Source organism: Lathamus discolor, chromosome 1 (assembly GCF_037157495.1).
Source record: "Lathamus discolor isolate bLatDis1 chromosome 1, bLatDis1.hap1, whole genome shotgun sequence".
Classification (NCBI taxonomy): Eukaryota; Metazoa; Chordata; class Aves; order Psittaciformes; family Psittacidae; genus Lathamus; species Lathamus discolor.
The window spans coordinates 141,646,797-141,871,526 of record NC_088884.1 but is presented as its reverse complement, the minus strand read 5'-3'; the positions used below and the strand labels follow the sequence as shown (position 1 = coordinate 141,871,526).

The 224,730-nt window shown below is 39.8% G+C and overlaps 4 protein-coding genes across 7 annotated transcripts; 3 read left to right on the top strand and 1 right to left on the bottom strand.

Moving 5' to 3' along the window:
* Positions 1-27,109: 27,109 nt before the first annotated feature.
* On the top strand, positions 27,110-88,883 carry NWD2 (NACHT and WD repeat domain containing 2). Its single transcript, XM_065699282.1, has 7 exons — positions 27,110-27,260; positions 50,059-50,147; positions 59,226-59,342; positions 79,126-79,329; positions 80,626-80,770; positions 81,070-81,659; positions 83,222-88,883. Exons 1-7 carry the CDS (start codon positions 27,110-27,112, stop codon positions 87,155-87,157), a joined length of 5,232 nt encoding a protein of 1,743 aa, XP_065555354.1. The 3' UTR covers positions 87,158-88,883.
* An 8,076-nt stretch (positions 88,884-96,959) lies between these two features.
* On the top strand, positions 96,960-142,286 carry C1H4orf19 (chromosome 1 C4orf19 homolog). Of its 4 annotated transcripts, none has more exons than XM_065699249.1 (7): positions 96,960-97,056; positions 117,515-117,564; positions 119,420-119,510; positions 120,080-120,177; positions 122,454-122,508; positions 138,486-138,533; positions 139,671-142,286. In XM_065699249.1, exons 4-7 carry the CDS (start codon positions 120,174-120,176, stop codon positions 140,611-140,613), a joined length of 1,050 nt encoding a protein of 349 aa, XP_065555321.1. In that variant the 5' UTR covers positions 96,960-97,056; positions 117,515-117,564; positions 119,420-119,510; positions 120,080-120,173; the 3' UTR covers positions 140,614-142,286. The 4 variants fall into 4 exon arrangements, with proteins under 4 accessions (XP_065555321.1, XP_065555330.1, XP_065555312.1 ...); XM_065699240.1 differs by lacking the exon at positions 96,960-97,056 and adding an exon at positions 97,326-97,625; XM_065699258.1 differs by lacking the exons at positions 96,960-97,056; positions 138,486-138,533 and adding an exon at positions 97,316-97,625.
* An 8,615-nt stretch (positions 142,287-150,901) lies between these two features.
* RELL1 (RELT like 1) lies at positions 150,902-175,414 on the bottom strand. Its single transcript, XM_065699230.1, has 7 exons — positions 175,229-175,414; positions 164,354-164,596; positions 162,519-162,590; positions 161,177-161,234; positions 158,345-158,584; positions 157,467-157,654; positions 150,902-154,008 (listed from the first exon to the last, which is right to left on the bottom strand). Exons 1-6 carry the CDS (start codon positions 175,314-175,316, stop codon positions 157,474-157,476), a joined length of 882 nt encoding a protein of 293 aa, XP_065555302.1. The 5' UTR covers positions 175,317-175,414; the 3' UTR covers positions 150,902-154,008; positions 157,467-157,473.
* A 21,701-nt stretch (positions 175,415-197,115) lies between these two features.
* PGM2 (phosphoglucomutase 2) lies at positions 197,116-216,747 on the top strand. The gene is made up of 14 exons (XM_065699219.1): positions 197,116-197,228; positions 202,168-202,335; positions 203,161-203,267; positions 203,636-203,720; positions 204,954-205,037; positions 206,509-206,702; positions 207,672-207,861; positions 208,557-208,654; positions 211,102-211,282; positions 211,403-211,496; positions 212,261-212,390; positions 214,687-214,876; positions 215,521-215,654; positions 216,358-216,747. The coding sequence occupies exons 1-14, from the start codon at positions 197,157-197,159 to the stop codon at positions 216,458-216,460; spliced, it is 1,830 nt and encodes a 609-aa protein (XP_065555291.1). The 5' UTR covers positions 197,116-197,156; the 3' UTR covers positions 216,461-216,747.
* Positions 216,748-224,730: the final 7,983 nt, after the last annotated feature.

Genomic DNA, 224,730 nt, shown 5'->3' with positions numbered 1-224,730 from the left:
AAGGGAAGCGTCCACGCAGTGAACTCAGCCCGAACAGTGCCTCCTCCTGGTTTTGCACCAGCCATGGTTTGCCACAGGGGCCCATGGGGCTGCTGCTGCAGGTGGGAAGCCTTCGCCTCCTGCCACTAGCCACAAACATTGCCCCATCCACAACCCAGCAGTGCAACCCAGCTCTTTGCATCAGGCAACAGCTGTTCCCCCACTCCCAGCAGTGAGAACAAAACTCAGCCCATGGGGGATCCTAAAACCCAGATATGTCCCATGCAGCTGACAATGCTGGACCACCCTACAGCTAGGAAATGAACACAATCTTTATCTAAGTGTAGGATCTCTTTTCATTAGATAACATATCTAATGTTTGGGATTGTTGGGAAATGTTGCTTCTTGACTTTGTTGCAAGAAGCCTAGTTACCGTATGTGCATCGAAGTTATCGCATTGCCAGCAGCTGAAAAAGTGTGGGTGCCAGTGTGTGAATACCAAATAATGAAGGAATCCCCAGGAGACGCCTGATTCAATTTCCTCTGTAGTACAAGACAAACATGAAAATTCATTGTCTTGATTAGCTTTAGTGCAGGGAAACATCTTTCACAGCTGATTGTAAATCTTCTGAATGATCTCATTTTGCTTTTAACCTTCCTCTCTTCTTCATCCCTGCACAGATTATTCCAGGCCAGACATTCATTTATTTAAACAGCCTAAGACATGCATATGTTGTCTCCAGTCAGAACAAGAAGCCTCTGAAGCGCACAAATAAGACTAAGAGCATTATAAACATCCTTCAGAGTTTCTTAGTACAAACATATACTGCAGATCTTATTCCTGGAAATAAGAAAACTGCAAGTATCCCCATCACATAAAAGACATCTGCTTTCCTCAAAACTGCTAGCGTTAAAACCAGGGAATGATGGAACAGTTTAAAAACTGGAGACTGTACCCTGTGTTTTCAATTACCTTTATAAGGACCTCCACAGTGACATGAAAGCTAGCAATGTGCAAAAGCACAGTGCCAGTCTAGGTCACAGAAACGGGGGATGAGTGCTGTGATCTAATGAGACACTGGCAGCATGCTCACACAGCTGCATTATTCTTACAGCCACTGCTTCTGGGTTATCTGTGCTGACTCCTTTGCCCTTCCATTTCTTCATCTGTGATGTTTCCGTTACAGTAACTGAAGGAATTCTTCAAAAGTCAAGAACTTTAATGACCAAGAGAGACATCACTCTCTAACATGTTTTTCTGGAATTTTATTAATGCAAACGATGATGGAAATTACTGATCTTCTTTCAAAAGGCATATGGAAGATTAAATCTCAAACAGAGCATCGTATCTCAATCTGGTTTCTCTCAGCATTCCTCATAGTTCAGAAAAAAATAAAATCAAAGCTGTTACACGCTTCACCAGGCAAAATATAAGGAATCAAAATCTCACAAGATAAAGTCCTGCCTCATATACTTTTTGGTCTTAATCATGTTTTAGAAACTTCAGTTAGCTATAAATTTTACAGAATTTTCATGAAATAATTAAACACCATCTTCTCAAAGGTGCAAATTATTCCAGAAAAAGGGATGTGCTTTTTCCCACCATCTCTTCCTAATGTAAATAGGAAACAACAAAGATCACAGAATCACAGAATCCCAAGGGTTGGAAGGGACCTAAAAAGATCATCTAGTCCAACCCCCCTGCAAGAGCAGGGTAACCTACAGTACATCACACAGGAACTTGTCCAGGCGGGCCTTGAATATCTCCAGTGTAGGAGACTCCACAACCCCCCTGGGCAACCTGTTCCAGTGCTCTGTCACTCTTACAGTAAAGAAGTTCTTCCTGATGTTAACGTGGAACTTCCTATGCTCCAGTTTACACCCATTGCCCCTTGTCCTATCACTGGATATCACTGAAAAAAGCCTAGCTCCATCATCCTGACACCCACCCTTTACATATTTGTAAACATTGATGAGGTCACCCCTCAGTCTCCTCTTCTCCAAGCTAAAGAGACCCAGCTCCCTCAGCCTCTCCTCATAAGGGAGATGTTCCACTCCCTTAATCATCTTTGTGGCTCTGCGCTGGACTCCTTCAAGCAATTCCCTGTCCTTCTTGAACAGAGGGGCCCAGAACTGGACGCAATATTCCAGATGCGGCCTCACCAAGGCTGAGTAGAGGGGGAGGAGAACCTCTCTTGACCTACTAACCACTCCCTTTCTAATGCACCCTAAGATGCCATTTGCCTTCTTGGCCACAAGAGCACATTGCTGGCTCATGGTCATCCTCCTATCCACCAGGACCCCCAGGTCCCTTTCCCCTTCGCTACTTTCCAGCAGGTCAACCCCCAACCTGTACTGGTACATGGGGTTGTTCTTCCCCAGATGCAAGACTCTACACTTGCCCTTGTTAAATTTCATCAAGTTTCTCCCCGCCCAACTCTCCAGCCTGTCCAGGTCTCGCTGAATGGCAGCACAGTCCTCTGGTGTGTCAGCCACTCCTCCCAGTTTTGTGTCATCAGCAAACTTGCTGAGGGTGCACTCAGTTCCCTCATCCAGGTCATTGATGAAAATATTAAACAGCACCGGTCCCAGCACCAACCCCTGAGGAACTCCACTAGTCACAGACCTCCAGCTAGATTCTGCGCCATTGACCACAACTCTCTGCCTTCTTCCTTTCAACCAGTTCTCGATCCACCTCACTACTTGATCGTCAAGCCCACACTTCTTTAGCTTATCTATGAGGATGCTGTGGGAGACAGTATCAAATGCCTTACTGAAATCAAGAAAAACTACATCGACCGCTCTACCATCATCCCTCCACCTAGTCACTTCCTCATAGAAGGCTATAAGGTTGGTCATACATGACTTCCCCCTCATAAAACCATGTTGGCTGTTCTTAATGACCCCCTCATCCTTGATATGCCTAGTGATGGAGTCAAGAATAAGTTGTTCCATCATCTTTCCAGGGATGGAGGTAAGGCTGACCGGTCTATAATTACCCGGGTCCTCCTTCTTGCCCTTCTTATAGACTGGTGTGACCTTTGCCATCCGCCAATCCTCAGGCACCTCGCCCGTTTCCCACGACTTACCAAAGATGATGGAAAGTGGCCTAGCAATGACCTCCGCCAGCTCCCTGAGATGAGCAGAAATATGTTGTTTATGTGTCCTTTATTCACACACGTCTACAAGGACTTTGAAGAATTATGAAAACAAATGTCTACCTTCACATAGAATTTAAAGACACAAAGATTGAGGACATCTCACTTTAATTCTTCAAATTCAGATCCAGTCTAAACTAGCTACTTAGGCTTCCTCCACAGTCTGCAGGGAGAAATGGGCAGGTTTAGCCAGCTGTTCAGTTCATATATTCTAAAGCCTCTCAGGATGCAAGGTAGAGTGTATCGAGATATTTTCTCTCGTCTTGAATGATGACAGCCCAAATGACTGGTTTGAGTTAGATATCGGACTCAGAAAACTAACCTACAAAAATCCTTCCTAAACTCTTTATGTTAGATTTTCCATTCTATCTACCAAGAGAGAAGAAATAATTAACAGTCATTATCACCAATATATTTTCAGTATCTTATTAATGAATGGCATATTTGGACTGTTTCGATAGCTGTCTGGCATGCAGATATGTGACACATCGATTACAACTGCACAGAGTGGCCATCACATTTCTTCCTCCAGAGGGGAGGAAATCATAACGTGATGTGTTTTCTGATAGCTTTAATCACATTAAAAACAATGAATATGTAACAAAAGCACATGAATCAGGTTTTAATATTTTGCATGCATTTTCTTATGAATGCATCAAGTACCTATACTGTCCAGAACTTCCAGTGAGAACCAGATGAACATTTCTTCCTGAAAGTAGGGGAAATAGAATAAACTTTCAAATCCTGACTTCACCAGAGACTGGGAATGGCAGCAAAGGTGAAGTAGTGCCCAGTCTTCGTAAAAATTAACTTAATTTCCTTTACAGTTTGTCTTTTTCTGGTTATTTTATTATCAAATCAATAATGCAGAATACCAACAGTGTTGAGACAGTTTGAGGATATTTCTCTAGATATCCACCAACCATTGTATATGTGTGTCAATGCCAGACACACATCTGGTCAACCTGCATCAGAGGACAAGTCCAGAGGGAATTGAGTGAAGGCTGCCACCTCTTGGTGGCATTTAAATATTTAAATAACACAAAATTTGGCTTATCTGCTTGAAAATGACACATCATATGCACTGAGTTCACATTCATTCATTCAAAAGTATACAGTCAGTAACAGATCCTTCATGTCATACCCGTATAAGTTTTAGAGTACACTGGTGTCATAAAAATAACACCTGAAGTTATAGTCATTCACAAAGTCTAAGACTGCAGTTTCCAAAAGAAATGAGCTTCATGAGCTTTCATTCAGAAATACAACTAAACTGTCAAACAGTTACACTGGTTGAGGTGATGTCTTATATTCTATACAAATGATACACAGTGAGTAACTTTAAAACACCCCCCCCCCTAAAATTTGTATATAAAGTGTGTCAAATAGATCAGATAAAGAGGGTGTTTCAGACTTCACTAACCTCTAATGTGAAGTCATGGTAAATTCCCCTTCATTTTGCTCTACTACTAACCTTTAATGGATGACAAGTTAAAATGACTTCTACATAGCATGCTTAGCACTGATACCTGTTAGCTCTTTTGTTTTCCCCTGCTGAAATATAAGACAACTTTGTAAAAAGTTGACAATTTCTATTTATTTTCTTCTGGTTCAATGCCACAATTTGAGGGCTCCAGCTTTGTCTCTTCCTTGGCAATAGTTCTGGAGATTTCACAAAATTTTTGTAATATTGATAAAATCCCCAAAGCAGCAATAGCAGCACTGTAAGCACTGCAGTTTCTATCAAAGACCTTTATATCAAATTAAATGATGACTCTGCAAGGTTTCAATAAATATCAGCATGCATTTGAAATAACATTTGTCTTGTATTTTACATATATTACCTTGATCCAGCTTGTCCTCATGCCTTACACAGAACAGCATCTGACAGTTATACTGTCCATAGATCTTTTTCTTCAGGTAAAATCCTATGAGATAAATACAAAGTCAGAGCATTCAAATGCCATTTAACTTAGTTCCTGTTGCATTTCTGCTTGATGAAGAACTGACACCTTTACTCCTCTGACCAATACTTAGAAGATTAACTAAATGAGAAGACCATGCATTAACTGAGAAGAACATGCAACTTCTAACTAAATGAGAAGACCATGCACAAAAATGCAACTTCTATTTCAATGTGAAACAAGTGCATAATGCATTTATTAGCATGTAAGTACAATTACCACAACAATGTTACTTTTATTGACACTCCATATTTTATCTTAAGAAGCCTGAGACATATGTAGCTTCTCCTGGTCAGACAAAACCCATCCCAGGAAAAATCAAGGAGGCCAGTTTGCCCATCTGCACTACTTACCCTGATTTTGGGGTGTTGGGACAGGGAGGGAGGAAAATGACTTGGTCCAGGTTGGGAAGGAAAAAGAGATGAGGTACTTTAAGACTTTGAACCAACATGCACTGAAATTAGTGAGATTCTCTCAAAAGAAGGTTCCACTGTTTCTATTCAGAATAGCCATGGTTAAGTGGACTCTAGTTCCTTGTTTGTCTTTAATTCCCTTCAGCTACCCAACCCTAAAGGCCCAGTCCTTGCAGAGCTCAGTGCAGCCGAGATTTGGGTCAAGACAGAAATAGTGAATGGATAAATGCTGAGAGAAGTGCTTGTACTACACAGCACTATATTCATTGTTCTGCTGGTATCAGCACTGCTAACAGTTTCTGAAACAAAATTTTAAAAATTAGCCATTATACCTGTTAAAGTCAACTGCAGCAATGAAAACTTACACCAGACATCTGCAATATTGACAGGTCTTTTTATAGGCCTACAGAATGTGCTATAGAAAGTTTTATTAAAGTAATTGCTTTGAAAAAGGCACACTTCAACATTGCTCATAGCTCGCTATGTCACGCGAGGCAGTATATCTCACTTCTCTTCAGTTTAAAATAAGTGGCACCAGATATTTATGGAATAAAGAAAAATGTTTTAGTGTCAAAGAAGTATTTAAGCCTTTAATGGATGGATGATTAGCTCTATCTCAGAAGAGGTGTACAGACAGATATAAATATTGTTGCCAAACTGACAATGAAGAATTACTCCCATTATAGGCATGTCCCACAGAATGGGAAATTAATTAATCTGCTCACAGTGCAAATAATTTTGCATCTTACTGCAGGCCTCATTTAAGCAGCACAGTTCTGGAGCTAATTTTTCACAGAAGGTCTGCACAGTGTGATTTAGCTTAACAATATTTAACTTGCCAATGACTTTTTTTTCCTATCTTCTGCAGAGCTTTCTGACTTCTAAACAAAATCCTCACTCAAAATTGCATTTAGAGTACAGAATCACAAAAGAAACTTGAGTGTCAACATGAAGAGTTTGATTTTACAACAGCAAATACATTGCTAGGAGTATGAAACATTATTGTAGCCTCTTAAATTCTGCTTCCTGGACTTATGAGTATGAATTACTTCTACATTCTGAATATCTCCCCAGCAGGCATTTTCCGTGTTATTTATAGATTACTTGGTCTGGCCTACTACATGCAGATCTTATTCCAGTGTAAGTTCAAGAAACACACTTTCCTTAGTCTAGGCTGCATTAGTCTAGGTATTATATGCTCTTCCCTGTAACTGGCCTCTGAGCACTATCTATATCACAACTCCATATTCATATGGACCTGCCAGAGCACACAGCTTTACCTCGTACTAGACCTGGAGTCTCTCGAGCACACAATGAAAAATATGACACATAGTGTAAAAACTGAGTTGAACTCAAGCCAGATGGTTTTTCACCTAGCATTTGGCCTCCATCATATTTGTGACTTGCATTTTGGATACTAAATAAACCTTTTCCATCCTGTTCTATAACCTCTTAATAGGGCTAACATACTTCTCATAAAAGCTTGAATACATTTTGTTTCCCACAGGTGGGCTACAACTACCCTGTAAGTATCTGTTCTAAGCAGACTGACGTGTTAGGAGCAATTTGAAAGAGTGGCAAACAGGGCATGTATGTAGTTTTAGTCCAATCACCTTCCTCAAAAACTTGCTCCACTGCATGGACCTCTTCCATCTGGAACCAGCTGATCTGAGTCTGGGAGGAACAGATTGCTTCTGAGGGGTCAGTAGGTTCCTGGGTGGAAATGAGGGTGTTTAGGGATTTGGCAGGAGGAACTATTTTATCTTTGGAGCAAAATGAGTTTTCAGGGTAGAGATACGGGAAGTAAATGTATCACTCATATCTGAACAGGTGTTTAAAATCTTATCCTTCTAGCAATGTAGTTAAGTAGCTTTGCTATTATGTCAGGCTATGCTCCCAAGGCAGAATCACATCTCTAGACAGTAATTCTGAAACATCGCTATCTCTGTTTTAAAATAATCTAGCACAGAATCATAGCAGGAACTATAGATGTTGTCACCAACAATTTGTGGTGCCTAGGTGGGTGAGGCAAAGATAATCCACGTGGCAGCGATAACACAATTTGGAACCTGAGATTTATTCCTCAGAAAACCTACAGCTATCTACCATAGAAGTATTTAAGGAAACCTGATTTCAGGTTTCTCAAGAAAACATGATTGAGTTATTGCCCACATCATTTATTATTAATTTAATAGAGAATCATCCTTGTTCAAAAGGTGTATTCTGGATACTTGCACATTCTGAATAACTTTTGTAGGACATTTCAAGGTTATTTTTTCATTAAATTTTCTTTTAATTCTGACTAGACAAAGGCAACTAAATCAAAGTCATAATACAGTGGCTTTATACATATATATATATGTAAAATATATAACTTGAATTAAGTAGCAGCAGTGCCTCTTCAAGTATCAAGATAATTAGATGACACACTACCACTTCTCTGGCTGTTTTAGCCACTGCTCAGTAATTTTTAATATCATCTTCTGTTGTGTTTTGACTAGCTATGAGCTGCCTGGACTAACAATAGAAGAGAGGATATTAATTTGGTACTGAAGATGCATGCTGTAGCTTGACCCAAATATATCCCATTGTTATAGGATTGCTTATGGCTCCTGTTACACAGGAATTAAACTTGCTGGAAATTTTCTGATGAATGCTTGTCAGAAAATGTCAACGTGTGGAACACAAACTGTTTTATTAAAAATATGTCAGGCTAGAAAAGCTTCTGCCAAATGTTCACTGAGTGTTCTAGGATATGGAACCCAGTGGAATCAAGAGCCCTTGATGGTCCAGATGTGCAAGTCCCCAGGACGTTCCCAAAGTCAGAAGCAAGCAGTGGAGCTGGGAATCAAAATCCCTACCTGTATTCAAAAGCACAAACCCTGGTATTTTAGACCAAAGCTCAGTGAATTCAACATTCTTTTTATTGGCCAATGTAAATTTGGCAAATGTTCCAAGTTCACAGAATAGCTCCAAGGCACAGCAAGTACATTTCATTTTGAAAATACATGAATATTTAAAAAAAAAAATTACTTGGAAAATTTCAAAACCAAAATGGTTCCAGTCCAGTTAACTGAAAAAAATTCCCATTGTCATATACTCACAGAGGGTAAGGACACAGCCTTCATGAGTGACCTTGCTTATTAACAACTAATCCACGCTTGCACACTTGGTCATGAGAAGCTGATCTTTAGAAAAGCCTACAATTAAGCCTACTTGTCTGAATCTTGAGATGAAAGCCTGAAAGATGCTTCCAATGAACAGAGAAAAAGACTCTCCTTTTCTTCTGAGAAATACTGATAACATTCTTGCTAGTAGATAAAGTGTCTTTACACCATGGATACGGAAAGGAACATTGACAGTTCCCTTATGATTTTATTGACCTTTTTGTAAGTAGGTGAACTCTTTGGAGATACTCTTCAGTGACTAAAAGCTGATTAAACTCCTTTGCAAGCCAACTCAGAAATGAAAGTAGAAGGCACCTGCAGCACCTTTACTATCTCAAAATTAACACAAGAGAATAGAGTAAGTCAAGAATATATATTCACTGAAAATATTACTTTAGTCAGCTTGATGTGATGAATTCAAATTGAAATTACTATGATGATCCAGCCGAGCAACTACCTGTTTAAAATGTGGGTTTAAAATGTTGGTCTGGGATTTGAAATCTGGTAGCACCTACCTCTAACACAGACTTTCTCATCAGCTTAAGCAAGCTGGTTGGTGCATCAATTTCTCATGCGCTAAAATGAGAATAGAATTCCAGAACTCACAGGAGCTCAGGAGAACATCCACTGAGAACTGCAGGAGACATAATAGCCCAGGAGACATAATAAAACAGCTTCTGAGCATTTTGTAAATATGGTGGGGTTTTAATGAAAACTACCCTCACTAAGTGCAATATCTAAGCATTCATACAGCCACGTCTTGTAGTTTTCATCATTTCTGTGCTTAGAAATAATTTATCAAACTCAAAGATATTAAAATAATGGAAAGAAAAATCTCAATTAGAGGAGAAACATGACAGATGTAGCAATCAAAACAGGTCACACACAGTTTTTATTTTTCCCCAGTCTCACTCAGAATCACTGCAGACTTAGAATGTGTTATTTGATGAATAAAAAGCCTCCATTCTGAAATCAGCTCTATGAGGAGTAGCATTAGAATTGCTGTCAACAGCTTAAGCACACAAACTGTCCGCATAAAAATTGTTGGTCAAAACAAATAATTATATTACACTTCCTCTAAAAGATCACACTAAATGCGTGACTTTTGCTTTAGAAAACTCAATGCGACAAAAGTGTTCAGCTCGCCCTCCACCAGGACTATGTGTGCCCCCTCTGTCAGATTAAGCCTTCAGGTTCTACTCACTCCTTCAGCCTCCAAGCGGGGCCCTGCTCCTGCCTTGCATCTTCCTGTAATGCTTCTCTGAGACCCTTCCCTTAGGCACCACTTTGGTATCTGACTGCAGCTGCCTTTTGCTGCAGAGTTGTCAAGTAGGGAAGGAAAAAATCATCTCAGTGTTACCAGATGGGAAGTAGTGATGGGATCAAGACACGGCCTCTCGCAGTTTTCTACACTGACTGTCACTGTGGGAAGGTAGCTGCTACATCCCAAGTCTCTGCAGGCAAAATGCCTCCAGGAAATGCTATTATAGATGTTTCACATTTAAATAAACAACAGAACATATCACTCACTTTCATTCATGCATAGGAGCTCTCTGTAATGTCACTAGATGCTTCTGAGCCTGGATAAGGTAGCTTTTCCTACTCCTGTGCATTCAACCATCTTTCTCCTACCACAGCTACAGTCTCTTTCCTCCTCCATGAGCTTCTCTTCCTTGACTTTGCTTGCTACTTTACTTTTCTCTCTTTTGGCATCGTTCTTCTCATTGACATCCAAAGAATCACTAGTATTTTCTGTTCTCAAATAAAGTCCCTTAACTCCAGTTTCTCTCTTCAGTCTTTGTTCCTAGTATTATTGACTGTGACTCCTCTGGGAAAAGAATTCAAAATACATTTGTGGTTGCCCTTCATCTAAAAACTCCCTGAAAAGGACATTAACCTCTACTACCTCCCCCCCCCCCCCCCCCCCACATTGTTTCAGTCCCTTTCTGGAATACTTCAAGTGGACGCACAACTTCAGTTTTGTACAGCTACTTAACATTACACAAAGTCACATACTTCTCCTTTGATGAAAGCATAGTGAACATGCTTAAATAGTTAAATGTCAGTGTAGAAATGAGTTGTGCAATAACAATCTTCACTGGGATGTTAAGTACAAGCTTATGTTTGGCCAAACTCCTTGTATTTTTATAGACTTTTTAAAAAACTTTCAGGAGTTACTGGACGAAAAGTGTTCAAAATTAATTCTGGTTCTTACTCCCCACATGCATCAGGATCTTAATTAAATGGTCCAAGAGTGAGAATCTCAACAAGAAAAGGTGTTAGCTCATTGCCACCTGCAAGTGATAGGCACAATGTAAAACTTTAGAGGAAAAAGATTTTCTTATGGGGGCTCCCTTGAATTGCGGCAAAGTTTATGCACACATCAAACTTCTTCTGAAATCTCTGCAGTGTTTAAAAGTCATCCCCATGACCAGGGGGTTATGTAGTCCCCGGCCTGGCTAGCACAGCTGTGCTGAGTATATCTAATCTAGATAGACTCTGTACATTCCTTCAGGAGCTATAAGCCACAAGAAGCAATACTGTCTTCTTCTTAGGAAAGTTATACAGAAGCGAGACAACCAGTTAATGAAAGCAGCATCCTAGAACTAGCACCAAGACCTTATCAGAGGGAAGGCAAATTCTGTAAGAAATCCTGCCACAGCCAAGGATCTCAAATCTACTTTGCTGAATGATTCTCCTTATACATACTACCATGGCTTTACCCCAGAATGCCATAGCTGACTGGAAGCTCAGGGAGAGGCACCAGCATGCCTTTCTTCCATTGCGCAGGCCATGGCAGCTGCTGTAATTACCTCACAGGTCAGGATAGCTCTGTCAAGGGAGCAGTGCTGTCAAGGGCTAGATTAAACTACTGCTTCCACCCTCTCATTTTATATCACCAGTTAAATGAACACATTTAACAATTGCCTTAATGTTACTGCTTGTGAAAAAAAAGACTAATTACATTCTAGAGAATTTTCTGTGGAAGATAGGACAGCCTGTGATATGGAACTTGTTATGGCTAGATATTAAAGGGAACTAAATTATGCAAAATGTCAGATGAAGCAGTAATCTACAGTTTGTTCAAAAAATGCTGCAAAAGATCCTCTTATTCTCATGACAAAAATCTGAAATAATATTCTCCACTTACATCCATGACACAGATCTCCAGAATGGACAGTTCAGCAAACAAACCAAAGCTTGCTATTTGGAAAGTGTTTGTTTCTTTTGGATACTTCTGGATTTCATCTCTCAGTTTGGGAAGACTAAAGCTAGTTTTCTGCTCAACATTTGCCACTCTGATTTGCTCAGCCCTAAAAATCACTGACGTTCTTTGCAAGTATAGAGGATCTCCCGTGACAGCCAGGATGTCTGCGGAGAGAAGTCACACTGTGAAGGCAAGTGTCTCATGAGACATCATCCTTTCTGCTGTAGGGTGCTCAGGTGTTTTTTCTGAATACTGCCCAGTTATTTCTGATAAGCTGGTTATGTTGCAAGCCTGATAATACACTGTAACACAATTAAAAATGGGGGGGAGGGGGTGTATCAGTTTCTACCAATTTAGAAACACTGAGTCCTGACTTTTGTTTCATCCCCAAGTGATGTCATCTATATCACGTGTCTACATCATGAAGTCTACAGATTGTGCTACTCAGATGGTAGTTCTTCCCTTTTATTTGGACAAATAGCCAGGCAACGAAGACTTTCTTACCCAGAAGAACTAATGGCTGCCTCTGTCACATTTTCCCTTCAATTATTTAGACTTCCCCACACTTAGGCTGGCTTCCTGCTGGCAGCACTGAGGACTGTGTCTATTAATCATTAACTGTCATTGTGCTTTAAAAGAAGGAAAGTGAAAAGATTGCTCAAGAACAAAAATAGGCCTGCCTTTTTTTTTTTTCCCTGACAAATAGGTGACAGCTATGTGCTACCTGGATTTACAGTGTCTTCAAATATGTTTTCCCTTTTTTCCAAGGAATCATGAATATTCTAGACAGGCAGAGCAAATTGGCTGTTCCCAGAAAGTCCATACTCCAGGGCTCCCTTTTTCCTATCATATCAAGTTTTTGCAGCCGTTGTTAAAGCTTACGAGTCTTTCTCTGTCCAGACAAGTATCAGGGTAACAGGATTCTGCTCCCCATGCGCTACTGGAGACTTAGCCTACTAAATCAATCGGAAGCTATCTCTTCCAGTGGTCAGCCTGATCTGCTTCATTATTTCACAGGAAAGCTCTGGCAGTACATACTCTTAAGCCTTCTCTGCTATCCTTGCCCAGACAGACCTCTTCCCATGTGGCCTTCTCACTGAGGAGTCCACAAGGACGTTCAAGGTCCAGACCCTCTTTCCCTCAATGTTTGGACTTTCCCACAGCTAATTTTCCTACCAGGTCTTCCTCTTCCTCAGTTGTGTGCTTCTCCTCCAGAAACTGCAGGCACAGCTGAATGCTTGGCTGTACTGAGGCAGATACCAGAGAAGAGCAGTGTTTCCAGGCCTTGTGCTTTAAAGACACATAAAGATCATGCCAACTCAGAAAATGGGAAAGCACTCCAGATTCCACTTCAATATATACGCTCAAGTTTGGGTCTTAGAGACTGAAAAGCCACTATAAGCAGAAAATCACACCAAATTGCTTCTATTCTGCTCACTGTTTTGCACTTAGAAAACTGTTGCCACATGCCTGACCCAGTCACTCCAATAAATAATTCATGGTACGCCTCACTCCGATGCTTTCCTGCAGGGTCCAAGAAAAGAGGATTTCAGGGAAAACAACATGTCATATGAAGAAATGGCCATTTGAGTGTGCATAATGAAAATCCTCCTTGAGTTACAGTACATCCTGCCAGGGGCAGAAATCAGCCCAAGCTGATGAAAGTGAGGCAGACGCAAGGGCTCATAAGAGCTCAATCTATATGCCAAAACACTTATTAGCAACAGCTGGAATGCTAATCAGTTTGTCTTGGCCCTCTGTGTGTGTACAAGTGTATGTATGTGCTGGTGTATCATGCAATTATTATAGTAGGTTTATCACAGCTGTAAGAAGACAATGCACGTATCTGGACTAATCTGAAGCATCTTTATTTAAGTTTCATTACAAGTAATTTTATTTTTTAAGAACAGTGTAACAGGGGAAACATAATTAAAAGGTGCTGACTATAAAGGAGACAACACATTGGCCATGTCTTCCATCAAAACTGATTATCTAGCAGTGCAGTGAAACCAGAGCAGCAGATTAAATTATTTCCTGGTATCCATATTTCTAATCTTTCAATTGCACAGACATTCAAATGGTGCAACTTAAATAATCCATAATAATGCATAAGAATGCTTCTTCTTTTCTGACTACTGAAAAAACTACAAATCCTGAGATTTGTCTTTCTATAGATAAGGGATACTTTCTGTTCCCTGTTTTCTGGAAATAAACAACAGAAAAAGGCTCTAGCTCGTGCTACCTTTTAGACAGGTCTACATTAGCAAGTAGCGTGGACCACTCTGTAGGTAGAACTGTTGATGCAGAGGTTTTGACACCAAGAACACACACATTTTAAGCTTTGATATTTTACTTCATATTATCCCCAGTCTTGCCCTATAGGCTGAATGCCATAGCTTGTCTTTCAGTATAGTATCACCTGAAAAAAATCCAGTTCATGCACTCCAAGACTATTGTTTAATGCCAGCCAAAACCGAGTAAGTGGGTCAGCTGGGAGAGACATCTCAAAAGTGCACTTCAACCCAAACTGAATATGGATGTACTGCCCTATAACTCAGTGGTGCCTGCCCTTCCACGAATGTCACTTCAGAGTTTCAAAATCAATATGCACAACAGAAGAAAAGGTAATTCTGTTCTTCAGCATCCACTAATTTGCTAACTATAACATGAATGTTTATTTGCGAGGAAAAGCAGGGCAGATGGGACCAAAAAAATATTAACATAAGTATCCATTGAGACATTAATTAAACTATACAATAAGTATGATAGCAAATTAATCCACACTTTTTAAAAGTAGAGTTAATTAAACCTAATCCTGTTTCCCTGGAATACATATAAAATCAAAGCTTTACAACTGAGGGAAAAAATATCTCCATTGGCCACCTTAGCACTTCCTGAAAACATGGCAAGCCTCTGAAACGTAATAGCTGTAAGGTGCTACCAATTTCTATATTTTTGCAAAATGTCACAAAAGCCCTTTGGAGCACAGAATTAAACAGCTTTATGCATTTCACTGTAATACATAATTAAGTTTCTGAGTAATATGCTTGGGAGATTAAAGTATGTGAGACTTTACCTCTGTCAGACATCTTTAGTGCTGTTTTCTCTGAATAGTCATGGTATCACCACACTTTGAAGGCACAGCCAGTTATTTGCTCAACAGATTTGGCGGTGAGCTTTTATCTTCTGAACAGCTCAGCTTCCCATCTCCTCTGGAGAGCAGCAAGAAACCTTTCTGACACCCTTAACATGAAGAATGAAACTTTAATTCATTCCTAAATACAGGCCACCCCCATGTCAAGAAGCCTCTGTGCTGTGCTGCAGGCTTCCCAAAATACCTCCAAGCTGTCACCACATTACTTGCCAAGCAGCTCTGCAAAGGTGGACAGACTGAGCAATCAAAGAGCCTCAGCACCTGGTTTAAGCTTCTAACATTTCACACACAAAGTTTGTGTTATCCAAGAAAAGGGTTTGAGGTGAAAAGCTCAGTTTTCGGAGTTATAGCTGAAAGCATAAAATAGAAAAAGACATAATACAAACACACTGTCCCAGGAAGCAGTGTTGTGAAAAGTTCAGTACTTGCATAAAAGACACTGCTCCTCAAGGAAACCATGAAGTGGAAATCACTGCAGAGGTACCATGGCAACTTGTAACACCTATCTGCTCCCACTGATTTGATACCAAGGGATGAATTTAGCACAGGATGTGAATTGAAATGCTGTTTTCCAGGTGAAAAGCTAAACTTATGCACTTGTGTTACGAGAGTACCAGAAGTAATCCTCTCAAGAGTAGTAGGTTTAAGTCTGCTGTCCTGGCCAAACTCCAACTTGGTAAAATAGATATAATTTTTTAAAATTAAATTCTTCCTTTTTAAGGACATCCAGTGCAGAACCTGAAGGATCTCATGCTTATGTTTGCCTCATGATCTCTAATGCTTCCAGCATCCCTGTGAGGTGAGGAGATACTACAGTTTGTATCTTAGCCCCTGCACATCTTACAGATGATGAAATGACATATATAAACTTACTGCTAAAGCCATTCAGTCATCAATCCTGGCTTTGACTCCCTGGCTCCTGAATGTCCATGGGAAGAATTATTTTCTGAGGGAAGAGGCTCTCAGAAGCCATAAGGCTGCATGACCTAAATTAGCAATTATGGAACTAAGGATTCAGTGGCAGCCAAAGAAGGATCATGATCACCTGAAGTTATATCCTTAAATTTCTCAGTAGATTTAGTCCTAATTGACTCGCTTAGTCATTGTACAGGAAACTTTGACAGACCTTGGAGTTAAATACAAGTCTCCTGATACCCTGACTATGCCTCATTCAGTAGACAATTCTCTCAGTGAGTTGAAGAGAATACACCACATATACTTAGGCCAAAGAAAACCTAAAAGAAAATCCATTTTACTTAGTTGCATATTATTACGGAACATGTCATGGTCTAGTGTGAGGCATCCCTCCCCGTGGCAGGGGGTTTGGAACTAGATGATCTTAAGGTCCTTTCCAACCCTAACTATTCTATGATTCTGTAATTCTGTAACACAGTTTTCAACACCCAGTAACAAACTGAAGCCTGCATACTTTGTACAATACTGCAAAGCCATAAAATTACTGTAGACATGAGAATTTGTGAGGTGAATATGCTCAATGACTGCTTGAAGATCAGGCCACCCACACGAGTGGGTAGCAAAACCATCTGACAATCCTAGCACACCTCGCCTGTAGGGAATTGCCTTCCTGACTCAGATGTTGCCATTTATTCAAGTGAGTACACACAAGCAAGATACAACCTAGCAGGAAGCAGAGGGCTTCATCCCAGCTCTAGCTGCACTCTGCCTCCTATGGAAATCAACAGTACTCAGATCTTTGTAGGAAGGCACTCTTCCTCAGCCCTCAGCTTGCATGTTTTTTTATGTGCTTTCATGAACAAATTAATTGGGGGCAGGGGGAGAGAGGATGATAAAATACCTTCAATTGCTTTTTTTTTCCTTCTTGACAGAAAAGGAGTAAGAACTGACCTTGTATTCCAGCAACTTCAATTGAGACTCAAGAATTTGGGTTTCAGCCCCCAAACATGCCTGGACCATCACTTGGCATCTCCAGGCCTCACTTCTTTCAATAGAAGAGGGCCACAAAAAAGCCAGTAAGGCAAGTTCATGCACTCCTAGTGGGAGAGCTGTATTTCTGAACAAGAGGGAACTTATTATTTTTAGGGGGTTTGTGGGTAGTTAGACACCTTAAAGCAAAGCTTTTACTTAGAGAGCTGTTTTACGTAAGATTTAAAGTTGTCCAACTGATTTCAGTTGGCATCCAGACAAAGAAGAGGAAACCATGTCTCCTGGAAGAACAGCTGCCAACTCTCTTACGCAAGAAAACTAAAAAAAGGAGTGACTGCACCGACCAGGCAGCTCACCCAATAGGAAATATTAAACCACATGTTCAGCACACTTACCTGCTTACAGAATATTTGGCAGAGACAGCGTCAGAGGCTGGTGCCTGCAGTAAGCAGCTGGTGAGCGCTGGGGCACTTGTCTCCCTGTCCGGTGCCTGCTGCTGATCACGTCTGGCCCAAACACCCAGATTCACTTCACAAGAAAAAAAACGCACAAGAGGAGCTGGTACATGAGCTCAGTGTCAGTGACCTTCAACACAGCTGTATAGCTGGGAGCTCTGAAATGCTTTTTGGATCTGCTGGTTTATACCTACTACATTATTAGATGATTTACATGGCTTACCAAATATGATAAACTGCCAATAATAGATCTAAATTGTTCTTGCTTCTGTTAAGAAAAAAAAAAAAAATAAAACCAGTAAACATTTTACAGAAGCAATGACCCAAATGACAGATTTTATTTGGGAATAAAGATTATTTCAAATCAAAATTCACCCTTGGATGATGACAGATGTCTTCATGATTCTTCAGCAATTTTTTTTTTTTACATTCATGCTGCCTAAGGGCCTTCATAACACTTCAGATCACAACACTGTACAACTGTGGCACAGCAACGGCTGCAGAAGATGTCTATGATGGCACTTGGTAATAAGGTACTCCATGCTCCACTGACTTACAGAAATCAGTTTTAGCAACAGTAGACTAAAGACAGAAATCCACCACCATAATCTCTGTGGCAGAACAACCAGAGAAACTCCCTTTTGCTCTCAGTGCTTGTCTCCAAGATGAAGTACTTTGTTCTGGACGTGGAGCAGGCGGAGAGCTTCCTTTTCGCCCAGCATAGCTGCAGTTATCAGTTCAGGAGCCAGATGAAAAATGATGGCATGTACTAAATAAGACTAAAAAAAGTGACAGCTGCTTTTCAGAACGCCTGCAGGTAAAACAAAGCTTAGCAGTTTGGGGTTTTTTTTTTGTTTTTTTTGGTTTTTTTTTTTTGTTGTTGGCACTAAGAAGACAAAGTTGCTATTATAGTCCCACTCCCCTGGGTCTTCATACATCTAAACTAAACTTGCCATGTCAATACATCCCACAAAATCACGTAAACAACAGCATGTAAATGGCTTCATTTTCTATTAGCACAAACATATCAGAGTGGCAATTTTATTTTCCATGAAATGTGTACAAAATACTAAATACACACACGCAGACAAATATAGTCAGATTCTTAAACTTTTATTCATCAGCAACCTTGCAGCATGAGGATTTCAACTTACCTATTTAAGATTCACTTACCACATCTGCAGCAGGTAAGCAACCAGTGGTAAGCAGGTTCACTTAGAATAAGAAAACATTCATAAAATCCTGCACAGCAAATGGCTCTCTCTTAACTCTTCTGCCAACAAGTACATACCCACTAGGCTCAGCCTCTACCTAATTGCTGTTTCAAATACAATTCCAAGATTACTTGCCATAACAATCTATGCAAAATCTATGCAAAAACAGCAGCAAAAACAGAAACCTGGGCAGACTGAGAAACATCTCAGCCTTCTGTCCCTCATCCTCCTTTACTTTCTGGTTTGTATTTGGATTGCATTTCCACAGAGGGAGTGCAATGTGTATCCATCTTCTTTGCTGCCTTAAGCAACTTCCAGACCCAGAAGCTCCATCAGAAGGATGGAAGGACTCAGAAGGTCCATCTCAGATGTTCTCGCCATATGGAATTTTACCATACTTGTCACCAATACCACTATATACCTTTAATGACTAAAGCCCCTTTTTATTGTCCTAGGATGAGTCTGTCATAGAGCTGCAGGGACCATCCCACCACCCCTCGGAGGAGGAACAGAGAAGGCAGAGGAGAAAGGGAAGACTGAAGATGGGGAACAGGGGAGAAGGGGAGATCAAAACATCTCTGCATCATGTCATGATCCCTAGAAAGCACAGGGACAGAATATTTAAGAGTGGTTGGCCAAAGAGACGAGGACAAGGTGAGGACAATCACTGAGATTGCACACAAAGAGCATATTCAGAAACTGGGACCAGTAGCTAAAAGAAGTAAAAAACAGGTGGTTGGTGATGGAGACAGACACATTGGACAAGAAACTAGGAACAGGATAAAAGGATGGGGTGAGACAACATGAATGGGATAAAAAATGGAGAGCGAAGTAGGGGAAAGTCCTTAGGGAAGCAGACTGAGCATGTGAGAAGACTGTCATGGTGAGCCAAGGGGGGAAATTGCAGCTCATTGGGTAAGTTAAAAACACATGAAAGCATATTTTGCCTATGTTGTAAGTATGGATAACCTTTAAGGATGATGCAGGATCATAAAACCAAGCAGATTGCTGATTTATTTTTAGCTGAGGTTAGGAGGTGCAGAAATGAGGCAAGGAATTACAGGAAAATAAAAGATGATTTCATGGCTAAGAAAGTGAATGTTGATCCAGGCAGGGAAAGAACTACATTCCATCCTGGCTTCCACTGCAGATTTCCTAGGATGCTAATTAAGTCATTTAAGTTTTTCAGGGGTGGTCATTAATTCTAGGTTCTTCATTTTCTGGGCACCTGACATAGAAGTCTGAAGATTAAAAGACAAACACACTGAACACTGTCAGCTGCAATCGAAGCTGATAAAAATTGTGTCTTGTAGCTAACATCTAATAGCAGTTACTTTGAAAAGTATCTGGTATCTCAGAGAGGGCATCCAAAATTAACGGATACATTAGGTGTTAATTTTCCTGTGCTTCAGCAGAACAAGCATGCTTCAGTAATGAAACTTTCTGTCTTGGGTGTTATTCAGCTTTTGGAAGTGCTTATATACTTACTAGCTTGGGAAACTACATGGAAGAGCTCAGGAAAGACTACTTCTGTCTTCTAACAGAGTCTGAATGGTGAGCTGCAAGTATGCCACCAAATGTACACTGATCAACAGTTGAATTCTGTTAAGTTAACACCCCTCTTTTCAGCACTGAGCTATGTCAAAGGATGGTAAAACAGAGAACTGGGCCAGTTAATTAAAGATTGCTATAATGTATGTGTGCAACAGGGTAAAATTTAAAGCTGTATGGGCAAATTCGAACAAGTAACTTGGAAATCTTACTATTGCATACTCCCTGTGTGAATATAGCAATCCATAAGTCCTTGAGTATCTTTTGACTGTGCATGTACTTGTGTGTCTATCCTTAGGGAGCGTACATCTATTTATGTGTGCAAGAGAACACTAATTCTCTATGAAGAAACAGATCTCTTTAAAGCTTCCAGTAAAAATTACAATACAAATAATTTCCATGCCTTCATCACGTTATTTTAGCTGTGAAGAACCTTTCAATCAAGTGTGACATGAGATAAAAATAAAGATGTGGTATAGATGCTTACAACATTTTAAGAGAAAAGGCTATGTTTGCTTTGTTAGGTTTCAAAGAAAACAGAAAATTTCTAAAGCTTAAAAAGAAGAAAGAAACGAAGAAAACTCATGCAGCCCTCTTCCATTTCCAGACCATTGTCATTCCAGAGGTTAAGGGCAATTCCTGGTGGTGCACTGTTTTTAGGGTAAAACGAAATTCCTTGTACCAGCACCCACTGGCAAATAAGACTGGGACTTGCAGGCAAGAATGAAGTACCATTGTTACAAAGGTACAAACCTTTGAGCTATAGGTTTTGAGCTATCATCTTCCCTGTTTTCCTTTTAATATAAATTAATCTGTATATTGTACAAGTGCATAATCACTGAATATCAGGATCTTTCTTATGCCTCTATATTTGGAACTCTTATTCCAGGTTGGAGTCCCCTCCTTAGCACTTGTGAAAATGATTTGGTTTGAAGACTTAACACAGTGTATATTCAAAAGCAAAATAGGAAAATGGAAAAAGAAAACTTTTTTATTATTAAATTGTGCAGAGAACACAGAGAAGTTACCAGAATTTCATTACAGCTCACCCACAGGAAAAATGTATTCCTAGACTAAAAAACACAGAAACTCAAACTTGTCCTTCTTTTATGAGACCAAAGTTTAGCATCCTTTTTTTGGATGTAGTAATGTAGGTGTTTCAGAGAAAGTTTAAGAACATTCCAGTGGGCAAATATAGGATAATCTGCCTCCCATAAATTTCCTCCTGATGTGACCCAGTGACTGACTAAAGTTGCAAGGTCTAATGAAATGTAATATGCTTTCCAAACTCTTAGTTCTTATTACAAGACTGGATGGTCTTTTTTGTGTAATTCATACACATTTCCTACCCTGCTATGAGGGATCTTGATGTGTGGTGGATGCCAATTTACCAGTGCTTTCAGTGTATACCTTTGGATGACATGCAAAACTGAACTGACCCTGATGCGAACCAATACAGCATCACCTCTCAAACCTTGCAGTCAGCTCACAAAACTCTGCTGCTCAAGTAGTTCCTCTGAAGAGAGGCATATTGAAATGACCATCACTCCAGACAGGTTCTCCATTACAGCTTATAACCATGCTGTCAGTGAGACTGAAAGCTACCACTGAGTCTACTGGCAAAGCCTGATCCGGCAACTTATTCACAGTATGGAAGAGATTCATCCCAAAAGCCTAGAGGTGTCAGAGTACAAGAATGAGGGAAGAAGGGAAGGAAACAAACATTTTTAGCACTTGATACTAGATGGAAAATAGAAGTCTACATCAAGTAGAGCTAACAAACAACCCTGAAATGGCTGTAAAGGGCCCTTACAGGAACCCAGCACCCATGTATGATTTCCTAAGACATCTCTTATTTCTTGCAATCAGTTTCTTGATATAAATATAAACTCAGTAAGTCTCAGCAGCCTGTCATTCCTAATTTGCAAGGATAATAATAACAGGGTGTTTTTTTTAGTGAAGCATGAATTCTGTGAGCTATCTAGTCTCAGCACATCTGCCCCTGCACTACTGCCAATCCAACCACCCCAGCAAAAGTAATACAGCACTGTCAAGAAAAAGGAGCAGAGAAGGAGCACAGAAAGTTTCTCCCCACATTTCAGCAGTAGGAAGCTGAAGCAGAGACAAGAACAAATAGATGGGAGATTCAAACAACAGCACTGCAGCCATGGCTCTGGTGATGAAGAGCTTGCTCAGTCTCAGCACCTCAGCAACCCGAGGAGACTGACGCCTGGGGAACACTCCAAGTCCTCATTAAACAGGCAGAAACAGGCACAGAGTCACAGGGTCTCTTGCTTGCTTAAAACGGGAGTTTATTGCCTCCTTTTGTCTGTCGCTCTAGGCAACTGCCTGCTTTGCCTGCTCCTAAAACTGGGCCAGCTTGCTAGGGAGTGGCAAAAAGCCACTCGGCTTTAAGTTAGTATTCAATCAAAAGACATAACTCCAGAGTCTTTTAGCTTCTACATGAAAAGTGGAAATGCTGGTCAATTTGCTGACCCTTAAACTTTGATTTTTGACCTGATCTAAAACTTTGCATTCCCAGTCCCTGCAAATAGATAATATTTTGGAAAGAAGACAATAGGAAGGCTCAACATGCAGCCCCTGGCAGAACCAGGCTCCAAACACCTGAGAACTGATGGGTATTTTAAGTACCTAGGTCATACTTCACTGCCTGCATTTTAGTACAGGGCAAAACACTTTATCTGAAAGGTATTAAAAAAAACCTCTCCACTATTATGTGCCTGTCACATACGTGATACTGGATTTCCAAAAGAGCACATATGAACAAAAACATAAATTGATCTTTCAGGCAGAATAGATTTATTTTTCACAGTTTGAATCACAACTGCCTGTATCACTCACGTTACTTCCCAAGATCTTCAGGCTATGTAATATAATGCCCATTTTTACACAAAACTCAACTCAGAATGACATGCCTCAGAAAGTTGTTTGTAAACTGCAAACCCTTATTCACGGTGGGTTTAAGCCAAATAACTTAGTAACTGATCTCCATGGATTTGGATCAGGACTACTGAGCATATCACACTTCTTTCTGCCTCCAGAGTCTTACCATTTCCTGTGGAACTGATCTGTCTGAATTACAGCAGGATCAGGCCATCAGGAATAACTTCGATAATTTATGTGTTTTACCAACAGATGCATTCTGTAGCTTCATTTAAATATATCTGAATTTGAAGCACATAAGGCCAGAATGATCACCAAGAAGCATTCAGATAAAAGGAAAAAAAAAATGTATACTGAATGCATATGAATAAAGATTCCCTGCTACTTTACTGATTTACGTTTTTTCAGGATCAAACTACCAGCCATATTTATATAAAGCCACTTGCAGAATTAGACCTTTGTTTTTATTCCTGTTCAGCACAAAGATAGTTCTTGCATTAATGTTAATGACAGACACCAAAGATCTGCCCAAGGACAGTAAAGTCAGTGCAAAAGTTTGGGGATCACGCCTTCAGGCAGTGCTCTGCAATCTTTTCTACAGGATGAGAATCTCTGCTCAGGCAGTTTCCATGTAACTAGTTTGGAAATCGAATACAGACACCAATTCTAAAATACCATTTCTAAAGCAGTACATTTTCCTAAGTGAAAAATCTAGAAAATCTGTTATTCAGTATGGAAGAGGATAATTTTGATGTGTGTTTTCTAATGAACACAGCAGTATGATTTGTATTTGGGTTTACATAGCATTCATTTATATTATTTTAATTTTCATTTAATTAAAAAAATAATATTTTTAATTTAAGAAAAGCTACCAACTAATCTCCAAACTTAGTTAACCCAGAGTGCTTTCATACAGACTAAGTCTCAGGTAACACAACAGATTAGTTTCTCTGTAATCACTTTATCCTCTCCATTTCAGCTTTACTGTACTTCATTCCCAGCATTTTATATTCACAGGTGCTGAATCTGAGGATGTTGAGCCCCAGTTGCAGACAGATTGAAGCGGGGCAGCTGAAGAGATTACCACTCTGAGGCATCTGTCCAGTTCAGCTTCCACAGAGGTGGCAGATATCGTGGCAGGAAGCTGAGTCATGCATAAAGGCAATCCAGTTTACGGATCAAAATAGTAATATAGATCAGCACACATTCTGACCTGCATAGCGGGAGCCTGCAAGCTGCATGGACTACCTGCTTCACATGCAACACAACTCTGCCTGCCACAGAGCCGTAAAGCCCAGGCAACAGACAGGGTGAACAGTCGGAAATGAGAGGCCTGGCCCCACTTCCTTCAGCCTGGGTTCATGAGACAATATATTCAGCTAAAAGCTGATGCTGTTGTCAACACTGTCAAAGGCAAAATTCCAAAAGAATTCAAATTATGCAAGCTCAAGTTTTCAACTTGTTAAAGATGACTGACTGCCAAAAACAGGCTTAAAAAACACTGTGTTACAGCTGGTATGGTAAAGGGGTAGGTCAATGAGCCTCATCTGTCAAAGAAGCTGTCTGAGAAATTTATTGATGGTAACACTAAGGCAGCAGCAATATGAAGTGAAATTCTCTGCATCCTTACCAGAAGCTGCTTCTACAAGCACATTTGTATCTAAGAACTGCCTGGTACTTCATGCTGGAGAAGGAAAGGAGATAGCCCAGCTGAAGGCTGGTCCCAGCAAAGCATGTAAGACGTAATGCAACCTACATTAAATCATTTCCTCTGTGCATTCATTAACTGTCTGCAGCCTTGAGGAGCTGCTTTTCAGCTCTGTATTGCAGAAATTACCTGTTCATGACACAAGCCAGAAAAAGGCATGTCTAAGCACATTGGCTATACAAAGGGTAAGCAAAGTGCAGATAAGACCAATAGATTTGTAAGCAGTGACATATATGAAGCCTCATTTCCTAGGGAACTGCATCTCATGACTGTCAGATTTTTTAACCAAATTATACCAAGCTTAAGGCTTGTCTTAAACAGAGCATCAGACAATCCACAGAGAAGAGAAACATGCGTATCTACTGTGAAAGGCTTCAACTGAGATTTGCTCCTTATTGGATAACACTGAATCCTACAGGAATATACATTTTGAAAGCGCGGTTTTCCAGTTCCTAGGCATTCCATTCCACCATGGCACAATCCCTCTGTCCAATGTTGACATTTCAATATTAATGACTAAAATGTACACTGCATATTTTTTCTCTTTGCAGATAAGCCCACTCTCCCTTGCCCAGCTATGGTCACAGAACTTACAGGAATGTTAACTCTCAGAATTACTATCTTCAAATCTGCCCGAGTTGGTTGAAATTGGCTTAAAATTTACAGGATGCAGAACCAATAAAGCAACAGCTAGCAAGCACCAACAGAATTACTCCCTTATACCCACATGCAGCTAACCACGGGATGCAGTTCTGCATATGCCTTGCATCTTTAAGAAATCAGATTTTAAAAAAATTTGCTCAGCAATACTTAAGGCACCCATCTGGCTGTCACCTTCGTTACTGAAGAAGAGCTGAGCAGTTTGCTTTTGCCTGCTTTAGTAGCATTACCTCCTTGAACCAGCTCAGCCTCCCCTATTGCCGACACTGCCTGCCACAGCGGACGCGGGGGGACAGCAGATGAGTGCAGAAAGCACGGTGGGGACGACGACACCCCAGCTCTTAAATACTGTGTACAAATACACGATGAGGTTGGTTGATATACATTATACGTAGTGTATTGTATGTATGTAATATGTGTCAATACACAAACCAGCTTTGTATCACATACAGCACGTGAAATAGACTATATAGACACTATCCATACGAGACACTTCTCTGCAGCTTTTAAGCACGCCAAAATAGCTGCAAACCCCTCTGCCGGAGTCTGCGTCTCTCTCCCGAGGCGGTATTCCCACGGCCCCAGATCCATCAGGCTGACGGCCCCCCCCGTGCCCACCCCTGCCCTGCCCCCCCAGCCCCTCCTCTCGGCTTCGCTGCCAGGTCCCTGCCTGCCCGCCCCTCCCCGGGAGGTTTCTAAACTCTGCGGCTCGCCCAAGGCCGCCCGCCCGCTGGGGCTGGGGCCGCTCCGCACCCCACCGCTCCGCAAGGCTCCGCGCCGCCGCCCTCCCGCGGGGACCGGCCCCGGTGCACGGCAGAGCCGCGGCCCGACCCCGCCGCCCTTCTGAATATTTCATCGGCGCTGCCCGACGGGATGCCCCGCCACTGACTGCTGCAAAGGGACCGCATCCCGCCGGCGGCTGGCCTCGCTGCTTCCTTCCTCTTTCATTCTTCAAACCGGGGCTTTTCATTTATTCCGATAAATAAATAACTGATTAAAAAAAGGGAGATAAAGAAAAAAGCATCAAGAGCATCTCTCTTTTGTAACTGAGCAGGTGGGACTCCCGTGCAGGCGATTACAGAACAAAACACAAGAAGGGCTCTGAACTCCTCAGAGCCCAGAGGATGCGCCGGCAGCAGTTTTCCTATAAAAATCCGATGCCGGGGCTGTGACATACTCGGAGGAGGGAAGGCGCCCTCAGCCTTGCCGGTGACGTCCCTGCTTTGGACACCGCACACCCGAGGCACTCGTCGGCCCGACCGCGCAGCGAGCGGCTCTCCCACCGCCCAGCCTCCCGCTGCTCTCCCCGGCTACCGCAGGCGGGGCGGGCGGTGCCGGCGTCCAGGCAGCCTCCGTCCCGCCGCCGCCGCCGCAAACTTTCCTCCCACGGCCCGCCCGCCGCTGACCGCCGCCGGTGAGCGGCTCGGGGGTCGGCCGGCGCCTCGCCTCCGCTTGCCTCCTCGCTGACCCCGCGCCCCGGCGCCGGGCGGCGGCTCCAGCCCCCGCCGCGCCGCCACCGAGAAGGTGGGCGGTGGCTCCGGGCAGGCGGAGGGTCCGCATGGCCGCTGCCAAGCCGGTGGGGAGCGCCGCCGCTGCCGCGCCGGTCCAGGGGCTGCCCTGAGCCGGGGCCCGGCGGCCGCCCGCGAGGATCGCCCTTCAGCGCGGCGGGATGTGGCCGGCCGGGGCTGGCGGCAGGGTGCCCTGCCCGCGGGACGCGGCGCTGCGGCGGGCGGCCTTCTCCGGGAACCTCTCAGCGCTGCCGTCCCACCTGGTGCCGAGCAGCCGGAGCGTCCGCGTCTTCATCAGCGCCAATCCCGAAGGTAACCCGGGCCCGGCGGGCTCCGCCGCTCCCCTCCGCCCGCCCCGCAGCTCCCCCTGCCGCCCGCAGCGGCCGCGCCGCTCCCCGGGCCGGGCCGGGCCGCCGTGGCTTTTGGTGCTGCTCCCGGGCAGCGCCGCGCACCTCCGCTCAGGTCGTCCTCACCGGGGCCGAGACCGGCTCCTTGTGCCCCTCCGCAGCCAGCCCCGAGGGCGCGAGCACAGGGAGCGGAGCGGGTTAACGGGGAGCGGGGCAGTTCCTCCTCGCCGCCGGGCACCGTGTGGGGCGGCGGGGCGGGGCGGGCGGTGGGGGGCACGGGGCGACGGGGGTGTGGAGCAGGGTGGCAGCGCTTTGAGCTGCTCGAGTTGTTGGGTGTCGGATGGAGCGGGCTTTGGAGGCGCCGATGTACTCCGCTCCTGAAGTTTTATGACCGTAAAGGACAGGTGTAAAAGGCACCGGGTCGGGGGCGGGAAGGTGGGAGGGTGGTGTCTTCTGTGCGGTGTCGGAACAGCAGGGCACACGGGGCGGGGGGTCGGAACAGGGAAACGATCTGCCTCCTAGCGAAGGGGAAGCTCTTCTGGGGGAACGTTTTGTGGCGCTCTCCTGGGGAGGCCGGTTAATAGAGCTCCCGATTGATTTCACAGCGCAGTGAAAGCAGGTCTTAGCCCGCTGAGGCTACAGCAAATATGATCCTTTGATCGCGGTCATACGCGGCTTCCAAGGAAGCTGGCACTGAAACCTGCAGTTTTAGCTTAATAAAGTCGGGATCGCATACTCGGTATCTGAACTAATTAGGCATCCTGCTACTTAAAGCTATTTTTAAAATTACCCTTTGATACGAGGAATTTGCATACATCCAGGAGGTGTCATTCCCACTCGTAAGATTGAAGCTGCTGAAGCATATTCCCACTCGAAGCACGGAAACAATAAATTAAGCGTTCACACCTATGACATTTCTTGTCTGTAAAAATGAGCCCACGGTATTCACAATTCTCTTTCACACCACCACCCACTGCCTTCCCCCCCCAAACACTTCTAATTCAACAATACTGTCACCTTCTGTGCAAACATCAGAGGTCTGAAAACCATGCCTGAAATCACAGAAGAGTTTAAATTTTGAAGTGAAAATTGTCTTGGCACTATTACTTACGGGAGTATGAGAAGTAGCGCTCACATGCACAAAAATGGGCAAAGCACTGCCTTGAAGAATTCCCACACCTCCAGGTCTTCCAAGTTGCTCTCAACGCAAGGAAACCCTCAGCTCTCACATCCGACAAACCTGTGTGTATTAAAAGATGCCATTCCTTATGGAGAGCATGAGAATGCTTGCAGTATATTGTTGCAAACTAAGGAAACGTAGATAAATAGTGATAATCAGGAAAAAATGTTAATTTGGCTCTGACAGAAAATTGGTGCGGATGTTTAGAAGATACGTTTTTCATTAGTAACAGATTTCTGCCAGCATTGCCTTAACTGAAGTGCTCCATATTTGATGTGAACTGCATTTAGGATAGCTTGGTATGTTAGCTAGATACTTGCTAAAATATTAATAACAAAAAAACTAAGTTTGTTCTAAAAGTTGAGGTTTTAAGCCCTATATAATCCATTTGCAGGGTTTTACCCTTGCATTGTTACTTGAAAATTTCAGCTTTAAAAAAAACCCAAACAAACACTGAGAGAAAGAAAATAAGTTTAGGGTTATTTACATTAGCTTCCTTGCAGACTCACATGGTCACAATTAATACTTCTCATGTCCAAAATTTTATCTGCAGCATGGCTCCCACTTTATAAAATGACAGTATGGGACAGACATTTGAGAGTGGTTACAGATTTTGATTATGAACTTTTGATTATGATTATGGTTTTGATTATGATTTAGGGACTCTAAACGATGAGAAACCATCATGACTGTCAGTGATGCTACTAACACAGAAGTACTGCTAACTGCATGTGACCTTAAAGAAAGTGTGTATGGATAAACAGGTAGCCTACAATGGTGCTTAGGTATCATCTGGTGGAGTACTTAGAGAAATGCTGTTGGCAAAATGCCTAGAAGAGTTCACAATGCAAGAGTTCTGGAAAGAGAGGTTAAACTCTTCCTACTTAGTAAACCATTCAGTATATTTAAACCCTCAGCCACTGTGTGTATTTGCATGACCAAGGCCTTTTTTGGTATTTTCCAGCATTTCAGTACAGTTTGTACGCATTTGTCTTGATGCAGAGCATTCCTGAAAGTGATGGGGAGTCCCCAGAACAGAATATTCCTGGCTGCACCCTGTGCCTGTAGGAGCTGTGGTGACACTGCAGCCAAGGGATTAATCCTGCTACCAGTCACAAGAAAATTTTACCTACAACTTGAAGTGTACAAACTTGAAAGTAGTTTCCTTGAGTTATGTTAGTTTAATAAGTGTGTATTGGAGAACTCTGGCAAATCAGTGTTTGGTCTGTTCTTTACAAACTTAGACTCGTGGAATCATAGAATGGCTTGGATTGGAAGGGACCTTAAAGATTGTCTAGTTCCAACCCCATGGCCAGGGACACCTTCCACTAGACCAGGTTGCTCAAAGCCCCACCCAGCGTGGCCTTGAACACTTCCAGGGATGGGGTGTCCACAGACTTTAGTACGATGGAAATGTATTATATTTTTATTATGCAGGTAGGAAGATGTTTTTTTATAAAACTTCTTAAACAGAAATCCCTGAAAAGACCAGTAAGTGACATCAGTGAGCATGGGTAATAGGCACAAAATTGCTTCATTTTACAGGCTCTTGTTTTCTAGAGGACATTTTGTAGATAACTGAAACTGTATTTTCCCTTGGCAATTAACAGTATCGTCTTGCTCAAACTGTTTATATCAATTAATCAATCTTCATATCATTGAAGATGATCTGATCTTTAGAAACATTGAACTTGCTTTATTATTTGACTATAAATAAGTCTGTTTTCTCATTTCAGTAGATATAAGCATGCATATTTTAAATATGTATTTTGGCTAAGAGAGGTTGATGATTTTGCTTTAAATAATTAATTGGTTTTCTCAAGGTATTTGTATTGCTTCAGAGTGATAAGGAAAGTTATATTCACCTGATTGTAATAAGTGCTTTTCCTGTTGCATATAGAAATCTGTGGACTGTAACAGCAGTCAGTTAATGACAGTTTCTCTGCTGCTCAGCAGTGCCTGAATAGATGCCTGTTAGTAATACACAGTTCATATTAAATACAACAGTACCAACTTCCATACAGTCCCATTACATGGAGCTGTGACATCAGCCCTATATAGGTTCAGCACATTCCAATGATTCCCATCACTACTTCAAACAGAAATTCATTTGAAATAGCAAAGTTTGCTATTTCAAGAAATTATGTGGTGATATAAGGACAATATTACAAGCCCTGCTTGAAGCTGGTGCCTTAATGAGAACTAGGAATTTGTCTTGAAAATGAGATCCTGTGAATTAGATCATACAGTCAGAATTACGAAAATTTAAAATTCTCTTGGCTTTTCTGATAGCGGGGAAGTTAGCTCTTTGCTAGTTCAACTTCAGGTCTTGTTATTGCTTTGATTAGTTAAGACATTGATAATTTTGGGTTTGGTTATGAAGGTGTCTTTCATGTCTGCCATATAGTAGAGACAAACAAATGTACTGACGTGGAATATGTATAAAGCCAAATCCTAAGCACAGGTGGTTCCACTGAAGACAGGATAATACCTTTATATAGCATATGAGCATGTTCTGACATAGGTGGTGTTAGCCAGTCTATTTTCAAAGTGTAAACAGGGTTGCATTTAGCAGTTCACATGGTAAGGATGCTCCCCTTTCCATCCATTATTTCAGCTGCATACTGCTTACTTCTTACTGTCTTCTGTGCAGCATCTCTTCATACTTCCTAAACTCCAACACAGGACTGCTTTTACGGGATCTTGATAGTTAATACTTTTTAGTCATTTCTCTGTGCAGCACCTCTACATACTTCCTAAGTTCCAACACAAGATGGCTTTTAAGGGATGTTGACAGTTAATAGATTTAGCCATTTTTTTAGCCATTCAAAACATTTCTGTTATGCAAACAGAAGCAATTGTGATGAGATCATGAGCAAGCTTTTTTTAACAGCCATTTTTAATACAGAAAGTCTATGTTCCTTACAGGCTTTATGTCTTCAGTACCCATTTTATGAAACTGTAAGCCCAACTACATATAAAAACCCTAATACTAGTTTTGGCATGATTAACAATCTTAAGTATGAAAAGCTATGTATACATGTAGGAATGTAAAGTGAAGATCTTATTCTAATACAAGAGAGTGCCACAACTTTAATGCCTCCATTGTACAAGCACTGTATAAACCTAACTTGGATGTCTGGAACTTCACAAGATTCTCCATAGATTCCCTGAGTGAGATTTCCTTATCTAACACTATGGAATGAATTTCAGTTTTCTTCAGTGGTTATCCAGTTGTTCAACTTAGTTTATTTCCACTGACATACATCATCCCAAACATTGTATTAATTTGAAAAACACTCAATTCTAATAAAGTACAAACGTCTGATACCAAATTTATGTATTTTCTCATGATACATAGAGCAAAATTCTCACCTGCAATTAGTTTTGCTGAATAGAAAAGGATTATTCCTATAAATAATGATTGCAGAAATTGGTCTTAATGATATTTTTGTTTGGACCTATTGTTGCAGGCTGCTTTGCAGGAATTGCGTGCAAATTGTTGATGTGTATGTGAAAGAAAAAGTTATGCGCATTTGTAGTGTGGTGCTACTGAACATGAGGGCGGGTAACTCAACAGATGAAGAATTATGATTGCATTAATTATAAAGTTATTGCCATATGCAATAAGAGGTAGAACCTTGCATTCATAGCATGTTCCAGGTGTATTATATTATTTTTATCTGAAATGTTGTTTCCATTAAGAAAAATATAATTGAGGAAATGTTAATGTACAAAAAATTCTCCGAAGCCAGAATAATGCTTAGTTAATGACGGTCCATTTTGGTCAGCCCCAAAATACCATGTGGTGTCCCTACTTAGATACATTGCATGAAGATCTTTTTATAAAGACAATTTTATATAATCTGGGTGGAATTTATTCCTTAGCTAAAGGAAAACACAGATGTTCAAGGGTATGAAATTGCAAGGGAGGTGTTGCGGAGATGTGGAGACAAATAACTCCAGGACTTTTTTTATGCTAAGTGTTAGTTCTGGTTACCTAACTTTGTACCTATTTATGGTTTTACGTGACGCACATCACTGTAGTGTTTAAGATCTACAAACCAAGCTACACTTCGGCAAAAAAATAAGTTAAATAATTTTAGAAATAAAGCTGAGTATCTTAGAGTCTGGGAGAGCAACGTGGTTCAAGTACATGAGTTTGGTGTGGGCCTTGGTTTGAAACATGTCTTCTTTCAGGAGGCCCAGAGGTCAGAGATACCTACAGTTCATCAGGTTGGACAGAAGCCTGCCATTTTCAGTATTTCTGCCTCTATGCAGAGTTTTCTCTCTTCATCTTGTGCCACAGAGCAACTCTGTTGTTAGTAATGTAGAACAGAAGGCAAGAGCTGACTCTGCATAAAACTGTATGACCAAGTCTTACGTAGGCTTTAACTTTCTTTGAAAGGCAGGGCTGGTACATCTCAAGCAGAACCAGTACAAGATGATTTTTTGTCAAGCAGATCCTGAAGCCTTTGTTCTTGTTAGAGGAATTCAGGAATTCAGGAGACTGAATTGAAGTTTATTCTGCCAGGCAGATAAACTCAAGAAACTGTTGATAAACTGTATGAGAAGAACTGCTCTTTATGTCCCCTGTTCTTTTTGTGGGTTCTTTGCTTAGGTAGTCTGGGGGCTGGGCTAAGGATTTGCTCACATACTGAAAAGATGGGATGTGTATTTGGGGAATAAGACTAAGATAAGAGATGTGGGATTCTTTTTTAGTAAAACAGTAGCCAAGTTTGTTGGTTTTGTTCTTTTGTCTTGATACTAAAAAATAAGAAAAATTACGTGAAACTCAGTTATCTCCTGCTAGCAGCATCTGAAATTATCAGCTCCAAAAGTTTGGATTAGTTATTTAAGCTATCTACTTAAAAAGCAGCACTTGAAATTTTTAAACACATGACTATTCTTTTTTAATAAAAAAAATATATTTTTTCTATAAATTTTGTATATGTTTCTATATACGTGTATACGCACACACGCTCATACACACCCAAGTTATGTAAAACAGTACAAACTGTATAAAATGTTATAAATTGATTTATTAAACTCATAGGCTATTTTCAAACTTGCTGTTCAGACACCTTGTGAGAACTGAGTGTTCATGTTCAAAGGGCATCACAGAAGGTTGTAATTCTAGTATTACTGAAGTACAGCCTGGGTTTTGTTAAATGCTTTTGTAAAAGTTTTACAGAGGAGTTTAGATTTTATCCGCAAGTATACTTGTAAACATTCAGGTTGGTATGCACCTGCGGCTTAGGTTCTATGACTGTTTTGCTTAGTATTGGAGAAATACTGTTAGAGCAGAACCTACAAGTTCTTTTCTTCCTTTGTAACTTTGCAAATATTGCATTGTTTCTTCAGATGTATTGGCACACTAGACTGGTTCCTTATATTGTAGTTTAGGTGTATATACATATGTATAAATGTATGCATCTTTTTATTAAACTAGAAATACAGAGCAGTCAGGATGTACATGGGACACTGGAGCATGGAGTGTTCTTGTGCAGAGTGGCTACCCTTTCAATGACACAAAGAGGAACTTAAGGCCCCTGTACACTTGACACAGTTTCTGAGTACAGTGAGGGACAATGAAACACTTGTGCAAATTCTGTGTGATGCTAATTTCTCAAATAATATGATAGATGATGGACAGCAGTAGTATTGAGTTGAGGCCTTATTGTGAATTATTCCTTCAGCAAGGTGTGAGACTACGTTTGAGAGACAGCACAGTGCAAAGCAGCTTTACAGTCAGTGCATCAACACAGAAGAGCTGCTTTCTTGCCTGATCAAGGACAGTGGGATGACCTCTCAGCTGAACCACATTCTGCTGCACAGCAAACTAAAGAGGATTTCTGAGGCTGTGTTTCAAGGAGACCACGTGTATTTGGTGGTGGGATTTGTGTAATCACATAAGAACAGTGTAGTACAAAGGGTACATAACTTGGCATCCTGTCTCTAAGCTTATTGCAAAGAAATAACTCCTTTTAAGAAACTTACACTATGTGAGCATATGCATGTGTCCACAGATGTGTAAATACCTAAGAGAAAATCCTACATTAGACTTCCAGGTTTTGGAGAATTTTAAAATACTGATTACAGAAAGAGAACTTTTGATCAAGGAATTCCTGAACTTCTGATTCAAGATACGAGGGCAGTGCCTGAGCTGCATTTTTTTGTCAGCTGAAATTTCTTTGAATTTTCTTCTGCTGAAAGAGTGTTTCATAATAAGATGTCCTTTCAGGCGACAGTAATAATACATTAGTAATACTTAGCTAGCAGTAATTTGGGGTTTTAATATATTGAAGGTGGTAGATATAAATATAGTGTAGTCATAGATAGTCGTGTGTATGGAATACAAAGAAATCTGGCAATTTTTAATATAGGCAGTGCTGTTCAAGACAATTGCTTTATCACCTTACTGGAATTTTAATTACAGAAAGATAATAATAGATGGAATTAGAAAAACAAATTTAATCATAGTTTTGCAAGTGCAGCTCTAAAGTAACTCCACTGGCCTGATGCTACTCTTACTAATTTCGATATATCATAGAGAGGCTTTTATTTACAAACTCTTCAGTCAAAAGCAGAATAGTGTAAAATCACAGGTAGCCAAAGACAAGGAGTGTAACAAGGTAAAGAGGAAGAAGCCCCGAGTCTGTACAGGGTGCCATGTGCAGGCTCCTGTGCTGAGCAAGATGTACCACATGCACCTCTTGTAAGCCACCAGATCACTACCATAATTACATGCCACCCTCTACCTTTGACCTGGCCTTAAGCTTCCATATAAGCATCTGCTATTGCCCGTTGTTGAAGACAAGGCAGTATGCCGGACAGACTTTATGCCTGAGCAGCTACAGTCACTCTTGTACAGGATCTGGATGAAAAAAAAAAAAAAAAAAAGTCACCTCTACAGACTAGATTTATCAGGATGTCCAAAATACGCTTGGTGCCAGAAACTGGAAAGACTAGCAAATGGCAGGACTTCCACACTGGACTTAATCCAGAGACATTCTAAGTATTGGTCATTGGGACTGATGAGATAGCTGAACAGATCAGATTTCAAACTGTCAGAGCGTGACAGATACTCTTGTACAACCTTCTCCTAGTGTTTGCTTGTGGTGGCATGGCTACAATCTTCAGTATAGTAACATGCCTCTGTGGTATGAGTAGACACTCAAAAATGTTTATTAATAGAGTACTTTCACTGCCTCACTCATACCTTACAGATCTCCAGCTTTGTCCTCCAACTTTTTGTTACCTGAATCAGGTGTTGAGACATACAGTTATTACAGCATGTGTATGACACATAGCAGTGTCATCTGTAAAATTACTATTTAGAGTCTTTATTTAGTAACATTTTACCAAACACTAAGATTAAATGAGCATTAATGACTAAGAGACGTATATGGACAGCTTCAGTTTCAGAGAGCTCCCCTACTGTAGTATTTGCTATTGGTGGGCATTTCTGAAGCCTAGGCCCTTTGATCTGTTCATATAATTAAACAGCATTTGCATTTCTTAGAAGCTGCAGCACTTGATAATCAAGTACAAAACAGCCATTCAGAAGCATATAGAAGTTTAAAGTTAAAAATCGTTGGCAAAATAAATGGCTTTTGTGAACCCTCCAAAAATCTCTTTTAGCATAGTAGTTTCAGTGTAGATTATCTGTTAGTTAGTATTGTTTGTGTTGTACAGGGTTGATGCAATGCAATTGACCATGCAGTGTAGGAAAAAATGACTGGCACTTCAGAGTATATGTAACAGAAGTCCTGGTGCTACCCAAATAAACTGAAAACTATAGTTGAAAACTATAAATTGAATAAACTCAATGTTTATTCACAGACGATCTCACTGACTGGATTTTATTAGATTAAGGTTACTTTTAAATGATTGAGAACCATTGAGTAGCCATGTGGGTTTAATACTTTTAGATGAGAGGAGTTATCTGTATTTGCCGAGTTGTGCACGTCAGCTCTTACATGTAAGATAAATGAGAATCAAATGCAGTAAAATTGGAGTTAGTGAGTTAGAGCAAAGGTCCTCCTCTGACCTTGGCAGTTTCATATGTGTGATGAAAGAATAAGAGATCACAACAGGGGAAGAATGATATATGTATTTAATAATCTATGAGATCCTTCCATGAATTTGTCTAGTTGCTTAACTAGTTAGTCAATAGTCTTTGTACTGTAACAACCTCTCCAAGTCCTGAGATAGATTATTGCACAGTGAAATGCCTAATCCTGCTAACTTCAGTAGGAATTTCGTATGAACAAGACCATGTGCATTCAGCCAAAGAAGAGATCTTAAAAACCAGAAGTGGAAATATCTGTGGAGTAGCAGTACCTAAAAGCAGATCTACCTAAAAGAATAACTTTATCCAAAACCATCATCATAATGATCAATTTTTGTCTATTGGTATATAGAAAGAGGTTAACTGTGAAGATCTAGTTATCTAAATGTCCTTATTTCTATGGGGTTGTTAAAACTGAGCCATACTAAGAAATAAAGACATTACAGTATTCAGTAATCTAAGGAGCCTAAGGTATGGACTCTAATGTAAAGGAGTCCCGTGTGTCATACAGGACTCTAATCTGAGGTTTATGTTATTACCAAGAAGTTTCTACACCTAATTATGCCAGCAGGACACATCTAGAGAATTTTCCTTTACTGTCACAATCAAACATAACATAAATCATGTATGACTGCTTGATAAGTGATTTTTTTAAAAAGGAAGGACTTAATCTTTTTTTTTTTTTTTCTTTTCATATCTACTGATGTTTAATAACGGACCCACAAATTCTAGAAAAGACATCAAAAGAAAAATATTTTCTTGATAATGGTCCTGGTGGCTGGATTCATAGTCTGTACTGTTCTGGCAAGAAAGAGTAATTTGTTCTGAAGAAAATGCCTATTTTTCTCCATCATTTTCCACCCTATAGTATTCCTGATAGCTCAGACACCAAGAGCAGTGAGCAGTATGTCTTGATTCTCTCTTCCTGTGGTTACTGAAAAACATTAGGAAAATTATAAAATCATATTATTGTTTGATAATGGCCTTGATTTACTTGCATACCTATTGGATTACATTTAACTGTGATCAGGAATTATACAATGCTCTTGAAGCAAGTTATTGAAGCATTCCTGTTTATGTGATCCCTAATTTGATGTATCAAGTTTGTATGATGATTTACTTTGAAAAGCAAGTAGTTTACAACATGGGATTATAAATAATTAACCAATCTATAGTTAGCAAAAGGAGTGTCATTGAGTTAAATGTCATACAATTTAAACCACAGCCATAAATTTATGTGGCTGTAACAGAGCACTATGGGACCTCAGGCAGTTATTTCATTAATCAGTTTTTTATATTAGTGCAAATCACAGACTGGAAGGCTGGAAGGGACCTCTTTGAGGCCTCTGGATCTGTCCTTGTTTCTGAAGCAGGATCAAACATATGTGTGCCACTCCTGACATAAGAAAGCAGACTGTACAGCATACTGCTAGGGCTTACAGCAACATACACAGACACAAAATAAGTTTGTTCATCAATAAAAATTACCAAAGGCAGAAAATTCCCTGAAAATTTCCTTGCTTAGAATGAGTTTCATTGACTTTCACTAATGTATGTCATTATTCATAAATGTCTCAAATCCCGTTAATGCCTCTTCATCCTTTTACTATGATAGGAAACCGATATATCCATCCACGCAAAAGATAATATAAAGCAGTAAACTCCCATAAAGAATATTTTACTGTGGATATTTGTCCTGCAATGGCCTGTGTTTCAGGGGAAGCTTTCCTGCAAATGAGGCATTTATGAAGTGTCTAATAGCTCATGTTACAGTTTTTCCTTTGGGGCTTTATTTATGACTGGGAGGAGTAATCCCAGGAGGGAAATCATGTAAATATTACAGGATTTCTCTTACTTATCTGCTAATTTACTCTCATGTAGGGTATTCATTATATTTGAGATTAATATCATTTCGTCAGATTTGTTTAATGTCAGTCAATGAATTAAAAATATTTTTCAAAAGAGAACAGAAGACATGTAGAAGACACAGATGATCATTCATTCCTCCTTTCTTTAGAACACAGAGTTAAATGCAGATTATATCCTTACATTCCACCTGTTTTAAGTCTGAATGTTCTATTTTATACTTTCTGTAATCAACGATGGAATCATAGAATCAACTAGATTGGGAAAGACCTTTAAGATCATCAAGTCCAACCATTACCCCAGGACTACCAAGGCCACCACTAAATCGTATCACTGCGGGCCTCATCTGCACAGTTTCTGAACACTTCCAGGGATGGTGATTCCACCACTTCCCTGGGCAGCCTGTTCCAATGCCTGACCACCCTCTCTGTGAAGAAATTTTTCCTAATATCCAATCTAAATCTCCCCTGGTGCAGTTTGAGGCTGTTATCTCTTGTCCTGTCCCTTGTGACCTGGGAGAAGAGACTGACCTCCACCCCACTACAACCTCCTTTCAGGTAGTTGTAGAGAGCAGTAAGGTCCCCCTTGAGGCTTCTCTTCTTCAGACTAAACAATCAAACCATGTGAATAAACAACTGAGAAACTAAACCACTAAGCAATCAAACCATGTATAATAAACAACTAAAAAACTAAACCAAGTTTAATACTATATATTAAGTAATTCCATTGCTGGTGTATTGTTCCAGTGTTAATACCACAGTCATCTCCTCATAGTCATTATGTAAATTGAAAATTGTTTCAAATAAGAAAATTTAGATCCCCAGCTGTGGATTCAGTTGTAGGTCTGGAAGATAAAAGATGGCTTGCACATCTTTTCATCTATTCTGTGGCCAAGGGACAAGTATCTTCACAGGCACTGAGAAAGACTGATAGTGTCTGGCAGTGTAAGAAATGGAAATGAAGCCAGACATTTTCTACACTGCTGCTGAGAGTATAATGTCATAGAAGATCTTTATCCTCCTTTAAAGGTAATTGTAAATCATTGGGTAACACTATTGTGAAAATAAGAGGAAAGAGTTGTGGAAGACAGCTAAAGTAATTTGAAAGTACTAATTTGGAAGACAGTCTGTAGTTCAGTCACTGACTGATTTAATTCATATGCCAGTTCTGGCAGTTCTTCAAATACTATTTGCTGTATCACACTGGTGAAAGATATTTGTGAGAAACTGAAAGTAGTTGTTTCAATTACATCAGCTTCTCAAATGGAGCAAGTTACTAGAACATATCCTTTTTCAATTACTAACTCCTCAAGATGGTTAAACTGCAAATTTACTATTACCTTGATATATATCATCAAGCAAATGTGATTAGCAAACAGAAAAATGAAACCTGGAACAAGAAAACAATATCTAATAATATCAAGGTATCAGAAGAATATTTGACTCATAAAAGCAGATACATTCTAGAATTTATTAAAAATGGCCTTTTCAACTGGATTATATAATCATCACTAAAAATAATGCTTAGATGAATCATTGGAATTGGAAAGGGTAAGGGAGAACGGAGGTAAGATAAATCACTTCCTTTCCATGTCAATCACTGTTTTCCTCTCAGACGTTACATAATCCATCAAAATGAGCCAGTTTTATGAATTATGTGGTTATGTTCAGTGACTTCTAGTGCAGACCCCACCTGGAATTATCCATTTTAAAACTGTTGTACTTCAGTGCCTGTAAGTGGGTGGTTGTAGCTAGGTAGAAGTTGTCTGGTGGTATGTGAAATAGTCCTCTTGCAGCTGCTCTCCTTTGCTGAGATTGTCACGTACTTTCTTCATCTTTGATAGCTGTTTCTACAGTAGCCAAGAACTATTCTGACTGTGCAGTGGTGTTATTTAATAGTCCTCTCCATTTAGCATCAAGAAAAAAGTCTGTTGCAAAGAAAAACTATCGATGCAGACTTACTGCACTGATAGCAAGCAGCACCTTTCACTTCTTCTGTGGGTGTCTCTGCACACCCACAAATGTCATGTTCAAGACTTTTTCATCTGCTGGTATTAAAGTCTTCTACGTCTTTCACCTGAAGCCCATACAGTAAGCTGCATTTATCAGTCACGCTTTCCAGCTGGCCCAACTGACTTCAGCAGTTTTATAGTGTTGCAAGCCATGGTCATGTTCCACCATACTTAAGGAAGAATACGACCTGGACTAGAACTTTGTGACTTGTGAACTTAAACAGAGCATTTAGAGGAGGGAGGGCCAATTTTAACAGAGAGTCAACGGTGCTTGCAGAGCTCTTCCATAGGTTTGCAGCACTGCCAGATGTAAAGTCACATGGGAGTATTTATTGGCGTTTCTTCAGAGCATGGTGTATTTAATGGGCCTGTGCCAGCCTGTATTGTGAAATACATGTGCTTTTATGAGCCCTGCTTTCTCGTGGTTTTTTATGACCCACCTCTGCTTTATGCCTTTTCAAAGCCTACAATATACTGCTTTGCTGGCTTCCAGCACTTGAATCTGCAGTTCAGTTGGAGGCAGAAAGTCTGTGACATCCCATTTCTTTATTGATTGCCACTGCCCCATTACCTCAAGTGCTTTAGTAACATGCTCTGATTATTTTCTCTTTGGTCTAGTGATGCCAGAAAAAAAAAAAAAAAAAAAAAGTAAAGCTACTGCAGTATATACAACTTAATTGTTAAAAACATTTTCTAGTGTTGCACAGCTTTTTTTTCTGCTTTCTAAATAATTCCACGATTTTTTGAAATGTGAGTTGACACCTCTAGATGAACTAGGAGAATTTTGGCACATATCTTTGTTACTGCAGTGGCCCTTTTTATGTCTTCTGTTACACATTCTTGCACAGCACACTCAAGAGTCCTCTTTTAGATTTCACAGGAAGTTTTTCTTTCACATTACTTTTCATTATAGTTGCAAATTCTTGTCTTTGCGGGCTTTGCTCTTTTCCATTTCTTAGTTGTAACAAGCTCTGGTGTTGTGCAGAGATAATTTTCAGACTTAATTTTTGTGTCTCTAAATGTGCTGCGTCTTCAGTTTCTCCTGTCACATCATTTAATTGTGTAACGATAATTGTTTGTGAATTGTCATGTTTTCAAGAGCTTTTCCTAGGTTGCTTTATTAAATGACAGAATTAGAGTTTGTTGAATTCTTCCACTTATGCAGTTTGCAGAATGCAAAATTCTCTGCCTGTGGAGATATTGCCTTCAACCCATGGCGCTGCCAAAGCTCCCACTGTGCATTCGCATTTGCATTTGCAGTGATTGTCACAAATCATAGTTAAGGGATGCAAGGATGCATAGGATCCCAGGCTGCAATCTGGGGACAAATATTGGCAAAGGATTCTGAGTCAACTCAACTCTTCCTTTTTTCTTCAGGAACTGTGTTCAGGTGCTGTGTTCCTAAGGGATAATGTGAGGTTACTTATTAGGATACATTATGAGATAAAATTCTGCATCAGAGTCCTCACCAAAATCATACACACTAGGTTCAGGGAGTATGTAGTGTTTGTTTATTTATTAATTTATTTATGGATTGAAGGATTTCATCCAAACTGTGGAAGACAGTAAGCCATCAAAAGTTTTAGGGTTTCAGTATGTGCCACAAATGTAGACCTTCATTTAAAATCTGCTGAGATTAACAGATCTTTCCATTTTAACATCACCAACCTTTGGGTCAGACTTGAAATTTGTTTCATGTAAGCATACTGTACATGTAATGAAACTCAGACCTCTCAGAAACCAAGATTTGTTTTAAACTGTGAACACAATCATGAGTGAATAATGAAAATTTGAATCTTGGTATTTGCTTTTCCCTCTGTCAGGTCAGTTCCATGCTGATATTTCCCCTAAATTCTGTATTTTAACCTGGGCCTTGTCCCCTTTGATTTTACTAGTCGCCTCATTTTTTATACATATAAATTGGTAACTGGGTGTTATTGGTAAGCCAATAGGTGGCACTGGTTAATCATATTAATAGTCAAGATACAGAATATTGTTTAAGCATAATAGCACTATGAAATGTGGCCAGATATTAAACATTATAATTAAAAAAATAAGAAATACATATCCTATATGTGTTGTTTTAAATCTGTCATCTTATAGAACTGAGAGTAGGGAAAATTTCAGAGAAATCAGTTTTAATACTACATCTCTTTAAATTGGATATTGTTTGATTTGGCACTAAAAAAGAAGAGCTTATTGCTGCAACTTGAAGTTTTAGCTTTATAATTATGTCCTACATTTTGAATCCTGGCTGAGGTAGTTAGGTGTTTTACTTTGATAATGTGTTTGTTTAAATGTTCCAGTGTAGACCACAAAGTCACATCCTGTCATTCCTTCACAACTGAGAGACACATTTCAGCTTTACTTACTATTTAATGTTATTTTTTATTATTATTTCTGGCTTTCATGCCAAGCAACCATTGCTTTGGGCTCAAATGCTCAGCCCACGGTTGTTGAGTTGTTGGGGTTTTTAAGCACTGAGAAGGTTGAGGAGAGGGAGATGTCACCAATGTTGTTACACAATAGCCTGGCGGCTATAGCGTAACATCTGAGCTGAAGAACTGCAGTCTACATCCTCCCTAGTCCAGAAGAGTCAAGCACACTTTGTGCACATCTCATGATCACCATCAGGCTGGGAGAGGACACATCACAGTGTGTATACATCACAGTAATCTTGCAGTATTTTGCTAGTCAGAATTTATTTGGAGGGTTACTAGACTTTATAGGGTTTAATTTAATTAATGAATGGCCTTCAGTCTGTCCAGTTTCTCACTTGCCTTCCATAGAGAGCTGATAGAGACTGCAATGTTGGCAGTGTTGCTTGGGGAGGGGAAACTGGAAGAAGTGAGCCAAACCAACCTGTTACTATTCCTAGTCTGCCTAAATAGACTCTTGGGAAGCTCTGGATGCTTATTCTAATGCTCTCTACTCACAGAAACCCCAAAGGAAGGAAATGACAAGTCTATGGATTTAATTTTCTAGGAAGGCAAGGGTACTAGGTAGCTCAAGTCATTTTTGCTTTTATTACCTACGTAGAATCATAGAATGGTTTGGGTTGGAAAGGAACTGAAGGTCATCTAGTTCTAACCCCCCTGCCATGGGCAGGGACGTCTCACACTAGACCATGTCGCCCAAGGCTCTGTCCAGCTTTGCCTTGAACACTGCCAGAAATGGAGCATTTACCGCTTCTTTGGGCAGCCTGTTCCTGTGCCTGTACTGTACACCCTCACAGTAAAGTTCTTCTTTCTTATATCTAACCCTTCCCCCTGCTTAAGTTTAAATCCATTGCCCCTTGTCCTATCACTGTAGTCCCTGATGAAGAGTCCTTCTCCGGCATCCTTGTAGGGCCCCCTTTAGATACTGGAGGGCTGCTATGATTCAAACTCATTGCTTGCAAAGTGCTCTGAGACTCTCAGGTGAAAAGCACTATAGAAATGCAAATTGCTTATTATTATGATATTATTTTCAGAGACAAGGTTTCCATAATATTTACGTACATTTGTTACCTTCTAGTATTGAAAGCATTTAGTAGCAGGGGTAATAGACAATACTGTTGTGTATTACTAGTAAAAAAGGCAGTTTAAAAGGAATAATTTAGTTGAATAGTTGTTATGTGACAAGAGACTGGCAGCCAGTTCCTTACTTGGTTTTGCTGCCAAGTAATTACTTATTTGCCTCATATCCTCAGATAATTCAAGTGCAGAGATCCTCACTGCAGTTAATAGACAATGGACAATGGTTATAAAATACCCATATCTTTTAATATTGTAATGCATTTGAAAAAATCCTGTGGCAGGAGACTGTCCTACCCATCCCTTGAATGTGAGCATTTGGAATTCTTAAAGCAAATGGCTGGGTGTCTTAGTGGATTCAGGACTAGATTAGAAATGCTCTGCTCATCCAGGAATTCTGTATGCATAAGAGACTCCAACATTACGTGTTAATAAATGTTACCTGTGTGCATTTCTACAGGAGACTAAGGCTAAGCTAGCAGAGAAGTAGGTTGTGAAAGAGGTGAGGTCAAGACCCCAGGAAGCTTCTGTCCTGACCCGCTGTAAAGCACAGGAACATCAAGAACAGGGGGAAGATACAGAAATTGTTCTATGCATACAAGGAGCTGCTCTTTCCTGGGTGATGGGCTGGAGCTGAAACCTGCAGGCACCTCTCTGGCCCCATATCGCATTTATTTCTGTGGTGCCTCAAACAGCTACAAGGGTAGCTTTTCTTTTGGTGTTCTTCTATTTCTGCCTTGGTTCTTCCAGGTTCAGCTGCCTGCCTCAACCTGTTATGTCAGTCAGCAGTTTTCCTGCCAGCTCCTGTGAGCTGGGTACTGCGGTGTTCCTCTGTCAGTCAGAGAGTGGCAGTGAAAACATCCTCCCTGCTTAGGATTTTCCCTGCTAGAGGGCCTTAGCTTGCATCATGCATGAGTAAGGTTACTTGCGGGTTACATTTCTGTGAACAGACTGTCAAATTGAATGTGCTGCTTATTTGAGGTTGTTGAATGGGGCTTACTGTCCACACTCTGGCACCCCCTGCACAACACAGAGTAGAAGGATGGGGCTGAGCAACTGCCTTATTCAGCTGTGTCAAGCCATAGTTGAATAAGACTCCATGTGACTGCAGCCCAAATGCATGGAAGAGCCATTCACATCACTGCCACCAGTATGGCCAGACCAGTATGACCACTAGCATGAAGAGGAACTATTTGGTCTTAGGGCAGAATAACTGATGCTTAAAAATGGACAATTTCCATTGCGCTTCCATGTTAACTCTTTCTGTTCACTTGAATATGTGCTTTGAAATGTTCTTTAACTAGGCTATTTTCCATAACTTATTTTATCCTGGAGATTAATGTTTGGCAACTGTTTGTAAATACACATCATCAGTTTACTAACACAGGAATGTAAAATGTGCTTTCCCTATTAGAAATTAAATAAGTGACTTTAATAGCAGAACAGCTTGTATTTGAAGGTCAGATTTTGGCATGGAAATAGTTCATGCTGAGAAGCAGCACCTTGGAGTACTCTAATGAAAACTGGCAGTGATTTGACTGAGCTACAAGCCTTCAGAAATCACACCTCACCCAAACAGTCCTGTTTAAACAGTGATTGCCTATTACTTGGCAGAAAGGCTATAAATGCATATGTGGCTATTTCAGTTCAGTCCTCAGCATTACACAGGGCATGCCTGGGGAGGAGATCTGTGATGGCATTCTAGTCAGTTCAAAGTGTAGGGCTGGGCAGGACGGTGTGGTTATGGAACAGCTTAGGAAATATCCACAAGAGCTAGCATTGGAAGATGTGTGTTCAGCAAGTCACTGCCTTGCTCAAGGCTCTCTGGTTTTGGTTTCACTTAAATATTGGACACATATTTATGGTTGGGTTTGTGGGGTTTTTTTGTCTTAATGTTTTTACAGGTGTAGTTTCGTTCTCACAGTTCATTGTAGACTGTCATCTGGATTTCAGAGTATCAGAATTAAGGAGTTGTATGAAGCTCATCTCATGGCTACTCTCTCATTTTGTCTGCTAGAAGAATGTCATTTAGTTAATCCATTCATCTGCAGCAGCAGCAGCCTGGAAGGTCGAGTTTGCCTGTGTGACACAGTTGTTGTTAGGATCTGCCAGCTTCACAGATTTGCTGTCACTGTAAATCAGGTTAAATTTATTTAATTAAACCAGCTTATCTGCCATCCATACTAATTACTGTAGTTATTCTTAACTACATGTACTTCTGTTTCCTTAAAGTTTCATAACTTGTTACAAATACGGGAATTCTTAAAATTCATTAATACAAGCACCAGACTCAAATTCCAATTAGGTAAGAATATTCCATTAACTTTGGAGGTAGGAATAAAAGCACAGGATAGGTATGCCGAGTTTCTTATCCAGAACACAGCTGTAGTTCAAGGAATGTTTTATCTGTTTCATTTATAAGCTATTAGGAATGTAGCACTACTCTTGCAGTGTGTTGTTTAATTTTCCGAACAGGACTCTACAAGTTATGCTGCAGGGAGCAGAACAGTGTTCTAAAACTAGAGCCAGTGGGGGTCTGCAGTTTAAATCCTGTGGGCGTAAATGGAAAGAAGCAGAATATCTATTGTATACCTCAGAAAATATATTTCCCGTTTATAATTTAATTGTGTTTACTCTTATGCCCTTTTCCAATATTCTTTTTTTTTCTTTTCTGCAACTTAGCCTGTATAATTCCCTCATAAGACTGTTCTGTCCGCTGTCACATTGATCATTTAAGTAACTACTAACAGTATATGTGAATGATTGCTTCCTTAATAACAAAGCTATAGTCGTGACTAACTTCAATTTTTTCTAAATTTTTAGTTTAGGTTTAGTTCAGTAACTCAGTAGTAAGTTGGTTTTCAACAGAGTTTATTCTACTCAGTTGTGAAGGTAGGATGCGTTGTGTTTTCATACTTTCATGCCAAAATTAACCTGTATTAAAGCAAAAAATGCAGAATATATAGATTGATCTAAGGATGTCAGTTACTCTGAAGGTGTAAAAAAAAAGGCGAAGTATTTCAAATGAAGCAAAGTATGCAGGTAGCTTTCATCTAAAGGTACAGCAACACTATGCAGAAAGTGAATCCAAGCTAGCAAAGAAAAAAGTTGCTTTGGAGCCAGAATAATACTGCTGCGTCAGCACAGTACAACACTCTGGCTAATTAGTCTTGCTAGCTGTGTACTACATTCTACAAGAAAAGCTTGATTTAGGCACTAAAGTCTAAGAGAAAATTAATGACTGTGGATCCTAAGAAGAGAGCAACTCATCCATCCCTTACATACTAACTCATGCAGCTCTAGGCTGGGAGCTCTGTTTTTGTGCTCCATACCTAAATATTTGTAGGATATGTCTGTATTCATTCAGATCTGGAGCACACTTCTGAGGTGAATCTCTTGATTGTCACTATCTAATACAGTTTGACTCAAATCATAGAGCGGTCATGGTGTACATGTACAGGGCTCCTTTTGGAAGAAAAACAGGAAGATAACTCCAGGTGGTAAAGTACTGGAACAGGTTGCCAAGAGAGGTGATGGATGCGCCATCCATAGAGACATTCAAGGCCAGGCTGGATGTGGTTTTGGGCAACCTGGTCTAGTTTAAAGTGTCCCTGCTTGCTTGCATGGGGTTGGACTAGATGACTGAAGGTCTCTTCCAATTCAAACTATTTTATGATTCTGTGATTCTATGATCTCACCTAATGCACTCCAAATCTTTGACGGGGTTGAGCCTAATCCAAAGTAAAATCCCTTAAATACATATGGCATGGACATTGGGTCCTTGGCACCAGCTATTTTACTCTACAGTTTTGCTCCTACTGGCCCAACACAGGAGCAAAAGTCTTTCCAGGCATTGTATGAGGAGCCTGGATGAGTAAGCCAAACCTACAGGTTCTTATCAGAGACAGGGTCACTGCTGGTTGCAAGGAGGCTTAGGAGGTCATCTAGGCTAATGTCCTCTAAGTGAGAGGGAGTATTAGTGCTGCCAGGAGTAACTTGGGCAACTGTGAACTTGTCTAATTGAGTCTTAAATAGCTCCAAGGTCAGAGGAGCCTCTCCTAGGCCCAGCCACAACTTCCCAAGCTGTAGTACATTGTCATTACCTTTGCTGCACTGTTTGTTACTACCTCAAAGAGCTTGACTCTATTATCTCTGTAAGTGCCTTACAAGTGTTTGCAGGCTGTGACTTGGTCCCGTTTCTGTTCTTCACACAGCTAAACAAGCTCAGATTCCTCAATCTCTTGTAGGCCATGTGCTCTTGTCCCCTGATTGTCTTAGTAGCTTCTCCAGTTTCCTCCCCATCCTCCTGATTTGGGGTGCCAGAGTGGGGTACAGCACTCCTAATGCAGCCTCCTCAGTGCTAGGGAGAGGAAGGTAGTAACTTCCTGAGAGGTGAGGAGAAAGAGAGTGAGGCCACACTCTTCTGAATGTAGCCCAGGGCAGGGTCTGTCTTATTTGCAGTCTTCAAATTGGGTATATAAAAGCTGTGCACTTCACATTTAGGATCTCGCCTTGAGTGGTGTGCTCACAGTCAATAGAAAGCTTGTGATGGAGCAAGGACCTCATGCTTTTGTGCTGTTGTTTTCAGAACACATTAGCATAGTTAATATGTTTTAAAATATTAAATCATAAACACATAATATCGTTGCACTTAGGAAACTACTATGCCTTGACTTTTTTCCCCATCAAAAGTTTATGAAGGAAGAACTGTGGTAATTCATATATACTCAATTAAGCTCATGCCTGTACTTTTAAGCCTTTGTGGTATAGCCTTTTTACCTTGATGAAGATTTCACAAGAAGTAATTCTGTGGAGGTGCTCTGGATTGCTTTCTATTTATAAACATAAGCGGTAATTATAGCACACATTTGTGTAAAGTTTCAAAGGTATGTTTAAATATTAAGAAGAGTATTACGAATCTGGTGTAATTAATTAAATTATGGAGTTCAAACTCTCCTAGAATTGCCAAAATAAAATACACAAATCTGTGACTGTAATTCTATGAACAGATCTCTGACTTAAATCTGTCAGCACTGATACACAAAACGCTGATACACTATGGCTCTGATACACAAAACGTTAGATTTGCATACATATATCTAGTATACAACAACATGGGGATTGTTAAATCAGTTTTAACCTATGCTTTGTTTTAGCACAGTGATACAAATATTGCTTTAACTGCAGTAGATGTTCTCCATGATTCATAAGTTAACACTTTTATGTTTTATCACATGATGCTCAGATCTACTGTTCTACAACAGTTGTGTTCTATTTTCAAAAATAACTTAGCAACGGTGTCATCCCTCATCCCTCTGTGTCTGAACTCAGTTGACACTGGTCATAATCTAGACTAAGTAAAATCCATCACGTATCTTAGTCTTACTGGGAAAGACAATATAATTTCTCATCTATGCAAGATTTCATTACTAACCAAATTTACTTCACATTTGACAGTATGTGATATCTTTTATATAAACATGTCTGGATTACTTTGGACAGACAGAACTTAACCATTTTGGTGTCATTGCCATTTTGTACTTTGTTATCAAAACATACATCATTTTTGTATGATAAGAATATATGATGTCAGAAATGTGCATTTAATATGATAGCAGAAATCACCTGGACCAAAATTTACCATAAAAAATGCTATTAACAGCTATCTTTTGTTTAAGATAGTATCAGATTAAAGATGATGAAGAAAGTGATAGTGTTTGACACAATGTTCTTAATTCATGTTATTGATTTATTCCTGAAGTACAGAGATCCCATTCATCTTTGGTATATCTCCTTGTCCCGTGATGTCTCTAATTCATAAAATTCAGCTTCTTGAAAGTTAAATAGAAGTCAAACTGATAAAGAAATTCTGTCTGCTGAATTACAAAATTAGTTCAGCCAGAGTGTATTGAAATATGCTGCAATATTAAGATGTATATGAAGCCTAATGTTGCACAGCATACTGTTTGGGGATCAAATGCCAGTGCTTGATCATGGGGCAGGGGGGAGACGGGTGCATGTTAAGGGCTCTTTTTTTATGTGATAAATCTGTATTTCTGAATAAAAGAACCCAAGTTTATATAAATATTGTTAATAACACCTCTTTCGCCAACACAGATACAATGGCAGAAAGAAGTGCCCTAAGAGAACATGTGTATCCTAAGCTGAGAGAATTCTGCAGGGAAAACTATGGATTGGAATTTCAGGTAGGTTTTTGTTGTGTTTAATCTTGCATTATTTTTCTTGAAATTAACCCTGTCTAGAAGAGATAACATTTTTAGGTGTAACTGGTAAAATAGAAAATTGTAACAAATGTATTCCACTTTAATTGTACTGAGTTGATGTATTTAAATTATTTTACAGGCAGATTTGAGGTAAATAGATGAAAACCACAGTTTTACAATGCGAGATCATACTGATGTTATAAGCAATATGGCAACAAACTGACATCTTTCACTTTAGAAACTTAATGAAACCAACTCTATTGTATATATTCAAAGTATTTAAGAAGAAATAATGTTACATCTGAATTACCTAGTTATACTTCTAAATATTTCAGGGACTGTAGTGATCTGACAATAGGTTCAAACTTAAACAGGGGAGTTTTAGGTTAGATATAAGGAAGAAGTTCTTTACTGTGAGGATGGTGAGACACTGGAACAGGTTGCCCCAAGAAGTTGTGGTTGCCCCATTCTTGGCAGTGTTCAAGGCCAGGATCGATGAGGCCTTGAGCAACCTGGTCTAGGGTGAAGCATCCCTGCCCATAACAGGGGGGTTGGAACTAGGTTCTCTTAAGGTCCTTTCCAACCCTGACTATTCTATGATTCTATGATTCCATGATTCTATGAAACCATACTTAAGTTAAAGCAACCTATTTTTAATTTTGTGTAGTTAACATTGAAGTAGCACCATCTATATACTAACATAATTGTTATATGTACTCTACCTGTGGGTTTGTTTTCCAATGTAATGTGGAAAATAATTTAACCAGTTGAATATTGAAACTGATTACCAAAATGAATTGAATATGGAACATTTCTATTGTGATTGTATACTATGGAATTTGTTCACTTTAATGCCAATTGTAAAATTCCCATTGCTGCATTCAGTTCGTATTTTCCTTTGTATTATGGAAGACATATACCCATCCACATCTTTAGTAAGAGCTAGTTGGTAATAAATTGCATTATAAGTTGAATTTAACTTAAAACATGTGAGTTTGGCATCACAGTTAAAATCACTGGTGCTTTTAAGTCAGCTATATACACATTCACAGTCCTGTAAAGTCAGCAAGTAAAGTCCCATATATGTCAGCAGGCCTGGAACTGGCTCTCTGCAAAGAGAAATACATACAGCGTGCTATGGTGTAAAAATGGTTTTGGGTTTTGGTTGGTGGTTTTTTTTTTTTTTTGTTTTTTTTTAAATTCTGGTTCTACATCCTCAAGCCTTCCTCACATACTAGTATTACCCTCCTGTCTTAGTGACCCCAAAAACTCAGCTCTCCAAAGCTTATTTGGAAACAGCGAATGCCTTTTATGCAACATCCTGTTCCTCCCAGTGTATTATTCTTGGTACACATGCAGCTGGTTTTTAATCAAAATAACAAGTTCTTAAATGATGATATTTGGTTTTAATTCCCTGAGTCACAGTGGAGTTGCTGAATCTGCATGGTGGCAAATTCCAGAGTGATTTTTGATTATGGTTATAAAAGAATTTCAGCTGAAGGTCCTGGCTCATCAGCTGATTGGGAAGTCCCAGCTGCAGTGGCAGATGAAAGGAATAGCAAAAGATATTTAAATAATAAAGTGTTTTTCTCCTGTTGCTACCATATGATATTAAGAGAAAATATAAACTCTTTATTTCTCAGTCATGTTTGAGGAGACATTTCAGTGACAGGAGGGAAATATCTCTTCCAAGTGATCCACTGCTGAATTCTTTGTGAGAGAAAACATCTTTCTTGAAATGGATTGTAATGTAGCCTCTGGGGGAGGAATAATTAAGTTTACTCTGGTTGATACTCATGGAAGCAAATTATTTTTTTATATAGTTTCAACACCAAGAGCATCCTTATGTGATACGAGGTCTGAGAGACAGCTCCACTGACACATTTCTGAAAACAGCTAGGAAGCTATCACATTTCTGTGGAAACAAAGTAAAAAAGCTCGTACAAAAGATCACCAGGGGAAAGTTGTAAAGCATTTTGGAGGAGGCTCTGAGGTAGAGTTTATCAAAACATTTTTTTTATTTTTCCATTCCTGATACACCGAGTTTCTTAGGCTAGCATATAGAAACGAAGAGTATTGATCTTACTGCAGTGATGAGAAGAAAGTATTATGTGCCTTTCTGATACAAGGATAAGTTTATATTTCCCTATACAGAGCAGAACACATAACTTCATCCTCATATGTAAATTTTACTGACCAAACAAGAACTGCCTTGCGTGTGACTACCACAAATGCACTGTAGCATAGGGTGTCCTGAAGATGCCCTCTTCCTGATAGATCATGACCCAAATAACATGTGTTTGAGTCCATTCATTGCTCTGTCTTCCACTAAGTCATCTGGCTGCACCAGTAAGTGTTTCAGTTCTTGCAAAGCATGAGATCAAGTTGGTGGGAGCTGTTAGGGAACATAATCACCACATGTGTGGAAGCAGAACTGAATATAGAATCACAGAATGGTTAGGGTTGGAAAGGACCTTAAATCATCTAGTTCCAATCCCCCTGCCATGGGCAGGGACGCCTCATCCTAGATCATGTCGTCCAGCGTAGCCTTGAACACTGCCAGGGATGGAGCATTTACCACTTTGGGCAACCCATTCCAGTGCCTCACCACCCTCACAGTAATTTTCTCCCTTATATCTAACCTGAACTTCCCCTGTTTAAGCTTAAACTCATTACCCCTTGTCCTGTCACTACGGTCCCTAATGAAGAGTCCCTCTCCATCATCCCTGTAAGCCCTCTTCAGATAATGGAAGGCTGCTATGAGGTCTCCACGCAGCCTTTTCTTCTCCAGGCTGAACAGCCTCAGTTTTCTCAGTCTTGTCTTTGCATGGGAGGTGCTCCAGCCCTCTTAGCATTCTTGTGGCCCTCCTCTGGACTTGCTCCAACAGCTCCATGTCCTTCTTATATTGAGGACACCAGAAGAGCACGAAGTACTCCAGGTGGGATCTCGCAAGAGCAGAGCAGAGAGGCAAGATCACCTCCTTCAGCCTTATGGTTATGCTCCTTTTGATGCAGCCCATTTGTTTGCTTGATGGACTTTCTTTTCCATTGAATCAGAAAATGTTTCCAAATAACAGGTATTGGTGAAGACTGAAAGCAAGAAAGCTGAGAAAAAGACTTCCAGAGTACATGGTATTTTGTACTTGACATACCGTAATTTTTTAGCCGAGGACAGATAGGCTAACAATAGTAGTTTTAATGGAAAATTTTGGAGTATAACTAACCATAGTTAATTAGCAGCATACTCTTCTTGGGAACAATGAACTGTTTCAAGTAATTTTCACCATGTGATATACACTAGAAGGAAAGTGGAATTTTGCATGAATGAAATTTTTTAGTGGGTTTTCTTAAGGACTTGGAAGTGATAAAGTTATTTCATTTCCATAGAAGAATCTGTGAAACTGTAAGATTGGCAGGACAAAAGCTAAAATTAGTGAAAGGAAACACTCAGTTTTGAACAAAAAGTCCCTCCTAGGTGACTGGTGTGGAACTGAGCTAGACTAGTGTCAGTCCGCTCTGTGTAAGTAGCTCTTGCACCAAGCACTGATTGTCATCTCACTTTGGGAGCCCTACTGAAAATTACAGTGGGTGTTTGTTACACGGTTTTTCCGAGTAGAAACATACTTCAATGTCAGATACAGTTGTCCTATTCTTCCATGCCTTAAACTTTGTAAATCCAATTTATTCAGTTAACATAAAGAATAAACACTAACCCCTCATTTTGGAATTCTTTGTATCTTCAAAGGTTTGATTGCTAAAATACCTTCTCTTGCAGGACCAAATTATAACAAGTTAAGATACTATGTGCCAAAATCGTGTTACCCGATAAAAATTATCTATAATAGAATCATAGAATAGTTAGGGTTGGAAAGGACCTTAAGATAGAATCATAGTTCCAAACCCCCTGCCATGGGCAGGGACGCCTCACACTAAACCATCTCACCCAAGGCTACGTCCAACCTGGCCTTGAACACTGCCAGGGATGGAGCATTCACAACCTCCCTGGGCAACCCATTCCAGTGCCTCACCACCCTAACAGGAAAGAACTTCCTCCTTATATCCAATCTAAACTTCTCCTGTTTCAGTTTTAACCTGTTACCCCTTGTCCTGTCACTACAGTCCCTGATGAAGAGTCCCTCCCCAGCATCCCTATAGGCCCCCTTCAGGTACTGGAAGGCTGCTATGAGGTCTCCAATCAGCCTTCTCTTCTCCAGGCTGAACAGCACCAACTTTCTCAGCCTGTCTTCATACGGGAGGTGCTCCAGTCCCCTGATCATCCTCGTGGCCCTCCTCTGGACTTGTTCCAGCAGTTCCATGTCCTTTTTATGTTGAGGACACCAGAACTGCAAACAATACTCCAGGTGAGGTCTCACAAGAGCAGAGTAGAGGGGCAGGATCACCTCCTTCGACCTGCTGGTCACGCTCCTTTTGATGCAGCCCAGGATACGGTTGGCTTTCTGGGCTGCGAGCGCACACTGCCAGCTCATGTTCATTTTCTCATCGATCAACACCCCCAAGTCCTTCTCTGCAGGGCTGCTCTGAATCTCTTCTCTGCCCAGCCTGTAGATGTGCCTGGGATTGCTCCGACCCAGGTGTAGGACCTTGCACTCGTCACAGTTAAACTTCATAAGGTTGACATCTGCCCAATTTACAAGCCTGTCAAGGTCCCTCTGGATGGCATCCCTTCCCTCCAGCGTATCAACCGAACCACACAGCTTGGTGTCATCGTCAAACTTGCTGAGGGCGCACTCCCACTGTCCATGTCACCGACAAAGATGTTGAACAAGACTGGTCAAGCTTTCCTAACTTGGTCCCTAGATTCCTGGACAACATCCCTGTGTTCTTTCCAGGCTGCATGACCTTTCTTCCACCTTTTATAAGCCTCGTTTTTCCCTCTAAGTTACCTCAGCAGCTCCTCATCCATGCAAGGAGGTCTCCTGGCCCTCCTGCTGCACTTCCTTCTAGGTGGCACACAACACAGAATCACAGAATCACAGAATCCCAAGGATTGGAAGGGACCTAAAAAGATCATCTAGTCCAACCCCCCTGCAAGAGCAGGGTAACCTACAGTACATCACACAGGAACTTGTCCAGGCGGGCCTTGAATATCTCCAGTGTAGGAGACTCCACAACCCCCCTGGGCAGCCTGTTCCAGTGCTCTGTCACTCTTACAGTAAAGAAGTTCTTCCTGATGTTAACGTGGAACTTCCTATGCTCCAGTTTACACCCATTGCCCCTTGTCCTATCACTGGATATCACTGAAAAAAGCCTAGCTCCATCATCCTGACACCTACCCTTCACATATTTGTAAACATTGATGAGGTCACCCCTCAGTCTCCTCTTTTGCAAGCTAAAGAGACCCAGCTCCCTCAGCCTCTCCTCATAAGGGAGATGTTCCACTCCCTTAATCATCTTTGTGGCTCTGCGCTGGACTCCTTCAAGCAATTCCCTGTCCTTCTTGAACAGAGGGGCCCAGAACTGGACACAATATTCCAGATGCGGCCTCACCAAGGCTGAGTAGAGGGGGAGGAGAACCTCTCTTGACCTACTAACCACTCCCTTTCTAATGCACCCTAAGATGCCATTTGCCTTCTTGGCCACAAGAGCACATTGCTGGCTCATGGTCATCCTCCTATCCACCAGGACCCCCAGGTCCCTTTCCCCTTCACTACTTTCCAGCAGGTCACCCCCCAACCTGTACTGGTACATGGGGTTGTTCTTCCCCAGATGCAAGACTCTACACTTGCCCTTGTTAAATTTCATCCAGTTTCTCCCCGCCCAACTCTCCAGCCTGTCCAGGTCTCGCTGAATGGCAGCACAGTCCTCTGGTGTGTCAGCCACTCCTCCCAGTTTTGTGTCATCAGCAAACTTGCTGAGGGTGCACTCAGTTCCCTCATCCAGGTCATTGATGAAAATATTAAACAGCACCGGTCCCAGCACCGACCCCTGAGGAACTCCACTAGTCACAGACCTCCAGCTAGATTCTGCGCCATTGACCACAACTCTCTGCCTTCTTCCTTTCAACCAGTTCTCGATCCACCTCACTACTTGATCGTCAAGCCCACTCTTCCTTAGCTTATCTATGAGGATGCTGTGGGAGACAGTATCAAATGCCTTACTGAAATCAAGAAAAACTACATCTACCGCTCTACCATCATCCCTCCACCTAGTCACTTCCTCATAGAAGGCTATAAGGTTGGTCATACATGACTTCCCCCTCATAAAACCATGTTGGCTGTTCTTAATGACCCCCTCATCCTTGATATGCCTAGTGATGGAGTCAAGAATAAGTTGTTCCATCATCTTTCCAGGGATGGAGGTAAGGCTGACCGGTCTATAATTACCCGGGTCCTCCTTCTTGCCCTTCTTATAGATTGGTGTGACCTTTGCCATCCGCCAATCCTCAGGCACCTCGCCCATTTCCCACGACTTACCAAAGATGATGTGAAGTGGCCTAGCAATGACCTCCGCCAGCTCCCTCAGCACCCGTGGGTGCAACACTCCTGAGCTTGTAGTAGGTGATCCTTGAATATCAGCCAATATTCTTCAGCCCCGCTGCCCTCTAAGGCTATGTCCCATGGAACGTTACTAAGCAGGTTCCTGAAGAGGTCTGCTCTTTTGAAGTCCAGAGCAGTGAGCTTGCTGCACACTCTTCTCACTGTCCTGAGGATCTCAAACTCGACCATCTCATGATCGCTACAACCAAGGCTGCCCTGGAGCGCCACATTTCCAGCCAGCCCTTCCCTGTTGGTGCGCACGAGGTCAAGCATGGCACCTCTCCTTGTTGGCTCCTCTATAACTTGCAGAAGGAAGTTGTCTTCCACACAATCAAGCAACCTCCTGGATTGCTTGTGCCGGGCAGTACTGCCGTTCCAGCAGATGTCAGGGTGGTTGAAGTCCCTCATGAGGAAAAGAGCCTGCGAGTGTGAGGCTGTTCCTGTCTGTCTGTAGACTGCTTCATCCACTGAGTCCTCTTGATCAGGCAGTCTGTAACAGATCCCCACAGTAATGTCCCCCATAGCTGTTCTCCCTTTAACCCTGACCCACAAACTCTCTGTTGACTGCTCACCTGTCCCCAGACAGAGTTCCATACTCTTCAGGCTGTCCCTAACATAAATAGCAACTCCCCCTCCCCATCTGCAGTGCCTCTCTAAAGAGCCTGTAACCTTCCATTCCAACACTCCAGTCATAGGAGCCATCCCACCATGTTTCTGTGGCACCTCTAACGTTATACCACACAAAAAGCAGCTGCCTAGCCACTACAATATCTGCTATTCCATGGAATTTCCTCTTCACATTTACAGAATTAACATGATTTTTGAACATTTAATTAAAATAGAAATTGCTTTTATGTTTCAGATGAACTTGAGCTGCACAATAAATTCATTCAATCAGTAATTCAGATATTTTTAACTGTATGCTAAGATGCTTTAATTTTATAACTAGAATGCTTAAGCTTTATCATACATCATTCAAGTAATCAGACAGCTGAATGCAATGTGAAGTTCAGTAATGAAGTCATAGTGATAAATAACAGAAGGGAGGGAGGAAGACAGAACACTTTTTTCCTAATCAGACTGAAGGAAAAGGACAGTACAAATGAGGGAAATAAGGCTGTTTGAGATGCAGTTTTGTTAAACAGAAGCTGCTTGTTCCAGCAAAATTTTGGAAGAAGAGTTCCTGTGAAAAATAAAGATATTAAGTACATTTTTTGGCAGTGTAAGCTACAATGCATTCTGTACATTGGGCTGTTTCACTCATCATCAGTCAAGACTGTACATTATCTCTCGAGTCTGGCAACAGTGTGCAGCAAACACTGACAACCATCCCAAACTTTTCTGGCAGAAATACCAGTGAGACTGTTGGTAGTGATATTAAACATGGGCATTAATACTTCTAGGATTAGGTCTAAAACCTTGGCATTTATTGTTATGAATTATTTTCCAAGGAGATTATCCAGCTGTATACAAACCCGTGAATTTTACTTTTACATCAACCCATTATTAGTTGTTATATTAGGTCTTCAGGCTGATTCTGTTTCTCAGGGAAACAGCAGAGTGCTTCCACTGGACAAATAATATTACAATAAATTATACAAATTATTATACAAATTGAACAAATTATATTACAAATAACAATATTGTAATATATTCCTGTCACATTATTTTTTTTAACTATCCATTTGTACTTTCTTTTTTGTTCAAGTTACATAGAAGATGTTAACAATCAATAGTAGCTTAAATGAGAGAGTAGTAGCATGTAGCCTGTTTTATTCCAAAAGAAATGTATACATATGATTTCTACTCTTTTAAACTTAATTTTCCACAGTAAGAATTCAGCCTCTTAGTTAAAATGTGTAGTGAAATCACACTTCATTGATTAATTTCTTCAAATAAGTTTAACATCCGCAGTCCAGTTTCTTCCAGTTTGTTTGCAGCTAATTACCATCACAAAACCGAGTCTGTAGCTACAGATGCAAAGCTGAGCAGCAAGCTGTCTGCCATTGCATATCTATACAATCTCTGCTTCTAAAGTAACAAAGACCAGCTAACAAAAGAAGTACGATAGTACAGAGTTGCACATATTATTTCTTTTGAGCCATGCGCACAGGATGAGTTTATATCCTGTGGATACAAGTGACACAAGATGTCAAGTCATGGTCTTGACTGTGATCCACAGCAAAACTTCTGTTCATTTCCATGGAGCCAGGATTTTATCAATGCTTTTGTCATTATTCTTACCTATCCATTATATGCAATTTAGTAGCAAGTAAAGCCTTCATCAAATCAAGATCTTGTCATGCTAATGTCTGCAAAGAAATATTAATATAAAATGAGAGACTGTCCCAGGAAGGACTACCTGGGAGGGAAAATAAGAGGCTTGAATTGTCATTCACCTAAGGAAACCCTGTCAGTCTGTGTAAAGACTGGTTATAGACCTCATTGCCTTTTACTGCACTGCAGAACAGTGCTTAGCAGTACACAAAATGTTGGCAAAGTTAATTTTCAATAGGTACAAAGGGCATATGATAAAGTAACAATGTTGCATACTGTTTTCCAGGTCATAGACCTATACTGGGGAGTTGAAGCAGATGAATGGGACAGTCCTGAGCTACAGAAGAGTCGTATGAAGCTGTTAGAAGATTGCTTGAAAAGTTCTGCAGGTCCATGTTTTGTTGTGGGTATAAAAATAATGTTTTACTTTACAACAAAAATACAATGTCACCTATCCTAGCATGCATGATTCAGTAACAAATGTGTTCTTTTCTTCTTTCTAAAATATTTTATATTCCTCACTGTGCATTAGTTATACTGCATCCAGATGTTTCCCTATACAGCAGATTAACAGTGATTACTCAGTGTTAATGGAGAAGAAAGAAGGATCATTCATGATCAGTCCCCATAGTAAGGTGGGTTTAGAAACCACAAGGTATGACTGTAATACTAGAACAAGGGAAGCATGGACTACTTGTTTAAGGAGGCCACTGTTAGTTAATTCTTGGCACTTCTCACACATGCTGGCCTAGAAGGACGTGCTTACAAAAGCACAGCAGCAGCAAAGAACTATCTGCTGTGACCTGCATTTTGCTGTTTTGTGTCATAAACCCAGGGTAAAATGCCTGGTATTAGAGTGTGAATAGACTGGAGGTCAGTGACAACCTGAGGAGGCTCTAAGACTTTTTTTTTTTTACTCTGTCTTCTCTTTACTGTTGCCAGAACAGTTGCTTTTAGGATTCTTCAGTAGTCAGTAAAGCTGGCAAAAAAGATAAATTTTTACTGGCTGTTCCTATTGGACCCAAAGGAGAGACTGAACCACTTCACATCAGTGGTTTAGAAAGCTTTATATATATATATATTTCAGTGTAAGAGAGATCTTTTTCTGTAGATGATCCTGTTGGTTTTCATCAAGCTCAACAGTCTTCAGCTGTCCCTTACAGCTTTTACAGCTGAAGCAGCATGAATTTATGAAGTCATGCCAAACATTGTGTAGGGTTCTAGTAGTTGAAAGGCACTGGGAGTAGGCAGTGTCCTGCCAGTGTATGCCAGTATGCTTTCCCCCCTTCCAGTTAATCACATACAACAGATATTGCTGTCACTGATTTTGTATTATATACACAATTCGGAGTAGTGCATTTTTTTACTCTTTCTTCTGTGCTTAGAAAGAAATATACCATGTTTTAATGTGAGCACAGTTAACTTGAAAAATACTTAAAGACCAGATCAGCGCATGGTATGCTGTGTTAGTTTTCACTGCACAGACCAAATATATATGTGTTTTGATAAATGCATTTTCCCAGCTGCTTAAAGAGTAGCATACCTGTTTTATCTGTGAAGGGTAAGGCTGTTCTTTAACTTACTGGGCTGATCTAGGTAGAGAATCTCTCTATCGAGTTTCACTAGTCAGTGGTATATACTGCATATTTACAGTATCTATTAATGCATCAAAACTAAAGAGAAGATGATTTGGGAAGAATGTGGGTTTATTTTGTGTATGAGAAGTTCTGTGTGCAAGGGGGACTTCAGTGAAAGTACAAAAACGGCCACAATGAGTAGGATTTGCTATGATCAAGGATACTTCTCTGAAAGTATATTTACATTATTCCAAAACATATTTAATTCCTTATGAGCTGCCTTGAGGCTCCGTCTTTGTGAGAAATAAATGGGGGATATACAACAATTATTTTTCTATGCATAGTTGTAGGAGAGTAAAGATATTAGGATAAATCTCAAGTTAAATTAACCTCTGTAAAACTCTTCACTTGTGTTTAGGGAAATAACCAACATTATTTTAAGACAAAGTGCTTGCAGAGAAAAAAATAAAACATTAGATAAATACAGTTCCAGTTTCATTGTAGTGCTGTAGACATACCAGAGCATACAGAGCAAGACAGACTCATTCAGTATCTGTCCATCAAGCTGAATATTTTCAAGTAAACATACCTAATCCTACTTCACTAGTTTTGTCAATTATTATACTAACTGTTAGTATAAGATTTACTAAATTACAAGCATTTTAATATTACATGTCTTTATTACAAGTTTTCTTGTAATAAAGTCTGAAAGTAAAAAAAATACATTGCTTCTGTTTACTGCTGGTATACTACTGATTGTCCTCTCCATGGTCACTTGTTTACTGAGACTGGAAGGGTACTGGAAATGCTTGTAGTTTAGACATCAAAGGATATCTGCCACTCTCCTTTGACAACTTAATTCAATGGAAAACAATTTTAAGACCATGCCTTTGCTCTTCTAGATTTTATTTTCTATATTTGCTAAAAAAAAATAATTTAGAAAAGGTAGATTTCTCCTGTATACTTGAAAGTAGCTAAGTGAACTCTAATTCTTAGAGTTGCCATATAAGGCAGAGAAGAATTCTGAAAAAGATCTTTTTAAAAAGAAGAATTTTAAAGATGGAGGGAACTGAAACCACAGAATCCCATGCGGATAGAAGGTATACAAAAGACTGCCTGCTGTGAAGGCTGGAGATCACTTCCCTCCATGCCAAAGATTAGATAAAGAGCAAGCTGCAGCATGTGTTGTTCCATGTTTTTATCACACCCTTACAACCATCTCACTAGCTGTTTCATTCACCAGTTTGCCTTACTCTGTTGTTTAGCTTCAGAGTCCTGGGGAATGAAGGCCGTTCTCAGCACTTGACCATAAAGAGCTGAGAGCTTGGAGTGCTGAGTCTGAGATGGGTTTGATGTCATCATGGCACTGTTTTTCACAAGCACACACTGGCCCAGATCTTTAGAGGGTTTGGGTAGCTTCCATCTGATGTGACTAAATTTAGTTTTCTGGGTTTATTTTTCTTCTTTATATCTTCCCTTTGATGAAAATTCAGAGTTGGAATAGAAGGGCATGACATTTTTCCTGGAGCAACACCTACTGTCCTTAGACGTGGATGTTCTTAAAATCTCTGTGAAGAAGTGAAGGAAACCTCTTTGTGTTTATGCATATGTTTATGCATATTTTAGCAGCTCAGAATTTTGAAGCTGTTAAGAATTGCCTGGCTGATACTGTTACTAAGGAAATCATAAATTTGAAACAGACCAAAATAGCTAACAAAGAGGTTGCAGTAAACCAATGTCTCCAATATTCCAGGTTTTCCAAATATGGGTCAGAGTGATACCTCTCCCAATGACTATACCAGCAAAACTACAGAAATCTCTTCATGTACATTTGTTTTTTGCTCTGTTGTACCTTAGGGCAATGGAGTTTATTTCATTTACAACATAAATTGAAGATGATTCTATTCCAACACCCATAATCAGTTTTAATTTATAGTAACATAATTAAAAACTGACTTTGGCACAGCAGGCTTTGGGAAACTTCCCATTTCTTGAGGAAGTTCTATAAAATGTGCCACTTCCATTCAGCTGGCATTTTTTTAACTTTTCAATTACCGCTTTCTTAATTCAGACACAGATCTCGGATTAAATTGGACTATTCAGAATTAACTGGCAGATACAGGTTGATTTTTAGAAAGTGTTTCTTTATGGCACTTTGTGCCTGCATTGTGATATCAGATGGAGAGAAATGAGAATGAGTTCTTAAATTAGTGCAGTGAATAAATTGGAAGTCCTAAGCTTTTCTTCAGATACGAAAGAACAAAATCCAAATGAACACATATTCATAAACACAAAGGAAGAAGCACTTCTGAAAAAATGGGTAATTAATTTCCTTTGACACTGTTTTAGGAATGTATAGTCCCCCTCTTAGCTACTGCCTGAGCTCTGTCAACACTTGATCCAATTAAGGGAGAGGGGAGCTGCTTTTTTTTTGGTTAGGTTGGGTTTTTGCTGTGTAAAATCAGTGCCTACTATATGTGATCATTTAAAAACTTATAGCCTTTACTGTAGGTAAAAACATACCATGCTATTTTTGATCAACAGAATAATTTATGATTTATTTATGAGGGGAACAGTACTACTTCTGCAGGAAAAATACTTTCCATCACAATTTATGCAGAAATCATACTGGTTGTCTCTGGAATCTGCATGGGGAAACTGAAATGCAGTGTATTTATTAAGCTGTGAACTGCTTAAACTCTTCATTGCATAACAATGCCAAAGACAAAATACATTCAGTATATCACTGTAACCTTTACATTTTGTTGACTTGTGTTTCCTAGTAAATTCATAAGAGAAGGAAATATAAACAGGATGGTAGAGTGGCAATAAAGGTTATATTATCATCCCACAACTGATTATGAACAGGATTTATCTGCTGTGGACCTAGTCTCAATATCTTTAAAAACTAACAGAAAGATACAGGTACCTCCAACAATATCTGAGTCATCTTCTGGGTGACTCTTTTTCCATTAACAGCAAGGAAACGCTAGAGAGTTAGGCTGCTAATTTAGGAACCCAATTACAGTGTTTGGTACCAATTAAGACCTTGACCTATTTAGGGTGTCTTTAGTCTACAGTGGTTATTTTATTGCCCTTTTATCAGGGTTCCTTAACTAATACTCCAGTACTAACTGGCTGCTGATTGTGCCTTAGTAAAGATAAAAGAACTGCCAGGCTTCTCTGTGTTTCTCTTCAAACACAAGAAGTTACAAGACGTGGGTGCTCTCCTCCATCTGTGTGGCACCTCACAGTCTCTGCCTGAACTGCAGTTCTTGTGTCACTACGCTCTGAAAAATTGTAAAATGAAATGTTAGTTTGTCGCCTGTAATGGTTTGCTCAGTTAAATATATCTGGGTTTGTACAAACCTAAGATTCTTTTCATCCATCATTCAGATCATCTGGTTCAAAGAACAGTAAAGATATTTTCTACCTACTCTGAACAGCTAGTGTAATTTATATTTATCATTTTAAAATACATTTACATTGTAATTTACATTGTCCCTCTAATTGTTGACAGCTTGTTGTTAATTTCAGCATTAATGAGCCATTAACAAAGACCTAGCAGTATGAAATCGGGATTCCAGTAGGATTTTAAGAGAATATTGGCAGTTTACAATATTGGGCATGTCCTTAAATCACCCTGAAGTTGAAGATGAAATATGGCAAATTAGAGTGAAATGTTTTTTTTACATTTTTGGATCTTTTTGTTCCTACAGTACAATGCATGCTTTATTCATTCCATGAAGTACACTACTACTTAGTTCTCTTTGCTGAGTACAAATGGTTGATAATTAATTCTGAGCACATTCCGTCTCAGAGAAAATTCCAAATTATATTCCCCCCAGCTCTACTGAATCTCCTCAACTCCCATTTCAGTTCTGGTGTTACTTTAGGGTTTATCCCTAATAGGAAAATGAAATATATAGAGGTTCTGGAACACCTGAGTCACATTTTCTTTTGCTCTTCTGGGAAAATTGCCACACATTTTAAGTTAGGGACGCTAAACTCAGTCAAATGTGCCTATATTTAAACAGCCAGCTTATGAGGAATGCTATGCACCTTGTGCTCTTTGTGAACTCAGCAGAAGTTACAAGTGCTTGATACATTTCAGAACCTAATTTCCCTCCAGGAAGCAGCTCTATATATAGTTTTTATATGAATGAGGAGAAAGAGCTGGAAACAGACATGGCACAACAGCCTAGCTCTCCCAGTGAAGTTTATTCCAAGAAACAAATAATTGAATTATGAGTTTTCTTTGTACTCCACACCTGATGCAAAACCCATCCAAACAAGAACTCCATCTAACAAAGGAGGGTTTGGAGTCATAAAGCATATCAGAAATGGCTCCATAAGCCTTGTTGGCATGAATCTGAAGTAAAGTATAATCTGCAGACACTAATCCTGTTTTAGATGGACTTTGGCAACAAGAAAGATTTTTCTCGAAGCAGAGCTTTGTATATTTTTTTTAAGGCCTTCAAAACAGATAAAGTGATTAAGATACATAGTATGCAACTTTCCTGTCAGCAAGCCTTGGTCTTTCACAGCCTCCAGACTAATAGACAAAGGGTGTATATCCCTTTCCATGTTGTTTATCTCTGAACAACAAATGTACACAGAGTAGAATCAAGGACGGGGTATTATTATATGATTAAGCTATTGTGAGTTCTTTGATCTGCTTTAGGGCTGGGAATTTATTTTCCTGTGAATTTCTCTAAATCTAAAATCTAGTCTAAAAATGCTTATCCATTTTTTTAACATATCCCATTGAAAATAGCATCATCAGGCAGCTTTTCCATGGAATACAGAAACTTCATGGGTTTTGATGTAGTCTTAAAATAGCTTGCATTTTCAGCCTGCAGTCGGAAAAGTCTACATATTTTCTGCTAATTCACCGTGTCTGTTTTTTCTTGACATAAGTAGAATTTTTGGTGCTTCCTTCCAGGAAGGTTAAGTATTACATTTAATAATGTAATATTAATGAGAACAAGATTAGCATGAACTCAAATTTCCATCATTGTATGTAATGCATAAAGGGAAAAAATAGGCTGCATGAGATTTATTTTCTGTTTACCCTCAAGAGCTTTACCAAACTATCCTCTGAGGTAATATTGTAATCAGCTAGATATAATAGTCTGCTCTACAAATGAAACAGTAGATCAGAAAACCAACATCAGCTGTTCTGCAGAAGTGAGGGGGGGAAATCCTAAACCTTGCAGTGATAATTCTGTGTAAAGAAACAGCATACTTCACAATATTTTTTAGCAGGCAGTTGATAAGTTCAGAGACAGATCTTAATGCTGTTACTTGCACCTAGTGTATGTAACTTCCCTTTTCTCAAATAGAGTAAACAAACACCTACCCATAAAGTAACTAGTTTTACAGTGTTCTTCATAGTGGTAGATTTTAGAAGAACTCAGAATAGTAGTGCTACTCATGACTGGAAAAATAGCTCATTGCCTGGCCACATACTTTTGCAGAGCATATACTGCCTCTCAGTCATGCCATTGCATGGCGTAGGCAAGACAGTGCTTTTATAGAAAGAAGTGTCATGACCTGATGTTCTTTACTTTGCAATATTTCATTTGTTTTCCTGGGGTTTACTACAGAATTTTTAAATATTTGGCTAATGACTTAACCTGTTACCTGCAGGCAGTATTTAGTGCTGAGTGCTTGTATGCTTACCATTAAGTCTGATTACCTTTTAGTTAAAAAGTGCTGAAAAACCCACAAAGATATTCCAATAGAAAGCTACTATAGGTGAGGTTTTATTTAGATCTATTCCATTGTTGAAGAACTATGGCAAGTGGAAGCTAAGAGGATTTATAAGGGTGATATTTTTTCATCTATATAATAAACGTAAAAATAATGTTGGGGAGACTTGAAAAATAAAAGTTTTTTTAAGGTGGCTTTATGGAAAGATTGATTTATATTTAAGATAAAATGAACTATAAGGGTTAACATTCTCATTGTAATATTTGGTGATGTGAATGGGCTGCAAAGATTGTTGGCACTCTGAGTATTTCAAGTACCCAGGGAATTACAGACCAGTCATTCTCACCTCTGTGCCTGGCAAAATCTTGGAGCACATTCTCCTGGACAGCATGCTAAGGCACAGGAAAAACAACAAGGTGCTTGGTGACAGCCAGCATGGCTTCACTAAGGGGAAATCCAGCCTGACCAATTTGGTGGCCTTTTATGATGGGGCTACAGAACTGATGGACAGGGGTAGAGCAGTTGACGTCATCTACCTGGACTTGTTCAAAGCGTTCAACACTGTCCCACACGACATCCTTGTCTCTAAATTGGAGAGACATCAATTTGATAGATGGACCACTCGCTGGATAAAGAACTGGCTGGATGGCCGCACGCAAAGTGTTGTGGTCAACGGCTCGATGTCCGGCTGGAGACCAGTAATGAGTCCCTCAGGGATCGGTGTTGGGACCAGTCTTGTTTAACATCTTTATCGCTGACATGGACAGTGGGATTGAGTGCACCTCAGCAAGTTTGCCGATGACACCAAGCTGTGTGGTTTGGTTGATGGAGGGAAGGAACCTCATCCAGAGGGACCTTGACAGGCTTGTAAGTTGGGCAGATGTCAACCTTATGACGTTTAGCCATGCCAAGTGCAAGGTCCTACACCTGGGTCAGAGCAATCCCAGGCACAGCTACAAGTTGGGCAGAGAAGAGATTCAGAGCGGCCCTGCAGAGAAGGACTTGGGGGTGTTGATCGATGAGAAAATGAACATGAGCTGGCAGCGTGCGCTCGCAGCCCAGAAAGCCAACCGTATCCTGGGCTGCATCAAAAAGAGCATGACCAGCAGGTCGAAGGAGGTGATCCTGCCCCTCTACTCTGCTCTTGTAAGACCTCACCTGGAGTATTGCGTGCAGTTCTGGTGTCCTCAACATAAAAAGGACATGGAACTGTTGGAACAAGTCCAGAGGAGGGCCACGAGGATGATCAGGGGACTGAAGGACCTCCCGTATGAAGACAGGCTGAGAAAGTTGGGGCTGTTCAGCCTGGAGAGGAGAAGGCTGACTGGAGACCTCATAGCAGCGTTCCAGTATCTGAAGGGGGCCTATAAGGATGCTGGGGAGGGACTCCTTATTAGGAACTGTAGTGATAGAACAAGAGGTAATTGGTTTCAAACTGAAACAGGGGAAGTTTAGATTGGATATAAGGAGGAAATTCTTTCCTGTTAGGGTGGTGAGACACTGGAATGGGTTGCCCAAGGAAGTTGTGAATGCTCCATCCCTGGCAGTGTTCAAGGCCAGGTTGGACGTAGCCTTGGGTGAGATGATTTAGTGGGAAGTATCCCAGCCTATGGCAGGGGGGTTGGAACTAGATGATCTTGAGGTCCTTTCCATCCCTAACTATTCTATGGTTCTATGATTCTAATACTGTTCTTCATACGATGAAACCTTTGTCCAGTACATAAGGGGTGTGATTTATAAAGCCAAGGAAAGCTTTAATCTTTATTCTCATAGTGCCTGTCTTAGTATTTTCTATCAGTTTAGCTTCTTCGAAGGTCTGATCCATATTTTGCTTTCTCTCCTTAACTATTACAGTTTAGACTATTAGTTTCTTGTCAGAGGAATTAGTTCATTTCATCCTGCAATTACGCTACTGTCCTTTCTAGCCTCCTCCAAATTTCTAGCAATTTAAAAAACTGAAAAAATGGTTCTTCCTCTCCGACCACATGACGAGTAGGGAATGCATGCAAATCATTTAAGAACACACAGAAGGGACTGATACTTCTGCATCAGTCTTAAGTTTACTGGGCCATCATCTTGCTAGCATTGTTGGGGAAGGAAAACTATATTATTCTTGTGCAAGGAATTATCTAATAATTTCTTTTCATCTTTGAAGGATTAGTTTGATAGTACCTTCAGAAAGTACCAGCACCAACTGTCTCAGATAACAAGCCCTAAAACCAATGCCAGCTGGCTTGGAGGAAAGATTATTTTGTTACAATTGCCACAAAAGGACTCAAAAATCACAAATAAAAGTCATCAAAATTCAGGAACTAGTCAAAATACATTGTATAGGCCACTCCACATGTACTTGCAAAGCAGATTAGATGTTACATTATGCTACTTGTTCTGCATTCTGTGATATATGCTAAATTCTGGGCACTGTAGAGAGGTGGCATTACAATCTGCTAGAGCTAATGTCCCTTATATTAAAAAATTGCCTTTTGGCCTATATTGGCCTATAAAGGAAAGTGAGAATGCTACACTTGCTCAGAGGAGAATCAGTGAGTGAGCAGATCACATCTGTAGCCACAGGTGTCTGTAGAGTGTTACAGGAACACACTATGGCTACCTTTATTCCCAGACCTCTTTCCTAATTTTATTCTTTTTGACTGATTTTCTCACCTGCACCCATGCTCAGGGAGATCAGTGACCTAGCAATGACAAACAGTGAAGGAAACGGCAACAAAATGAATTAAACTGGTGCTTGACAATCATGTAGAACACAGGAGAAGGAACGTGGAATGAAGAAGACCTTTGATACTTTCCTAGCCAGGAGAAAGGAGTGAGTTCTAATGAAGCAAAGTGTATCAGGGAAGTGGGCAATGAATTTCTTGTAGGGAAGTGCATTCACTCTGTATGATGACTGTTAGCTCCTACCCACTATGTCCTGAGAAATGATTTATCATTATTTCATGTCTCCCTACCACTAAGGAAAAACTTTGAGTTTTAGAAATACTGCACTGTGGGTGAAGTTCAGAGTTCAGGGAATTGGTTCATTTACAACTGGATTTGGCTGCTGTCTTTAATTTTCTCAAAGATGGGTTAAGCATCAAGTAACTCCACCATCATTTTCTTTTTACACCTTATGTCAAAAAGATCTCTCACAGAAAAAGACTTCATCAATTGCACCTCATCCTTCCAGTCCCAATTCCAGTCAGTTTTCTTGCAAGGTAGTCCAACAACCGTTTTTTGTCTTTCATGGAACTGAAACCAATACCTGTTTCAAGTTTCTGAAATACCTATAGCCCCACCCCCACTGTACTTCTGCAGTGCCTCTAGGGCAATAAGAGAGAATCTAGGGCATGACTCTGAAACAACTCACAGGAATATTTCTCAAGCCAAGGAATATAAATGCATATCCAGGCAGATGGGGAAAAAAATAATCTCTTTCTCAGCACAGAAATGTCTTTATTATGCCATCAGTTTTCTATTCACTTCAGTAATTTCAATTAAAAATTGTATTTCTTATTTTATGTTTTGTACAGTCAGCTGAAGTTCTAACACTAAATCTTTTTAACCCATAACCTTCAACCAAAGGACTGGGGTATGGACACTATTATTATCACCTAGATATGGAGAAAAATCAAATTAAAATGTTTGATACCACTCTATGGTTACATCTTTCCCTTAAAACTCAATAGAACAAATAACATAAAGCAACAGTCCCATCCCTGCTTGTACATAAATACACAAGCTCCTTTGCATATTGGCACTCAGAATAGAAATGCTGATTTTACAAGCTATCATTAGCCTCATTTTATAGACAGGCAATCTGAGGCAGTGGCAAAAGCACCAGGAAGTTACTAGTTTCCATACTGAAATGAATCAAAAGTGGAAAGAAGATTTAAGAGGTCTGCAGCAGCTCTGATGTTCTGTCTGCTAAGTTCAGTATGTCTACTGTTGCCAGTAGAAGCAAACTGCTTTTCTGAAGGCACTTTGACCTGTACATCCTAGAAATCACAGATTACAATATTTGTAGCTTTTTTTCCCATATTTTTGATTTCTAATTGAAGTAATTTTGGGAGACTTAATCCCAGTGTAACATAACTTTTCTCCTTTGATCACCACCATAGAAAGGCAAGAAAAGCAGTCAAATGTATTTAACTGAAGAATATTCTCTCTGTGCTTGTGTCAGGAGGTCCTGACACTGTACCACATTGCAGCTAGAAGGAAAAGGAGTAGAGGTAGCTATTTTCTGGACCTCTCTTGAGCACCAGCCACTCTGGAACTCTAGTTTCCTAAAATTTGGCTTCAATTAAACACATTATTACAGCCTTCTCCATCTTGGTTTCACTTGTTCAGTTCAGTTAAATTTAATGGCTTGGAGCTTGCCCCATTGAGCAATTAACATATATATTCCATTGAGATTTTCAGTTAATTCGTGTATTTGTTTTTCTTCTTACTGAAATATTTAGTGCATTAGAAATAAATTTAAGTAAATATTCTTTTCTGGTTTCAGTTCAGATGATTCACTGTTGTTTAGCCATTAGCATTTTTGCTTTGAGTTTGAAACAAATTGGCTCTTGTTCCATTAAAGAAAGAAGGAAAAGAAAATGTACATTCTTTCCTGTTTGTTTCTGGTAGTAAATTATCAGTTTCAATTCAAATCCTATTTATTTCTCAGAAACAAGGTTCCAGCTAAGCCAGTTATTTTGGGTTTTGTTTTGGTTTTTATTTTTCCCAAAAAAAGTATCTCTGGCTGTGCCTGAACATCTCATATCACATAAATAATTCCTACAGACTACTACTAGAATAGAGTTACAATGTGCTGCCAACAAACCAAAAAGACCTATAGTTCTACTAAATTTCTTTGAATGGGATGTTAAATAAAAGGCCCTTTTGGACTGTTTGTTCCAGATTTTTAAGACATGATTTTCCTCTCTACTTGGTTATGTCAGTTCAGCCACATTTCCATAGACGAGGAGGGTAAACACACCTCCACATCACACATTCTGCGTGCCTGCTCTGACTTGTATGTGACATCTAAGCAGGTTCACACAGGCAAGTGCCCTGTGTTACCACCTCCAAGTTTAATATGAAAGACAGGACATAGAATGTAGCCACTATACATATCAAAAGGACGGTTTGAAAATGATGGAGCATTTCTTGTAGTTATGCTGAAGTGATTCTGTCTTCAATTTGTACATACTTACATATCAATTGGAAGAAATTGAAGGACACCTCTGGGACATCAGCGAGAACAGCCTTTCCCAACACCCTGCAATATGTGAACATACTATCCCAAGGCATCTTAAAAGTACTTCAGTCCCTACAAGTAAAGCAGCTAGTGAAGAACCAGTGCATCTCAGTGACCCCTGAATGCTGATGGTGGGTGCCATTCTCACCCTGGAGCGTGAAGTATTCACTGCATCTTCAATAATGTGAGGTAATTCTTTCTCCTAATGGAGCTGTCCAAATTTGGATAAGTGTTTAAGTTTGCATTAATTTGAAGGCTGAAATGTGAGTCACTCAGGACCTCATTCACAAGTGGGCAAGGCTTTCCTCCTTCAGTAATGAGCAGTTTCTGTAAGAAGAACAGGGCTGAGAATGAGGGACAGCTGCCACTACATACATAACTAACTGCTGCATACCTGTCACAGCTCTGAATTCCTGCCCAGGTTTAATTCCCTGCATCATATTACTAAGTCAGATGGGGAAAATAATACTTCCTAATCCCCCATGCATCTTGCAAAAACAAGTTGTTTAAGGGCTGCTTAAATCTGGACACACAGAGGTATCTTAGGTTAAAAAATGAATTATGGTTAGAATTAATTCCTGCAAAGATTATTTCTTGAATGGTTATTCTTCAGAAAGTTGGCAATTCAGGACTGTTGTGAGAAGAGGAAGAGAGGACATATGTATGCACTTCAGTGTCACATGTGGAACTTCACAAAGACCAAGAAGTAAAAGTGGTAGGACTGATTCCATGAAGCCCAGCAAAAGCTCATTGGATCAGATCATTCACAAGCTACAAAACTGTATTTTCAATTAATTTCTAGCTTTCTGTCTTGGCAAAAGAGCAAAAAAATGTTGCTTTTAAGTTGGCAAGTATCTGAAATCACTTCATAAGACATTACAAATCTGACTTCTCAAATTACTTGTTTTGCAGATGTTAATATCTAATTTATTTAAAAAAAAACACGTTAATGAAACCAATCAGTAATGAATATAACTTGCTGTTATTTGAGAGCTTGTGTTTTATTAAAATATCCACTAAATATCTTAGCTGAAATTAAATGTATCTAAAATTTTAACTTTTCCTGTATTAATATAAGGTATGCTATTAGGGTTCATGAACATTTTAGTGATGATATCTGAACTAATTACCTGATATGCATTATGAATCCAGCATATCTAAAGATCAAATCCAAATGTGGTTAGTTTCTTCCTTTTGGTCATTATGGTGACTGTGCATATAAATTTAATATCTTTCCATACCACAAATATTAGAAGGAAAATATTTCCCATCTTGATCTGAACAGTAACTTTTTAATCTTGAGTTAATAGTAACTTCAGCCTTGGGGTCAACAAAGCTAACAAGACTACAAGCTGAGGTTGCTTTGTGTTAATTCTGTAAAGTTCTGCTAGATACAAATGGTTGCTGAGGGTTCTATATATGTTGTCAGCCTGGTAGGTTTAAACAGTTCAGTCACCTTCATTCTAATGAATCTTTAATTTGTTGGTTCACTATTAAAGGAAAATGACTCATCAGGTGGGAGATTTTGATTCACAAGTCTGCATTTAAAATTGTCTCTTGGTACTGAATAGAGTGTAAACATTACTGTTCCCTTTAAAAATAATTTCCTATAATAATCATCAAAACGCTGCAATGTTGTTACCACAAATTGAAGTTTCAGGTTATTACTGTAGAGTACTATGATATTTTCCATTGAGTTCTGAAATAATGATAATTCGTATTTGCAGATTTAGAATGAAATAACACAAAGATTGTAGGAAATCATATTTCAGTTCTGTTACTTCATTTTGCTATGAAGAAAGCTGCATTTATTTTAATGCATTTGGAATATGGAGAAAGGGCAGATATCCATGCCAGAGGCTGCAAGCATAGATGGATGCAGTTTGGACACTGAAGCTTCGGGAAAAAAGTGCAGCTCAGAGCATCTCATTTAGGCCTCTACAACTACCTTGAGTGGTTTTGTGGTACACTTATACAGCCAGATATAAATTTAACCATAATGACACCAAAGGAATGGAGAGGAGGTGACTATTCCCTGCTGCCAGCTAGAAGGAGATACTTACAAGCCTCACCTCTGTGTCTAAACATGGGAAGGTGCCGTTTTCACAGCCTGTGCTTGCAAATGTTGTCCTAAGGCTGTCATGTAGCCTTACAAACAGGTTATTAAAATTCTAGCAAACACATACAGTCTGTTTATAGTCCTCAGCCTTTTTTTTTTTTTTTACTAGTCACCACTGTTAATGGAAAGCATGCAGTACATCTAGAGGAAGGTGTGTTCAGGTGAGGAACTGTTCCCCAGGAACCTGATATGTTTATGTGACATAACCCAGCATTCAAGTATCAGTCTCTCTGTAGAAGACAGCTGCAGATACTCTGCATGTCTCCTGCTTCCAACACTGGGAGGTGATATTGCAGTCCTTTAGACAAATATTGTCAGTTACTTTTGTCCTCTCCAGAAAAATGACAAGGAGCTGTGTTTCAATATCTCAGTTAAATGGGCAGTGAAACCAGGCAGTAAATTGAAGCTAGTTTGGAGTTACCAGAAAGCACAGGAATGACTCCACGAAGAGTTTTCTACCTCATAAATTTTTTACCACAATATTTTTCAAATGTTGTTCAGTCAAAGTCATAGACAGAGTCAGGTACTAATACCAGAACCTCAGCTTGTGTAATCAATTCCCTTTTTCATTCCAGTGCTAAAATTTTTAATTTTTTTTTTAATTTTTTTTATTTAAAAATTAATTATTTTTATTACTTTATCTTTTATTCCCTATCATGTAATTATTTCTATTCCTCTTTGTTTACTTGTGTGTTCCACTGTATTAGAACATCAAAAACACCAAGTCTTGTAACTGCCTTTCTAAATCCACATAGTCATCAAGTAGGTGCCAAAAGTGTCATAAGAATCTCTGTTCAGCTGCTTGTTAACCTTTCCTTAATTTTTTGGCTAAAACGTGGAGTCCTTGCTCACACCAGCCCCATGATTCCTAAGTTTAACACAAATTTCAGAAGTGTCCTCTGAGCTTGGCCAGCTCATGCAGCTTGTGTGAAGAGTTTCCACCACAGTCCCTACAGTAGTTTTCTGGTGTGCAGTGAACACAGCTACAGAAAGCTGGTCAGTACCCTGCTGCCTGCTGTTCCCTGAGCAGTTCTCAGGGGAAATAATACATGGCAGTGGGGTGCTGGCATAGCCTCTACAACTTGTGTTTGCCATGGTCCACTTTTTAAGTTCTAAAAATAAATGTTTTACCAGACATGGATCCTTACACGATGTTCAACTGATGTGTTCCTTTCTTGGTACAGTTGTTAGCTCTTCCAGACACTAGATGCCAACAATAACAAGCTAGATTCAGTTTTCACCTTGCAGTGCAATCAATATATATTCATTCTGACTTCTCTTTCCTCCACATTTCCTTGTTCCTTTGCTTCCTAAGCACTATGCATGTGTCATCTTTTAAGATTAATCTTAAAACTTTTTCATAAACCACAGTGAAACAAGAAGAGGACAAATACCTCAAAGCAAAATAGTACAAGGCTTATCTTGTTGTTTATTAAGCTTTGTGGACACTCAATGCCATCATCCCAAATGGAGGACACTTCTGTCTGTGTGATTCATCTTCTATGTATGTCTGTTCTTCCCTCAAATAATGCTAGACTTCGAGCAAAATATTAGCAATGCCATCTATAGCACAGAGATACACCATGATAAATGTATGCCTTCTGCTCTTTAACGTTTGATTTGAGAAACAGTGAAGGCTTTCAAATAATATTTGCATGAGCCTCCATTTTATGTAAAAGCTCACGACACAGCCATCCACAGTGGTTCTAGTATTCTGATCATGTCAGCCTTCCTTTTTATTGTGTATTGCTCAAGTAGCCAGGAGGATGTTTCTTAATACAGATTATTTACAAAATGTCTGTTGCAATGACAGATAAGATACAAGAAAAAAGAAATCCATCTCTTCGTTTTAAAGTACTGCTCTTTGTTATTTACCTATAAGAGTGGAGAGAGAACAGTACAAACTGTACCAGAGAAGCAGAAAAGTACACAGAATAATTCCAAAACAAATTTAGTTGATTAAATGCAGTACACTAAAACCAGACATTTTAATGCTGACATTTTATTATTGTTAATGAAGAGCTCAGCTATTGATCTTTGCTCCAGCAACTGTCTACTGAATCCACTGGACTTAAATTTAGAAAAAGTGTAGCCTAATGAATTTTTGTAATAATTGCTATACAAGGTAACTGCAAAATTTGCATAGTGAAGCTCCTCTGAGAGAAATTTATTAGATTTCTGCATCAGTCTGAAAGTGCAAAGGCTTGCAATTCAGCATGATACAAGTTATTAACCTCTCTTGGATAAAGGAAGTTGATATTATATTTTGTTTAACCTCTGCAGATTCAGAATTCCAAAATTATAGGGCTCTGTGAATAGATCAGAACAGAAAAAGCTTAGACATTTTCCCCAGTTATCTCATTATCTGAAACAACATAGCTCTGTCTATGAAGGGAGCTACTAGTTAGAATGATCACAAAAAGGTATAAATCCACATTATAAAAATACTGGATCATTTCATTAAAATTATTATTACTTAATTCTAGTTACTAAACACATTTATTCCTTTCTCCTTACTCCTTGACGTCCACCCTGAATGAAGCTACTGTGGGATCTGAGTGGGCAGCAAGGCAAACCCATCTTTCCCCTATTGCCTCTCCACTGGAGCATCTTCTTAAAGGACTTGGGTGCTGAGACTTGTCAGAGCGTGGAGCCTGGACTGCATAAACTAGCACAACTTCTGCATTTCTTCATTTCTCCTAAGCAGTGGACAGACTTTGACTTTTTCCTGTCCACCAGCACTTTGCCACTACTCCTCTGATAGAGGAGCCATAAGAGCCAGCACTCTAGTTCGTGTGAGCTCTTCCTTGTCTGTTCCAGGCAAAAATCAGTGATCATTACACAATGCAAACTATGGTCTGAGCTAACTGAGGTGGTTTTGCCTGAAAGAGGTTAAGAAGTGTTCACATGCACTGCTCTCATGTCTCTGCTCTGAGGGCACAGGACCTAGCAAGATGAGCCGCTTGAGTACGTTCTGCCAACACAAATGGATTCAGAAAGCTGTGGCTCCATGCTTTTATAATCACTGAAGCAGGCTTCGTCATCATCAGTTATTGATTTTCAGTGTTTAGTTACAGCTGGAAGAGTTTAAAACAGCTTCTCATTATGATGAGTGGTTTAAAAATAATGAATATTTAGGATTTATTATTTACAAACAAGGTCATTTACATTTTTAGGGTACTACTGTATTTGCATCAGCATTACTTTACTAAGAGATCTTTCTGATTCAAATCAAGATGCTGATATTGTTGGTTCCTCTCCACATCAAGTACTCCTCATTAACTCAAAATCTTTACTGAATAGATTTGAATGAGGAAAGAAATAAAAAAAAATCCCATTTTAAATGAAGTAAGAATTCTCACTGAATTCTGTGGACCAAGATTTGAATGCAGAAATAATCTGACAATCACAAATTTGAAAAAAAAAAAAATCATCTAAAGAATGCAGTAATTTCCTACTATATCTTCTGTAAAGATGTAGGGCGTTACAATCATATTTTTATAAAACACTTATGGACAGCAAGCTACAGAAGTAAATTCAAAAAAGTGTATTCAGAACATTGCAAGCAATATTACAAACTTACCTTTACAGAACAAAATACGCATTTAAGTACTAAAATGGGGTTTGATCCATATCTGCTTGATATTTGGTCAAAACTGTTTTCCATGGCCCCACTGTTCATAGAATGGTTAGGGTTGGAAGGGACCTCAAGATCATCTAGTTCCAACCCCCCTGCCATGGACAGGGACACCTCTCACTAAACCATCCCACACAAGGCTTCATCCAACCTGGCCTTGAACACTGCCAGGGATGGAGCACTCACAACCTCCATGGGCAACCAATTCCAGTGTCTCACCACCCTAACAGGAAAGAATTTCCTCCTTATATCCAATATAAACTTCCCCTGTTTAAGCTTTAACCCATTACCCCTTGTCCTGTCACTACAGTCTCTGACAAAGAGTCCCTCCCGAGCATCCCTATAGGCCCCCTTCAAGTACTGGAAGGCTGCTATGAGGTCTCCACGCAGCCTTCTCTTCTCCAGGCTGAACAGCCCCAACTTTCTCAGCCTGTCTTCATACGGGAGCTGCTCCAGTCCCCTGATCATCCTTGTGGCCCTCCTCTGGACTTGTTCCAGCAGTTCCATGTCCTTTTTATGTTGAGGACACCAGAACTGCAAACAATACTCCAGGTGAGGTCTCACAAGAGCAGAGTAGAGGGGCAGGATCACCTCCTTCGACCTGCTGGTCACGCTCCTTTTGATGCAGCCCAGGATACGGTTAGCTTTCTGGGCTGCGAGCGCACACTGCCAGCTCATGTTCCTTTTCTCATCGACCAGCACCCCCAAGTCCTTCTCTGCAGGGCCGCTCTGAATCTCTTCTCTGCCCAACCTGTAGCTGTGCCTGGGATTGCTCCGACCCAGGTGTAGGACCCTGCACTTGTCGTGGTTGAACTTCATAAGGTTGGCACCAGCCCACCTCACAAGCGTGTCAAGGTCCCTCTGGATGGCATCCCTTCCCTCCAGCGTATCAACCGGACCACACAGCTTGGTGTCATCGGCAAACTTTCTGAGGGCACACTCAATCCCACTGTCCATGTCAGCGACAAAGATGTTAAACAAGACCGGTCCCAACACCGATCCCTGAGGGACACCACTCGTTACCGGTCTCTAGCCAGACATCGAGCCATTGACCACAACTCTTTGTGTGCGGCTGTCCAGCCAGTTCTTTATCCACCGAGTGGTCCATCCATCAAATTGATATCTCTCCAATTTAGAGAGAAGGATGTTGTGTGGGACAGTGTCAAACACTTTGCACAAGTCCAGGTAGATGACATCAACTGCTTTACCCTTATTCATTGGATGCCCCAGTTCATACTGGGGCAAAGACATTGAATGCTTTTTGCAATAAGGGAATATAAAGCCAGCAAAGCAGCTTGTGGTTCTGCAGCACTGATCCTTGGTATGCTGGTATAAGCTACATATTTAATAATACTAATATGAACTATACGTAACATCATGGGAACTTACATCAAACAAAATATGAAATATTCTGTTCCATTACCATGAACTAAGAATGAAGCCAAGAGGTAAATAATCCAGAGTTACATCCTTATCCTGAATCCAGAGAAAAGGATTTCCACATTCACTTTTACATGTGAAATTAATCTCAACCTATGACTAATGGGAATCAATAATAAATGAGTCAATACTGTGCTAAGTATGTTGGGGTTTTTTTAATTACTTCTTTTGAATGCCTTTGTATTTTTATTGCCAGTTAGTATTATGAAAGACTTGAAATTTTCATTTTCATTTCATTTCAAAATTCATCTACTTGAAATTTTGCCATGTCATCATAATAGGATACAGCTCAGTACTGTACCTTTAACAGTAACCATTTTACACTGTATCTGTTTCCCTTTCTAATTTCAAATTCATTAAGCTACTACCACACTGTTTTTTATGAAATTCAGATCCTGAGGAGGGGTTTGGCATAACTAAGAAGAAAAATGTAATCCCTACTTTCCTGCAAATACACAGGGCCTACTGGGAGAGAAGTACGGGAACATCCGAATACCAGGGGAAGTTGAGTCAGCAGAATTTGAAATGATCCTGGATGCTGCTATAGAAGCCAAGCTAGAGACAAGGATTTTAGAAGAGTGGTACTGCAGGGATGAGAATGCAGTGCCACCAGCATATTACCTCAGACCAAAATCTGAAATGCTGAAGAGCTACCAGAATACAGTAAGTCATAGTCACCTCCTTACAAAATTCTTCTCTCAGTGCAGTGGCTGGCAGTCCCTAGGGTCAGCACTTGCTTCTGTCTGTGAAGTAGCTTCTACAGCCCTGTCCACACCAAAGCAACTGGTGCTGTAATGCTCCTTTCCCATACATGGCGAAGGGAGCAGCTGTGAAACACCAAGAAACATGATGGGTCATGACTCTGGTAACAGCCAGAACAAGTGCACTGTAGTCAACCTGTTGGGGCTAGTGGGGCAGTTTCACAGATTTCTCTTATTTTCTGTGATATTGGAATAGGGAATGCTCAGGCTCTTCTGCTCTGGTATTGTGCCTTCGCTAGATTTCAGGAAACAGGATTTGCAGAGGAAATACATACTTTCCCTTCGGTTCCCATATAAGAAAGCTCTCTAACAGTCAAACAAGTGCTTAATGCTGTCCCAAGTCAGATCTCATACTTTTAATTTACTAACTGTATAATAACAGAAGAGTTTTGAATACTGTTAATTATCATAATTATCTGAACATGTCAAGAAGGAGTTGCTGGGGAGCTTATTTTGGAAGCTGGTCTTTTTCCTGTTACACCCTCCAGGAAAACTGGAATTTACAATACTTTACAATAATACTTTGTAATACTTTACAAAACAGGAAAACTTAAACACTTCACTTGCAGTAACTAAAGCAGCAGTGACCACCAGCTGCCTTAGAGAAACTTCCATCACAGCATCTGTGAGATAGCATCTGAAAGGATTAGTGAATTTATACTAGAGTCCCTCTCTGAAGACAGTAAGATTACTGTTGCTATAGCAATGAATGAAAGTAATGTCATACATAATCCCGCATTTTTCAAATATGGCAATTGAAATGAGGTGCTTAATTACAGGTACGAGGAACCTCATTTCAGTTTTGAGATCCAAGTTTTCAGTTTTTGAGATCCAGGTATTCTTGCTTCTCATTGAAGGATCAATAATTTCAGCAGGATTACTGCTGCTTCATTATCTTTATTTCAGGCTTGATTCTCAAAACCCTCTTTCTATAAAGCTGTTATTGGTCTTATTCTTGGAAAATATTGCATTAGCTGCCTACAGTAGGAACTCAGAAAATACTCAAAGTAGCTGACTTTCATACCTCTAAAATGGAATGCATTATTATCTGCAGTATAAAAAGTTGAACTCATTCATTTATTTTATTGTATGTGTTTCTATGTTACAATGTTATTTATGATCTTGAATAGACTTTTACTTTCTGAAGCTGTAGACGTGTGTATTCCAGCTAATGTTTAACTATGGATATTTTTTAAAGATGGAATCTTCTTCAAGCTCTATGAATGAGAACAAATGGCAAGATATATCAGAAGAGATTAAGAAGATTTTTAAGACTGCTGTGAAACTGCTGTATGAAAAAGGAAAAATGAAACACGGCCAAGCAAAGAGATATCTTTCCTCTGGTAAAGTTCAGACTAAATATTTATATATATTCATTTATTATCTTTTCTATCAACCTTTCCACAAACATGAAAATATATTTCTGTTGGCATTTCCCATATAATTGAAGAGGGAGAAAATTGTTCACTGTGCTTGCTTGAGATCAAAACCTCTATGAAAGCACATAGCAATTTTTCTGTGCTTTTTGTTTTTCACAGAAAACAGATGCAATCATTTAAGAATCTTCATGTTGAGTCAGGGGGATGTTCTTGAACTGTTTATAAAGAAAGGTTAACAGACTGTGTTCTCTTTTCATCCTCAGCTATTGAAGATGAACTTGATTTTGCTTTGGGTAAACAAACACCAGCTTTCCTAAAGAAGTGTGTTTGCTACATTCGGAAAATTGCCAACATTGAGCGTTTCGTTAAAATTCCAGAGATGGGAAAATACATGGATGTGATACATACGGCCGGGAAGTATCTACGAGATCCAGAAGCCCATGAGAAACTGATCAAGCTCAGGGATGAATTCATTCCTACCATTGTCGCATCATCCAATCTGAGAGTGTACACATCTGTCACTCACTGTGACATGAAACTGGGTTACTCCCAGGAAGTGGAGAACCATTACATCGAAGGACTTGGTAAACAGTTCTATGAAGATATGATTGATATAATCCAGGCAACAGTGCAGCAGAATTTTGACACTGAGACTGACTTGCTGTACGATGAAGTTCTTCAACACTCATCACTATGTAAAACATACTCCACTTTTTATGAATACAGATGTGAAGCATTAAACATAGTCCATAGATATATTCTACCCAGCAAAATAGGACACATTAACCCTCTTATCATATATGGTGGACCATGCACAGGGAAGACTCTTTTATTAGCCGAAGCGGCAAAGAAGGTAAAAAAATACATTACATAATATGGTGAATTTAGGAGTGCATGAAGGCCAGCTTAGTTTTTATTATTCCTTTTGTCAACAGATTTGATATCAGCCTTCAATATATAAAATAAAAACAATAAAAACTATATTCTGCATATTATTGTACACATATTCAGAAAAACTTAACCTTTCAATAACATGGTGTCTGTATCATGCTTAGCGAGACCAAAAATACTTTTTCAGAGCTCTTAAAAACCTAATAGGAATCAATATATTTTTGAATTAACAACATGTAATTTAGAAGGATCTCTTTCCCTCTTTTTCCACTGAGGTTCTGCAAATCTGGAACCATCTAAACATCATATGCTGGTTTTAGTCTTAATCACAAATACAATATATCTTTCAAAGTCATGCCATCTTATGTTCTCATAAGAAATTATTCTGGAATTAGGCTGATACACTTGCTACAAATCTGTCTGTAATAACTTGCAAAAATACCTGTACTTACTTATCTGACATATGCTGTTTAAGTCATTGAGCAGAGTACTACAGGGAGATGAGTGAAACAGTTTGTGTAAGGCAGGACCAGATGCAGAAAAAGACCAAGCTGGCATCAATATGCCTAATTCTCCAGCTGGGAGTCACCACATTGAGTGCCCTGCAGGGTGCTTAGAGAATTTAGCACAGTAGCTGGGAAACAGCTGTATCAGCAAGAAGGAAATAGAGAACAGTAATGTTTTAAATCCCATATCTTTCACAAATGTGACTTCCTGTAGATTCACATTAGTTGCATAAGTGAAATTGGGTTTTGCACCTCAGATCTGAGTACATAAACTAACCTAGAGACTCCCATTATGCTTTTATTTTAAAATATTCTGTAATAACTTGAGGTAAAAAGACTTAGCAAGTAAGAGAACTGTGTTAGCCTGCGCAGACTGAGGGCTTAAAGCCACATTCCTCACTTGCTTAGAGTATGCCAACCAAAAAACCAGCAAGAAATACTTTTTACCCCTTGCAGCAGTGTCTAAGAGCAAAAGTCATAGGTACACCAAGATAGAGCATACTTCTGTGATCCAGAATTTCAGGTAACCAGCTAGTAAAGGGCAATCTGTACTCTCCTCCAAACCTGATCCCTCTCTTCCAAAATCATCATTTATACTCAGCTGGGAATCAATGTTAAACAAATTCAGGTGACAAGCTGGTCTGCCTGGCTGAGAATGACATTGCTTAGTGTCTAAGGAAATTTATTTGTAAGAGAATCTAGCTACTGGCTTTCAGAAGTGGGACACAGATTTTGCAAAAAGTACCCTGGGATTTATGGATTACATTCTACTCAAGCCTTTTTGTGGATCTGGATCTTAGTGTGTTGTGAGATACTACTTGTGCTAAACAAAGATGACATATTATATGAATTTCATTCAGTGTACATAAATCAAACACCCCTTGAACTCTGCCAATGAAAGCATTTCCATTCAGCCAGTAACATTTTAAAATGTTTATTTACTATAGGCAATCACTATTTATAAACTCTGTTACTGTGCTTCATTTGGATATTATCTAAATTATGTTCTATATTATAGGCCTATTCCTGGTTGCAAGAAGAGATGGGACCAGATTCTGACCCTGTGGTAATTATAAGATTTTTGGGATCCACCGAAACAAGTACAGATCTGAAGAATATACTTCAAAGCATTTGTGAACAATTAGCAGTCAACTATCGTTGCCTCGTACAAAGTTACCCAAAAAAGATTCATGACCTTCGGGACTTGTTCATAAATCTCCTGAATGAGTCTTCATTCCACAGGCCGCTGGTGATAATATTTGATGCCCTAGAACAGCTAACAGATAGTGATGATGGTAGGAAGCTCTGGTGGCTTCCCATTCACCTTCCCCGTTCAGTACGGATCATTTTGTCAACACTGCCAAACAAGCATGGGATCCTGCAAAAACTGAGGTGCCTTATTCATGAAGATAACAACTACATTGAATTGACTGCAAGGGACAGAAAGATGTGTAGCCAAGTACTGAAACATCAGCTGCTGCGAGTTAAAAGAAAAGTAACATCAGGGCAACAAATTTATGTCAATGAAGCATTCTCCAAGTGCACACTGCCTATGTTTGTGAACTTAACCTTCAGAGAGGTCAGGAACTGGAGATCTCACAAAGATGTGGATGAGTCTTCCCTCTGTGTCACTGTACATGAAAGCATAGAGCAATTGTTTTGGTCACTGGAAAGCAAGTGTGGATCAAGATTATTGTCAAGAGCACTTGGCTACATCACTATGTCCAAATCTGGCTTGAGTGAAATGGAACTGGAAGATATTTTAGCCCTGGACAACAGTGTCGTGTACGAGCTGAGTGAGAGCGTCAGACAGAGTAACCCACTGAGAATTCCATATATATACATAGCAAGGCTTAAGGAGGGCTTACAGGGGTACTTAATAGAGCGACAGGTGAAAAACGTAACACTGCTTCTTTGGGCAAATAGGCACTTGCAACTAATTGCCCAGAAATTGTACCTGCACAATGAAGAAGAGTTGCGAGAAATGCACACAGTCATGGCAGAGTATTTCCTTGGTGTTTGGTCAGGTGGACGAAGAAAACCTTTTTGCAGCAATGACCAATATCTGAACAGTTGTCCTGACCGTGACAGTAGAGGCCTGAACAAGGATGAAAAGCACTGCATGGATCAGACTGCTTTTGACAGGCAGGCACCTGATCAGCCATGGGTCTTTCAGTGTAATCCATTAGAGCCTGATATCTTTTTTATCAATCACAGAAAAATGACAGAGCTTATTCATCACTTGACAAGATGTGGAAGAACAGATGATCTTCTGTACGGCGTCATTATGAACTTCAGCTGGCTGTACACCATGATTAGAATAGGGCAGTTTGATAAAGCACTTTCTGACATAGAACTGGCTTACACCTATTCTCAGGAAAAGGAGCTGAAATTTCTGGCCAGTACCCTCCGCAGTATTAAGTTCAAAGTAGTAAAATACCCAGGTTCACTCTCTGCTGAATTGCAGCAGCGGCTTCTCCCAGTAGTAAGTTCATTACCCAAACTCAGACATCTCCTCTTAGAATGTGACAAGGATGGACCCAAGTACTGCTCTATCGTCCCTTTACATTCCTCCATGGATGTGACTTACAGCCCCGAGCGCCTGCCGCTGTCTTCCAGCTGCATGCATGTCACTGAGATTTTGCCTACTTTTAATCCCAGCACAATTATTGCTGCTTTAGAAAATGGCTCCATCAGCACTTGGGATGTAGAGACCCGACAGTTACTAAGGCAGATTACAACAGCTCCATCTGTTATCTTGGGGATGAAGCTTACTAGCGATGAAAAGTATCTTGTAGTGGCTACAACAAAAAACACTCTTTTGGTATACGATAATGTAAATTCCTGTCTTCTGTCTGAGGTGGAAATTAAGGGGTCAAAGCATTGTGGAATTATGGGGAGCTCCAGTTTTATAAATGGATTTACCTTATCAGTCAACCATGCACTTGCTTGGCTGGAGGCCAGCAAAGATGTTACTGTAATAGATCTGCTTTACGGTTGGCCTCTCTATCACTTCCACTGCTGGTACGAAGTGACCTGTGTGCAGTGTTCTCCAGATGGAGTCTATGCATTCTGCGGACAGTATTTGAACACTGCGACCATTTTTCACTTGGGCAGTGGAGAGAAACTGGCCACCGTGACGTCTGAGTTTTCTAGTGGATTTGTGAAATTCCTTCTCATTCTAGATACAGCCCAAGAAATGGTGATGGTGGACAGTGAGGGTAGCCTCTCTGTTTGGAATACAGAGGAAATTGCGAATCCCCAGCTTACAGATGACTTTGACTGCAGGAGAGAAGACAGTGAAGTTGTCAGCATAGAGCTTTCTGAAGACCAAAGTGCAGTTTTGATTTGTAAGGCTCTCAGCATTGAACTTCTTGACACTCGTGTGTGGAAGGTGGCTGAAAAGTTTAGAGCTAAACACAATGAGCGCTTTATATCTGCCGTGTTGTCCAAAAATGGCAACTGTATAATTGCTTCAATGGAAAATACCTCAGCCATTTTTGTTTGGAGAAGAGATACAGGACAGTGTATGGCAAGCTTACAGGAAATCTCAGGAACTATAGTCAGGCTAATTAAATCAAATCATCACAACATGCTGCTATCCTTATCCACCAGTGGTGTCCTTTCTATTTGGGATATAGACATCATAACTGCTATGTCCAATATTGACAAATCTGGCAAGCCTATCCAAAGACTGGTGTTGCCAGCTAGAGGTGAATTAATATACACATTGGATGGATCAGATTCTGTCCATAAGTGGAACTTCAGCACTGGATTTATTGAAGCTGTGTTCAAGCATGAAGGTATCGTTGAAAACTGTGTGCTAACCTCTTCTGGAGAGATAATGGTGACATCGGATGATAAGTGCAGCCAGTACGTGTGGCACACAGTTAGTGGTGAAAATATCTTTCGTATTAATGGACAAAAAATCTCAGAGCTAATGATTACTCATAATGATCAATTTGTAGTCTCTCTCTGCGAGCAAAATGCATCCAGAGTTTGGCGACTGGCTACAGGACATAGGGTTTGCAATATTTTAGTTGCCTTACAGAATGCATTTATAACAACTGCAAACACATTCGTAGTTGGAATGGCAAAGAATAAAGTGTTGGCAGTGAGTCTCTGGACAGGCAGTATAACCAAGAAGTTTTGCTGTGATGATGGCGCAAGCATTGTGGATATTAAGCTAATACCAGATTGCCCAGATATTATAGTATTTATAACATCTACTGAAACTGTGAACATCTGGAGCCTAACAGAAGAAGTCATCTGCAGACGCGTACAGTTGCCTACCAATTTCTTAAAAAATTTGGAAGATTTTGAAATATCCCCAAATGGGAAGTTAGGAATTATAACCCGTGGTGATGAGAATATCAATGTGCTTGATTTATACAGTGGAAAACTTCGTGTGGTTCATGCTCCGGGTGTCATCTGGCGGCAGAGGCTGTCTCGTGATGGCCGCTATCTTGTGTACATCTGTTTTCGCAGTGAAGAAGATGATGATAATGGTGCTGTCTCTAGTTTAATTGTAATGAGGCTAGCAGATGGCAAAAACATTGGTGCCTGTTCTCTTTATAAAACTCCCACTTTTCTTGCCCTCTCACAGAGACATTTAAATATTATTATTGGATTTGATGATGGAAGTATAGGTACTTACACTGTAGTGGATCGAGTTGATGCTGCACTGAAAATCAAAATTGCTACTTCAAACAGCCGTCAGATTTTCAACAACACAACACAAGTGATTAGACCAAAATGCCACAATTATAGCTTCAAAGTCACTGCAGACTGCATTTGGAGGGAATCAACAGAAGTATTTGCAAGGGATAGCCCCATTACAGTGACAGAGCCTGAGGTGAGTGAAGCAACACCAACCAAAAAACACAACTATTGCTATGAGAGAGTGTGCTCAGCCATAGATTGCAGAGGGCACAGTTTTGCTTCTGATAACTGAGTAACCATCTGGATGAGTTTATCTGAATAATAGTATACATGCATAGATTTGTCTTCTGAATTCATGTAAAAATCAGTGCATTTCTTGGAAGACAGACAGAAACAGCAGAGGGCAGAGCAGCTGTTTTTTCCTCGACAAATATTCTTACATTTATGTAAACATAGAAGCAAACATAAAGCAAATGGGCTGCAGGGTTTTTTAAATTTCGGAATACAAGGTTCAGTCCAGGATTTCACCAGGGCCTTGATTAAAAATTTCTAGCAATACTATCAAAATTGTTAAGCTATTACAGAAGTTAGGTGATCTAATCCAGGATTGACAAACTGCTTTAACTAGAACTAAGGCGCCACATGACAGGTGAGAAAGTCAGACCACTATTTTATACACCAAGTCGCCTAGATGGGTCTATAGCTAACAGCCAACTTTATACCCACTTGCAAAAATGTGTTTTTCTGCTTGATGGTGCAATGACAAGATGTCACCTGCCAACCTGGAACACTTGATACATTCCATCATCATTTAAAAAATACCTACTGATTTTTATTGTTTTTTTAATTGGGATTACTGTTTGGGTTGAACGGGGTAGGTGCCAGTCAGCTGCAAACGTGTCAGCGTGTGAGGTGATAAGTATTTGTTCACCTCAATGAATGGACTGAAAGATTTTTTTTAATTTTTTTTTTTCTTAATTGCATGCAAGGATTTGTGGCAACAGTGACAAAAACCTGGGTCGTAAAAGGAATCCAGGATTTGGGCGGGTATTTTTTGTTTGAGGATTTTTTTCATCTTCACAGTGTGTATTAGTACAGGTCATAATTTAAAAAAAAAAAAAATTGGAAAGGGAAAGGATGTTACAGACAAAGAGTTAAACACATTAATTTCTTTCTGTTAAAAAGTTGCTATCCATTTTGTTGTAAGAAAGTCTGAAGTTATCTCCTATGTCCCCAAAGTAATCTTAGTAGGAAGTTTTGTGACATGCCATGTATTAATCTTGATGACATTTGCCTTACTATTATTTCTGTTCTTTCCCATGATAACAGATCAGATGACCAAACACTCTGGGACTACATGTATATGTGCTGAAATACCCCACTAAATGTAAAGGCTGTCCAAAGCTCCTTTACTGCTCCAATTTGTAATGTTTTTTTCTTACTTAACACATACTTACGAGATTCACTTTCTGCTTTAGAACTGTTCTGAGCCTTTTGTACAATTTTAACAGTTTCAAGGCAGAAATTGTGAATAAATGACAAATGCTTTAAAAAAAATCACATTTTGCCCAAGTAAACAAAAACTCTGAACAGCATCTGAAAGGATAAGATTTTTCCCTCCTTCCATATCCTAAAGATGGCACATCTGGGGAAATATTTTCGAATTATTTAAACAAAACAATTTTATTTTTCAAATCAGAACTCCATGCCACTAATTTCCAAGAAATGAATGCTAAGCTAGAACTTAATGTAGTGTGTGAATGTTCAATGTACAAGCCAATATAGTATATTAAGTGACTTGAATGATTTTTTCCTAACTTGTTTGCAACTAATAGATCATATTGAATGTTTTTATGTAAACTTTGTATTGTTGGGAAAACCTACTCAAGCAGAGATTTATATTTTCATAAATGTCAAATTTAGTTAAATTTTGTTACAGAGTTGTTAAATTAGAGATCTATTGCAGTCTTCAAATAATATACAGTCTTGTGTATGCCTTGTTTGTACTAATAAACTATGAAAACGGACTTGTGTGATTCCCTCAATTTCAGGGCAATTTCATGCTGGCAGACGGACAGAGGCATTTGCATCTCCTATTAGTCCATATTTAAATAATCTTTAAGGGCTTTATTCATAAGGAAAAATTCCAGTATTTTTCCCACTTCAGTTAACTAAATCAAGCATTCAAAAAACAACAAAAAAGCATGCTTGGGTGCTGCTTATGACTAGATTGCATGCTGCCAGGGTGCAAGTCAATAGACATGAAGGTTTGTGTAATCTACCCAATAGAAAGCACAGAAAAGAGAGAAGCACCTGAAATCCCACTCCCCTTCAGACCTGTGGAGCTACAGAAAGGGGCTGTGGGACCCATGCCTCCCAGGATCGTGTCCTGTAGGTAGGCAACTTCCACCTTCTTTAAGCACTGGGTATGACTTGCACATTTGAGCCTTGAACTCCTTGTGCATAATCTGTTCTTTCATTATCTTGGAAGAGTAAAAATACACCTCCTATCTGCCAGGAGAGTGACTAACTTTGGGTAGTAAAGGAGCATAACATAGAAGCAAAGCAAAACCAGAGAAATGTTCTTCCTTTTGGGGAAGCAATACTAGAGCCCAGCTGGTCCCAGCTCAGCACAACAGCTTATCCATAGAGTACCCAGACTTGTTTCTCTTATTTCCCTTATTCTCTTGGGATCATTCCATCCCAACACACCCAGTCAGTTGCCAACACCTATAATAAATGCTCGGAGCAATGTAGATATATTCCAGCTGCTCCAGCCAATGAGCTGGCTTCAATTGGAGCTTGTCTGAGATGCCTCTATACAAATGCCCATAGCATGGGGAACAAACAAGAGGAATTAGAGATGTGTACACATCTACGGGGGTATGATATAACAGGCATCACAGAAACACTGTGGGATGGCTCCTATGACTGGAGTGTTGGAATGGAAGGTTACAGGCTCTTTAGAAAAGACAGGCCTGGCAAGCGGGGAGGGGGAGTTGCCCTTTATGTTAGGGATAGGCTGGAGAGCATGGAACTCTGTCTGGGGACAGGTGAGCAGTTTACAGAGAGTTTGTGGGTCAGGGTTAAAGGGAAAACAGCCATGGGAGACATTACTGTGGGAATCTGTTACAGACTGCCTGATCAAGGAGAACCTGCAGATGAAGCACTCAGATGACAGATAGATAGGAAGACAGATGATAGACAGATAGGAAAAGCTTCAAGCTCACAGGCCCTTGTTCTCATGGGTGACTTTAACCACCTTGACATCTGTTGGAATGACAGTACAGCCCATCACAAGCAATCCAGGAGGTTCCTCAATTGTGTGGAAGACAACTTCCTTCTGCAAGAAATAGAGGAGCTGACAAGGAGAGGTACCATGCTTGACCTCGTGCTCACCAACAGGGAAGGCCTCATTGAGAATGTGATGCTCCAGGGCAGCCTTGGATGCAGTGATCACGAGATGGTCGAGTTTGAGGTCCTCAAGACAGTGAGAAGAGTGCACAGCAAGCTCACTGCTCTGGACTGCAAGAGAGCAGACTTTGGCCTCTTCAGAAACCTGCTTAGTAAGGTTCCATGGGCTATAGCCCTAGAGGGCAGGGGGGCCCAAGGCTGTTGGTTGATATTCAAGGATCGCCTACTACAAGCTCAGGAGTGTTGCATCCCAACTAGAAGGAAGTGCAGCAGGAGGGCCAGGAGACCTCCTTGGATGGACAAGGAGCTGCTGAGGAAAATTCAAAGCAAAAAAGAGGCTTATAAAAAGTGGAAGCAAGGACAGGCGGCCTGGGTAGAGTACAGGGATGTTGTCCAGGAAGCTAGGAACCAGGTTAGGAAAGCTAAGGCCCAGTTAGAATTAATCTTGGCTAGGGATGTTAAGGATAACGGGAAGGGATTCTACAGGTACATAGCAAATAAAAAACAGACTAGGGACAACATAGGCCCCGTGAGGAAGCTCTCGGGAGAGCTGGCTACACAGGATTTAGAGAAGGCTGAGGTTCTGAATGACTTCTTTGCCTCGGTCTTCACTGGCAAAGGCTCCAACCGCACCACCCAGGTCTTGGAAGGCAGACACAGGGACTGTGAGAATGAAGACCTTGGGCCCACTGTGGGAGAGGGTCTGGTTCGAGACCATCTTAAAAATCTGAATGTGCACAAGTCCATGGGACCCGATGAAATCCATCCGTGGGTCCTGAAGGAGCTGGCAAATGAAGTTGCTAAGCCACTGGCCATCATATCTGAAAAATCATGGCAGTCAGGTGAAGTTCCCAAAGACTGGAAAAAGGGAAATATAACCCCCATTTTCAAGAAGGGGAAAATGGAAGACCTGGGGAATTACAGAGCAGTCAGTCTCACCTCTGTGCCTGGAAAAAACCTTGGAGCAGATTCTCCTGGAAGGCATGCTAAGGCACAGGAAAAACAGCAAGGTGCTTGGTGACAGCCAGCATGGCTTCACTAAGGGGAAATCCTGCCTGACCAATTTGGTGGCCTTCTATGATGGGGCTATGGAACTGATGGACAAGGGTAGAGCAATTGATGTCATCTACCTGGACTTGTGCAAAGCGTTCGACACTGTCCCACACGACATCCTTGTCTCTAAATTGGAAAGACATCAATTTGATGCATGGACCACTCGCTGGATAAAGAACTGGCTGGATGGCTGCACACAGAGTTGTGGTCAATGGCTCAATGTCCAGCTGGAGACCAGTAACGAGTGGTGTCCCTCAGGGATTGGTGTTGGGACCAGTCTTGTTTAACATCTTCGTCGCTGACATGGACAGTGGGATTGAGTGCGCCCTCAGCAAGTCTGCGGATAACACCAAGCTGTGTGGTTCGGTTGATACGCTGGAGGGAAGGGATCCCATCCAGAGGGACCACGACACGCTTGTGAGGTGGGCTGATGCCAATCTTATGAAGTTTAACTGCGACGAGTGCAAGGTCCTGCACGTGGGTCAGAGCAATCCCAGGCACAGCTACAAGTTGGGCAAAGAAGAGATCCAGAGCAGCCCTGCAGAGAAGGACTTGGGGGTGATGGTCAATGAGAAAATCAACATGAGCTGGCAGTGTGCGCTTGCAGCCCAGAAAGCCAACCGTATCCTGGGCTGCATCAAAAGGAGCGTGACCAGCAAGTCGAAGGAAGTGATCCTGCCCCTCTACTCTGCTCTTGTGAGACCTCACCTAGAGTATTGTGTGCAGTTCTGGTGTCCTCACCATAAAAAGGACATGCAACTGCTGGAACAAGTCCAGAGGAGGGCCACAAGGATGATCAGGGGACTGGAGCAGCTCCCGTATGAAGACAGGCTGAGAAAGTTGGGGCTGTTCAGCCTGGAGAAGAGAAGGCTGCTTGGAGACCTCACAGCAGCCTTCCAGTATCCGAAGGGGGCCTATAGGGATGCTGGGGAGGGACTCTTCATCAGGGACTGTAGTGACAGGACAAGGGGTAAGGAGTTAAAACTTAAACAGGGAAGTTTAGATTGGATATAAGTTCTTTCCTGTTAGGGTGGTGAGGCACTGGAACAGGTTGCGCAGGGAGGTTGTGAATGCTCCATCCCTGGCAGTGTTCAAGGCAAGGTTGGATGAAGCCTTGGGTGAGATGGTTTAGTGTGAGGTGTCCCTGCCCATGGCAGGGGGTTTGAACTAGATGATCTCAAGCTCCTTTCCAGCCCTAACTATTCTATGATTCTCTTTTCTGGCTCAGTGAACTTTGTGGTCTTCTGCACAATTGCATGGCTTCTTGGGGCAGGATATAGTCCCCTGCAAAACACAGAACCTAAACATGAGAGCAGTCTTCCCTTCATCTTAGGCCAAAGAGAATTGATTTTAGGCCTTGTCTAGTTGGTCAAAGGAATAGGCTGACACATGAAAGCAGTGAGTCTGTATATAAAAAGGTATGGTATGTTCCTGTCCTGCTTTGAACTTCAGTCTTTTATGTTCTGAGCAAGGGTGGCAAGAGTGAGGCAGCAAGTACTGTTTTTCTTAATTGTAGAATAACAAGAATGACAAACCTGGACATGACTCCTAATTCATTTAAGCCCTTCAGACAGGTATTGAGTTCCTAATCTCACTAAAGGGTGCTGTTTAAATCCTGTCCCTCCTTGTAATTTACCTGTGTCTTAATAAACTATCTCATTCAGCTTTTCAGCTTTCTGAATCTATTTCTCACAGGTGAGATGCCTCACACTGAACATAAATAGAAGATGCAGGTTTCTGAATGGCATTAGGCTGCTCAGTGTCCAAATACTTGCTGCTGCCAGAGAGAGTACTCTGTAGCCCCTCACAAATCTGTCCCCATGTGCATCTATGCAGTGGTACAGGGACAATGTATTTTATCTACTAATGACCCATGTGAATGCCAAGTGCTGTTCTATCCCTACCTAGGAATAAAGCAATTTCTTATCTTTTAAGGACCATTATCAGTGTATCTAGAACAAAGTTTTCATTTATTTTTTTATCTAAAGTGCATCAATAAAGAGGCTCAGATGGGGTCCATATTTTCTGACGCGGAAGATACTAGGAATAGGCTGTAGCTGCAAGAAAGCTTTAAAGGGGAATTAGCCGGAAATTCTTTGGCAGACAAAGGTAAGCTGGAGGTCAGCTAGAAAAAATATTTTCATCAGTCATTTCCTTTGCACCACAGCTGGGGAATGCACGGCCCGTGACTTCATTTCATACAGCCTGTGGCCATTCGACTTATTGTCAGATAACATCAAAATGAGAGTTAACATGTAGCCTGCAAAAAACATTCAGAAGGCATTCAGATTTCAGTGGTTCCCCAGCCCTCCTTTCTCCATGCTGCACACTCAAGCCCCGTATGTAAACCTATGGAAACAGAAGTTTTGGCCATCTAGCAAAGCAAATTTAAATCAAAAATTCATCACTAAAATGGTGTTCACATGTGGAGGGACCATTGCAACCCCAGATCAGCTTAAAATCCTGAGATTTTGCCCTTTGTCAAAAACTCCTTATGTATGTCTGTATGGGTCCTTTGGCTAATTACCATTAGACTTTTAGCAGCAATCTGCTGCTACAGATTGTTGCTACAATTGTTCTATTTTGTTGATTAAGGATTAAAAAATACCTGGTTTAACATAAATATTAAGATTTTTTTTTTTTTTTTTGTTTTGTTACTAAGAATCATTATCAAGCGCTTATGCTACAGACATGCCCTGCTTCAAAGTTCTTTCACCCCCTTGAGGACGCTACTCAATATCTGTTCCTGAAACACCACTTTGCTGCAGGGAGAGTAACGAGCTACACTTTTTCCCCTGGTTTACGTTTCCAGCCTGGTCACCGAAGACCATTCCTTGTATTTTGGAGGCAGTCTCACTTTCATGACATGAAGTGGTGCTCTCAGTGTGGGTCTAAATCATAGTCTCAATTCTCAATTTCAGCAGAGAGGTCAAAGGCTGAAGAAATAGTCATCCTGATCCTTCCCAGGGTGGGATAAGGCATGTTATCGTGTGCTTCTCCAGAAGGGGCAGTTTGCACCACTGTACTTCTGTGAAAAAGGGACATTCTCTATCGAGAACCAGCTATTCAGGGCTACATTCACTTGAAAACACAGGCCAATAACCAGAAGAGTGAGAGGGAGTGTTATCACAAGATGTCTAATCCAGTAGAGTATGCTGTTAAGATCACAAGAGTTTCCCAAAGTGACTGTTGAGATCTGCCCCTAGCAAGCTCTTCTCCCTGCCCCTAATGCCCCATCATCCCAGACCCATGCTGCTGCTGCCTACCAGGGTGGGGAGTGCTTCCATCCCAACTCAGCAAAGCCCCTGACATGTTCCCAGTCACGGTACACTCTCCACCCGCAGCACCTGCCCTCTGGGCAGCACACCGGTCTCCTCTCCCACAGAGAATATACAGAAGATACAGATTTAAGGCACACCTGTGTTCACCACAGAATCTACACACCAGCACAGGTCTTACTTTTACGCCATATAAACTAATCTCTCTGCTTTCCTGCCACAGCTCTGATTTCACATGTATTTCAGTGCACGTGAAAAAGCTTCTAGACTAAAATAGATCTATTCAGCACATTTAAAGGGAAATACACCCACTTGCAAGGTGAGAGATGAAGCAAAGCTCCAGATACGCTGTAGCACAAGTGAAAATAGAACATCCCAAAAGCAACAGGATAGTTTGCTGCCATTTCTCTCCATTATTCTGTCGCCTGATAGTAAATTGCCCAGCAGTCCCCACTGTAATATCATGTTGACAATAATATCTGAAGTTACAAAATTAACCTTTGGGGCTGTAATTTTTCAAGACAGACTTCTATCTCAGCAGGAAGGTCCTCCAGAAAACCTCAGCCAAAGCAGTCGATTAAGGCACAAGTATGTGATTAAAGCAGAAAGGATTTCTGCAGGCTGAATGTCTCAAATATTTCGAAAGAAAAAAAAAAAAATGTTGTCATACCTGTGTTGTCATACCTGTGTTTCTGACCAAAGACTATGGATTTGTGAGACAAGTGATCTTTTCCTGCAGAATACATCTATGAAAACCTGACCAAACAAGCAGCCGGAATATATCCATCAGTTTGCACATATCCACAGGAAACATTAGGCTGCAGAAACAGTACTACAGCAGCATAGCATGCTTGGGACTGCTGGGGTCAGGCAGAATTTCTCTACTGGTGCAGAAATACTGGGTGCAGGTTCAAGAAACCACAAGAATGAAGTCTGTGAAACGTCAAAAATACAGTAGCCATGAAAAGGGTCTGACAAGGAGGCCAGGCATCAGGAGCAAGGTGGAGGCAGCCTCCCCAAGGTCATCTGTCCTACTGGACAGCTTTGGGACTGGGTCATTTCTCAGCCTCTTAGCCCAGCTCATTAGCCCAACTACAACCAGGAGGGTAATGGCAAAATACCAACGGGTGCAGAGCTGGCCCTCGGGGACTGGTTCCAGTTGGGCAGGGCTGTAAGCCAGGCACACAGCACAAGGGCTGTGCTCAGGTCTACACACAGCACCATGCTGTATGAGCAGTGGCAGCCCCCAGCTGTTTGCATCTACCGCCTTCCTCGCCTCCCTAACAACTTAAGGACAATTCTTTACTTAGTGGCCAGAGAGTACATTTCCTGGCTCTCAAAATCCATTTTCAGCTAACACTAAAAACTTGGCATGAGAAAAAAAAAAAAAAAAAAACACAAAATCTGCTGAAGAGCTGCTGCAGAGCTCTGCAGTTTGTGAGCCCACAGACTGTAAATGATACTCAGCCCTTACGTTATGACATAACTCTCTGCTTAAAATAAGCACATCCAAAGCAGCTTTTATTAATTTGCTTGCTAGCATGCAATGCATGATCCCAAGATGCAGGGCCCGGCAGCACAGGCTAGGGTTGCGGGGCACGTCCCTGAGTCCCTGCAGCCCCAGCCCTCCTCAGCCACCACTGAACTGAGTTTGACAGTCTCATTACAGAATCACAGAATGGTTTGGGTTGGAAGGGGCCTCTAGAGATCATCCAGTCCAACCCCTTGCCAGGGCAAGGCCACCCAGAGCAGGTTACACAGGAATGCATCTAGGCAGGTTTCGAATGTCTCCAGAAGAGGGAGACTCCACAACCTCCCTGGGCAGCCTGTTACTGGGCTCACTGCAGCGCATACTAGAGGAAGTGTAACAGGGCACACCCAGCCCGCTGCTTTAGAGTGATTTTAGGCGGATACTTTGCACGAGGAAGGCAAGCAGGACTCCAACACGTTCCTTCCACTGGGAAAGCAGGGATGCAATCCGCCCCCCAGGCAAGGAGGCAACCCTAAACCCAGCATTATTGAGGGCGAGAACAGCACACCTACTCATACAGCAGCTGAACCTCGTATATCTGCTGTTATGAGGCTTAACACCACAAAGAAAGAAGGGATTTAACAGAACATTTCCAAGGTACTATCAGTAGGCTGCGTCAGCGCTGCTGGGGACCCCCGACTGTGACCCATGCAGTTAGGTGATGCAATGTCAGTGCCAGCTGTTTCCAGGAGGTTGGGTTTTTATCACAGTTTCCAGGTACATCGATATATGTTAAATATTAAAGCTGGGAACACCTCACCCAGCTGCTTGCAGATACTGGCTAAATTAAATCTCTCATCCTGCACAGGGAACACTCTCCTAACTGGATTGTGGCAGCAGAACTTCTTTTTTTAGCGCACTTTGAAGAGCACACCCAAACCAAAATGATTCCAGGAAACTCAGCAACTTTCACAGGTAAACCTGTTGCAATGCTCACAAATATACCTTAGAGCCAAGTTCCCTTACAGAGCATTACCCAGAATTAAACATCAGTGCTAACTAAAATGTAACAGAGGAACTTTCTGCCAAATCCCTCCAGCACCGTTTGTGATACGGGTAGATTTAATTTTAAGAACATGCAAATGAGAGCATTCATACCCTGATGGGCTCAGACTTTGTTGTGGTCGTTGTGACTGTCCCAGCAGAAAAGGAAATATTTGGCACATGTTCTTCCTCTTCTTTTTCTAACCCTGACCAGATGCCAGTGAGCTCTGTCAGGTTTTTATCCAGCTTGCAGGTAAAGGGTTACAGATTCTAGGAAGTATTAAATGCAAACTTTAAAGGATTTTATTTTCATCTACAGTCACATGACACCTTAATACCCAATGACACCAACTACAGTGTCTCATTAAGAGGTCATGCAAACTCCCAAGCTAAACAAGGCATTCTTACATATTTAACATTCAAATGCAGAAGCCACCCTAAGCCATGGAAGATTGTAATCAGAAAAAAGCTACACTTCCTGATCCACACAAAAGCTGCAGGTAGGAAAAGTTCTTTCTCCTTTAAACTTGTAACATTGTGCTTTCAAGAGAAATTATTTAGAGAGCATATTTTGTACTCTCTTTTTCAGCTTTCAAAATAATCTAATAGTTTTATCCTGAAAATACCTGATCTCGCTTGTTCCACCTGTTGTAGATTCAGTGTTGTTTTTATTCTCAGAAACACATTCAGCTCAGCAGAAATCAAAAGATATTTTTAAGCCAAATTTATATAAAAAGTAGTATTTTTAGAGATTTTTTAGTTCTTGAAGTGGTTGTGTTAGAGTTTGTGGGGTCTGCTGTCTGCAATGAAGGGATTTAGAACTCTTCTGACCTTACTTATATCATGAATTGCACGTTGTTTCAGTTACTTCAACCCAAGTGTATTTTAATGGATGTGGCTCCCTCAGTGAAAAAAAAGGATTTCTGATTTCCCCACCTAGAATTTGGTGAATTTCAAACAAAAAATCTTACAAAAGCGAATGAAAGGCAGATGGGGAATATTGCTGTGCTCCATGAAAGGAGAAAAAATTACAAAATAGGGAGTAAGAGAAAAGTCAGTTAAAACCCAGTTAATCAAGAATTTAAATTGCATTCAAGCACATCCATTTTCACATGCAGTGATAAAGTTTCACTGAGAATTGCTGCCAATATTGCAGGAGTTCATGGTTTTCTCTTTGCGTGGAAGGATTTTTCCAGGGTACAGCATTAGCATTTTTATCACAAAGACCTTTTTCGCATCACAATTTTTCTTTAAACTGTAATTGTTTTCAGTGTTCTAAATACTCAGCATTTTAATCCCTTTAGAGGAATGCAGTTAGAGACTACATTCTACAGAGCTACAGAATCTATATTGACTGAAAGATACATAAGATGTCCACCCCCTGAGGATTCTCACTGCACAAAACCAGCAAGCAGTGTTGATTATTCTGCCCCTGCAGCGGTTGGGTGGTGATTGTAAGCAATGTATTTTTTCCTCAGTTTATTGTATAAACCCCATTTTTATTTCTTCCTTATATAGGGAATACTAAGGAGCAGTGAACAGTAATAGCTACAGCAACTAGCTTCAGTTAAGCTTTCATTTTTGTTTGGAAAATTGTCATTTACTTTCAGGGTGCCTATCTCAAAACATAGTAGGTATAATGTTGAGGAGGGCCAAGACCCAAATCTGGCCTAGCATGTTCAGCCTGAGTCATCAAACATCTTTTTATCAAATTGAACCATATCCTTGACCCCCCCCAGCAGAGTCACTCACAACCACACTGGTGGGAACACAGCAAGAAGCCACTACACTTTAATAAAAGAACTGTTCCAAATTTACTATAACTGACCTCTGAACTTAAATTCTTTACAAAAATCTGTTTAGAAACTCTTGTAGATAAGGGGCTTATTTGCTAAGCTAAATTTAAATCTCAGGGGAGTTAGAGGAACGCACCTGCTCCCAAATAAACAGCCAACCTTTTAGAAAGGCCTTGCCTGAGGAGGAACGTTGCACCTGACATGCTAGGAACAGCCTGCCATGGCCAGTCCCTTTTCAAAGATGTTTGTACAAATTGGGTGTGTCATGGTAAATCAGCAGTTGGTAACTCAGTAGTTAGATCTGTTGAATGCTAATTACACAAAGAATTGTTGTAGGGTAGAAGGTAGAATGGACACTAAAGTTACCTTGTGACCAGACTGGACACTGAACGAGAGGGAGCCATAACTCCTTTCCTAAACAAATACAAATGAAGCATCTGCTGTCTAGCACTGTAGTAGTTCAGATGGTTTATTACACCCATGATTTTACTGATTCCTTACAAAAGGAATTTGTACTCTTCTAATTATTAGCTTTTCTAATTAAACAAGCCAACATATTCTCCTGCTTTTTCACATGAATCTGGAGTCAAAAGTAGTGTTTTTTCATGGGGAAGACACAAATCAAACACTTCCTGCTTATAAACGAAGAAAGAGAGAGGTTCTTGGAAACTGAGATTATTGTAAACCTAAGAAATATTTTTTCACTTGGATTTTGGAGGAAGTCCAGCAAACATAAAAATCAAAACACTAACAGAACTTTGGAATGGTTTTCTCTTTACCCCAAAACCAGAGCTAAAACAAGCATTGATCAAAAGCCAATCCAGATCTTTCAAAAGCCTTGCAAAGCTCAGGAAACTTGTACCAGATTGAAGGCTAATACTGAAAATAACCAACCCAGTGATTTTTGCACAGCTGTAGGTAGGTGGGCAGATGGCAAAAGCTGCAAGTGAAGAGAGCTATGGCTTTGTTGGAACGCCTGGTTGAAAATGGTCACTGTGCAAGTTTAACGTGTGAGTGCTGAGGCCCTTCTTAACCACACCATTGTTTCTATCCGATCTCAAGGAAACAAACTTACTTAAACTATTTGCTCTTAGGCTTTACTAAATGAAAGCCAAGGAAAGGCTTTCTTCACGTCTTTCAGGAAGGGATGGTCTTTTGCTATGTTTGCACAGTATCTAGTTAAACATGGCCTCAGCATTGTCTACATTTTCCACTGATACCGGTTCACAAAAGGCTTGGGGTGGTGGAGGCTCAACACAGGCAACACACTGAAACATGATGAAATGTAGTCAGGCAATAAATGTTTGTTTGGAACTTAAAATTCCTCTTTCAGACTCTGTTTATCTGAGGATTATATATGGTCATCTATCAGCAGAGTATGCCCATGATTTCCACACAACACAGTTGTTGTGGGGAGGGCACAGCTAACACCAAGCAGGAGGCCAAATCCCCCTTGCTCCTTAGCCAGGACTAAGCCAGCACCTCATTTAGCACCTGATTATGCCAGAGAAGTAATGGCAAAACTTCACGCCCTAGCAGTGATGCATGAAAATCATTGATTTTTGCTGAGCTACAGAAGAGTGCTGGCAAGCAGGACATATTGCTAAGGAGAACAGGTAGAAAACATGATGTAGTTTTACTTACTGAAAGTTTGATACCAAAATGAACAAAAGAAATGAGCTTTTGTAGAAAGGTCAAAAGGGATTATTGGAAAGGGGAAGACAAAAGGCAGCAATTTTCCTGTGAGCTCTCCTTTGAGTCACTTTCACTTAGACATTTGGAGGAACTTTAAAATTTTATTGAGATGAGTACATTGTTTGGAAACTAAACATTTAATCACTTACAGGAGGAAGCAGGGAAGAAAAAGGCCCAAGTTTTCTTTTTTGTGTGACGTTTTTCTGTCTGCAGTTTTTATACAAGTTTGTTTAACTTCCTTTTTTTCACTTCAACCACAGATGTTTGCTGCAAAGCCACAGATGCTTTCTGGTTAGAAAAATATTTCTGGTTGACTATTCTATTATTAATTCACATAAGTCACTTTTCCATTTGGGAGAGCAAGGAGTAAGCCATCTCCTTGGGGCTTATTTTTTTTAGCGTTACCAACTGGGCCTGGCTCAACTTTGCATCGTTTCCCAGCTATTTAATATAGTTGTGTATTTCTATTTAAGAGCAGTTACTTGTCTGATTTTATGTAAACAAGGTCCAGAGGCTTGCTATAGCAGGAAAGCTGCTTTTTCTGAAAGAGCTGAGTAACAAGGAGAAGAGTATCCTATGTCAAGGATACCGCACATCCAGGACTTGAAAACCTCTTCAATCTGAAGTCCACTCTGGCAACTTTTCATACTGGCTTCAGTGGGAACAGTATCAAATCCTCACACTGTCAACAGAGACTAGGAGAAAAAGAAATAGCCCAATGCAAGTTGTGCCAATGCTACCCTGCTGCCAGCATTCAAACAGTTTCGCCTGTGCTGGACAGAAGCCCTCCAGACTGTTTCAAAACAGATTATTTCACTTCTGCCCCATCTCTCATGCTCAGGACAGGGACATCTGGATGCTAAGGCACTTTGCCCAGGCAAGTTGGCATTAATGTCCTCTTATGATACACTGATGCCGACTCATCTGAAAGCAGCTTCCAGGCAGGAGAGGCAGGGAGTCTCCCAAATGAGCTATATGCAGACGTGTTCCCACAGTCCTGAGGACTTGCCAGGCTGTAGGTCTGTTCATCCTCTGACTGCCTACCCTGCTCACTGTACTTATTGCAATGACAGTATTTATTGATCAGGCTGTATTTATTACACTCACTTCCCCCTTTTTCCCACTGTTTCATCAGCAGTAGGTTTAGGAGTTCCCAGCTTTATCTACCTTAGTAATCATGCGAGCTTTGTGCAACAGCCTAGGATGTAGAAAGCACCACCTATGCCCTGACACAGCCACCCAATAATTTCCTCCTGTTCCTTCTGGGCTGTGTGCTCTCTCATGCAGCCGTGCTTGTGTAGTGGGAGGCCTCGCCAAATTCGAGGTCCCCCCCATGCCAGGGTAGCTCCCAGATCCAGAGTCTGCTGACCCGGCCCTCCACCTCCTTTGCTTTTTGCTCCTCTTGCCCAGCTAGCAAATCCGCACTGCTCCACTCTACAGGCAGTTTCTTGCTGCCCCCCAGCCCCGCCCCCGTCCCCAAAAAATGTTATAAACTCTTACTTCCCTTATGGAATGCAAGCTTGATAGCTACTGCATTTGCATGATTTTAGCACTACAAATGTGCACAGAGCTATTCTTCGCATCTGCTTCTAATCTACTGATAGCAAAAGAAACGTAAGTCTCGGGCAAATTCAGGCTTTTGAAATAAGCTGGCAGTCTTGTTCACTTAGAGCTCAGTGGAAAACAAGCAGTTACTATCAGCTGTCAGGAACCTGAATACAGCTTTGTTAAGGGCCCCTCTGTCTCTATTTTTGGTTTGGGTGTGGCATGGAAAAAACAATATTTACCATCTCAGTGGCTGTGCCCTTTGTGTATTTGTTTTCATATTCGCTTTCCCCATGTGAATTTAGCAGATGTTGCACGGCTTGATATCAGCCCTCCATTTCTGTTGTCAGTACGTGTATGTCTCCACTGAACATTAGTAATGAATAGTCAATGTCTGCAGCAAAGATACAGTCAACCATTTCAGAGGAAAACATGGATAAAGACCAGAAATACCATAAGATTTCATTTGCAATGTAAATGAAACAAAAGCAACAGTCATCAGGCCTGAACTGAAGACCTCCAGGGGCCTGAGAAGCTACAGCCATGTACAATGTCCAATTGCTGTCCTTAACATCTCTTTTTAATTTAAAATCACTTGGGAATATTTTCCGATGCTTTGGATGAATGCACACAGGTTGCTAAAAAGCTAGTCCATATTTACCAATATACACTAAAAACTAATGCAGAGTGAAATTATCTGAGTTCAGTTATCTAATTAATTACCTTCCATAAAAACATGTGCATTCACTTCATGTTTATGTGGAGAACAAATACACAGCTTTGACAATGTGCAGCTGATCCATAAAAAAACCCAAAGACAGTTTAAGAAAACAGAGCAAAGCCAAGGACAAAGAACTAGATGCTAGGGGAAGGCCAGCTTGCTGCTTTCACAGCCAATATCAGCACCCAGTATTCATAAAACTACACCCTTAGCTTTATTTCATTTCTTTGCCATCCTTCCATGATAAAGCTTTACACTGAAGTCAATGTGGCTGGACTTCCCCCTGGAAAGAGTGAGAGCACACTTAGTTAGCTCAGAGCACACTTTGCTACCCACAGCTTGCTGGCCGAAGAAGCACTGAGCTAAATCAACCCTCTGGCTCTGTGCGGGAGGCAGAATCTGAATCTAGGTCTCCCAAACGCTCTAAGAGCCAAATCTGCCTCTAGAGACTAACACCCTTTAAAAATCCAACTCACTGTCAGCAACTCTCTTGTCATGGAACAATATGATGTCAGCCTGGCCAATATATAAAGTTCTAACACACAAGCAGCAGGTATTTGCTGTATAACAGAAGTAACTGAGACACACCATTTATAGCCAAGGCATAAACTCTTTGGAAAAAGAGCTCTGCTGGAAATGTCAGCCTGTTTTTAGCATACAGCATCATGAGCAACTCCACTGCTGAAACACAGTCCAGCAAGTCAGACTTGATAGTGAAATACTCATTGATAATTTTGGTGAATGCAGTCCATTCTTTTGCACAGGATTAAAAGAAAAAGAAGGGGAAAAAAAAAAACAAAAACCCCAAACAAACAAACAAAAAAAACAAAACAGAATACAAAACCCCACAAAACAACAAGGATTACTAAACAGGCTCAATGCCACACAACACTAAGTCTTTTAAGGCAATGAATACTTTTCAATAGCATTCAAGTATTGTTCTACTGAGAGACTGAAAAAGCTTGCAAATACAATCAAGATAAGCAATTCAATAATACTACAGAAATGCAGCTGTATTTCACTGCTATCTCACCATTACCATATCTTAGCCACATTTAGACCTTTTTAATGCAGTGGTCAATACTCTGGATCTGCCTTATTCTAAGCAATAATTATTGTAATTATAAGAACTCTTTGCTCTTGTTCATGAAATCATTGCGTCTAATCATTCCCTTAGCCACCCATCATCACTCAATGTCTGTGAAGGAAATTGGTTTTAAACAACCAAATGGAAAAGCTCACCTGCATTCTAAACAGCTCTAGATTGAATTATCTCTTATGCTTTACACAGTAAGTGCTGCATTTAAAAGAAAAACCCTTTGAATCAAAAGGAACTAATGTAAGAGAAAAAGTCACATCACATAAAAGGGTCTTTATTAAGGTATTGTATCGGAGTCTTCAAGATTTTTGAGTGTGACTTTCAGTGTTTTCTGTAATTTTCTGTTTTAAAAGTTTCTTTATCCTTTTTCACAGTACTTTGTAACTATGGCCAAAATGATCCTCTGCTTTCCTACTCTCCGCTGACCATTCTTTATGCGAAATGTTCAGGAACAATGATGTAAAAATAATGCATCCCAGTATGTTTCCTGCACTTGTTATGTAGGAACAATATATTGTAGCGGGAACATCTTGAGCACTGAAACTGGGGGAGAAGACACACACACACAAAAACAAACAAAAATGAGTGAAGGAAAAAGAAATACATCAGGCATATTAATATCTTGGAGGCTATGCCTTATCTTGAGAGCTGATACAGATATAAGCTGATAAAGAAACTGACTTATATGGCTTACTCAGTTTTAGAAGGATTCTTAGGTTCAGTGTATGTATTTGATTGTTCTCAAACATCCCAACATTTAACTGAGTCTAAGCAGTTCTACTTATAGCTAAAAGATCATCTCAGAAATAACTGCTTGAGCCAGGCACACCACAGCCTTACCGTTCAGAGAAATACCAGATTTAGAGCTTTTGGTGCCCCTACATGCTAGGCATTCATCTGAACTGTGAACCACCAATATCTGACCTAACAAACAATATTACCCTTTTGCTCACGAAATACACCAACTCTGCCCCAAATTCTTCTGCCAAGAAAAGGATCTTCTTCAGGTGACACAAGAGAAGCCATATTATTTGTTTGGATTTCATGTCATGACCCAATTAAAAATCAACAAGGATAAAGAATAATGATGCAAGTGAAAAAATTAATTTGTATAGAGGACAACTGCGTAAGGAAAGTTTAAGTTTGAGGTTTGTTTTTTTTTAAGATGAGCAAAGTCAGGTTTTTCTTTCAAACTGACTCACCTGCACCAAGTATATTGTTCTGCAAGCTTTACATGTAGTTCTCCCACTCCATTTTTCTGTATATGCCTTAGCCCTAACACTGTCTGTCTTATGCACAGCCTGCTATTTCTTAGACCTGCAGGAAGCCATAAATTTGGGCGGGAGGCTGCATTGTTAATTCATGGTGTTCTCTTTCAGTCTTGCCAGGAACATAAAAGTTTTGGCTGAACAATGAATTTATAGCACGTGTTTTGTGGGTCATACCTATGTCTCTGTGTAGGATTCACTTTGGGCTAGCAGTAACAAACCCGAGATGCAACTCTTGCAAACTTAAGCTATTAATAAACAGGCTTCAGTATCTTTTCCTTCTGTTTACATTCCAGTTTGAAGATCCAGTTATGACCTGAAATCTTGCTAAAATATACACTAAATACATTTTATTTTTCCTGTATCTGCCTCAATTTCCTGTGAAACAGTGAAACCCACATTGGCTCTTTTCCCTGTGGGTTCTGTTTTCCCTTCAAGGAGCTAAATTTTCATGTTTTCCCCAACAAACCTCAACAAAATGTTGAGTTGCTTTAACAAGTTAAGCTTCCACATGTTAACTTGCCTTTGTCACATAAATTTGAAGTCTGTGAAGCACTGATTCTTCCAGTCTTATGAAAGTATTTTCCGTTCTCTGTATCACTGCAGCTTGATGCAAAAGGAGGAATCTGCAACAAATTGTTTCATAAGGCCAGTGCTTGAGATGAGCCTCAGAAGCACAGCTTATTGCAAAGCTGTGGGCTGTACTGTTGTAACAGCTGCATTAAATGGGTATTTGTTGGGATAAAGTAAACCTGAATGAATTTCTCTAAAGTACATTTAGGACAGATAATCCAGCAGTGGTATGCCTTCTGTGCTACAGGGCTTATATTGTTCAGTATCATGCCATGAAAGAGCCTAGATTTGTATGTTCTACTCTTGACATGAAATAAAGTTAATCATGGACTAAGATTTCTTTGTTCAGCAAAACAGATTTTTTTTCTGGCCTGCTCAGTTCTCCTTTATCTCACATTCCTACAGCCTGCAATATTACTCTGTCCACAGAGCTCACTGTGCAGTGCAGTGCTAATGCAGTTGAACAGCTCACCTAGATACTGGCATAGATTCTCTGACTCAAGGACTGAGTCCATCAAGAGCCACCTGTTTTCTAGGTTTGGCCTTCTGTTTCCCAATCTGTGCAAGTCTCCATTGTCACCCTGCAGGATTTATTCTTTATTCAGGTTGTTTTGGTTTTCCTCATCTCCATGGCATCTCCGGTAAGGTGCATAATATACAAAGATATCATAAAAAAAGCTTTTTGTACTCCAGGAGATATACGGGGAGGGTTTGAACAAGGTTCTGGAAACTTTGCAAAAGAAACTACGTAAGTAAATATGCTACCGCCCAGGAAAAGCCATGCTCCCTCTCCCAAGCAAATGGAAAGGTTAACTCAGTCAAGCCCTGCAGATTCCAGAGTCCTTCATCCTCAAAACTTCCTCATCACACAGCTCTAGCAACTCATTTGACGAAGGAAAATTAAGCTTAAGTTGGCAAAACCCCCATTCATTTATGCCAAGAAAATCCCACACAATTTGAAATTAATCAATAGCACAGAAATCCCCTCCCACCTACCACATGGACCCCAGTCTCCAAAAATCTGCAGTCTCTCTCTCTAGGGTGTTATTTCAAACAAGCCTGTTTGCTGAACTTGCTTCACCTTCCTCCCATGCTACCTTCCCACACCGAGAAATCTTCTGCTAGTTTCCTCCCATGGAAAAAAATAACACACCTATGTGGCAGATGAAGGGTAAAGCATTATAAAGCCTTGAAATGCCTGACTGGAGAATATCTTCTCCTCCTGGAGCAAATACACTTTTCTCCCACTAAGAAACACTGTATTTCTAGTCCAGCAGAAAGCAACACAAACAACACTTAGCACTTGGGTGAATGAGCCCTTTTAAAAGGCCTGATAAAAAAGTTATGACTGAAACAAAGCCTGGACTTCACTTTTTTACTTTCTCCAGGCATTTCTTTTGCTTTCCATGAGGCCTGAAGAGATCTCTATGAAAGCAAAGATCACAACTGATTGCCACAAAGCTTTTCTTGAATGGCTTTTTTGAAGCATCCTGGTGAGATGCCTGGAAAATTCAGAGGTGTTTGTTATCCACAGTGTGCAATTACCTAGCTCCCATTATACTTCAGGGCTTTTGCCCCCTCCCTGCAGGATTTCCCTGTATAAAAACATTGTAGGTGCTTTGCCTCTGAGTTACCTTCAGTTTTTTGCAGTATTTCCTTGTTTGTTTTACAGCATCATCTACAGGCACCAGAAGTGATAAAAGCCTCATTTCTCTGGTTGTCACCAAGACACCTAATAAGACACACCCTAGTCAAACATTTATAGATTACCTAGGCAGTACCAGACTGGATTTAGACTTCTGGCATCTGCTCAGTTTAGGGAGAATAAGAAATCATAACCCAATCCCATCTTGCTTATTAGTAAAGAATACACTATCCCTGAGAAATCAGTGCTCTGGGTTTTAATCCCTTTGGATTTAGGAGGCACTTAACAATAGGTACCTGAAATCCCACTGATAGGTGGTATCAGGAGGTTATTGCACAATGTCTAGTGTCCACTGCCTTCTGTGGCTTTGACAGCAGTGTGTTCTGGTGTCTGCCCTGTGCATAAGGTGGACTCAGAGTAAACCCAGAGCAGCAGAGACTCTTAAAGGTCAATAAAACACAAGGTTTGTGAACCTTAAGTTGCTTTGAACAACGTGGCTGTCAAGCTGCCTTGCTCAGACAGAAAAGACCTGCCATGACCATCCTGCTGCCAAGCCCATACTACTGCCAAGCCCATACTACTGCCAAGCCCAGGACTTCAGACAGCTACATAGATTCTGCAGAGCAAAGTCCTATACATAATAAGCACTAATATCCCACACAGCTAGGCAGGACTTTTGTGAATTGTTCTGTGTGATGGGGCACATTGCTGCTGGAGCAATGAATCACTCCTGCAGCCCACCCACCACTGGGCAACAGAAAGCACAAGCAGGCAACACCAACAGGAAAACCACAGACTGCTGGGTGTTAGTCAGGCCTCTTAATAACAGAGCTGTCCTCCCCATTCATTACTGCACCCAAACCACACAGCTAATTGCCCTAATGTTTGCCACATGTTTCCCTCTTCTTAGGTTTTGCCTATGGAGACATCCTTTCCCTAAACCCAAGTTCCAAAGCTTTCACACTTCTACCATGTAGATAAAACTTTCTATCATCTGAAAAAGAAACGAAAAAAAACCAATATCAGGGAATCTTTCAAAATAGCTTGAGGTAGCCAACCTTTTTATCTTTTGTACACATTATGTGCAATGTATTCCTTTCCAGAGGCAACAACAGTGATGGGTTTCCACTCACCTTTCCCCACAAAGGTTGTAGCAGAGCCTGTTTTTTTAAGACAATGTCACACCAGTGTAGGCACTGCAATTTAAACAGCAGGCTTGTTTTGCAGACTCCCTTGTTGGTTTCTCACTATTAAATATCACCTTTGTTAGAGGAAGAAAAGAGGATATCAGGAGAAAGCTGCCTCTCTATCCTCTGACCTTTGGGGAAAACCTTGCCCCCCATTGCTGGGGGCCACCATATGCTGCACTCAGCAGCAGTGCCCAAAAAGACACCTGCAAGACACCCTCAGCTCCACCTGTCTTAGGACAATGCAATGGTTTCAGTGGGTGTCAAGGTCTCTAGTTCACAGGCTCTCTCTCACCTTATAGGCTTGGATTAAGCTCTAGCCACAGCAGACTGGGTAGGTTTTTTTCATTACTTTTGTTCATTGTGAATCTTCAAAATCACTTTTTCCTTTTGAATACATACACAGAGAATAGGTGAGAAAAGGGCCATCTCTAAGCAGTAGCTCAGCATCACAGGAATTTAGTTGTTACAGGCATGTACAGCACAAATCACTCATAAGTCACTTTGGAAGAAAGTTTTGTTACAGAGAAAATAAAGATATAAGCTTGATACATTTAAAAGATTTCAAGAGGTAATATGCCAGATAGCACAGTGTGGAAAAGCCTTCTTTTCTGTAAAGGACAAAAATATCTTATTCGTTCAGACCTCTTCCTCACTTCATCACAATGAGCCTTGTAGACTGAAACTCGATCAGATAGCAGAAGGTTTAGAAAAGCACCAACTACAATTTTATGCAGATTTGCTAGCCCATCCTAGCTGAAATGAATTCTGGTGTCTTTTTGACGCAAACAAGGCAGAATTTGATAGAATCTAGCAGCTATCTGGGTCTCCATCAGCAACGAAACCACTTTCCTGTCACTTCAGCATCTCATCTTACCAGCGCTGTGATCCAAACCAGCAAAACAGCTCAGTTCTTTCGATGTCAAACTGGTAGCCTAACAAGGAGCACAAAACATAAGCCCTGATGTTTTTTCCCAGGGGTACAAGAACCTCACAGCTCTCTCAAATAGGGAAAGACCATCACAAAGATCATCCTATGAAGTTAAGGGGGGAAATTGTCTTTTCACTGAGAATTTTAAAAAGCAACCACAAACAAAAATGTGTGTTTTCTCAACCAGCACAAAGCTACATTTTCTGTGGCTTCTGAAAACCAGATTAAACATTGCATACTCAGCCTCATTACAACAAACCATTTGAAAAAAATGCATACAATAAATGTGAATGTCTTTAGATGTCAAAATGTTGGGCAAGTGTGATGTAAGTCACCACAACAAAAGACCTAGAACACTGCCATGCAAAGGACAGGACAGACCTTCATGGGCTCCAGTGTCTCCAGTCCATATACATGTTCTGCCACTATGACCTGAGAAACAAAGAGCAGAGGGGGAAAAAGTCCTTACCATTAGGGGTAATACTCATTTTTAGTTCCCATAGATCACTTAAGCCCTTAATTAGAGGTGATGTGTAAAAGATAATTACTGCAACAATACTGGCTTTTGGATGGGTAATGGATGTCCAGGATTTTAAGTGTAACTGATTTAAACATTAAAAAAAAAAAACCAAACAGATTATTTCAAAACCGGGGAACCATCCGTTGTGAGAATCAAATCACTGAAGGACTTACTTAGGTTAATCATATCTGATTGTACTGCAGATAAAGGAAGCCTTTGCTATAGACGTAACCATCCTCAGCAACTCCAAATTTAAGTAAAGCTCATTCAAGATGTGGTACATAACATTTGTTAGTATAAAATCAAAGGGAATATTAATTAACTATAATCTTAGCGTTGACTCTTTAAAATCCCAGGAATACATACAAATTACACCAGTTAGTTAATTTAAACCTACAACAGAAAATAAATACCTGAATTTGAGGCGTTCTTTGCAGATGAAGTGATCAAAGACTGCAAACAGTAGGGATGTCTCTTACTATTTAAAATTATCCCTTTGGTTTCATACCTGCATTTGCAGATTGCAAGTAAATATCAACACCTGGCAAAAGCAAAGGAAGCCAGTCTCACACCAGGGCACTGCAGGGATCTTTCGGCTAAGGAGATGTGAGAATCCAGCCTGGATAAAATAATGCAGTGGCACAGCTTCAGCTGCAAAACCATTGCTCAGAGCAGCTTATGGAAAGACCAACGTGTACTACACACACAGCTCTAAAAAACAAATGTGTTGCACTGGTGTAGTTAAATCGAAGCAATTTTATACATAAGAGTGATGCACTGATTTAAAATTGGTTTATCTTGATTAGTTTACTCTTGCTTCATAACAGTGCCATTTCTGTGGGCAAACAAGGCTTCAGTCTTAAATAGATGCTTGGACTGTCAGACTCACAGGATTAGCAATCTTAAAGAATAGGTTGCAAGAAAAAGTAATTTCATGCTTTGAAAATAATTTTTATTTATTTCAAATGGTTGGAACCTAGAACCATCACTCCATAATCTTATCCAAATGTTGATGTCGTCAATGCATTTTAAAGTAGCTTTTAGTTCAGTTAAATAAAGAGAACAGATGCTGCTGAAGAAATGCCCAGTAAGAATTTCTTTTTCTAGATAAAACAGCTTTAAATGCATAACCAGTTCCTCTAACTGTGGGATGTGATGCACACGACTGAGTTTATAGGTGTTTAGTGAGAGTTTCGTACCATTTATTACATCACCGTGAGCAGTCAGCACAAAGATAATGATACAAATATAGAAGAGTGGGCCTATAACCTTCACTTGTTCTAATTAACAAAGTATATAAATAGCATAAGTCATACCCAGTAACATTTGCTCTGGGCTGTAACAGCATTTACTTTCCTTCTAAAAAGTTACATCTGCCCAAATCACAAAAAGTCTTATTTCAGTTTTCTTAGCTCAGATGAGCATACACACAAGGCAGCCATTCAGGGGACATTTTCTATATTCAAACTCTGTCAATAAAAGGTTCTGTAACCCAAGTCCCATCCAGGCCATAACATGATCTTAAGAAAGTTAAATTTGATCAGTGTGAAAAACCGTGGCAGAAAGAGAAGAACTAAAAATTAGGTCAGTCTAATTGAACTGCAGTAGCTTGTCTGAAAAACACCTTTGCTACTCACTTTGAAAGGGCACCAGAGACCGCATTAGGGAAATGTTTTCATTTTTAAAATCACCTTCCTCATTACTGCCTGCTTTGCTAAGAAGACTTCCAAAATTTTCATCTTTGCTACTGCCTGCTTTGCTCAGAGGAATCACTGCTGATATATCCTCCTTTATTTTGCTTTTATTTTGCCGGAGGATGAAAATATTGCTAGCATTAAAGGTAGAACTTTCAAATGGACCAGGAGAGGCTAGCTTCAGCAGGATTTTATGTGTCTTTTAAGCCCTTATGGGCACATTAAAGCTTATCAAAAATGTCTTTGTTTCTTACTCAAAGGAGCTACCCTACTGCAGTCAGGTCTTGGTGTGGTTTACGCAATGTGCTACCTGCACAGGAAGCAGAAGGAGAAAAGGGTAGACCTGTTGACTACTTTGGCAATGCAGCTTTCTGGCCTTTGTGGACAGCTCTACACCTCCCTCACACATGTTTAGTAACTTCAGGAAAACCAATAAGCCTCCAGTAAGTGTCATTAACACTTCACCTCACTGACACCAGCTCCAGCCTTGGCTCTCCAGCACTAGGTGCTCTGAGAGATGCAGATACCAGGAATCTGTCAGCCAAGCTCCCTTGGACTGCAAACCCCCACTCCCTAGATGCCACAGGGGTGTGCAATCTGTGGGTACAAGTATTTTATAACAAATTGCAGAACAAATATATGTGTCAGAGCATGTATTGTTTACACTGATTACTGATGTAAGATAAGCTAAATAAATGTAGGCCAACTATAAAATAAGGATACATCCATTTGTTCCACTCAATATCATACTTCCTAAGGAAGAGAAGTCCTGGCTTCACCCTCTCAAAAAAACTCATTATCAAAAGGAGAATGTACCCTACCAAAATCAGGAAAAAGAGGCAACAGCCACTGTGACTCACTTCTCTTTCTAATTAGAGGAATGCACACTATTAAAAATGAACTTGTATAGTTCACAGCTTTCCACACACCAGCCACAGCAAGTGGGAATATATACATATATACATATATATATATATGCACATAACAGAAGTGATGGGGAAAACCTGCTCCCAAGCCAGTATTTGCTAGCACTGAATATTCAAAATGTCATCTGAAGCACCTCTGTTCCACATTGGTTCATTCTTTGTGTTAGTGAAATATTCACATAATTATGTACTATAATCATAGAATGACATGGGTTGAAAGTGACCTTAAAGCTCATCCAGTTCCAATCCCCCTGCCATGCAAAGTGACACCTGCCACTAGACCAGGTTGTTTCAAGCCCCATCCAAGTTGAACACTGCCAAAGATGGGGCAGCCAAAACTTTTCTGGGCAATCTGTTCCAGTGTCTCAGACCCTCATAGTAAAGAATTTTTTCCTTATAACTGACATAAATCTACCCTCTTTCAGTTTAAAGCCATTACCCTTTGTCTTTTCCCTACATGCCCCTGTAAAAAGTCCCTCTCCAGCTTCCTTGTAGCCCCTTGTAGTCCCCTTTAGGTACTGGAAGGCTACTCTAAGGTCTCCCCTGAACTTTCTCTTCTCCAGGCTGAACAACCCCAGCTCTCTCAGCCTGTCTTCATAGAAGTTCTCAAGCCCTCTGATCGCCTTCATGGCATCCTCTGGACTGACTCCAACAGGTCCATGTGCTTATTGCATTGGGGGTCCCAGAGCTGGATGCAGGACTGCAGATGGGGCCTGACAAGAGCACAGCTTCAGAAGGGGAGAATCACCTCCCTTGACCTTCTGGTCACTCTTCTTTTGATGCAGCCCAGCATACGATTGGCCTTATGGCCTGCAAGCCCACACAGCCAGCTCATGTTGAGCTTCTCATCAACCAACACCCCCAAGTCTTTCTCCTCAGGGCTTCTCTCAATACATTCTCTACCCAGCCTGTTAGTTGTGCTTGGGATTGCCACAACCCACACTGGGGCACTTGGAACTATAATGAACAAGTCCCACCCTGAAGTTGGGGCTGGATGTGTTTTCCAATTTTATAAGCAAATGCTAAACAGATTGGGATTCTTTCAACCACACATCTATGTAATGACAATTATTTCAAATGCTGCAATAGAAGAGTCATGTTCAACTAATTATAGCTCAGAACATTTTGCTACTACATCTACTGGAAAAGAAATTCCAGTCCTCAAAGTAAGTTCCTCAGTTTTTGTAGCCTTCAGCAAAATACATTTCTTACCTTTACTAGCACAATCTTTACTATTCAGCCATTTATAAAAGTTAGGTTTTGAGTGAATCTCTGATCTTCTGGCTGATAGGATTATAGATGTAACGTGTTTCCTCAAGGGATTTTTCTACTTACAGAATCAGTCTGCAGCCTTCTCACTGTCTAAATTATAGCCTGTGATTCAATGTCATCCATTTCCATATCTTCAAAAACATGAATGGAGGGAAATCCCATTTCTACAGGTGGCTCCCCATGGCTCTTTGCCAAAAGAGCTTATGAGCTTATGAGAGCCAGTTACACTCTTCAGAAGCCTTCATATTTTTTGTAGCTAAATTAGATGTTGTTTTGTCACCACTGCCTGAAAATAGCCAGACTGGGAGATGGCTGGGTGTCTGTGAATACTGCTTACAGAGCCGGGTCGTAAGAGACATACCTAAAATGCAGATAAAAGCTGGCAAGACTGGCTCATCACATGGATACATTTGCATCAGATAGTGCATGCCACAAGTTTTAATGAAAAAGATAGTGGAAGGAGAAGACATCCACAGCACACACATCTTCCCTTCCCCTTCACCAGCAAATAAATGACTTGTAAGAATATGGACAACACAAGCTGCCCGGTAACTGAAAGCAAGGAAAAGATCCATGGCAGACCTGCAGAGAGGGACTGCAGGAGGCAGAGCATTCAGGAAACTGCGTGAAGTCATTGCTTTCAGCATGCCCTTGGCTCTACCCAGCTGTAAATCCCATCCTATTGTTAGGTGACACCACAGCATTACAGCCAAGCACCCAGCCTCAGTGTTTTCTACTATAGCACAAAGAGCCTGAAAACAAGCCTTCCCTGCAGTGCATCCCCATGACACTCCTGGCACAATGCAGAGATGGGTTGAACAGCTAAAGGCAGGGCATGACTTGCAGATAAGTCCCTCCCTATAATTTGTCAGATGTTTCAGTAACTAAGCAATAAAATATCACAGAGCTAAGTCTAGCACTCAAATACAAGTCGTTCACAGTCTAGCTGTTACCAAGCTTAAGAACCACACGAGTTTCTTCCCCTAGGAGGAAGGCCCACTGCTGTGGAGAAGGCATGGTAGAACATACAACAATGAAGGCTAAACTGCAGTAAATTTTAGTTCACATTAACACATGCTATGAATCCTGGTAAACAGGAGTATAAGAAAGGCAACCTCTTCCACTGTCCCTATACTGAAAATGGCCTTATCCAGTACTGATATGAGGCCAGCACCTGGGGATGATTTACTTTTTCAGCCATCCCGAGGTCAAAGCCCAGAGTGTGCAACACAGCATTTACACAAAGTCATGCTAATGAAATCAGGCTGATTTATTTATTTTTACCTGATAAAATGCTACCAAGTATAGCTTTAATAATAATTTTTAGAAATTATTAAAGTCTTTTGATTAAAGCTGTTATATATAGATGAGAAAGCTAAAATATTTATTCTACAGTTGAATGAAAAAATGCTCTCTTACAACAAACACAAAGCCCCAGAGCACCAGTTGCCCAGTGTCTGGCATTCCTCGTGAACATTTCCCAGCACTACCAATGTCAGTGCTGGCCAGGACAGCTATAAGTGTGTTCAAATATTTAAACTCAGAAGAAGCTTCTTTTTTTTTTTTTTTTTTTTTTTTGACTGAAATTTGTTATGGATGTTTTTGTTTTGGTATGAGTGTTTAAAAGCAAGGATCATGGACCTTGTCAGTATATGAGCATGACAGCGAAATGAACAGAAGTGTGAAGATTTTGCCGAATTAAAATGTGCATTGGTTTGACTTGCACTCTTAACACTCAATCAATCTGAAGTTCCAGATAAATATTCATCAACACACTTACCACAGGTCTGGCAATGTTATCCTGAAACTTAGATGCCCGATTCTCTTTGGATGCCCAGGTAGGTCATCCGCACTAACCAAAAAGACTCATCCATATAGGAAAGCTCAAAGAATGCTCTGAACAACTCTTTCTTCTATAAAAAAGTTGCATTTCTCAGTATACATTTTCCAAAGTCTTCCAGCCTCCTGGGCAACTAAATCCTACATTTCATTGTAAACTAAAGGGGAAGTGTAACCAATTTGATATATAACATAAATACCAGGGAATATTCCATCAGATCAAAAAGGGGACTAGCTCAGAATGGAGGAAATCAAGATTTTTCCTCCAGTATAACTAGTCTAGGCAACCCCTATCTAGAATTCTGTTACTAAGGGAAAGAGTATAATGAGTTTTTCCTAGAAAACAACACTACCCAGCACCACAACAGTGAAAAGGACAAAATCAAGTATAAGTTTAAAAAGTTAAAAGTTTTAGGAGAATGTACGTCTTCAAACTCAGACTTAAGCCATGTTTGATGTGATGTAAAAGCTGCATAATACCGGCTCCCTAAGGGGTGTTTGCACAACTTCTTCGGAGGTATCTGGCACTGACTGCAGCACTGAACTGAGGTCTGACCCAGTCTGACAGTTTGTGTGTCTGTTTACACATAATAAGGTAGAATTACAACTACAAAAAAAAAAAAAAAAATCAAACAACAGAGACCTATTCCTGATGATCCACATTGCAGGGACAGTTTTGAAAATATAAGCTGTTCTGGTTTTTAAACAGAGAGACAGGATTAATCTACTAGATTTTTTTTTTCATATTATAATTAAATTCCCTATCATGGAAAACAGACAAAACCCACTTTCAGTTTTCCCCGTGAGTTTTCTGTAGCAGCCATTATTAATGCCTTTGTTAAGCAGAACTCCAGCAGAACCAAGAAAATAAGAGCTAACCTGCTTTTCCTTTGTGCCTGTGATCTGGGTGTCCAAAGGATTTGTTGCAGTCATTGGCTTGCCACCTGCCTGAGGCATTCAACTGTATCTAGCACAACGATGTGGAAAGCATTCATGAGTAAATACACAATAACATTCATATGTTTACAGCTTCTGTGAAAGGTGTGGGTAGGGTGATTTCTCTACTGTGTTTCCAGAGCAAGTCAAACCCATTAATTAAATTAATGGTCTTGTCCTGCATCAAAAGGAAAACCAGAGCCTGATTTATGGGTACTGACAGCTGCAGGAACCAGGAGCTGGTTTTCTTCACTCTCTCCCCTTAACTGGTTTTTAAGCATCTGGGTAGGTTGATTTCTCAGATTCTGATCATATGAAAAGCTGCATGTCTTCAATTTCTATAAAGAAAGAAAAGGAAGCTGCTCCATGCAGAGTGTGATATGACAGAATGTCATGATTTCTCAGCGCTGGCTGAAGAGTGAGTAAAGGAATTTGGTACCTGAACATCTCTGTGCCCAAGCAACTTGCAGGATGAAGCTGTAAGAGGTTCTGCTCATAAGACATTTCTTATCTAGTCATTATTTTACTTGTCCTGACAACAAAGACTTTAGCATGAGAAAGCAGTACCTGAGGGAACAGTATAATCTACTGCAACAAAGAAACTCTTTTTAACAGGCTCAGAGAAATTGCCACAAATACCTTCTTCTAAAGGGAATATAAATGTCTCCATATTGCCATAGCACATAGTGATATATGCAAATAGCAATACACAGCAATACACCAGTATGTTCTTTTCTTCTAGGTTCTTCAAACAGGAGACAGATTGCTATCATTTTGGGCTGAAATCTGGAGGTAAGCAATCAGAACACATTCAACACCCAAGCTAAGAACAGGAAACTTACACAGAAGTGGAAAATTTTGGATGCTGAACTTTCACCCTCGGCTTCTGGGAGACTTTGACTAATGAAGAACTATATAAACATAGACAGAGTATATTGACACTGTATCACCTGCCCAGCAGAGCCATATGCTGCTGCTACAGACACTGCCAATAAAGATCAAAGCTTCTCTTGCATTAATGAGCTAAAAAACATGGGTGGTTTATGTTTCATACCATGCTGTAGATGTATATTGACCCCTATGGAGTGTAAGAGTTGTTAAACAGTGTTCACTCAAATGTTAACTGGTGTACTGTGTCTCAGTTACCTGCTTATGTTCTTCATGTTGTTAGTGACAAGTTTCATATTTACATGGAGCATAATGACTGAATTCAAGAATTAGGGTACTGATAAATACAGAAAAAGTCTTGGAAAACTTTCTGTATTCAAGAGAGATTGATAGAATAACTAACCTCAACATTATTATATTTCCTAGGTACTCTTCATAAAGAAAGCTGACTATTCATTTTTTTTCCTCCTCAACTTCCTGAGTAAAGCAGGACAGCTATAGTTACCTACATCTTCACTTCTGCTCATTGCTATACAGCTTAGGGGAGAAGTGTGCAGTTTTACAGTTGACAGATTATTTCTTCACTCCAAGCATTCACAGAAACAATTTATGATTTTCAAAATCAGCTTTGATTTCACAAAACTTCTCCCTTTCATGACCTTGCAACAGAATCTTAAGGGCTTTGATTCTACTCTTGGCAAGATCAATCCGTTTTTACCTCAACATGCAGCAGGCCTACATTTTATCCAGTATCCCTGAACAAAACACACCTCAGCTTGCCTTGCGCAAAGAGCACATTAATACATCTATATGTAAACAATTACAGTGAAACACATGGGCAGAAACACGAAGAATGCATGGAAATCAGAGGTTTGTTCCACTGAAATTTGAATGGAGATGAAGAATTAAACTGATCAAAAAAGCCCCAAAAAAACTGGTCAACAGAGTTTGCAGCAGAGAAAGTATTTGTACAATACTACAAAAGCACACACAGGGCACAGCCAAGGCTTTAGAGGAGGGAAGGAAACTGTGGGGGGAATGCAAACCTCAGGACATAAATTAAAACCACTGTCGAAAGCTGAACATTTGCTGAAACTGTCAGGGGCAGCATGGAGTTCTAATACTTTAGACCAACAAAGGAAAACAAGTAATGGCTACAAGCAGTTTGTAAGACCAAGTTATGAATTCTGGAAAGAAAAACTTAAAACTACGGATTGATTGAGTAAAACATATTAGTTTTCTTTAATCCTTGGGGGAGGGAGGTTCTTTTGTTATGAAAAGTTCTGGTCAACTTCATACAATATTATACAACAGAGAAACTGCATGGTGCATGAAAACTTCAGCGGGAGAGCTCCTAACAAAGCATGGACCAGAGCAACCGCTGTCCAGCCTAGGCAGAAAAAGCAAGGCCCCAATCACACTTCGAGCTGAGGACTAATACAACTTCAAAAAAACAAACCAAAACAACAACAAACCAAACAAAAACAATGACAAAACCCCCATCCACCTAGGAGATTCAACAGCAGCACTAGCAGATAAATATGGAAATAATTGCTCAGTGACCAAGAGGTTAATATTGTCCAGCACAAAATACACCCAGGATCTGAAGTGTACCCATGGTCTATGGCAAAGCAGGCTTAGGGTACTGAAGTTAGATTTTGACATCCTACTTTGATATAGCATGTTTTTCAGCAACTAAATGAAACAGAAAATGCAAATAGGAGCTTCTGTGGGCCTAATGACTTTGTTTAAATTACAGGTTATTTTGGAATGTGAAAACTGCTTGCTGCGGGCATCCATGACAACCATGTAGATACTGTTCACTTACTTTAACATTCTACACCAGCATGGTAAGCCATATTTCAAAGGCTGGGTTTCAGGGCACTTGTAGTTGTGTCATGAAGTAAGCTGGAATGACTGGGTGTGTAAGGCTTTGTGTTTCTGTCTCAAAAAGAGTAATATAAAAAGTATTAAACAACTTAAGCAAGCAGGATGTGGCAACATTCCTTGATTTATGAACACTGTTTTACACACCAGACAAGTATTAAGTTTCCCAGAATATCTCAAAAGGGATGTTGCTAAGCAAAGATGATGGCAAAAAGAGTATTTAATTAAGATGTCTGAATGTGATTTGCAGGACTAACAGCCGCATTCCAAACTATCACCAAGCAGAAAAGCAAAAAGCTCCAAATACAATGAAAAGGGGATATTTTTAACTCAAGTTTAAGTACAAATATAGAATGGTTTATGCCTGATCCTGCCTGACATGGAGAAAATGAGCTACTGGTTCAATTGAAAGCCAGCTTCTACATATATTCTTCTGTTAAATATCCAGCATTTGAGACTGAGTTTTTGGCACTCATTTTAACATTACAGGCAAACTGTTTCACTAATGCATTGCTTTTCCTTTTCCTTAAAGAAAACACACACTCCACTTTTGGGTCAAAAGCCAGTTACATGCATCAGACAGACAGAAGTTCACAGTGAAACCAGTTATCACTTGACATGATGTAATGGGTAAGCTTACAACTTACCAACAGCTATGACTCCCATCAGCTCTCCTTTTTGGCATTTTCAGTTTAAATTTACAGGGAATTACAGAATGGTATTTCCAAGAAGACTCACAGTAAACAAGACAAACCCAATTATAAAAAAAACCTATAGCTACTCTACTACCTCAAAATCTTTTAAACAGACAAAAGCAATTCACAGCAGATAAAAGTGCACTGTAAGGTTTAGTTAAACTGCTCCCTCTTTTGGATTTGTTAAATGAAATCTGCATCCTTTCAACAAGGGGCAAGAGGCCATGAATTTTGTTATTAATTTTACTTTCATTGTACACATAAATGTTTAGGCCATGTCTTACACAAAACAAATAAGGACATCAAGATAGAATTACACTGTAAGTGAGATTAATTAGAGACTGGACCAAAAATTACATGGAAGAATCTACTTGGTAATTAATAATGACAGCTATATCAAACACGAACAGAATTGAGGTCAAGAGAGACACAAGATGACACCAGTAAAGAGGTTGCATAAAAATAGGAACATACAATGACTCGTTCTTGAAGCTTTATTATTTATTCCACCTAAAGTACTGACGGCACCTTTAACAGATGCACAGAAACATTCTCAATCCTTTGCAACACTATAATAATATCGAATAGGGCTATAAATCTCCAAAGTGCTGCACAAACATTAAGCTCCGAGAAGGATATGAAACGGTAGCATACAAGACAAGTACTTGCTCCAGGGCAACAGAGAAATGCAATGAATCAAGGGATCTGGAACAGGTTGCCCAGGGGGGTTGTGGAGTCTCCTACACTGGAGATATTCAAGGCCCGCCTGGACAAGTTCCTGTGTGATGTGCTGTAGGTTACCCTGCTCTTGCGGGGGGGTTGGACTAGATGATCTTTTGAGGTCCCTTCCAACCCTTGGGATTCTGTGATTCTGTGATTCTGTGATCCCAGGTTCTCCTTAGCACCTAATTTGGTTTCAGCCATATTTCAGGCATTTAATATAAAATCTTCTAAATATCACCTATGGGTCAGACACTATATGTTATTGTCTTCTTGACTTTCTAGGCCATCAGCAATCATGAAGCTACTTATACAGCCAAGGGTACTTTCAAATCTGAAAGCTACCAATGAAATTTATGAGAACTTTTCAGAGTTCATCCATAAATGCTGAAAAGTATATTTGCAAGGACTATTCATGCAAAGACAGTGTAGCAAAAAGAGCAGCAACAGCAACAACCCTGAAATTGCCTTGTTCTGTTCCTCCCCAGCCACATTACCTACAGATGTGGAATTCAGGAATGAAGTGCCTTGGCTTAGATCCTAGGACATTTCTGTGGAAAGGGATCTCAAGGCCAGTAAAAACCATCTCTCCCTCAGACCAAAAATCTTGCAGATTTCAAGAATGGTGCAAGCACAACTCTTTCTGGACTTGTGGCTTGTAATGTAAGCTGCACTGAGATTTTTCAAGTTCTTGTCACTCAAGCAGAGAGATGCTAAGAAAGAAAGCAAGCACACAGCTCAAATTCTAAAATCCACAACAAAATACATTGCCCATTTCACAGAAGTGAGCTCAACTTGGTAATTAATATTACAGGTTTGTGTACACATACAGATCCACATGGGCAAACACATTCCATTCACTACAAGAAATACAGAAGATACTAATATTTTTGATATCTGTGTTGTTTCATTCTGATTCTGTCATTACCTCATTAACTCATCTGTCTCTCTGTAAATTCTTGATAGAAAACATTTTGCTGAATTTTCCATTTAGCCTGGAGTGCACATATCTGAAAGAACAGCTTTCCCAATAATGATATTAAGAAATGCCTCTGGCATTGCAGTAAGTTTCAAAGTTTGTGAAAATCTGGAGAAAGCTCTGAGAAGCATACAGTGAAGTTCTTGCTGATACTGTAACTATCCTGGCTCCCAGGAAATTAAAAAAAGAAATCTCATAATACTGCATACTTGAAAGTTTTCTAATTTTATTGTTGTTTAAAGTATAAATACTTCACATGAATCCTAATCCATTGTAGCAGGCAAGCTCATGCTCACTTTAAGCAGGTTAGCATTCCAGTTCAGCTCAAGGGGACGAGCATGCTACTCCAGTGATTTGTTTGATCATTGTCTAAATTAAAAATTCACAAAGGCACAAAGAGAAGTTGTTATATTTCCACATTGTTTGCAGTAGTCAGCCTGTCCCTCAAGGGTATCCTTCTTACATGTGCGGGTGTATGAAGAAACCACTTGACAAGTATTTTACTATTGCAGGATCAAGACATTTAAACCAAACCTTTCAAGCAGTCGATGGAACACAATCTGAAAGGTAGGATTATTTATTTTTATTCTCCATGTGTAGGTTTAAACTTACTGGCCATTCACTATTGTAACTTCAGCACTTCACAACAAAAAACATCACTGTATTATTTTTCTCTCTGCAATACTCCACCATATTTTCTATTGATGATACTCTGCTGCTACAAGCAGTGCTGACAGAACAGCTTCTGAACTAGGATTCTTTCCAACCCCTAATATTTCTAATGTAACAAATAAAAGCTTCCACTCTGAAGTTTTGAAAAGATACTGGAAAGAACCACCACATGAATACAAAGTTGACTCATCCTAAGTCAGTTAACACAGGTGGAAAAGGCAGGAGAAAATGTGGGAATGTAGGCAAATGGTACAAGGGGGGAAAAGAAAGAGGGGGAACATGATGGAAGGAGAATACATTGGAAACCATAAGGATTGATGTAGCTGAAGAGGGAGAGTACGATGACTTATGACAGTTCCCTTGCAAAGATCTGCAGGTTATTCCATTAAAGGGTCAAACACAATATCCTGACACTTTTAAGAAAATTCCTTTTGTTATTTACTTGCTGTTTTTTTACAGAAGAGAATCATTGACTCATACTAACTGCTTACAGCTTTACCCAATTTTCTTTATGTTAAGAGAGGCTGATGTTCTGAGCAGTACACCACCACCACCACCACAATGCCTGCCACACGCAGTATTTCGGATCATATGAATAAATGAGAAGCATTTGAAATATTCAGGGCAAGACGATTTTTGGGGACACAAAGCTACAATTGAATACCACAACTGAGATCACATATCCTGCCTGACCTCAGTCCTGCCTAGAGGCACACACACAAAAACCTCCAATACCTGTTTGAAGCAATCTCCATAGACATCCAGGCCTACTTTCAGAATATTGCTCCCTGAAGTAAAAATGTATGTCATACCTGAAGGATAAAGGCCTGGAAAACTCCAGCAATGTCTCTTTATGTGCACTGTCAAAAACTCAACAGGGCCAAAAAACATACAAAAACCCCCAAATCAAAACTGCTCACAAGGTATCTCCCAGATCACCTAAAGATTTCATGTCTTTCAATTGCATTTTTTTAAGGTTCTGCTATCTATAGCTCCCAAATTGCTGCAGAAGGCTAATAAATTGTTTCTGGGTTATCACTGCTGCACAAAACTCATAGGCAAATAGAAGAGGCAACAGCTTCCAGCAGGTGAAGGATCAACAAAGAGCTTGATATCGTAGCAGCATACAGCGTGCTGCTATGCTGCAAGCTAGTGCAGCTACATGACAGTGTACATGGCATAATCACATAACATAGCTGGGAAGCAGTCTGGCTTGCCAAGATTTTCTCACAGAATAAACCTGTGGCAGCATGCTGTAGTTTTCATGCTCATTGTCTGCTATTTTCAAGTTTTCTGATGTCCCAAGTAGAATTTCTCATTGACATCAGCATCCATAGAACTGATACAATAGAAAGTATATTATTTCAGAAGGCTAAAAGAAAAAAACTTATGTGTATATATATATATACATATATATATCTTCCATTGAGAAACAATCCGCATCTGGAAAATATTTCTGTATTTAAGCAGACTTAGTCTTCAGCTGCAAATGGAAGTCTAAGAAAAAGTTACTTCTGAGCCAAAAGACAGAATACAAGCAGCTCCACAACCAGTTGTGCTGACATGCAGGATTCAAGTTGAAGGATTGGTTTGCTTTCCTGTCAGTACTGCAACGAAAGTCTAACTGCAGTTTCTGGCTTGTTCAGCCCCAGAGTAACAGACATTCCAAAAGGTAGATTCTGTCCTTATTTGCATTCTCTCAGTCACCTCTGGTGAGGGTGCAGGAAACTAAGGCCATATCAAGGACAAAAGAGAATCTGCTTCATATTCACACTGCCATGTGGATCCTGCATTGCTACAAGATATTAGGGACCACCATACCAGTTCAAAAAACCGACCTGAGTGACAAGCAATAACCAGATTTTCAGCTCAGTACTTAACTTTGGTACTACTTCATGTTTAAGTCACACGTAAGTATTGAGGTACCCCAGTTATGCCCCAGTAGGCACTCTAATTCATCAGTTTGCTCAGCAGCATCTCACATGCATCCAAAAAGAGACATAGTCAATAGTAAACCTGTCAAAGGCTGAATGCAGCTCCAGACCCTGACGTGTTTTCTTCAAACGTACCTTTCTGACCTCAGCATTTGCCCTTCTTCAAATTCAGCTAAAATTCCAATCTGATCTTTCATCAGGGGCGGCAATGTATTTCAACTATTGCTGTCTTTAACATATCTTTGCCCTCTGCAACTGCTGAATTTTCTCAGTCCTTAAAATTTACCAAAGCTGGATCAAACATCATGCTTATGCTCTCTTTCTCTACACTTTGAGATCCAAGTTTATTGAGTCCTGTAAAGTTATTAAGTCCTTCTTTGTTAACTCATCATTAATCCAAAGGTTAAAATCTCACTTCAGCTAGCCCTGTAGACAGAAGTAGAAGCACCTGTAAGAAAGCTATCACAAGACCTTTAGTTTTTCTGATTTCCTTTATATTTTAAAGATGTCTGAGACACCTACTGGACGAAACTAAAAAATCACCAGATTTGGAATTGTACGTAGTTTCTATGCCAGGAGAAATGGTTCAACCATTAGGAAAAAAAGAAAGTGTAAAGAACAATAGCATACATATAAAACCCTCAGTGTTTCCAATGAAACAGACAACTAGTCAGAAATCAGGGTCTCATCAAGATTTATTTTAAGTAATCTGAAATGCCTCCGCTGGTTTCAGTGTATGATTGTTTCTCAAGTAGGTATACAGAATACGGATGCACCCCATGTTAAAGGCTTATGGTCTTCAGGATGCTCAGGCCAGTCTACTAAGCAGTGTTGGAATTACAGAATATCAGTGAAGCAGGATAGAGAACTTCGAATGTAGGTTGGATCCTCCAGCTAATAGGACAAGGGGAAATACCTAGGACAGGCATTAGTTAGCAACTCAAAGTACAGATACTTTTATCAAGAATCAGGAAGCAGACTCTTGCAAAAGTACAGAACAGGAACTACATGAGAAGACAGAACAGAGGAGTATTTTGGAGTATTCAAGTATTTCAGAAATTATTAGGAGCAAATAACAGCTTTCAACAGCTACGCTAAGTTGATATGCATGTGGAAGAGAACTTCAAAATTATAGCTTTTATTTTCACTGAAACATCTTAAGATACCTCATATTCTAAACCATTAAAATACAGAACTTGAACATATGGAATACATCAGTCATCATGCACTTCTTTTTCAGCAACTTCATGCAAGCAAGTCAAACAAGTTCTCTATATGGCATCTTCCTACTGTTCCTTTGAGAAGTACCTGACACATAAGAGCAATGACCCTTTGACATCCATAACCAGGACATCAGTAGTTGTGTTTCCAAAGCTGAGAAGCAAATAATGAGACAATTTTACCAACAAGAAGAGAAAACTTCTTGGACTATCATGGATGTATTTCCTATTCAAGACCTTTTCATTTATCAATAAACATGTGTATGACACATAGAAGAGGTACATTTATAAACACCTAAGGATAGGTACATGAATATAGAAATACAACCTTAAAACCTAACTTGACATGCCTTATTTTTAATCACAAAGATTATGGCATAAAAATTACAAGCTGCTTACTCTAGCTGAATCTAAGTTGTCTTGCAAGGCTGGACAAATGAGTCAAGTTTTTCTCTTTAGAAGATTCACTGCACCATGGAACATGAAGTCTCTACTGTCCTCAGGAGGAATGCTACAAATCAGCAGCCAGTGCTCAGTTTCTACCTGTACCACTGCTATGTCAGTGGGACCCAAATTCTCTGCAGCCTAATTCCTAGCTAGCAGAAGAAGTTATCCATATGACGTGTCCTCAGAGTCCTATTCAAGATTCCATTTCACTAAGCCTAGGTCAATCTATTGTATATCACACAGGTATCATCCAGTCAGGATGGAAAATAGGCATTTTAAAGGACTTCTTTTTATTCCAACTCCATTATTAATTGTGTTCATTCTAACACTTCTAGAATCTTGGTAACACTTTGGTGAATTTCAACAACAAAGCCCTAAACTGAAATTCACAGCATGTTCTGGAGGTCAACAGACACCACATTTCCACCCAGATGTCCAGCTAACTAAAGCTAGATGTCCAGCACCTGGGTGTCCATTTTGACGGACATACCAGAGCTTCTATTGTCTTGACAGGTCTCAGCAAAACATCTCCTGCCGAGCTTATCCAGGAATTCTAAAAGAAGCAGAGTATATGTATTAGGAATCAGGAAAAGCTGTTCACTGAAAGACATCATAGAACAGGGAATCCAAGTTAAGAGCAAGGATTTATAAACTAATATCCACATGTGTCTATGCCAGGAGGGACAAGTCTGGATACCCGGGCAAGTCTGCTGAGAGTTTATGAACCCCTTGCCCTGATTTCCTGTGGCCTAAAACCATGTGGTATTGCTGAGGCTTCAAAGGCTGGCATCTCACACAGACTAACATCATAGTGTTCAACCTAAAACACAACAGCCATAACAACTCTCAGTTAAAATCACAAAGGAGGCAGTGATTTTTTTATATAGTATTCAAAGGGGTAGAGAATTCTCTCATACATCAGTTTGACCCTCAGCCTCAAAGCCATGTCTCACAGCTATTAAAGTCATGTTCTTGATGGTACACTGTGAAGAACACTGCTAAAGCCTGCCACTGGGAAGGGTGCCGCTCCAGGCAAAGCTCAAGCAAAGGGTCCTGAAACCAGCTGTGTCTAGTTTTAACAAGACATTGGATGAAATCAAGGTTTTTCACACCAAGGGTGGGAACCCTTTCACACCAAGGGTTAGAACTCAAGAATCCATTCTGCAAGATGCAAAGTTGCACAAGATTGCAAAGGAACACTTTAACCTCCCAAGAGAGGTAAGATTTCAGATATAGTCCCTCTTTGGACATAAAAATTGGCTATAACTATTTTGAGGCTCCAGCTGTGTTCCCAAACATAGATCCCCACTTGGGCCCAGCCTAACACAATTACTGAATCAAATATAGTTTCTCTGCTGATTGCTTCTTTCACACATACATGACCATCTGCTTATCATATCCATTTTTTGCCTTCTCATATGTTTAGACCATGCATCCCTTGGGAAGAAATGCATGCCAATGCTTGCTTCTGCACAGTATGGCCCTAAACATGATTTGGGGTTTTAGGATACCATAGGGTAGAAGCTATTATATTTTATGGGATTAACAATTTTAAAAGATAGGAAATATAAATTTTAGTAACTTAAACACAGCACAGTGATGTAAATTTAGGAAGACCAGATGTAGGGAATGAGCTTGGCTGAGGAGAAAATGAGTGGGTTTATGCTACAAGCTATATTTGTTTTTCCTTTGTGCAAACTGGCTAATGATTGTGAGAGTTTTAACCTTTGTCCCACTCTTACTAAAACAAACCGTTTGTATGGTAAATAATAGGGGTAAGGAAATGTTCTGTGACCTAATGTTATGAGAGAACACTAGAGGAACTAGTCAGGGAAAATGCATTTCCTTGTAAGTATCTTATAAATATTTAAAATCAATTGCAAAGAGCGTAACAGGAAAAAGGACACATTCGGGTCACCTCCAAGTTGTAGCCCAGGTGCCCTCTAGGGCACACTTTTGCAGTTACAAGGGCCTCACAAAAAGGTTCACCTTTCCTGTGAGCTGGCATTATTTTCCCAGAAGTGTTTATAAAAAAGCCTATGGCTGCCAGAGAGATTACTCAGTGAATTAAACATTGCAAGAACGACTTTAGAACAAAAAAAAAAAAAAGTGGCAGAGTGGAAAGAGAAATCTCTGATGAGATTAAAACATGGGAATTCGTATCCTGACTAATACCATCAGGAAGCCACTAGGGTAACTGGAGGATCTGGCTAACCTTTACTGGTTTGCTAAGGACATTTTAACAAGAGAAGCTAGCAGGACTTACATAGATATACATATCATGACAGTTTTTGGAAGATCAGCTTAGGCAATAAACCAACAGTTACAACTTGATACAAAACACCTTTTGTAAAACTGACAGCATCTACTTTTCATTACCTTTCCCTTCCACCTTAGGCCAGCACACCTGCAAACAACAAGTGCAGGTGTGCTCAAGCTGCATCAGGAACACTCAAGCTTCCCTGCCTTGAGACCTGTCCAGCATTACATCTCAGTTTGGTGCCAAATAGCTGTATGAAAAAGCAAGAAGTTGAAGTGGCATAGTGGGAGCACAAACACCATCAGGATTGGATAACAACATTGGTAGATGCCTGGGGGCATAGGGAAGAGAGCAGCTGTAAAGAAGTGGAACAGTTTGTCACGTATTTGCATTCATTCAGATGCTCCCCATTCCAGCTAAAGTATTTACACTGGCATGTAACAACTGGCAGGTACTGCTATTGCCAGTATACTGGTGCTGGTACAGTTTCTTGGTAGTACAACTACCCCTATGTTAGATAATTAGTGTGTACTTTTCTCATATCAGCAGAATCAGGCTAGACCTGGCCTTTTCTCAGCTCTTCCAGTGAGAATACAATGAAAGCAAGTATTTCCATTACTCTGAGCATTCTGACTGCCAGAGTCACTTCTTCATCATATTGTAGCTGGACATCACACTGGCAGGATGCTTTTCTCCATGCTGAGGAATGCCACAGCACGCACCCACAGTTAGAGGACATAATTGTCTGCTGCACAGCAGACACAACTCTCAGCTAGGAGACTGCACTCTCCCTTGAGTGCTGTTATGAATAACCCAAAGATATAATACGCAGTTTGTACCATTTCATGTACACAGTAATTAGCGCTGACTGCTAACATTGTGATCCTGGGACAAAGAACACAAGAGCAGCAAATTTTTGTCAATTATTATTATTGAAATCTTCCTGGGAAAAAGCTCACTTAAGATGTACATACATTTCCAGATGATGCCATGTGGATAGAAGTTAAATTCATGTGACATTACTCCCACTGGTTATAAGTAGGCCATAGTTTCAGTGATTAGCTGATTCGGTATTGATGGCTCATCAGGCAAGCAGTGTTTGTTATTTGGGTCTTCTATATTAGATCACATTGCTCTGTAATCTCTTGAGAACTGTGAGATTCAGCTAATTAGAAACAGTTCTGTTTAAGTGTCACTTGGTTTGTTTTCCCCCTTGTGACTGCTCCATACCTTTCTCATTTAAGGTTCTGTTATCCTGCCATGTATTACCTTGATGAAGCAAAACCATAGTGTGATATCAGAGCTACTTCCTTAGTACAAAAGAACTACTCTATTGCAGAATACAAAGCATCAAAATTTATGAAGCCATAACTGAGCAAGTCCTATAAATTCCCAGACAACAAGCAACATATGCTTCTGATGCATGAGAACTTTCAGGTTTTGACACCTGCCCCAGTTAAAGCCACTTTTCTCTGAAGAAAATACAAGTCTAGATCAGTATCATGACTTCATTGGAACAAAGCATAAATTATACCCCTAATGTAACACATAAAACAAACCCTAAACTTCATACTCTGAATAACATACAGAATATATCAAATTCTTGCCTCACTGAAACAAATAGCTGCTGTCTGTACACAGTATTAGTGTGCAATATCACTCAGAAACCTGACACTTCAGTCATGAAAACACATAAGGAATCAGGCCAATGCCTGAACAATGTACAGGCCATGCCATGGCCTCAGTTCAGCCTGGCCAGGGAGAAAAGAAGGAAAGAATCATGTTCAAAAAAAACCCCATAAATATTGTTCTTAAGAACAGAAGATAGTGTAAGGATTATTTGCATTTATGCAATGATTATTATTTATCTGTGACAGATAAACAGGGAATCCAATTTGAAAAGCAAGCAAGCAGAGGGTGCCAATAGAAGTCAAGCATCCAAAGCTGAGTGCCATAAGTCACCACTGTAGTTAGGCTATGGCTGAAGAAGTTTTATATGAGCCTGATGGGTTGTTCTGTGTCAGCATCTCTTATCTTCATGCTATACTTCTCTGCTAGCTGTACTAGAGATGCATGCAAACAGCCTAGTGGACAAAGAATGTCTCAGTGGAGAACTCCTTTAATAAAAGTGGCTGGTAGACCTGTGCAGCTCCTCAGCTTTGTAAAGTCAATGTCAGTAAAAGAACAGGCACAGAAACAACACTTCGGTGCTGCACTTTAAGAAAGTGTGAAGAGACTGAAGCCTATTTAGCTACAGAAAAACAGACAGACAAAAAGTGCCCATGAGGTGGGACCTGCTTCCTATAAGGAAGCATATTACAATAACTCCTCAGGTTAGCTCATTTATTTATATCAGTTATTCCCTGAAGCACTTTTAAAATAAATCTCCAGACCAAGGTTCAGTTAGGAAAAATGAAAGTAGGTAGACCAGTGGAGCTTTAAGTATTAACCTCAATGCAGAGTTAAGCACAGATTTGTTAGCAAACCATTGCCTCTGTAACAACCATGCTAAGACAAGAGTTGCCAAAGATTCTAGAGACTTGATGGAAAAGATCAGATACTCCATGCCTTGATTTTCACTTTTTTTTTTGGATCCCACCTATATCCTAAATGTGACTGTTCCAGCCAAACTGGGCTGCAACTTTCAGGTACAAGAGTAGAACTGATGTGAAGCTTTGCAGGAAAGTAAATTGTGTTGAGAAGGCATTTATCTATCAGCTCAAGGTTTCGTCAGTGTTTAGTCTCCAGAGACCATTATAGAATCATAGAATAGTTTGGGTTTGAAGAGACCTTCAAAGGTCATCTAATCCAAGTCCTTCACAATAAGCAGGGACATTTTCAGCTGGATCAGATTGCTCAGACAATGCTGGGCCCAGGTTTGGTCCTCCCACCAGCTGCCCCCAAAGACCCTCTGGCCTCAGCATAGTGACTAGGAAAAACACCCACACAGTATAAAAATACCTCACATAGTGTCAGGAAAAATACCCACAGGATTTGAAGTGTCCTCTGTATTTTAAGCAAAGTGAGAGTTCTTACAGGTTATATTCATCCAATAGCACTGAATAGCCTACACATGTATGTCTAATAAAATTATGCCCCTCTTATTTCTTCTCTTACAACCTTTTCCCTGTTATCCTCTCTCCCGCTATTGCAGGCTGGTGATTTTTTCTACTGTATGTTTACTAGTTTTCTAAGTTTCTAAATGTAGTTCTTCTCAGCTCTACCATCTGTCCACAATCTTTCTATGCCTCATATATTATCTGTCATCTAGATCAATCATTTCTCTGCCTCCAGCCCTCAGTAACACAGAGAATCATGGAATCATAGAATGGTTTAAGTTGGAAGAGACCTTTAAAAGTCAACTAGTCCAACTCCCCTGCAATGAGCAGGGACATCACACTTCCCTCCTCCAACCTAGATGTGCCTGACCATTTCTCAGAGCTTGGCACATGCTGAGGACAGCCTCCAAAATCTTCCAAGAGATGTCAATGCCTACTCAGCACAGAAGGCAAACCACACCTCCCATTAGGAAAAGCTTGCCAAGTGCTAGAGCTCGCTGTTATTCCCATCCCAAATTCTTTATTCCCTCTGTACAGATTTGATTCTAAACACTTTCTCTTCCCACATTTACTTCTGTGAGTATATCTCTTAACTAGTTAGCATTTGGCACCTATATGAAACATAGATGGCAAAAAAAAAAAAAAAAAAAAGCTTGATTTTGATGAACAAGGGTTTCTGTCCATTGCAAAGAGACTGGTAGCTCAGGATGGCACCCTAAAAATAGACACGTTTCACTGAGGACTGCAAAGCACAGCAGACTAATGAGGAAGACACCAGCAGGGTCAAGTCTGAAAGGTGCCTCTTACTGGAAACAGTCACCAGAAAGAGGTGTCCCAGGCCCCTGGAAGGTGTGTCATTCAGGCTCAGCAGCCCAGATAACGCACATGTAGGAAAAAACACCTTGGTTTGTAATCTAGAGCAGGAAAGGATGGAGGAAAAGCCTAAGAAACAGCAGAAGCTGATAAAGCATTGGTGTGTGTATGTGAACCCAAACAACAAACCTCACATCCAGCCTAAAAAGAATGACTCAGATCAAAAGTCATCAAGCCAATGTTTATCAATTTGAGACCTACTAGAAGAGCTATTTTAATATACTCTCCCTTCAGCTTTCTGCCTCTGCTCCTGGAGGGGGCTTAAAAAATAAAATACATTAAAAAAAAAAAAAAAAATCAAGAGAGAAGAAAAACCACACTATGAATAAAAATAAGATTGGACTCTTTCTGTTTCCATGTAAACTTCCAAGAATATTGAGAAAGGTTGTCAACCGATTTATTTCTCAAAAATATTTCTCCTTCACTTTTCATGGCATCACCTTCCATTTGTCTTTTGTTTATTTATAACACAGCTACAGTTTAAATACACAATAGAAGCTATGCTATTGCATAATTTAAAATCAGATACATTGTGCTTCTCAAATCTGATAAAGCAAAGCAGACATCTCTTCAAGCACTCTGTGGCTTGAAATGCAAAGTTACCTTCCTGGAGTCAGACTACTTTTGTTTTCCTCAGCAAGGTCTCACACTTCAGAGAAGTCCAATTTTACTCTTAGCAGGTGGCAGTGTAAAAATATTTAACCACCACCACCACCACCACCTCCTTTTTCAGAATGTTTTACTAATGGGGTTGGTGTTCTGTTTTCTTCTAATTAAGTCTAATTACTTCCTCCTTCCATGGGAGGGTTTTCCCCTACTGATTTTGAAATATTTGCTCTTCTGTATCACTTTCCTTTAAAGGAAGAAAGTCACTCTTTCATAACATCAGGTCTCCCTGGTCTCTCTGTGAACACTCATTTAATTCATAGAATCATAGAATCATTGAATAGTTAGGGTTGGAAAGGACCTCAAGATCATCTAGTTCCAAACCCCCTGCCATAGGCAGGGACACCTCACACTAAACCATCCAACACAAGGCTTCATCCAACCTGGCCTTGAACACTGCCAGGAACAGAGCACTCACAACCTCCCTGGGCAACCGATTCCAGTGTCTCACCACCCTAACAGGAAAGAATTTCCTCCTTATATCCAATCTAAACTTCCCCTGTTTAAGTTTTAACCCGTTACCCCTTGTCCTGTCACTACAGTCCCTGATGAAGAGTCCCTCCCGAGCATCCCTATAGCCCCTGTTCAGATCCTGGAAGGCTGCTATGAGGTCTCCAATCAGCCTTCTCTTCTCCAGGCTGAACAGCCCCAACTTTCTCAGCCTATCTTCATACAGGAGGTCCTCCAGTCCCCTGATCATCCTCGTGGCCCTCCTCTGGACTTGTTCCAGCAGTTCCATGTCCTTTTTATGTTGAGGACACCAGAACTGCAAACAATACTCCAGGTGAGGTCTCACAAGAGCAGAGTAGAGGGGCAGGATCACCTCCTTCGACCTGCTGGTCACGCTCCTTTTGATGCAGCCCAGGATACGGTTGGCTTTCTGGGCTGTGAGTGCACACTGCTGGCCCATGTTCATTTTCTCATCGACCAGCACCCCTAAGTCCTTCTCCACAGGGCTGCTCTGAATCTCTTCTTTGCCCAGTCTGTAGCTGTGCCTGGGATTGCTCTGACCCAGGTGTAGGACCTTGCACTTGGCATGGTTGAACTTCATAAGGTTGGCATCAGCCCACCTTACAAGCGTGTCAAGGTCCCTCTGGATGGCATCCCTTCCCTCCAGCATATCAACCGAACCACACAGCTTGGTGTCATCGGCAAACTTGCTGAGGGTGCACTCAATCCCACTGTCCATGTCAGCAACAAAGATGTTGAACAAGACCGGTCCCGACACCAATCCCTGAGGGACACCACTCGTTACCGGTCTCCAGCTGGACATCGAGCCATTGACCACAACTCTGTGTGCGGCCGTCCAGCCAGTTCTTTATCCAGCGAGTGGTCCATCCATCAAATTGATGTCTCTCCAATTTAGAAAGAAGGATGTTGTGTGGGACAGTGTCAAACGCTCATGGCAAGGACTATCTTTTATATCTTCTATAGCATGAAAAGGCATGCGCTAATCCTTCTCATCTTGTTTTGGATACCTTGCTTTAAACATTTGTGATATCTGAAAGATACCTAGACTATCTTTTGCATTGTCAGCTAAAGGTCTGCTGGAGTGGCTGGGGGAAACACACACAGAGTTGAGCCTCTTCCACGTTTTTTACTGAAGAAAACTATCATATAGCCTTAATTGAAATGGCACTGACACTGAATATGCAAATCACAAGGCTATCCTACTTTTTAATGTGACAAGAATCTCATTATTTTGTAGATACTGGTAAACGCTCAACCTCAGATGCACTTTTCAGACATTCAGCAGCAACTCAAAGCTAGGAAGTAACAGTTTAAAATTTATCAGAGTAAAAAAAGTAGTTCTAGGCCTCCTTCAATTCCTCTCACCTTGAGCAGCTCTGTCCCCTTCCTGTGAATGCTCCAAGTGTTCCAGTGCATGTCTAAAAAAATACGAAAATTTGTACTTAACATTTTAGTAGACCTTCAATGACAGATAATGTGTTAACGTTCAGGATTGAATGACTGCATAATAACCAGTGACAAATTTACAAGCCTTCAGGGATTTCATGATCTAGAAAGAATGATGTCCAGGATTAATGGCAGTTTGATCTGAATTGTGAGGATCTAAATGTTAAAGCACCAAGGATTTATGCACTTTAGACACAGGCAGCCTTTCTTGGGGGGGTGGGGGGGAACTAGCCCCCAAAGCCCCCAAAATGTTTTGAAGGGAGCATTCCACATCATGTTCTTCTGAAATTATCTAATCAATTCAGCAGCAAAGAATATCTAACTTATAAATATACATTCATAAAAAGGCAAAAGAGGTTAGAGCATAAAAGGATGCAATGTTTCTAAACTGAGTACTATATATCATCACCTGTTGCTTGAGCTCTCTAACCCTTTTTTATTGCAAGTCTGTAGCATGTGCTTGATTCAAACTGCTCCAGAAAGGAGTTTATTAAACCTACTTATCCATTAACGGAACTACGAACATCACACAATACACAAGTCTTTAGAGCAAGGTATCCAAAACAAGATAAGTACATTTAAAGCATGCCTTTTCATGCTATAAAGCTATTCCTTTCCCAGAATTATTTTGCTTGTTATAAATACAGAAGAAAAGGGCAAAGGAAAAAAACCAAACCAGTGTTCAGAAAGCAACATTGTAAAACCATGTTCAATTTCTGAGATGTGAGATAATCTATAAGTTAATACATGATAGAGCATTTTCCATATATAATAGTTTATTCATGCCAGAGGACAGATTCAGTTGTAACTAATCAGTGGAAAAGCTTAAAGCTTAATGCAGTAGCTGCAGAGAGAATTCAAACAGGGACTGTAATTAAAGAAAAAACAAAGCACCACCAACAACTAGGAAAGTGCTTTCTATGAAAACAACGGTAATTTCCCAGTAATTTTCCATTTCCTTTCAGTGCCTTCTATGATGATCACAAGTGTCTTTACAACAGAAGAAAGGCCAGCAATTAGCATTTCCCAATGGTTAAAACCAATGAGCAAGAAAATGTGCTTTAAAAAAAAAAAAAAAAAAAATCACACAAAAGTTACAAATAAAAGCACTGAGCAGGAAATTTGTCACATAAAAGGATAAACAGAAGCAGCCTGACCTGAAGTACCCACACCCAGCTAGAAGCAGTATCTGTTCTCAGAAACATATGAACTGGGACTGGTTTCACCAAGCCTATGAACTTTAAAGTCAAGCCACAGGCCATGTGGGCATTTCAGTGGGCTCTTACGGCAACTGACAGCAACTGAAGTTATGATGGTGGTAACCCGTCAGCTACTGAGAATTGTTAGACTCAGCCTTCAACAGCTGCTCAACTTAATGCAGGTTTTATTCTTTCAGTTTATAAGTAGGTTTAAGCTCAAACTGAAGGTGTTAGTCAAACAAAACAAGTGTCCACATAGGGCTTAGCTCTAGTGAATTAGCTTCAAATCAGTCTTAACCTAAAGAAGGCCTATAGCTAATTCAGCCTTTAACATTATCAAAGCAAATAGTATGAAGAATTCCCATTTGGCTGGAAAAGATGGCTATCAGTCAACTCAAATGCACCTTGTACCTAGTCAAACCTGTCCAAATGCCTTTGTACTGTAAAGCAACTGCACATAAGGCTGGTCAGTACAAATGACCACCTCACCAGTTATTGTGTCCTCTTGAGGTGAAAACCCCTGTATAAGTATTCCTACTATGACGTTGTTGAGGAGTGGAGGATGACAACCTGCACTACAAGATCAGCAGAGATGCAGAAGGGAGATAAACCCAGCTGCTAAATGATTGTAGGTCCTTAGAGGCTCCAGGAATGATGGGCTTGACATCAGACATTTTGTTTAGTGCTAACACCAGATACAGGGGGGAGAGAGGAAGGAGGAAGTGGAAAAAGTAAGGCCATACAACTAAGTTTTAATTTAATTTCTGCTAGCATATCACTGGTGTGCAGTTTAGGCTATGCCTGGTAAGAATAAATCAATACTATTTTGCTTTAGTGTTTTGTGAATAAATCATTCTAGAAAATACTCTGACCTTGTATCATCCATTTCTGTTTTATGGGAAGTAAGCTGCTGTCCTTAGGCAATGGCAAAAGTATAAAAGGTAGCAGAACATCTCAAGAGGAAATGAAAGTGCCTGAATAACAATGGACAAAACATTAAAACCCTGCCCTGACTTGATTAACTTGAAATAAGATAGCCCCAGCCCAAAAAGAATAACTTTTTTCCTAGGATTTTGGAATGTTCAGACCTGTGTCTTCACTTTATGTTCAGAACATGAAAGTTCTCAAGGATCCAAATCGGCAACTGTTTCTTCACACAATAAAAGACATTGGCATTTGAACCACGTAATAGATAACTCTTAGCATCTCACTGGGTCAGGCAATGACACACATGCACAAGAAGTTCTCAGAGATGTAGCAAAATGCAAATTCTCTGCTAGTTCTAGTCAAACCCTGAGAAGTTTACTGTAATGAAACGCAGGTGCAACACACACATCACATAATAAAGTGCCAATCACAGTGATATGTCTGTGTCTAACAGATATTTCCACAAAAATGTCACCTCTACTCAGTAGCTGTCACAGAGACAACTGAGTAGGGGCAGGAGTTACTAGGAAAGAATAAATCTGTGGTTTCCCACACCTTGTGAACTCTGCTTTTGTGGTTCCCACACCTCATTTAAGAAGAATGTTGAAATGCAGAAGACCCAGAGAATCACCACAAGAACCATCTACAGGCATGAAACAATGTCAGTATGGGGAACATTTAGAAAGATGAGGATTCTTCAGACTGCATATCAGAACTGAAGGGGCAGTACTGGACCTGTGCTATAGTGACGAGAGGACATGATGCTCTCTATCTGTTCCAATACAAGAACTAGAAGGCATCAAATACTGCTAGGAAGAACCAGGTTCAAGCCAAACAAAAGCAGGTGCTTCTTCACACAGACAAGGCTAGGCTGTGAAACGCCCAAGTAAAGGATGCTGTAGACACTAGTGGTTTACTGGAGTTCAGAATACAAATGGACACATTAATGGAAGAAAAGTCCATCAATAGCTGCCAAAAAAAAAAAAAAAAAACAACACCTCAGCAAACACCCAAATACACACACAAAAAAACAATCCCACAAGCGAAACACAGAAACCAACCATTCTGACTCTGACTTAGAAGTCTCTAAACCATAAAGATGCTTAGGGAACTATCCTAGGATAACACCGCTATCTGTTTAAGAACTGTTAAATTCTTCCCCAGGTTTTTCCCCAAATGAAGGCTGCTGTCAATTCAAGATAGAAACCTAGAAAGTCCTTGAACTGTACTGTATCCATTCTTGTGTAGGCATCTTTCTTTTTAGATAATAGACCCCTTCTAAACATAAGCATCATTTTCAATGCAATTGCCCGTAAATTAATTTCATAATGCTTCACTCACCCTCTTGCCTCCCCTCTCTCTCTTTTCAGATTAAAGAAAATCCAGATGGGGTGCAGGTGCTGCAAAATGATACAAAGGTACAATCGAACAAGATTTGCTTAGACCCAATAAAAGAAACGCATTAAAAGATGTGTCTGTGCTCCCCTATACCTGTTTCTTAAATTAAGCCTATTTACAAGGTTGGGGGTTTCCCCCAGCTTTACAGTATCTTTACAGTCTTGCCAGAGCATAGGCATACTGATGTCCTTTGAATGTCCTTTTGATTTACTGTAATTCAGGTCCTTTTGCTATCATTCCTATCCCACAGAAAAGCTGTGTGGCATTGAAAATCCATCTTTAGCAAAGCTTTTTCCTCATTTAGGTAGCATGAGCATCCTTCACTTCAGTAGAACAGGGAGCACAGACTTTGTCAGATCTCCCTGTTTCCTAAGTAATGGAATTAAATACAGATCCTTACTTCCATCATAGCTTTTAAATGTAGTCAATTGTGTGAACAATTCCCACATTAAAAGCATCTCGAGAGGAAGACTAGCTAGTTTTTAGAAGAACAATGCTTCAGCCCCACTTGAAGGTTACTTCTTCCCTTGGCCACATCTCTGTGGGAAAAGTGGGAAAGTAAACTGGTGCTATGCAACACAGACGGGGGACAAAGAAAAGAGAGAGGCTCTAGAAGAAATAAGGAACATATGGAGCAAGAGGAAAACACAGTAAGAAAAGAAAAAGGAAGGAACAATAGGAAAAAAAGGAAAAAAGAAAAAACAAACAAACAAAAACACTTGAAAAGGGCAAAATGGTAAGACTTAAAAACAAGAACAACAGGGAAAAAATGGGGCGTATTTAAGCAACAACATGAAGACGTATCAATGAACAATCTATGACTACTACTCACTGGCTAATCAACAAATCAACAGCACCCCCCTTGAGAAAATAAAAAAATAAAGCTGAAAACACACAACCACCAGTGCATAGCTCTCAGTCAACCTCCTCATGCTTCTGGTGAATCTTACTACAGGGATTAGTTATAATGAGTCCCAGCACAGAGCAGCACAGTTCAGCATTTCCATTTGGTTTAGTTCACGCTCAGGATCTCAGGTAAAGTTTAGTGACAGCAGTTACTCTAGGTCTCCAGCTTAAAAATTAAGCCTAATTCTTTTTCTAATCTGACTGATTAACAGCATAATTAACATTTCCTTCGTAAATTTTCTTTTCTCCAGCTACATTTTTGATCCAGAAGAAGTACAATCACCTGGACGCATTCATGAAGTAAGCACCTATAAACACAGTGAGCAAGGCAGCAATAAATCCAAAGAGAACAGTGAAATTCAAGAACATAAAAATGAACTCCAGAAGGATGAACTGAATAGAACAGAAAATAAAAGTCAGATAAATAGCAGAAAAGAAACTCTCTGGAACCATGGAGGCAATGATTTTCAAGAGGATAGCCTTGTGAAGTGTGTTGCAAAGCTTGATGTTGCAGTCAATGGTGGCAGCTCCTGTGCTGGAGTGCACTCTGTGCTCAACCCCAACACAAACTCAGTGAAAGAGGCCAGTGAACAGGGAACCTCCAGCCAGTCAGAGGCTTCTTCAGCTAGTAGAGACATTTACACCAAATCAAATAGGTCTGTACAAGAACTTGACCTAGAGGTGGGCTGGCAGAGGAAGGCAACTTGCAATGAGCCAAACAGTATTCAACATGAGAACTCCCAGTCTGCAGAAGACATCATCTTTCTTAAAGGAAGTGCAATACTGAAGACACAAAACAATGCCATACAACTGCCAGATATTAATTACCCCCAAAATCACAATCAAACCAGGAACCATGTTGAAAAAGACGGCTTTTTAGTCAATTATGCACACTCAGACCAAAACACTGGGCCTTCAGCAATGCAGGACCAGGACCTTTGTGTAATCCCACCTCCACCTATGAAAGAGAGCAGTATTGGACCTTTTAAAACTGACTTTACAAGTTTGAGTCCTGGAATTATGAGTGGTATCACTGCCATGGCTGTTACCAGAGTTGCACAGGCACCCACACACCCCAACCATAAAGCCATCAATGGAGAAATGGAGGAGGAAGATGCAGAAGTTGCAGCAGCTCTGGCTGCACTGGAAGCTGCAACTGCAGGGGAAGATCTGGATGATGATGACGAGTACTAGATGAAGGTTTATTTCTCATACACTGGGTAAGATCCAGATTTTATTTCTGGATCTATGTATCACATGCATAGCACATATGGACAGCTGTTATGAACAGCACATATAAAAGGAGTTTGGACTAAACCTCTGTCCCTTCAGCTGTTTTGTACAGCTTTTAATTTGTACTGCCTGTGGTACAGAAGCACTCCCTTGGCTAATGGGATTACTAACACTTTTATATGGCACCAACCAGGGGGTAAAGTGTCATTTCTTTCACACAGGATATTCTGCTGTATACCCACCTCACCTGGACTCATGCAAAAAACCCTTTGGTTTTGACCCTCAGGAGGGTCTGTGCATACTGCGTATTCCAGGTTCAGAAGAACTCCATTATTTAAAACAGAACTATAGAAGCCATGAGTTAGAAACCACAGATTTTCATCTTGTTAAAAAAAAAAAAAAAAAAAAACCAAAACAAAAAAAAAGCCAACAAAAACAAAAAAAGCCAACCCAAACCTGACCCAGAATTCCATGATCTCATGATGTGCGAAATAGAGAAGGAGAGTTCCAATCCAGATTAAGCCTAAATCTGTGCTTGTACAGCTGGCATTATGATAACCTCATCTCTTCCCTTGTACATCCCCTGGACTTAGTTTGATACCCCAAGTGACCTGCTTCAGTTCACTAAGACAGCAGAAGCCTAGTCAAATCCAAGAGAGTAGGTAACTTTGTGTTGGTTTAATGAGCTGAAGTAGCTCACGTAAAAACTGAGGTGCTGGAGAGGGATCAAAACGCAGTCTTAACTGTTTGGATAGATTAAAACTGCGGTAAAACTACAGCCCGAGACTTCTCAATTCTGCTAAATTTTCCAGGCACACATCACTTGCCTTAACAATACAGTTTGCAAACAGGTTGTGTCTCATAAACATCCCTAGCAAGATGTGTCTTGTTTATATACAAACAGTGTGGACCCCTCCCTGGCTCTGCTGTAGTCCCTTAAAAATTAGAGCAGGAAAGGGATTGAGCTTCCAAGCTGAATTAAGCATAAGACCTCAAAATACCAGCTGTGTTCCTGGATCATTTACCCTCCCTCTGATGTCAGATTACTACATTGACCTTCCATGTGAGGGAGGAGGAAAAAAGTAGAGACCAATTTGGTGTTGATTCATCAGAAGTTGGATCTTAATGGTTAGAAGTTCTTGACATTTTATACTGAAAAGTGGTTTCTGTTATAAATTCTTAATAAATTTTTTTATCATACAAAAAAATTATCTGGCAACCTTTGTGCTTTGTGTGTTTTCTGATCATATAACAGTCACATAAAAGAAATGCTGTTACATATAGCCCTCATTAGATACATGGAAAGCACCGTGTATTTGCCAACAGTATACGCTGAATTCTAGTCAACCATTAACATACACACAAAGATCAGAATATTAGAGGTGCGGCTTAAGTAATTATAGATATTGAAATTATTTCTGTTTAAATGCAGATTTTGGTTAAACTGATAAAATGAAGATTTCAATTTCTCAAAACATTAATGATGCCCCTATGAGCAATTAAAAAAAAAGTCTCAGCTTCAAGAGACTATCTTGAAGCTCTTGTGTCTCCATTCAGCTACAGATGAAAGTCACATTGTATCTGTAGAATAAAAGAGCTTTATGTGTTTGCAAAGTATTGTAGTACTGCTGATTTCTCTACCACTTTCTTCCTTTAAAAGGCCCTTCTAAGCATTCTGCTGTCATACAAGTTTTATGTGCACATTCGTGTATCAAAAACTACTATAATACTGAATGACAGTGAAAGACCACTTGCACACAGCATATCAGTAGTTATGGTTATGACAGCACACGGCATATGCCTGCTTTATGTTCTGAGGGCCCTGAGAGCATCACCAGGCCTGGCTGTTCCTGCCCACATCCTCAGGACCCCATGTCAATAGCCTCTGGGAAGCATCTGACCCTGCCCAAGCTCCCCACAGCCTGGCCGTAGGTCCTGCTGAGCTGGGGCTACCTGCAGGCTGACAGCCTGGCCAAGCCTCAGACTGGTCTCACTGGAGATGCCTTACGCATGGGGCTGGGTTGCCCCAGTGTCCCCTGGGGGCCCTGCTCCCCACTGGGGTGGCAGGACAGGTCTGGCTGTGAGGTCCAGCCCAGCTGCTCCTGGGGGAGCCTCCACTGCTCCCCACATCCCAGGCCCAGGGATCTGCCAGCCCCTGCTGCACCATGACATGAACCATGAGAAATGATTAAAGTAAAAAAAAAAAAAAGAAAAAAACAAAAATTAAAAAAATGCAAAAAAACACTCAAGGAAGTTTACCCAATTTTTCAATATCAACTGAACTACAACCTGCACTGGGTGCAAATCACAGCAAGTTTTCACCTTGCTCCCCAGGAATTAAAGCACACTAGAGGTGAGCACCTTGTCAAACCCAGCCAGTGTCTGGACACTCCAAACCAAGCATCTCTCCTATGGGCAACTGCCCACAATTGTGGACCACCAGACTTAAACCCTCCACAAGAGATCAGCTGGGCCACAAACACTTCTTGCAGCCCAAGTTTTCATTGTCTTAAATACAAAAAAGGCAAACTACTGTAAAGCAAGTTTATCTGCTGTGTCGGAAATAACTTAACCAAAGAAAAAGTTAATCAATCAGGCATATACATACCTCAAATCTGCAGGATATGGAAAGCTTTCATAAAATAAACCTATGAGGTATCCCCAGCATTCATGCATCTCTTGCCTATTATCTGAAAGTGCCTTGTGCAGGGCTTGGTTTGGTTTTTTCCCCCTTCTAAACATATATATATGTTTTTTACATTTATGTATGTATTTATATCCCTTCAAATCTACCATGCCACAGATGAGTGTCAGGAATGACTTCTTAGCCATTTCTGAGAGTGCAGTACACTTTTCACAATAAATGTGAAAAATCAATTATTTCAGACAAAATTTTTAAATACCCAAAATCAGTTTTTAAATAATTATGTGAGAACCGGATCTTACTCAGTGTCCTCAGACGACCCAAAGAAACACACACACTGCTAGCTTGAACAATCATTTTGCTCAGAAAATTGTGAGAGTAAAATTTTATATCTTGAGAAAACAGAGAAGGCCAAAGGAAAAAGTCACAGGAATCAAAAGTAAACTGTGTATTTTAAGGCTTTTCTCAAAAACTACACAGTTTGATACCTCCTTCTCTTCACCCCAATCACCCTAACTTCAGATATCAATTGTGTTTACCATATTCAGAGGGCTTACGAAGTAGAGTTTAAATGTTTCAATTTTCCTTCAATACAAAAGGAAACAATGAGTGAGTTGGTTGGCCAATATTTCTATATTTGATGTAATTCTATATAGGTGAGTGTGAAAACATATGCAGCACTAAATAACAGGCAATAGGATGGGAAACTATTATAAGAGCTGGTATTTCTATGAAAGATTTTGCATCTTGGCAACTCATGCTTTACTCATTATTCTCCAAAACTAGTAACACGGCTTAAAAGGAAATGGTAAGTTTTCCACATATAAGTGAAGAGCTATTGAGTAAGCTTAGCACCTTCTCATTTAACAGTGGGTCACCTCCAGATCATGAAAAGTATTTCAGATCACTGCAACAGGGGTAGAAGACAGCCCACCCAACTCAAGGAAGCTAATTATTTCATAGAAAAAACATTATGGGGGATGTTTGTTTACAGAGTAACAGTAGAACCTGAAAGTTTATCCTGCAGAATTCTTCAGTTCAGTGAAGAAATCCCAGACAAGAAAGCAGGAACTTGGAAATAGATAAACTCCATACAATTTTTTTTTTCCTTCCCTTTAAAGAATAAAGGCAAATTGCCTTGGCAAGTGTTGCTATGGAGACTTCCCATTAAAAATTAAAATCCAGAAATAGGAAGTCTATTATATTTCTAAATACTTCAGACTTGATTGCTTTAGAGTAATCTAGAAATATCATTTTTGCCATTCAAATGATAAAACAAGAAACACTTATTAAAAAAAAAACTTGACCTTACACTGCATTTGTAGTTTTAATATCCTAAATGTGACTTAATTTTACAGAAGATTAATTCTTGCCAATGCATCACGATTTGCTAAGTGAGAAAAAAAGATCTCAACATTTAAGGCCTGTGCATGTGGTATTTCATCTCTTTATCCCAACACTTACATTGCATAAGTTAATTACACTGAAACAATGAATTCTAATAGATTATCTTTAATTGTGTTACCTCTCCTTGCATGTAGATGGAAATTGGAATCCATCTGAACTGCACAAGAGCATCACTTCAAAATTAAACATCTTAGAACTTCTTTATCGTGCTGAATGCACAAGCAAGTAAATTTATCAAAGTCGTTCTACATTAAAAACCAATTTAAAAGAAGTTCCATCAACAGAATTGTTTCAGACATTGTGTATTTCTAGGTTTTAGAGCACCTGTTTAAGAGTAACTGTTAGAGCAGATACAGACTTTTTCATTGGTCTTTCCACCACTAACAGCCCTTACCACCTTTGAAATCAAAGCAGAAACTCCTTAGCAACTTCCCTGGCCAGGCTTTCCAAATTTCATGCATTTACATACACAGAGACCTCAGTCTCAGAACTCCCTTCTCCATTAACAATTTCACTTGACATCTCCAGAAGGTTTGGTTTTAAACTTTCCTTTATTTTGAACCTTCACAAGCATTTTCTAAACTTCAGATCAGGCAATCCTGGAATTAAACTAGCTGGATAAACACAGAACAGGAAATACTGTCCACACCTACAAATAAGAGCACTTCTGACTGATCACTTCTGCAAATTCTGTCCCATCTGCTTTGGGCCATTTTCCATTTTAAACCATGAGCTGTTGACATTCTGGATGAAGCTAAATGTGCATCCTGGATTCTACCAGAGATTAAAATAGATTATAGTAATTTTATGCCTTAACATAGTCATGACTTTAAAATTTATAGTTAAATAAAATCTTTAACATTGTTAACATGGTTAAATCCAATTTCGTGACAGAACTTTACTAGACAGATTTACTCCTCACCTCTGCCTCCTTTACTCAGAGAAAAACAATATTCCCTTGTACAACTTAATTCAGAAAACAGGATTCTGTCAATGAAGCACGGAAAAAACAATGGCTGTCTTGATTTTGTTCTTAATCAGTTGTTTAAGTACAGATCCCAAGCAGTCATCTCACTACCACCATAAACAAAACTATGGGGGTTACACCATTTCCTGCTCTGTATCTTGATTGAAATTATTATAGATTAAACAGGATTTATCAGGGTTTTGCTGTACTTCGTAATTCAGTGAATGTACATTACCAAACAAAAAAAAAATACATTCTGTAGCAAAACAAAAAAAAAAAACCCTCTAAGTTTTTCAGGAAATACAGCATCCCAATATTACATCAGGTGGCAGATGACTTAAGTACTGAACCAACCCCACAATAAAACCATGTCACACAAAAACTGCAGTTTCATTTGTTTGCTCACTGAGCTTCCTTCTATTTACACTGAGCTAGAGATTAGCTTGATTTTTATGAGGGTGCAGAAGCAGAAACGAACACGGCAACACCCTTGACTATTCACCTTAACCTCAAGCATGGCCAGATTTTCAGTAATACGTGATCACATATGCTATCCCCTGGTTTTAATGCTTGGAATTGCACCAAGTGATAGCAAATAATTTACGCAAAAGGAAAGGAAGGTAAGCAACAAAGGCAAGATGACTTGCATAAATGAGATTAAAATACTGTTTAAGTATTTGAGGACAAACTGTAGGGATCTGGAAAAGAATGAATAACTAGGCTGTTTCCGTTTCATGTCTGAAGGTTGTTATCTAAATAAAACTTTCCTTTGCATTTGAGAACCTCTTCCAGAAAAAAGACAATAGCAAATAAATTCAGGGACATTTTTCAGATTAGTTTTTCCATACAATCTTCAGGGGAAAAAAAAAAAAAAACTCCATGCAAAACTTTCCACATTTCCAATACGGTGTGTTATATGAAGAGACTTTGGCCATGGCTAAAAGTGGTATGAGTTTCCTCAGAATCTATTTCCAGAACTGAGGAAATATTTTTAACTCCATGAATTTCGGTTTGATATACAAGAGCAACACAGGAGCAAATCCAGCAAGTATACAGCATACTTTGCCGGAATAATGCTACTGTCTGATTTTGATTATTGTTAATTAGTTATCATTAATCTCCTGTTTATGCAGACTTGCACACAAAACACACCCACAGTCAGCATCTGCAAAAAAGAACTGTACTAAAAGATCCAACATTAATCAAAATCAAGACAAATTATCAAAAGCCTTACAAAATAATACCCATACTCCACCCTAACTGGGAATTACTTTTCCAGTCATGCATGAATGTTGATCACCAGCCGACGCACACCGCTATTGTTTCAACATGCGCCACACACACCCCGTTCTTCCTCACTGCTTTGATTAAAAATTTGGCTTAGGGAGAAGTTTACGTTGCTCTGTCTAACAACCAAGGCAGCAACTTCCAGGCTGCCAGCCGGCCACCGGGTAGGACAGTGGCAGAGGCCAGGCAGCCACCCCCTTCCCTTCCCGAGGCACAGGAGCCCTGGCCACTCAAAGTTCTATTGCAGAGAGACAGTGAGACACCCCGATCGATTAAATTAGGGCTTTTAAATTTATCTATATTGTACTTTTACTCAGCACACGCCAAGTGTGAATGATCGATAAAAGCTTCAAGAGCTCCCTCTGCTGCCAACAAATACATATTTCAGCTGCTCTGTGCAAAACCTGCTCATAGCTGACAGAAAACATCACCTTCCTGTCTCTCCCTCTAAGCATATATATCTGTGCGTGTGTGTGTGTGTAAACACATAGGTATGTAGAAACCTTCAAAAATAAGATTTGGGAAATACTACGAGTATTTTAATTTAACACTCAAAGATTGCTGCTTTTAAAGGATAATTATTTTGACTGTAAAATATAAACCACAGCCCAGAAGAAACAAGAGCAGGCTAACTGAAAATAGGTAAGGAAAGGACCGCTAATGGGGACAGAGGAGGGATGGGGGATGAGGGGACCAGAACCTATAAAAATGAGGGGTTACTCTGACAGGAAAATAGATTCATCAGTATATTCTCCTTTGCACAAGACACACACTGCAGCTATACTTCATGCCATTGCACCTCTACAGCACGAGGGGCTGCACACATATAATTTAGGAGATGTTTCAATTAGGATACAAGAGGCCTGCTCTACAAAGACCTTACACAAACCCAAGGCAGAGCAAGCCTAACTGCGTGTCCAGGCAGATGGCCAAGCACTACCCACCTCTGGTACCCACCATGGCTCTGCACTAAGGCCTACCTGTGTCACAGGTGACTCAGTATCTCTTCTTACCTAAACTTACCAGCAAAACACACCACCAACCCACTCAAACTCACACACCCGCCACAGAAAACTCAAGAGGTTGCTTACTTTAGCAGCACAGACAGCTTTCAGACCTTGCTGCGAGTGAGGTCTCCTCACAGGAGTCCATTGTCTTCATGGTTCCAGCCCTATAGGCCTAGCATCTGCTTTCTTTTCTGATTGCTTAGAGGAACAGACTCCACTTTCCCACACGGCTCAGCTTTCTCCTCTTCTTGTGCCAACTCTACATATTCCTTTATTGGTTTTGGCTCACAAACTGATTTTAACCTGCTAGGAAGGGAGCTCCAAGGCTGACTGGGAGCCTTGCTGCTCTGTGCTGTGGCAGTTTGACCAGCCAGCCCCGCTATGGGTGGTGCCCAGAGGAGGCGAAATGCTGCATCCAGAGCGAGAGACACAAAGTATGGCAAAGGTAACAGACCAGCAGCACCTTATTACACACCCCCTACCACTGAAGGGGGAAAAGAAACTAAGAAAAAGCAAGGACACAGAAAACAAGAGAAATGGACATTGCATCCACAGCATCTGCCAGCACTTTGCGCCTAACTGCAAAACTCCCTCAACAAAGTTATGAAATACACAACTTCACAAAACACTGAGAAAAAAAAATATCAAAAACCATCTTTGGATGCCATATACAGACAGCCAAGGCTTAACCACTCTGTTTTCTTATTTATTCATTAGCAGCAGTATTACATACTTGGCAGCGAAAAGGAAAGAAGAGGCCTAAAGTGGCAGGGGGGCTGGAACTAGATCCTTCCAACCCATAGTATGATCCCGTGAAAGTGCACAGAAACTCTAGTTTTATAAATACAAATTGATTCACACTTCAAACTACATCTGGGACACAGGTGTGAGTAGTCAAAATCCATTAAACATTCAGGAAACTGAATTCCTTAGGAGATACAGCCTCATGTTCCAACCCAGTAGGCACTTTCAGTACTACCAGAACAGGCTGTACGCTCTCCTCTCATCAAGAGATGAACAATCTCATGAACAGGTAAGTTTTAACCCACATCACTTTGTATATGTAACCCACGTATTTTGTAATTCACTTTTAGGGGAAAAAAAAAACCAAACAAAAATATCAGAAACACAAAACCAAAAAACACACAAGCAAAAAAAAAAAAAAATCTATGTGACACCCTTTTCTCCTGTCTTTCCCTACTGTGCTTTCAGCGCCTATCTTCTCTCTTCTGTATCTTTCCGTTTGGCTCTAGAATGTGGCACCAACAAGCAGCCACATCTCCCAGGAGGCTCAGAAGCCCCCTGTTCCATGCTGTATACAGACACACTTCAGGAATCCTGGAACTCGGCTTCACTTCTGCAGAAAGTGCACTGATGCAGTATCTAGCCACAGACCTGAAGTACCCAGAAAAACACTTCTGCTTTAGGTTTTGGGTTTGGTTTTGTTTGGTTTTTTTAAATGAGACCATCTGGCTGAAATAACACTGTCTTTCTACAACTGACACACAAAACACTTGCGAGTACAGGGATCATTGAAGATACCAATTTTGTCAAGGTTTCTGTGACTGTGAAAAACGGGACTGTTCAGAAAGAAAATAACAATGAGCTGTGAAGTACATTAGAGCATGTTTTCCAACTGAGGCTGTTTATAAAGAGATGCAGTAATAGTAGAAAAGAAATGCTTTAATGCGTACCATGTTTCAAAAACACAGTGTACATGTGCTTTGTGTACTTCACAAGTAAAATCAGATTTTACTAGTAGCTCCCTCATCTGTTCTGCTCCAACAGCATGGGGTAGGATCCTAAATTTTGGCATAATACTGTACTAAAAAAAAAAAAAAGTGCCTGTGGTGGTGAAAAAATAACAGAAGTACTATCCATGTAAAAATAAAATCCATCTGGAAAAAATTCTTCACATTTCTTTTGACAACTATGTCAGTCCACTTATAATAGAATTTCTCGAACTTTAATACAGCAAGACTTGTGTTTCAATATATACACATATTATCTAATAAAAATTGTGTTTTACATGAAATTATAATCTATCTGTATCTTCTGTCAACGCTTGTTGATATGGTTATACTGCATTCGGTTTTAAACTTCAATATGAACTGAAATTGTCACTGAAAGCATTAGAAAGTGAAGGAAAAGGGGGCAAGGGGAACACAGGCTAAGGGAACAAGCAGTAAGATAGCATATTACTCTCAGGTTATTTTGTTATGCAGAAGAGAAAATACAGATCTCAAAATAGACCTTTCGTGATGCAGCTAGGAACACTGAAATAAACAAACAAAAAACAAAAAAACACTCCTGCAAATAGAATGGTACACTGATAATCACATTTCAGCCAGCCACAACTTGCTTTGAGCCTCCTTGACATCACTAATATACAAAACCTCAATTTTAATGCAATTTACAGATCATAGTTATCTATGAGAACATAATGCAACAAATTAAGTATTGTAGTATCACGGAGGGACACAAGCCAAGAGGAAGCAACTGCCAAGAGTTTCCTGTCATTTGTAATTTTTTGTTCCATACCTTATGAAAACAATTGAGAATAAAGATAGTACTGTGTACTTTTTAAAAGCTCAATGTCAAATATAGTAAGTTATTTTTTAATCTAAGTTTTTTATAAAGATTGTAATTTAAAGTTATTAAAGCCTTGATCCTTTAAAGGTAAAAGTCCTTTAAGATAATCGGATACCAGCATGGATTAAAGCACAGATTTTCTTCTTTCCAATGTAAAATATGGAACTAAAGTAATATTTGTAATTGTCCTTTCTCAAAAATATAGAACTATGCTGAAGTATATCACACCACAACCTAATCTTCTCACTACCTCCATAAACAAAAACTTAAGATGCAAATTATACAAACTGAGCAAAAGTGAAGTTCCACAGAATGGATGCAGGCTTAAAGAAGTCACAAGCCAACTTAAGAATCAATACTTTTTATTTACTGCTTGGTAGTACAAAAGTCGTATATAAACTATTTTGTTAAAAATACATCTGATATGCAAATTTAAGAAAGGCAAACTAATACGTCAATATCCATACCCCTACAAAATAGCAGAGTGTAGTGTTAAATGCACTTCAACAGGCACATTTTCTAAATCCTGTTATTGAAGTAACAATGCACAAATTCAATTCTTGCACATATCAGGTCTTGTAATACCTTATGTATTTTATACAGGTAAATAATGCTTTACATATCCAACACATTTTCATTTCCTTTATTCTACATATCTCTAATGGAATCAAAATAGAAACTACTTTTAAATTAAGTAAAAAAATACATATTTCTGTTTCAGCTTTCTTCCATCCTTTTGGCAAATTTACTTGCAGTACTAACCCATCATGTACCAAAACATGACAAAAAACATTATCAAAATAACCCCCCCCTTTTTTGTTTTTAAAGCTTTTGGAACAGTCTATAACTGTGTATTTCCTTTGTGAGAGTTACTTAAACAGCTTGGTTTTGCCCAATATTCTCTTTCTCCAGTAACATTTTATACTCATAGCTCTCAGTCTTTTGGAAACTGAAGCTAATTACTATAACCAATACTAATTAAGTTCTAGAAATATTAGCTCTTCATATAAATAATTAAGAGAAGCTTGAAGACAAAAAAAAAAAAAATCAACAATATTAAATGTATGCCTTTAAGGCAAGTTTGGTGTTTATGTTAAAGAGATTTCCTAAGAAAGATTTAAATTAATGTGAGCACAGTTGCTAAAACACTCAAGTTCCAATCCTGGCTGAACAGTTATTTTGGGTTCTCAAGGACGAACAACATCTCTAAAAAAATACACATTTTAAAAGGAAAAATAAACCATTTAATCTTTTTAGAACTTTGATTGATTATGGGTTGTTTTGGGGTTGGTTTGTTGTTTTGTTTTCCCCAAAATACAGCATTGCTGAAACGTACATATTGTTAAGTACATATATTGGTAAGTGCGGCCAGCAGGTAAGGGAAGTGATTCTCCCCCTCTACTCAGGTCTCACGAGTACTATGTTCAGTTCTGGGGCCCACAGCACAAGAGGAATATGGACCTGTTGGAGTGAGTCCAGAGGATGCCATGAAGATAATGAGAGGGCTAAAGCACCTCTGCTATGAAGACAGGCTGAGAGAGTTGGTCTTGCTCAGACTGCAGAAGGCTCCACAGAGGCCTTATTGCAAACTTTTGGTACCTAAAGGGGCCTGTAAGAAAGCTGGAGAGGGACTTTTTACAAGGGCATGTAGTGTCTGAACAAAGGAGAATGGTTTTAAGCTGACAGAGGAGGTTTAGATTAGATATTGGGAAGAAATTCTTTACTGTGAGGGTGCTGAGGCATTGGAACAGGTTGCCCATCCCTGGAAGTGTTCAAGGCCAGGTTGGACAGGGCTTTGAGCAACCTGGTCTTGTAAAGGATGTCCCTGCCCATTGCAGGGAATTTGGAACTAGATGATCTTTAAGGTCCCTTCCAAACAATTCTAAGATTCTATGAAGTCCAAATAGTATCACATGGATACAAGTAGAAGAAAGATGATCTGCAACACATACTTTCAGCAAGAGTGGAAATAAACTTCATGTTTCCTGGGAAGACATGGAAGTATCTAATACATAAGCATTGAGACTAAATTTTATCTTTTTACATATTGATTGTTAACACTATGTAAACTGATGATGAAACCAAATTCTCAGATATGAAGGAGAAACACAGTTTAGAGCACTTGGACTAAAAGGACTGAAAGTATGAATTTAAAATAAATCAATTTCAATGCAAACACTGATTTTAACTGAGTTAATAAATTACAGTTCTCAGAATATAGTGCAATCTCTACTAAAATGCATTACATTAGAACTTATATTCTTAGGCACTCGGAGCAATGATATTTTTCAGTTTCTATTATTACACAGCAAAGTTTGCTGAAGTATTGCAAAGATTTGCCTCCCTGTAACAAGTAACAGGACAAAGTAGAAATCATGATAAGCTGACACAAAGAATTAATATCACAAAACCATCACTGGTATTTTTAGCAGTAAGTCATACTTCAAATATGAAGGGAGTGACACTGGCTCAAGATTTCAGTGCCAATGAAAAAAGTTACGCTCAGTCCAATAAAGCCACTCTGAAGTACTTTCGCATATACCCCAGAAAATTTTTTATGCCAGATATTCCATATCCTTATCTAACGTTTGAAATATGTTGCCTTAGCTTAATTAGGAGCCTGTGGATAAAAACAAAAAAAGGCAGAACTATTAGGCATTCTTCAAACACAAGCGAGTAGGTACAAGAAAATGGGAAACAAGTGGCCTTGAGGAAAGTAACCTTCCCAAGAGCTTACACAGCTACATAGAAAAAAATGCTGTTCAGCCTATGTCAAGTAGTAAGGGGGAGTAAGGAGGAGAAAGAAAACAATTCGACATCTGCATATAACTGAGCCACTCTAATGTGAAGTAACCTTTAGTGTCCAAGAGCTTATATACTAAAGGCACACATGCAGATTTTGGCTGACATAGATCTCCCTGTGTTTTGCTTGGCTACTAGTGGTTAGCTTAAAAGATTATTTTCATCTTCCAAAGGCTTGCTTTTATCTTCAGTAAACACTTGTCAATTCTGGAGGGGCAGAACAAAGGAGAAAAATCCAGATGGACTAGAGGGGTGAACACAGTTTATCCATAGGGTAATCATATTACATGTAATACTGAGCTCACTAAAAATGCTCGTCTAAGTTTAAAAAATAAAAAATAAAAATTAAAAAATTAAAAACAAAATAAGATTTGGTAAGTCTTTTACCTTTCCTGTCCAAAACCTTAAGTTTTCTCTCCAAGATGAAGCCCAACATTTGATATGAGGTCCACAAAGGTCAACAATATTTAAGTGTCTAAATCTTAATGGCTTTGCACCAGTAAAAATCAGTGTTTACCCTTGTATGGATGCCACCATAGAACTTGTAAAATGCAACAATGCCATAAATACATTTCCTTAAATAGTATGCTTCTCTTGGGAGTTTTCAGTTTTCTCCAAAGTGCTAGCAAAGCTTCTTCTAAAAGTTCCACCTGCAAGAGAAGAATAAAAATAAGCCTAAATAACAGAATTAGTTTTAGACTGAACATACCACAATTGAAAAGTTAGCAGATGCTCCGAAATGGGGGAAAACGCCACAATCACAGGAAGTGGTTGCCGTGCATTGCAAGTTTAGCATGTGAAATCCTAAAGGAAAGAAACTGAAAATTTAGGTGGTACTTATGAAAATGATGGACAAACACATGGACAAACTAACAAATCACATCACAGTGCAAAGCACACAGAACTTTGAAAGGGTACTAGGAATGAAAGACGTTACATAGCTTCACTGCACCAGTACTTTGAGTTTTTGTTTACCCATAGCTCACAACGGATGTGCAAGAGCTCAACTCAAAATTCTGACTTCAACCATCAGCTGTCTACTACTTTATGTGCCACTAAGCATATTCTAAATAAACTTAAGTGATGAAATGGAGTCTGCTGAGAACATGGACCTTGGAGACATGGAGAAGACATGCTACAGCCTCAAATGACACAGCCAGCAAGAACTAGGATAAGCTGAATTACCATAGAGGTCACTTTAAGAAAATACTTGAGAACATGTCAGTTTAGGGGAAAAAAAAAACCCTGAACGCAAAAGCAGCAGTGAAAACAAGCAACCAGCAACATTATGTCATTCAGGTACTGCCCAACTCAGGAATACTATTCCATACAGGAACTCTCAAGTAACATAACTTAAAGTCAGGCCACAAAGCACAAATCTACTGCCTCAAAACGCTGGAACAAACCTTTTCTGTCAACAGTTAAATACACATTTGTGTCTGCCTTCTTCCTCTGCATCTGAAGATCTGAGCCAAATTCTCCAAAACTGTATGCTTTCTATAGTAAATTTATTGGCTGAGGGTGCAGAAATCTTAAGTGATACTTATCTGTTCGGTTTCTGTAAATGAAGCTATAATGATTTATTAAGAGTCTGAAGTAATTCAGTAAAGGTCTAACTACTACCTGTTTATATGTGAACAGCTTTTCACAGCAGTGGACAAAAACTAATCTAGAGACATGCTAGGGAGCAGCGTGGAAGTCTTTCAAGCAAGATCTGTTTATTTTTTTTAGTGCACATCAAACAAGCCTGGAAAGTTTCCCAGATGATTTACAAAATAGCTCTGTCGAACTGGAGAGACCTTTACAAGAGATTCTGCTATTAGAACATTTGTTTTCAGAAAGGGCAATACTTTAATCCTAAGGGAGGTTCTACAATAAAAAGCTGCCATAGATGGACATTTGATTTTTTTTATCGCTATACTATTGTATCTCCCTAGAGAACAGCTTATTTTTAGATTAAAGTAGTCATGGTTTAAATTTAGAGAACAACTTTTAGGTAATTACAGGGAATACATTTTTTATTTAGGAGAGAACAAATTAGAAAGAAAACTGGACTACAAAGCATTTTTAGAGTCACTTAAAAAGATTATTTTTTTCCTTTTTTCTAGATCAAAGTGCACTGGAATTAGCTTTATTTTCATATATGCTTTTTTCTATTTCAAATGTTTACAGAGACTAACCAGTCTAAGTTAAAAAAATCGTATTATGAATAGTCTGATCACGCTAAATTTAGAGATACAGGAAAGAAAGTATAGTCACAGGAGTAGCTGGCTATGAAAATGTCAATGCAGCCAGTGAAGAAAGAGGTTATTTCTTCTCTACATTTAGCTAATATTGATTTTTTTTAAGAGAGTAATAAGAAAGAACGCCAACAAAATAACTGCTGAGCATCAGGACGTAATTCTGAATCAGAAAGTAAGAGTAGTTTGTCTTTCACTGACATCTGCAGATCCTTTGCAGATTACAGAGCAACAATAAGTCAGCAGCCACTAGAAAGCTACAATTTGCCAAAAATTGTCATAGAACAAACTGCAGAAACAAAATATCTAGTCATCCTTTCAACTATCTACCCTGCAAGGCAGCTCTATTTACACTGGCTTTGACCAGCATTTGTCCAGTTTGGTCTTACAAATGTCCAGCAATAAAGATAGGACAGCTTATATCAACTCCTTACATTTTGAAACCTCAACTCCACCTCCTTGCAAATTAGCTATTTACCTTCTAACCCACTGAGCAAGAAGAATTTACTTCATTACACTCCACAGCCTTTTAAACATTTGGTAACATACCACATCTCCAAGTCTTTCTTTCTCTGTGACAGTGGTTCCAAAAAATTGGGTATAATTTAATGGTAAGGCACAGAGTCCAGACAAATACACACTCCTTAGTTCAACAGTCCTAACTGTGCTGCCAATAACGGCTGGTAGGAAGTATCCCACTGCATACCAGTTCTCTACTTTGTCTTCCTTTCTTAATTGATACAATTACAGAATGTCTTCTTAATGAATAAAAAACAGATATAAAGAAAAGGCCACATGTCGAACCTTGGCTTTTCAAATTTAACCTCAAGACACTCAATGGGGTTTGGGTCTTGTCACATTGTTAAACATACACAATTTCCACTTCTGCATTTCACTCGTATCTGAACTTCCTAAGAGTTTGAAATGGACTGAGCTGACACAACATGACTTCATCTGTTCTCTCAGCATACAGAGAATTTGGCACTGTACACTTTGTTCAATGTCTTCAAATCTAGTGCCTCATCCCAGAACCCCTTTCTTCCTAAAGGGAAAGCTCTGTATTTGAATTACATTTATGTAAGATCACCTTTCCCCTTCAGATGATCAGTCAGTGTGTCATCAGTTAGAAGCAAATCACATTGACTTACAGGGGCTTTTCACCCCAGCTGTTCCCAAAAAAACAAACCCAAAACCCAACCAAAAACAGTCAGGGGTGCATTCCAAAGCCATGCTGGACATATTAACATGCTTCACGGGGTACCTCAAGCAATTCACTGAACTTTGATGATGCACAAGAAAACCCCAACCTCCTTAGTAACCTACCTAGATCCCTGTGATATGAGCATTTTCATGTGTCTCCATTCTTATTAGCCAAAGATCCATTGATCTATCAGAGAAGTACCTTGTAAGCAGTCACTTACATAAAAGCACACAATACAAGGCAGCAAGCATAAGGAAGAGCACTTAAGTTATTCCAGTAACGCAGCTGTCAGCAGCATTTGTTTCTTCTGGGTAATAAGCACATTGCCACTAAATCTGAACCACCACTTACTGCAAAACTTAAAATGCAGATGTTTAATTTTTGGACCTCTGATGCCACCCTCCACAAAGAGTTTATTTCAACATCTACTCTCATTATGAAGTCTAAATAAACAGATTAAGAATTTGGTGGATAATTTCACCTTTAAAAATTTATCATTAGCTGAGTGAGCAAATGTAAGTTTTGCAAACTTCTGTAGAAACTTTTTAAATTGAAAGGTGAATTTTCATGCAGAACTGATACATTTTCAACTTCATTTCTCGTTATCGGTTACCTTCACTTATTTGATAACATACAACTTTCAGCACGAGTTCCCACCAGTTGTTACCTGCAGTTTACTCAGAACTTCTCCTCTCTCGCATCTCCTGTTTCACAGGTGTGGCAGGCACTTCAGTGTCCTCCTGTTTTGCAGGTGTGGCAGGCATATCACCATTGATACTCTCCACACCGGTAACAGACATCAAGCTTTTCCGTTCCTTGGAATTCGATTTGTGCTCCACTTTCGTGACTCTAAATCTGAGGTAAGCAAAAGAAAGATTCATTTTTATTTCCTCAGATTAGTTACATTGCACTCAGTACCCAGTGTAAGGACAGGAACACTTTTTCAGGTCCTCAAGACCCTCATAGCTGACATCCACATGGGACCAGCTTCACTTCAGAGCAATCTTCCTTCCCATTACCTACATGTACTTGTAATACTCACTATTGCTAAATCACACTTTCTCTGGGAATTATGTTTTCAAGCAAAATCCACAGGTAGCATACTACTTCACAGAGGAGTAATTTTCTAAGACAACTACAACATAAGCTACGAATTAAAAATAACAAAACAGAATGCTTTCTATAGCTCACACTTGCTTGAAAAACACCAAATTCAGAAAGAGGAATTTATTAGTGTGCAACCCTTGTTTCTTTTTAGCCAGTATCAATAGAGCAATAGCTATGGATTTATACCCACAGTAAATCCCCACCTATTTACATAATAATAAAAGAAAAAAATAATAATAAAAAACCAACAAACACAAAACCCAAACAACCAACCCATGCTTATTTCTTCCAGAAATAACTTCAGTCTAATAGTAATAGGGTTACAAAAAACAATCACTGATGCTATAAACAGCATAGAATCAATAGATACCTGATCCAAAATGGGCCACTGTATCTTCCCTAAAAAAAAAACATACAATAAAATGAGCCAAGCCTTACCTTCCCACAGAAAGGACTGTAACTTCTCCGATACGACTTCTTCTGTGCTCTTTAGATTTATGAGCTGGCTTTATAAGGTGCCATCGTTTGTGGCTACAACGAGTACAAACATCCTGTTCTATTGCTCCTCCAACAGTATGGAAGTGATGGCCTTTACAGTTGTGTTTAAATGGAATAACACCAGGTGACAAAGGAGATCCTGGACTTGTTGGACTCCCAGGAGAGGTAGGAGATAAAGGGCTGTAGGAAAAAGTATAAAGGAAATGTAGTGTTTACTATAACGTCCTGTTTCTTAAAGAGAAAAAGAAGAGTAAGATATAACCTTCAGTTATGCCTGTGAACAACTGTCTTTTTCAGGAACCATTTATTTGTGAGGATGTCTGGTTTAAGGCTCCCTCCAATATTCTGTTTTTGCAGTTAAAATCACTTCCATAAATTAATTCAGCTGCAGTCATGTAGTTAAGATAACTGACACAAAGGAAAAGAAAATGTAAAAACAAAAAAAGAAGAAAAATTCAGGCTAAAAGAAAACAGTTTACCTGAAATTGCTGATGAAGACATGTAATCAGCTCGTTAAATTCACACTCGGAGAACTATGGAAACTATTTTAGCATTGTTACAGTATCTCCAAGAAATCATAAAAGAGCATTGTCCTACAACACTGCAAAGAGGCAAAACTGTCTACCATGAAGAGAAAAGGACTCAACAGATAATTTGGCTTCAGCTTCAGAAACAGTTTTTTTCTTAAAGTACTTTGAAAGAAAGAAAAAGCCACCAAGAAGTACTTATTGAGAACATCTGATTGATTCAATCTGATTTTCTTCTAAAGCAGAAAAGCAGGTAGCATATAGAGAAACCAGAAGATGTACTTTTTTTGACTTCAGCATCAATTTTGATACCGTGTTGCAACACATTCTCCTAAATCAAGCCTCTCAGTGCATTAAAGGTGAAATTTCTGCAGCTTAAGGTAGCACACCTTGTTTGGAAAAAAAAAAAAAAAAAAAAAAAGGAAATACCAGGAAATTACATATTAGTAGCTTACTATGAAACTGGAAAGGCACACTAATGTGGTTATTCTGCTCCTGATGATATTCAGTGTGTTTTAACAGTTCCTCGCGTAATGGAACAGAAGAATAACTAAAGTACCCATAAACTTTGGGCCACCTATAGTAACTGTAGAGGACAAGATGAGAAATGAGGATGACCAGAAGAGAGCATGTGTATGAAAAACATATTCACACATACATAAATCTTATTTAAAATACTGGCTGTATTGCAGGAAGGACAAAACAAATTTCAGTGCTTTAGCAGAAATGCTTTATAAACCCAGATTACGAAGGAACTAGCCAGAGGATCATTCTGCAGAAAAAGAAGGTGAAGATCACAAGCTAAACATGAATCATTATGCTGTTGTTGCTTAAAAGGACAATTTTCACAGTGGAAATAAAAGGAATATAACCTGCGAACCTAAAGTTACATTACTCAGCATTAATCATGCCTCAGCTGATAATTCCATCCAGTTTTGGAACTGTTATTTCAAGAAAAATACTAACAAACTGAAGAGACTCCAAAGGAGAACAAACAAAAGAAATAAAATATGCTGCAAAAGACAGGAGTTACTTGGATGTTTATTTTCAAAACAAAAATATCAACAGGAAACATTTAATGGTCTTCAAATACATAAGAGAATGCTATTAAGGGAAATCTGTTCAACATCTGAAGGAAAGACAGGAATTAATGGCTTTAAGTGGCAGAAGTGAAGATTTTGCTTAGCCATTACTTTTCTTACCATTAGGAAATGTTCCATAGTGCATCAAACTTAGAAAAAAATACAGTGGATTTGCACTTGAGTTACTAAAGCTTTAGGAGTATCTGTCAGAAATTATATAACTATTTTCCCCTTCCCTCTACCTTTTGTATTTGAATTCACCACTGAAACAATAGTTAAAATTCCCAAAATAACAAACATACCTACGCAAAAAGACTGAGTTAAATTCAACTATTTCCACTGCATGGTAAGTTTAAAAATAAGTCCTGTACTTGAGAAAAACTCCTTAAATTCATGATTTTTTCTACAATAACCAAGCCTCTTAGCGTTAAACAGGTGGTTTAACAGTTTAAATGGTTGCATACTCAACCCTTTGTTTTGCTAAAGCTACACACTCCTACTTATTTTATTAGTGATACAGTACTATTTGAACCTTTATCTTCTCTACCTTGAACATGAACAGAGGGTTACATATGAAAAGTAAAGTAGTACAGGTATTAATTAAAAGGTACTTGTGTACAGATATACATAAATGATGCATCTGCAATTCCAGGGATGAACTACTTTCTCTATGTAATTCTCTAAATGTGTAGTGAAAAAAGTTAAGAGGTGGGTCAGCCAACATATATTACCATGATTATAAAGAAAAAAGTAAACCAGGAGACACAGAAAGAAAGGTCTATTTCAAGTTATCATCCATACAAAAGAACCAAGTACTGCTTATGTTTTTTCAAAACAGAGGAACTTTGGACTAAGTCAAATTGTAAGTAACTTCACCGTGAAGTAAACAAGTATTGCAGCCTCTGTAAATACTTAACCCAAAAAGCAATGAATCCGTATCACACACCTAGAACACATAACCAGAAGAGCCAGTTACTAACCCAGGGCATACTTTAAAACTGAGTGACTCAAAGACACCACAATCAACGTAAATCAATGGAAATCAACGTATTATTGTCTTAGCTGGCAAATCAAGGAACTGATGTACTAAGGAAATAAAATCCTTGGAAAGGCTACATTTTTTGTTGCCTCAGGAAATATGCATTAAGAAGATGAGTAATTACCTTTCAGGTTCAAAGACACTGCTATCTGCTACCATGGCCTTTAACACATCAGCATTTGCTGCAATGAGAATAAACAGAATTCTTCAGAAGTGCACAACTCTAGCCTCAGAAAAATCAAACAGCAAAATTACATGTCCTCAAAGAAACTTCATTTAGAAGAAAGATGACTGCATCATGCATATCTCCAAAAGACACAAGAGAAAATTATGCAAAAAAAAAAATTAATATAATTCTATGTGATTTTCTTAACATGAGCTACTAAAAGTGCAGTTCATATTGCACTCAAAAGCTCTGCCCCAATTAAGCCATGTAACACAGCCATCTGCACAACACTCCCAGACAAGGCCTCTGAAAAGTTTAAAACATCCATTTGACCACAGGATTATCATCACCTCATATATATATAAAGCAACTTCAGATGAAAAACACTGGTTTAATTGAGCCCTACAAAATGCAAATTAATTATCAGCTAAAACCAACCAATTGCTCAGATATTCTAAAACACATATGGGCCACACCTAATCCCAACCTCCATGAAAAATACACAAACTCAAAGCCCTGACAGTTATTAAGTAAAAAAAGGAACTAAAGCAACAACAACAAAACAAGCAAACAAACAAAAAAAAAAGAGAAAAACAAGCAAAAAAACCCCACAAACCAACCCAAAAGCACAACTTTTCCAGAGGACTAGTCTTCATTCATAAATAACTCAGAGCTAGCTCAACACTTCAGAGAACTTCAGTTTACACAAATGTAAAATTAAAAGGCTGCAGGTTCTTGTGCTATAAAAACATGCAGTCTCCTAAATGTTTCTTCTACTAGGCAAGTGAGTTCTGAGCTAACCAAGCATTCCACGGGCTGCTTAACTTTTATTTTTGCAGTCATATCATCTTCTTTATCCTTTATTCTGCACACACAGCACATAAAGTTAGTGCTAGTCTACCCTATGGTCTCAGTTATGCACAAACCTGTCGAAAAAACATTTCCACGTGCTTTAAACATTGCCACTACGAAAGCAACCTTGAGCTCTTCTTTCACAAACAAAAGGATGAACCAAAAGAGGAAAAAAAAGAATTAAAAAAAAAAAAAAATCAAACGCCCAAATAGTTAAAGTATCGAGGAATGCATGAACCAAACTTACCACACAAAATAATTCTCAGGTAAACAAAACCTTCCCTATTTTTTTGAAGTTATTGCCTTCTAAAGGCAATCTCAAAGAGTTAAGCATGCACAAAATGGTTATTAAATAAAAACACATGAATATACCATACTTCAGAATATGTGAAAAAAAACCCACTTATTTGTTATAGAACACCATAACTTGAACATCACAATACTATACCTTCATTTTTCATAATGTAGTTAACAATTTGTCCCACAGTGTCGCTATTCTCATGTATCGTTTCATTCATTTCTGTGCAAGGAAATAAATATGTTGTCAATATTTTGGGCTTCCAAATCAAAAAGTGAGTTATTTTAAAACAAAGTAAAAACAAGGCCCCAAGCTTAAAACCAAAGCAAACACCAGAAGAAATTACTTCAAAAGACAGAAAAGATCTATTGTCACTTCGGAAGGAAAGCTTAGAGAAGACTTTCTAGTCCTTATTCAGGAAAAAACACAAACACAAGTTTATGGAGTCTAGACATCAGCTCCAACATATTAAAGACTTGACTAACTTGAATTAAAGTTGAATTTTCAAAAGCACATGTCAAAACTCCGGCTATATCTAGTAAGGAAGAGACAAGACATCAGTATTTTTCATCCTAACAATAGGGAGAGGAAACAAAATCATTAGTCTGCCCAAGTCACTGTTTTGAAATAGATGTTATCAGCTTCTAGAATAAGAGGGATTCAATTTAAGCTTTCCACCACATTTTATTTTTTGCAGGAGCAAGGAATTTAAGAAAGGAACCTTATGACTAAATACTTTTGGAATCAATTGCACCTATTAACAATACTGGAAGCTTCCCCAGAAAAACTTCAGAAGGCAGAGAAAGATGGGAGAGAAAAACAGAACTACGAGGAGGCACAGCTCCGCCCTTTCCAATAATTATGACTACCTTTAAAAATTAAATCAAAATAAAAGAAGTATCACAGGATTGAGACAAGTTTGATAGGCGAGATCCTAAATCTGTCTCAGTAGTACTAGGGGCTACAGTATCTCTGTACCCATGTTCCATCTTCACTCTAATACAGGCAACTTTGCAATGCAACTTTGAGCTACTTCCCCAAGACCTATAAGTTATCCCCCTGTCATGACTACTCACCTTGCTGTTACCAAGCAGGTGAACTAACAGATCAGCCTGTTCCATTCCCTACATGCATGCCCCAGGCAGTAATTGCTTAAGAACATGCTAACACATCATTACTATACCGCATGGCTCTACACTTACCACACATCCAAAAAGTGCAAAGTGTAACTTGCACTTATTATGAACCTACTGACAGTAATTAATTAGGAGAAAGAAGGAAGCCCAAAGTATTTACAAGTGACTTGACACCTATATTTACTTAGCCAAATGCTATAGTGGCTTACTATAGCCCTTTCCAAGGGATAGCATTCTTTTCTTGTTTCGTTTTCAAGTAAGAGTAGATGGAAACAAGGAGCCATAAAAATAAAAGCACAAACAAACATTAGAACAAAAAGAAGCATCTTTAGGAAAAAAATAAAAGCAGTACACATTACATACAAAAGAAAATAGACAGTCAGTCCAAAGGCTGTTTTATAATGAGATGGGAGATGAGAATGACAGAACAACAGGACCAAAGACTGCTAACACAAAACTAAGATGTTAGGCTTCATGTGGCAGGGCTTTTTATCCCTCCTCAGATGAAATTATGCGTAATAATATTTTGTTGCTAACAGCATGTGGAATGCAGAAAAGCAATCTGGTGACTGTGACTGCAGTGTACAGCTGCAAACAAATATACTGGACACTTTGATCCCTCTGTAAGCTCTTAACTGATGTTAGAGGACTTGCATGGGAAATTGGAACACTCCTAGTTTTGACTGGCAAAGATCAAAACCCAACGGACATATAATGGTAACAAAAATATTTTCCTTAATATTGTTTTGATGTCAAATATAGACAGAGAAATGACAGAAGTCTCACAATAAATTATTCCATAGTAGTTGTAATGTAGAGAAATAGGAAGTTATTAGACTTGTTGATTACCTATTTTTTCATCAAACTTTTCTTCTTCTACTTGTTCCACCTCTGTTGTACAACGATATCCTTTTTTCTTAAGGACATGACAGATCAGGATCCCCAAGAGACCCATGATGAAGAAAACAGGAACCAATGCAAAAGCAATATATTCTAGGTGTTCAGCCTTGCCATCATTGCCATCAGTTTTAGTTGTCAAAGTAGTTGTCTGTAAGTCATTGCTTGACAAAAACTGGAAAAACTCTCCATTACCTATGCAAATAAATAAACACAGGTATTACTATACTCTGTAAATCAATTTTAGAAAATTGCAAGCATGACTAAATCCCCTAGCATCAATGTGGTGCACCTTCTGTGATGACTTGAATGGGCAACACATACTTCATTGGCTGCGAAGTCACACCCTTAACAGTAGATATTCCCTCTTCATAAATGATTACAAGACATCTAAGGTGCAAAACCCCCATATGATATTTCTCTAACATAGAATCATAGAATCATAGAATAGTTAGGGTTGGAAAGGACCTCAAGATCATCTAGTTCCAACCCCCCTGCCATGGACAGGGACACCTCACACTAAACCATCCCACCCAAGGCTTCATCCAACCTGGCCTTGAACACCGCCAGGGATGGAGCACTCACAACCTCCCAACACTCACAACATAAGAGTGAAGAACAATATTCTAGCCTAATAGACTTGTGAGCTCAATAAAAGGGCTCATATATTTCACAGAAGTGTAACACCACCATTGCTCCTTGTCCCCATCAGTGAGGAAAATGTGATAACATTTCTCCAGTATTAAGTTCATGCAAAATTGCTAAAAAAAAAAAAAAAAAAAAACAAAACATGGATTCGTCTCTGATATGTAAGCACAGGATTTTGTACTGACCCTTGCAAAGCAGCAGCATCAGGTGTGAAATACTGAGATGTTTTTCTTAATAGTAGGATTTCACAGCACGAAAAAAAAAAAAAAATTACTCATCAGCATAAGATAAGCTCATTTTCTCTTGTTTAAGATTCAGAACCCAGAATTTTGTATTTAAACTTGAAACAGGATGAGAAAAAGGCTTTATGTTTCGTTTGCAAAGAATCTAAGTTGCAGCATACACACTAACTTCAGACTCACAATTATGCATTTTTGTTTCAATTAAACTCTGAATTTAACAGATGTATATTCCATGCTATAGACTGGGCTTTTGAACTACCAGAAGTATAGAATATTTACATTAGAAGGGACCTTTGAAGTTCATTAGTCCAAATTCTGCTAGAAGTGGATCTGATTAGATCAGGTTGCTCAGGTAAGTTCCATCTGAATGATGGACATTTCACAACATTTCTGGGCAACCTGTTCCAGTATTTGCCCACTTTCACGGCTAATATACCCAGATAAATTAAAATCTCAGTACCTTCTCATATATAAAATAAAAAGCTGTTCAGTTTGTCCAGGTTTCAGCTGGGATAGAGTTAATTTTCTTCCTAGAAATCCAAAAATACACATTCGCATACCCAAAATTCCTTCTGAGCCTCTCGAGTTTATACACACTCCCCACCCACATAGAAAGATTTAAATACTACTCTTCCAACATGCAAGAATATTGCTGTATTTCTACCCTCTATTATTACTCTCCACTTCAACTGAAAACAGGGGGGTTTTGAGTAAGAAAAAAATTACAATAAAGACAACCAACAGAAAAAAAATAACACTATTTCAAGATATTTTCCATCTTGTATTAAAATGGTCAGGGAAATTCACAGTCATTCCATTAATGAAACTGGTTAAAGGAACAGATATCCATCAGAAAACCATTTATGACAGTGACGCTTTCAGAACAGAAATGTCTAGAACAATCAAATCACTCCCTTAAAAAAAAACAAAAAAAAAAAAAAAAAAACCCACACAACTAATTGAAGCCTCCAGAAAATTACTGAAAGACGCTTATTTCACAAACACCTCTACTACATTAGCTGTAAAACTAAACTGTATTTGAAAATACCAGTAAGGTGACAGACAGTTAAGAAAATTCTTTTAAACCTGTAGTTACGTATTTAGCCTAGTTCTTTTCAAATCAATATGTCGTTTATTTTTAAAGTATTCCTGAATTTTTCAGGACAGTCTTGAATTGTCACTTCAGTAGTACACAGTACACAAGACTTGCTCAAAATGAAAAAAACCACAGGAACTTCGTTGAAATAACAATGGATAAAACCACAATCAGCAGCAAGAAGAAAAGGTGTGCTGAAAGCATTTCTCTAAACTAGCTTTCTAAACAATAGCAGAATTGCAGCAAAATTGTAAGAAATGCAAACAAACTACTGAACAGATCACAAGGCTAAATGTTAAAACAAAATCTCAGGATGTTTGCTTTGGACAAAGCCAGATGGTCTAGCTTACTCCCAAATACAAAAGAGAAAGCTGTTCACTTATAAGAGAGGCCTGCAATCCTACTGTATACAGAATTCACTAGACAAGTAACCTTTAGATGCTTTAATTTATGCCCCAGTAGGACAACTGACCAATATGTACAATTTAACACTTTCAGGCTGCAACTATTTTACACTACAAAGAAACAAGAGACAGGAAAGGCTAACAGCCACCATCACACAACCAAGAAAGTCTATCTCACATACACTTTGTTTCCTAAGAATTTATAATTTACATTTTAATATACCAAAATAATTTTTTTTGTTTGTCTGGGGGGGGTTTGGTGTGTCGTGTGTGTCCCCTTCCCTCCCCCTAAAACTCATCACGTAGCAACAGGTACAAAATCCCCCATTTAAGCAAAGCACCTTAATTTATTTCCCAAGCAGGAGAAAAGCCATCATACCAAAGTAGTAGTATTTTTATTACCACAACATCTCTGAATCTAAGAAATCCAACTTAAACAGTATACATCATGAACTCAGAGAGGTATTAATAGATAAGTACCCTCCAGGTTCAAACAGAAGACAAGAACAGGCAGGTACTTTGGGCTTTGCTTGCACATTAGTCATTTTTAGAACAAATGGGAAAGACCTACAACATTAAGAGATCAACCATCACTCACTACTCAAGTTAATGGGCAAAAGGGCAATGAGATCAACCTGACTCAACTTTCTCAGTTTTCTACCTCTCTCCACAGAAAGAGAGGCATTCATTCCCCAAACAAGTAACACATTTCAGTGTTATCTCCATAACCATGGCAGGTAAAATACGCACTTCAAACCGAAAGCATAGTGGGTCTTACAGACTAACACACCTAGAACACACTTTCCTAAAGTAATTGTGGTAACATGGAGCCATAGTCTCAGAGTATGCTCCAAAAATAAGGCCAGGATGATTATTTGTTTAAAGAAGAATAATGTCCTATATAATTATTTTTAAATCACCAACTTGAAACCCCATCAGCTTGATGCAGCCACTGAAAACATATATACAGTTTACAATACAAAGCTGATTCAAAGCTGCATACAATCAGAAGACAAATTATAGAAAGAAAATTGGAAAATTAAACCCAAATGTTATTAAATGTTCACAGCAAACAATAAAAAATTCTATATAAACCTGAGCTAATCTCAAGTTCACAAACAACTCCAGTGACTGAGATGCATCACATCTTCAGAAACACAGATCACTGCCGAATGCTGCAAATCAATGACCATTGCAATTGCTAAATACCATTCCTACCCTGCAGAAAAGCACACCATCAGAAACTCCTCAGGTTCATATTCCCAGCATGCCTAATATATAGCAATATAAATGCACATAAATGCTTGCACGGTTTGAGTTCCTTTGGTTTCAGTTTTCTTTTTCTAGCTACATAATCTGTTTCAGGATTTAGTACTTCCACTCATAGACTGCCACTGGAAACACCAATGAGAAAATCTCAGATACAATCTAATCTGCAGTCAAAGGTGATGATAATCTAGACAAATTCTCAAATGACAGATGCAACACATACAAGGTAAAATAAAACCAAAAAATAATAATTGAAAAAAAAAGAGAAAAAAGAAGAACTGTGCCTACACTGTTTGTTGTTTTCCTGACAGAAGCATGTTGGTAAAAACTCTTAGCTCATCAAGTGCATACTCTGTAGCATAGTTTAGCCCACTACTTGGATTAAGATTTAAAGACCTTCTGAACTAGGCAGGGAGACATACTCAAAAGTATTTTTCCAACTTAAAAATTCATCAACAGAGATACTCCAACATACCAGACTAGGTAGGTAAGACTATGTGATTCTTCTTCAGTTGTAGATACCTAAAAATCTAGTTCTCCCATTAAAATTCAACAAGATAAACAACTTTATTTGAAAGGTATTATACTAGAAAACATCAGTAATATTAATAATATACATAACTTACAGAAAGTCCATAAACTGCTTGATGACATTCATTTTATGTTCAGAGATGTAAATATTCACCAAAAGCAAACAAAAAATATCCCAGAAGTATTCAGGTGTATCAAATACTTGGTAATCTTATAAGCAGAGTGCAGCACCCAGCTTTCATTATCAAACACCCTATACACATCAAGATGTCTGCCCTCAAAGACCTCAACAGTTACAACATAATGCAAAACCAAGGCTTGCCTAGCTAATGAGCAATATATTTTATTTCCCAAGTCACAGCTACATCATTCATTGTATGCTCCCTATTCTCCTTCCCCAGAGGCATATTATGCTTATTAACAGACCTGATAGTTTACCTCATCCTCATGATATCTGATGTTGCTTCACAATGGTTTTTAATGACAACTTCGGCACATAGCAATCTTCCTTGACTCAAGTCAATTCCTATAGAAATTAATTTGTTTTGGTGATTTGCTGTCCTGGCATTTTTATATACCTGTCACTGTATACCACTTTACACATTAAAATAACTTCAAGATGTGATATAAATAAAAAGGTTTAGGACCAATATTCAGCACACATAAAGCGACACTTAAAGCTGCATTTTGCCACAAATTGCTACTAATTCAGATCCTATGTACTCTTGTTTGCTTAAAAATGAATATGTGTTAGGTATTGAACTTGAGTATTGCCTGCCCTTACTTAATCTTTACCTAAAAAGTAAATGTAAGGACAGTCAAACTCAGCCAAGTCTTTTATACTGGTTCTAATCAGTACTAGTCTGACATAGTGTTCTTTCAGCAACGGCTCAAAGAGTTTTTACAGCACCTTTATAAAACAGAATATATGAGGAAAATGTTTGCATATGAAAGAATATTTCATCCTGCATTAAGCTGCAATTTTTACGTGGCCTTGACGTACTATTAACATTTTTCTTAAGTATCAGTAAAATAATGGCTGACCACAAAAATATTCCAAGACTAGTGTCTGAAGGCTGTGATAAGAAAGGAGCAGACCACATAAGCAAAGGTATTGCTCTGTAACAAACTTAAAGGGTAAAGAAGGTTTTATAAACTCACAGAAAAGAGAGACGGGAGCAATTTAGAAAGGTCATCGCACTTCATCCCACTGTCAAAAAGCAGGATTAACTGTACCTAGACAACTCTCTGCCAAGTACGGCTAAAGATCCTGCAAAGACAACAGCTTGCACTCCACGCCTATTTTCTTTCTCACTACAAACGGAGGGAGAGAACAATTCCTCCTTTAGTATCTACCACCACAATATCTTATTTTGCTTGTACTGATATCTGCAGTTACAGAATTACTCTTTCCTTGGTTTTAGCTGCAGGTACTTGAAAAGATTTCATACTTGGTACAATCACCAGAATCTCCCCAAAATGAGCCCCAGTTATCTCAAAGCTTTGCCTTATTGGTCTAAATAGGCAATTCTCAAGCTTTTCATAAAGCACATGAGAAATCTGTAGAAATATTTAAGACTGCATAAAGAACTCAGATTCTTGACAAATAAATCATTTTTATAACAAAGATCAAACCTGTTTAGTTGTTATATAAGTAATATAACTCATTAAAATAATGCATTCTATTTACTTTTTTAACTCTCCTGTACTAAACTCAAGCATAATCTACATCTAGCTGACTACTTCAAGCACATTCCAGCTGGTTTTGTATTGTTTAATTTACAGAAACCAACCCATAAACAATGATGTAAGCTCTTTGCTCTACTGATAAAGAATCCTATTTGGTTAGTCTGGATTTTGCCCATTACACCCAGGCCATTTATTTCTTATGGCATGCCTTTCATAGAACTTTGTTTACATTTTAAGAGTTTGATTGTTCTAGCAATCTACCTGCTAAAATAAGTACATACTCACTCACTATCTTCTCTATAACGTTCAAGAAGTTACAAGACTGCATTTCCTGCTTTCAGGCACAAAAGTGAAATGCAGCTATCAATCTCAGAGTATACAGAACAAACTATTGTTGGCCTTAATGAATATTTAAAGAAATTAAATGTGGTCAATGTACAACCTATTTAAGTACAAAACAAATTAAATATTCAGATATGGCACATGATATGCTTTAACATCTCAGCTAAGCGTAGCTGGGAAACATGTCTCAGCAATATCGGCTTATGTGTTTATCTCCTTCCCCACCACTAATGTGCCAGTTCACCACCCACCTGTGGAAAAAGAGCAATCACTCAATGTTCAATGTAATTTAGACAGAACACAATTTGCTTGGGTGGGGTTTTGGTTCCTTTCTTTTTCTGTCTTCCATACCTGGATCACTTCTAGCTCAATTCACCATAGGAACCTACACACTGTTTAAAGGGCACAACCAAAGGACTGCTTAAGCTGGCAAGGCCGCAAGGAGGAACAGTCAGGCAGCTGCAACCTCAGCTCACCCTGCAAGGAAGAAGCACCTGATGATCATACCTAGTGCTTCATCTTCTCCTGGATCTAGGAGAAGCAGACTTTGAACTGCATTAAACTATAGACACTTCTTACCTCCAGGCTGAACATCTAAGGTGGATGGATACACACTTGGATTTCAAGTATTCATCTTAAGTATCATTTAAAGAATTTTTTTATTTTAAATTACACACTTTTAAACTCAGGCATAAAAATAAAGCTTGTTGATCAGCTAAACTTCCTATAGACATAATATCACTCGCAAGAATTTAAGAAAAAATTTTAAAAACTTACTAAGGTAGTGGAGTTTTAATGAAATTAATTAAATGCCAGAAATGGCCACCTTATGTCCCTTGGCATTTCAGAAGTGGTGGATATTTTCTTAGAATAAAGCAGTTCTAAACCATCTGTTTGTTTTAATTCAGTACATTCAACTTATTTAGATATAAAATAAAGTCTTCTACTAGAGCTGCAGTAGAGGTTTCTGTTATCAAAGTCTAATTTCATTTTGTCAGACTCTTGATTCATGTGCTTAGCAGTGAATTTATCTAGAACCCTGATGGTAATTAAGTACAGATTAAATACTGGATTTTAGTCAGTTTAATGATAGCAAATTTAGCTAGAATGGTTTGCTGCAACTTGGAATTAGATGTACCTTTAAAAAGTTACCCGATGTAAAGAGTACTTATCTGTTCTGGACACTACAGTAAAATTGCCTATGCATACCTAAGCAGATGAAATAACAAGTAGTTTCAATCAGAAGTCAAAATATATCACTGCCCAAAACAAGCACAAAGACATTTAGAAAATGTTTGGGCTTCCCTGCCTTACTAGTAAGGTGGTAGCTACAGAAGAGACCAGGCAAACTAGACAAGGCAGCAAAGAACAAGTTAAAAAAAAAAAGTTAATTTTCTAGAGGAAGAAACTCTTAAATGAAGAAAACCTACTGCCTACCATTTGCTGGCCTATTGTTCAAGGAAATTGCACTTTAGGGAATATGCACAAACTAAGTAACAAAGGCAAAACACCTATCATTGAAGGGGAACATTCAACAAGTTTGCGAATTCCGCTGAACTTCTAGCTTCTTTGTAGTAATCAGAACCTACAGCCAGAAGTGAAATAAGCAGGAAGTCTGATGAGAAAAAGGAAGCCACATGATGAAAGAACATACTGACAACTAACAGTACTGCCAATTGCCTTAGAGGTTAAGCAAGGTTAAGATCTGCTATTAAGAACAGACCTCAAAACCTTCATTAGATTTGTCAAAAGCAGTATCAAAACAAAGCAAGCAGAAGGATCAACCCTGGTTCTTTAAAGCTCTTCATAACTGCACTTAGAGAACACTAGCAGCAAGATGCATGCAGCAAATCTCAGGGATGGCCTACCTGAATGTAAAACCCAACAACCTCCTTGCCACCCAACATTGCATTCATAACCATAAAACTGCAAATGTTTCACAGCACCTCAAGCTGGAGCCTGCTTACAGTCCTTAAATTAAAGGAGAAGTCTTTGACCCACTGAAGTGACCACAAAAGTTGTGACTGTCAGCAATTTTTGCAGTAGGTCTGGAAAGAGAGCTTTCTACTCTGAACTGAGAGACAAGTCTCCACCTTGATGAGCTCTTTCTTAATCCTTATTTAGTTCTGAACTACATGCCCTATCAACACTTTAAGTTCAGGCAGGCTTCCTTAAAAGCCGGGGGGGGGGGGGGGGGGGATTTTTGGAGGAGACATCCCATATGTCTGGGTAGATCCTACTGACAGTAAACAAACTATAGCTAAAAGCATTACTGTATATTGCACATAACCCTCAGCAACTTTAAACCATAGCAATTTCTATGATCCCAGACAGAGCTTGTTAGGAACCAATAAGGATGACCAAACCTAGTAAATCATCTCATCGGTCACCCCATCAGTCCAAACAATCACACCATGAACGCATCTGACATTAAGAATTCAATAAGAAAAACAAGAAGAGTATCTAGAGTTTTGTCATGTTGAGAACGGGAAAAATGGGACTGTTCAGCCTGGAGAAGAGAAGGCTGCGTGGGGACCTAATAGCAGCCTTCCAGTACCTGAAGGGGGGCTACAGGGATGCTGGGGAGGGACTCTTCATGAGGGACTGTAGTGACAGGACAAGGGGTAATGGGTTAAAACTTAAACAGGGGAAGTTTAAATTGGATATAAGGAGGAAATTCTTTCCTGTTAGGGTGGTGAGACACTGGAATCGGTTGCCCAGGGAGGTTGTGAGTGCTCCATCCCTGGTGGTGTTCAAGGCCAGGTCGGATGAAGCCTTGTGTGATGGTTTAGTGAGAGGTGTCCCTGTCCATGGCAGGGGGGTTGGAACTAGATGATCTTGAGGTCCTTTCCAACCCTAACTATTCTATGATTCTATGAAGGGTATAACAGAGGCTCAGTCCATTCCTTATGAGTGACACAATATGAGGTTGATAATGCTGCAGAAACACATACAGAGACAAAAAACTCACATTTCCCTGCTCAACAGTGTTAAAATTGGAGTGCTTGTGGTGTAATTACTTTGGTTACTACTCGCACAGCATACAGCTCCTACTGCAAAAATACACAGAAACTGATGTTTTGCATCTGTGTTGGAAAATTTCCCCTCAAATTTCAGTTTTCAAATAAAATATGCACATAAAATATGCACTGAATGCAGCCACCACACACATTTAATAAAGCAAATTCCTCTCCTCTAACCTCTGCATACAAAAACAAAAAAAAATTTAAAAAAAAGCCCCAAAAAAAGCCAAAAAAAAAAAAAAAGAGGCCTCAAAGAGCACTGGATACCAGTCAGCATAAATTTGAAATTCAAGGAGCTCAAAATCCTTCAGTGAAATCAATTAGCTGGGGAGGGGCGAAGAGGTCTGATAACGCTAGCATCTTTAGCACCATTCTACTCTTCCCACTTGTGCCTAGCGGTATTTACATCTTTCCAGTGCCCCAAAGAGAAGGCTGACAAGCCCTCCATTCCTCTTGGTTTCAGAAAACAAATAGCAGGTGGCAGATACCTCAGTCCTTTCTGACGGAGCCAACCCGCACCAACGACTACAGATGTAGGAAACTAAGTATAGGAAGACTAGAAACATTTATTGCTTACTTGTATGCTCAAAAGCCCATGTTAACTGTTTCCACTAAGTTTACTCTCAAACAAGCCAGTACACTCTTATCAATGTTATACCATTCGGAGGCAATAAAGCTGCTCAAGTTGAAAATCACACCAGGTAAAAATGAGCATCAACTTAAAAAGAAACGTTTAAGCATAGACAACAAAAACCACTTAAGACTACACCGGCAACAAAATCTGCTTTGCTTTGAGATTATTAGTACCATAACATTTGTGGTTATCTATAAACAAAGAAAATGTCACTTAAGACTAACTTCCTCTGGCGCTTGTCTGCGTGCGAGTGTTCTTCAGAGATCTCGGGGATAACAGTCAACTGAATTTCCAAAACCTGAACGCTAAGTCAAGTTTGCTCTCACAACAGACGGTGAAATAGAACCAATTCTCCCATGCATTTCTACCTTGCGAGACATCTGATTCCAGCTTGAAGTGAAATGAACTACAGAGGGGTTACCACACGAGTACAGAAACAGAGGAGTTTTTTCGTCTTCCTCGCAACTCCGAACTATCCCCGACTAAGCTAACAGTCCGGGCGGGGACTGTCGCGACACGAGAGCCGCTCGGCACTCTGGCGGAACGCAGCCGGCCTCACCGCGAGCGCCCACCTCCTCTCCGCGATCAGTTCCCCCCGGACTCCGCGCGGCCAGGGCGGAGAAGGAACACGCTCCAGCCGTGCTGCCCTGCGGCGGGCCGCGGCCACGCGGCTCAAACGCCAAGTAACCCAGAGGTACCGGCTTCGTCCCCGCGGCCGCGGGGAGAGGCTCCCGGGGAAGAGGCAGCGAGGCCAAACGAAGCACCCGAGCGACGGGAGCGGCCGGCAGGGCCCGGACACTCGCACCCCCCGAAGAGGTCACAGCCGGTGGCGGGAGCCCGCGGAGAGGCTCAGGGGCCGTCGGCGGAGAGCGACGGGGGCCCCGGCTCGAAGCTTCCCCTCCGACAGAGCTCCCACCCGCGGCGAAGAACCGAGGCCGCAGCGACCCACCGAGAGCAGAGCGGTTGCCCAGCCAGGCACCTGCCGGGCCCAGCGAGGGAGCAGTCGGCGAGATCCCGCCCGTCGCTGCCGGAGCCATACCCAGCCCCTGACCCGCGCTGTCTCCGCGCTGGCAGCTGCGCTGCCACCGCCCGGCCTAGCCCGGCCTGGCCAGGCCCAGCCCACCGGCGGCGGGGCGCGCCCTGACCGCACGGCGCCTGCGCGGGGCAGCGGATTCGGGGCGGTGCTGGGGCGCCGCGGCCCAGCGGCCGTGGGGCGGGCGGGTTTGGGTGGTGTGTGGCTGCTGCTGTGGCCGTGCCGGGAAAACCGAGGGTGAGCCTTAGGGAAGGGCTGCTCGGTCAGACCCCTGGTGTGGTCTTGCGGTGGGCGTAAGGCGTTTCTTACGCACTGCTGCGGGGGGTGTGCCGCGGTGTCCCCCGGCCCAGAAGCAGTTCAGGATCGCAGCTTGTAGACGAGGCTTTATGAGCCCTGCCCCTCCAGCCTGGGAAGGACAGTGCTGGGATGCAGCAGGGAGGCAAGGTGGAGATGGGGCATCATTTCCCAAGGGACACGGGTCAGGCTGAGCTGACTTCTTGCCCCGTTTACTCAGTCATGTGCTGCAATGGCTCACAAGCACCGGGGGTGCTGTGCCACTGTCGTGGGGTTGCCCGGGGTCTCTCTTCACCCAGGCTTAGGGGTGTTCTTGAGACCAGTTCCTCTCAGCTGTGGCCACAGAAGGCTGGCCTGCCGTTCTGGTGGCCATGCGCACCATGCCGGGAGCACCGTTGCTTCCAGGGTGTAGCATGGCACAAAGGCCGAGGAGCTTACAGCACAGACAGGTGTTCTGCATCAGGGGCCCTGCTCCCCAGCGTCTGCAGGGAGCTTGTTTGTTACCAGAGCTGCACTGGAGCTACCTGGTTGTACATGCAGGGCAGTCTGCTATGCCGAGGGGCTTCCGGGCCTTGTGAAGTTACTGCCACCACTATAGCATTCAAAATGGACATGCAAGTGTTCAGAAACTAGTTATGACCCTGCAGTAGCTGTCCCTTAGTGCATGGGGACATTGCTCACACTCACCCTGTTACCTCTTCCCATCCACAAGGCCTCAAATTCATCCTTTATTGCTTAGTTTTTGAAGAAGTTTTTACACTCTGGTAAACTAATTCCCATGCTTAGACCTTGGCCCACATTGTATTTCAGCATCTGCAACTAGATCTTCCTACTGACATGGCATGAAACCAAGTCATAGAATCGTGTAATAGTTTGGGTTGGAAGGGACCTTAAAGATAGTCTACATCTAGTTCCACCCCCTGTGCCATGGGCAGGGGCCCTTTCACTAGACCAGGTTGCTCAAAGCCCCATCCAGCCTGGCCTTGAACACTGCCAGGGATGGGGCAGCCACATGTTCTCTAAGCAACCTGTTCCCATTCCTCACCACCTTCATAGTAAAGATTTTTTTGCTAATGTCTAACCTAAATCTCCCCTCTTTCAGTCATATTCTTGTATCAAGGCAAAGGTAGCTGTAGCTTCCCCATAGTTCCGAATATATTACTCTAAATTATTCTGATCTAAATAGTGTATTTACTTACTTTTACTCATTGTAAATACCTAAGCAAAACTCACCATTCATTTAAGAAGCCATATTTCAGTAATTATAAAGGCTGATACATTCTTGAATTATATTTTTCATCTAGTGCAATGTGTGCAATATCCTTACCAGCCACTAACTAGAGTTTATCCACAGCTAGATTCAGAATACTAGACTGCACCTTCTTGTCCGGGACAATCAACCCATCTGAAACCTTTCCCCTACATGCCTCCTGGCTTCCTTTCTGGTGAAGAAAATCCGCAGAAAATTATGTCCTCAAAAATAGTACATCAGGTACAATATGTGCACTTGATAACATAAAGCACTCTGGAAATAACCGAAGTTTTAACCCTTTCCGTCTGTGCTTGACTGTCAGCTCTATTCATGTTAGACTGTGGCCACTATTTTTTATGCAATTATTTTCTTCCAAAGGTACATGTATGAAGATACCAGGATGTATCTGAGATAAACATGCTGACAAGCAAAAAATGAAAAAGCTCTCCTTTATCCTTTTGGGCACAAGGGTAAAAGGCCTTTCCAGAGAAGAAGAATTTTCTGAGTGTAGTGACAGAGCACTATTGATTGTTTAGATGCTTGTTTACATTTCCATTTTTAGCATCTATTAGTACCATGATCTTACAGTTCTTTCACAGTTCGAAGTTGAGTCCTGGTAGAAGCAAATTCTGAAATAATTTAGCTGACTTTGACTGCTATTTGCTCATCAGAAGTGTCCAAACTGAAAAGGCAGTACAGCAGTCCTGAGAGTAGATGATGTAAGCCGTCAGAAACAGTTACAACATGGATAATCAAGATAACGTATTAATGCCCAATTAAAAAAAACCCAAACAAACAAAAAAAAGAACAACTAAAGTTACAGAATAGAGTACATAAGCAGAATAAGTAGGAACTGCTGATTTTTTTTTCCATGTTTAACTTGTATATCAAGTGCTCAATGTGAAGAAGTTAAGGAATGTTTGTAATTGGAAATGCCTCTTCTCAGTCAAGTAGATAACGAAGAGCTTCTCAGATATGAAGAACTGGGAGGAGACTTCACGTATTTATTAACAAAGGAAACTAACTGTCCTTTTCAAGAGAAGAGGAAGTCAAGCAGGAGGATGGGGTTCTTTGCACTTACAAAAACAAATCTTTCTTCCTCTTGGGTCTCCTACAGAAAGTACTGCTGCTTACCCTAGATGGGTCTGCTCTGTCTCTTAAATTTTGATTTATTCTTTTTTAATTTTTGAGGGTGTGTTTCTGTGTCAGCTGCATTCTGCCCTAAAGGAGATGGACTCAGGGCAAGTGGGAATCCTCCTTTTCTCTTTGGTGAAGTGTAGCACTGTAGTGCCCAACTCATAGGTAACTGCAGAACTCAGCAGGGTTTCTGCACCAAATTGAGTTTATGAAACAAGCTCCTCAGAGGTCCCCTTTATTTCAGAGCCTTCCCCTGACTTCAGAAAGGTTGTAGTTAAAAAACAACCAAGAGAAAAAAACCACCCACAAAGAAACCCAATTAGAGAACTAACCTGGGTTTACAACACAGCCCACAAGCAGTGAATTGGCACAGCTTCTGAAGCAGCATCTTCCTGCCCTTTTTCACCCACTGGAACAAACACCCCTGGGCACAGGGGAATTCTTAAATCAGCTTTGCCAGTAGATCTGTGAGACCACCTGCCAGCTTTTAGAAAGAATAATAAACCTCACTCAAAACATTACAAAGGTTTCTTTAGGGTAAGCTCTACTCAGTAACAACTAAAACATCAGTGTGTTATTTAACATTATTCTCATCCTTAGCACTGTGCCAGCCAAGAAGTGAATTAACTGTCCCAGATGAAACCAGGACACTTGTGTACCTGTATGGCAAATTATATACTATAAAATAATACATGGACCCAGACAGTATAACCTACCTTGGTGTACTGGTTTTGGCTGTGTGGTGCTTAGCTGCCTAATGGAGTTAAACCATGACACTCGGAAGTGATTCCTCTAACTCAAAGCAGCTATATTCACCAAATTTTTAGTCAGGAAAATGTTTTAAGGAACACTCCCAGTGAGCTATTTAAAGGCTAAACTTGTAGTTATTACTTTCCACTTTGCCCAGTATGCAGCTGTTATTGGTGATGAAAGTAAATGTATTTCTCTTGCTCCATGTCTTTCTGTCTCTTTCATGATACTGTCCCTCTTATGCAATAACCAGTTAGGTTGCAGGACTTACTTTTTAAGCAGGAATTCAGTTTCGGTTTTACTTGTACCTATGTAAGGTCAGGGTTGTGGCTGCCACCTTTCAAGAAATAATTTAATCACTAGATTTTTGGTTTGGTCAGGACTGTCTCTTCTCTGTGATGGGTCCCTCTGGTAAGGATAAAATCTGTTTCCTTGGACCAGAGAGAGTAAAGACACCTGGACTTGATTCTGGAGCTAAGTAGTTATGCTACCTGCCTGAGAGTAGTGTTACAGCTGCTGTCCCAAGAACAGAGCACATACTTTACAAACGTTGGCATGTGGATTGGAAAAAATAATTGAAAACAATTATTGGAGCCTAGCACCCCCCTCCAGGATGCTAGCCCTTAACATTATAGCAATTGTGGTAGGGAATAAAGAGGGAAGTGATGCAATTAGCTTTAATTGTTAGTACTGTTATGGTTGCCATTACGTTTCCTGAGATGCCAGATCCTGTTGATACTCAGTAGGTGTTCCCCAAGAATGCCTGGTAGGTAGAGCTCTCCTCAGGGAACTGAAGGAGAGGAATGTTCATATTCTGGTATTAGCTAGGTCCTAAGCATCAAAGCATATATGCCTTCAGTGCCTGGGAAACTTTAAAGGCTATGGTATGGCTCTTAGGAAGCTCAGGTGCCTCCTAAGTTAATCAACAGCTTTGGGCTTCAGTGAAATATAAGGAGTTACATGTTATTAGTTTAGCTTCTTGGAATATAAGGAAAAGAGAGGACCATGAGCAAGTACCAGAGTAGCATCAGAGCTTGACAAGAGGACTTACAGGAAAACAACAAAGTCCATCCTACACTGAAAGGAGTTATGAAAGAAGACTAGTGGGTTTGAATGTTGTGGAGAACTGTATTACAAACATACAATGTATAGGCTGGCTTACTTGGTGTGTGGTAGAGGCAGAAACTGAAGTAGCACAAAGTAGACCAAGTCCCTACAGATGGCAGCTTTTCCCTGGGTTTTATGCTGACACAGTTGTTAAGGAATTACCAAACAAGAGTTAAATTGGTAAGTAAAAATCAGCATGTAAATACTGTATTGAAGTTTTATATTATAGCGCTTATTTTCAGTAAATTGAAAGTGAAGCAAAGGTCTAAGTTAATGAAACCCAAATCCACTGTTTCCCATTCCCTATTCATGCATTATTATGAACTAATCTGATGGACTTTGAATTTGTCACAACTAGGCAAGTACTCATTGGGAAATCAAGGATAGTGGTGGTGAGCAGAACACTAAGAAATCCCAGTAGTATTGTGTGAAGTCACTAAGCATGAAAGAATTGGCTTCATTAAAGGCATTATTACATATAGCACATTCACAACTCTGTGTGGCTAAAGCTGTATATGCACATACAAAAGGATATTTAGAAGTATTAATATTATATTAAATTTTTTATTAATCTCTAATCATTTTGGAAGCATCCATAAGTGAAAGTAGCAAAGTAACTGAAGACGGACGCTTCTGCATTTCAGCAACCAGGAAAGCTGTAAGGATGCACAGAGACAGGTGCATGAAAACCTGGAGCTTCCTGTTGGTTCTTCAGGGACCTTGGCTAGCCATATAAAGCGGGCAGAAAGTACTTCTGAGTGGTGTCTTCCCCATCTTCTGCCTGGGGCAAATTTGCAGTGTGTTGTGTTGCAGATGTTATCCAATTCCCAGAGCTAGAAAGAAGATCAGTACAAAATAAAAAACCTGGTTATTCTAGTTAACCAAATCCTATTGATTTGTTTTATCCATCCAGTTTAAAAATACTTCTTAATCCTCACCGTCCCTATCCCTGCTATTTCCTATTAGGAAAACAGAATAATTGAAAGATGGATTTCTTTCAAGTTAAATAATTTATAATGTTCTAAACTTCAGATAAGATTTGAAGTAAATCTTCCTAGCTTCTGAGATTTGATCATCAATAACAAATTACCTGTCCTGTAATATGATAGTTCTGCATTTATTTGAAAAGGAAAGTAACAAAGTATTTTGTAGAGTATAAATATTAATCAAGTTTCCATACAATAATTCAGGAGTGACTTTGCCCAAATGCCCAAATTGCTTTTCTGTAGAAATGGACATCTTGCCTCTCCCCATTTTCTGGCTTTTTTATAGACCAAATCCTTACTCTGTCTCCAGAGCTGTATGAGAGATTAGCAGTTAAATCCTATAAAAAGTGATTAGTAATGGCAAATAGGCTACCATGCACTCTTAAAAAAGTAGCTTTGTACTGCATTTGCTCCCTTATTATTTCATGAAAGTTTGGTTGTTGCTTTCTTTTCGTGAAATACCTAAAAAGCTAATGTGAACCCAATTGCCTTTTGGTTATTTTTTTCCATACTGGTCTGATGTAAGAGTGAAAAAGGTAGCCAAATAGCAGTAATTTGTACAGATTATGTCACATGCAGGTTTATTGTGGAGCACACACAAAAAATAATGACCTGCTGAAGATTGTATTTGTAACAAAAACCAGGTTATGAGTATAGTGACAGTAAACTAGTAAGGAAATACAGCGTAAAAGTATCTGTTTGGTCTTTACACCTCAAGATTTATAGTTCTGGCCTATCGGCAGCATTTACACTTAGCTGTATGCTGCCTAGCCACTTTTGGGGATTTCTCAGTCCTCGGCTCAGAAGCTGCTTTCCCAGCTCCTAGTCATGCACAAGTAGTATTTTCCAGAGAATTTAGAATTTAATTCCAGGAATTATGAACTTTCTTTCCTGGAAGATAAAAGGATGTAGACCTCCAAGAGACATGTAGAAAAGCACTCCCCTGCTTCAGTTGTTAGCTCAGATGTTCTCTCATAGAAAGTGCTGCTTTCATTTAATCATGCTGGCTGTGCAAGGTGGAATAGTACATTCCTTCAAAATAATACTGAGGCTGGAACTATTAAAGAAAAATATAGGTCTCACAACTGTGATAAGAGTTCCTCATACATTTTCATGGGATGGAAATCTGGGAAGTGATCTGTTAGCCTGATACGGTTAGACTTCTCATGTTGGTTGACCAAAGTTCTAGCTACCACATTTAATCTCCTTATGCATGAATATATGATGTGGGTAAAAGCCAAGACCCAAGTAAGTAATCACTGAATCACAATTTAAAGTCTTACTTTGTAGAGGACAGCCTTTATTTCCTCCAGGATTTCAGAAGCACACTCTGGTTTATGCAAATGCGACTTGCCAAGTCTGTGTGCAAGGAGTTCAGTTTAAAATTCAGTCAAGAACAGATCTCTTGAGATAAACTTCAAATCTTGTTAGACCTGTTTACTCCCACAGCTTTTATACTAAACTCGGTGAATAAGAAGCCACAAACACGCTGAAAAGCTGTAGGGGGAGGGAAAAGATTTTATTTGAATTCCAGTCCATTGTATTCACAACAGTATTTCTATTTATTTACATAATGCCTCATAAGTCACCAATCATTTTAGAGCCAGAGCACACTTAAAAGCAATTATACACAAATAAAGTTAGAAAAATATAAAAGCTAGGATACAGTAAGATACACAGTGGATGTGGTTGTACGGATGTTTATTTAGTGTAACATGCTAGGTATTATTTTGGGTTGGGTTTTTTCTGGCAGAAAATGTTTGGATTTCCTGAAATAATATGAGTATTGGGAGTTTCTTTAGCTCCTTCTCTTGCCTTTGCTAAGCTTAGCTGTGCAATATCTTCAGACAAGGAGGCACTTGCAGTAACTCTTTTTTCTCTGGAAGATGCAGAGTAGTTTATTGACAAGGGTTGAAATGAGAAGGGCGAATGAAATCCTGTCTGATTACTGATGCCCAGAGTTTCCATTGTACTGACAAGGCCTTGTTGGATCAGCTACCTGGGAATGTGGAACTGAAGCACTGTTGATTCAGTTTTGAGGACTGAAAGGGAATCAAGGGGTAGATGTGGGTAGGAGAGGCAGGTGGCTGAGAGTCTGTGAAACCATCTCAATTGGAAGGGGCAGCTTCCTAGAGCTGTTTAGGAAATAATGCCCTGTGACTGTGAGGACTTGACAAGGTTTTGACAGATTTTTGTCTTTCATCTCAGGACAAAGCTGAGATCTGAACCACAATTAAGACAGTTGGGGTTTTTTTGTTCAACAGCTCATGGGCAAACAGTGTTTGTGACAGCTTCAGAAGGGTGAGATACGCAATTCTCAGAAGTCAAACTTCCCCCTCCCCCACTTAAAAAAGAAAAAAAAAAGTATTTTCTATAGACTGATCTTCTGTTTGCTTTAAAATACTTGGAATTTTCACTGGGGATAGAAAAAAGTATACTCATAAAACAAGCAGTGCCAGAGGCCAGCAGGACTGCTGAGAGTTACTCAGGAAAAAGAGAAAGCCCAGCAGGCAAATGGACTCTGGCACTGTGTTTTTGAAGAGGATCGTGTGGCATTAAGGAAGATCCTGGTGCCTTTCACTGAATGCCACAAACCTGGACCTGCCCTGCGTAAACTAAGACCGTCGTAGAGCTCACCTCTCTTTAGTGTCACACTTCCAAAACCTGTACTGGCTAACTTCAATACAAGTTCATTTTAAACAATAATTACGTTACCAGAAGGCACTGTGTTGTGTTTTTATTTTTTTAAAGTAACAAGTAGGCTGTGTTCCCAAGCAGTAGCAGATAAAGGAGCTGCTCATCTCCCATGTTTTATGCAGAGCCCGTGGTCTTGTTAATTGGCCTGCTTACTCTCCTGTATCACCCACTCTTGCCACAGGATTTGAAGATTTTAGTAGGTGTGTGATAATTAAATTAACATGACAATCATCTTGTAGTTGAATAGGATTTTGGTTAGGACATGCCCATACATATCAAGTCTTAGCAAGTTAGGATTTTTGGCTATAGTGGTGGTGAGGCAGAGCAGAAGTCAATAGTAAATTCATTAAAGCATATGATCTCAGATATTCCAAAACTGTTTCTCAAATAGGAGTCAAACTTGTTGCAGTATGATGACAGAGAAAACTTACTATGAAAGGTGGGATCAAGTTCACATGTGTGCAGACGGAGAAGACACTTTTTAATCAAAAAGTCCAGTGTGTTAGCCTTCCCTTCAGATATGGGCAAGTTGTTTGATTTCCTTCTGTAACTGAAATTACTGAAATTCATAGGTCCTGCTTTGCTAAACAGAGCCTTAATCAAAGGGTTGTGGAAGCCGAGGCTGGCTGCTCTTTTTTCTCAACTGTGGATGCTGTTCTGCTTCATACAGCCATCCAGATCTTCAGAGCAGCAGAAACTAGTCAACAGTATCTTGTGTCCTAATCACAAAGATACTGAGTAATTGTCTTTCTTTTTCTTGCTACCTCGATGATTATTTGAAGGGGTTTTTATGCATGAAACAGTGTCTAAGTCTCAAAACATTGCGTAGTTTGATGATTTAACACAGTGCCAGAATGAAAATGTACAAGCCTAGATTTGCAAAGCATTATCTCAGAATAGTGCAAATAATACTTTGAGGACAGACATATGAAAGGTATTTTTTGTGTGAACTACTATGTGTGAACTACTATGCACACCGAACACTAATCTGCAACAATCATATCCTTAATTATCATTATTGCAGGAACAATACCTAACCCAGCCTTCCTCGGGAGAGTCATTGCCTAGAGTTATATTAATGCCTAGATAGATATATATGTCTCTAGAATTTATTATATCTGTAGTAGCTGTATGATATATATATACATCTATCATATGTATAATGTATAACATATCATAAAGAGATATTATCTATCACCTGGAATTGTGTTAGGTAAAAATCTAGACTCCTAAACCACAGGCAACATGGTACAAGGGCTTTTTTCCAAATTGACCTTTATTCAGCCTCCTAAAATAAACACCTAAATTATTCCATAACATCCCTCAAGACTGTTAAGTCATCCAAAGGCCTTGCATCTCCAAATATTTGCTTCTGGTGATAGCACATTACAAACCCTAGCCATAATCAGGATTTCCACCTGGTGTTTATAGAATGTAATCTTGTCTTAGCTATTGAAGTCCCAAGGTAAAGGTAAGAATATCTTGCTGAATATTTTCACATTACATCAGTTAAAAATATTTTGACTGAAGAAAAGCAAAGACATTTTTTTTCCAATGGTGTTTGTCTGTACACCATACTAGCAACAAAGTGCAAGCCAAATCAAAACAGTACTGCTGTATGAGGTGAGATCCTTCACTTCATTCTCCACTGCAAGGAACTCTGACAAGAGGATTTTTTCCCCTTTAAAATAGGAAATACACATTTTTGAAACAAAAGATCAAACTCAAATTGTAACTTCTGTTGAGAGAAAATACCATCAGGTAATAACAGTCTCTAAACTTAGTGTTAGTACTTTATGGTGCTTCCCTCTTAGTTCTTCCTCCTGCCTGTCTGCCAGCCTGGTTCTCAGGAGTTTCTGCAGGAGGGCTTGGATGCAGGAGGAGGACCAGTCCCTATGGTAGCTCAAGGGTAGAGTCTAAGTTAGAGTCTAAGAGATGCTAGTGAAGTTGGTGTTTGTTATAGACTCATATTTGTGGTTTAAAGCAACACAGCTTTTTACTCTGCCTTTCATGCGATTTGTACTTGAAAAGCAGAAGAAGTCTAGAAGAGCAAATAATAGTTTGAATTACATTTTGCTGTTAGGAAACAAATTATGCAGATAAATTTTTCTGATACTTGTGGGGCCACAGGTAGTATCAGAGCTGGAAAAAAAATAAAGATGTGATCAGAGTAAAAGGAAGGAGAACAAGAGCTGATTAATCAGCACACTGTCAGTGGTCATCACTGCTAAACCTGATGTGGAAACAACGTTTTGGTAGTTCCAGGAACCCATGACAATGGATGAGAACAAAATTTGGGAGTGGTTAAGTGAAATCATGGAGTTCTGATTTCAGGACATTCTGATTCAGCAAGGGAGAGGAGATGTTGACTGCATGTTTAGTCTCTTAATAAAATCACTAACCAGTTTAGGTTTGTGGCTTTTGAAGGAGCCTGACAAAGCTTTGACTCTTGCAGAGGACATCTGACTTTGATGCACTTTGCAGTCGCAGAGTCCACAGCTGCTTTCTAAGGAAGGCAGCACACAAATAAGGCTGAGTATCAAGATCAATTCAGCTGAGCATTGCACAGCAAGTTGCTCTGCACCTTAAAATAGAAACACAGATTTATTTTAGCAAGCAAAAAGGTTACCAGCTCCAGTGTAGCCACGTCAAGAGCTTGTGGTTTAATCAGATGAGGAATCATTGGTATGTGATCCTTGCCTGTCACACAGACAGCTGCTTACATGCCATTTCAAGCAGTGGATAGTAGTGTTTTCAAGTTAACTTAGGGTGATGAAACAGTGGGGATTACTTTTGCCCCCTTGTGCAGTCCTGAATTTTCCCCACCTGATGTACAGATAAGTAAAGTTTATATTGCTGATTGTTTCTGTGTTCAAAGGGCTGTAGTATTTCCAGTGGATAATTAACAGAAACCCCATCTATTGTAAATAATTCTGTGGAGAACTGTCTTGTTGACACCTGGGATTCTGTCTCATTCAGTCCTTCTGTCTTTCTTCCAACCCTTGTTTTGATTTTCTGAGTTCTGTAGGTTTGTATTTGTCTGGTGAAGTGGCTTTACCTATAAGTATTCCAAATCATGATGGAGGGGGTTTACTTGTTTGCGCTATGGTAATCTTCCTTTCTTTGACAATTAACACTTCTCCAGGTGTGTTAACAGTGATGTTGATGTATTTGGTGCCTCAGTGCCAAACACCAACCTACTGGGAACCTCTAAGTCATCACAGCAACCCAGAAGGATCCTAAATAGCTCGTAAGTCTTACAGTAAATGTGAAATGGAAATCCTGCCTCATTGTTTCTCTTTTGAGGTTATGTCAGCTAAAAACCAGTCATTCATGTGAATTTAGCTGGTAAACCTAGTTTCCTGGCCGTGTAGGCTATATAAGGCAAAGTTTAACCTCAAGTCACTTCTGAGCAAGGCAGGAAAGAAGGCATGTTATGTCTGAAGGCCTCTCTTTTATCCACTGCCTCCCTGCAAGCTCGGTGAATTTTCATTGTCATTCTCACAGCACTTCAAATGCACATGCTTTGCTATCTTCATTATCAGCATCAGGTTCACAACAGCATAAGCTTCTAAGCCACAATAATCAGAGGTTCCGCATTAAATCAGCTTGTCTAGAGCTCCAGTTAAAAGGCAACAAAATTAAGGTATTTCAGGTATCTTCAGGAGCGTGATGGCTGTCAGCAAATGTAATACTGAATTTTGTCTTCAGTGTAAGTTGTTACCTTACCTAGAAGATGAACCAAACAAGAAAAGCCCACACTGTTACGGGTTTTGGTTGGGAGGTTTTTTAATCACAAAAGCATTAATGGGAGCTGTGGAATGACTGAAAATCTTCACATTATTCCAATATTTTTTATATGAGATGGTTTTTGCTTTTGAGAATGAAAAGAGCTAAGTTTTTTCAGGGCCACAGAAAGTAAATCTGAGTAACTTTGTGAGATATAAATTGTTTTAATTGTCAGTGGTTGTTAGCCTATTCTCATGACAAAAATAGTTTGGTTTTTTTTTAATGAAGTGCTTAGTAATTGAAGGAGCTCTTCTAAGTCACTCCATCACAAAGCAGCGCTTCCATGACAAAGTGCTCAGAATCAGATTTTCTGAAAGGGCTGGGGGGAGCTTCACCTTTTAAAAAAGTTTTGATAACTTGTGCAAATTTTTCTTAAAGATTAATTCCCACAGGAAAAAAATGCTTCTTGCCCTATCTGTATTTCTTCAGTCATGTTACTGATATTAAGACTGGTTATGGAGGGCTTTTATAATAACTAAGTTGACACAAGTCTTATGAAAGGCGAAATATGTTGACCTGCAATATTATACTAGAATTTAAAATTGCTCAGAATTCCTGGAAGTCAAAACACTCATTACACCCTGGAGTGCTGTAGATGGAACTTGGAGGTAGTGGTGACTCTTTATAATCTATCTATCTACATTACTACAAACTGTTATCTGTGCTGCAAACTTAATATGCTGCTTTATGCTCCTTGTCGGTCCTGTCCTGCAGCACCTCATAAAAAACCACTACACCTTTGTACTCAACAGTGGGTTATGTGGTTGGTTTTTTTACCTTTTCAGGACTGTGTTGTCCTCTCCATAACCTGATGGTGTGTTATCTTTATTGTTGGTAACAAGGTAGTGTACCAGCATGCCTTGGGAAAGGGGAGAGGCAGGGTGTGATTTGCTTTTCAAAATAAAATAACACGAAAAATAGAAAGGAGTGAGGAAGTAGTAATACTCATAATGACAAGATGGTTTTGCTAAAACTGCACCCCGAAGAATGTAATGAATGTGAATGAAACCTCTGCTGCTGGCTGAGTAGAAGAGAGAAAGGTCTCCGTGAGAAGCATCCTGAGACACAATAAATAGAAATATTTGCATCTGATCTGCTAATATTTAGATTCCTGAAAGAAAATGAGCATTATGAGGGAGAGCTTTACCTCAGAATTGGGATCTGCTTTAAAGTGGTGTATTTTACACAGTAACTATTTCTTTAATGTGTCGTCTTTAAGAGATAAGAGGCAGCAAAATGAGTCTGAGGATACAGATCTCTAAGGAAGGAAAAAGTGGTTGGCAAGAAAAGCAATGTGTTAGTCATGCTATAATTAGAACAGCTGCTACCCAGTATGTAATTATGTTACTTTTTTGAAGGGGGAAACTTTGCTTCTATGTGCATAAACAGTTTTTTCCCTTAAATACATTTCTGTCTACAAAATGGTTGGCAGCTGAGGCCCGTAGGTGTTTAGCCAGAGCGAACAGACTATGGGACAAAGCTACTTGAGCTAACTGTCTGCACAGCCTCAAACAAGAGCTGAATGCTGTGTTTAATCATTTCAACTAAGAATTTAGAGTACTGCATTCAGTAAGTCTTCTTGCAGACAGTTTATCTATCTGGTATGTGACTGAGCTCACATACTGCTGCTTCATGAAAAGAAAGGTGTGAACAGATGTCTATGCATGGCATGATTGTTCACACTGATGATGAGTCAATATGTATTGACTATATATGGGATTTATTCTTCTGGTTTACTTCATTCTTACTAATATTTCAATTTATAAGAGATTATTGCTTTAAAGCAATGAATACAAAAGCATTATCATATTGACACTGAACTGCTTAAGAACTCTTCAGTGGTGCTTTTGTCAGGAAGACTTTGTTCCAGCAAATGTTTACGTCTATAGAGGAAATTGTACAGTCTCCTCTACAGTAAGATTGTATTGCAATACACCAGCAGTATGTACAATAAAGCAATAGTAAAGTGCTGTAATAAAGAACAAGTTGCAGAATGTAGTGTTAAAACTATATCATTCAGTATGATCCTTTCTTCAGCTGGCATCTACAGAAACTTTGTTCTCCCTCTTTGTCATCTGTGCACAATACCTGTAGTTCATTCACCAAAGAGGGTTTCAATAGCAGTTGTAGACTGTCTACATGTCACTAGATTTGGGCTCTTCCATGTCAACAGTGTGACCATGCTGTAGAGCCACCAATCCATCCTCACCCCATTGTTGACTACCAAAGTGGCAATAAATGCTTCCTCAGGTAGAGCTGTCTTGGGTTCTCTGGGGCTTGTTTGTAGACAACTGGAAGCTTCAGATTTGTGCCCAAAAGTGTAAGCTATATATTACTTAACTTGTTTTTATGGTACTTTATACTGTGATTCTGTCTCTTCCCTACTAACAGCCTTTTCACTTTAATAAAACTCCCTTTTTTCAGTGTGATACATCTGCGAAATGGAAAGTTATCGCTGCTTCAGACCCAGATAGATATTCTAAGGATAAATCTGTTTTTAACACAACTAGGAATGGAAAGATAGTCCTTCAAAACTGAAGATATTTCTCCCTTTGCAGAGCTTGTACAGAAGGGTTTCTGCAATGCTGGTTTTGTACCACATCATATATTTCTATGAAGTTCCAAACAAACTTCAGGCTTCCCAAGAATTTGACTCAGACCTCTTCTTTTCCAGTTATCCATCTTTATCTGCAAGTACAGTTTTGTGTATGGAGCGCTTTCCTTCCTCAAAAGTAAAGCTTTTGTAAACTTTTTTTTTTTTTTGCTAGTTTTCTTTTAAGGTTTGGTTGCCATATGATTCAAAGCACTACACTATGAGCTAACAATTCCTATTATAGATCCAAGTATATTGTGGTCATACACCCCTGGACAAGGCAGAAATGTCTCTTCCTGGTATCAAGTAATTATGCTGGAGGGGGAAATATTGTGAAACAGTTACAGCATATTTGCAAAGATTTAATTACTGATTGTGATGTTATGAAGCTGCTGTTGTTATATAAGAAACTACAGTTTAAATCAAACATGTTCAAACCTTTCCAGTGCGTTTCCATTGTAGGACATGGCATAGAATTACAAGACATTATCTACTACTTCTTTTGATCGTGTAATCACAGCAATCTTGCTGTGATAAACAAGCATCCTATGACCAGCCTATCGCCTACAAAATATGAACAAGCAGGAAGTAGCTTTGGGTCTGAGTATCTGGCAAGTAAACCAAGAATAAAAATGAGCGTAATTATGCTAATCATAAAGCCAATCTCCAAACAATTTCTCAAGCAATGCAGGCATCGAGCCAAATACCTAGGGAGATATTTGCATTTACCAAGCAAGTACATAACACCAGAAAATTCTATTAATGCAGGAATGGTTACAGACACAAATTGTTCTCAGAGATGGCAACATTAATTCCTTTCAACAATTAGGTCATGGAAAGAAGAAAGCAAAACAATACCCTTAGGCCCATAGTGACGTTTCAGAGTCTTTATTAAAGCATATTACTATGATAATTTACTAAAGTTTTCTACAGATAGATTAACAGTAGGATTTCAGACAGTACACTTTAGTTGAATACAACTTCAAGTTTTATGCAAAATGAGGTATGGGAAATATGGTCATTTTCCAAATGTGTGGTGCTCCTGTTATGTTCTTATTATTTCTTTCATTCCTTGATAATGGAACATCATGGAAACAGTGTGAGGGTACAGTGCAGATACTTTTTACTCACTGGCAATTGTTTTCTATTGCGCAATTCTAAAGACAAGCAGAGGAAACTCCTGCCCTCAAGTTACAGGAAGACTAGCAGTAAATTAGCAAACAATTACTATCTTGAAAAAACATGGGGATTTTTTACAAGGCAGGACAATAGGAATACAGCTCTATCTATCTCAACTATTCGCATTAGATAATCTCAGTAATTATTTCTGCTGTGACCGAGAGAGGGCATCCTTTTCCTATTAAATCGTGACATGAATACTGAACTAACTTGTCAAGAATCTAGTGCCGATTTCTTACTATTCCTTCATTTTAACTAAAACTTTCTGAAGTTTAAAAATGTAACTATTTAAAAAACAGATGTACTTCAATCTCCCAAGTTGTTTGAGGCCATTTTAAGACCTGCTATACAAACTTCTCAGTATAGCCTTAATTTAGTGCTTATATGTTTTCGGTAGGATTTGCTTTATCTCCTCTACCAAGAGTAAATACACTGCATTAGTAAGAGTCTACTTCTTTTAAATCAGATCGTTAATTGCAGATTTTTTTATTCATTTAGGAAAAGCAAGGTAGGGCATTTATTGTTATCTTTACCTTCTTCTTAGAGCAGCTTTGTACCACAAGTATGAATTTACTACCTTTCCATATTTTAGACACTATTTCCTCCATCAGTGGGACATTGGATAAATCTTTTGTATACAAGCTCGGTTTTGCTGGCACTAAAGCAAATACTTAACTTGGTGTGTGAAGTGTGAGGTGTAGCCGTATATTAGAAAAGCATACTGAGCTGGTGTTTTTTAAAGCAGCCGCCTTTCCGCTTGGATACTGCCATTGCGCCTCTCGGTCATGCATTTACAAGCCTGAGCATTCAGTGGGAACTGCTGCAGGTTCAGCACTTTTGAGAAACAGCTTACTTAGAAGTCTAATGTTGGATTTAGAAGCTTAACATTTTTGGGAAACTTGTCTATAATCCCCATAATTTACTGTTGTTGAGGCAAATACCTATCCAGTATATTGATGCTGCAACCACTTCAGGTTTTTTTTTTTTTTTTTTACTTCTACTCTGAATAACCTGGTAAAAGAAATCTTTTTGTAATTTAGGACAAGAGAACTGTCAGAATCACTCTCAACCCCATTTCTGTAACAGACAAAACTGTGTTGTCTTAATCAAGTTGTAGGCTTAGTAAGTCTACCTAGGTATCCAGAAATCTGACTAATGAGGGAAGAAAGTTTAATTACAGCAGAACTGAAGAACATATAGAAAAATAGTCTACTCCACTCACTATTTTCATAAAGGAATTGGGCCAAAATAGTCTGTGCGTATTACTCTTTAATTCTGTGAAACCAAAACATTAAATACATCATTTTTGTCACAGTGTAATTTTTGAATCACTTGTATAAGGGTGAGTTCAAGATCATGTATTTGTGAGTTCAAGATCAGGTATTTATTAGTCAGGCTAATTTTATTTTTTACTAAAACTTGCATTTGGGGGCTTTAAAAGCAAAGCAACATCTAAGAGAAGGGCAGCAGTCCAAAATACACTTGAAAAGAACTGGCATTAACTCTAACTTTGTTCTGTCTGTTGAACCTGGGAACTGGGTGCTGTCTAGAACAAGACAGAAAAAGCGCGTTATAGTTGTTCAGCTGCCACAGGATCTGGGAACTGCCAGAGGTCAGGAATTTATGCTAAACAGTGGAAATTGGAAAAGACTTTTAGTTGTGAACAAGAAGCTTACAATAAACAATGGAGAAAAATTTCCAAGAGGAAATGTAAAATAACATGACACATTCTTGCGTTAGCTGGTAGACGACAGAAGTGGAGAACAAATACTGAAATTCAAGCCAGGAATACAATATCCAGTACATCCTTCCTTCTCTTCCCCTCCTTCCCCCTCGCCTCTCATCGGGTTACAAGAACAGTGCTTTATTTAAGGCAACATCCTCTTCTGAGGGCTGCATGTGCTTTTTGAACTGTGCAATGTGCGCCACTGTTTGCCAGTCAATCTGTGCTATGCAATCAAGGCTTCTTTCTCTCCTGCCTCCCACTGATATTTCAAGCTAGTGATGCAAGTGGAAACTAGTAACATCCCTTGAAATTTTTGGACTGTATTGTATGTGTATGTGTACTTAAAGTGTAGGCACGTTAAGTTCGGAGAACCAAGGGCTAGCTTTAACTTGGTAGTAGTAATATCCTATAATCATGAATCCTTTTCTTTGTGTCTGTAGGTACCACAAGTATTAATTGCTATGTCCCAACTGGCAGTAAGTGGAGAATGATAATGAACTGAAGGCATACTGAAAATGGGGGAACTGGGCAGAAGAGTTTAGATGTAATATCTGCATATATAACAAGAAAACATTACCGACTGTGATACCCACTTTCTGTTAGCATTTCACAGATTTTGTGTGTAGTTGTACCACAGTAATGCAGGAGTCAGCAACGTCCTCCTTGCCAGAATATACATCTCACCAATCACAGAATCACAGACTGACTGAGGTTGGAGGAGACCTCTGGAGTATGCTATAGTATGCCACATGAAAAGGTTCTTTAGGAAGTGTCTTTTTTCAATGCCTATGAAATTTCAAGACAACATAGTTAAGGCCAAGTAGTCTGTCACTTAAACAGCTTCCGATTTTTGTTAGCTCTTCGGCAGAATTCATCAGCTTACACCAGCATCCTGAATAAATATGCCTTTTATTCTGCCACACAGCAAACTCATCCATTACCTGAAGAACCACACGTAATATTTAATTATTTGTGCTCAACCTATGTGACACATTGAAAATGCAAGACATTGCTGGCACTTCTAACTTGCCAATGCTATCTGTATTTCAGGTGTTAATTGAAACACTGAATCTGACAAATTGGTATGTGGGCACTGACAAAAAGGGAGAAAATATGTCTACATCGAACCATTAACAGATTGTCTCATCTCTTGCCTTTGCAGTGCCCTTATTCCTCTGGCCTGCATAGGAATGCAAAGCCTCGCTCACACCTTATTGAGCACCACCAGAAGAAGACAAAACAACTATCTGCCAGTATCTCATACTTGTTTCTCTTTTCTTCCTTCTATTTTCTGTCCTTGATTTTTTTCCAGTGATGAATGATACCCTTCAGTGTGAAAGCTGGGACAAAGAAGTACCTTACAAAGTGTAACACATAGCCTTCCTTAGCAGCTTACAGCCAAGTGACAACCGAAAAAATATATACATACAGATATATGAAAGCTCTTTCATATAAATATAGATAGATGATAGATAGATAGAAAGATAGGCAGATAGATAGATAGATAGATAGCAATACAGATATATTAAACCTCTTATCAGCCAGAAAAGTAGCATCAAATATATAACTTATCAAAACGCTACGATTACTGCCAACTACAGAAATCACATGCTGTTTGGACTTGGAAATGATTTGTTTGTGTCTTTAGATTGAGTTGAAATTTAAACTTTAAATCTCTTTCAGGATTTCTCTTTTGTTGTAGTTATACTGCTCCTAGAGAGCAATCTGTAGTAGTAACATCTGCTGCACCAGCAGAAGACCCATGGGTTTAAAAATCCTCCGAAGGACTGCAGACTGATTCCTAGTCTTCCGACTAGTCAACCTGAGGCGCTCAAGAGAAAGAGATGTTCCATGGATGTGTTCCTGTCTGCTGCCACTCCTTCAGTTGAGTCAATAGTGGTACTTTGGCAGGGTGCTTTGCAAAGTCAATGTCTTAGTGGCTTATATTGTTACTCACTTACACAAATGCTGGGCTTTTTTTCTGTCATTACATCTGTCCAGCATTTGAGAAACATGGCAGAAGTTCATTGACATGGTCCCCAAGGGCAGCCCCTTCCTCATTTGCCTCATCCTTTAAACATGGGGCAAAAGGGATGCTCAGGTTGTTCCCATTGAATCACTGTTCGAAAGAGCCTGGATAGCTGTATCCCTTGTGGGAGTTTGATTCAGGACTTGGCATCACTGGCAGGTTACTCTCCTGGCTCCAGAGCGTCTGCTCCTCCTCTAGTACCGTGCCTTCCCAGTGACCTCACCCAGGGATTTTGCCCCCACCTTGGCCTGTCCTGCAGAGTCAAGCAGGGAAATCCCAGTCATTCCCATAGCTCTCTGCATTTATGCAGCCCTGGTCTAGCTCAGCTTCAGACAGATGGTAACAAAGCTCCGAACAGTGAGCACCTTGCCTATGAAGCTCCAGAGCAATTAAACTGCTGTTTCCCTTAGTGCTTTGCGAGATTGATGCCAGATACCTTGTTATGCAAGAGAGAGAGTTCAGTGTTCTCTGGTCTGTACTTCTGCCAGAAAAGTTGTAAGAAGTCAAAATGGTCAAAGGGGCATCCTCAGGGGACTGCAGCCAAAACCTGAGCTACGTTATTGAACTGTTTAAAGAGCAACGGCTTGGCAGCTCACACTTCTCTCAAAGACACTATGCTATAAGCCAGAGCAATTACTCAATCAATGCAGCTTTGGCTGCTCCTCAGCCCTGGCAGGAGGAACACAGTCAGCTTCCTGGAGCGAAACTCAGTTACTTTATTATTTTCTTGCTTTTTTCAGTTTTGCAGCTGGCGGCAGATCTGTGTCGAGGCAGGGAGATGCAGAGCCAGAGCTGCTGCTGCTGAAGAGTCAGCACCCTTCTGCACTAGAGGGGAGAAGGCAAATTATCCCCAAAGTGGCCAAACAACGTAATTCTGTGTCTGATTTCTTCCTCTTCAGTTCCACTGATCTTTCATCTTAAAGCTTTGCCAGAGGGATACCTTAATAGTTATTTTTACTCATCAGTAGTGCAGGAGGAGATTCATTAACAATGATCTTTGCAAGCGATGTGTACCATTTCTCCTTTACATGCATTCTGGTAACATACTAATGAACTTCTGAAGGTTTTCAAATACCCCACAAGTCATTACTTCTATGAAAATTTACCCAGTTAGTACTCATTATTCTACTCAGTCATACATGCCAATAATAGGTGGTTTAGTGTATAAATGAAAACACGTAGAAATAACACGTTTCATCTGATAACAGTGAGCAGTTCCAACTTGAAAGGGTGTAGTATATAGAATGTTTGTTGACAAACAAAAAGCATTCTTCAACATGAATAACATATTCACAATACTGAACAAGCTCTTCTTAGGATGGGATTTTTAGCCCTTGAAAGTGGGATTGAAGTCAGCCAGCTTCCCACAGCACCAAATAGGAATCATCCGGGATTTGTCCCAGTATTCCCTGTGCAGGGGCTGGCATGTGAGGCCAGGCTGCTGCCACTCACTCAAGGATTAGCAGAAGTAGAGTGCTCTGACTGTGACTTCCATAAAGAACGTCCTGTAGTTGGACGGTTGGCAACTGAAGGAGAAACAGAAGTCATATCATGTTCTGAAGTTTGAGACTAAACACTAAGAAAATCCCAGCTACAGGTCAATTCACTGATACGTACCCCCCTTCACACTGCTTGCTTGTGCAGAATTCCGGCTTGTCCTGGGACATACAGGACAGAGCAACCGAGAAGGAAAGCTGGAAACTGAATTTTTCCAGGCTGTTTCTCTCTTTACCTCCAGGTGAATGCACTTTGTTCATATTTTTATCATGGGAAGGATTGGCTACACTGTTGTTAGCATGTCAAGCAGACACAGCTGAAAACTTCTTAGGTCTTGTATTTTCCATACTATCACAGTACAGGCAGTAAAGAGTAAATAAAGATGCCACATGCGCATCTGATGCTTAAAGCTAAGTAGGTGACTATGTCTGTGTTTCGCTTGCAGTCTTTATCCCAGATTAGGGTTCTTCTGAGGTCATCCCTGGTTTACATTGACCTTAGAAAGGAATCCAAGGAGCCCTAGCCATGAAAAGTTACACTCTCAAAGCCCGGCAGCGTTCGCTCTGTCCCGTCACCCATGTCGAGCAGGGGGCAGCAGCTCGCTCCGTGCAGACCAGCGGTTCTATTCCTCCCGCTTCTGCCGTTACCCCGACCGTGGCCACGGCTCTGCTCCCGACCCCGACCCCGGCGGGGCCGGGGCAGGCGGGCGGGGCGGAGGTGTCGCTGCCCGGCGCGGCCCCGGCGGGCGGAGCGGAGCGGTGGCGCTCCGGAAGCGGGCAGGAGCGGGGCGGTGGCGCGGCGGCGCAGCATGGCAGCGCGGGGCTCCGCGGGGGACGGGGCGCTGCGCCGCGCGGCCGAGCAGTGGCTGCGCTGGGATAAGGTGAGGCGGAGGGAGCCCTGCGGGGCGCAGGGGGCTGCGGTGGCGCTGGGACTCGGCGGGGCGGGCCCAGGCGCGACAAGCGCCGGGAGGCGCGGGGCGAGCCGCGGCTTTCAGGCTGTGTCAGCGCCCGGGGCCGGCTCTTTCCGCTCTGCTCCCGAAGCCCTCGGGCGAACGGGGTGCGCCCCCTCCCCCGCCCTCCCGCCGCTGGTGCCGGGTCAGTTCTGGCGGCACCTCAGTCTGGGGACCCATCCAGCTGGTCTGGTAAGTGCCGGCGCTGTACTGGGCTCTATTTAAAAGGGCCTGTATTGTTCCTGGCCACTTCTGGTGCAGGGACGGTTGGTAGGCTCGGCTTACTGCAGGGAAGAACACTCCGCTGTGCTGTCTGTCTCCCGGTGTTGAAAACCTCCAGGTGCCTCCGCGGTTTTGTTGACTGTAATATCGTTTCCAGAAGACAGGCGGCCTTGCTTCAAAGCCACTGGCTAAGTGCAGAATCCATCCTCTTCTTTCTGGGGGTGTTGCCCAGTGCTTAGTGGGCCTCACTCTTTGTAAGATAACTCCGGAATCTTCAGTGTTGTCCTGTGTCATGGTTCTTCTCCCTTTTTCTGCCACTGTCCGGGAGCACTTTAGCATGCGTTATTTCCCATCGTGTTAAGGTGCTTAAACATTGTAGGACTTTGTCTTAAGTGTTGGTCTTGACAGCACTATGCGCAGCAGTATTTTTCTATATTCTAGATGTTGAAAGAACCATCTTGCCATTGCGGTGCTCTGGATAATGCTAATGTAGTTGCTTGCTGCTGCAGTTCGCATTTGGATGTAGGCCTGTATTCAGAATATCGGGTTTCTAGCTTTTTGTCCTTATACATGAAATATGTTCGTTTGGGTGTATTGGGGCATACAGGCCATATCCCCCTTTGCTCCCTTCAATGTCTGCCCTGAGCTCAGCACCATACAGTGCGCTTTGGGTTTTGTGCAGTGCAGAGGCTTATTTGGGACAGGCTCTTCTGCTTATTCCAAGATTATCAATGAAAACAGAATAATTCTTTTGTGTTTTTAGTACTCTTTCCAGGTTCTAAAGGGCATCATTAGAAGTACCTCAAGTTCGCTGTGGTTCTTTATTAAGGATCATTCGAGTGGTTAACTGCTCAGTTAGCCAGCTCTGGTTTTATTAATGATAATGCCCTGCCAAACCAGCCCTTCTTTCAGAACTGCTGGTGTATCACATCTAGTGGCAATACGCTTATTGTCGTCATCTGGGTTTTTTTCCAGTATAATTGATTTTGAGAAAACAGACCGGTTTTAAAGGGTCTCTTATTTCCATAACTTCATAGAATCATAGAACAGTTTGGGTTGGGAAGGACCTTATGATCATATAGTTCCAAGCCCCCTGCCATGGGCAGGGACACTTTCCACTAGACCAGGTTGCTCAAAGCCCCATCCAACCTGGCCTTGAACACTGCCAGGAATGGAACATACGCAGCTGCTTTGGGCAGCCTGTTCCAGTGCCTCAGCACTCTCACAATAAAGAATTTCTTCCTTATATCTCACCCAAATCTTTCCTGTTTAAGTTTGAACCCATTACCCCTTGTCCTATCACTAGAGTCCATGATGAAGAGTCAGTTTCTCATCAACCAACACCTCCAAGTCCTTCTCCGCAGGGCTGCTCTGAATCTCTTCTCTGCCCAACCTGTAGCTGTACCTGGGATTGCTCCAACCCAGGTACAGGACCTTGCACTTTGCTTGGTTAAACTTCATGAGGTTTGTGTTGGCCCACCTCTCCTTCTTCTGTGTGACCATTTCATTTTCAGCTGGTTACTCTGGTTATTTTGTGAAACCCTCTGGAAACCTCTTGCAGCACCCCTTATAGCCTCTCTACTTTTGAAAGATTAGCTCTTTGTAACAGCTGTGCCTTTGACTCAGTAATAATTGACCAGTATGCAATACCCACTGCTGATTGCTCAAAACTGATGAGGTATTTTCATCTTTCAGGCACTCCTACATGTTCGTAAGAAGAATCCAATACAACCCTTGGCCATTTACTCTGACACTTAAAAAAAAAAAAGGTTCCTTTTTAATGTGTGGAGCCAAGTTAATATTTAATGACGATACACTGTGCGCTTCTTACAAAATAATAGTTTGCAAGAGCCAGCCTTTACAGCTAAAGACAGTCCTGCTGACTTAACAGGAAGTTTGTACCTGGATGGCAATTACTGAGCTTGTTACGGGGCTGTTTTCGTCCCTGTGTTCATTGCGGTGGTGTCATGTTTTTCATTTGTTCTCGTATCGGCCACAAAAGTATGGATAAGAGGTAGCTTCTGCTTCTGTCCAAAGTAACTCCTGTGTAGTGAGTGGCTGTCCCCCTACTCTGAAACCTTGTGGGGCCTCCCGCACCGATGAAACCTCTCTGGAATCCTCCCGCAGTGTAGATTGAAGTAAGTAACTCAGGTGTTCCCAGGGGGTGTTTAAGCACTGCTGGAAATTAACCTGTATTAAATCACCTGCCCCTGTATTCATAGGAATCCGTATTATCATATTTGCTTCCAGTTTTGTTTGAGAGTAGAAAAAGTGGAACCTGAGAGAACCAGCAAGGAAGTTAAAACACAGCACTTCATCCTTCAGATACAATTGGGTCCTTCTTTAGTGGAGATGCTGTGGAGATTTGGGTCTGGCTTCTTTTTTCTGCTTAAAATGGTTTTTTTTCCTTATCTGTATTGTAACATTCACACTATAGTGTAACATACTGAAACATTTGTTTCAATTTTAAATACAACAAAATGGGAACAGTTGTCCCTACAGTAAATAAAGAAAATGCAGATTCTTGGAAGAATTTAGCCATAAACAATTGTAACAGTAATTCTGGAAAAATCCCTCTGCTCTGTTAAACAGAAGGCCTGGCTTTTACCATTACTTTTTGTTGGAGGCGGGAGCAGCAGGGAACAACCCAAACAACTAAATCAGTGCAGTGAAGTTTTCTGTAGCAAATGATGTGGACCTAAACTCTGAGACTTAGGCAGCCACCTGGGTAAGTGCCATCATTTAACCAGATGTAAAACACTGGAGGATCCCTGTAGCTTCACAGTCAATACCAAACCTGGGTAATCCCCCTAACAACAGTAACAAAGATTTCCCTGGAGAGAGCTATAGGATGTCCTTGTGTGCAGCTGCCCTTCTATACTGGCATTACAGCTTCTGCTTTGTCCATCTGTACAAATGCGTGCAGCATCTACCTAAAGAGATGCCTGTTTCAATGGTAAGAGGCAACTCTTGTGCAGAACGCTCACACAGAGGGGAAAAAAGGTGACCAGGCAGTGTACAAAGCCTGACGCAAAAGGTGTCATTCAGGCTTCACCTACAAGAAACGGGCCTGATACTGCAGCAAAAAGTTCAGGTCAACTTTTAAACAACCTAAACTCAGAATAGTTGCACTGACCTATATTATTCTGCAATAACATAGAATTATATTCATTATTATAGAATATAATTACTCTATAATAACACAGAATTATGTTGAGCCTCCTACAAGGAAGTATCAGCTATCATGTTCCTGGACTGGTAGTTCTTAAACTGGAAATCAGTAATTATGGAGTACCTCATTGCTTATTGCATCTAGGAAACTGCCTTTTAAAATTATTTCACTTATTCTGCATTACACAGTTTTCTCATTAGCACCAAAGGCTCTTTAGCTTTTGAGAATTTATTTAAACTATGGTGTTTGTCCAGCAGCAGGTGCACAGGTCAGTAATCAGGGCACCCTGGTTTCAGTTTGGTGTGCATAGTGCTTACACCTTTGTGTGCAGGCTAACTCACATGCCTACTGCTGTGCGTGTTCTGCAGCATTTCCTGGAGCTGAAGAAAATACTTCTTTCTTTTGTTTTGTTTGCACTGTATGTATACCTGGATCACCCAATAGATAGTATAGTCTGTGACCTTCATTTGAAATGAAAGCTTGAGTCTGTTTGGAAATGGTAGTCTTTGTACTCCAGTGTAAAGTGTGTGCAAACATGTGGTGAGTAACTTGCAGAGGATGCTGCCTCTCCACATAACCCTGTTGCCTAGTGCCTGGAGTGTGCCATCTGTCCTCTTGGCTCATCAGTTTTCAAAGATCAAACACTAAACTTCAAAGATCCCATGTTACTGAGATTGAGTTGTTGCAGCGTAGGTATTACAGGACTTTACTAATTCCTAAGTTTGGAAACAGAGAGTTGATAATGATAAAGAGTTGAAACAAGCAATATATCAAGAAAAACTGTGACACTTGGGAACTCCTCACTCTTTGCAAGCAGTCTGATGTGGCCTTTCCCTTGCCACTCTGCGCAGTCATTCCGTTTAAGAATTCAGCTGCAGTTGCTGAGCTTTGATCCCGAGAGTTGTGCTTATTTTTACAAGCATTACTCACAAATATATTGCAAATTATCATCTTCTGACATGTCTGCTTTAGTTCCCCTGGCATTAGCCAGTCTTCGGGCAAGGTGATGATTTTATTTTTTAAACTCTACATTAGTGCTTTGGAACTACCAAATATTTCTTAATCTTCAACTTAACTTACTTTCTTATGTGTTTAGAGTAGTTCTTCTGTTGTGATGACACTTCTCTGAACTATAAATGTGCTTTTTTTGTTTGATTTTGTTTTGGTTTTAAAACCAGAAAATATTAAAATAGACATCTTGGAAATCTTTTCAGTTCCCAGAATGTGATATATATTCTGCTGTCAAGGCACTTCAGGAGCTAAATCTAAAATAAGTAATACTTGAGATTGTACTGACTTCAAATTAGGAAGATGTAGTAGGAGTTCTGGTGTTCTTGAAATGGTGTGTGATGCTTTGATACTGAAATAACCCAGTCCAAAGAGTGGGAAAGAAAGTCAGTTCTGTTAAGAAGCTTAAGGGTGTTAAAAACAACCAAAGCAAATCTTTTCTGGAATATCTGAATTTTGTATCTACAGAATCCCAAAACTTCTGCAATAGTGAAGCAACTGCTTGCTGAAGAAAATGCTGGAGAGCTGCAGAAATACTTTGGCTCGCGGATGGAGTTTGGCACAGCCGGGCTCAGAGCTGCCATGGGAGCAGGGATTTCCCACATGAATGACTTGACTATTATCCAGACAACCCAGGTACTGTGTTAAGCACTTTATCTCACTTAACTGGTTGTATATACAAATGGGAGAGCCTCATTTAGGACAAGCAAATGGGTATTATATCAAAGTTCAAGTTTTTTACTATTCCTCCATTTTTTTTAAATGTTAATTAGTAGCTAAGTAAGTGCTGATCTCTGAAAACAAGTAGGGATAAGCTTTAAACCATTAGAAGAAGTTATTTTCCATATTTGATTTGCAATTGAATTTATACACAGGTACAGTTAAGCTCAAGTGGATCAGTTAGTCCTGATGGACTACAGATAACCCCAAAGGTAGCCAGCATTTGGCTAAGCTTTGTGTATGTTGGATGTATAAAGTTACATAAATGCAGAGAAGCTGTATGTATGTATGCAAGTCCTGAAGTAGATCTGCTTGAAGATAGCTTAAAAAAATCTCGAAACTGTAAATTACTGCAGCCCAGAGTGGTGGTGTATCATGTCCTAAACATGTGTCATTATTAAGGGTGAGGTTCAGTTTAAAACTGATGGATTTGAGCTGAAAAACTGAAATACTGGCCAGTTGTCCTCTTCCTTATCTGAGATCTATAACAGCTAATCACATCATTTGTTTCTGGAGTTGGTTCTGGACTTAAATGCTGTCCAGCTTCACTATATTGATTTGAAGATTTTTGATATCTCTTGGTGTTTCTTGATCCCAGACAAACCGAATCCCAATCGAGTTCAGTGAGATGTTATGCGTGCTCACGTTTTTAAGATATTAACATCTTAGCAATCATCTTAATGCAGTGATAAATTAAGTGTTCAGATTGGGTTGATGAGGTGGATTTGTTATTGTCTCCAGGGATTTTGCAGATACCTTGAGAAGAATTTCAGTGACCTGAAAAAAAGAGGAGTTGTGATTGGCTTTGATGCTCGGGCTCATCTTTCCAGCGGAGGGAGTAGCAAAAGGTACCTTTTAGCTTTTAAGTATTTTGTAGATGCCTTGTGTGATCCATTATGACTTGATATCTGCTTCAACAGTATTTCACTTTCTGGAGAGTGAATTAAGGTGAGGGATTTATAGTGCTTTTATGTTCTGTTAATGCCAAAGCCGTTCTTAGAGTTATGCTTTGTCTGTTGGGAATAGTGAGGCAACACGTTTTAAATTGGGTCTGTATAATAGTTATTTATGTAGGGGGTTGTTTGTTTTGGGTTCCTTTTGGTTGTTGTGGGTTGTTTGTTTTTTTTACTGGGGGGGTGGTGTGAGAAGCTGTGAATTCTAGGAAACCAGTTGGTGAGAAAATGAATCTATTTCCCTGGCATCTTTACTTCTTCAGGTTTGCAAGACTTGCTGCTAATACCTTCATCAGCCAAGGAGTTCCAGTTTATCTCTTCTCAGATATAATACCAACTCCTTTTGTGGTAGGTTCCCCTAATATATCTTTTTATATACCAAAAGTTCTGTCAGGTATCTTGCATTACTTACATTTAAAAAACCCAGACATACCACTTTACTTTTTAAGATCTCTCTGAAGTTAGTCTTACGTTTATTTAGCTGTATTTAGTTTACAATATCCACAGCAACAGCAGGAAGAAGCTTATTGGAATGTCAGTGACACTGGGATGTGTTTCTGTTCATTCCTGCTTTCAGGCAGGTTTCTTGTAAAAGACATTATTTCTAGATTGCTGCGGAGTCTGAAGTCTGAAACATGTACGCACATTTCAGTTTGGTTGGTTCTTTATTTGTATTGTCATTTGTGGGGGGGGGGGGGGGGGGTATTGAATCCAAAGTAGCCTTTTTAAATAGCCACTACAGGTTGTTGGAGTGCAGTGATGTGATGCCGGGAGGGTTGTTGAATGCGTCCGCATTTTCGCCATCGCATCACTAGGTGTCAGTCCTCTAGAGCAATAAACTCTACCTTTGCACTAAAGGAAGTGTCTCCTATTTATTACCAGTTACGCCCAGCAGGTGCTGCAAAGAGAACACAGCAGGATGAAGGCTTTGTATGCAGCAGTCCTGTACTGATACAAATTTTGGTAGATTTAGGGTCAGATTCTTCATGCTTCAGCTGAAAGCATTGTTGCAAGAACCGCAGTTGATTGTATTTGCTGTTAAAGAGACAGGACTTGAACTGGACCTGTTGTCACAAATAATGCTTTATTTTTAAGTTGCTCCATCTGTTTTGGATTAATTTATAAGAGCTCTCTCCAGAACAGTTCTCCTCTCAACCACGATGGAGTAATTGCTCCATGGACTGCTCTCAAAATACAGCATGCATGCGACTGCTTCAGCTGTAATTCTACACTCTATACAAACTTCTGTCATTATCCCAACAGAATTTACATTCTACAGTAGGCAACACATGCACTCGGTTTCCTTCTATAAAAACACTACTCTAAAGATCCACAAAATGTCTGAAACAACACTGAGAATATGCAAATGGGAAGATGCACATCAAAAAGCAAGGGCTAAAGTTGTGCCACATAGGGGCTGGTGGAGCAAGTTCTACTTAGCATCTGCTTTAGAGAGTCAGTCTGTAGGAATCACACGTTGGCTTTCTCTTCACTCAGCAGTATGGAAGTATTGCATATGGATGAGAATAAATAATACAGTATTTTGCATATTTCAGTTCAGATAACTTTCTCTTGTTACAGCCATACACAGTAACTCATCTGAACCTTTGTGCTGGAATTATGGTTACCGCTTCCCATAATCCAAAACAAGATAATGGTTACAAGGTATTCCTGTATGATCTATTTTCTGGTTTATTTCAAACATTTTTTTTTCCATGTAGAGACACAAGTAGTATTATGTATAGTTTCTATCATGGTATAGACCAAATTAGTTGACTGTTTGATCTCTTCTAGATGTATGTATTTAAAGCTAGTAGTATGTTTTACTAATAATTAAAATCTTAGCTCTAAAAACCAGGAAGGTGAACAAACTTTGGAACACTTTAAAATATTAACTGACCTCTTTTCAAAAGTGCTAATAATTTCTCCAATTCATGATTTAACAGTATCTCTTTCATTTGACAAACCCAGAGAACTAAAAATACTTGGAACATGATAAGTTGCTTGCACAAAATGTTTTGAATAAATTCCATTGATTTCTTGTACATTTTTCTTTTGCTAAGTGACACGGTTATTACTGTCACTTTTTTTTTCTATAACAGAAACCTGCTTTCCACTGAAAAAACCATGTCTGAGTTGCCTCTCTGCCACTCACCCCATAGTTTGACTGGTCATATACAGACTATTTCCAAAATTTAAAAAAATTGCATTTGGGAGATCTTTTTTGTCTTCTTAATAGAAAAACAAAGCATTAGCAAGGATGATTTCTTGCTGTCCCTCCTTCCAGAACTTTGTGTCTTTTAAAAAATGATTTTTTTGTCAATATTTCATGTATTGATCATGATAGCTTCTTTGGGTGTTTTATCAAATGCTTTTTTAATCAACTTAATTTTTTCTTAATGCTTTTTTATTTGGGCTATGTATGTGCATGGCCCAGATGCTGTTAGGTATCTCCCTTTAAACTCGTGTTCTGTAAACCATCAGTAGGAGGAAGTGTGCAAACAACTGTCAAAAAGTAAAACATAATAAGTACATCTCTTCTGGATGTGTAAACAGTCAACAAAAAGCAAAAGACTATGAGGGCTGAAGGTTCTGACGCTTAGTTGTATTTGTGCTTGCTGTTGTGGCAACACTGCTGCTGTACACAGCTGCAAAGTTTTTGTGCCTTTCTCCTTGTCGTGGTTTAAGCACAGCCGGTAACTTGGAACCATGCAGCTGAACCCAGGACACTCCTTAATTCTTTACTTTTGTACACTTTCTATTCTTAAGAATTCTTCTGTATATAATGATTAATACATCAAAATCTGGGAGAAAGTATATGGCATAACCTGGGCAAGTTATCAATCCCAAGGCAAGCAGACAGGTTGATACTTGAGTCTTCTCAGTAAATGAGCTGGGTCTTGTTTTGTGTTTCATTTTGGATTTTGATATCTTCTGATAAAATTAAGCGGCTTTTTTTATAGAACAAAAATGGGATGTGAGAGGGAACACCGAGAATATGAAGAGGGGAATATTCTGGCTATACTTAAGCCTAATTTACTGCAATACTCTACCAAATAAAGTGCACCTTAGACAACAAAAAAATTACCAAATTATCCTACAATGTCAATGACCAAATACCCTATTTATTATTTAGGTTTACTGGGAAAATGGTGCTCAGATCATTTCTCCTCATGACAAAGGAATTTCTCAGGCTATTGAGGAGAACCAAGAGCCATGGCCTCAGGCTTGGGATGACAAACTGATTGACAGCAGCCTGCTACTTCATGATCCATATGCCATGGTCAATAAGGAGTATTTCAAAGACATACAGAAACAGTGCTTTCACAGGTAACTGGTGTTAACTCTATTAAGAATACTGGATTTTCCATCTAGTGCTTCAGTGAGGCAGTCCAAATTGACGGAAGTCAGGGCAGCTGTGATCCTGACATTCTTTCCTTGCCTCATAGCACTGGCGGCTGTGAGATGATGTAGTAAGCCATTTCATAAAGCTGGTCTGACAGAAGTCAAACTCAGCAAAGCGAGCAATTAGTTTCTGATTATATCATCTCCTTGTATTCACATGGCCAGGCATCAACCAAACGCCACAGCAAGTCTGTGGCTGTCTTGTGCAGCTGGGCTTGAGCCGACAGTAATGGTCCAGCAACCTTAAAATGGGCTTTTAAGACAGACGGTGAACTAGGCTGTTAGGCCAGTTGTGGCAGGAGGTCTTGCTCTGTCATTCTAGCTTTGCATGTGCTCCTGGTGGCCTTGGGCACCTTGCACAAGCCTTTTCCTGTCACATCCTCCACAAAGTCAAATGGTTGTTTCTTTTTGTGATTAACATGCAGAATTCGTTTATGGATTAGATAACCTGCAACCTGTTAGATCTGCTTATTTACCAAAATTTTAACCATCAGTGACCATATTCTTACAACTGCTAAAAACAAAGTAAGAATTACTAGAAAGTTAGGAATATGAGAAAAATTATGCTGCTTTTTCAGAATAGGAGTTAAATGTCTCCTTATGAGTTTGCATGCCAGAGATGGAGATGAAAAGTCTTATTGGTCAGTTGAGTATAGAGTGTACAATATAACTTATCCCAGAGATTTTCACATACCAGGATATTAGATATCAAGAATGACTTATTGCTGAAAAATGAGGCTAAACCAATTTTCATGCCATTGCCTTTAAAACTTGACCTCCTTTAATTTATAACTTTGAGAGACAGAATACTGAGTCATCTGTCTCCGAACATAGTGAATTTTGTGTATAATATTCTTCCATATCTGAGTTTACTATAAATCTGTTTCATTTCAGGAATATAAACAAGGAAACAAACCTGAAATTTGTTCATACTTCTGTACATGGCGTAGGTCATAAATTTGTGCAGCTGGCCTTCAAGGCATTTGACCTTACCCCTCCTTTTGCTGTTCCGGAGCAGAAGGATCCTGATCCAGAATTTCCCACAGTGAAGTATCCAAATCCAGAAGAAGGCAAAGGTGTTCTGGTAAATAAATACCTTTTTTTTTTTTTTTTAAAGAGTTGCAATGTCTTTCAAGCAGTGTTCCCTTTCTTCCAGAAGTCATGGCTATAGATATTCATGGAAGGACTATTTTGTTCCTGTTTTCATAGCCTTGCGTTTAGTGACCAGTTGGCTGGAATCCTTTAATTGAAATTAGTAACTCTTTTGAACCAGTCAGGTAGTCGTCAGCTGTAACTTTAAACTACTTTGTCCTGTGCTGTATCAAAATGGGCAGCATCTGCACAGAGAATGAAGGGATACAATTCCTTTTAAAAAATAAAATAATCACAAAAAAACTCTTCAGAGTTGGTTTTGGAAAGCTTTTACAGTTTACATCTGAAATACAAAGACTAAACTTTTATGACACAACACCAGTGGCAGCAGAAGTTCTCACAGGTGGTTAGAAATCCTGCTGCAAGTATTTCTGCTACACTTTGTTATTAAAGGATCTGGTTGAATTGAAACAACGCTTGGCTCCAGCTGTAGAAGTGGAATGATGTACCTGAAGTTAAATACCCTGACTGTGCTCTACTGCTGCCAGGCTCAGAGTTTATTTTTTGTAGAGACGGATGATGATTTTGGTTTTTGAGATTAAATAAATTGGGAAAATAATTTAAAACCTATAAAGAAAGTAGAAATAATTATCTGGGAGTATTAACGCTTGCTTACCACTTTTGCAGACATTGTCTTTTGCTTTGGCTGAAAAAGATGGGGCAAAAATCATTTTAGCAAATGATCCTGATGCTGATCGACTTGCAGTGGCAGAGAAACAAGAGAGGTATGGTAATAAAGAAACCATTTACATTTTTAACTTAAAGGCTAGGCTCATTTGGGGGATTCTCGTTACCTGTGTTGCAAAGGAAGATAGAATAGTCACAGTAGTTGTTTTTGGACTAAAACCTCATAGAAATGTGAGAGAACTGTATGAAGCAGACCACAGTGGGGGGCAGTAAATGAAATAATGGTTAATATTAGACACTGTACAAATAAATATTGAATAATTGTTATGCTGTAATTGAGGCATGCACAGAAGCATGTGAATTGCTGTGATTGTGCTAGACATTACCAAAGGTGGGGTTTCAGTTACATATTTTTCTCATAAGACTGATAAATATTCATTCATACTGTGTTTATTAAATAATAACTTGAATATTCAGGAGAACCTTTATAAAATAGGGAACATCCCTGTTATTTATGCGAGTTCCTTCTTTCCTAAATGCTGTTAGACCAAACATTTTACTAATTAGTAGGTGATTTGGGCCCCTTTTGCTCAGTTGTCCACTTTTATACACGATGTTATGTACTGCATTTCACCTTAAGCTTTATCAGTGTTTGGCACTTCTCAGTGCCAAATGAGTACACTACCCTTGCCTTTAAGGACCAATGTCCTTAAAGGCATGCATTGCTTGTCTATGTATATTCTGTCAAAGAATGGGATCACAGAGGGTAAACTTGCTCAAACAAGGGATTTTCATAATTTTTTCAGATGAATGGAATGTGTAACCTGTAGTTCTTGACCTAATATTGCCATCCCCATCTCCCAATATCTTCTGCTTCTACAATTGTTTGGATTTCTGTTTTGTGGTTAATTTGATGAATGAAAATAAGCTGAAGTATGCACTTGGTATCATATCTACAAATAGTGGTGTTTCTCTTTTCCTTGGTAAAGCAGAAACTAATCTGAGCAGTTGGAAACCGTAGGTCTAATAAATGGAAACTTCCAAGATTTTCAGCTCAGAGAGGAGCAGAACAAAAATCTGCTGGGCCTGGAGCAGAAGTAGTGTAAATGAGTTCCCTGTGCATGAGAGCCAGAAAAGAGATATAAAGTCATGACAACAGTTCTGGGTGGCCAAGGGATGAGATGGGTGCCTGCTCACCTCAGTGATTGTGGATGATGGAAATATTTGAACCTGTGCCAGTTACACAGATTCCAAAACCCAGTAAAAGGAGGCAGTGCAAATGTCAGTTTTGCTCACAAGATAATCTCTTTTGGTCTTGTAGCAGCTTCAAAGTGGTAGTGCTTTCTTTGGGGTTTTGGAGAGCTTTTTTTCAACTCATTAGCCTCACAGCATGAACTAAGTAGGCTTCTCTGCCTTTAGAAGAAGGGCTAATTGCTAGTCTCTGCTGCATCTTGGGCAGTGTTAGCTGGAATTTTTTGTGGTTTAATGTTTTTGACCTCTGCCAGCCTCAGTTAGCAATTTAGCATTGAGGAAAAGGCATAAAAAGCTTCAGTTTGTGCTGGTTATGATGGGTTAAAGCAGGAATGCAAAATTATTCATGCTTTTTGTCTAAAAACATAGAGCTATCTGACACCTGAAGAGGGGGTGCTAGTTTATGTATTGACATTTAGAGCACAGTGCTCTCACTCTGCTACCTCTTTGCTAACTGTTTAGCCAGTCTTAGTTGTCTCCTGTCAGTCCCATGTCCTCAGATTCCTGCTGTAGCTGTTCATACACTAATTGAATATTAATATAGGCTTCTACAGTATCTGTATACTTCTTCTTTGACAGAAACTCCTGCTAGAGCACACTCTCTCAGCGCTCTTACACTAAGTTGTCGCTGTGCAATGCTTTGTGCCTGTTGGCATCAATAAATGCAGGAGACTGAGTCTGCTCCTCTTTCACAACAGGTACTGTTTCTGTAGGTCTTTGTTTTTGTCAGTTTGGCAGTGTCTTTGTCCCCTTTTGTGACTGGGAATTTTTGGGCAATTTTGACAGCTGTCCTTCCCTTTTACTTCCAGTTTTTCTTGTTTCTAGCAACATGTCAATGTTAATATTTTTCACCCATTTGAGATTTTTTCCAATCTTATCAATGACAAATTGATGTGTTTATGATTAAATAAGAAGTATTTGTCACTGATTCAACTAAAAATATTGATTGCTTGAGAATTCTGTTTTCATGTCGCTGTGCTTTGTCTTACCAATTTTATAATTTTTTTGCTGCATATTTTTTGTTTTACTTAAAACCTGATGGATATATCATCGTTTCATCTTTGGATAAACTCAAAAGCTGGTACGTATGATGGAGGAGTAACCAGAATTTTGGGAGGAGGAATTTTTTTGTTTGTTCATAATGAACACAATATATCTTGTTACTGTAACTTGGAATTCACATGCAGTGGTTTATTTGTTACTATTTGTGTATGGAAGAACCAATAGATTTTTTCCCCCCACCTCCAGAGTCATCCTTTGAATCCATATGCTTTCTATTCTTTTTCCCCTTCAGTGGCGAATGGAAAGTGTTTTCTGGAAATGAGCTGGGAGCTCTTCTAGGCTGGTGGATCTTCACCTGCTGGAAAAATAACAACAGGGATACCTGTGCCATTAAAGATGTCTACATGTTATCCAGTACTGTTTCTTCCAAAATCCTGAGAGCAATTGCACTGAAGGAAGGTTTTCACTTTGAGGTAAGCAACAGTTAACACATTATTCCATGTTCTTTTATTTCCTTTCCTACATAGTGTCATATCTTTGTCAAACTTTGTTTTTACTTTTAATGCCTTTTTGTTTTCTCTTTACTGCCATAGGAAACCCTGACAGGTTTCAAGTGGATGGGCAACCGTGCCAAACAGCTCATGGACCAGGGAAAAGCTGTTCTTTTTGCATTTGAGGAAGCTATAGGTAAGAAACAAAATGTTATGTTCTGGTATCTTGTAAAATAGTACTTGTAAAGTAGTACTACTGCAAAAAATGGCAGTGTAAAGGTGTCCTCAACACAATGGGTGTATTTCCAGTGAGTAAATGATAATCATACATTTGTCTGATTAATATTACTAGTTTTAATCCTTTTTGTCTCTGTATAGTACTGAGTATGACGATGTGGGCTAGATGTATGTATCTTCAGTAGCATAGTTATGTAGACTTGGGCTGCAAATTCTGCACAAGCTATGTAAGAAAACCCAAACAAAACACATTTTTCAGACTTCGAGTATATTTACCTGACAGTTTGAAGCTAGGCTTAAATGAGAATAAACTAAAGTAAAAACTCCTCCAAGTTGTACTTGTAAACTGGAAAGCCATGAATAAAAGGTGTGAATTCATGCAAATGAAATTGTAGAGCTATAAAGCTATTTCTTGAGTATCTCAGTACCTGAAAACCAGAGAAAATATGACTGATTTATCAGATAATTATCAGTGTTACCATATGTTAGTATGTAAGGGCAATCACATTTGAGACCAAGTGGTCTACTTGCATTTTACTTGCAGTGTGGCATTTCTCTTTCATGAGAGCTCCAAAAGCATTCAGGAGCATCTGGCACTGATAAGATAAAAATCATGAAATTCCATTAAATATCTTGCTTATCAAAATTAACACTGATTAGAAGATAAATTTTTTCCACTCTTGGTTTGACTCTATATTTAACTCTATAATTTTCTTTGTTTAGGGTATATGTGCTGTCCTGCTGTTCTGGACAAAGATGGTGTCAGCGCTGCTGTGATAACGGCGGAGATGGCTAGCTTTTTGGCTACCAGAAATTTGTCTTTGTCTCAGCAGCTGAAAGCTGTCTATGATGAGTGAGTTCAATTAGAATTGTTTAATTTTCAGATTTTCGCCATTCCACATACTGTGGTAAATAGGGACTCAATGGCAACCTATAGTATATGAAAAAATAAAAATTGGGTTATTGTACTATAGTACCAATCTAGAAAGCAGTCCTGCCTTATGAGCATGAATACATTCATGACTTCATTTTGTGTCATTTTAAGCCATTTTAAAACTAATAACATTACCTTACTAATTCCCTATTAGTTAATGAGATTTTTGAGGTATTTATGTTTGCTTATCTGAAAGGCTTTTCACTTCTGGGAAGTTCTGCTCTTGCATCCTTTTACAGAAGATTGGCCTGGGTTTTGGCCAGCAGTATTGCTATGTGGTAGAAAACATAGTGCCTCTTGCTGCTTAAATGTGCCAGATACACAAAAATGTTGATGGCAGAATGGGTCTAAGCAGCTCTGGCATATTTATGACACACATAGAAGCCAGCTTGCTCTGTCCTGCTTGCAGGGCAACTTGTGATTAAATTAATTCTAGTTGGCTCTAAGGTTAGGCTTTTTATATTATTACAGTTTTTTGTTTTATTTTGTGTGTGTATGTTTCTTGGTTTTGGTTTGGGTTTTTTGGTGGGTTTTTATATTATTATTAATAGTATACATTGGTGGCTGGTTGTTCTTTCTGCTCCTGAATACTGGAATTTTAGCTGATTGCTCCGAAGTGCTGTGACTGGCCATAACTATTGGCTATATACAGCTGGGTATCCCTCTGAGAGGTTTTAATCTGGGGCACTACTTTTCTTTTGTTCTCTCTCATGGGTTCAAAGGTCTACAGAAATAAGTTGTGGGATTTATCAACTATTGTACATGGCAGAAGTGTAGGTGGGTTCAAGAAGCAGTAGTATAAGTGCATGGAGGAGGAATTCATGCCTAGAGCTGCACATATAGGATCTGAAGTTAGAATCCTCTTAACTAGTAGTAGCTGGAAGTGTATTTTCAAAGGATTATCCTTCCCTGGCCCGCGCCTATTTTTTACTTTCTCTTTTTTTAAAATACTCATTCAATAAACACCTGCTCCAGGTTGCCCTCAGAAGATTTACCTGAGTGGAACTTAGCTGTGTTGCTCTGTACATAGCCACTGGAGACGATTCTCAAAGTCAGAGCATATTTAGCATAAAAGCAGTCTTTAGATGCACCTCAGAGTAAGATGTCACTGTGCACAGTCACTCTTTTTGGAAATGCTAAAGATATAGGGAAAGATACAAATCTTCCTCATTAAATTGATGTTTGATAACTAGAACTGGAGGGGGGATTCTTGTTTTGTTTGGGGGAGGCTTTGTTTTGTGTGTGTTTGATTTTCATTTGTGGGTAGTATAATGTTGCAGTTTTCTGCTCCTTGCTACTTCATATTTGTCAGATTTGTCTTGTGAGTTGCTGCTGAAGCAGAAGAAACTGCTCTATATTTTGGAGTTATAGAAAGGAGATCTCAAAGAAGAAAATGCAGGTCACGGAAAGGACACAGTCCTAGCAGGCTCATCACTTCTTTAAGTTATAGGACGGGTTTTGTTAATTCCCTTGCTGGATTCTCAAGACTGATTTACCAACTACAGACTGTCCATTTTGCTATAAACATGACCCCATTTAAGGAATCTTTCAGGTTTCTAACAGGAACATCCTAGTATTAAATGAAAGATTCTGTCCTTCAGACATTTCCTGGCATCTTGTAAACAGATGAAGTGTTGATCTTTAGGTCACTTAGAAAACCAGTCCAGGCATGTATGCCTTTCAACAGTGTGCTGTTTTGAAAAGTCAGTATGAGCAGGTCATTTGTGTTTGATGCTGATTCTGCATCATATTACCTGGCAGCAAACAGATAAGGTACAAAAACAATGTTCAGAACAATTTGGTTAAGTAGAGACATTTTTACAAGAGAGCAGCTTCTGAAGTGTGACTAGAGAAAACAGTCTGGAATTTGTTTTACTCAGAAAAGGTCAACTGAAGTCCAGTCAAAGAAGCTATTTAGATGTAGTGTTCTCCTATGGTGATTTTATCTTTCCAAGGCAGTAATGACTTTTTTTTTTTTTTTTTCTAATTTATAATAATTGAAAGGAAAAGGTGTCTGCACAGAAGTTTCTTTGAAGTATGAAAATTAGGACAATTAAGCTGTCAAGGCCTTTTTAAGATTGAAAGTGGGGGAACTGATGCTACAGTTGGGTAACCATGAGAAGAGACTCTTGCTTTATAGAAAGTTGTATAATGTGTATGATGTACAACTCTATGAACACTGTTTCTTCCATTCCTTCATCTTGTGTCTTCACAGATATGGCTTCCATATTACCAAAGCTTCATATTTCATCTGCCATGATCCAAAAGTTATTCAACAGCTTTTTGACAATCTTAGAAATTTTGATGGAAAAAACACATACCCAAAATCTTGTGGTAGATTTAAAGTTTCTGGAATAAGGGATCTAACTACTGGGTATGACAGCAGTCAGCCAGATCAAAAGGCTGTAAGTATGTATTTTTAATTATATATAAATCATAGAAGTATGTATATACACATAGATAAAAACTTCTAAGGAGAAACACTCTAAACCTTATGTGACATCCTGAGTCTTAAAATGAGTTAGATTGGGGATGATTGCTTTGCCCTGGTGAGAGGAAATGAAGGTTAGGGTGGAGGGAGGGACGGTTTTTTTGTCTGGTTTTGTGGTATTTTTTTGTCTCCAAGATGACAGACTGTCAAGGGAGGTTGGGAGAATCTTGCTGTCTTGCTACAGCAGTCTTGCTTTATTTTCTTCAGTTAAACTGTCTACTGAGATGTGGCTTTGGGTTCTTTAGTTTTGCACATTTTATGCTTCTTTTCCTCCTGGAAAATGCCATCACAGAGCAATTTCTACCTGCAGTAAAAATGTTGACTAGATTTGAAATGAGCTACCTAGCAGCATTGTACTGCTACCAGGTTCTAGGTTGATGGTAAGGCTGTCATTTGCCTGTTGTGGGTTCAAGACCATAATGATGAAAACAGAACAAAGCTTAACTTTACATGATCCTTTAGCTGTATTATACAACATCAAGTCATGGGTTTTGTCGTGAATTCATTATTTATAGTCACTTTCCAAGCTTCTAAAGCAATTATTCTTACTATTTCTAGATACTTCCCACTAGTAAAAGTAGCCAGATGATAACTTTCACTTTTGCTAATGGAGGAGTAGCCACAATGAGAACCAGTGGGACAGAACCAAAGATCAAATACTATTCGGAACTTTGTGCCCCTCCTGGAAACAGGTATGGTCAGTCAACAGAAGTCAATTCTGTGTAATAGGGGCTGTGTGGCTTTTGGTATTGTTTTGGTGGAGAAAGGGCTCTCCATGATCACATAATATTAGTATAGTCATTAATTTAGCAAATGTATTTGCATAAAGCTTCAATTGTACAAAATTTGTTGACGCATTCTTGTTACTGAAATTCCTTTGAACTTGGTTTTGCATTCAGTGAAAACTTATATAACTATACGTAAAGTGTCCTAATATATTTTAAACCCTTCTGTGGTTAGTAATTATATCCTTGAGTGATAGCCTTGGAAATCATATAGTCTTAAAGATAGGCAATTGTTAACTTCTATAATGAAAATAATGCTGTTTCACAGATGAAAATTCATCTGCAGATACTATTGCAAGCATAAAAGTTACATTTCGAATCACATACGTTTAGTAAAAAAAGATCTGAACTCAAACTGGCTGTCCTTTTTTAGATTATGTTGTAGTTTTATATTTCTCCATAGTCTTAAGTGCCTTTATGCATGTGCATCAGTTGGAAGTGAGCATCAGTGCATTACCATAAGAAATCAAGTGTACATATTAGTATCAATAGCAAATGTTTGTCTAAAACAATGCAACAGACTTAAAAATTCCTCAGACTGAAAATATGGGGGTTTGTTTCTCTGCTGTGACACTGTGTTTCTGTATTTGTGTGGATTTTGTTTTCTCAGTGACGTTGAGCAGCTGAAGAAGGAACTAGATGAATTGGTCAATGCTCTTGAAAAACACTTCTTTCAACCAGAAAAAAATAATCTTCAACGAAAGACTGAGTAAAATAGCAAAAATACTGCCTTAATTGGCTTCTGCAGCATTAGAAGTGCATTATTTAAGAAGTAAGGATTTTTAGGACCAAACATCTGAGAACTCAGCTAAAAAGACTTCTGCTTTTATTAAGAGTTATTCTGGGTACTCTTGGATCTAGTATTTTATTTTGGAAGGAAAGTACCTTTACCTTTGAAGGACCAAAAAATCCCAATCAGTTGAACTACAAGCCTTATGAACTAAAAGTTGCAAATGTATTTCAATCAAAACTTGTTTTAATTAAATAAGTAATATCCTGATTTCTGAAATGCAGTCTGTTTTGTGGGGACTTATATTTCTTTTCTGTGTGAGTAATCTGATCACACTATCCAATTATCTAGGTTTAGATTTGCAGAGCAAATTCTGTTAACAAGAAGCACTGAAAACCTGTGGTGAGACTTTGACAAACTTGGGAGAGATGCTTCAGAAATAGTGATCTTTCTTGGAGATTTAGGTCCAAATGAACAAGAAACTCGTAGTGAATTTGCTGAAGATCTGTTTGCTATGGGACTATAAATCTTATCCCAAGTTAGAGATACTAAGTGTACTAAACTGCCTTTCAGTACCATGAACATATTAAGATAATGTATTTACATACAACACCTTTCTGTTGCTTTGCTGAACTGAGCATAGTTAGTTCAGCGCATACTGCAGCCTCAGAGCCTGTCACACTGTATGCTACCATGACTTAGTGCAGAACTCCGCATGTCTGATTTAGAGCAGAAGCTTCCATTTTGTTGCATGCTGTTGTCTGCACTTGCACAGCCCAAGAGGGTTATTTGGAGGTTACCAGTTGACTTTAATACAAGGGTTTCCTGCATTTTCAATACTTGTTTTAGGTATCAGTGTAGGTCTAACAGCCCCAGTATTTCTTGGGTAAAAAAATCTCTTTGCCAGAACTATTTTTGCTATTCCATGGATAATGACTAATTGCCAGACCAAGCGTATATCAAATTTAGCAAATTATTCATAAAATAACAAACTTGCTGTTCCGTCCACAGTAAATACTAACTTACCTTGCTAGCTGATGGTAAAGAAGCACTGGATGCCTACTTTCACCTTTCAGACTTTAGTGTACTCACTGGAGGGCACAAGGAAAGGAGTAGTCCCTGCATTCTGTGGCTGTCATGTCAGTTTTTCCTGGCTATGCAGAGTCAAAGGCAGTGTCTGCATCATTCATATCAAGCTCCATCTGTGCGGCATACAAAATTAAATAACAAGGATACTGAAGAAAGAGTATGCTGTTAATAAAGTCCTAGTCTTTTTGAGTAAAAAGCTAAAAAGATTGGCTATTAGTTTGTGCAGAAAGTGCTTGTTCAGACCCTCAACTTTTCTGTTTTCATTTCTTTTGTACTAAACCAAAGATGAGATGGGGTTTTATTGATACATGTTTATTTGGTGCCTTGAATAATACAGTCCGTACTCCTAAATAGGACCCTAGGGCCTAATGAATATGGTAATAACTGTCAAGGGAATCTCAATATTGACTACAGTGCAATCGGCTTTGTCACGCTGCGTGAAATTTCTGCATATATGAACTCCTGCTGTCCTTTTCTTCTGAAAATAAAAGCTAAGGACAAAATAAAGGCTTAAAATAGCTACATAGTATGTCAGACATTTTTCATGCATGTTACATGTGCTAAAACAGTGTGTCTGGCATGTTGTTAATCTGAACTGATTCTCTAAAGGAAAGTAGAACTTCCTAAGACACTGAAAAAAAAGAAAATCAATCACCAGTCCCTTTCCACCTGACCTTGTGCCAGAAAGTCTATTAATCTGTTGGACTTTTTTCTGATTAAAGAATCTTTGTATGAAATCTGAAGGCAGCATTACCAGACTTTTAAAATGTTGGGGTTTGTAATCCTTTTTTTTTTTTTTTTAATGAATATTAATTAAGGGAAATTAAGCAGGAAACTTACCCACTGCTCCCTACCCTTGCTATTGCAAGGGTTCCTTTTTTCCTCTTTCCTGCCCCTCAGCACAGGAGGTCATGCTTTTTTTCATTCATGAAAAGGCAGGAGGGAGGCATGAAAAGAAGAAGGTAAGGGGGAAGTTTAAATTGAGATAGTGTGTGGAGATTGGGTACTTCAGTATTCAAGTAGGAGAACAAAGCTTAAAGGAATTAGCTCCAACATGCTATTGCTATTTCTTTTGCACATTGATTAGAATAAAAAAGCAGGAGGATGACAAGCACAATGGAAGACTGGGACATCTGATTCTCCTAACTTGTCCTTAATTTGCTTTATCTGGCATTCCTGTAAAAGCTTGTTTATGCTGTGGAACATCCTCTCAAAGGAGTGCTGTCTTTTGTGTGTGCAGGATAGCAGTTGATGTAGGGTGTTATGTTCCAGCTGCACTATCAGTTCTGGAAAACAAGTAGACTACTGAATGTCCATGCCTTTCTCTAGCTAATGTCAGGTTGTGGGGAGCAGAGGGAGACACAGGCATATGGTCCCCAGAACAGAGTAAGGCACCTTATTTCGAGGTACTGGCTATGTGAGAGGTGGAAGGATAAATGTTGGACCTATACCTGAATTTCTGGTATAGGTAGAGTTCAGCTCTGGTAGAGTTGAACATGTGTCTTGTGACTCAATCACAGGCCACTCTTGCAAAACATGGTTTCCTGCACTGCACTGCAGTCTGAGCTTCAAAGCAAATAGCTCTTCACACTGCTCACTGGCTGGTTAGATGCTGTTGGTCAGTGCTTCTGACATTGACTTATGGTATTCAGTCTCTCACAGTGTGATCACTGTGGACTGAGTGTCAAGATTGAGACAGGGCAGCACCTTTGCCAGAAGACGCATATTGTGGGGTATGCATCATTTTCCAGATTGCTAAGGACAAAAGTTTCTTGAAAGAAAAATCAAAGAATCATAGAATAGTTAGGGTTGGAAAGGACCTTAAGATCATCTAGTTCTAACCCCCCTGCCATAGGCAGGGACATCACACACTAAACCATATATGCTGAAACAAGAGTTGTAGTACACATATGATAAACATAAAACACTCTCTCAGCAGCCTGGATATGCTACAAACCTAGGGCATATGGGGTGGGTAGACTGTGGAGCCTCCACCTGTGGAGGCTGTATTTGACTTTAAACCACAGTGTGGATAGATGCATCGCAGGTGCATTACTCACCAGTGACATCTCTGTGTGTATGGGGTCCCATGCTGAAGAGCACAGCCAGAGGAACAGTTCTGGAGGAGGCAGGCTGGGGCAGGGCCTTCAGTGTGGGCACTGATGAGCTATACCCAGGGCAAGGGGGACTTTGTGCACAAGCCTGCAGCTCTGGGCTTTGTCAGGGGAGATGATTCTCCTTCTCCACCCTGCTCTTGTGAGACCCCCACTTGGAGTACTGCATCCAACTCCAGAGACCCCAGCACAAGAAAGACTGTTAGAGCAGGTCCAGAGGAGAGCCACAGAAATAGGCAGAGGGCTGGAGCACCTCTCCTATGAAGACAGGATGAGAGAGTTGGAGCCCAGAAAAGAGAGGGCTCCAGGTACACCTCATTGTTGCCTTTCAATATATAAGGGGGCCTTTTAAGAAAGACACTTTTTACCAGGGCCTGTAGTGACAGGACAAGGAGTAACAGTTTAAAACTGAAAGAGGGTAGATTTAGATTGAATATAAGGAAAAAAATTTTTATGATGAGGGTGGTGAGGCAGTGGAAAAGGTTGCCCATAGAAGCTGTGGCTGGCTCATGTGTGGAAGTGTTCAAGGCCGGGTTGGATGGGGCTTTGAGCAACCTACCTAGTGAAAGATGTCCCTACCTATTGCAAGGGAATTGGGCTAGATGATATTTAAACAGTCCTTTCTGACCCAAACCAGCTAACATGCTGATAGTAGAGCTATGATGATGTTGCTCCCCTACTACCACTGTCCTCATAATTCTCCTTGTTTAGACCTTTAAAGGGTACCTTCTCAACCCTCTCTCATCTTCTACCTAACTGATCCCCTAAACTGGTTACCTCTACCAGGTATTGGTATGGCAAGACTGTGATTTATTGTCATCAGGCTGAAAACCCCTTTTTTTAGGTTATATAGAAGGTCTTATGGAGGTGAATACAGTATAAGGCAGGACCAAAGGGCCTTTACAGCCATCCCACAAAGGCCTATGGGATTTTGTGCTGTACACTGAGCAGATGCACTTGGAGAACTCTGCAAATGTCTTAGAAGTCTGGCAGTGGGGACAGCAATGAGCTGACACATACTGAGACATCCTTAAGATGGCTTTAGAGCATCCTCAGAAACAGTACAGATATGGTCAGGATGATGACCCAATCTGTATCATTCTGTCTTCCCAGGGACAGGGGATTTACTTCTCCATTTCCTGCTCTGTTCCAAACAGAATTTCACAACTTCGTGTAGAGGGAACAAAAAAAACCCCACAGTGGTTTATGAAGCTTATTGAACAACTGTGACAAAGTACAGAATTACAAGATTAAACTTCTTGTTGCTAGAGTCTTTACTAACCTTGTCTTGCATCATAGAAAGAGGATTTAGAACTGAAATACAGAACTGAAACAAAGGCAGTAAAAGTATACCATAGAGAGAAGTTAATATTGCAAGTTGGAATGGGTGTGCAGCTACAGCTTCTTCACAGCTGGTCTAATTCCTCCATCAAAGTGTTGTGTAAGATAAGGCAGCCAATTTAGAGATGATTAGTCCCAGGGTAGACATTAAATAATTTGTGAATAACCAGCCTTGAACTTTGAGCAGAAGCACTAATATTTTATCCAGAAATGGGAACTGCCATGACTAGAATAAAGAATACTTGCAGCCCAGACTGAACTCAAGTATCAGGTAATCCCTAACTATTGCTAGAGTAAGACACATCCCTAAGTTACCAAAAACATGACAAACGAGCCACATTAAGACACATAATTCCAATTAATGCTGTACACCTTTGATCCTATACGAAATCATGCCCATGGGGCTAGGGGGAAAGTGCCTCTAGACAGACAAGAAATTAGTATAGTACTAAAAACTTGTCTCAAAATACCCAAAACATTGTAATGCTTTAAGAGTAGACTGATAGACTTCACTTGAAAGTTATTAGTTTGTTTACTAGCCACAACTTAAATTCACCCTTTTTTTTTTTTTCCCAGTAAACTTTTTAACCAATTTGGCTAGATGGAAGTAACTGCATTTCATCTTCCTTACAGGCTGTGAACCTAGTCCACAGCATACTATGAAAAACACAAGTTTTGTACTTGAGTTGCAGAAGGATTTATTTGAGACCTTTGCTATATAATGACAAATTGTACAACTGGAATTCACTATAAAAGAATATTTAATATATAAACAATTATTTTAATGTTGCACAAGTATGTGCTTAAAGCTGTAACTAATTCACCTACAAAGTTTCTGAAAAGCAATAGCAAGCAGGAAACTTAATTTACAAAGTTCCAGTGGTTGTGACACACCAACAATAAGCAAATCTTACATCCTTGTTTAACAGTCGCTGTAAATAGCAACATTAAAATTATACCAAACTAACATATTTAAGCACCAGCCTAAGTCTTTACTAGACTGGAGACTTTCAGGATTCTGTGGCTGAAGGCACCTGGATGCCATATATAAATCTAAAACTTAATTGTAAATAAAAATAATAGCCAACAAAACTCTCCTCTGCCCATAAGTACAAAAGTAATAAAAAGTAAAGTATTTAAATGAAGTTGAACTGCCTTCCTGCATGGTATTTCTTTGCACTAAATTAGCACTCAGATTCATCAAGGACAGTGTTTCTGCGTGGAAGCCAACATTTCTCTTTTATATAGCAATTGCCAGGTAACATGAGGTCATGTACTATCAGAACACTGTGCATAATGGGATGAACCTATTAAACTGTCCACTCATATCCTAACACCCACCTAAATAAATTGCAATATAAATGATGGCATAGCAACAGCAGCTTCCAAACAAAAGGAAAAGCTTAAAATAAACCATCACTGGTAAGTAATTTTCAAATGTATTTATGGGAATGAAGGTCAGGGAGGATTAATGATGACATCTCAAATGTGCAAAACCACAGAGAGAGCAGCAGGCAGGATCTGTAACAGTAGCTCAACTCTTTCTTGATACTTTACTCATGACCAGTGATAACAGAAAGCCTCTTGTCTACGAAGATAATCCTTAACTAATGTTGCTGGCATGCATTCCTACAGCATATGAACTAGGCAAATGTGCTATAATAACAGTTATAATTCAAATTTTGTTTATGAAATGTCTGGAACTATATATAAATAGTATCTGGAGATACAATGTCATTGGATAAGAATGTAGTACTTCATCCAGAGCTCACTTAAGTCAAAGGACTGCAAAACAGTTAGTATCATGCCCTTAATAAGGTACTAAACAGATTTACATGAAACAAATCACAATAAAGACTTAGACTGTTTTACATAATAGCAATAGAAATCCATCATTATGTACAATTCATCCAGAGGGAGAAACGCAGAGGCTTATAATGCAACCGAAGCATAACTTAGGTGCCTGCATTCAAGTTCATAATACAAAGTGTTAGTGCTTTCAACTGCTGCCCAACTATAGAGAGACTTGAACTCTGAAAGCATCTTGGGTGGAAACTTAAAACTTCACATCTGCCTTGTGGTACTTCAAAGGGTGAATCCACAGTCACCCTTGGGCAGCCCCAGGTTGTTTCCTCACCCATGGCTAGGCACATGCAGCCTAAATCTGGACTGATATGCAATCCTACCCCAACTGGGATCAAGTGAGTAGATGCTTCTCCTTAGCCTACAAGTGAGGCTCCATTGCCCACATGTTGCCATAGCATGCCTCATACAAGCCTGTTTATCCAGGTTCTGTACAAAATGCAATGGTGGCTTTTTCTCTGCATTTTTTGGAAGTGTGACTGAGCAAAGAGCTACTGGTTAAACTGGTGTTCTTTTATACATCATGTTTGCAGGATGTGGAAACCCCAGCCTGATTTCCCTCCTCAGTCTGAAGAACTTAATGTGATGGTATGTTTTAGTTAATAGTCTACTGCAAAGAAAAACTAGCCTGTGAAGGAAAAATGAACAGAAATTTACTGAATCAGAAAAGAAAAAAATTATTAGTAAGTTCAGTGCTCAGCACTTTCACCTGAATACAGGGATTCCAGTCCCTGGAATATATGGAAATGTTTACTTTTTGCGGGCTGGAATTTATACCCCCCTTCTGGTTGTCTTATTGTGCTCACAAATGAAACTGGGGTTTTCCCCCTATGTAAGTAACACTTTCATCACGAAGTAGAGAGAAGGAATGCTGTCCAGTCGTCAGTCCTGGAGGCTGATGACTTCATGGAAGGCAGGCTGAACACTCTCAGCCTTACTCAGGCTGAGTAAGAAACAAACTTGTCTTCCTGTATTATGGATAAACAGATGTAACAAGACAGAGTGACCTTTTTGTTCTTCAAATAAAGCATTTAAATACCTATCTTCAGGAAAGCGTGGATACTGAATCGTGAGAATGGGGGACTACGTCTTTTAGACCTAATAGGTGCTAAAAACAGAAAGAGAAGGTGACTTTATGCACAATCCCATCTTTTGCATATCCATATCACCTTATGCAGCTCATGAGCTGAAATACCCTCCTACTGCAAGGGCAGACCATATAGTACAGTTGCAGCTTTACACATGACTATTCAGAAGCACTCTTTTATCCATGACAGCTGTTTCCCTTGCTATCACCAGTCACACCAAAGTGTGTTCATACCTAAATGCTTTTTGTTTCACCTGGTTCAGCTTTAAACTTTTTCTTGCACATTGTTTCTAAACCTCTCCACAAACAATTTGATTTCTGTCATAGCACTGTTTTAAGGCTCTATTACCAGCACTGAAATGAATGGCCACTTACATGTACACAGCTGAACATGGTGGAGTTTGCTCCAGACACTTACTGTGACCTGTGTGTTTCTCCGCTCTATCTCATTAGTCATATGTTGTTCTTACTGTGACTGTTTTCATCTATTGTTGAGCTGGTGGCAGACATCAGACTAATACCTTCTAAAACCATTGACAGATGTTGTATTTTTATTACTTGGAAATTTTTAGGTAGGTAAAATTATCATAAAATGTTTCAAAAGTTATACCAAAATTTACTTTCATTTTGAAGCACTCAGATAATATATTTTTACCACACCTTACTAAGTATTATGGGAATTGGTGGGATTAAACAGATGATTGGCTATTCCTGAAGCTTTTCAAGTTGTTTGCCAAATATAAACACTCCAGGTTTGTT

What these genes read in the sequence shown, in the direction of transcription:
- PGM2 (XM_065699219.1), top strand. Translation starts at nt 197,157, where the DNA reads ATGGCAGCGCGGGGCTCCGCGGGGGACGGGGCGCTGCGCCGCGCGGCC. An exon ending in CTATTATCCAGACAACCCAG is followed by an intron (nt 202,336 to 203,160) that starts GTACTGTGTTAA and finishes TATTGTCTCCAG; the next exon opens with GGATTTTGCAGATACCTTGA. An exon ending in AGGAAGGTTTTCACTTTGAG is followed by an intron (nt 211,283 to 211,402) that starts GTAAGCAACAGT and finishes TTACTGCCATAG; the next exon opens with GAAACCCTGACAGGTTTCAA.
- RELL1 (XM_065699230.1), bottom strand. Translation starts at nt 175,316, where the DNA reads ATGGCTCCGGCAGCGACGGGCGGGATCTCGCCGACTGCTCCCTCGCTG. An exon ending in AAAGTTTGATGAAAAAATAG is followed by an intron (nt 162,591 to 164,353) that starts GTAATCAACAAG and finishes TTCCTTGCACAG; the next exon opens with AAATGAATGAAACGATACAT. An exon ending in CTACATTATGAAAAATGAAG is followed by an intron (nt 161,235 to 162,518) that starts GTATAGTATTGT and finishes TTCTCATTGCAG; the next exon opens with CAAATGCTGATGTGTTAAAG.
- C1H4orf19 (XM_065699249.1), top strand. An exon ending in GATGGAACACAATCTGAAAG is followed by an intron (nt 122,509 to 138,485) that starts GTAGGATTATTT and finishes CTCTCTTTTCAG; the next exon opens with ATTAAAGAAAATCCAGATGG. An exon ending in TGCTGCAAAATGATACAAAG is followed by an intron (nt 138,534 to 139,670) that starts GTACAATCGAAC and finishes TCTTTTCTCCAG; the next exon opens with CTACATTTTTGATCCAGAAG.
- NWD2 (XM_065699282.1), top strand. Translation starts at nt 27,110, where the DNA reads ATGTGGCCGGCCGGGGCTGGCGGCAGGGTGCCCTGCCCGCGGGACGCG. An exon ending in ACTATGGATTGGAATTTCAG is followed by an intron (nt 50,148 to 59,225) that starts GTAGGTTTTTGT and finishes ACTGTTTTCCAG; the next exon opens with GTCATAGACCTATACTGGGG. An exon ending in TAGCCGAAGCGGCAAAGAAG is followed by an intron (nt 81,660 to 83,221) that starts GTAAAAAAATAC and finishes TCTATATTATAG; the next exon opens with GCCTATTCCTGGTTGCAAGA.